Genomic DNA, 288,358 nt, shown 5'->3' on the forward strand with positions numbered 1-288,358 from the left:
ACGAGCGGCTAAGATGCATGAGGCCGCCAAAAGTCGCATGCTGCAATGCGTGTGCACGTATGTGCCTATCGCGGGTAAGATGAGGATGGACATATCTGTACAGATGATGGCGGTTGTGGCATCTGGAGTGAAATCAGTGGGCAGCACAGGTGTCTGCTTACACACGCATGAACCAACACATTAGACTTACGGATACTGACGGTAACATATGGTAGTAAATCAGGCTTCCACGGCCGCCCACAACTACTGCCGCTATGTGTGCAGCTCAGAATCTGCCCCTTGATGCATTATAGAGTATCTGCTCCTTAATGCATTCTAGAGTATTTATTTTTATTTAACAAAAATAGTAATTATAACAGAGCAAGGGCAGCTGTAAGATAACAGATCTTTAGTGTGAAAAATAAAAAAAACAATTGTCTGAAACTGGTCTCCGTGAGGATTGTGTCCTGTTCACATGACTTTGTCTGTTGAAACTTATAGTACTTTGATAGCAGAATTTTCACATGGTGACAAACCGGAGTCATTAGTAGTCCTCACTTACAAGTTCCCATATTCGTTGCCAGGACATCTCTCTATGTTTTGTTGGCAGTAAGTATCGGAGGAAGAACCCTACGGATGTAATTCACAAATTGAGTATCATGTACATGACACACACACACACACACACACACACACACACACACACACACACACACACACACACACACACACACACACACACACACACACACACACACACACACACACACACACACACACGTGTTGCTTTGACTCTCACCTTCCCACAGTCGTAAGCTTTGTGGTGCCACTGATGGCCAGATGACTAGTGGATTTTTTTCATATATTGGGTTTAGGAGGTTTTGCCTCTGCTTGAAGTTATTAAGGGAACCCCAGAGAGAATGAGTCTGCTCCTGCACCTTGTACAAACGCCTGTTGCAAAACATAGAAACATAGAATATGATGACAGATAAGAACCACTTGGACCATCTAACCTGCCATTTTTTTAACCGTATGGTTACATTTAGTCATATAGTTAGTGAGGTTGAAAAGAGGCAAAATGCCCATCGGGTTCAACCTGTATTCTGTGTTATGCTATTTCTATTATAATGCACCTGCTGAAGTAATGGTTTAGTACCAATTGACAGCTATGATTCTACCACTCCCAGATATTAATGATACTATGTTAAATGCTATAACCCTGGATACTTTTTCCAGTTAGACATTTGTCCAATCCGTTTTTAAATGCATTTACGGAGTCTGCCATTATTACCTTCTCTGGCAGGGAGTTACAAATCTTTATTGTCCTTATTGTAACCTCAAACCATATTTGATCCTTAGTTCTTTGTAAGTCTATCCCAGGCATGTTGTAATTGCTCTATTGATTTACCTTCTACCACCTCTGATTGGAGGCTATTAAACTTATCGACCCTTTTTGAGAAGTAATCTTTCCCCCAAATTTCCTCTGAACCTACCTTCCTCCAGAATTAAGTCTATTGTGTTTATGTAGGGATGGGCATATGAAGCTGATGGTTAGCAACCATCAATGTTCCCAATCCTATGGAAAAAATACCTTTTTACATTGAATTCTAGATTTTCAATGGTTGTCAGCAACCGGGTGTAGTTTTCCAATGCCCATCCAATGGCTGACTATTTTTTACCCCAACTGCAGATAGGATGTGGTGTCCATGAAGTTCTGACCGCAACTGAGCATAGTATAACTACTGATAATTATACCATTGAAACCATTCAATTATTACATATCGGAAGCCTGGCAGTCATTCGATGCTAGGCTTCTGATGTAAATCTCTATGTCTACATATAAATAATTGAAGTACACTTGCAATTTTTTTCAGTCCATATTGACACATGTAGCAGTGTAATTTACTTAATACTCCACAAACATGTAGTCTTTCGCATTTGCAAAGGACAATTCCTGAATGTGTGCATACAACATATATATATATATATAAAAATCAAATTGGCAGAAGAAAAAAAAGCAATAAGTGGTTAAAATGCAAATTGAATAAACAAAAGAAAAGAATTTGTTAAAATGTTAGAGATTCTGATTTATCCCATTTTATCATAGATTTGTTGAAAAGACACTCTGTGGGTAAAAGATACGGGGGGTGTATCAAGCTTCAGGAGAGAGATAAAGTACCCACAGGTCAGCTCATGACTGTTATTTTTCTAGCACAGCCTGTAATGTGGCAGTTAGCTGCACATATTAATACCACTACTTATATGCAGAAAAGTAATGGATCATTAGATCCTTATTGTGAATCTGATTTACTTTTGTTATCACCAAGAAGAACACCAAGCTTTGGTATTCTCTTTAGTGGTTGACAGTGCTGTAACTAGGCATTTTAGCGCTGTGTGCAGGAAATGGCATTGGCGCCCCCCCCCCCCCCCCATGTAAAAGATGGGCAGTGTGCGCCTACGGCGCACTTAAAAAATGTAGGGGCGTGGCTTCATGGGGAAGGGGTGTGGGCACAAAATAATACTAATTCATACTACGGTGCACAGTAGTCTCCATTATTCAAATTCCGCCGCACAGTAGCGCCACTACACCAGGTAGAGCCCCTTTTACACATTACGGCAGCCAGTCCTCCTTTTTACACATTACGGCAGACAGCGTCCCCCTTTTTACACATTACGTCAGACAGCGTCCCCTTTTTACACATTACGGCAGCCAGTCCCCCTTTTTACACATTACGGCAGACAGCGTCCCCCTTTTTACACATTACGGAAGACAGCGTCCCCCTTTTTACACATTACGGCAGACAGCGTCCCCTTTTTACACATTACGGCAGACAGCGTCCCCCTTTTTACACATTACGGCAGACAGCGTCCCCCTTTTTACACATTACGGCAGGCAGCGTCCCCCTTTTTACACATTACTGCAGCCAGTCCCCCTTTTTACACATTATGGCAGACAGAATAGATAGCTAGATAAATAGATAGATAGATAGATAGATAGATAGATAGATAGATAGATAGATAGATAGATACTTACCATCTCTCCACGCTGGCTCAGGCAGTCGGGCTCCTCGGTGCTGGCAGATCCCGGACCGGGGAGAAGGAGGAGGAGGTAGGGGGAGTGGAGCCGCAGCAGCGCTATGTAATTGGTAGAGGCGCCGCTGCAGCTGTCCCTCTGCTTCAGCATTGGCTGCCCGCCGCCGCTGTGAATGCTGGGATGAGGGAAGCGCATCCCAGCATTCACAGCAGCACCGGCCAGCCAATGCGGAAGGAGAGGGACTGCTGCAGTGCCGCCGCTACCAATTACATAGTGCTGCTGCGGCTCCAGTCCCCCTCCCTCCTCCTCCTCCGGGTCCTTCCCTGATGCTGCTCCTCTCCTCTGGCGGCGCACACAGCACAGGCGGCTTGTAATGAGTCAATTTGACTCATTACAGGCCGCTGACATAGTTGCTGGCCGTGCGCCCTAAGGGCGACTGCGCTGTGTGCCAGGCACACCTGGCTCTGGTGGTTGATACTGGTTTTAGTGGATATTACATCAGGGCTATCAATAGTGTTGTGCAGTTGGATGATAATTGCTCAACTCCATAAATATCGGCATTGCATACACCTATAAATGAGGCCCTTAGTAAACACATTTAGAATATATAGAGTGTGCAACTCAGTGTAGCAGTGTCTTTTTATTTAAACGTTACGAACACATTGCTAGTACTGAGTTAAATAATATAATAAATATATTTAGTTAGTTATATATACACTTAACTTAAGCTGGGTACATACTGTAGGATGTCGGGCAGATGTGACACCGCAAACGATATATTGCAAGTGCATACACACGGGTGGTCATTCTGAGTTGTTCGCTCGTTGCCGATTTTTGCTATGCTACGATTTGTTGCTAAGTGCGCATGCGCAAGTTATTTAACACAAAACTTAGTAGATTTGCTGGTGTTCGTGTGATGCTTTTCAGTCGCACTGCTGATCGGTGAATGATTGACAGGAAAGGGGCGTTTCTGGGTGGTTATTGATCGTTTTCTGGGAGTGTGCTAAAAAAACGCAGGCGTGTCAGGGAAAAGCGCGGGAGTGTCTGGAGAAACGGGGGAATGGCTGGCCGAACGCAGGGCGTGTTTGTGACGTCAAACCAGGAACTAAACGGACTGAGGTGATCGCAAGGAGTAGGTCTGGAGTTACTCAGAAACTGCAAGGAATTATTTAGTAGCAGTTCTGCTAATCTTTCGTTCGCACTTCTGCTAAGCTAAGATACACTCCCAGAGGGCGGCGGCCTAGCGTGTGCAATGTTGCTAAAAGCAGCTAGCGAGCGAACAACTCGGAATGAGGGCCACTGTACGATGTATCAGCTGTGACCGCATCCACCCACATCCCGGAGCATGCAGGGCTGTTACATATCTTTTGCTCTCAAGTGCAGTACAAAAGATATGTGACGTCGTATACGACCCACGTGAGCGAGCATCATGTAAAATGTCACCCGTACACACTATCCGATCTTACGGATATATCGTTTGAGCCGCCGGCTCGTACGATATATCGGGTGCACATCGGATAGTGTGTACCCAGCCTAAGTGTCTTGTATGATCTGTATTCTGTTCCTTTGCTAATTAATTTCAAATTCTGCAGGGAAAGGGGAAGTTTCTGTATGTTGCATAAATTCTGTGGCAGTACCAGATTGATAAACTTGCATTCCTCTAATACAGTGGTTCCCAAACGCCCTAGAGTATCAAAAAAATTTCAAGCCACCTCCTAGGCCCTACGTTTTTCTTATTGAGAAATTTAGAAAATAATAAATCGACTAAATATATTTTTATATATTTGTATATGCAGTATATGTGTGTTTATATGTCATCCTTAGGTGCAGTTATGTGGTAAGGGACAAGATTCTCTCCTGTATGTTCACATATTTTATGATTGGCAGCCACCAGCACTGGTTTTGCCTATTACATTAACCATAAATAATTTGAATTGGTCCTAAACCACCAACCCAGGGCGCCCCTGCAAGTGTCCTGAGGCCCCCCAGGGCGCCAAAGCACACAGGGGCAGATGTATTAAGCCTGGAGAAGTGATAAAGCAGTGATAAGTGCAAGGTGATAACGCACCAGCCAATCAGCTCCTAACTGCCAATTTACATATTGGAGCTGATTGGCTGGTGCGTTATCACCTTGCACTTATCACTGCTTTATCACTTTTGCAGGCTTAATTCATCTGCCCCACATAATATAGAGAAAAGAGAATGGGGTTGTACTAGTAAGGTGCACAGAAAATAAATTAAGATATAACTTTTATTATCACATTAAAAGGCTGTAAATCGGTCAGCGTTGCGGAATATATGGTTAAAATTACATATAGAATTCAGAAGGATCAAGTGTTCTAAGATAGAAAAGTGATAAGAATTAAAATGTGTCCACTCTGATTAATGCAAAAACTACCAATAAGAATTAATTGAGATATTAATCCATTGACGAATGGATCTGTTATATGTGCATTGTGCATATGTGCACAATTGGTGGCTCCTGAAAACTTCCAGCTCCCAGTGTCCTCTATAGTGTAGGTATTGTTATAAATTCTTTGTATGAGTCAAATACTCTACCATCCACAGCCTACATGTGTCAAGAGAAACATTTTATATTTAGAGTTTGGAATAAACAAAATGATGGTTACAGTGGCGTAACTAGAAATTTTTCTCCCCCAAGCCAAAAAATTCGTTGCCGCCCCCCCCCCCACCCGCCGCATAATTGGGAGCAAGGAAGGGATAAATATGCGCGCGCCGAAGGCGCGCGCTGCAAAAAAAGGGGCGTGGTTTTGTTGGAATGGGCGTGGTTTCTCATAAAGGGGCGTGGTATTGCAGGAAAAGACTACCTTATACCCCAGTTTTGCAACCTGCACGCCCAGACGTTAGCCACCACAGGAAAGAAAAATAATCCTGATTCATGCCCCTTACATTATTTGTCATTTTTCCTCCTTATAGTAATGCCCAGTATACATTATGCCACATACTGCAATGGCCCTTAGACATTATTCCACACACAATAATGCACATGACACATTATGCCACACACCATAATGCCCCCGACACATTATGCCACACACCGTAATGCCTGTGACACATTATGCCACACACCGTAATGCCTGTGACACATTATGCCACACACCGTAATGCCCCCGACACATTATGACAGGAATCGCAATGCCCGTTATACATTATGCTACACACTGCAATGCCCCTGATACATTATAGCACATACAATGCCTGTGACACATTATGACACACACCGCAATGACCTTGAGACATTATACCACAATGCCCGTGATATAGTATACCATACACCGTAATGCCTGTGACACATACCGCAATGCCCTGCCCGTTATACCCTATGCCACACACCGCAATGCCCGTTATGTATTATGCCACACTGCAATGACCCTGAGACATTATACCACATACCACAATGTCCGTGATATAGTATACCACACACCGTAATGCCTGACACATTATGACACACACCGCAATGTCCGTGATACATTATGCCACACACTGCAATGACCCTGAGACATTATACCACATATCACAATGCCCGCGATATAGTATACCATACACCATAATGCCTGTGACACATTATGACACACCGCAATGTCCGTGATACATTATGCCACACACCGTAATGCCCATTACACATTAAGTCCTACAGTAAGGCTTCTAATTACTTTTCAATTACCTTCTCGTTGTCAGGGGTTTCATGCACTGGGTGTCATGCTCGTTGCCAGGTGTTTCATGCACTGGGTGTCATGCTCGTTGTCAGGTGTTTCATGCACTGGGTGTCATGCTCGTTGCTAGGAGGTAGTCCTTGTTGCTAGGGCTGTGCTCCCAGTGCCACATATGACCCCAGTGCCAGATATTCCCCCGCGGTGCCAGGTACTCACATGCCCCCGGTGCCAAATATAGCCCCCCCCATGTGCCAGGTACACATATACCCCCCCCCCCCAGTGCCACATATGCCCCCAGTGCCAGATATTCCCCCCCAGTGCCACATATGCCCCCAGTGCCAGATATTCCCCCCGTGCCAGATATGCCGCCAGTGCCATATATTCCCCCCCAGTGCCACATATGCCCCCAGTGCCAGATATTCCCCCAGTGCCAGATATCCCCCCTAGTGCCAGACATCCCCCCCCAGTGCCAGACATCCCCCCCCAGTGCCACATATGCCCCCAGTGCCAGATATTCCCCCCGTGCCAGATATGCCGCCAGTGCCATATATTCCCCCCCAGTGCCACATATGCCCCCAGTGCCAGATATTCCCCCAGTGCCAGATATCCCCCCTAGTGCCAGACACCCCCTCCCCAGTGCCAGACATCCCCCCCCCCCCCAGTGCCATATATGCCCCAGTGCCAGACATCCCCCCCCCAGTGCCAGATATCCCCCCCAGTGCCAGACATCCCCCCCCCAGTGCCATATATGCCCCAGTGCCAGACATCCCCCCCAGTGCCATATATGCCCCAGTGCCAGACATCCCCCCCCAGTGCCAGATATCCCCCCCCAGTGCCAGACATCCCCCTCCCAGTGCCAGACATCCCCCCCCCAGTGCCAGATATCCCCCCCCAGTGCCATATATGCCCCAGTGCCAGATATCCCCCCCTAGTGCCAGACATCTCCCCCCCAGTGCCATATATGCCCCAGTGCCAGACATCCCCCCCCCAGTGCCAGATATCCCCCCCAGTGCCCGACATCCCCCCCCCAGTGCCAGATATCCCCCCCCCCAGTGCCATATATGCCCCAGTGCCAGATCTCCCCCCCAGTGCCATATATGCCCCAGTGCCAGACATCCCCCCCCCCAGTGCCAGATATTCCCCCCAGTGCCGCCGTCGCCGCCGCCGCTTATTGGAGGGACACGGAGGGCACAGATCGCCTCTCCTGTGTCCCTCCTGCTGCATCATCTCCGGCGGCCGCGGGTCTAATAGGGGGAAGTGCCGTCCGTGAGCCAATTAGAGCTCACGGACGGCACTTCCCCCTATTAGACCCGCGGCCGCCGGAGATGATGCAGGAGGGACACAGGAGAGGCACACGCTGTGCCGTCCGTGTCCCTCCAACAAGCGGCGGCGGGAAGGAGAAAGCAGACTGACATGCGGGCGCTCGTCCACATGTCAGTCTGCTGTAATCAGTGGCGCCCCCGCAGCCCCTCGCCCCCAAGCCACCGCGAGGACTGCGGGGGCAGTAGTTACGCCACTGGATGGTTATACAAATTTGTGTGCCCTGAATTTACTGTCCTATTTCGCCTGGGTATTCACTCCCAGTATCTACACAGCTGTATCAACAGCAATGTGAAATCAAATGGAGCATGTTAATCAATAAATGATAACTTATTAGGCGTATATCACTGTATTCATGAGGTGTTTAAGAACCAACTTTGTTGAAAAATATCTTTATTCCAAATGTATCACTATATTTCATAAACACTGCGGAGGTCATTCCGAGTCGTTTGCTCGGAAAATTTCTTCGCATCGCAGCGTTTTTCCGCTTAGTGCGCATGCGCAATGTCCGCACTGCGACTGCGCCAAGTAAATTTGCTATGAAGTTTGGATTTTTACTCACGGCTTTTTCATCGCTCCGGCGATCGTAGTGTGATTGACAGGAAATGGGTGTTACTGGGCGGAAACAGGCCGTTTTATGGGCGCGTGGGAAAAAACGCTACCGTTTCCGGAAAAAACGCGGGAGTGGCTGGAGAAATAGAGGAGTGTCTGGGCGAACGCTGGGTGTGTTTGTGACGTCAAACCAGGAACGATAAGCACTGAACTGATCGCAGGTGCCGAGTAAGTCTGAAGCTACTCTGAAACTGCTACGAGATGTGTAATCGCAATATTGCGAATCTTTCGTTCGCAATTTTAAGAAGCTAAGATTCACTCCCAGTAGGCGGCGGCTTAGCGTGTGCAATACTGCTAAAATCGCCTTGCGAGCGAACAACTCGGAATGAGGGCCTGCATTCACAGCAATTGCTGCCACTGCCCCACCTTTCCAGAAAATGATTATGTCTGGATGGGGTTAATTTAGCCTGTATAGTGATATTAAGTATGCAAGCAAGGATTGGCACATTCATTCGTACCTATAAATGGGATAATCTCTATTCCCTAACATGGATTGTTCAAAAATCGTGAGCAATATCTAATGTGCCTAGCATTGAGAATGTAGTGTATTCACATGTCACACTTGCTGCAAATAAAGGCAGTATATCCACTAAAATTCACTAATGAGCTCAGGCCAATTAATAACCTGATTTGTTTGGGCTGGGCACAGTTATCAGTAGAGGGAATGATATGTGAAAATAGGCTTATTGTGCAGCTCTGTTAAACGCCGCTTATTTGCCATCAAATTAAATACCCTCAGTGCGTCAGCCCCCCGTGAACACAAATTAGTAAAAATAAAGAGCCCCTTGGGCTATGGTTTACACCAGTGAATTAAGTAGATAATTCTGGAGACGCTTGTAACTGTAGGTTGTAAAATTAATTATACTTATAACAGCATATGTTGAATCAATCTTGATCAGATTGTCAAGTATTCTATCTATTAATAGTATAGTGATCTCATTTGCTGTCGTGAATACATGAATTGCTGAATAATTTTGAAGGCATTAATAGCTGTAAAATGTAGAAATAAATATGCTGCCACGGCACATATTCAATCAGCATTCATATGCTTATTTAGAGACAAATAGGGCTGTGACACACAGAGGTAGATATGCTACAGCGGCACATATTCAATCAGCATACATCCGCTCGGGCATTCCCGTGTTTGCCGTGAAGCAAGATATCAACCTTCTGTGTATGCACTAGAGAGAAAATACTTCAGACACTGGAGACTATGGGGGTGAACATGCTGCAACGGCATCTAGTGAATCAGCATTTGTCCGATTAACGGGCATTCCCGTTTGCCGTGCAGCAGTCCAACCCCCATGAATATGATAGATATGGTAGTTATTGCAAAGGCATCAGAGCGGGGAGAGATGCCGATGCGCGCATTTCGCATATAGCATATAGTATCGACAAAGCTATATGCGAAATGCGTGCATCGGCATCTCTCCCCGCTCTGATGCCTTTGCAATAACTACCATATCTATCATATTCATGGGGGTTGGACTGCTGCACGGCAAACGGGAATGCCCGTTAATCGGACAAATGCTGATTCACTAGGTGCCGTTGCAGCATGTTCACCCCGATAGTTTCCAGTGTCTGAAGTATTTTCTCTCTCTTGCTACACGGCAAACACAGGAATGCCCGAGCGGATGTATGCTGATTGAATATGTGCCACTGTAGCATATCTACCTCTGTGTGTCACAGCCCTATTTGTCTCTAAATAAGCATATGAATGCTGATTGAATATGTGCCGTGGCAGCATATTTATTTCTACATTTTACAGCTATTAATGCCTTCAAAATTATTCAGCAATTCATGTATTCACAACAGCAAATGAGATCACTATACTATTAATAGATAGAATACTTGACAATCTGATCAAGATTGATTCAACATATGCTGTTATAAGTATAATTAATTTTACAACCTACAGTTACAATCGTCTCCAGAATGATCTACTTAATTCACTGGTGTAAACCATAGCCCAAGGGGCTCTTTATTTTTACTAATTTGTGTTCACGGGGGGCTGACGCACTGAGGGTATTTAATTTGATGGCAAATAAGCGGCGTTTAACAGAGCTGCACAATAAGCCTATTTTCACATATCATTCCCTCTACTGATAACTGTGCCCAGCCCAAACAAATCAGGTTATTAATTGGCCTGAGCTCATTAGTGAATTTTAGTGGATATACTGCCTTTATATGCAGCAAGTGTGACATGTGATTACACTACATTCTCAATGCTAGGCACATTAGATATTGCTCACGATTTTTGAACAATCCATGTTAGGGAATAGAGATTATCCCATTTATAGGTACAAATGAATGTGCCAATCCTTGCTTGCATACTTAATATCACTATACAGGCTAAATTAACCCCATCCAGACAATCATTTTCTGGAAAGGTGGGGCAGTGGCAGCAATTGCTGTGAATGCAGTGTTTATGAAATATAGTGATACATTTGGAATAAAGATATTTTTCAACAAAGTTGATTCTTAAACACCTCATGAATACAGTGATATACGCCTAATAAGTTATCATTTATTGATTAACATGCTCCATTTGATTTCACATTGCTGTTGATACAGCTGTGTAGATACTGGGAGTGAATACCCAGGCGAAATAGGACAGTAAATTCAGGGCACACAAATTTGTATAACCATCATTTTGTTTATTCCAAACTCTAAATATAAAATGTTTCTCTTGACACATGTAGGCTGTGGATGGTAGAGTATTTGACTCATACAAAGAATTTATAACAATACCTACACTATAGAGAACACTGGGAGCTGGAAGTTTTCAGGAGCCACCAATTGTGGTTTTACCAAGTAGTACAGAATTGATCTACTCATATGCACATATAACAGATCCATTCGTCAATGGATTAATATCTCAATTAATTCTTATTGGTAGTTTTTGCATTCATCGGAGTGGACACATTTTAAATCTTATCACTTTTCTATCTTAGAGCACTTGATCCTTCTGAATTCTATATGTAATTTTAACCAAATATTTCGCAACGCTGACCGATTTACGGCCTTTTAATGTGATAATAAAAGTTATATCTTAATTTATTTTCTGTGCACCTTACTAGTACAACCCCATTCTCTTTTCTCTATATTATGTGTTGCTAATTGGTTGTCTTAGGTAGCACCCCCAAGATTTATGTACATTAAACTTTAAGTTATATTGGGGTTATTGTGAGTGATTCATTTCACTTTATCATTCTATAATAGAAATTTGAGAGTGCAGATTTCTTCCCAGTTCTTGTTGCTAATTCATCTGCCCCACAGTTTGAGAACCACTGCTCTAATGGAAAGAAATGCTGTGTACAGATTTCCATGCTGCTACAGATATCACTGCATTGAAATAACTGAAATGCATTTTGTCTTGTTGTACTAATTGTTACTTTTCTCTTACGTCCTAGAGGATGCTGGGGACTCCGTAAGGACCATGGGGTATAGACGGGCTCCGCAGGAGACATGGGTACTATAAAGAACTTTTAGTATGGGTGTGCACTGGCTCCTCCCTCTATGCCCCTCCTCCAGACCTCAGTTAGATTTTGTGCCCAGAGGAGATAGGGTGCATTACAGGGAGCTCTCCTGAGTTTCTCTGAAAAAGAATTTTGTTAGGTTTTTTATTTTCAGGGAGCACTGCTGGCAACAGGCTCCCTGCATCGTGGGACTGAGGGGAGAGAAGCAGACCTACTTAAATGATAGGCTCTGCTTCTTAGGCTACTGGACACCATTAGCTCCAGAGGGAGTCGGAACGCAGGTCTCACCCTGCCGTTCGTCCCAGAGCCGCGCTGCCGTCCTCCTCGCAGAGTCGGAAGATAGAAGCCGGGTGAAGAAGACTTCAAGGCGGCAGAAGACTTCAGATCTTCACTGAGGTAAGCGCGCAGCGGTAACGCTACGCGCCATTGCTCCCACACACTACACACACACTGAAGGCACTGATGGGTGCAGAGCGCAGGGGGGGCGCCCTGGGCAGCAATATAAACCTCTGGACTGGCAACAGGGTACATTAGGCTGCGGAGGCAGTAAATTAAAAAATCCCCCGCCATTTTTTGTATATTGAAGCGGGACCGAAGCCCGCCGCTGGAGGGGGCGGAGCTTGATCCCTCAGCACTAACAGCGCCATTTTCTCCACAGAACGCTGCAGAGAAGCTGGCTCCCCGGACTCTCCCCTGCTGAACACGGTGACAGAGGGCTGAAAAGAGGGGGGGGGGGGGCATTTGTAAGGCGCAGTGAGTGTATACACATTTATTATACATATAAAAAGCGCTATATCTGGGTTTTTATTTCAGTGTCAGTTGGCGCTGGGTGTGTGCTCGCATACTCTCTCTCTGTCTCTCCAAAGGGCCTTGTTGGGGAATTGTCCCCTTATAGATATATCCCTGTGTGTGTGAGGGTGTCGGTATGTGCGTGTCGGCATGTCTGAAGCGGAAGGCTCGTCCAAGGAGGAGGTGGAGCAGATGAGTGGTGTGTCTCCGTCGGCAACGCCGACTCATGATTGGATGGACATGTGGCATATGTTAAATGCAAGTGTGACCTCATTACATAAGAGAATGGACAAAGCAGAGTCCAGGGAAAAAGCAGGGAGTCAATCCACGGATTGGACTGGGTCACAGGGCCCTTCTGGGTCTCCGAAACGTCCCCTATCCCAAATAGCAGATACTGGTACAGACACGGATTCTGACTCCAGTGTCGACTTCGATGATGCAAAATTACACCCAAGGGTGGCAAAAAGTATTCAGTATATGATTATTGCAATAAAAGATATTTTGCATATCACTGATGACCCCTCTGTCCCTGACATGAGGGTGCGCATGTATAAGGAAAAGAAACCTGAGGTAACCTTTCCCCCATCCCATGAGCTTAACGAGTTATTTGAAAAGGCTTGGGAAACTCCAGATAAAAAACTGCAGATTCCCAAAAGGGTTCTTATGGCGTATCCTTTCCCTGCACAGGACAGGATACGTTGGGAATCCTCTCCCAGGGTGGACAAGGCTTTAAACGCCTGTCCAAAAAGGTGGTGCTACCGTCTCCGGACACGGCAGCCCTCAAGGATCCTGCTGATCGCAGACAGGAAACTACTTTAAAGTCTATTTATGCGCATACAGGTGCTTTGCTCAGACCGGCAATAGCATCGGCATGGGTGTGTAGTGCAGTTGCAGCGTGGACAGATACCTTGTCAGCTGACCTTGATACCCTGGACAGGGATACCATTTTATTGACCTTAGCCCACATTAAAGACGCAGTCTTATATGTGAGGGACGCTCAAAGAGACGTTGGGCTACTGGGTTCCAGAGCCAATGCCATGGCTATTTCTGCGAGACGAGCTCTATGGACCCGCCAATGGACGGGTGATGCAGACTCAAAGAAGCATATGGAGGTTTTACCTTACAAGGGTGAAGTGTTGTTTGGGGATGGGCTCGCGGACCTGGTTTCCACAGCTACCGCGGGTAAATCTACCTTTTTACCTTTTGTTCCCCAACAGCAATAGAAAACTCCACAGTATCAGATGCAGTCCTTTCAGTCGCATAAGTCCAGAAGAGGTCGGGGCTCCTCCTTCCTTGACAGAGGCAAGGGTAGAGGAAAGAGAACGCCTGCTTCGGCTAGTTCCCAGGAGCAGAAGTCCTCCCCGGCTTCTACAAAATCCACCGCATGACGTTGGGGCTCCACTGAGGGAGTCCGCACCAGTGGGGGCACGTCTTCGACTTTTCAGCCAGATCTGGGTTCTTTCAGACGTGGATCCTTGGGCGATGGAAATTGTTTCCCAAGGCTACAAGCTGGAATTCGAAGAGGTGCCCCCTCGCCGATTTTTCAAGTCGGCCTTGCCAGCTTCACCCCCAGAGAGGGAAGTAGTGTTAGCTGCAATTCAAAAGCTGTGTCAACAGCAAGTGATTGTCAAGGTTCCCCTGGTCCAACAGGGAAAAGGGTACTATTCAACCCTGTTCGTGGTCCCGAAGCCGGATGGTTCGGTCAGACCCATTTTAAATCTAAAATCCCTAAACCTGTACTTGAAAAAGTTAAAATTCAAGATGGAATCGCTCCGAGCTGTAATATCCAGCCTGGAAGGGAGGGATTTTATGGTGTCACTGGACATAAAGGATGCATATCTTCATGTCCCCATATATCCCCCTCATCCGGAGTACCTGAGATTCGCTATACAGGACTGTCATTACCAGTTTCAGACGTTGCCGTTTGGACTTTCCACGGCCCCGAGGATTTTCACCAAGGTGATGGCGGAGATGATGGTGCTCCTGCGCAGGCAGGGAGTCACAATTATCCCATACTTGGACGATCTCCTGATAAAGGCGAGATCGAGAGATCAATTGCTGAAGAGCGCGTCGCTCTCCCTGAGAGTGCTGCAACAGCACGGTTGGATTCTCAATCTCACAATGTTACAATTGGTTCCAACGACTCGGCTACCATTCCCAGGCATGATTCTGGACACGGAACAAAAGAGGGTTTTTCTCCCATTGGAAAAGGCCCAGGACCTCAAGAACATGGTCAGAGACCTGCTAAAACCAAAAAGAGTGTCTGTTCATCAATGCACTTGAGTTCTGGCAAAAATGGTGGCAGCCTACGAGGCCATCCCCTTCGGCAGGTTCCATGCAAGGACATTTCGGTGGGACCTTCTGGACAAGTGGTCCGGGTCCCATCTACAAATACTTCAGAATATAACCCTGTCCCCCAGGGCCAGGGTGTCTCTCCTGTGGTGGCTGCAGAGTGCTCACCTTCTAGAGCAGGGATGGGGAACCTTTAGCCCTCCAGCTGATGTTGAACTACACATCCCAGCATGCCCTGCTACAGTTTTCCTATTTTGCCATGGTAAAACTGTTGCAGGGCATGCTGGTATGTGTAGTTCAACATCAGCTGGAGGGCCGCAGGTTCCCCAACCCTGTTCTAGAGGGTCGCAGGTTCGGCATTCAAGACTGGGTTAGGGTGACCACGGACGCGAGCCTCCGAGGATGGGGAGCACTCACACAAGGAAGAAATTTTCAGGGACTATGGTCAAGCCAGGAGGCTTGTCTACACGTCAACATACTGGAATTGAGGGCCATATACAATGGCCTACGACAAGCGGAGAATCTTCTTCGCGACCTATCGGTTCTGATTCAATCAGACAACGTCACAGCCGTGGCTCATGTAAACCGCCAAGGCGGGACAATGAGCAGAGTGGCGATGGCGGAAGCCACCAGGATTCTTCACTGGGCGGAAAATCACGTAAGCGCTCTGTCAGCTGTCTTCATTCCGGGAGTGGACAACTGGGAAGCAGACTTCCTCAGCAGACACGATCTCCATCCAGGAGAGTGGGGACTAAATCAAGAAGTTTTTGCAGAGATAACAAGTCTTTGGGGAATTCCTCAAATAGACATGATGGCGTCACGCCTCAACAAGAAGCTTCGGAGGTATTGTGCCAGGTCAAGGGACCCTCAGGCAGTAGCGGTGGACGCCCTGGTGACACCATGGGTGTTTCAGTCGGTCTATGTGTTCCCTCCTCTTCCTCTCATCTCAAATATATTGAGAATCATAAGACGAAAAAGAGTGCTGACAATACTCATTGTTCCAGATTGGCCTCGAAGGGCCTGGTACTCAGATCTTCAGGAAATGCTCGCAGAAGATCCGTGGCCTCTTCCTCTCAGGGAGGACCTGGTACAGCAGGGGCCCTGCGTGTTCCAAGACTTACCGCGGTTACGTTTGACGGCATGGCGGTTGAACACCGAATCCTAGCTGGGAAAGGTATTCCGGAGGAAGTCATCCCTACTCTGATAAAGGCTAGGAAGGAGGTGACGGCAAAACATTATCACCGTATCTGGAGGAAGTATGTATCTTGGTGTGAAGCCAAGAATGCTCCTACGGAAGTTTTCCATCTGGGCCGTTTTCTCCACTTTCTACAGAAAGGAGTGGATATGGGCCTGAAGTTAGGCTCCATTAAGGCACAGATTTCGGCCCTATCTATATTCTTCCAGAAGGAATTGGCCTCTCTCCCAGAAGTCCAGATGTTTGTGAAGGGAGTGCAGCACATCCCGCCCCCCTTTGTGCCCCCAGTGGCACCGTGGGACCTTAACGTGAAGTTTCCTAAAATCTCACTGGTTTGAACCTCTTCAAACGGTTGAATTAAAATTTCTCACGTGGAAGGTGGTCATGTTATTGGCCTTGGCATCTGCAAGGCGGGTGTCCGAATTGGCGGCCTTGTCCCACAAGAGCCCCTATTTGATTTTCCATGTGGATAGAGCCGAGTTAAGGACTCGTCCTCAATTTTTGCCTAAGGTGGTTTCTTCATTTCATATGAACCAACCTATTGTGGTGCCTGTGGCTACGGGGAACTTGGAGGACTCCAAGTCCCTGGATATAGTCAGGGCCTTAAAAGTTTATGTAGCCAGGACGGCTAGGGTTAGGAAAACAGAGGCTCTGTTTGTCCTGTATGCAGCCAACAAAGTTGGCGCTCCTGCTTCGAAGCAGACTATTGCTCGCTGGATCTGTAACACGATTCAGCAGGCTCATTCTACAGCTGGATTGCCGTTACCAAATTCGGTAAAGGCCCATTCCACTAGGAAGGTGGGCTCTTCTTGGGCGGCTGCCCGAGGCGTCTCGGCATTACAGCTTTGCAGAGCAGCTACTTGGTCGGGTTCAAACACGTTTGCTAAATTCTACAAGTTTGATACCCTGGCTGATGAGGACCTTGCGTTTGCTCAGTCGGTGCTGCAGAGTCATCCGCACTCTCCCGCCCGGTTTGGAGCTTTGGTATAAACCCCATGGTCCTTACGGAGTCCCCAGCATCCTCTAGGACGTAAGAGAAAATAAGATTTTAAACCTACCGGTAAATCTTTTTCTCCTAGTCCATAGAGGATGCTGGGCGCCCGTCCCAGTGCGGACTAAATCTGCAAGACTGGTATATAGTTGTTGCTTACCTAAGGGTTATGTTACAGTTTGAATCGGTCTTTGACTGATACTGTTTTTTGTTCATACTGTTAAGTGGTTGCATATTTTCCAGGTTATATGATATGATTGGTGTGGGCTGGTATGAATCTTGCCCTTAGATTAACAAAATCCTTTCCTCATGTTGTCCATCTCCTCTGGGCACAGTTTCTCTAACTGAGGTCTGGAGTAGGGGCATAGAGGGAGGAGCCAGTGCACACCCATACTAAAAGTTATTTATAGTGCCCATGTCTCTTGCGGAGCCCGTCTATACCCCATGGTCCTTACGGAGTCCCCAGCATCCTCTACGGACTAGGAGAAAAAGATTTACCGGTAGGTTTAAAAATAAGATTTTACTCACCGGTAAATCTATTTCTCGTAGTCCGTAGTGGATGCTGGGGACTCCGTAAGGGCCATGGGGAATAGACGGGCTCCGCAGGAGACTGGGCACTCTATAAGAAAGATTTGGTACTATCTGGTGTGCACTGGCTCCTCCCTCTATGCCCCTCCTCCAGACCTCAGTTAGGATACTGTGCCCGGAAGAGCTGACACAATAAGGAAGGATTTTTGAATCCAGGGTACGACTCATACCAGCCACACCAATCACACCGTATAACTCGTGATACTATACCCAGTTAACAGTATGAATATAACAGAGCCTCTCAACAGATGTCTCAACAATAACCCTTTAGTTAGGCAATAACTATATACAAGTATTGCAGACAATCCGCACTTGGGATGGGCGCCCAGCATCCACTACGGACTACGAGAAATAGATTTACCGGTGAGTAAAATCTTATTTTCTCTGACGTCCTAGTGGATGCTGGGGACTCCGTAAGGACCATGGGGATTATACTAAAGCTCCCAAATGGGCGGGAGAGTGCGGATGACTCTGCAGCACCGAATGAGAGAACTCAAGGTCCTCCTCAGCCAGGGTATCAAATTTGTAGAATTTAGCAAACGTGTTTGCCCCTGACCAAGTTGCAGCTCGGCAAAGTTGTAAAGCCGAGACCCCTCGGGCAGCCGCCCAAGATGAGCCCACTTTCCTCGTGGAATGGGCTTTCACTGATTTAGGATGCGGCAATCCAGCCGCAGAATGCGCCAGCTGAATTGTGCTACAAATCCAGCGAGCCATAGTCTGCTTAGAAGCAGGAGCACCTATCTTGTTGGGTGCATACAGGACAAAAAGCGAGTCAGTCTTCCTGACTCCAGACGTCCTGGAAACATAAAGTTTCAAGGCCCTGACTACATCCAGTAACTTGGAATCCTCCAAGTCCCTAGTAGCCGCAGGCACCACAATAGGTTGGTTCAAGTGAAAAGCAGATACCACCTTAGGGAGAAACTGGGGACGTGTCCTCAATTCTGCCCTATCCATATGGAAAATCAGATAAGGGCTTTTACAAGACAAAGCCGCCAATTCTGACACACGCCTGGCCGAAGCCAAGGCCAATAACATGACCAGTTTCCACGTGAGATATTTAAGATCCACAGTTTTAAGTGGTTCAAACCAATGTGATTTTAGGAAACTCAACACCACATTGAGATCCCAAGGAGCCACGGGAGGCACAAAAGGGGGCTGAATATGAAGCACTCCCTTTACAAAAGTCTGAACTTCAGGCAGTGAAGCCAGTTCTTTCTGGAAGAAAATCGATAGGGCCGAAATCTGGACCTTAATGGAACCCAATTTTAGGCCCATAGTCACTCCCGACTGTAGGAAGTGCAGAAACCGACCCAGCTGAAATTCCTCTGTTGGGGCCTTCCTGGCCTCACACCACGCAACATATTTTCGCCAAATACGATGATAATGGTTTGCGGTTACTTCTTTCCTGGCTTTTATCAGCGTAGGAATGACTTCCTCCGGAATGCCCTTTTCCTTTAGGATCCGGAATTCAACCGCCATGCCGTCAAACGCAGCAGCGGTAAGTCTTGGAACAGACAGGGCCCCTGCTGTAGCAGATCCTGTCTGAGCGGTAGAGGCCATGGGTCCTCTGATATCATTTCTTGAAGTTCTGGGTACCAAGCCCTTCTTGGCCAATCCGGAACCACGAGTATCGTTCTTACTCCTCGCCTTCTTATTGTTCTCAGTACCTTTGGTATGAGAGGCAGAGGAGGGAACACATAAACCGACTGGTACACCCATGGTGTCACTAGAGCGTCCACAGCTATCGCCTGAGGGTCCCTTGACCTGGCGCAATATCTCTTTAGCTTTTTGTAGAGGCGGGACGCCATCATGTCCACCTGTGGCCTTTCCCAACGGTTTACCAACAGTAGGAAGACTTCTGGATGAAGTCCCCACTCTCCCGGGTGTAGGTCGTGTCTGCTGAGGAAGTCTGCTTCCCAGTTGTCCACTCCCGGAATGAACACTGCTGACAGTGCTAAGACGTGATTTTCCGCCCATCGGAGAATCCTTGTGGCTTCTGCCATCGCCATCCTGCTTCTTGTGCCGCCCTGTCGGTTCACATGGGCGACTGCCGTGATGTTGTCTGACTGGATCAGTACCGGCTGGTTTCGAAGCAGGGGTTTTGCCTGACTTAGGGCATTGTAAATGGCCCTCAGTTCCAGAATATTTATGTGCAGGGAAGTCTCCTGACTTGACCATAGTCCTTGGAAGTTTCTTCCCTGTGTGACTGCTCCCCAGCCTTGAAGGCTTACATCCGTGGTCACCAGGACCCAGTCCTGTATGCCGAAACTGCGGCCCTCTAGAAGATGAGCACTCTGCAGCCACCACAGTAGAGACACCCTGGTCCTTGGAGACAGGGTTATCAGTTGATGCATCTGAAGATGCGATCCCGACCACTTGTCCAAGAGGTCCCACTGGAAGGTCCTTGCATGGAACCTGCCGAATGGAATTGCTTCGTATGAAGCCACCATTTTTCCCAGGACTCGTGTGCAGTGATGCACCGATACCCGTTTTGGTTTTAGGAGGTCTCTGACTAGAGATGACTGCTCCTTGGCTTTCTCCTGCGGGAGAAACACTTTTTTTTTTTAGTTCTGTGTCCAAAATCATCCCCAGGAACAGTAAGCGAGTGGAAGGAACCAGTTGTGACTTTGGAATGTTTAGAATCCAGCCATGCTGTTGTAGCACTTCCCGAGATAGTGCTACTCCGACCAGTAACTGCTCCCTGGACCTCGCCTTTATAAGGAGATCGTCCAAGTACGGGATAATTAAAACTCCCTTTTTTCGAAGGAGTATCATCATTTCTGCCATTACTTTGGTAAACACCCTCGGTACTGTGGACAGTCCAAACGGTAGTGTCTGGAATTGGTAATGCAATCCTGTACCACAAATCTGAGGTACTCCTGGTGAGGAAGGTAAATGGGGACATGCAGGTAGCATCCTTGATGTCCAGGGATACCATGTAATCCCCCTCGTCCAGGCTTGCAATAACCGCCCTGAGCGATTCCATCTTGAACTTGAATTTTGTTATGTAAGTGTTCCAGGATTTCAAATTTAAAATGGGTCTCACCGAACCGTCTGGTTTCGGTACCACAAACAGTGTGGAATAGTAACCCCGTCCTTGTTGAAGTAGGGGCACCTTGACTATCACCTGCTGGGAATACAGCTTGTGAATTGCCTCTAGCACAGCCTCCCTGCCTGAGGGAGTTGTCGGCAAGGCAGATTTGAGGAAACGGCGGGGGGGAGACGCCTCGACTTCCAGCTTGTACCCCTCAGATACTACTTGAAGGATCCAGGGATCCACCTGTGAGCGAGCCCACTGATCGCTGAAATTTTTGAGGCGGCCCCCCACCGTACCTGGCTACGCCTGTGGAGCCCCCGCGTCATGCGGTGAACTCAGAGGAAGCAGGGGAAGAATTTTGATTCTGGGAACTGGCTGCTGGTGCAGCTTTTTCCCTCTTCCCTCGTCTCTGTGTAGAAAGGAAGCGCCTTTGACCCGCTTGCTTTTCTGAAGCCGAAAGGACTGTACCTGATAATACAGTGCTTTTCTTAGGCTGTGAGGAAACCTGAGGTAAAAATTTTTCATCCCAGCTGTTGCTGTGGATACGAGGTCCCAGAGACCGTCCCCAAACAATTCCTCACCCTTATAAGGCTCTATGTGCCTTTTAAAGTCAGCATCACCTGTCCAGTGTCGGGTCTCTAATACCCTCCTGACAGAATGGAGATTGCAATAATTCTGGATGCCAGCTGGCAAAATATCCCTCTGTGCATCCCTCATATATAAGACGACGTCTTATGTTCGCAAAATAGTATCCCTGTTTGACAGGGTTACAGACCACGCTGCAGCAGCACTATCTGCAGGTCTCAGTCTAGTACCTGAGTGTGTAAATACAGACTTCAGGATAGCCTCCTGCTATTTATCAGCAGGTACCTTCAAAGTGGCCGTATCCTAAGACGGCAGTGCCACCTTTTTTGACAAACGTGTGAGCGCCTTATCCACCCTAGGGGATATCTCCCAGCGTAACTTATCCTCTGGCGGGAAAGGGTACGCCATCAGTAACTTGTTAGAAATTACCAGTTTCTTATCGGGGGAACCCACGCTTTTTTTACACTTCATTCACTCATTTGATGGGGGAACAAAACACTGCCTGCTTTTTCTCCCCACACATAAAACCCTTTTTTGTTTTTAGTGGTACTTGGGTTAATGTCAGAAATGTGTAACACATTTTTTATTGCCGGCATCATGTAACGGATGTTCCTAGTGGATTTTGTATATGTCTCAACCTCGTCGACACTGGAGTCAGACTCCGTGTCGACATCTGTGTCTGCCATCTGAGGGAGCGGGCGTTTTTTTTTTTTAAGCCCCTGATGGCCTTTGAGACGCCTGGGCAGGCGCGGGCTGAGAAGCCGGCTGTCCCATAGCTGTTACGTCATCCAGCCTTTTATGTAAGGAGTTGACACTGTCGGTTAATACCTTCCACCTAACCATCCACTCTGGTGTCGGCCCCCAGGGGGCGACATCTCATTTATCGGCATCTGCTCCGCCTCCACATAAGCCTCCTCATCAAACATGTCGACACAGCCGTACCGACACACCGCACACACACAGGGAATGCTCTGACTGAGGACAGGACCCCACACAGCCCTTTGGGGAGACAGAGAGAGAGTATGCCAGCACACACCGGAGCGCTATATAATGTAGGGATAAACACTATCACTGAGTGAATTTTCCCCAATAGCTGCTTGTATAAACAATATTGCGCCTAAATTTAGTGCCCCCCCTCTCTTTTTAACCCTTTGAGCCTGAAAACTACAGGGGAGAGCCAGGGGAGCTGTCTTCCAGCTACACTGTGAAGAGAAAATGGCGCCGGTGTGCTGAGGGAGATGGCTCCGCCCCTTTTTCGGCGGACTTTTCTCCCGCCTTTTTCTGTATTCTGGCAGGGGTAATTACCACATATATAGCCTCTGGGGCTTTATATTGTGGTTATTTTGCCAGCCAAGGTGATATTATTGCTTCTCAGGGCGCCGCCCCCCAGCGCCCTGCACCCTCAGTGACCGGAGTGTGAAGTGTGTATGAGGAGCAATGGCGCACAGCTGCAGTGCTGTGCGCTACCTTGGTGAAGACTGAAGTCTTCTGCCGCCGATTTTCCGGACCATCTTCATGCTTCTGGCTCTGTAAGGGGGACGGCGGCGCGGCTCCGGGAACGAACACCAAGGACGGGTCCTGCGGTCGATCCCTCTGGAGCTAATGGTGTCCAGTAGCCTAAGAAGCCCAAGCTAGCTGCAAGCAGGTAGGTTAGCTTCTTCTCCCCTTAGTCCCTCGATGCAGTGAGCCTGTTGCCAGCAGGTCTCACTGTAAAATAAAAAACCTAATTTAAACTTTCTTTCTAGAAGCTCAGGAGAGCTCCTAGTGTGCAACCAGCTCGGGCCGGGCACAGAAATCTAACTGAGGTCTGGAGGAGGGGCATAGAGGGAGGAGCCAGTGCACACCAGATAGTACCAAATCTTTCTTATAGAGTGCCCAGTATCCTGCGGAGCCCGTCTATTCCCCATGGTCCTTACGGAGTCCCCAGCATCCACTAGGACGTCAGAGAAATCTTATTATTGCTTTCTCCAATAAAAAATATTTTTTTCAAAAAAGAAAGAAATAACAGAAATGCTAGGCTTTGATATTTTCACTTTTTACATCCTGTGTTAGTTTTTTTCTGGTGTTCTCTAAGTTAAATGAGCGATTGTTTTGCTTTTCGTGATGAATATGTATTAAATATTTTATCACACTTTAGCTTGAAATAACGTTACAAAGTAAACATCAGTCTAAGACATAAAAGTGCTGTTTACTTTCATGCTTCAGAATTTTTTGAGTTTATTATTAACTATTGTGCTCTTATACAATATCTCTCTGCTGTCCACTTACCTCTCCTTTTCATTGTTGCACAAGAAGGTTCCATACTCCGAGCTGTAGGCGTGTGTTGCCAGTGTACACAAAAACGTCTCATTAAATTCTAGTGACCTAGGAAACTGCAGGGTGAGCTGCCAGCAACAGTCCAAGAAAAGCAGAAAGTTAGGTGACTCTTGTTGAGAGCGACGTTGTGACCACCCAAACTTGGCACAGCGAAGATGGAATGGGTGCCCAGCCTGCAAAAAAACAGGAATGAAGAAATTGTGAAATAACCAAACTTTAGGCACTCAATGCCTATGTTGAGTGCGAACACATCTATTTGTCTACCTGTAGCCATTCCCGCTCAATTAGGTCCTGGAATCCAGACATTGTGCGGCAGTCGGGGGACAGAATAAGCTGAGCAAGGGATGTCACCAATAGAGTGTTGTCAGCCACCTCTTCCCCATGTACAAGAACACATGTATCCTCCCTACAAGTAAATAAATATATGCAAGTAAAATAAATAACATGGTCTCCAAACTTTCCAGAACACTTATAGTATAAACATAAAAATCAAAAGGCAAGACGTGGGTGTTTTTGCTGGAAGCTTTATTGCTGTGCACTGTACATCAAGGGTTTCCACTGGCAATAGCAGCTTGCACAGGGCGGAGCCTATTTTACAAGGATCATGGCAGTACATGACTATGCGTAATGTTTCTGAAGTAATTTGTATCCATTTTGTACACATTTTTTGTCTTCGGCATTTTCTCGACATACTTTACAGTCATAGCCAGATTAAGGGGGGATGCAGGGCATACTGTACCCCGGGCCCCCCTTTGTCAGGGGCCCCCCGGCCAAAGCACATTGATATCACTAGCTTTCCCCCTTAATGCAAGCAGGACAGTATGCAGTACAGGCAGAGACACAGGAATATCATGTTTCATGAGCTACCGATGGAGCTTTCTGATCAGAGGAGAGATAGGAGGGTGGAGAGAGCTGTAAGTGACACAGGGATCCCAGCCTCTCCTCATCCCTGCCTGGGTGTCTGAATCCTGTGTAAACTTTTATGCAACTAAACCATTTGGGTGTAGAGATAGAGACACACACAGAGAGTCCTCCTGAGTACTGTACCAGTGTGTAAGTAGTACAGAGGCTGATGCTATTCTTGCATGTGACAAGATACATTATTTTATATTTCTATGTGTATTTTAAGATTGTTTAAATTGTCTTTGTTCCACTACAAGAAAGTTTTATAATATAGTTGTCATTTAATTAGGTGGAGCTACTGTATAAACAGTACCCAGGCATTATTAAACTATTAGTTTAAAACTAATATACACCATTGGTTTAAATTTAATATACACAGTTTATACATCCCATCATGACCCATTCCAGGAGGGACAAAATGCTCTCTACCTGGACTTTCTTCTTAATTTATAATTGCAAAACACCTGTATTGAAATACCTTTTTTTATCAATAAATATTTCAACACATGTGGCGCCAATCATATATTAAGTGGGAAGTCCAGGTAGAGAGCATTTTGTCCCTCCTGAATTGGGACATGGTGGGAGGTATGCACAATCTAATATATATCCCCCACCTACCCCCGGGGCCCCCCTGTCTTAAGTGCCCCGGGCACTCCCAGGGCTTAATCCGGCCCTATGTACAGTAAAATCCAGGGGCGTTTCTAGAGAGGAGGCCCGTGTGCAGGCTCCGGCTGGGCCCCCTCCTCTCTAGCCGGCAGCGCTGTGTAGACTCTGGGCACTAGGGTCCCATGGGCAGATCTCCGGGGGTGGCCATTTGCCCAGTGATTTTTCCACTGCACATGCGCAAATCACCGGGAAAATGGCGCCGCGGGACTCCAGAGGGTAACTATTTCAATTAATGGGTGCAGAGTGTGTGGTGTGGGACCCCTGGACCCCTGAGGGCCCGTGTGCACCGCACACACTGCCTCCATTATACAGGATATATATACCCATTATCCTGCACCCATTATTATATAGATTATGTGTATATATAGATATATTATATAATATACATATATATGTGTCATTATCTCAGCAGGGGAACCAAAAATGTGTGATTTTGAATTTTGGATAAGGGATACTCAACCTGTAAATACGCCAGTGGTACCATCCAAGTAAGCATCCAGTGCCCAATACCCCTTTTCCACCTGTAGCATGGATCGCAGCTGGGAGCCTGAGACGGCTGCGACCTGTGCTACAGCCCCCTTTCTCACAGCACTCACCAACCCGGCATATTGCCAGGTTGGTGACTCTGCTAGTGATGCGGCAGGGGTGGCTCTAGGAGATCACACTGTGAGCGTAAGCCGTGTCGCATCACACTACACAGTTTACTGGGTTGAACACGTGTAGGATTCCCGGATCACTTGATCCGGGAATTTGCAGGGGGGGGCCGTTTCCACTAGGAAAAAACACGATAAAATGCGCGCCCCGCGCATTTACCCGTGTTTTTAAAGTTAGTGGAAAAGGGGTACAACTCTGACTCCATCACTATCACCAGAATGTCCCTAATCCATGTACTCTTTGTGCATCCCCTTTCTCCAGTGGTGCAAGTAGAAAAAATGTCTTATAGGTACTGTGTGCGCGCACCAGAAAATGGGTGTGGCCATATGCCACATGGGGCATGACCAATGAAAATGAGGGGGGGGGGGGGGGGATCCACATATGACCCCAATAGTGCCAGATACACGTCGCCCCACAGTGCCAGATATACATTGCCCCACAGTGTCACATATACATTGCCCCACAGTGTCACATATACATTGCCCCACAGTGCCAGATACACATTGCCTCACTGTGCCAGATACACAAATGCCCACAGAGTGCCAGATATACATTGCCTCACAATGCCAGATACACAAATGCCCCCACTGTGTCAGATATACATTGCCCCCCAGTGCCAGATACAGAAATGCCCCCACAGTGCCAGATATGCCCCCAGTGCCAGATACAGAAATGCCCCCAGAGCCAGATACACATTTCCCTCAGTGCCAGATACACATGTCCCCGCAGTGCCAGAAATGGCCACATTGCCAGATACACATGTCCCCCCAGTGCAAGATACACATGTCCCCCTAGTGTCAGATATGCCCCCAGTGCCAGGTACACATGTTCCCCCAGTGCCAGATATGCCCCCAGTGCTAGATATGCCCCCAGTGCCGGGTATATATGCCCTTCCTTTCCCCTGCTGCTCACCGCTGCTGCTGCTGTCCTGTGTGTGTGTGAGGGGCGGTGCAGTCTCCGGCGGTGGTGCGGGTGTCTTCCTTCAATTCAGCGCCGATCCGTGAGCCAATCAAAGCTTGCGGTCCGCAAGCTCTGATTGGATCACGGGCCGGCGCTGAATTGAAGGAAGACCAAAGGGGCAGGAGAGGCGAATGCTGCGCTCTCCTCCCCTCATGCAGCAGTGGCGGTGAGCAGCGGAGGGAGTGAGGGAGCGGCGAGGAGCGGCGGCCCGGCGGCGGTGGGTACGTCGTACCCACGGCTAAATTCTTAAGGGTACGCCGTACCCACCCGTACCCTCCCACTTGCACCGCTGCCTTTCTCTAGTTTCTCATCACTTACTGCTGTCTCTACAATGCTCCAGACACCTCACCTCTCTATGCATTCAGCAGCCAGGCCTGCAGTACTTAGGGCTTCTTTGACATGGGACATCCAGTGGGAAGATTGTAACCTGCTGATCCAACGACTCATTCCAAGGTAGGGATCATAGCATGCATCAACCAACCGTGACAGGCTGCTCTGTAGCACATGTCCCCTAAAGATACAAAGACTGATTATCTGTAGAGTCAGACTCAGAAAAAGAAGATACCTAGGTACAATCGGTGTAATATGTTGGACGCACCTCCCTAACGGTCGGTGGAGCACTCTCCATTTGGGGTATCTGTCTTTACTCTCACAGCCGCCCCCTGCACTTCTAGCTTGTTTGGCTTCTTGTTCAGTACGTATGTCAATAATAAACCCACGTAGCTGCCCAGTTAAAGTAGCATTGAGTAGCATCTCATCTTCTTCACACCAACGACGAGTAGGACCAACAAGGGGCTGTGCACAGCGCAACAAGACCTGTGGCACATGGAGGGAGGAAACTAAATGGCCGTGAAGACAGAGAGGAAGCACAGTTTCATATAGCCACTATCGGTAGAAGTATATATACTCTGAATCTGTGGGCATATCGTGTGTGCATATCGTGTGTCGAACTGTTGGCGTTCTTGATGCTCTTCAGCTCATTAATGCTGAACATCTATGCAAGTCTTGCGCTGACACTCTAAATTAACATTACAGCTATACTGACTGGAGATAGAAATATATAATACTTATAGTTATAAAACTAGAAAATAAAATAGATTTTGAGAATTTGATATAGCATACGATATATAACCATACAATTGGTGAACCCTGAATACTTTTTTAGGGACAAGAACATTGTTCAAATCTGGGCCTGTCTATGGATATTAGGATAGTTGGTGACTTTGATTGGCAAGCACCAGGCAAAAGGAGAGCTGACAAAGCATGCAGCGTAACAATATAACTTTGTGTATAATTGCCATTGTTTCAAAAAAATAAATAAATAAAATGATGGAATATGTATGTTTCCATAATACACACCATGCAAACACATATAACATACCTCCCAACATGACTCTCTCCAGGAGGGACAGAATGCTCTGCTCCTGGCCATCTCTCTTAATTTATGATTGCCATCACCTGTGCTGAAACGCCTTTTTTTTATCAAGTAACTAGTTCAACACCGGTGCTGGCAATCCTACATTAAGTGGTAAGTCCAGGAACAGAGCATTTTGTTCCTTCTGGAGAGTGTCATGTTGGGAGGTATACGTATAACAATGCTAATGGATACCATCATCACATAATCACATAATTTTATTCAAGTACTGTACCACTAACTAACATTTTTGTTGATAAGACTAGAAGAGAAATGGCATATTGCAGTCATTCAACATAAACAGGGATATTATGGGAGTTGAAAATGATGGGAAACCTAAAATTAACTAATAAGAGTTATAAACTGTGCCTTGTATAACATACCATTTTGTTGGTCCGGTGGTAGTAACTCAATATGGGAAATCTGTGGCCTTGTCTGAATGCTGCAGCCCGCCTCAGAGTCTCATCAGAACAGGATACGGGCACAATTACTTTTTCAGGGTAACTAGGGCAAACCTTAAAATGTTCATTCACTTCACTCAGTCTCCAAGAGTCAGTCTGGGAAGAGACACATTTATCAATTACATCACAGTTATTAATATGGACATGAATTTGTTATATTAGCATTAAAGAACCACTTAACCACATGAAGGTATAATAAATTGTTCACTGCTAAACTGACTTTCAGCTGTATATTTGCTACAAACGTAAAGTATTACCCCTCCATATCATTGCATACAGCTGATTCTGTAGGAATGTAATTGCTGGTACACCACATGCCCTGCTTCTGTGTATAAATCAGATAATCCTAGTGTCTGTCTAGCTGCTTGTATACTGTAATTAAAGAATCCATATCTCCCAACTGTCCTGATTTAAGCAGAACAATCCTGATTTGATGGCTTTGGGACAGTCTTGTCCATGGCAGGATAGTTAAGATGTTTTTTTTGTTCACATTCCATTGGTGCACCGGTCAATGAAAAGAGTTTGGGAAAGGCAGTACAGTGCAATCTATGGCTTTTCAGATGGAATGCGTACAGTGCCTGTAACCATAACACTATCATAAGGTAGACACACTCGTTAGTGGGCATGTGCATGCCCCCATCATGATAAAGACATTCCTCCATTCCAAATTCATGGATTAGAATGTTGTCAGACAGCGGTGGCTCCTACCTCTTTGGAGGAGGGAAGCTGCCACTGTCCGTGCTGCCTGCAGTAAGAGGAGGAGAGCCTCGGATCTGGCAGGGCCGGGACTGCTCACTGGGGTGGTGGATTCTTCTGGCTGGGGTGGTGCTGGGGGCGGTGCTGGGGAGGGAGGGGGGCTGGAGGGGCTGCAGCCCATACTTAAAATCCGCCACTGTATGCCAGGTGTGGAGAAACATCTCCCTCTGAACATGGCAGTTTGATACAGTGGTGTGAAGAAGACCTTTGGTGGGCATAGACTCTCCAATCACTTCATACATGCTATTCAGTTCAGTAATACTCAGCCTTTGATGTCTTAAGGTAATATAATCACTTTACTTGCTCTTTAAGTTTGTAATAAAAGTTTTCCATCGTGTCTCTTGGCCATCCTTTCCCTAACTTGCATCCCGGTGGTCTGAAGAAAAATGGGTAGCAGAGAGTAATGGAGTCTAGAGAGGAGAGAGCCTGCGGGCATATAATATAAAAATTGTACAACGATTTACCACTTCAAACACATACACTATAAGGCAAAATTGCATGCAATAACAACCCAACTAAGAACTTAGAATTCAGTTACACATACTACAGTATATATATGATCATCTTTCAAATAATTATTTGAGGATGGGACCACACACTGCAGGCACTGCATTACTATAAACTATTGTACTTTGTCACTGACCTGCACAGAACGAGCAACATTCAGTGTCTCCTCCATGCCAGGTATCTCTAGCTGAATGACCCGCAAGTCCTTACACCTCAGGGTAACAATGCCGGAGCTGCTTCTGCCTTCTCCATCTTGACTACTCTCCTTGCCTTTAAGCATGCCCATGTTGTGAACACTGCAAGAAGACATAGAGCAATAGTAGCCAAATGCTGCCTTTTAGCTTTGTGGTTTATTTAATTAAGATAACACCTGGTATATTCAGAGTATTCTTAATGTGTCTCTGTTGTTCATTATGCAGTATGTAGTTATTACGTGGACATTCAGAATGCCAACATAATTGAAATGTCAGCAGTAAAAATGATGACATTCCCAATGTTGACATGGTCACAATGCTGACAGTACGTGTAAGGTTTATGTTTTGTCGATAGATTACTGTCAACATACACAATTTCTATATCATAACAATGTCAACATTCTGGCGTCAACATTACATACCACACCCCACTGTGCTATCCTGATGGCACTATTGTTGTTATTATTATGAAACATAACATTTACACAACAGATAAATGGTCTCCATTGATGACTGTGAGCTACGAATGGTTGGGCAATAATAAGATGGTCCCCACTGGAGAGGGTTAGTTACATTACAAGTGAGATTCATTTGGCTTGTTTAGCTAGACCAGCAATTCTCAAACTGTTGTGATTATTAACGATCCATTTGCAGCGGATATTGGAATTTTTATGAAATTATCCCCGCTATGTAGTATTTACTAAGTGTAAACTAACAGGGCCAAAAGTTTGATACATAGGGGTCAGATCTTGGTACCCGTTGATAATAATGTGGACTGTGATTTGCACCACTAATTACTAATTAGCCTTCTTCAGGAGATATCTGTGACATAATGGGAATTGTATTACTACAGGTTGAGTATCCCATATCCAAATATTCCGAAATACGGAATATTCCGAAATACGGACTTTTTTGAGTGGGAGTGAGATAGTGAAACCTTTGTTTTTTGATGACTCAATGTACACAAACTTTGTTTAATATACAAAGTTATTAAAATATTGTATTAAATGACCTTCAGGCTGTGTGTATAAGGTGTATATGAAACATAAATGAATTTTGTGAATGTAGACACACTTTGTTTAATGCACAAAGTTATAAAAAATATTGGCTAAAATGACCTTCAGGCTGTGTGTATAAGGTGTATATGTAACATAAATGCATTCTGTGCTTAGATTTAGGTCCCATCACCATGATATCTCATTATGGTATGCAATTATTCCAAAATACGGAAAAATCCGACATCCAAAAAACCTCTGGTCCCAAGCATTTTGGATAAGGGATACTCAACCTGTACTGAAAATGAAGAAGTTAAACATAAACATGGTCAGACAAATTGGTTGCTTTTGAGATTTGATATTTTAAATATTAATATTCTGGTAAAGCTTCTTAGCAAAACCAACAAATAAACTTATATTATAGGAAAACAATAAGGGGCCCATTTATCATTAAATATTTGCAACTTATTCCCAAAAAACACCCAGATTGCATTGAGATTATTGATAAATGGGCCCCTAAAACTGGTACATGTTAGAATGCTGTATACATTGCCGTACCTATAATGGGTCCCTGGCTCTAAGGGGGCCCACACCACACACCTTGCACCCACATTTAATTACTTACCTATCTGGAGACCCGTGCCTGTGCTGCAGCAGAAATCATAAGGAAAATTACATGGCGGCCATTTTCTATGTTATTTACACATGTGCAGTACAGATTGGCGGGCGCCATGTTCCTGGAGACCTGTGCATGCACAGTAGACTCTGGCACAATGCCAGAGTCTTCATCACCACAGAGAGGAGGGCGCCACATAGAGTCTGAACTCGGGCCCCATCCTCTCTTAAACCGCCCCTGGTTATATGCTTAAAACTCACAGAATTTGCATATTACATATTGTTCACACATATATAATACTAATTCCAAGCTTTGATATTTTTACCTTTTCTCTACTGAATCCACAGCACAATGCAGAAGCCATAAGTTACATTTCTCCTGTCTCTTCCCTTCCACAGGATAGGCAGAGAATAACAAGTGATGACTGCTGACACATAGGGTCCCGGCCACAGGAGGTGTCAGGGGGCAGCTCACCCGTACATTCTCCACTTGCGAACTCTGAATGAGATGTGCAAGCTCCATGTAGCAGTAGTGCGAAAGAGGTGCCTATCACTGGACAGAACATGGACATGAGTACATATTACATATAAGGCTAAATAAGGGAAGACACAGAAGTAGGAAAGACAAGATTGGTAAAATCAGGGCAATATATGTTTGCCTAGAATAAATAGCCGTGATCCCATGGGGATAAGCAGAGAAGAGGGAAAAGCTAAATGTGTGCATAGTTATCAGCTGTCTGTAATTTTTAGGGACTGTCCCAGGTTTTAAAGATGTATTCCTGGAAACATCCCTAGTTTTCCCTTATATTTTAACTTCTGAATGCATTTTAAAGTACATATTGTCATAAGAGCTCTGAATGTTAGTAACATTAATTACAGTACTCCTAAGTTTACTAAAAGTCAGGATGGAGATTGTTGCTTAGGAATGTCCCACTGACAGTGTTTTGTGTCATGTGCTAACTTGGACCGGCTCAGAAGTGCCCCAGAAAATCCTGACAATTATGCATGTGTAGTGAGGTTAGCTGCGACCCTTACCAGCTCTCCAGCTCTCCGTGACACTCTTCTCTCACACTAAGCCACGACTTGTCGCTGAAGATCTTGCAGAAAACAGGAGGGAGGAAAGTTGTGTGCTGCAAGAAGGAAGTTGTGGTTCTTGTGACATAGAGGCAGAAAAAAGTCTTCAACTTAACCATTTGCTCATTGAATAATAGATATTGTGACATGATCAGTTATACTTTGTCTCCACAGAGTATTGCGTATAGTCATTTTTAATACATAGTAAGCAATGTAAATACAGTATAAATATATACACAATATAAATATATCAATGTGTTTTTGGTGTCAGAGGATATCTTTTTATGTGCAAAATGTATAAGGCCCAGAGTCTTATCTATTTATGCACATTGATTTGCACAAGGCCCTCTATATTTGCTGAAGAGCAGAAGTCTGCACTGGCCAAAGGAAGTAGATGGTAGTCAGGCTGTGGCTGGTGTGGGGTTGTGTCTTGGGCAACCTAGGTGCCTCCCACCTCTGTCTTCACTTTCCAGGCACTGAATCAACAACCTCCTTGAGTCTTACTTAATGTTGACAGGGGGCAGGATTCCATCTTCTATTCTTTGGATTGTGGAGCTTGTCTGGAACTTCATAGCCAAATGCCATACTCCCAGCTCATTACCAATATACTAGACAGAATCTGCCAGCTGTTTGTGATCAAGGCTATAAGAGCGAGGCTGGGCCTGTGCACTGTAAGTGGCTAGCCTAATCGTGGAGGCATGGCCACACCTCCTACAAAAAAAATATGGAAAACCAGTGTGTGAGTCGCTGCGCCATGAGCTTCTGTGATCTACCTTTGGCGAGATTTCTGGATGATTGTTTCTTCTCCTGTATATACCTATTTTGCTATCAACTCCTGTATATTTGTTCCTGCAAACTGAGGAACTCTACTACTCCAAAGTTACCATCCTTTTAATTATCAAGGATTTTACTTTTGTCTGCCATTATTTCCACTCTGGACTCTGAGTTACTGCCTCCTTTACTATTTATAAATGCAGGACTTTATTTGCTATTGGAGATATTGCACATAACAACCAACCAGAGTCTATTTTTTTTTTTATCTAGCACCTTCCAGAGGATAATAGCTGGAATCTGATTGGTTGCACAGATTTCCATACATCTCCAATAGTGGAAAGACTGTGTCCAGGGCCAAAACTAGGATTTTGATCACCCGGGGCAAGACATCATTTGGCGCCCACCCCCAACATGTCCCCCAATGCCCTCCTCAGCTAGAAGGAACAGGCCCAAAGTACCTGAAGGCGGCACCATGATTCATGGGGGAAGATATCCTTAGCCGCAGCCAGAGGACCTACACAGGCAGCAGAGTGGGGGCAATGTGCTGTGCTATTGGAGTGCTTGGAGGTCAGAATGCAGTAACACATGATGCTGGGTATTGTTCCCTGTAGAGCCTGCACCTGAGCTCAGCAGATGGGAGATGCCGGGTATTGCAGGCTCTACAGGGTGGTGGAGAGGGGGGGGGGGGGGGGCGAGCGGTCGACGTGTCACGGATCCTCTCCATGGGAGTGATTGGGAGTCCAGGAGATAGAGCGCTGGACCACAGGAGAGAGCCAGGTGTCCCTGTGCCATTCTATATACACACATAGTAGGGAATGTTGCTGTCTATTCCATCTCGGTGCCCTCTCAGATCCGGCGCCCCGGGCATGCCTCCCTAGCCAACCTAGTTATAGTGATGAGCGGGTTCGGTTTCCAAGAAACCGAACCCCCCCGAACGTCACCCTTTTTACACGGGTCCGAGCCATACTCGGATTCTCCCGTAAGGCTCGGTTAACCCGAGCGCGCCTGAACGTCATCATCCCGCTGTCGGATTCTCGCGAGATTCGGATTCTATATAAGCAGCCGCGCGTCTCCGCCATTTTCACATGTGCATTGAGATTAATAGGGAGAGGACGTGGCTGGCGTCCTCTCCGTACTACTACTAATACGAGACAGTTGGTTGATCTGATTGCTTGTTTTATTTTACTATAATTGTGGGGAGGATTGGGGAGCAGCTGTTAGGAGGAGTACAGTACAGTGCAGAGTTTTGCTGATAAGTGAGTTGTGACCACCAGTTTTTTATCCGTTCTCTGCCTGAAAAAAACGCTCCATACCATATCTGTGCTCAGTGTGCTGCATGATATATCTGTGCTGAGTGCTCACACTGCTTAATTGTGGGGACTGGGGAGCAGCTATAGCAGGAGTACAGTGCACAGTTTTGCTGACAGTGACCACCAGTATACGTTTGTCTGCCTGAAAAACACTCCTGTGGTGGCTTTTTTTTATACTAGTTTAGCAGTTTGCTGACAGTGTCCACCAGGTCCATTATACTGTATATAGCAGTACGGTAGGCCACTGCTGTACCTACCTCTGTGTCGTCACTCGTCATCCATTAAGTATACTATCCATCCATCTACATTGTATACCTGTGGTGGCTTTTTTTTTTATACTAGTAGTTTAGCAGTCTGCTGACAGTGTCCACCAGGTCCATTATACTGTATATAGCAGTACGGTAGGCCACTGCTGTACCTACCTCTGTGTCGTCACTCGTCATCCATTAAGTATACTATCCATCCATCTACATTGTATACCTGTGGTGGCTTTTTTTTTTATACTAGTAGTTTAGCAGTCTGCTGACAGTGTCCAACAGGTCCATTATACTGTATATAGCAGTACGGTAGGCCACTGCTGTACCTACCTCTGTGTCATCACTCGTCATCCATAAAGTATACTATCCATCCATCTACATTGTATACCTGTGGTGGCTTTTTTTTTTATACTAGTAGTTTAGCAGTCTGCTCAGTGTCCACCAGGTCCATTATACTGTATATAGCAGTACGGTAGGCCACTGCTGAACCTACCTCTGTGTCGTCACTTGTCATCCATTAAGTATACTATCCATCCATCTACATTGTATACCTGTGGTGGCTTTTTTTTTTATACTAGCAGTTTAGCAGTCTGCTGACAGTGTCCACCAGGTCCATTATACTGTATATAGCAGTACGGTAGGCCACTGCTGTACCTACCTCTGTGTCGTCACTCGTCATCCATAAAGTATACTATCCATCCATCTACATTGTATACCTGTGGTGGCTTTTTTTTTATACTAGTAGTTTAGCAGTCTGCTGACAGTGTCCACCAGGTCCATTATACTGTATATAGCAGTACGGTAGGCCACTGCTGTACATACCTCTGTGTCGTCACTCGTCATCCATTAAGTATACTATCCATCCATCTACATTGTATACCTGTGGTGGCTTTTTTTTTTATACTAGTAGTTTAGCAGTCTGCTGACAGTGTCCACCAGGTCCATTATACTGTATATAGCAGTACAGTAGGCCACTGCTGTACCTACCTCTGTGTCATCACTCGTCATCCATAAAGTATACTATCCATCCATCTACATTGTATACCTGTGGTGGCTTTTTTTTTTATACTAGTAGTTTAGCAGTCTGCTGACAGTGTCCACCAGGTCCATTATACTGTATATAGCAGTACGGTAGGCCACTGCTGTACCTACCTCTGTGTCATCACTCGTCATCCATAAAGTATACTATCCATCCATCTACATTGTATACCTGTGGTGGCTTTTTTTTTTTATACTAGTAGTTTAGCAGTCTGCTGACAGTGTCCACCAGGTCCATTATACTGTATATAGCAGTACGGTAGGCCACTGCTGTACCTACCTCTGTGTCGTCACTCGTCATCCATAAAGTATACTATCCATCCATCTACATTGTATACCTGTGGTGGCTTTTTTTTTTAATACTAGTAGTTTAGCAGTCTGCTGACAGTGTCCACCAGGTCCATTATACTGTATATAGCAGTACGGTAGGCCACTGCTGTACCTACCTCTGTGTCGTCACTCGTCATCCATAAAGTATACTATCCATCCATCTACATTGTATACCTGTGGTGGCTTTTTTTTTTTATACTAGTAGTTTAGCAGTCTGCTGACGGTGTCCACCAGGTCCATTATACTGTATATAGCAGTACGGTAGGCCACTGCTGTACCTACCTCTGTGTCGTCACTCGTCATCCATTAAGTAAACTATCCATCCATCTACATTGTATACCTGTGGTGCCTTTTAGTTGTGCACATTAAAATATGGAGAACAAAAATGTGGAGGTTAAAAAAATAGGGAAAGATCAAGATCCACTTCCACCTCGTGCTGAAGCTGCTGCCACTAGTCATGGCCGAGACGATGAAATGCCATCAACGTCGTCTGCCAAGGCCGATGCCCAATGTCATAGTACAGAGCATGTAAAATCCAAAACACAAAAGATCAGTAAAATGCCTCAAAAATCAAAATTAAAAGCGTCTGAGGAGAAGCGTAAACTTGCCAATATGCCATTTACGACACGGAGTGGCAAGGAACGGCTGAGGCCCTGGCCTATGTTCATGGCTAGTGGTTCAGCTTCACATGAGGATGGAAGCACTCATCCTCTCGCTAGAAAAAAAGAAAAGACTTAAGCTGGCAAAAGCACAGCAAAGAACTGTGCGTTCTTCGAAATCACAAATCCCCAAAGAGAGTCCAATTGTGTCGGTTGCGATGCCTGACCTTCCCAACACTGGACGGGAAGAGCTTGCGCCTTCCACCATTTGCACGCCCCCTGCAAGTGCTGGAAGGAGCACCCGCAGTCCAGTTCCTGATAGTGAAATTGAAGATGTCAGTGTTGAAGTACACCAGGATGAGGATATGGGTGTTGCTGGCGCTGGGGAGGAAATTGACAAGGAGGATTCTGATGGTGAGGTGGTTTGTTTAAGTCAGGCACCCGGGGAGACACTTGTTGTCCATGGGAGGAATATGGCCATTGACATGCCTGGTCAAAATACAAAAAAAATCAGCTCTTCGGTGTGGAATTATTTCAACACAAATGCGGACAACAGGTGTCAAGCCGTGTGTTGCCTTTGTCAAGCTGTAATAAGTAGGGGTAAGGACGTTAACCACCTCGGAACATCCTCCCTTATACGTCACCTGCAGCGCATTCATCATAAGTCAGTGACAAGTTCAAAAACTTTGGGCGACAGCGGAAGCAGTCCACTGACCACTAAATCCCTTCCTCTTGTAACCAAGCTCCTGCAAACCACACCACCAACTCCCTCAGTGTCAATTTCCTCCTTACCCAGGAAAGCCAATAGTCCTGCAGGCCATGTCACTGGCAAGTCTGACGAGTCCTCTCCTGCCTGGGATTCCTCCGATGCATCCTTGAGTGTGACGCCTACTGCTGCTGGCGCTGCTGTTGTTGCTGCTGGGAGTCGATCGTCATCCCAGAGGGGAAGTCGGAAGACCACTTGTACTACTTCCAGTAAGCAATTGACTGTACAACAGTCCTTTGCGAGGAAGATGAAATATCACAGCAGTCATCCTGCTGCAAAGCGGATAACTGAGGCCTTGGCAGCCTGGGCGGTGAGAAACGTGGTTCCGGTATCCATCGTTAATTCAGAGCCAACTATAGACTTGATTGAGGTACTGTGTCCCCGGTACCAAATACCATCTAGGTTCCATTTCTCTAGGCAGGCGATACCGAAAATGTACACAGACCTCAGAAAAAGACTCACCAGTGTCCTAAAAAATGCAGTTGTACCCAATGTCCACTTAACCACGGACATGTGGACAAGTGGAGCAGGGCAGACTCAGGACTATATGACTGTGACAGCCCACTGGGTAGATGTATTGCCTCCCGCTGCAAGAACAGCAGCGGCGGCACCAGTAGCAGCATCTCGCAAACGCCAACTCGTTCCTAGGCAGGCTACGCTTTGTATCACCGCTTTCCAGAATACGCACACAGCTGAAAACCTCTTACGGCAACTGAGGAAGATCATCGCAGAATGGCTTACCCCAATTGGACTCTCCTGGGGATTTGTGACATCGGACAACGCCAGCAATATTGTGCGTGCATTACATCTGGGCAAATTCCAGCACGTCCCATGTTTTGCACATACCTTGAATTTGGTGGTGCAGAATTATTTAAAAAACGACAGGGGCGTGCAAGAGATGAAGTCGGTGGCCCGAAGAATTGCGGGCCACTTTCGGCGTTCAGGCACCGCGTACAGAAGACTGGAGCACCACCAAAAATACCTGAACCTGCCCTGCCATCATCTGAAGCAAGAGGTGGTAACGAGGTGGAAATCAACCCTCTATATGTTTCAGAGGATGGAGGAGCAGCAAAAGGCCATTCAAGCCTATACATCTGGCCACGATATAGGAAAAGGAGGTGGAATGCACCTGTCTCAAGCGCAGTGGAGAATGATTTCAACGTTGTGCAAGGTTCTGCAACCCTTTGAACTTGCCACACGTGAAGTCAGTTCAGACACTGCCAGCCTGAGTCAGGTCATTCCCCTCATCAGGCTTTTGCAGAAGAAGCTGGAGACATTGAAGGAGGAGCTAAAACAGAGCGATTCCGCTAGGCATGTGGGACCTGTGGATGGAGCCCTTCATTCGCTTAACCAGGATTCACATGGGTGGTCAATCTCTTGAAATCAGAGCACTACATTTTGGCCACCGTGCTCGATCCTAGATTTAAAACCTACGTTGTATCTCTCTTTCCGGCAGACACAAGTCTGCAGGGGTTCAAAGACCTGCTGGTGAGAAAATTGTCAAGTCAAGCGGAACGTGACCCGTCAACAGCTCCTCCTTCACATTCTCCCGCAACTGGGGGTGCGAGGAAAAGGCTAAGAATTCCGAGCCCACCCGCTGGCGGTGATGCAGGGCAGTCTGGAGCGAGTGCTGACATCTGGTCCGGACTGAAGGACCTGCCAACGATTACTGACATGTCGTCTACTGTCACTGCATATGATTCTCTCACCATTGAAAGAATGGTGGAGGATTATATGAGTGACCGCATCCAAGTAGGCACGTCAGACAGTCCATACGTATACTGGCAGGAAAAAGAGGCAATTTGGAGGCCCTTGCAGAAACTGGCTTTATTCTACCTAAGTTGCCCTCCCTCCAGTGTGTACTCCGAAAGAGTGTTTAGTGCAGCTGCTCACCTTGTCAGCAATCGGCGTACGAGGTTACTTCCAGAAAATGTGGAGAAGATGATGTTCATTAAAATTAATTATAATCAATTCCTCCGTGGAGACATTCACCAGCAGCAATTGCCTCCAGAAAGTACACGGGGACCTGAGATGGTGGATTCCAGTGGGGACGAATTAATAATCTGTGAGGAGGGGGATGTACACAGTGAAAGGGGTGATGAATCGGACGATGATGATGAGGTGGACATCTTGCCTCTGTAGAGCCAGTTTGTGCAAGGAGAGATTGATTGCTTCTTTTTTGGTGGGGGCCCAAACCAACCAGTTATTTCAGTCACAGTCGTGTGGCAGACCCTGTCGCTGAAATGATGGGTTCGTTAAAGTGTGCATGTCCTGTTTATACAACATAAGGGTGGGTGGGAGGGCCCAAGGACAATTCCATCTTGCACCTCTTTTTTCTTTCATTTTTCTTTGTATCATGTGCTGTTTGGGGAGTATTTTTTTGAAGGGCCATCCTGCCTGACACTGCAGTGTCACTCCTAGATGGGCCAGGTGTTTGTGTCGGCCACTTGGGTCGCTGAGCTTAGTCACACAGCTACCTCATTGCGCCTCTTTTTTTCTTTGCATCATGTGCTGTTTGGGGAGTATTTTTTTGAAGGGCCATCCTGCCTGACACTGCAGTGTCACTCCTAGATGGGCCAGGTGTTTGTGTCGGCCACTTGGGTCGCTGAGCTTAGTCACACAGCTACCTCATTGCGCCTCTTTTTACTTTACATCATGTGCTGTTTGGGGACTATTTTTTTCAAGTGCCATCCTGTCTGACACTGCAGTGCCACTCCAAGATGGGCCAGGTGTTTGTGTCGGCCACTAGGGTCGCTTAGCTTAGTCACACAGCGACCTCATTGCGCCTCTTTTTTTCTTTGCATCATGTGCTGTTTGGGGAGTATTTGTTTCAAGTGCCATCCTGTCTGACACTGCAGTGCCACTCCTAGATGGGCCAGGTGTTTGTGTCGGCCACTAGGGTCGCTTAGCTTAGTCACACACCTACCTCATTGCGCCTCTTTTTTTCTTTGCATCATGTGCTGTTTGGGGAGTATTTTTTTCAAGTGCCATCCTGTCTGACACTGCAGTGCCACTCCTAGATGGGCCCGGTGTTTGTGTCGGCCACTAGGGTCGCTTAGCTTAGTCACACAGCTACCTCATTGCGCCTCTTTTTTTCTTTGCATCATGTGCTGTTTGGGGAGTATTTTTTTCAAGTGCCATCCTGTCTGACACTGCAGTGCCACTCCTAGATGGGCCAGGTGTTTGTGTCGGCCACTAGGGTCGCTTAGCTTAGTCACACAGCTACCTCATTGCGCCTCTTTTTTTCTTTGCATCATGTGCTGTTTGGGGACAATTTTTTTGAAGTGCCATCCTGTCTGACACTGCAGTGCCACTCCTAGATGGGCCAGGTGTTTGTGTCGGCCACTTGTGTCGTTTAGCTTAGCCATCCAGCGACCTCGGTGCAAATTTTAGGACTAAAAATAATATTGTGAGGTGTGAGGTGTTCAGAATAGACTGGAAATGAGTGGAAATTATGGTTATTGAGGTTAATAATACTATGGGATCAAAATGACCCCCAAATTCTATGATTTAAGCTGTTTTTTAGTGTTTTTTGAAAAAAAACACCTGAATCCAAAACACACCCGAATCCGACAAAAAATTTCCGGTGAGGTTTTGCCAAAACGCGTCCGAACCCAAAACACGGCCGCGGAACTGAACCCAAAACCAAAACACAAAACCCGAAAAATTTCCGGTGCACATCACTACCTAGTTACAGCCCTGCTGCGTCCTTACACGCAGTGCCCCCAAGTCACAGCCTGGGTGCTGGGCTGCATCCAAGCTGGTGGTCTTTGGGACTCATCCTATACATTTCACAGAACACCTTTTTTACCTCTACTTTGCACATATTAATAATTTTAGAAGCATATCAGAGCCTTCACGCACATGTTATAAAATCAATTGTGATATTCCCTCTCTCATGACAAATACAAGCCATAAACAAGGCAAACTGCTGCAGTAGTATATATATTTATAAAACAGACATTTAATTTAAATAAAGATTTGGTGCTAAACTGGCAGGAGGTTAAACTTTGATGTGGCACATTGAATTTTGAACAGTACACTCTTTATGCCATTTGGTACACCTAGATGGATGGGGTGTGGTTCAATAGATCTACATTAAAAAGATAAACAGTCAATAGGTCGACAACAAACGGTCGACATGCAAAAGGTGGTCAGGGTCAAAATGTCTACATGGAAAACATGGTTGACAGATACAAAACGCTGACAGGGTGAAAAGGTCGAAAAAATAAATGGTCGACAGGTTTTTTGTGTCATTTTGTATGTTTCACCATATTTAAGCTAAATTAGTGGAAATGTGTAAGATCGCCACGCTTCGGGCAAGGTTACTATTCTCACGTATTGTTCATGTGGATGGTAAATAAGGGATCCTGTCTGAAGATCGACACTCTCTAGGTCGACAATGTTTAGGTTGACCACTACAGGTCGACAGTCACTAGGTTGACAGGGTTTCTAGGTCGACAGGTCAAACGGTCGACATTAGTTTTTTTTTTAAATCTTTTTTTGAACTTGTTCATACTTAACGATCCACGTGGACTACGATTGGAAAGGTAATCTGTGCCGAGCGAAGTGGTAGTGGAGCGAGGCACCTTGCCCGAAGCATTGCGAGCGAATGCGGTGCACTAATTGGGGTTCCCGGTCACTCTACGAAGAAAACGACACAAAAAAAGACAACACTCATGTCGACCTTATGACCTGTCGACCTAGCACATGTCGACCGTCCAACCCTGTCGACCTAGTGACTGTCGACCTATAGTGGTCAACCTAAACATTGTCGACCTAGACATTGTCGATCTAATGATCCACACCCGGTAAATAATGAAAAAGTTGGGGGAGAAAATTTGAATTTTATTTTTATAAATAAATGTGTCGACCATATGTGTGCCGACCATTGTCTTGTCGACCTTTTGAACCCGTTGACCTTTATAACATGAGAATAAATAAATTTTGAGTGCGCTGTCAACAGCAGCTGGTATTGGGGCTGGTCAGATCCCCAGAGTAAAGACTAAGCAATAAAAAGAAAGGTATATACCAGCGCTGGCTTACACAAAAACACTTAGGGAAGGTTTGTGATGAAGTAAATGATACAATTTATTACCCTAAAACATCTTTAAAAACACATATATAAATCTAAATAAAAATGCCACAGTGTTCTCAATGAGGTAGAAATTAATGCATAAAAAATAGAATTGCCACTGTTCAAACTCCTTTATCCTGGGAAATCCGGATGTTTTGTAGTGCTGCAGTGAAAGTCCAAAGGAGATGGTAGTCCAAATATTACCAGGGCAGAAGTTTCCAGGAGTCCAGATGGCAAAGTAGAGTGTCTCTCAGGCTCACACCGTCCTTAAGTGTTATTGTGCAAGCCAGCGCTAGTATAGATCTTTTGAACATGTCAGCCTTAAGCACTGTCTACAATTTACCTGTTGACCTTTTGATCCTTTTGACCTTTTGCAAGGCAACCAATGTAGATTTATCAACTGGATACTGATGGATGACTACCCCCTTTGGATAAGCAGCTTTTTTTTCTAAAATTTTACATGCACATACTGCAGTTAATGACAATATTGCACAACAGTGGTAAGACCTACGGGGAAATTTACCAAGAATTGTGTTATTGTCCGAGTTTGCATTCTCGGGTGTCTTTGGTCATTTTTTCAAACATGGAAATCTATTAAAGGTGAACACAGGAGTGTACTATCGAATTGAACTTCAAAACATGGGGAAAATGACAAATACGATCAAATACACCATCGGCCAAACGCGGAAGTACAACAGTTCATGGAAATGTACCAAAATTCGTGTTTGAAAACACACCCATGAATTGTGCAAACTTGGGGCAAAATACATTTTAGAAATAGACGTTCTGCTGAACAGTGTGTTTAGAGAAGCCTGCACAGATCAGGTGTGGTATTAATGTCACAGTCAGGGGACACACTTGATGGGGTCCCCTGGCCAAAGCATTCAACCACCCAAGTAATCACTCTAGCATTCCTAATAAAGTGAGACCCTACCAATAAAGGTGAAGCCCAGGGCTATCTCTGGCACCCCCAGGTGGTGGGTGCAGAGTTGACTGCAATCAAATATAGAGTCAAAAAATATTGACTTTTACAGGCGGATTACAGGTCCCAGCAAGCCTCCCCCACATGCCAGTACTTGGAGAACCAAAACTACCAGCATGCGGCGCATTTAGGGCCCACTGATAAATATAGTCCCCCTATAAAATAAATATTAAAATAACCACCAAAGCACACATGCCGTAGACTGTAAAACTTTAATTTACTAACTCACATATACTCACCTTGTCTCTGCCACCAGTCGGTCCCCTTCTCCAGTAGAATCCACTACATCATACCTCCCAACATGACCCTCTCCAGGAGGGACACAATGCTCTGCTTCTGGACTTTTTTCCTAATGTATGATTGCCGGCACCTGTGTTGAACAGGTTAATGGATAAGAAAGGTGTTTCACCATAGGTGATGGCAATCATAAATTAAGGGGGAGGTCCAGGAGCAGAGCATTCTGTCCCTCCTGGAGAGGGTCATGTTGGGAGGTATGCTACATGGTTAACAGAAAATATACATACTCAACTATGCCAGGGTGCAGATTAGTCCTCTGGGTCATGTAAGCAGGTGTGCAGTTTGCAGCCTCTTGCTTCTTCCAACCACACCTTCTCGTGCCTTCTACACCTGATCCCTCCATTGCTGGGACCTATCTTTTTTGGGGGGGAATTTAGTTTTTTCTTTTTCTTTCAATACATACAAAAAAAAGAGAAAAAAATTGGATTTGAATGACCTACTGGTAAATCCTATTCTCGTAGTCCGTAGAGGATGCTGGGGTCCATTTTAGTACCATGGGGTATAGACGGTTCCGCAGGAGCCTTCGGCACTTTAAGACCTTTCAACAGTGTGAACTGGCTCCTCCCTCTATGCCCCTCCTCCTGACCTCAGTATAGGAACTGTGCCCGAGGAGACGGACAAGTTCGAGAGAAGAATTTACATTAAACTAGTGGCGAGATTCACACCAGCTCACACCATACCAAAAACATGCCGCCTAACATGGCCTTTAACATAACCCATGCTAACGTGCATGCATAACGTAACAGCAACTGCTGTAAAACATCTTAACACATGAGAACCTGTGTAAAAAGACAAAACGTAATTTGCAGGAAAAATGAACACTGGGCGGGCGCCCAGCATCCTCTACGGACTACGAGAAAAGGATTTACCGGTAGGTAATTAAAATCCTATTTTCTCTTACTTCATAGAGGATGCCGGGGTCCATTTTAGTACCATGGGGATGTACCAAAGCTCCCAGTATGGGTGGGAAAGTGCTAATGTTCCTGCAGAACTGACTTACCAAACTGAAGGTCGTCAGCAGCCAAGGTGTCAAACCTATAAAACCTAACAAACGTGTTTGCCCCTGACCAAGTAGCTGCTCTGCAAAATTGCAACGCTGAGACACTCCGGGCAGCCGCCCAGGAAGAACAAACTTTCCTTGTAGAGTGGGCCTTTACCGAACTCGGTAACGGCAATCCTGACGTGGAGTAAGCATGCTGAATGGTACCTCTGATCCAGCGCGCAATAGTCTGCTTCGAAGCAGGACCCCTAATCTTGTTGGGGTCATAGAGGACAAACAAAGATTCTGTATTCCTTATCCGAGCCGTTCTTGCAACATAAGTCCTCAACGCTCTGACGACAACAAAGGATTTTGAAACGACTGAGGTGTCAGAAGCCACTGGCACCACCACAGGTTGGTTGATATGGAAATAAGACACAACCTTTGGAAGAAAATGCTGACGTGTCCGCAGTTCAGCTCTATCTTCATGAAAAATCAAATAAGGACTCTTGTGTGACAGAGCCCCTAATTCAGAAACTCTTCTGCCTGAGGCCAAGGCCAACAGCATGACCACTTTCCAAGTGAGAAACTTCAACTCTACCTCTTGTAGAGGCTCAAACCAGTCTGATTTAAGGAACTGCAACACTACATTAAGATCCCATGGCGCCGCAGGAGGCACAAAGGGAGGTTGGGTGCCAGAACCTCCTTCCCGAATGTCTGGACATCAGGAAGGGAAGCCAACTGTTACTGAAAGAAAATGGACAAGGCCGAAATTTGGACCTTGATAGACCCTAATCTCAAGCCAGCATCCACACCCGCCTGTAGAAATAGGAGAAGACGTCCTAATTTAAACTCCACTGCAGGAGATTTCTTGGATTCACACCAAGATACATATTTTCTCCAAATACGATGGTAATGTTTGGACGTTACCCCTTTCCTGGCCAGAATAAGTGTGGGAATGACTTCATTGGGAATACCCTTACGGGCTAGGATCTGGCGCTCAACAGCCATGCCGTGAAACGCAGCCGCGGTAAGTCTTGATAAACAAATGGCCCCTGCTGAAGCACGTCCTTCGCGAAGAGGAAGAGGCTGAGGATCTTCCAGTAATAACTCCTGAAGATCTGGATACCAAGCCCTTGGTCAGTCTGGAGCAATGAGAATTGCTCGAACCCTTGTTCTTCTGATGATCTTGTGAACTTTTGGTATTAGTGGAAGTAGAGGGAACAGGTACACCAACTGAAACACCCACTGGGTCACCAGTGCATCCACTGCTATTGCTTGTGGGTCTCTCGACCTAGAACAATATTTCTGAAGCTTCTTGTTGAGACGTGATGCCATCATATCTACTTGAGGAATGCCCCAACGATCTGCTACCTCTGCAAAGACTTCTGGGTGGAGGCCCCATTCTCCTGGATGGAGATCGTGTCTGCTGAGGAAGTCTGCTTCCCAGTTGTCCACTCCTGGAATGAAAATTGCCGACAGAGCTTTTGCATGCCTTTCTGCCCAGAGGAGTATCTTTGTCACCTCTGCCATTGCCGCTCTGCTTTTTGTTCCGCCCTGGCGGTTTATGTAAACTACTGCCGTTACATTGTCTGACTGGATCTGTATGGGACGACCTTGAAGAAGGTGTGCCGCTTGATGAAGGCTGTTGTACACAGCTCTCAATTCCAGAATGTTTATGTGAAGGACTACTTCTTGACTTGACCATCGTCCTTGGAAGCTTTCCCCTTGCGTGACTGCTCCCCAACCTCGGAGGCTTGCATCTGTGGTCACCAGGTTCCAAGTCTGAATCCCGAACCTGCGTCCCTCCAGGAGGTGAGAACTTTGAAGCCACCATAAGAGTGAAATACTGGCTTTTGTTGAAAGGATTATCCTCCGGTGCATGTGTAGGTGCGATCCGGACCACTTGTCCAGTAGGTCCCATTGGAACACCCTGGCATGGAATCGGCCAAATTGTAGAGCCTCGTAGGCTGCTACCATCTTCCCCAGCAGGCGGATGCACTGATGAATTGATACGCGTGCTGGTTTGAAAACTTGTTTGACCATCCTCTGGATCTCCAGAGCCTTTTCCACCGGAAGGAATACTTTCTGTGCTTCCGTGTCCAATATCATTCCCAGAAATGATAACCTTATTGTGGGTTCCATTTGTGATTTTGGAAGGTTTATGATCCAACCGCGCTGTTGAAGCACCGTCAGGGAAAGTGCAATGTTCTGCACTAGTTTCTCCCTAGATCTCGCTTTTATGAGGAGATCGCCCAAGTATGGGATGACTTTGACTCCTTTCTTGCGAAGAAGAACCATCATCTCCGCCATCACCTTGGTGAATATTCTCGGAGCTGTGGAGAGCCTGAAAGGCAATGTTTGGAACTGGTAGTGGCAGTCCTGCACCGCAAACCTCAGGTATGCCTGATGCGGCGGGTAGATGGGAACATGTAAATAAGCATCTTTGATGTCCATCGATACCAGAAATTCTTTTTCCTCCAAGCTGGAGATCACCGCTGTCAGGGATTCCATCTTGAATTTGAACCTTTTCAAATAAAAGTTCAGAGTCTTTAGGTTTAAAATCGGTCTGACCGAGCCATCCGGTTTCGGCACTACAAACAAGCTTGAATAAAACCCTTTTTCCTGTTGTGACACAGGAACTAAGTAAATTACGTTGTCTTGACATAATTTCTGTATTGCGTTCAGCACTTTTGCTCTGTCCTGAACAGAAGCTGGTAAGGCTGATTTGAAAAATCGGCATGGGGGAAGGTCCTGAAATTCCAATTTGTACCCTTGGGATACTATCTGCAATACCCAAGGATCCAGTTCTGAGTGAACCCAGACCTGGCTGAAAGACAGTAGACGTGCCCCCACCCGATCGTACTCCCGCAGGGGAGCCCCAGCGTCATGCTGAGGTTTTAGCAGAAGTAGCTGTTGACTTCTGCTCCTGCAAGCCTGATGGTGTTGTAGATTTTTTACCTCTTCCTGCAAAGAAGGGGGTACCCTTTGCCTTTTTGAAATTGTTGGGCCAAAAAGATTGCATCGTATGGGAATGAAATCCTTTCCTAGGTGGAGCAGCTGCAGAAGGCAGAAATGCTGACTTGCCTGATGTAGTTGTTGAAATCATGGCATCCAGCTTGTCTCCAAAGAGGGCTTCTCCATTGTAAGGAAGCGCCTCAATATTCTTTTTTGATTCCGCATCAGCATTCCATTGGCGGATCCACAGCGCCCTGAGGGCTGAAATTGCCATAGCGGAGGATCTTGAACTCAGCATCCCAATATCCTTCATAGCTTCAACTAAGTAACCTGCAGCATCTTTGATATGGCTGAGAGTTAGGGCTATTTCATCCCTGTCAACTGTGTCTATGTTAACAAGCAAGTTGTCAGAACATTTTTCCATAGCGTTACCTACCCACGCACAAGCAATGGTGGGCCTGAGCACCGTTCCGTTAGCCGTATATATGGATATTAGGGTTGATTCTAATTTACGGTCAGCTGGATCTTTTAAGGTGGCTGAACCAGGGGCAGGCAAAACTAGTTTCTTAGACAGACGAGAAACTGAAGTGTCTATCATTGGGGGTGTCTCCCATTTGTGCCTGTCTTCCTCAGGGAAAGGGTACGCTACACGTATCCTTCTGGGAAGGGAAAATTTCTTCTCAGGGTTAGCCCAGGATTCTTCAAAGAACGCATTCAAATCCTTTGAAGTAGGAAGTCACAACCTGCTTTTTATTTAATTTAAAATAATCCTTTCCCACATTCTCCTACCCACCCGTACTAAGATCTGATCAAAATAATGTTATCCCAATCCTACTTCTGCCACTAGTTGCCTGCTATTGTGTGGTTTTTTTGGGGTTTTTTTTTTTCCATTGCTCGCTTCAACCCCACCATGTGTTTTTCCTGTAATGTTTACCTCCACTGATTGCACACCTTTCCATTGTGCCCTACATGCAGGGTACATCATACTACTACATAAGCATCAGTTTTCCCATATATGAACTTGGCCCTTGTATGGCTCACCTCCCACAGTGTAACCTTCAAAGTGCGCCCAACATGGCTGCCCCATATGGTACACTTGTGGATGGGATGAAAAATACATAGGCCTGATGGTTTTGATGGAACCCTACTCTGAACTGTAGGACTCTGAAATCACCCCCATTTTGTGTCATCTCTTCTAGGGGTGGACTATTCCACCCTGGGTAATCCTACGCTGAGCGCCCAAGATGGCTGCCGCACCTGGTGCCTTGTGAGGGTGGAATACACAACCCTTGGAAGTTATTACCCAAAATGCCTACACCAATCCTGCATTATGCTTTCTGTGTGCTTAAGGTTTTCTTTTATGTCTGTGTGGCTTATCTATTGTTGTATTACTCAAATCCTCTATATCATGTGCATTGTTTTTGATATCTGTAAAGCTCCTTGAGTCCTGTTGGAGAAAGAGCGCTATATAAATAAAATTATTATTATTATTATTATTATTATTATTATTATTTTCTCTGGGACCAGTGTTGTTTCAGAAAACTCCAACACTTCCTTTATAGCAACTATCATACCTTGTATGCTTTTGGCTAATTTGGAGTCTACCCCTCTCAAATCCCCAGAGTCAACGTCAGAGTCGGAATCTGTGTCTGTGTCCCCTTGCTTTATCTGGGCCAGAGATCTTTTTTGGGAACTAGATGGGACCTTAGTGGATGATATGGAGGGGTCAGTAAACAGTGCATCCTCCACAGACTGCCTCCAATATTTACTCTGTTGTTCAGACTCGGAGAATTTATTTGCAAGCATTGACATATTCTTTTGCAACATTCTCACCCACTCCGGCTCCTTCTGAGAGGGAAGGGCCACCACATTACGCTCTTGTGCATCTAAAATGGATTCTTCCTGGGAAGACCCCTCCCCAATGTCTGACATGTTACACATTTGTACACACTTGTACACACACACACACACACACACACGGGAGCTATTGGGGACAGACCCACACTAAAGTCTGTCAGAGAGACACAGAGGGATTTGCCAGTCCATACACTGCGCCTTATTGTGAATTGTGGAAATATTACCCACTTACAGCGCATATACCAATAATGGGCCCACAGACCTAATTATAATGAACACTCTCTGCCCCTTCTATAACACCCTGTACTTGTATCAGCGTTATCATGAGGAGAAACAGCGTTCAGGAGCTTCACACTGGAGTTTCTGCAGGAGAAAATGGCACCCAGTGAGTGTTCTGGCAAGTCTGAGGAGAAGCCCCGCCCTTCAGCCTCAGCAATGTAATATTTATACTGGCTGGGGATGTACCCTTTTTGCCAGTGAGAGTAAGGTTGTAAAACATGTCCTCAGAGCGTGCCCCCCCCCCCCCCCTGCGCTCTGCACCCTTGTGCTGAGGGACATGGGGCGCAGCGTCCCGCCACTGCGCGTGTACCTGTATGCCGCCAACAATGACCGGAGGATCCCCTCTCTGCAGGACTCCGGTAGTATACTCACCAGCCTTCTGACTTCTGGCTCTGTTAGGGGGTGGCGGCAGTGCTGTGGGAGTGAACGCTGGCCAGGCTTGGGCTGTGTTCAGTACCCTTCAGGAGCTAATGGTGTCCTGTCAGCGGAAGCAGAACCATTATCTAATTGAGAAGTTGGTTCCTACTTCCCCCCCTAAGTCCCACGAAGTAGGGAAGCTGTTGCCAGCAGCTTCCCTCTAATATAAAAAACCTAAGAAAGTATTTTTCCAGCAAAGCTCTGTAGAGCTCCACTACTGTGCATCCAGTCTCCTGGGCACATTTTCTAAACTGAGGTCTGGAGGAGGGGCATAGAGTAAAGGAGCCAGTCCACACTGTTGAAAAGTCTTAAAGTGCCGAAGGCTCCTGCGGAACCGTCTATACCCCATGGTACTAAAATGGACCCCAGCATCCCCTAGGACGTAAGAGAAACATTCATAATGCCCTTACAATGCATATAACATACATACATTCATACTATACATTGAATACATAATGCATTACATATCAGCCTGGCAGACTATCTTTTATTGTTCATTTCCATTTTGCTTAATTACTTTATGCGCAATTGATTTCTTGCTAGGTTGCACAGATTAGTTTTCATGTGTACTAAAACCATTTGCTTATTTTCCCTTATTTCTTTCTTCCTTTATTACCCCCATCCCCACATATTCATATGTAACATACTCAACTCTTTTACTCGTGTTCGTGCATATCTGTCCTAAACAATTTAACATTCTCCAGTAGTCTTGGACAGCTTACTACACAATCCGTATAATACATATATCGTGATTCCGCGTGCAATATTTAATATTTATTGTATATGTCTTTATGTAATCCTTAATATTACAAATTTCTGTGTAACTATTACCTCTTTGCTTCATGATCTAACTTTTTAATTTTTTATATGTTATAGTGCAGCAGCGGCCAACCCGTGGCTCTTGAGCCACATGTGGCTCTTTTTATATTCAAATGTGGCTCCCGACACTCAAAGTCACATCACTATAAAAGATTTGGAAACTGCTGCACTGTAGCCAGACATGCAGTAACACTATGGGAACTGAGTGAGCCACCGGCAAACAGAGGACACATAAGGTGCTGCTGCAATGGCACAAGTTGGGGTGCAGCTGTAGTGACATATGAAGGTGTGCTAGAGTGACACAAGGGGGATGATGACTGGAGTGACACAAGAGGGTGCTGGCTGGAGTGACACAAGAGGGTGCTGGCCGGAGTGACACTGGAGGGTGCTGGCTGGAGTGGCACACGGGGAAGCTGGCTGCAGTGGCACAGTAGGGTGCTGGCAGGAGTGACACACTGACACATGGGGGTGCTGGATGGAGTGACACAGGAGGGTGCTGGCTGGAGTGACATATGGGGGAGCTAAAGTGTATTATGTGGATCTGGCATTTTCAATTATTTCATGTTGGATCTGGCTTTAAAATGTATTTTATGTGGCTCTGGCTTTTTCAATGTATTTTATACCATGAGCATGACCTAGCAGGCACAAGGCCACAACCCATTTTTGCACACGTGCCTTCGGCTCAATGGGGGTCATTCCAAGTTGTTCGCTCGTTGCTGATTTTAGCTATGCTGCGATTTGTTGCTAATTGCGCATGCGCAAGGCACGCAGGGCGCATGCGCTTAGTTATTTAATTAAAAACTTAGCAGTTTTGCTGTGGATCCTGCGGCGCTTTTCAGTCGCACTGCTGATCGGTGAATGATTGACAGGAAAGGGGCGTTTCTGGGTGGTAACTGAGCGTTTTCCGGGAGTGTGCTAAAAAACGCAGGCGTGTCAGGGAAAAACGCGGGAGTGTCTGGAGAAACGGGGGAGTAGCTGGCCGAACGCAGGGCATGTTTGTGACGGCAAACCAGGAACTAAACGAACTGAGCTGATCGCAATCTGTGAGTAGGTCTGGAGCTACTCAGAAACTGCAAATAATTATTTATTAGCAGTTCTGCTAATCTTTCGTTCGCTATTCTGCTAAGCTAAGATACACTTACAGAGGCCCTCATTCCGAGTTGTTCGCTCGCAAGCTGCTTTTAGCAGCATTGCACACGCTAAGCCGCCGCCTACTGGGAGTGAATCTTATCTTAGCAAAATTGCGAACGAAAGATTAGCAGAATTGCGATTAGAAATTTCTAAGCAGTTTCTGAGTAGCTCGACACTTACTCTGCCAGTGCGATCAGTTCAGTCAGTTTCGTTCCTGGTTTGACGTTACAAACACACCCAGCGTTCGCCCAGACACTCCCCCGTTTCTCCAGCCACTCCCGCGTTTTTCCCAGAAACTGCAGCGTTTTTTTCACACACTCCCATAAAACGGCCAGTTTCCGCCCAGAAACACCCACTTCCTGTCAATCACACAACGATCACCAGAACGAAGAAAAAACCTTGTAATGCCGTGAGTAAAATACCAAACTTCTTAGCAAATTTACTTGGTGCAGTCGCAGTGCGAACATTGCGCATGCGCAGTTTGCGGAAAATCGCTGCGATGCGAAGAAAATTACAGAGCGAACAACTCGGAATGAGGGCCAGAGGGCGGCGGCCTAGCGTGTGCAATGCTGCTAAAAGCAGCTAGCGAGCAAACAACTCGGAATGAGGGCCTATGTCCGCTCTTTGACGTACCTAACAAGATTTTTTTACTCTTTGTCTCTGACTGGTTGGCCTCTCCTGCTATAGTGCATACTTTACTATGTGCATATATTTAATTTATAGAATAAAAACAAACTAGAAATTAATCAATTATTATCACGTATTCTCTTCTGATCTGTGCAACTTTTTTCAGTTAAGCTTTTCTTTACTTAAACAATGCCATTACACATCTTCACAAATTTAATATATGAGCTTTCAGTGTATTTTACATACAAGCAAGAACTACCCCGACAACAGCAAAGAAGAAAAAAAGAAAAAAGGTTCTCCCCCGCTCCTCCTCTTCTCCACCAAGGAGATCTCATCATACATTTTGCTTCCCCTGATTTCACATGCTATCCTTCATAGTACATGGATCTACAACAGGGGTGAGGAACCTTTTTTTCTACCAAGGGCCATTTGAATATTTATAAAATCCTTCGGGGGCCATACAAAAATTATCAACTTAAAAATTAGCCTGCCTCCAGTAGATATGCCCCCAGTAGTTATGCCCCAGTAGATATGCCCCCAGTCAGTAGTTATGCCCCCAGTAGATATGCCCCCAGTAAGTTGTTATGCCCCATTAGATATGCCCCCAGTCAGTGGTTATGCCCCATTAGATATGCCCAATGTAGTTATGCACCATTAGATATGCCCCCTAGTAGCGCCGCTTACACACACACACACACACACACACACACACACACACACACACACACACAATAAAAGGGGGGGGGGGGAAACAATACACACTAGCCCGGCTCCTGCTTCCGGACCGTTGCACTCTGCCTGGCTGCCCACTCCTCAGAACTATGAGAGAGACATCATGACATCTCTCCCATAGCACCGCACAGCCGCACACGCACACTGCCAGAGCCGGAGCTCGGAAGTGAGCTCTTGCCTCCGGCTGCTGCTGAGGCTAAGAAGCCGGGCACTCGCTAGTAACAAAATCTCAGCGGGCACCTGGCATCTCCCTCGGTTAGGTGAGTCTGGCCGGGCCGGATCAAGTGGCTTTGCGGGCCTTATATGGCCCGCGGGCCTGAAGTTCCCCACCCCTGATCTACAAAGACAAGAAAAATTCATACCCACTTTATTTTATTTTGTTATATTTTGTTAACCCCTTACAGATATATCCATATTATCCTCCTCTGGTTTCCCAAGCCTTGAGTATCTCCATCTATCCCATTTATCATTGAATTTACCCAGTGTTCCTAGATGCAAACATGAACCTCTAATGCCTGACCGTTTCATTAACCAGAGCCCTCCACTTAACAAGTTCTGGCGGATTATATGAAAACCAGCCACACGCTATAATAACTTTAGCTAATGTGGACAGGCTTATTATGTAACTATAAATTCCATAGGAATGTGTCTCCACCACACCAATTCAATATAAGCATATTTGAGGGTTTAACCCCGGCAATGATGGAGCTGTATGCAATATGTCCCTCCACATAAGATCCCAGAAAGAATAAACCAATGGGCAATCCCATAATAAGTGCCCAAATCCTAAATTTTCCATTTGGCATCTGGGACATAGTGAAGAATTGTCCCATATACCTGCACGTTGCATAGTCAATGGGGTGTGGTAAACCCTATGTAACACATACAAATGCAACTGTTGATACCTCACATATGCTGTAGCTATTTTTATTGAGCTCAAAACCTGTATCCATTGTTCATCTGGAATCCGGCCTATGTCCAACTTCAACTTCGCTTTTAAATGTTCCATTAACTCATGTGACAAACTCTCATTTAAGACAGCATACACAGCAGACATCCGACCCCTAGGTTTCAATTTGACCAATAGCGTTTTAATTGGAGAGGCCGATATTTCAGGTGTTTTTTGTAAAAACTGGGCTTGCACAGCATGGCGTACCTGCAAGTACCGGAAAACTGCATTCCTTGGTACATTAAATTCATTCTGCAGTTGTTGAAATGTTTTAAAGATGCCTTCTTTATATAATTGTCCCACCGTGCATTTCCCCTTAATGACCATATGTTGTCACATACATACAATTTTCACTTCACCTACCAAATTTTAAGGTAAAATTGTTTGGATATGGTGCAGAACCTCTGGGACTAATTAGGCACGTTGAAGTATTTAATTATTTTTAATTGGCCAATAGCGACATGTCATTTTTGGGGTGAAAAAGTACAAAGTGATTAAAATTAGGGTTCAAGGTATGGGACAGGTATATTGGGGTGCTTTATGAGTGGGACAGGTGTTTTTAGGCTTGCAGGTGGGAGTAATTGGTCTTTTTCCAATTTTTTTTAAAAGACCCCTAAAATGACCCAAAAATATATATACCCATTTTCATGTACCCCATATTTAATGAGAGTGTTTATTTTGCACACAAAAAAATTGCTTTCTAAAAATGTTTTGCATTTAAAAAAAAATGCATATAACAGCTTTTTCACACAATTTAAGTCCCCAAAAACTGTTTAATGTGATCTCTAATACACAGTGCTGAAAGTAGGGTGGTACAGGGTTGTACGGAGTACCATTAAGAAATATGGTGGTGGTGCTCAGTACAACCAGCCCACAGCTGGGGCATAATTTATAAGGGGCATTTTTTGTGTGTGGGACATAAAATGGTGTGCGGTTTAATATGTAAGGCAGGGTTGGCCAGACATTTGGAGCCGGTGATCTACTTTGAAAGCTGAAAAGCTTTTGTGATCTACCTAGGAGGGATAGTTGGGGGCATATGCCCCCACAGTGCCAGATACACATATGCCCCCACAGTGCCAGATATGCCCCCACAGTGCTAAATATGCCCCCACAGTGCCAAGTGCCCACAGTGCCAGACATGCCCGCACAGTGCCAGTCATGCCCCCACAGTGCCATGTGCCCACACTAACATCAATACTTACTCTAGCTGGCTGTCTCCCCACTAGCTGGCTGTCTCCCCGCTGGCTGGCTGGATCCCCGCTGTCATGTGCCTGCTCCCGCCGCTGCTGCTGCTCCTCACATCGCATTCCCAATTGTGCATTGTGCAGGTGCGCGGCTGACTTCATGACATCACCCGAACGCTGGCAGAGGCGGCAAGTCACACTTGGATCGTGATCTATCGGTAGATCGCGATCGACGTTTTGCCGCCTCTGATGTAAGGCATTACAGTGTGTGGCATAATCATGTTTAATGGGCATTACGGTGTGTGGCATAATGTGTAATGGGTGTTAGGGTGTCTGGCACAATGTGTAATGGGCATTACGGTGTGTGGCATAATGTGTAATAAGCATTATGGTGTGTGTCATAATGTGTAATGGGCATTACGGTGTTTGGCATAATGTGTAAGGGGCATTACGGTGTGTGGCATAATGTGGCCATGCCTCTATTGTCATGTAGCCACTCCCTTAGTTGTGTGTGACCACACCCCTCATGGCACGTGACCATGGCCATTTTTACTATCAGTACCACTAAGAAAAAATTTCTACTTGCACCACTGCTAATACACTTCTCTTCTGTTATCCTTTGCTAGTTTAGCATTTTTTGAGGTACAGGCTAATCTCCCCATTTTCACTGCAAGAATTTTCATGTGAAACCCATTTGGAATTGAATAGGTCGAAAAACGGGAGTGCACATACCAGTGAAAAGCCATTTTCGCAGCAATTTTCTCCCCCCCCCCCCAGTGTGAAAAAGAAAATAATATGTTTACCTAAACTAAATATTTATCAACCCTTTCTCTAACGTCCTTGAGGATGCTGGGACTCCGTAAGGACCATGGGGGATAGACGGGCTCCACAGGAGATAGGGCACTTTAAGAAAGCTTTGGACTCTGGGTGTGCACTGGCTCCTCCCTCTATGCCCCTCCTCCAGACCTCAGTTTTACACTGTGCCCAGAGCAAGATGGGTGCACTGCAGAGAGCTCTCCTGAGTTCTCTGCCTAGAAGCATTTTTGTTTGGATTTTTCTCTCTCTACCTTTTACTACTTTTTCACAGGGAGCACTGCTGGCAACAGGCTCCCTGCATCGAGGGACTGAGGAGAGAGGAGCAGACCTTCTTGTCAAAGATAGGCTCTGCTTCCTCGGCTACTGGACACCATTAGCTCCAGAGGGGGTGAATGCAGGTTCTTACTGGGCGTCCACCCCCGGAGCCGCGCCGCCGTTCTCCACACAGAGCTAGAAGTACAGAAGACAGAAGTCGTCAGGCGGCAGAAGCCTTCAGCTTCACTGAGGTAACGCACAGCACTGCAGCTGTGCGTCATTGCTCCCATACACCTCACATACTCCGGTCACTGTAAGGGTGCAGGGCGCAGGGGGGGGCGCCCTGGGCAGCAATATAAACCTCTGCATGGCAAAAAGACTATATGTACAGGTGGGCTCTGTACATGTATATAAAAGAGCCCCCGCCATATTTTACTAAGTTTGAGCGGCACAGAAGCCCGCCGCCGAGGGGGCGGGGCTTCTCCCTCAGCACTCACCAGCGCCATTTTCTCTCCACAGCACTGCTGAGAGGAAGCTCCCCGGACTCTCCCCTGCTTGCACACGGTGAAAGGGTGCTTAAAAGAGAGGGGGGGGGGGGGCACATAATTGGCGGTTTACATATTATACAGCGCTGCTGGGGAAAAACATTTTGTGTTGGTCTCCAGGGTTATTGCGCTGGGGTGTGTGCTGGCATACTCTCTCTCTGTCTCTCCAAAGGGCCTTGACAGGGATACTGTCTTCAGGAAAGGGGTTCCGTGTGTGTGTGTGTGTGTGTGTGTGTGTGTGTGTGTGTGTGTGTGTGTGTGTGTGTGTGAAGTGTGTCGGTACGCGTGTGTCGACATGTTTGACGAGGAAGGCTCGCTTAATGTGGAGGGGGAGTGCTTGAATGTCAGGTCGCCGTCGGCAACGCCGACACCGGAATGGGTGGATATGCTGAATGTCTTGAATGCAAATGTCAATCTATTGCATAAAAGATTAGACAAGGCAGAAGCTAGGGATCAGTCAGGTAGCCAGTCCATGCCTGTCCCTGGGGCGCCAGGTCCTTCGGGGTCTCAGAAGCGCACCATATCCCAGATCGCTGACACAGATACCGACACAGATACTGACTCTAGTGTCGACTATGAAGATGCAAAATTACAGCCAAAGGTGGCTAAGGGTATACGGTACATGATTATTGCCATTAAAGAGGTTTTGCATATTACTGAGGAACCCCCTGTCCCTGACACGAGGGTACACATGTATAAAGGGAAAAGGCCTGAAGTCACTTTTCCATCCTCATTTAAATTAAGTGACTTGTGCGAAAAGGCTTGGGAATCTCCGGATAGGAGACCACAAGTTCCCAAAAGGATTCTCATGGCGTATCCTTTTCCACAAACTGATACGATACGCTGGGAATCTTCGCCAAAAGTTGACAAGGCGCTGACACGTTTGTCCAAAAAGGTGGCACTGCCTTCTCAGGATACGGCTTCCCTCAAGGAACCTGCTGATCGCAGGCAGGAAATTACCTTAAAGCACATTTACAATCATTCCGGTACTATTGCTCGACCGGCTATGGCGTCGGCCTGGGTTTGTAGTGCGGTTGTGGCATGGGCAGATTCCTTATCTACGGAAATTTACACCTTAGATAGGGACGCCATTCAAATGACCATAGAGCATATCAGAGATGCTGCCTTGTATATGAGGGATGCTCAGAGAGACATTTGTTAAGCTTCAGAATAAATGCTATGTCTATTTCTGCTAGGCGGCTCTTGTGGACCCGACAGTGGACGGGAGATGCCGATTCAAAGAGGCATATGGAGTCCTTGCCTTACAAAGGGGTGGAGTTGTTTGGAGACGGCCTCTCGGATCTTGTCTCTACGGCTACGGCTGGTAAGTCAAATTTCTTACCTTATGTCCCCCCGCAGCATACAAAAAAGGCACCTCATTATCAAATGCAGTCCTTTCGTTCCAATAAAAACAAGAAGGTACGTGGATCATCCTTTGTTGCCAGAGGGAAAGGCAGGGGAAAAAAGCTGCACACAGCTAGTTCCCAAGAGCAGAAGTCCTCCCCTGCGTCTGCAAAGTCCACTGCATGACGCTGGGGCTTTCCGAGGGGAGGCAGATCTGGTGGGGGCTCGTCTTCGGTTTTTCAGCCACATCTGGGTTCACTCACAGGTGGATCCCTGGGCATTAGAGATTGTTTCTCAGGGATACAGGCTGGAATTCGAAGACTTGCCTCCTCGCCGATTTTTCAAATCGGCTCTGCCGGCTTCCCCGTCAGAGAGGGAGCTAGTGTTGGCAGCAATCCAAAAATTGTATATTCAACAGGTGATTGTCACAGTTCCTCATCTCCAGCAAGGAGAGGGATATTACTCAACCCTGTTTGTGGTCCCGAAACCGGACGGTTCGTCAGATCCATTTTAAACCTGAAATCTCTGAACCTGTACTTGAAGAGGTTCAAGTTCAAAATGGAATCACTCAGGGCGGTCATCGCCAGCCTGGAGGGGGGGGATTGGATGGTGTCCCTGGACATAAAGGATGCTTACATTCATGTTCCGATATTCCCCCCGCATCAGGCGTTCCTGAGATTTGCAGTGCAGGACTGTCACTACCAATTTCTGACGTTGCCGTTTGGGCTTTCCACGGCCCCGAGAATTTTCACCAAGGTAATGGCGGAAATGATGGTGCTCCTGCGCGGGCAGGGGGTCACAATTATCCCATACTTGGACGATCTCCTCATAAAGGCGAGATCTCGGGAGAGGTTGCTGGACAGCGTGTCTCTGTCCATGAAGACGTTGCAGATACATCGCTGGATTCTCAATATACCGAAGTCCCAGCTAGTCCCTACAACGCGTCTGACCTTTTTGGGGCTGATTTTAGACACAGACCAGAAAAAGGTTTTTCTTCCGATCGAAAAGGTTCAGGAACTCATAGCCATGGTCAGGAACCTATTAAAACCAAAAAAGGTTTCAGTGCATCATTGCACGCGGGTCCTGGGGAAGATGGTGGCTTCCTACGAGGCCATCCCTTTCGGCAGGTTCCATGCGAGGACTTTTCAATGGGACCTCTTGGACAAGTGGTCCGGGTCCCATTTACAAATGCATCAAAGGATCACCCTGTCTCCCAGGACCAGGGTATCTCTCCTGTGGTGGCTGAACAGTGCTCACCTACTAGAAGGTCGCAGGTTCGGCATTCAGGACTGGGTCCTGGTGACCACGGACGCAAGCCTCCGAGGCTGGGGAGCAGTGACACTGGGAAGAAATTTCCAAGGTCTCTGGTCAAGCCTAGAGTCTTGTCTCCACATCAACGTCCTGGAGTTGAGGGCCATATACAACGCCCTGCGTCAAGCGGAGGAATTGCTTCGGAGAAAACCGGTTCTGATTCAGTCAGACAATGTCACGGCAGTGGCTCATATAAACCGCCAAGGCGGAACAAGGAGCAGAATGGCCATGGCAGAAGCGACCAGGATTCTATGCTGGGCGGAAGGCCATGTAAGCGCGCTGTCAGCGGTGTTCATCCCGGGGGGGTGGACAACTGGGAGGCGAACTTCATCAGCAGGCACGACCTGCATCCAGGAGAGTGGGGACTTCATCAAGAAGTCTTCGCACAGATCACGGATCGTTGGGGACTGCCTCAAATCGACATGATGGCATCCCGTCTCATCAAAAAGCTAAAGCGGTATTGCGCCAGGTCAAGGGACCCTCAGGCGGTAGCGGTAGACGCTCTGGTGACACCTTGGGTGTTCAGATCGGTCTATGTGTTTCCTCCTCTTCCTCTCATACCCAAGGTGTTGAGAATAATACGAAGAAGCAGGGTCAGAACAATACTCATTGTTCCGGATTGGCCACGGAGGACTTGGTATCCGGAGCTACAAGAGTTGCTCGCAGGGGATCCGTGGCCTCTTCCTCTAAGGCAGGACCTGCGGCGGCAGGGGCCCTGTCTGTTCCAAGACTTACCGCGGCTGCGTTTGACGGCATGGCGGTTGAACGCCGGATCCTAGCCGAAAAAGGGATTCCGGAGGAAGTCATTCCTACCCTGATCAAGGCTAGGAAAGACGTGACTTTAAAACATTATCACCGTATATGGCGGAAATATGTTTCTTGGTGTGAGGCCAGAGCTGCTTCTACGGAGGAGTTCCATTTGGGCCGTCTACTTCACTTCCTTCAAACAGGAGTGACTTTGGGCCTAAAATTAGGGTCCATAAAGGTCCAGATTTCGGCCTTATCCATTTTCTTTCAAAGAGAATTGGCCTCTATTCCTGAAGTACAGACCTTTGTGAAGGGAGTGCTGCATATTCAGGTGCAGCTCCGGTGGCGCCTTGGGATCTTAACGTGGTGTTACGTTTCCTCAAGTCACCCTGGTTTGAACCACTCAAAACTGTGGAGTTGAAATACCTCACGTGGAAAGTGGTCATGCTGTTGGCATTAGCTTCGGCACGACGTGTTTACGAATTGGCGGCTTTATCACATAAAAGCCCATACTTGGTTTTTCACGTGGATAGGACAGAGTTGAGGACTCGCCCTCACTTTCTGCCAAAAGTGGTCTCATCTTTTCATGTGAACCAACCTATTGTCGTGCCTGTGGCTACACGGGACTTGGAGGATTCCAAGTCCCTGGATGTAGTCAGGGCTTTGAAGATTTATGTGACCAGAACGACTAGAATCAGGAAGACTGAAGCTTTGTTCGTTCTGTATGCGGCCAACAAGGTTGGCGCTCCTGCTTCAAAGCAGACTATTGCTCGCTGGATCTGTAACACGATTCAGCAGGCGCATTCTACGGCAGGATTGCCGTTACCGAAATCGGTTAAGGCCCACTCCACTAGGAAAGTGGGCTCTTCTTGGGCGGCTGCCCGAGGGGTCTCGGCATTACAGTTGTGCCGAGCAGCTAATTGGTCGGGGACAAACACCTTTGCAAAGTTCTATAAGTTTGATACCCTGGCTGAGGAGGACCTCCTGTTTGTTCAATCGGTGCTGCAGAGTCATCCGCACTCTCCCGCCCGTTTGGGAGCTTTGGTATAATCCCCATGGTCCTTACGGAGTCCCAGCATCCTCAAGGACGTTAGAGAAAATAAGATTTTACTTACCGGTAAATCTATTTCTCGTAGTCCGTAGAGGATGCTGGGCGCCCGTCCCAAGTGCGGACTTCTTCTGCAAGACTTGTATATAGTTATTGCTTACATAAGGGTTATGTTATAGTTTTTCGGTGGAACCGTGGCTATGTTGTTGTTCATACTGTTAACTGGGTAAGTTTATCACAAGTTATACGGTGTGATTGGTGTGGCTGGTATGGATCTCGCCCTTAGATTTACAAAAATCCTTCCTCGTACTGTCCATCTCCTCTGAGCACAGTTTCCCTAACTGAGGTCTGGAGGAGGGGCATAGAGGGAGGAGCCAGTGCACCCCCAGAGTCCAAAGCTTTCTTAAAGTGCCCTATCTCCTGCGGAGCCCGTCTATCCCCCATGGTCCTTACGGAGTCCCAGCATCCTCTATGGACTACGAGAAATAGATTTACCGGTAAGTAAAATCTTATTTTCACTGACACCTGGCTATTATCAACCCTTTCACTGACACCTGACTAGCAGTATATGCTCACAGGTTTACTACGCCTGCCCGGCTGTCGGGATCCCGGCACCCAGCATACCGGCGCCGGGATCCTGACTGCCGGAATGCCGGCAGTGGGGCGAGCGCAAAAGAGCCCCTTGCGGACTCGCCACGCTGCAGGCACAGTGGGGCACGCTATTTATTCTCCCTCCAGGGGTGTCGTGGACAACCCAAGAGGGAAAATAGTCATCGGCATCCTGGCGGTCGGGATCCTGAGAGCTAGGATATCGAGTGCCACCCATATGCTCACCATGGACACTGCTGGATATTGATATTACTTGATGTCCCTCTGATGTACTTTCACTCATTTTCTGTGGATGGATATCATCTAGAGATGGCAAGATAAGGGATATAGTAACAATATATTCAGGTAGATTATAATTTTACATGTGGTCCTAAAAGTGTTGTGCATTTCTGTATATACCTACTGTGACCATTATGGTAATCCTGTTTACATCTGTCGTGACTGTAGCCACAATCGGTGGAGTGTGTACGGTGGTACAATCATTTTCTTGCTATAGTTTTGGCAGGAGGAGATAGAACGTCACAAGAGAAATTGTATAGGTGTGTATGCGCATATTGGCTATAGTTTGGGGACATTCGATTGTCAGTAGGGTTGATCAAATGCTCGAATGAAAAGCTTAATTGTATAGGTGTGAACCCAGCTTAACAGTTTAAATAGAGGTTGGACAGTGAGGTTTAAAGAGTCAACATTACAATGAGTCCCAGGGTTATGTCAGCTCAGATCCTGCTAGTCCTGTACTCATGTTCTGTTCTGCAGCATTTATCCAGCTCCTTCCCTTCCCTTTCCTGCACAATGTCCCATACTAATGCGTACAAGGGAGTAAGGGCATCCTTAAATAGATCATAGTTATGAGTGTGTTAATGACCTTTCCTCTGCATATTGGCGCTCAGGAGATTCTGTTATTGTTCTCTAGAACACTGGATGAACCAATCTTGTGGGTGCAGTTTCCTGCAGAAATGGGTGGATCCTGCAGTCATAATAATAAAACCTAGGACTTATCAAAGGGAGAGCTCAGAAACGTGAAGCCAAGCGGCATTAAGTAGCTGCACACCATCCCATGGTCCTTATCTACATTCATTTTGTGGGAATTGTCCTACCTTCTCACCTGTTGCATGGCTTGTGATCTGCTTTCAGGAGTTCTTTCCATAAATAGAAATTCTCTGTGAAGCACATGTTCCTCTGCTGTGGTGTCTATGCCTCATCTTTGGTGCAGTTTTATTTCTTACTGTGTTACCTTTGCTCACTAATGTCTTTCAGTCCAGTGATATTCAGTGAGTTGGGTGAGGAGGAGGAGGGTGATGCAGCTTCTGATTTAGATTCTGTTAAAGCCCTGACAGCAAGACTGAAGCTGCAGACTCGCCGTCCATCCTATCAGGAGTGGACACAGAGAGTACAGGCACGTCCATGGGTGAGAAATCGAGGAGTTATCCAAGAAAGACAAACTTCCAGTCAAGAGGAAGACACCCCCAAAAACAGTGTATGTGGATTCAGCTCCATAGATGAAGCTTTGGAATGGCTTAGGCAAGAACTGGTAAGTTATCAAAGCTTTTGTGTGTGTGCGTGTGTGTGTGTGCGTGTGTGTGTGTGTGCGTGTGTGTGTGTGTAAATGTCTATCAACTTCAATATAATAATATATGTAGTTCATTCTTTGAAAATGGAATTTGTCTATTCAATGTATTTATCACAACCTGTCTTATATCATCTATGTGTAATGAAAGAGTGAGCTTACTGTATATGACCAAAGCTATTTTGTATGTTCTACATGTGCATTATTAATTTATCATGTATGTCAGGGTTTCCCAGACTCAGTCCTCAAGGCACCCCAACAGTCCAGGTTTTAAGGATATCTATGCTTCTGTATACATGGTATAATCAAATTGACTGAGGTACTGAGGTACTAATTAAATCATCTGTGCTTAAGCATAGATATCCTCAAAACCTTGACTGTTTAGGAACCATGAGGACTGAGTTTTGGAACCTCTGCTGTATGTGTATCTGTAATTAGTTATCTCCAGGAACAGTCTCCATCCCTAAATATTAGCTTTATTTGGAATGCCTTGAGGTAGATATTAAGGGGTAAATTTACTAAGATGGGAGTTCTGTTTAAGGTGGGACGTTGCCCATAGCAACCAACCACATTCCAGGTATTATCTTCTAGAAGGTGCTAGATAAATGAGAAGTAGAATCTGATTGGTTGCTATGGGCAACATCCCATCTTAAATAGAACTCCCATCATAGTAAATTTACCCCTGAGTCAGGAGCACACACAAAAAAGTATTAAAGCTAATTTGTAATGCAGCTAATGGCTATGTGACTGTGTTTTTCATTAGGTTTGGTATGAGTTGTCATGTCAACACTGGTGCTGACGTCAAAACGTTGATAGCGACATGTAAACAGGGGACTGGTGCATCATATTTAAAGTTATATTGCCAACATTGTTAAAATACTTTAACATTAGTGGCATGTTGACATGATGCTGTTAACATTTTAACTGTTGACTGCATTGGTGTCACAATGTAGCTACATCCTTTACATCAGTATTAGGCATTCAGCTTCCTTACAATACAGCCTTACATCTTTGTTGTTCTGGTCCTGTGAATACCTGAAGGGATCCGACCTTGCAAAGCCTCAAACGGGCATTGATAACCCACCTATTCATCAAATCATACCCTTCTGATGCATAACCTAGTCCTGAGCTGCTTCTCCATCCCCCTGCCTCATGCCTTGACAATCTTTGCTTTGCTTACATTATGCCATCAGGCTACCTTGCTTGCACTTCATGTCATCTGTCGCCCCTTCCCACTAGATTATTAGCTCTTCAGAGCAGGGCCCTCTTTCCTCTTGTCATCAAAGCCCTCTTCTCAACACATTTCACTCACAGCTCTCTCCTACTCAGCGACCATCTTTACCCGCTTTTTCTCCTGCTGATAAAGGCTCATCTCTATCTATAGCCGCCAGCCCCTAGTAGTACGGTGATTACTCCCTCACTACTGACATCTAAGCTATATTATGTATTGAGAATTGTGGTGCTCTTTGTTACCTGTACTCTATTTTTGTTATTTTCTGTAATGCTAAGTTTTGTCTCCCTGTACTGCCCTTTGTACGGCGCTGCGAAACACTTGTGGCGCGGCCGCCTTATAAATAAAATATAATAATAATAATAACTGAAATATGCACAGCTGCTTCATTTCTGCCTTATATTCACACTAGTTACCAGCCCGTCAAAATGACGTAACAACATAACAGTAATGTCAGCGCCAGCGGTTGTGCACACCCGAATGGAGCAACACTTCAATTGCTTCATCAGGCACCATCTAGTTGCGACCGGTGGACAAAGCACTTGAATTCCCCCCATAGAGGTGTCTTTTGTTACAGTATATAGAATGCATTACTATGTAATTTTCCTGGCATTTATTTTCTGTAAACCAGACTTTCCCAAACTTTCTCAACTCAGTAAAAAATTGTTAAGTAAATTGTATTTACATGTTTGGCTAAATGTAATATCCTGAGAGTTGCCGGAGGTGCAGAACTGTGAGGAGTCTGCCTGTTTTTTTTAACGTACCAATCATTCACAAGGCAAAACAAGGCTAGCTATCTTTTGGTTCAGTTATGCAATTGCACTTCTGTTTGTTCTTGTTTTTTCTCTTTGGTAGCCACTATCACTAGTTTGCTTATAACATTGACCATAAATCACAAAAAGCAATAAGCTGCCATATTGAGAAACAAACAGTTCTCTTCAATCAGACAGTTCAGCTAAGGCAGAATATTGTTACTTTTTTAGCATAGAGATAGTTCAGACATGGGGGGTCATTCCGAGTTGTTCGCTCGGTAAAAATCTTCGCATCGCAGCGATTTTCCGCTTAATGCGCATGCGCAATGTCCGCACTGCGACTGCGCCAAGTAAATTTGCTATGCAGTTAGGAATTTTACTCACGGCTTTTTCATCGTTCTGGCGATCGTAATGTGATTGACAGGAAATCGGTGTTACTGGGCGGAAACAGGCCGTTTTATGGGCGTGTGGGAAAAAACGCTACCGTTTCCGGAAAAAACGCAGGAGTGGCCGGAGAAACGAAGGAGTGTCTGGCCGAACGCTGGGTGTGTTTGTGACGTCAAACCAGGAACGACAAGCACTGAAATGATCGCAGATGCCGAGTAAGTCTGGAGCTACTCAGAAACTGCTACGAGGTGTGTAATCGCAATATTGCGAATACATTGTTCGCAATTTTAAGATGCTAAGATTCACTCCCAGTAGGCGGCGGCTTAGCATGAGCAAATCTGCTAAAATCCGCTTGCGAGCGAACAACTCGGAATGACCCCCATAGTGGACACTGTAAGTGTAGCAATCCTATAGATTTAAATGATAATGGCAATAGTTCTTAATTATACGCCTGGCAAGGCAGTTTCATATGAATATGCTAATTCAGATACAGATCCCACCGCTTCCAAACATCCACACAAGTATTGCTCCCGAATGCTTGTGCTTACCGATTTTGTAGTCTATTTGAGGGTCCATATTAGTGGAGATGTAGTCTTTTTCCTGCAGGTGGGCGGTCTGACCAGTGTACACACTTTTAGTTTTAACTAACCTACATATAACTATTTCAAAGTGCTGTTCACTTACATTGAAAGCTTTGGTGGAATTGTCGGGATATCCCTCTCTAGACAACAGTGGTAGGGGTTGGGGTGCGAACTGTAAGCACATTGGCCTAGGGAGACCAGAACCCTTGATCAGTCTGTTCAGAATTGGCACCTTTCAGAATTCTTTTCAATTAACCACTTAACTGACGATGTTTACTTTCAAACCTCTTCATAATATTGTTTTGTTACTTTTTTTTACATTTTATACAGTCTAAAAAGTATTCTTTTAAATATTACATTATGCACATCTGCAGAATGAATCTCCTTGTCAAAAACTGGGTGACACAGTGGGGCGGCACAGTCGCATGTGATCTAACCATGCCAGTTAAGTGGTTAATTTTCTTTAGCCAGTGGTGGACCCATCTCTCCAAACTCACTTCCCCCATTGCGGTGCTCCTGTCCTTGGCAGCCTGGGGTCCTTGCCGCAGGTCCTCTCAGCCGGGGTCGACTAGCGCACTGCCTGCAGCTTTCCTCTGTGACCAGCACCGCTCCTCCGCTTCTTCACCGCCAGATGCAGATCTTCCTCGCAGTCCTGGCCTCTTGGCTGCCCTTAGGGTTTGACGCCGCTCCCGCTTTTCTCCGTCCTCTAGGCGCAGTCAGGCAAATTCCCGGGCAGCTATAGTCCTTACAGTGGTCTTCCATGGTAGCTGGTCCTCTCGGTGCTGTCAGCATCGGTGGTTGTTGTCCCCTTGGCTGGGTAGTGCGGCTTCCTGGACAGGGTGGCAAGTAGACTCCAGTGGGTGCACTAGTTCCTCCGGCCCTGGTACGTGGCTCCACACTGCGGCGGCTGGGCATCACTGCTTTCCAGCGGGGCACTACATAGCTGGACTCCCAGGTAGACTCCGTACCATTCGTCCGGGCTCTCCTTCCTCATGCTGCAGTCCTCCTATATAGAGATCAGCTCCCCAGGGCCAGCCCCGTTCTGCCTTATTACTGGCTCCCGTGGCCTCAGCAACAGTCCTCCCCCTGGCCAGTCTGCCCTGCGACCCAGGGATCCAATAGTCTGATGGGGATTTTCCCGGACCAGGGCTGTTGCTGGCCAGAGGGGGACACAAGCTTCTTAGCGGGGCCAGACTCCCTGTCCCAAGCTGACAGGGTCATCTATAGCACTGTCCCTACACAGGGCTGTGTAGGGACAGTGCTACAGTTTTCTAAAAAAGAAATAACTACACAGGGGGTCCCCAATTTGATAAAAACTTCAGGGTATTACACTTCCTTGCTATATTATTTGCATCAGGTAACCCTTTGCTCAAATGCAAAGATATTCCCTCCAAATATTATTATTATTATTTTTTATATATACAGGTCATTAATTTACTCCCATATTCAATATTTCCATCTTCCAGTTTTAGAGTGCAAATTACCACTTTTATTTACATTGTCCTTATATTTTCATACTTCTTAACTTCTGAATGATAATAGAAACCTACTATAGCAACAAGGCCTCAGACAAACAAAAATATTCTAAACTAGTCTTACAGACATGTCGTTCGCCAGCTTACTAGCTTCTGGCCCCCAATTTATTTCCCCTGTATCTCTCCTTTCTCTTTTATCCAGACCTGGGCAATGTACGGCCCCGCGGGCCACATACGGCCCTTTGGCAATCCCTGTCCGGCCCCAGTATTTATTCCAGTCACACGGCCCCCCTCCCCCCCCCCCCCACTTAATCTCACACACACGGCACCCGCGGCTCTCCGCCCACAGGCTCCCTGCACCACACACTGTGCTGTATCGCTAGGTCACAAAGACCCTGCGATGCAGCTTAACAATTGAGGCCCAGTGACTGCCCGTGAGTCGCAAGCTACAGAGCCGCAGTTCACGGGTAGTCACTGCCGGCGGTCCAGGCCCCCTGGGTCCCTAGCAACCAGCACCTGATGACGTGTACGCTGCGGGAAACGGCTTTGCCCTGTCACTTCCTGCTTAAACTTCAGGGTGCTTTAGAGATCCCGTCAGACCAGCATCCAGGGTGAGTCTTGCAGCAATTGGACAGCAATCCAGTTGCTTATCTTATATTTACAGAATATTCTTAAACTTCTGATTACCAGTAGCATCTTATCAAAATATATAATTTGGTGCTTTTTATAATGGGAGAAAATTAATATTGAGCATAATTAAGTACAAGTTATCATTGGTTCGGCCCTCCAACACAGTTCAGAATTTTCATGTGGCCCCCCTATAGAAATTAATTGCCCACCCCTGCTTTTATCTCTTCTCTCCAAATCCTCCCTCCCTGTCTTTCTCTCTCCCTCCAACTCGCCCTTCTTATATGAGATGTTGAAAAAAAAAATCAAAATCACTGCAAGAGCTGTAGTGCATGGTGGGGATGAAGATGTGTAAAGGCCCGTACACACTGGTCGATATATCGGCCGTTCTCTTGAACGGCCGCTATATCGCGGGACCGTCGGCCAGTGTGTACAGCCGATACGTCTGTGAACCCCGTCGTTCACAGACTTATCGCGCCGGCCGTGCAGCACAGCTGACGGCCAATATATCTACCAATATATTGGCGCGTCGCTGTGTGTGTACGGGGCGGTTGGCCGACCGCCTGTACACATGCTGCGGCGGCCGGCGGTGATTGACAGCTAAACTGGGCGGGCGTGTGTAGACGCCGCCCAGTTCATGACTTCAGTCCCCGACGGATCGGGCAGTGTGTATGCTGAACACACTGCCCGATCCGTCCATAGATATATCTGCAGATCAATTGATCTGCAGATATATCTACTAGTGTGTACCCACCTTAACAGTTGTGTCGTGCAGAACCCTGGGTGAAGTGGGAGCATGCACCAGTGTATCTGCACTGCTCTGTAGGGATGGCTATTGACCATTGCTGGTTTTGCATCAATGGATGGTGTATGCTGATGGTAAGTGGTTTTTCCATCAATGGCACGTATGCTGCACCATCTATTGAGGTGTCTGATTTTCGGAAAACATTAGTGGTGCTGGACCAATGGCCATGGGTTGCACATGTGCAGCACTCAGCCGTCAATGGCTACCAACGGTTTAAAACCATAACCCATCTATGGTAGAGCTGTTGATGGCCACCACTACTGCTCTGACTTACTTTGCAGAGCTCTGAGGCTTGTCAGGATGAGCACCTTGTGGCAGAAGGGAATGAGTGCTGGGTGATTTGGACCCTTCCTCGCCTTCCCTGCAGTGATCTTAGGTTTGTTAGGATGTGTGTCTGCTCAAGGAGTACCTGATACTGTGTCTGAAGTGAGAGTGGGACTGGGCTTCATGGAATAAGGGATGACAAAAGATGTGATGATCTGGGTAAAGCCTATGGGTAGCTGCCTCCCCTCTTTGCCAATGCCTCCAGTGGCTCCCTAACCCCTGCAGAATTCAGTTTAAACTACTTAACCCTCATTGTAATGGCCCCACCTATAAAGCTCTTCCACTTTCTCTACCTTCTACATCTCCAACATAATTTCTTTCTATACTCCTTCCCATCAGCTGGTGTCCACCACCTCTTGCTCAACTGATTACTATCTCTCACTCTCCTTTTTGAGACTTCTTCTGCGCTGCCCCTAATCTACGTTACATTCTCCCTCCCTTTATCAGACTGCCGATCAACTGCATTGCTTTAAACAGTTCCTCAAAATTCACCTATTTGCCCTACTATATCTCTGCCTGATCCGTTCTTTTCATCCACCATCCTTAAACACTTTGTATCTCCCCAATACCCCACTCCTTTCCTTTTCCTTTTAGAATGTAAGCTCTCATATGCAAGACCCGTCGTCCTCTTTTTCCATCCTCTCCCCTAAGGCTCACTTAATAGGCGGAACTAGCGAGCGGTGGGCCCATGTGCGACAAAATGCTTTGGGCCCCCCCAAACCACCCCCCCATTTCGCATCCAAGTCCACCCCTCACCCCTGGAGAGGATCTGGTGAGGGGGACCTGCTCAGGGCCAGGGAAATGGATACCTAGCAACAGTGCCGTAATTAGACATTTTAGCGCTGTGTGCAAGAAACGGCATCGGAGCCCCCCCACTCCATGTAAAACAGGGGCAGTGCGCGCAAAAAAAAATAGGGGCATGGCTTTTTGGGCAAGGGGTGTGGCCACAAAATAATACCAATTCATATAACGGTGCACAGTAGTCTCCATTATTCAAATTACGCCACACGGTAGCACCACTACACCAGGTAGAGCCCCTTTTACACCTTACAGCAGATAGATTCCCCTTTTTACACATTACGGCAGACAACGTCAACCTTTTACACATTACGGCAGACAGCGTCCCCTTTTTTACACATTACGGTAGACAGCGTCCCATTTTTACACATTACGGCAGACAGCGTCCCATTTTTACACAACACGGCAGACAGCGTCCCCTTTTTACACATTACGACAGACAGAGTCCCCTTTATTTACACATTACAGCAGACAGCGTCCCCTTTTTTACACATTACGGCAGACAGCGTCCCCCTTTTACACATTACGGCAGACAGCGTCCCCTTTTTTACACATTACGGCAGACAGCGTCCCCTTTTTTACACATTACGGCAGACAGCGTCCCCTTTTTTACACATTACGGCAGACAGAGTCCACTTTTTTACACATTACGGCAGACAGCATCCACTTTTTTACACATTACAGCAGACAGCATCCCCTTTTTACACATTACGGCAGACAGCGTCCCCTTTTTTACACATTACGGCAAACAGCGTCCCCTTTTTTACACATTACAGCAGACAGCGTCCCCCTTTTTTACACATTACGGCAGACTGCGTCCCCTTTTTTACACATTACGACAGATAGATAGATAGAATAGATTATACTTACTTTTTCTGCTGGCTCAGGCTCCTGGTGCAGCTTCTGGCAGATCCCGGGCAGGGGAGAAGAGGGAGGAGGGAGGGGGACTCGGGAGCCGCAGCAGCGCATTGTAATTGGTAGAGGCGCTGCTGCTGCTGTCCCTCTCCTTCACCATAGGCTGCCCTCCGCCGCTGTGAATGCTGGGAAGCGCATCCCAGCATTCACAGCGGCAGAGGGCAGCCTATGGTGAAGGAGAGGGCCAGCAACAGCAGCGCCTCCACCAATTACACAGTGCTGCTGCGACTCCCTCCTTCACCCCCCGTATTTGGTGCGCTCCTCTCCTCGGTGGCGGTGGCACACAGCGGTAGCCAGGCGGCACTGGCGGTAGTTCCGCCACTGCATAGATATACACTGTACATAACCATGCCAGCACATGTAATTTTTTTTTTTTTTTTTTACTTGGTGTACCCTGTTTTGCCTATTTACTCTGTACAGCACTGCATAAATTTGTGTCACTATAAATAAATACTAATAGATAATAAAAGTATGTTTGTACTGTTGGCATGGTCCTTGTTACCTGCGAGAAATACAGTAAGTGGTATTTATACAGCTAGAAATATTGCCTGTCTGCAAATTTTGTGGTTACATAAATGACATATTGGGGTAAAATTAAAAAAATTCCATATTATCCGATTTAAATCGATGTTGTATTTCAGGGGCTAAATTGCACATTTACTAACGCTTTTAAAAAATTGATATAAAAGAATAATCTTTTCGTACTGTAAATATGCGGTTTAGCCATGGAAATACAACATCAATTTAGATAATTTTTAAAATCTATTAAAATTGACCTTTAGTAAACTTACACGTTAGTGTTCAAACATCACCTGTGCTGAGAATATAGGGGGGTATTCAGACTCAGTTGTTAATTAGTGATTTTGCAAATGACCGTTTTTTTTCCCGCGACCCTTCACAATGCGATTGCATCCCGGCATGATGCGATCACATTTTGATTAACAGGTGGTGGGCGTTCGGGGGCGGCAATACGGCATTGGTGTGGAGTGGTGCAGGAAACGCAAGTGTGTCATAGCCGTTTTCGGGGGGGGGCCGGATGATGTTGTCTGTGTTTCCAGCAATGTGGAACATGGCGGTCCATAGCATGCGATTTTACACAGTAGCAGTTTTGCGATTTAAGCAAAACTGCTACCGAGTCTGAATAACCCCCCATAATCAGGCACTTTATGTAATCAGCCTTGTATAAAGTGGCATTGTAATCATGTTTTTAAGTGTACCTTCATTTTTCAACAGAGGGAGATGCAATCCTCGGACCACCTTCTAGCACGGAAGCTTATGCAGTTGCGATCTCGGATATCCCAGCTGAAAATAGAGCAGACTTGCGAGAGACACAAGGAGATGCTAGATGATGCTACTTATGACCTAGAGGACTGTGATGAGGACTCTGACCTGCTCTGCAACATTCCCCCACGAGCAGCCTTTTCTCTTTCAACTCCCCTTAAACACATTGGAGTTACTCGCATGAACATTAATTCACGAAGATTCTCCCTCTGCTAGGAATCACATCAGAATAGTCACTGACTGTCAAAAAAACCTCACATACACTACTTCATTTTAAGACTATATTAACGGAACTGCCTGCTAATAGTCTGTAATATACTGTATGCTTTCACATGCTGAAAGTGACCAGCTCAGTAGCTGTAGTCTGACTCTTCACTGTGGCTGATATAAACTCATCTCACTACCCCCCGCTGGCTAGTAAGGACAAAATTAGAAGTACTATAAAAAGTTATATTTGAAATTATTATATACAATAAAACATAATACAATTGTGCTGTTATATTTGCTACATATTTTTGTTATTTGGGGTCTATTTACCGTATTGGCTTGAACATTTTTAGTCAATATCATCATGATTATTACCAAGTTTTCCTTACTTTTCCCTGCAGGGAGAGTGGTAGCATTAACGCGCTGTCCCTGCGAAGTCTCTGCAGGCAGTCTTTTTGAAAATATTGTTCTGGCACATGCCCCATCTCTGCACTGAATATATATATATATATATATATAAAAAACCATCCATACAAGAACGGCACTGGAGGCGTTGAAAGAATGCAAAAACCTGTATTTAGGGCCCTATATACAGGTTTTAGCATTCTTTCAATGCCTCCAGTGCCGTTCTTGTATGGATGATTATTGCTTTGCTTATGAGTCATAAGCACGAGTCGGGCTGGGAGGGCCTAATCTATTTGAACTGAGTGCCGGCTGCTGTGGATGCTATATATATATATATATATATATATATATACACTGCTCAAAAAAATAAAGGGAACACTAAAATAACACATCCTAGATCTGAATGAATGAAATATTCTTATTAAATACTTTGTTCTTTACATAGTTGAATGTGCTGACAACAAAATCACACAAACATTATCAATGGAAATCAAATTTATTAACCCATGGAGGTCTAGATTTGGAGTCACCCTCAAAATTAAAGTGGAAAAACACACTACAGGCTGATCCAACTTTGATGTAATGTCCTTAAAACAAGTCAAAATGAGGCTCAGTAGTGTCTGTGGCCTCCACGTGCCTGTATGACCTCCCTACAACCCACACAAGTGGCTCAGGTAGTGCAGCTCATCCAGGATGGCACATCAATGTGAGCTGTGGCAAGAAGGTTTGCTGTGTCTGTCAGCGTAGTGTCCAGAGCATGGAGGCGCTACCAGGAGACAGGCCAGTACATCAGGAGATGTGGAGGAGGCCGTAGGAGGGCAACAACCCAGCAGCAGGACCACTACCTCCGCCTTTGTGCAAGGAGGAACAGGAGGAGCACTGCCAGAGCCCTGCAAAATGACCTCCAGCAAGCCACAAATGTGCATGTGTCTACTCAAACGATCAGAAACAGACTCCATGAGGGTGGTATGAGGGCCCGACGCCCACAGGTGGGGGTTGTGCTTACAGCCCAACACCGTGCAGAACGTTTGGCATTTGCCAGAGAACACCAAGATTGGCAAATTCGCCACTGGCGCCCTGTGCTCTTCACAGATGAAAGCAGGTTCTCCCTGAGCACATGTGACAGACGTGAGAGTCTGGAGACGCCAAGGAGAACGTTCTGCTGCCTGCAACACCCTCCAGCAGGACCAGTTTGGTAGTGGGTCAGTAATGGTGTGGGGTGGCATTTCTTTGGGCGGCCGCACAGCCCTCCATGTGCTTGCCAGAGGTAGCTTGACTGCCATTAGGTACCGAGATGAGATCCTCAGACCCCTTGTGAGACCATATGCTGGTGCGGTTGGCCCTGGGTTCCTCCTAATGCAAGACAATGCTAGACCTCATGTGGCTGGAGTGTGTCAGCAGTTCCTGCAAGACGAAGGCATTGATTCTATGGACTGGCCCGCCCGTTCCCCAGATCTGAATCCAATTGAGCACATCTGGGACATCATGTCTCGCTCCATCCACCAATGCCACGTTGCACCACAGACTGTCCAGGAGTTGGTGGATGCTTTAGTCCAGGTCTGGAAGGAGATCCCTCAGAAGACCATCCGCCACCTCATCAGGAGCATGCCCAGGCATTGTATGGAGGTCATACCGGCACGAGGAGGCCACAGACACTACTGAGCCTCATTTTGACTTGTTTTAAGGACATTACATCAAAGTTGGATCAGCCTGTAGTGTGTTTTTCCACTTTAATTTTGAGTGTGACTCCAAATCCAGACCTACATGGGTTAATAAATTTGATTTCCATTGATAATTTTTGTGTGATTTTGTTGTCAGCACATTCATCTACGTAAAGAACAAAGTATTTAATAAGAATATTTCATTCAGATCTAGGATGTGTTATTTTAGTGTTCCCTTTATGTTTTTGAGCAGTGTATATATATATATATATATATATACACACACACATTTTAACATGGGATCCAGCCAGTATACCGGCGGTTAGATTACCGATGCCGGGATCCCGACATGGATGACATACCGGTGCCTGAATCTTAAGTGCCGGCATCCTGATCATAAATATGCCAGGGCAGGTTAGGTTTAGGCTGTGGGAGGGGGAGGTTAGGTTTAGTCTGCAGCAGGAGGGTTAGGGTTAGGCTGCACGGAGGAGTTTTTGGTTAGGCTTAGGCAAGAAGGGGAGGTTAGTGTTAGGCATCCCAAGTACTTAATGTGTGATAGGTCACATCCTTTGGTCTTTGTCCCCTGGAATGAGTACTGTCCTGCCACATGTATTGCCTTGGGATATGGTCATTAGGTCGACAGTCATTAGGTCGACTACTATTGGTCGACATGCATTAGGTCGACATGGAAAAGGTCGACATGCATTTTTCCAATTTCCCCCCCACTTTCTCTAACGACCTAGAGGATGCTGGGGACTCCGTAAGGACCATGGGGAATAGACGGGCTCCGCAGGAGATAGGGCACTTTAAGAAAGACTTTAGAATTCTGGGTGTGCACTGGCTCCTCCCTCTATTCCCCTCCTCCAGACCTCAGTTTTAGACTGTGCCCAGAGGAGAAGGGGTGCACTGCAGGGAGTTCTCCTGAGTTTCCTGCTTAGAAAGCATTTTTGTTAGGATTTTTTCTCTTTTTCAGGGAGCACTGCTGGCAACAGGCTCCCTGCATCGAGGGACTGAGGAGAGAGGAGCAGACCTACTTAAATGTTAGGCTCTGCTTCCTCGGCTACTGGACACCATTAGCTCCAGAGGGAATGAACACAGGTTCGTCCTGGGCGTTCACCCCAGAGCCGCGCCACCGTTCTCACAGAGCCAGAAGAAACGAAGTCAGAAGACGTCTCAGGCGGCAGAAGCCTTCGGTGCTTCACAGAGGTAACGCACAGCACTGCAGCTGTGCGTCATTGCTCCGCTACACCTCACACACTTCGGTCACTGTAAGGGTGCAGGGCGCAGGGTGGCGCCCTGGGCAGTAATAAAACACCTCTCCTATGGCAAAAGTGTTTATACATGTACAGGTGGGCACTGTACATGTATATAAAAGAGCCCCCGCCATTTTTTACTAAGTTTGAGCGGGATAGAAGCCCGCCGCCGAGGGGGCGGGGCTTCACCCTCAGCACTCACCAGCGCCATTTTCTCTCCAGAGCACCGCTGAGAGGAAGCTCCCCGGAATCTTCCCTGCTTGACACACGGGGAAAGGGGGTTTTAAAGTAGAGGGGGGAGCACATTATTGGCGTTTATACACTACAGCAGCGCTACTGGGTAAACATTCTGTGTTTTTCTCCAGGGCATATAGCGCTGGGGTGTGTGCTGGCATACTCACTCTCTCTCTGTCTCTCCAAAGGGCCTCACGGGGAACCTGTCTTCAGAAAAGAGATTCCCTGTGTGTGTGAAGTGTGTCGGTACGTGTGTGTCGACATGTTTGACGAGGAAGGCTCGCCTAAGGAGGAGGAGGAGTGCATGATGGTCAGGTCGCCGTCGGCAACGCAGACACCGGACTGGGTGGATATGTGGAATGTCTTGAATGCAAATGTAAATTTACTGCATAAACGATTAGACAAGGCTGAAGCTAGGGATCAGTCAGGTAGTCAGACCATGCCTGTCCCTGTGGCACCAGGACCTTTCGGGGTCTCAGAAACGCACCATATCCCAGATCACTGACACAGATACCGACACAGAGACTGACTCTAGTGTCGACTATGAGGATGCAAAATTACAGCCAAAGGTGGCGAAAGGCATTCGTTACATGATTATGGCCATTAAAGAGGCTTTGCATATCACCGAGGAACCCCCTGTCCCTGACACGAGGGTACACATGTATAAAGGGAAAAAGCCTGAGGTCACTTTTCCGTCCTCATTTGAACTAAGCGACTTGTCCGAAAAGGCTTGGGAATCTCCAGATAGGAGACTACAAGTTCCCAAAAGGATTCTTATGGCATATCCCTTTCCACAAAAGGACAGGATACGATGGGAATCTTCGCCGAAGGTAGACAAGGCGCTGACACGCTTATCCAAGAAGGTGGCACTGCCTTCTCAGGATACAGCTTCCCTCAAGGATCCTGCTGATCGTAAGCAGGAGGTTACCATGAAGCACATTTACACACATTCCGGTACTATCGTTAGACCGGCTATGGCATCGGCCTGGGTGTGTAGTGCTATCGCAGCATGGACAGATTCCTTATCTACGGAACTTGAAACCCTAGATAAGGATTCCATTCTAATGACCCTAGAGCATATCAAAGATGCTGCTTTATATATGAGGGATGCTCAAAGAGACATTTGTTTACTAAGCTCCAGAATAAATGCTATGTCTATTTCTGCTAGGCGACTCCTGTGGACCCGACAGTGGACGGGGGATGCCGACTCAAAGCGGCATATGGAGTCGTTGCCTTACAAGGGGGAGGAGTTGTTTGGAGAAGGCCTCTCGGACCTCGTCTCTACTGCTACGGCCGGTAAATCGAATTTCTTACCTTATGTCTCCCCGAAGCATTCTAAAAAGGCACCACATTATCAAATGCAGTCCTTTCGTTCCAGTAAAAGCAAGAAGGTACGGGGATCGTCCTTCATTGCCAGAGGAAAAGGCAAGGGAAAAAAGCTGCATGCAGCTAGTTCCCAGGAGCAGAAGTCCTCCCCTACATCTGCAAAGTCCACCGCATGACGCTGGGGCTTCCCGGGGGGAGTCAGCTCAAATGGGGGCGCGTCTTCGATTTTTCAGCCAGGTCTGGGTTCACTCGCAGGTGGATCCCTGGGCTATAGAGATTGTTTCTCAGGGATACAGGCTGGAATTCGAAGACGTGCCTCCTCGCCGGTTTTTCAAATCGGCTCTGCCAGCTTCCCCGTCAGAGAGGGAGTTAGTGTTGACTGCAATTAAAAAATTGTATCTTCAACAGGTGATAGTCAAAGTTACTCTTCTCCAGCAAGGAAAGGGGTATTACTCAACCCTGTTTGTGGTCCCGAAACCGGACGGTTCGGTCAGGCCCATTTTGAATCTAAAATCCCTGAACTTGTACTTGAAAAACTTCAAGTTCAAGATGGAATCGCTCAGAGCGGTCATCGCCAGCCTGGAGGGGGGGGATTGGATGGTGTCCCTGGACATAGAGGATGCATACCTTCATGTTCCGATTTTCCCTCCTCATCAGGCGTTCCTGAGATTTGCAGTACAGGACTGTCATTACCAATTTCAGAAGTTGCCGTTTGGGCTTTCCACAGCCCCGAGAATTTTCACCAAGGTAATGGCGGAAATGATGGTGCTCCTGCGCAAGCAGGGGGTCACAATTATCCCATACTTGGACGATCTCCTCATAAAGGCGAGATCTCGAGAGAAGTTGCTGGACAGCGTGTCGCTGTCGGTGAGGATGTTGCAGGGGCACGGCTGGATTCTCAATATACCGAAGTCCCAGCTAGTCCCTACAACGCGCCTGACCTTTCTGGGTCTGATTCTAGACACAGATCAGAAAAAGGTTTTTCTTCCGATGGAAAAGGCTCAGGAGCTCATAGCCCTGGTCAGGAACCTATTAAAGCTAAAAAAGGTTTCAGTGCATCACTGCACGCGTGTCCTGGGGAAGATGGTGGCATCGTACGGGGCCATCCCCTTCGGAAGGTTCCATGCGAGGACCTTTCAATGGGATCTACTGGACAAATGGTCCGGGTCCCATTTACAAATGCATCAGAGGATCACCCTGTCTCCCAGAGCCAGGGTATCTCTCCTGTGGTGGCTGCACAGTGCTCACCTCCTAGAAAGCCGCAGGTTCGGATTTCAGGACTGGATCCTGGTGACCACGGACGCAAGCCTCCGAGGTTGGAGAGCAGTCACACTGGGAAGAAATTTCCAAGGTCTCTGGTCGAATCTAGAGACTTGTATTTACATCAACATCCTGGAGTTGAGGGCCATATACAACGCCCTACGCCAGGCGGAGGAATTGCTTCGGGACAAACCGGTTCTGATTCAGTCAGACAATGTCACAGCAGTGGCTCATGTAAACCGCCAAGGCAGAACAAGGAGCAGAGCGGCCATGGCAGAAGCAACCAGGATTCTTCGCTGGGCGGAAGGCCATGTAAGCGCCCTATCAGCTGTATTCATCCCGGGGGTAGACAACTGGGAAGCGGACTTCCTCAGCAGGCACGACCTGCATCCAGGAGAGTGGGGACTTCATCAAGAAGTCTTCGCACAGATCGTGGGTCGTGGGGACTGCCTCAGATAGACATGATGGCGTCTCAACAAAAAGCTAAAGCGGTATTGCGCCAGGTCAAGGGACCCTCAGGCGGTAGCGGTGGACGCTCTAGTGACACCTTGGGTGTTCAGATCGGTCTATGTGTTCCCTCCTCTACCTCTCATATCCAAGGTGTTGAGAATAATAAGACTAAGAAGAGTAAGAACAATACTCATTGTTCCAGATTGGCCACGAAGGACTTGGTATCCGGATCTGCAAGAGTTGCTCACAGAAGATCCGTGGCCTCTTCCTCTAAGACAGGACCTGCTGCAGCAGGGGCCCTGTCTGTTCCAAGACTTACCGCGGCTGCGTTTGACGGCATGGCGGTTGAACGCCGGATCCTAGCGAAAAAAGGTATTCCGGAGGAGGTCATTCCTACCCTGATCAAGGCTAGGAAGGACGTGACATTGAAACATTATCACCGTATATGGCGAAAATATGTTTCTTGGTGTGAGGTCAGGACTGCTCCCACGGAGGAGTTCCATTTGGGTCGTCTGCTTCACTTCCTGCAAACAGGAGTGACTTTGGGCCTAAAATTAGGGTCCATAAAGGTCCAAATTTCGGCCTTATCCATTTTCTTTCAAAAGGAATTGGCTTCTCTTCCTGAAGTACAGACATTCGTGAAGGGGGTGCTGCATATTCAGCCTCCTTTTGTACCTCCGGTGGCGCCGTGGGATCTTAATGTGGTATTAAGTTTCCTCAAGTCACCTTGGTTTGAACCACTCACAACGGTGGAGTTGAAATATCTCACTTGGAAAGTGGTCATGTTGTTGGCCTTGGCTTCTGCGAGGCGTGTTTCGGAATTAGCGGCTTTGTCACATAAAAGCCCCTATCTGGTTTTCCACGTGGATAGGGCAGAATTGAGGACTCGTCCTCAATTTCTGCCAAAGGTGGTCTCATCTTTTCATATGAACCAACCTATTGTCGTGCCTGTGGCTACGCGGGACTTGGGGGATTCCGAGTCCCTGGATGCGGTCAGGGCTTTGAAGATTTATGTGTCCAGAACAGCTAGGATCAGTAAGACTGAAGCTCTGTTTGTTCTGTATGCGGCCAACAAGGTTGGCGCTCCTGCTTCAAAGCAGACTATTGCTCGCTGGATCTGTAACACGATTCAGCAGGAGCATTCTACGGCAGGATTACCATTGCCTAAATCGGTTAAGGCCCATTCCACTAGTAAGGTGGGCTCTTCTTGGGCGGCTGCCCGAGGGGTCTCGGCATTACAGTTGTGCCGAGCAGCTACTTGGTCGGGGTCAAACACCTTTGCAAAGTTCTATAAGTTTGATACCCTGGCTGAGGAGGACCTCCTGTTTGCTCAATCGGTGCTGCAGAGTCATCCGCACTCTCCCGCCCGTTTGGGAGCTTTGGTATAATCCCCATGGTCCTTACGGAGTCCCCAGCATCCTCTAGGACGTTAGAGAAAATAAGATTTTACTTACCGGTAAATCTATTTCTCGTAGTCCGTAGAGGATGCTGGGCGCCCGTCCCAAGTGCGGACTTCTTCTGCAAGACTTGTATATAGTTATTGCTTACATAAGGGTTATGTTATAGTTTCATCGGTTCGAACCGAGGCTATGTTGTTGTTCATGCTGTTAACTGGATAGTTTATCACAGGTTATACGGTGTGGATGGTGTGGGCTGGTATGAATCTCGCCCTTAGGTTAACTAAAATCCTTTCCTCGTACTGTCCGTCTCCTCTGGGCACAGTTTCCCTAACTGAGGTCTGGAGGAGGGGCATAGAGGGAGGAGCCAGTGCACACCCAGAATCCTAAAGTCTTTCTTAAAGTGCCCTATCCTGCGGAGCCCGTCTATTCCCCATGGTCCTTACGGAGTCCCCAGCATCCTCTACGGACTACGAGAAATAGATTTACCGGTAAGTAAAATCTTATTTTTTTTAGCTTTTTCATACTTTACGATCCACATGGACTACGATTGGGAATAGTAACTTGCCCGAAGCATGGCGAGCAAAACGAGCAATGCGAGGGGACACGGTGCACTAATTGGGGTTCCCCATCACTTTATGAAGAAAACAACACAAAAGAAACCAAAACCCCCTCATGTCAACCTTTTTCCATGTCGACCCTTTCCATGTCGACATAACGACTGTGTCGGCCTAGTCACTGTCGACCAATAGCGGTCGACCTAATGACTGTTGACCTGGGTGTGGACGACCCTATGACCCATACTTATTGCCTCAGGGCTTCTCTTGTAGAGTATCTCTCTAGAAAGTCCTTTGTGTTCCAGCATCATGGGAATGTTTCAGGGGTAGGACTGTAAACAATACATCTAACGAAACATTCAATTCCTTGGTAAATAGATCTGAAAATATTATATATATATATATATATATATATATATATATATATATGTAAATAATATCACATATAAATATGTCGTGGATATTTGGATTTACATAAAACAATGCATATTTTCTTATGCTGATCAAAACAAGTCTAAACATTAGCATACAGTTATCCAAATTTATAAATATACGAAATTACATTTTTAATGTAAGAACTTTGTATCAATTATATTTAATAGCTGCATGATGCGATCACTTTCCGCAGTGTCACTAGAAGTTTCCTATTGAGAACAGAACAGAATAAGTCCAAACTACATAATTTGCTTCCTGCGGGGGTTATTCAGAGTTTTTAGCAAAGTAAAAAAGCAGAGTAATGGGCAAAACCATGCTGCACTGCAAGCGGGACAGACATAACGTGCAGAGTTAAGCTGGGTACACACTGGCAGATATATCTGTAGTTCAATCGATCTGCAGCTATACATGTTCATACACACAGAAAGATGTACAATATATCTGCAGATATATTGCCCATCTGCTGTATGCAATAGATCTGTGAAAGAAGTCTTTCACAGACATATTGCTTGTACACGCCTGCAGATCAGCAAAAGATCAGCAAAAGGTATTTTGGCCGGTCATTTGATTGGCCAATATATCTGCCAGTGTGTACCCAGCGTAAGGGTGTGTACACACGGTGAGATCCCTGCTATGGGGGTAATTCCAAGTTGATCGCAGCAGGAATTTTTTAGCAGTTGGGCAAAACCATGTGCAGTGCAGGGGAGGCAGATATAACATGTGCAGAGAGAGTTAGATTTGGGTGTGGTGTGTTCAATCTGCAATCTAATTTGCAGTGTAAAAATAAAGCAGCCAGTATTACCCTGCACAGAAATAAAATAACCCACCCAAATCTAACTCTTTCTGCACATGTTATATCTGCCTCCCCTGCAGTGCACATGGTTTTGCCCAACTGCTACAAAATTTCCTGCTGCGATCAACTTGGAATTACCCCCTATTTTGATGATGTGATTTCCCTTGAACTCCCCCAGAGCCCAGATAGCACAGTTAGTACAGATTTTGACTATCTGTGCTTGAGATTTTGTCTATGTACGATTCTGACTAAGGCCCTCATTCTGAGTTGTTCGCTCGCAAGCCGCTTTTCGCAGCAGTGCACACGCTAAGCCGCCGCCCTCTGGGAGTGAATCTTAGCTTAGCAGAATTGCGAACGAAAGATTCGCAAAATTGCGAATAGAAATTTCTTAGCAGTTTCTGAGTAGCTCGAGACTTACTCTGCCACTGCGATCAGTTCAGTCAGTTTCGTTCCTGGTTTGACGTCACAAACACACCCAGCGTTCGCCCAGGCACTCCCCCGTTTCTCCAGCCACTCCTGCGTTTTTCACAGAGACGGCAGCGTTTTTTCACACACACCCATAAAACGGCCAGTTTCCGCCCAGAAACACCCACTTCCTGTCAATCACACTCCGATCACCAGAACGAAGAAAAATCCTTGTAATGCCGTGAGTAAAATACCTAACTTCTTAGCAAATTTACTTGACGCAGCCGCAGTGCGAACATTGCGCATGCGCAGTTAGCGGAAATTCGCACCGATGCGAAGGAAAATAACGAGCGAACAACTCGGAATGAGGGCCTAAGTGCCAATTTTGACTATACTTTGTACCAGATTGTACACTAGATAGTCAAGATTGACTTGCCTGCACAGTCTATCTAGCCTTGCGATACCGACCCCACAGGAGCAAGCATCGGGATCGAATCTGTATAGCAAGCTGCCTAACACCTTGAGATATGCACTAACTTTTCATAAGATTTTGACTATATAGTCAAAATCTTACAGATTTATCTCACCGTGTGTACACACCTTTAGATTTGGGTGGGATGTCTTCAAACTGAAATCTAAATTGCAGTGTAAAAATAAAGCAGCCAGTATTTACCCTGCACAGAAGCAATATACCCCACCCAAATCTAACTTTCTCTGCACATGTTATATCTGCCCCCCCCCCCTACCCCCCTTCTGCAGTGCACATGGTTTTGCCCAATTGATCCTTTTTTTTTGGCTTGTTCACAACGCTGAATAATCCTCTGTGTACACAAATCACTTTAATCCCAATAGTACACAATGTGTGTGCTGACTAGTAATAAAAAGTGTCTTTATTACTTTTAGTTACAAATCCCTTTTATTTACTGTATTTACAATTAGCAATCTTAATATAACTGGCGACCTGCATTAAGCAAATAAGTTGTAATCGTATGCGCCTAAATCACATGCGACCAAATCGCACGCAATTAAAACTGAGCGATTTGTGACCTGTATTAAGAAATACCTTCATCCAATATACTGTATCTGACTCTAACAAGGGGAATGCCGGGACTGGGTGTCCAAGACCCTGACAAAGAGGGGACCCCTGGCCATCAACAGACCATATACTGTCAGCCAGCCATGGACAGACAGCGGCGCCAATTCAAATTTGTTGCCCAGCTGCAAGCTAATCGCAGCTTGTGGACCAGCAGCCAATCAAGAGTGACTTCTCCTTATTGTCTGCCAGCGTATTAGGGCAGTATCCACCGTGACAGGAGTGCAAGCAGTCCGTATTTTTTTCTTGTCACCGACAGCCAGCGGCTGCCGCGGCAAACCTTCCTTTCCTACCAACCAGGACTTCCAGGGGGCCATACTGTATAACGGCATACTGCGATATAAATTGTGGTGGTGCAGTGAAAGCCAAGTTCCAAGAAAGCTGACCACTGACAGTTCTGGCCACTGATAGTTTATTGTAATTAGGGAGGCCAATCCTGGGATCGGGATAGGCGAGATCCCGGGATTTAGGCCCAAAAACAGCCAGGATTCAATCCAGGAATTGAAAGATCCAATCCCAGGGATTTCGGTATCAGACGGCCCTTTGATTTTGTAATGCCGGGCAGCGATGAGCGTCCTCAGGAGGCTCAGACGCTGCCCAACTACCTCTGCGCAGCGTGATGTGAAGTCACAGGTCATGCTGCGCAGCCAGCTGTCACCTGCAGGAAGTGTCCCTCCCTCCCGCTGGTGTTGGATGGTAAATTATGGCTGCAGGGAATAATCCAATCCTGGGTATCCCAGAAATCCAGGGATTAACCATTTTTCAATCCCGATACCTGGGATTGAAAAAATGGCCCGGGATTGGCCTCCCTAATTGTAATAAATTGTAACATTATTTTTTTATTTGTGCTGTGCTGCTTCTAACCCCACACTCCTCTTTTAGCTGCTCCACTCCCCTACCTGGCTGCTCAAAACTAATCAAATTACATTTAGAAAGTCTAAACAGCATATTTAAATACACTCACTAGTGACAAGCCTATGTCTTAGTACAGCGGATGGTTCACACATTATATTCTTTAATACAGACATAGTTATATCCAGGGCCGGTGCAAGGTTTCTAAGCACCCTAGGCAAAACTTCTGCCTACTGCCCCTTCCCCCTACCCACCCTTCAGATGAAAGGCATGCTGCTCTCACCCCCTCCCCCCTACTCTGTTAAATGTCTGCTGTTCTATCCCCATCACCATCTGTGTGCATGGTTCTGCTGATCCCCCCAGACTGTGTGCATGCCTGCTCTTTATCTCCCCCCCCCCCCCCCCCCTCACCACACTGCTACTCTTGCCCTCTTTCCTTATCAATGCAGAGAATGTACTGTGCAGCCACCTTACCTGCAGACTGCAGTGCAGAGTTGGGACAGAGTAGTCTGTGAAAGAGCCTGGAATGAAGAGCAGTGCTGCATGTCACCCCCAGCCAGGACTCCAGGAGCTGTCAAAGTTACTGCCTGTGCCGGGTGGAGGTGGAGCTGAAGGCTGCAATACGGGAGCCTAGCAGTCGTGGCTACTGTAACATACGAGTTCTGGGGGATTGCAGCGGCTGGGAAAGGTAAGACCATTCAACCTTTTTCAGGCAGCTGTAGCAGGCTGCCCCCTCAGGTCCCGGCGCCCCTAGGCAGCTGCCTAAAGCTGCCTAGTGGAAGCTCCGGCCCTGGTTATATCCTTACCATAGACACTGGCAAACTGTGATCACCATTAACATCCCAGTCTGCAGCTCACACATGAAGCAACCACAAGTCCCGGCACCACTGATCCCCTTCCTCACTCTGTGACTGTGTGATGTCAACATGCTGGTAATGACCTCAATGCAGTATGAGCCACAAGGGTTGTGCTATTTGCCAGCCATATACAGATACCAGTCAAGGAGGTGGACCCTATACATATGCCCACCCCTCCTAAGGACAGACCTGATTATGACTGTATCTAGTTCAGTGGCCTCACTAGGGCTGGTTTCTCCAAGTGCATCCACTCACTATGTCACCCCCATCCTTGAAATCCTCTATGCTGTACTTTGACTGCATCTAGGCGCCCCATTAACCCCTGTCCTGGCCCCTTGGTGTAGTATGTGATAAATGTTAAAAAAAAAGAGCACTTAAAAAAGAACAGAAAGCAAGCAAGACCCCCCCCAAAAAAAAGACAACCTGGGTTTATGTCCAGCTTGACACAAGGCCCTCTGTGTACAATTTATATTCTGCCAGTTAAGTTTAATACACAACTATTATTTTGGAGATGCCTCAATGCCAATCCATCTTGTCTAAACAGTGGTTTCCTTGTTCCCTTTCTGGTGAATTGTCTGTTAATTATTAATTGCCAGCAGAGGCGTAACTAGGGTCTTCGACTCCCAGGGCAAGAAGAAGAATGGTGCCCCCCCCTTTCATCCCCCCCCCCCACAAACACATATACAAAGTACACAATGGGGGTAATTCCAAGTTGATCGCAGCAGGAAATTTTTTAGCAGTTGGGCAAAACCATGTGCACTGCAGGGGAGGCAGATATAACATGTGCAGAAAGAGTTAGATTTGGGTGGGTTATTTTATTTCTATGCAGGGTAAATACTGGCTGCTTTATTTTTACACTGCAAATTAGATTGCAGATTGAACACACCACACCCAAATCTAACTCTCTCTGCACATGTTAAATCTGCCTCCCCTGCAGTGCACATGGTTTTGCCCAACTGCTAAAAAAATTCCTGCTGCGATCAACTTGGAATTACCCCCATTGTGCGCTTGTCGGAGAAGTGGGTGTGGCCACATACCAGAAGGGTCATGGATACTGAAAATGGGGTGTGCCAACATGCAGGGCCGGTTCTATGATTTGTGGCGCCCCGGGCAAAATATGGGGGGCGTGGCTTCGATTGGGGGCGTGGTCAGCACGCTGAAAGAAAAAATAAAAATAAATAAAAAGTATACTCACCATCCCCGTTCCTGATCCAGACCCCCTCCGCCGGCGGCGCCGCTCTTCTCCTCTCCTCCTCTCTTCTGTTCTCTTCGATCTATGGGAGAGACGTTATTACGTCTCTCCCATAGAACAGCATAGACACTAGAGGTCAATTATGACCCCTAGTGTCTGTGCCACTATGCTGTGCGGTGCGCGATGACGTCATCGCGCATCGCACAGCAAAGGTCCTCTAGACGAAGGGAAACTAGACCGTAGCGTCTAGTTTCCCTTCATGGAGAGGACCTTTGCTGTGCGGTGCGCGATGACGTCATCGCGCACCGCACAACTAAGGTCCTCTCTATGAAGGGAAACTAGACGCTACGCATCTGGTTCCCTTCAAAGCGGGGGGGCACAGCAGGGCACTAGGGGGGGCACAGTGGCGGATCTTGCCCTGGTGCGGCGCCCTCCGGAAGGCGGCGCCCCGGGCAAAAGTACCGCTTGCCCGTGGCAAGAACCGCCACTGCCAACATGACACGCCACCCATTTGTTAAAACTCTGGGAACATTCCTTTCCATTCCATATGCATCTTACCTATATGATGGTTTCTCACAATGTGGAAGAAATGCATCCTCCCTGTGAAAGCAGCTTCTACATTCAGTATTCACTATTCATGTAGGTCACATCGTCTCAAAGTGGCCTGTTTGTGTAGGAATATTAACAAGGCCACCATCATACAACAGCGGTTCAAACAGACTTGTGCCCCCCTGTGTCACTTTCTGCCCCCTGCGTCTCTCAGCCACACCATCATCTCCCCCTACATCGTTTCTTAGTACACTTTCTCCCTTGTGTCGTCTCCCCCTTCATTCTATGGGGGAAATTCAAATGTTTGAAAAGTCGGTTGGGTGTCTGTTTTTTCCTGTCTATTAGATAGGAAAAAAACAGTCTCCCAACTGACTTTTCAAACATTTGAATTCCCCCCTATGAATCTGTGTCTCCCCCTCCATTCTTTGACTCTCTGTGTCCCACCCCTTCCTTATTTGGTGAGGCCAGTGAAGCCAGGCAGCAGGCTGAAGCTCAGGGAGTGATGACGCTCCCGGCAGCAGCTCTAGCAAAGTAGGAGGCTGCAGTAATGTCGCCGGGCACCACAGTCATTGCTCGGCAGCACAATTGTAACTGTCAGGTGGCTGCGGCGCCATGGTGGCTGACTGGGCATTGGTGCGATGCGCTGGACGGCGGCACTTACCCCTCTATTGGGCCTGCCATTTCAGGGCATATTCATCAATATTAATTATGTATCCCTCTTGACCTGAACTACGAGTTACAGTGGCGAATACAGTACTACCAGAGTAATTCTGTGTTGGTCTGTTGCGGGGACAGTTGCTCTGATAAACAGCTGCCCCCCACGATCCCTACCACTACTGAATCCGGTGGTAATTAATAGTTGTAGAACTTTGTACTACGGGTTTCTACACTGCCTTTTTCACTTCTGGGAAGGGGGGAGTCCAAGAGAACTTCTTCCTATACAAAAGAGCAGGGCTACAGGAACGAATGGCCTGGCAAATGTTAGGATTACTCTTACTGCTACCAACCTGTGTTGTCGTGGTTCTGACCCTGTGACTTTTTATTTTTATAAATTACGATAAGCAATAGAAGGCTTCCTTTTGACTTGTATTACAATACAGTAGTACTTACTGTTGTATGGTTGTGGTTAAGTATGTCTGTCTCTAATTATGATTGTGTGCTTGTGTAATGTGAATGTTTTTGTGGCTATGCCCATACTCGGTGAGAAAATAGCTCAAGTCTGCGGTAGGAAATATGTGATCAGGGGCCTCTGAACATGTCAGAGAAAGAAAATATACAGTATGTCAGGAGAGAAAAAAAAGACACAGGACAAACAGGTGCAAGTGTAACAAGACAGGCAAACAAACCACAATGATACATATCTCACTACCCTATTCCTGTATTAACACATTTCATCTGCATAATAAAGTAAAGCTGCCCATACACCTAAAGATTTATTTGTCTGATCTGGCTGGTTGTAACGAAAATCTGGTAATGGATGGGAGCAAATGACAATTGACCATTTGCTTCCAAACACTGAAAAACAGATAAAAATGGTCAAATTGGTTAAATCCATTTGATTTAACCAATTTGTCTGAATTACAGTTTTTGTCAGTTTTCCTGCATTTCGGAGCAAATGGTCAATCGTCATTTGCTCACATCCATTACCAGAATTTCGTTCCAACCAGCCAGATCGGACAATAAATCTTTAAGTGTACGGGCAGCTCAAGTTGCAATATATAACAGAGCTTCCGATAGGTATGTCTATAATGGGTGGAGGGTGTGTGGTGAACATGGGCTCCTGGGTCAAAGGGGGCCCATATAATTATACTAGACATTTTCGTGCCCTGTGCCAGAAAGAATTGGTGCCCCCCCATATTCAGTATTGGGACAGTGCGCGCCAAAGGCGCGTGCAAAAAAAATGAGGGGCGTGGCCACAAAATAATACCAATTCATATTACATAGCAAAGTAGTCTCCATTATTCACATTATTCCACACAGTGGTGCCACACATTACACCAGGGAAGGCTCCTTACGCACATTACTCCAGACAAAGCCCCCTTTTTAGACATTACGCCAGACAGAGCACCCTTTTTACACATTACACCAGAGCCCCCTTTTTACACATTACGCCTTTTTAAATAATATGGCAGGCAGAGCCTCCTTTTTACACATTACACCAGAGTCCTCTTTTGACACATCATGGCAGGCAGAGTCCCCTTTTTACACATTACGGCAGCAGAGTCCCCTTTTACCACATTACGGCAGCAGAGTCCCCTTTTTACACATTACGGCAGCAGAGTCCCCTTTTGACACATTACAACAGGCAGTGCTCCCTGTTTACACATTACGACAGCAGAGCCGCCCTTTTTCACATTACAGCAGCAGAGTGCCCCTTTTATCACATTACGGCAACAGAGTCCCCATTTTTCCCATTAAGGCAGCAGAGTCCACATTTTACAGGAGAGAGTGAGAAAGTGTGTATTATACTTACTTTTGACCAGCCGGTAGTCCTCTTGTCCTACCCGCCCTACGCTGCGGTTCTTCACAGCACAGGGCACTGTGGGTGGGCTGGGAGAGATGTCATCTCTCCCAGAACACTGGGAGGGGGGGAGAAGGGAGAGCCAAGATGCAAGGTGAACAAGTTGCATCGCAGACCCGCTACCTATGTGAGAAGAGGTAGCCAGGCAATGCACTGCAGCTGGGTGGTGACGGTGGCCTGGCAGACTTCACAGTGTGGCCAGGTGGGTGTTGCCGGTGGTCCTGGGCCCACAGTGCATATGCACTGTGTGCCAGGCACCACTGGCACACCACTAGTTAATGCCCTGATTATACTTACCTCTCCTGCATTGGGTAGCGCATGTACCATGTTTCTGGAGACCTATGCATGCGCAGTAGACTGTCACAAAGCCAGAGTCTACTGTGCTACCAGAGAGGATGGGCCGACACAGAGCCTGCACATGGACCGCCTCCTCTCTTAAACCACCCCTGAACCTTCTAATAACATTAACACAGATGAAATAGTTTCTTCTGCACACTACAGGGGCCCAAACATCAGGCAGGTACAATTCCCCATTCTCTTAATGCTCGGGTAGGGGGATCAGGGAAATCCAACAAGTTGGAAATCTTCAATTCACTGATTCCATTACCACATCCCCTACAAAAATATATATCAATGTACACTCCACATGGAGTGCCGCTCACCCCTCAACCAGGGGTAAATCCAGGGGTGGGAGGGGTCTGCATAAACATCTTACCTTGCTCCAGGAAGTGTGTCCCTTCTCCTTCGGTGGCGCCACCTTCCCGAATGTGCACTAGGGAGAAAAGATCTTTGTTTTTACTGAGCTGGATCATCTTCCCAAAGTTGTCACTGGTAAGATGGTGCCACAGAGGAGGAGGGACCCACTTGCCATCACAAGTTAAGTATACTCGGGGGTGGAGGTATACTCGGGGGTGGAGGTGAGAGAGGTGGTGGCCCCTCCAACAAGCCCTGGCTCAGGTAATTAGTAACCCCCCCAGCACCAGTATTTAGAAGTAATCATATATACATATACAGCAGCATATAGAAAATAAGAATTACTCACCAAGTGGAAGAAAAACTAAAGAAAGTATGAAAAATTTGATGACGCTGAAAGAAACACGTTACAGAAAAGAACGGATAATGGACCTCATTCCAAATTGATCGGTCGCAAGGCGAATTTAGCAGAGTTACACACGCTAAGCCTACGCCTACTGGGAGTGTATCTTAGCTTCTTAAAATTGCGACCGATGTATTCGCAATATTGCGATTACAAACTACTTTGCAGTTTCTGAGTAACTTCAACCTTACTCTGCCTGTGCGATCAGTTCAGTGCTTGTCGTTCCTGGTTTGACGTCACAAACACACCCAGCGTTCGCCCAGACACTCCTCCGTTTCTCCAGCCACTCCTGCGTTTTTTCCGGAAACGGTAGCGTTTTCATCCACACGCCCATAAAACGCCGTGTTTCCGCCCAGTAACACCCATTTCCTGTCAATCACATTACGATCGCCGGAGCGATGAAAAAGCCGTGAGTAAAAATACTATCTTCATTGTTAAATTACTTGGCGCAGTCGCAGTGCGAATATTGCGCATGCGTACTAAGCGGATTTTCATTGCGATGCGATGAAAAATACCGACCGATCAACTCGGAATGAGGGCCAATGCACATATTGGTAACAGTTTTGAGATAGAAATTAGGAAAAAAGAGGAACAAAGTTCCAAATACAGAAGAAATGCTCTGATCTTAAACACAAAGAACAGGAAAAAAGGGAATTCATGCAAACATAAAAAAAAAGTGGTTATTACACATTCTAATTAATTGTCAATTGCTATCATTACTTACTAATTTATGACATCAATGAGTTACAAAAAAAGTCATATCTTTGTAGAACGCATCCTGAAAAATGGGAGCACGATCAGGAATGGGATCCAGTCAGGATACCGACAGTCGGGATCCCGGCAGTCAAAATACTGATGTCGTAATCCCGATACTACTCAGAATGCCGGCACCAGTATCCCAACATTGATCACTATCCCAGCACCGGGATCCTGACTGTCGGGATCCCAATTGCAGATTTGCGGGGCTGGCAGAGAGGTAATCCGTTGGGGGGATTTCAGGTTTAGTCTGCATGCAAAGGGAAAGGGTTAGGCTGTCGGGGGAGTGTTAGGGTTAGATTTAGGAGAGGGGGACTTAGGGGAAGGCACGGGGGGGGTGAGGGGGGGGTTAGGGTTAGGCTACGGGGAGATAGGGCTGTGGGAATGGGTGGTTAGGGTTAGTCACCTCCGCGGAGGGTTAGGGTTAGATTGCATTTGTAGTTAGGGTCAGGCTGCAGCAAAAACGAGGGTTACGGGGTTGGGGATTAACAATATAGTACTAGTACGTGTCGTGATCCTGAGTGTTTGGATGCCGCTGTCGGTATTGTGACTGCTGTCGGTATTATGAATGCCCTCAGGAACAAATAATAGTGGAGAAGGCATGTCAGTGTTGAAACAAAACAGGAAGCATACAAAAATAAATACAGTAATGCCCAACAGTTCTGGCTAAACATCATAAAAATGCAGCTAACAAAATACATAAACAAATGCGCAAACAAGAAATCAATGACTTACAGTACAAGATAATGCAAGACAAGTACATGGTTTATTAATCTTGCTGCATCAGCGGTCATAACTATCAAATACTGTATACTAGACTAATATTGAACAAGATTTTTATACCTAGCACAGGGGGTAGCATAGCTTGGGGTATAGAGACATTTACAAATGTTGTTCCTAAAGATTTACCTTGAACCAGCTGTACAGAGGGGTCCCCCAACAGTGGGAGGGCTCTAAATAGGAAGGTATACCCGAAAAGATCATCCTGAGGGACCAACCTGAATAAAGAGCTTTGTGACTCCTCTAATTTGTGCAACATTACAATAAAAGATCTTTCCCATTACGTTCAATCTCACAACTTTATTGTATTTTACACAGACACCTATATATATTAACACACACATTAGACGCACCCCAAGTTTAAATACAACCCCACCGCCCCCAATTAATTGATTTTTGGAAACGACAGACACCTTCCAGATATATTACCACTCATCCCTTACCCCACTTCCCAAGGTGAGCGTAGCATATATAGGGGGTTACTCAGAGATAAACGCAGATGGCTGCATACGCAGCCAGATCTGCGTTCATCTCCGCCCATGCTGGAGGCCCTCCGATGCGTCCGAAATTAGATTGTGGAGGCATCAGATCTAAAGTTGACCCATGACTGCACTGCCAGGCAGTCAGCGGGCCATATTGTTTTTAGAAGCTGCCCTGAAAGCGCTCCTGACACGCCCCGTTCGGTACACCCCGCTCTCCAATGCCCTGTCGACGCATCCTTCCTGATAACAGTGACACAGATGGTGTAGAGGGATGCAGTCAAGATCCCGCCGGACGGCATCCCGGCGGTCGGAATACCGACCCCGGAATCCCGACCAGCACAATCCCGACATATTCTCCCTCTGTGGGTGTCCATGTCACCCATAGAGGGAGAATAAATTAGTGAGCGCAGTGAGCCCGCAAGGGGCTGCGTTGCACTCGCCCCCCTGTTGGGATTGTGCCGCTTGGGATTCCGGTGTCGGTATTCCGACCGCCAGGATCCCATCCGGCAGGATTTCGTACTGATCCCTGAGTAGACAGTGAGCATGGAAAAGAGGGTAAGGATGAGGCTTATATATCAAATGAATATTCCACTACAGTTGGTATAGACCAGGCATTCTCAACCTCAGTCCTCAAGCATTCCTCCCAACATGACCCTCTCCAGGAGGGACAAAATGCTGCTCCTGGACTTCCCTCTTAATGTATGATTGCCATCACCTGTGGTGAAACACCTTTCTTATCCATTAAATTGTTTAAAATAGATACTGGCAAACACAAATTAAGATAAAAGTCCAGAAGCAGAGGTAAATTAAAAAGAACTTTACTAAAGCATCATTTGTATGAAAACATGATGCATGTGTACAGTGGGCAGGACAATATCTGATTATACTCTTTCTGTACTACTGGTCATTGTTATGTTTCTGGCATGTGGAGTAGTTGCAATTTGTAATTTTGGGGCTGTAGTTATGTCGTGGACACCCATAAGTGGGAATAGTCCTGTTTTGCCAGGATTTCGGCTGGTGGCATTGCCGGCTGTCGGGATTCCGACGTCGGTATGCTGACCGCCATGATCCCGGCAGCCAGCAAATTGAACAGATCCCCCTGTAACATGGCAGTTAGGAGCTGATTGGTACTTTATCTCCATCCAAGGCATAGTAAATAGACACCATCGTCTTGATAAAACAGGGTGTGCATGTATATATTAGCCATGACTCTGTACTGCGGATATGACTTCAGCAACATAACAGTCAGCTTGTGTTTGTGGTTATACCACGGGTGTTAGAAGCTATGCATGGGCAGGAAGTCAGGTAACAACGAGAGAGCGATACATATGCAATTGAAAGGGCAAGGAAGAGAAGAGAAGATAATGCAGTAGAAAGAAGCAAAAAGCAATCAAGGGGTTGGAACCCGGGGCAAAAATAATAGCAAGCAAGATAAAATGATCCAGAAAAATAACAGCTTGTGACAAACTGATCCTTACAGAAACATAAAGGAGGGACACGCAAGAGGACATACTGAGAGAGAAGGGAGGAGAAAAAACAGAAGACATCCAAAAGGAATATAAGCTATAGGTTCAATGATGATCACAAACTAACAGACTAATTTACAGTGTTCTACTCACAGGTAAAAGTCCTCTGCCTACTCTCACAGACTTTGATCTAGGGAAGTATAAAAGTTGGAGCTTGCATATTTTGATTCATGCATTGGATCGCAAACATTCGAAGTTCTTACGTCAACTTTTCCTTTATAAGAGTACAACGTTTGCGCCTAGCATATAACTATACAGATCAATTCCTTTTGTTTCTTGGCTTGTAAAACAAATGTGATCCCTCTGTACATTTATATGTGTTTACAGGGCTTGTGGTATTTTTAGCTGTGTATTTTATGCCTTGCCTTATGATAACTTGTATTAGTAGTACCAAGGAATGTTGGCACATCTTATAAATGCAAGAAAAAGTACAGATTTTTACAGTGAAGTATAGTTAATAGATTACTAAGCATTGAGTATGACCTACTTACTGTATGAGATGGCGCCCGTCGCTGTAACAGCTTGCCCTGATATTTTCTCTAAACTTACATATCTGTAACCTCAGTGACTTGGTCTATACACAGTAATTGTCATTTTATTATATCTGTATTATATTGATCATTCAATTAATTACACGGTTTCTTTGCAAATTAATACACTATAGTTGGATAATTACTAAGGGAAATTTTCTAAAGTAGAACAGTGGTTACAAATAATTTATTTGCACAGGTTTATAACTTATATATGGCAAGAATAAACTTAATTGGGACCATAGTGCAAGACGCATATTATATTTGTACACTTTAAAGCAGGAATCCAAGATGACCTCTTCCACTACATTACAATCTGCTCTCCTCCCAAATCTCACATGTAATTCTGAAATTGAATTATTTTCAAAATATCAGTAAATATCTCAGTGCAGCTAACTAAAACAGGTAACTAAATGGGAAATTCGGGGGCAGAGCATTTTGTACTGGGTAGAATGGGTCATGTTGCATTGGCCATTAGTTATTTCATGGGGTAATTTAATTTATTGTAGAGGATGATCATTACGGACATGTCCTTTGTTACATCCAAATGAAAGGATATTTTATATAGAAAAACACTTTTTTGTTCACGCTTGTTGAGAGAAGATCTGAAAAAATGTAACGGTACAAAAATCAAAGAGATGGGAGTCGCTTTGTGGTTTAAAGGGACATAATATTTCTGTGGTGTTCAGTGAATAAAGGAAGATTATGTTCTTGACTGCTATTAAAAATCACACCTCTACTTTAATGATCTTTGTGTTTGCAGGCACAATGGGGTGTGGTTGCAGCTCTGACTATGATGAGGATTGGATGGAAAACTTTGATGTGTGTGAAAATTGCCATCTGCCAAGGGAAAAGACACAGGTCAGTACAAGGTTTTTGAGAGATGATTATACAGAGAAAGTAACAACCTAAACAAATATTTTGTTCAGAACAAAGGGCCTAATTCATGTTTGTAAGTAAAGTAAAAAAGCAAGCAACTGCAGGTGGGGCAGATGTAACATGCACAGTGGGGTGTGTTCAAAGTGAAATCTAAATGACAGTGTCAAAATAAAGCTGTCTAGTATTTGTGGGCTACATGCAAAAGCAGCAACTGTTTACCCTGCACAGAAAAAATGTAACCCTCCCAAATCTAAATCTCTCTGCACATGTTATATCTGGCCCAACTGCAGTGCATCATGGTTTTGCCCAGTCACTTTTTTCCTTAATTTCTCAGCACACTTAACATATATAGTAGTATACACAGAAAGTTGTTGTTTTTTATTTTGTGTATGAATTATTATTTTTTACACATATTAAGGGCTTGTCCTGTTTAAATGCATTATCTTCACATTTCACGTTAACAAAAACAGAATAATTTACCTTAGGATCTGTTCTGCTTTCAATGAGAATAGACAAAATCGCTCATCAGGGTGATCAATGGACCATTATTTTGAGTATGACACTTTAGTTTCTGTGAATACAGTTATGGTATTTAGATATACCCACTCTCAACAACAGTTATTTCTGTCAGCGATGGGGGATGAGGGTCATATATTATTTCGTACAAATATTAAATCAGCTCGACTTTGCTACACATTAGGGGTGTGCAATAAGTTTCTGGCTGCACAATTATTATATTTACAAGCAAATTGAACGTAATTTTTTTTCAAAGTATTCGCCAAAGGAGTTTATCCAAAGTTGCATGTGCTCAAACCACTTGGTGAAGCAGCTGGACCAGTCCTAAGAAAATATAAATTCTACATGTTGGATGAAGGTCTCCACTGCAGCTTCCGGTGACTCAAAAAGAATCCCACGCATCTTGTGCTTGATTTGTGCCAACAAGAAGAAGTTGCAGGGGGTCAGGTCAGGACTGTACGGCGGATGACCAAGTTCCTGGATGTGTTTATAAGCCAGAAGATCCACCACTTTCCTGGACTTGTTAGCAGGTGCATTGTTGTGATAGAGAAGGGCATTACAGGCGCGATTTCTGGGACAGCACTTTGGGAATGCATTGTTTGACATACCAGTCCCCAGTGACAGTGTGCTGCTGCACAAGTGGTACGGTAGCTACATGACCAGTCTTGGCCACAAAAACAGCTACCATCTACTTGGCCACGCTGTGCTCACATTGAAACTTCTGTGGTGGCACACCACCAACTGGGGTCCACTGGGCCGACTGTTGTTTGGTCCTGGGGTCAAAACTGTAGATCCAGGATTCATTGCCACTGATGATCTCCCTGACAAACTTCAAGCAACCGCCATCAAAACTGGCCAGCAAGTTGCGGCACCAATTTACCTAAGCCTACACTGCTTGTGTCAGCTGATCTAAAACTTGCTCAGGCCAAGCTTTTCATGGAGTATCAACCGGATGGATACTGATGAAATGCCTATCTCCTTCTCTAACTGGGCCACATTTAGCCTGGCATCCACCTCAACTATGGCCCGTATGGCAGTAACATTGTGATAGTATACACAGGTCAGCCACAGTACTCCTCGTATTCCAGGGACTGTCTTCTGTGCCTAAATTCTGCAAACCACTCAAACACAGTGGTTCGGGGTAGTGCTTTCTCCCCAAAAGCAGCTTGCAGTCGGTCAAAACTCTCCTGCTGTCGCATATCACTCTTTTAATCATAGAAGCTCATGGCTCTCCATTGGCTTCTGTTGAGCTCCATAGCAAGCTTGTGAAGGAAGTGAACATGCTGACTTCTGTGTACAGTGCTACTATTATATATGGTTCTGTATCCTGACATTTCACAAGAACTTTAGTCAGAGATTACAAATCACAACCAGACAGTCAGATTGTGTCTACTCTACCTATGCACTGCACATCCGGAAACTTGTTGCACACCACTCATATAGGCCTTAGAGTAGCATGACTTTTCCTTTTATATCTTAATGTTCTCTATGATACAAATGGATTATAGAAACTACTGGGTGCGCAAATCAGCAGCTAAAAATCAGTGTTCCTCTCCTATGAGGTTCCCTTTACCCTCACCACAAGTGCAAATAAAAATAGAATATGGAGAGTTTCACTTAACTAGCGCTATATGTGAATTCTTCTTTGTTCCATCATTCCATCGTATTATCCAGAACAGGTTGACATATAGAATGGAGAAGATATGTATAGTGTAATACCGTTTTAATTACAATAACACATATAATTATCATACATAAAACATTGATAGAATAAAATGAGATTTGCAATGAATATGGGATCAATTATTCAACAAAATCCCCTGGAGAGGCAAGTGAGGTAATAGGTAATTACCAGATTTTTAGGGAACTGTGGTTTAGACAGTCCCTATCAGCGCGTGTGTCCCGTAATGGGTGTTCCGGATCAGCCCATCCACCACACAGATTGTCACTGCTGGATTTCAGATAAATACACTCTCCTCACAAGCGTCTTCAGTGGGAAACCGACGCGTTTCAACTCTTAGCTAGAGTCTTTTTCAAGGTTCAGATGAATAATGATCCTGTTTAACAGTTCCCTATTTAAATATCCCTCCGCCAATCAGACACCGTGATTCACAACAGGAGCAGATTAAATAATCAGTCCTCCCTGATGACGCTGTACCGGACCTTAGCATCTACTTCCGTATATCATGGTTGTCCTGACAACATGAACTATATTTGACCTCCTCCACAGCTTCCGTCAAACTGCATGGTGTCTTTGTTCCGGCTTCCTTGTTGTCCTGGCAACCTGTCCGTTCTCTGTCCTAGCGTAACGTCATTTCCGGTATCTCCTATCTGGAAAGCACGATCTTATTTCCCAGTGCTCGTTTTGTAAATCCTTGTCCATCCTGATGTTAGTGTTCATAGAATTTACATCACTAACCATGGATTTTATCAATTTAAATACATATGTAAATGAAGCGTAACGTCACTTCCGGTGACGTGTGGACAGGGATTGATGTTTCTAAAATAATCAAATCATACATAGGATTATTTTCTTAATAAGACTACACAGATATATATGTGGAAAATAGAGGCAAATAAAATAAATATTAGCAGCTTATGAATAAAAATCATAACATTATAGACATATGTGAATTTAATACCTTTACTTTTTTAAAAATAGTAAAATCCTATAAAAACCATTTGATTTCAAAATCAGAGTTTAGGCCACCGGGTTTAAGTGTTCCTAGATCAAAAATGGCCTTCATCTCGGCTTTTGCTAATTGGTTGGCTTTATCATTTCGCCTCCAGTGACCTTTTATGTGTCGGATGCCACAAAACATTTTGATTGCCCCTGATTGGTGGAGGGATATTTAAATAGGGAACTGTTAAACAGGATCATTATTCATCTGAACCTTGAAAAAGACTCTAGCTAAGAGTTGAAACGCGTCGGTTTCCCACTGAAGACGCTTGTGAGGAGAATGTATTTATCCGAAATCCAGCAGTGACAATCTGTGTGGTGGATGGGCTGATCCGGAACACCCATTACGGGACACACGCGCTGATAGGGACTGTCTAAACCACAGTTCCCTAAAAATCTGGTAATTACCTATTACCTCACTTGCCTCTCCAGGGGATTTTGTTGAATAATTGATCCCATATTCATTGCAAATCTCATTTTATTCTATCAATGTTTTATGTATGTTATGTATATGTGTTATTGTAATTAAAACGATATTACACTATACATATCTTCTCCATTCTATATGTCAACCTGTTCTGGATAATACGATGGAATGATGGAACAAAGAAGAATTCACATATAGCGCTAGTTAAGTGAAACTCTCCATATTCTATTTTTAATGTTCTCTATATTTAGAATTTCGCGCTGTCAGTGGCCTTGTGTTACTAATGTAGTTACTCTGTTAAGAGTGCATGATATAATGTATGGGGATTAAATGTGAGCATGTAGCATGTACAGCAGGAACCTATAAGCAGCATGGAAGCTTTGTGATTACATTCGGTTATGACAAATAATTGGCTCTATAGTCATTTCTGATCTTTAATATCCATCCAGCATAGATATTTTTGAACACATCTTAATTTTTTTATCTACAAACTGAGCATTGGTCATAATAATTGGTGGAAAATGTATGAAATTCAACACAGAGCGAAGGCATCTGTAAAAGGCCCCTGGATTTCTTGGTGAAAGAGGTACCACTTATCTGCGTAATAAAAGGGGTAATAATCATTTATTTATAGCTGCCAAACTTGCAATAATTGCACTGGCCCAAAAAAGAGGGAGAATACTGACAGGCATATGACAGGCGATGGAGTCAAAAGGTGCTGCATCTGAGTCTGATGCAATTGTGTCTGCACCTTATTCTAATGCAGCGCACAATTTTCTGTAAACTAAGACGCTCACTTGCAGCATCCTGAGTCTGTGCATATCTGTCTTGGAGCATTTATTGACACTTGCACAAGCCCTATAGCAAGTCAGCCTCTGAATCAGGCCCAAAGAAAGACAGAGTGCAACAGAACCAAGAAAGAAGAGCGTGAAGCTGTAGAACTACAGGCACCAACCAGGTGGACCTGTGTGTGCTTTAAGACTGTGCTGGTGGAGAAGGATGGAGTGCAATGTAACCATGTGCCCAACTCAGACCTGATTACTGTTGTGCAAAATCGCACAGAGGCCGATTATCGAATGACTGCGCATGCAAATGCACTACAATGCGCAGGTGCGACACTAAACAGCGACAGGATGGTGCGAAAATTTTGATTGCTAGGCGTTCGTAAGGTGATTGACAGGAAGCGGACGTTTGTGGGTGGTAAATGGCCATTTTTTGAAGTGTCAGGAAAAATACAGGCATCGCCAAGTGTTTTCAGGGCGGGTGTGTGACGTCAGCTCTGGACCCGATCAGCCTGTTTGTATCGCACTGTAGGAGTAAGTCCTGGGCTACGCACAGACTGGAAAAATCATTAGATGGTCACTGAGTTGCAAACGGATTTGCAGATGTCCGCTGGCGAAGTTTTCGCATGGTGTATACTTGCATTCGCACACTTGAACGGGGTGGGTTTTCACTCTCTATGGGTGGCGTCTATCTGATTGCAGACCTCTGCAAAAACGCACAGCAGCGATCAGGTCTGAATTAGGCTCCATATCTGTAAGATTGTCAAATAGCATCTGGCATGTCCAGTATTTGAGCTGTAAGGACAGAAGAAGATTTTTGTAACCATTTTTGTGTCCCTTAAAGTAATGAGCATGTGTACGTCCAAGTCCATGCAATCCTTACAAATTTTCATATTACATCTTCGCACTTTTGTTAACAGATCTGTTTCTATTTTTCAATGGTATTTCATTGCTAAATTATATAAGTATTACTCAGATAAATAACTAGAAGATATTAATATATACGAGTGAACTAAAAAAAGTGAAAGAAAATAATTTAGCATTGAATAAAATGAATAATCACTCTGCAACGACAGGTATACACTGCAAGTTAACAATATAGGGAAATGGCACTGATGATCCCATTTGAATGTATGTATCTCTGTTTTTTCCAAGTATATAACAGCTACATAATGGGGGTAAGGTACAATTAGGAAGATTGCTAGGTTTTTCAGGGAGTATGGGAGATTGCTGCTATTTCAGACTCCGTGATATTGAAGGAGAGTTGCCAAGTATGGGACCAGGGTGTCACCGGCTTGAGGGTTGAAAACAAAATGCCAGCTCCTCCTCAGTGCAGGCAGATGAGTCTCTGTGGGCAGCCCAGTATCTCCAGGAATGCTCAGCAAGCTCCCAGAGTGCTGAAAACAAGGTCTAGCTATGAAGCCACTTCACTTTATGATAGGGATGGCCATTGATCATCGATGATTTGAAATCATCAATGGTCCATGACCGATTATAAATACTTTTACCATCGATGGTGGAGAACCAGATGGTTTCCCGCCATCGATGGTTCAGTGCTACCGAATTTTTTTATTTTTCTTCAAAGTGTTAGGGCACGGAACTCAGCTCCGCCCCCGGGCTCTGAGTGGCCCACAGTTCATTTTACAATAATGCAGGGACAACCATCGACGGTTTTCTTACAGATGGTTTTACACTATCGAGGTTATCCATCAATGGTAACCATCGATGGATAACCCACCGATGGCCATCCCTACTTTATGAGACCACCCTCCTTTTTGGTCACATGCATACTGGGTTTCATTGACCCCAGTGACTCCCCTAGCATGGACCACTGTCTCAGGTATTGCCCACACCACCGTACTGCGTTTATTTATTTATTTATTTGTCTATTTTTTTATTAGTGGAACTGAAAGACCAAGGGGGTTATTCAGGTTTGTTAGCACACCAAAAAAAACACACTAATGGGCAGAACCATATTGCGCTGCAGTCGGGGCATAATAAAAGGTCTGTATAATAGACCCTGATAAATAGGTTTAAGTTTGTTGATAAATTGGCCATTCAGTTGCTCAGAACTCCTACCTGACATTGGGGGTTATTCAGAGTTGTTTGCAAACTAAATAAAAGTTTACAACTGAGAAAAACCATGTTGTATTGCAGGTGGGGCAGAAGTAACATGTGCAGAGAGAGTTAGATTTGGTGAGTTATTTGTTTTTGAGCAGGACAAACCTGCAGGATGTGATCGCACTTTGATAGCGCACAGCAGCCGTGGCGCATGCACAGTTTTCGGAAATTTGCTAATTTGCGATTTTCAGTAAATCGCGTAGCGTCCTGAATGAGGGCCTATATCCAGACAATCATATAGAGGAATGGCCAAGTATGAAATACGTGCAATACCGGATACTCTGCGGGAAGATCATGGTTTGGGTGTCCCAGCTGGGATAAACAAACAGGTGTGCCAGGAATACCAGGTATTTTGGGCAATGTACTTTACTTAAGAGAGCAAGCATGGAAATTGGGTAATATTGTAATAATAACATGGCTAGCACAGGCGGTGGTCTTTTCTTTGCCTCCACTTGGCCTGTTACACGCCAAGACTGTGCTGCATTCAGTCAGTATAGGGAAGTTGTACAGAGCCAGCTTGATGTTATTCACATTTTATACAGAGGGTGGAGGGGACAGTGGTATCACCAACAAGGCAACTCTGATGAGTCAACAAAATAGACCTCTGATGTAATATAACTGGGAGTGTAATGTGGTACGTATACGGGTGGTACAGTCAGTAACATGACTGGAAGTGTTGTATGATACTTACTTTAATATGTCTTTCAGTGTGATATGGTATTTATTATATGGTTAGTTGTGTAATCCGGTACTAAAATATGGCTGTCAGTTTGCAGTGTGTTTTAGTACTGTAATATGGCTTTCAGTGTGGTGTGGTACTGTAATAAAGCAGGAAGTGTTGTATGGTACTGTAATACAGCGGGAAGGCCATAATGTATTAAGCCTTGACAAGAGATAAAAAGTTGAGAAGCATAAAAAGGGATAAAGTACCAGCCATCCAGCTCCTGTCGCTTTTCAAACACAGCCTGTGACATGGCAGTTAGGAGCTGGGTGGCTGGTCATTTATCACTTCTTTTTTTTTTTAATCAATGGTTTTTATTTATTTTTTAATCACAAACATACAAAGCCAGATATGACAGCACATGTGAAGTCCAACATGAGTAGGAGTTGACTGAATTAGATGTCAAGCAGAAATATAACGATGCATTAACAGTGCAACAGTGTATACAATGTCCTAATCATGTACTGCGGAATCCGGCAATGGACAAATATAAAACTAATATCCAACAGATAGAGAAAGAAGTAAAATAGAACAAGAAGAGAGACAACACATTGAGACACATAGGGGATAACAAAGACACGGGTCAAGTTCCACTAATGGGAACGTTCCCAACACATCTGATTGACTATCGATCTACAGTAGAAATGATATATCCTATATATAGCAATAATACTCAGGCAGCCTCAGATTGTGGAGAGTGTAACTGCGACAATTCTATAGGGTTAGTAGTAACCATAGGCAGCCCTGTCCGCTCCCGAAATTTTTTCCACTTCAACCAAGAGTTCAGTACCGAGGGTGGTGAGGTAGTATAGTCACCTCAAGACGTTTCAAATAGAAAATGTTTATGTGTGCTGATAACAATGGCATGGAGAGTGGGTACATTTGGTGTTTTCCAAAGCTGTCCAATTGCAGCCTTAGTAGATATGAGGATATGGCCAGCAATATATCTATCACAGCGCAATAGGTCAGGTGAAGTATAATGGAATAGGGCGAACATAGGAGTCATAGGGACCTCAACCCCCAACACCTCCCGGAGAAGAGAGAACACTTCGGTCCACAGCGACCTCAGAACAGGGCATTCCCAGAAAACGTGTAGAATGTTACCCACGTGACCACAATTCCTCCAGCACAACCGGGAGACCGAGGGCCAAATGGTATGGAGTCGCTGTGGAGTAAAGTACGCCCTTTGGCACAATTTAAAGTACATCTCAGAATGCTGAAGGCATCTCGAGATCCCAAAGCACCTCGAGGAGATGGAATCCCACTCTTCCTCCCGCAGGTCTATGGAGAGATCCCTCTCCCACTTCAGCTGCGAGGGAATCTTACCCCTTTTAGAGAGGAGAATTATATATTGGTACCATTTAGATATCCCACCGCCATGATCCAGGGAGGACAGTCTGAGACGAAGGGAGGCCGGAAGGGGGACGGGAGCCACCCCATCCCTCCCACATGACTGCAGCCAATGTCGGATCTGCAAGTATTTGAAGAAGTCGTGCCTCGGGATACCCGAGTTACTTATTAACCTAGAGAAGGGCACCAACCCTCCCTCTGAGCATAGGTCCCCTAAGTGCACAACCCCAGCCTCGATCCAAGTGTCCAATCCCAGGTTGGGTATGAGACTGGCAATAGTCCTAGTTTGTAAATCAGCCGAGGGCAACACGATTTTCGGATCAGACGCAGCTACCGTATGCCAGAGCTTCAGGGTACATCTAACCGACTCCCCCGGACCCAGCCGCTTAGGGACACAGTGGGTGGGCAGTAGAAACATATCTCTCAAGTCGATCGAACCTAAGAAGGACCGTTCTTTAAGGACCCATGGCTTGGGGCTGTGCACGTCGAACCAATCTCGAGCCTGACTGAGAAGGCAGGCGGAGTGGTACGCCTCCAAATTAGGGTATGCCACCCCCCCGACCGCTTTAGGCAACATCAGGACCCGTCTAGCTATGCGGGGCCTAGACCCCTTCCATATATACTGAGAGATGATCATGTTAGCTTTCACCAGGAGAGGTCTGGGGAAGCTACGAGGTATAGCCCGGAACAAATACAGAAGTTTAGGGAGTAGTATCATTTTGGTCGCGGAGATTCGTCCTAGCCAAGATATTTCATGAAGGGACCATTCTTTTATTAATTTTTCAAAGGCGCTAAAGAGGGGTACATAGTTACAGTCATACAGGTCTCTGTCTAGGGAGAGGTGAATTCCTAAGTACTTAATGGATCTGACCTGCCAGGCATATCGGTATAGGTCTTTAAGTCGGGTCACAGTACGCGGCTGTATGTGAAGCGGTAGGGCTTCGGTTTTGGTTGTGTTCAACTTGTAGTATGAAATTCTGGAATATCGGTCCAGGATGGCATGGAGCGCAGTTAATGAGGCATCTGGGCGAGTTAAGCAGAGCAAGATGTCATCAGCAAATAAACTGATCTTGTGGGTCAAACCACCTATTTCTGGGCCTGTAATTGTTGGTTCAGTCCTAATTGTCTCAGCCAGCGGCTCAATAGCTAGAGCGAATATAAGGGGTGACAGGGGGCAGCCCTGTCTGGTTCCATTAGTGATATTAAAAACCCCTGACAAACAACCGTTAACAAACACCCTTGCAGAGGGGGCAGAGTACAGAGCAAAAACGGAATCCAAGAACCTCCCAACGAACCCAAATTTATCTAGAACAGCTCTCAGATATCCCCAGTGGAGTCTATCAAACGCCTTTTCGGCATCTAAAGAAAGTATAAGGAGGGGTGTTTTATGCGCATCACAGTGTTCAAGTATGTTAAACACCCTCCGGGTGTTGTCCGGGGCCTGCCTGCCCGGGACAAAGCCCACCTGGTCAGCAGCTATGAGGGAAGGAAGCAGAGGGGAAAGACGATTAGCGATTAACTTTGCAAAGAGCTTAACGTCTGTGTTCAACAAGGCTATAGGACGGTAATTTTGTACTGCTGTGGGGGGCTTGCCAGGTTTTGGAATGGCAACTATCTGCGCCGCAAGCATTTCTTTGGGAAACTTTCCCACGCCCGATGCCTCGTTGAAAACAGACAGCAGTAGGGGGGCCAATTCATTCTTATATGATTTATAGAAATTGGAAGGGAAGCCATCAGGGCCAGGGGCCTTGTCTTTCGGGAGACCAGAGATAGCTGCATCTAGTTCTTCTAATGTCCAAGGGGAGCTAAGGGACAGGCCGGCCGCGGAGTCCAACGTCGGGAGGGAAATCTCTTTCAGGAACGACTGAATATCAACCTCTCTGGGTTGGGGGGTGGTCGGGTCAGACCTTAAATCATAGAGGTGGGAGTAGTACTCTGCAAAGGTGTTTGCTATATCATAGGGGTCAGATACCCTAGATCCCGTAGCGGAACAGACATAGTGTATCCTGGCCCTAGCTCGTTTGCTCTGCAGCTTCCGAGCCAAAAGACGTCCCGCTTTATTGCCTAGTACATAGAACCTCTGGTTTAGTCTAGCAATATTGTGCTGCACATCCCTAAGTGAGAAAACGTTTACTCTTTCCCGGGCGGCTAATAAAAGCTTGTGGGTAGATTTATTGAGCGGGTTCGCTTTATGCAACGATTCCAGTCTGGCAGCCTCCTTATCAGCAAACAGGCGTTCCGCCTGTTGAGTGCGTTTAAGTCTGGCAGCAGTCTGGATGGCTGAGCCTCGAATCACCGCTTTAAAAGAGCACCAGTTATTGAAGATCGAGGTATCTTCCGATTTGTTAGTATCAAGATATAATTGTATAGATTGTCGAATAGTGCTAAGGGCATCAGGGTGATTGAGCAAAAACCTCCCCAGTCTCCAGGGCCCTGGGGGGATCCCACCTGCCTCCAACTCCCATATTACAATTACCGGGGAATGATCAGACCAGGTCATAGGCAATATTTTAATTTCTCGGATGGCCGTCAGGGTCTCCTTGTTCGTCAGGGCAAGGTCTATCCTGGAGTATGTGCAGTGTACATGCGAGTAGAAAGAATAATCCCGCTCTGTGGGGTGTTTAGTTCTCCAAGCATCGTATAGATCGAATTCCCCCAGTAACTGGCGGAGGCTAGGCCTCCCGTCCCGAGCATTCCGACCTCCCAACAGAGTGCTTCTAGTAGTACTAGATCTATCTAGCAGAGGGTCAACCACTAGATTAAAATCCCCCAAGATCATAACCGACCCCTTAGTGTGCTTTTGTATCAGGGAACAGAGTTTCCTACAGAAAGTGAGCTGACCAGAATTAGGGGCATAGCATGAGACTAGAGTGACCATAGTGTTTTCTAGTAACCCTATTAATATGAGATATCAACCCTCAGGATCTACTATCTGGGACTCTAATGTGAAAGTGCAGTTCAGGGAAAAGAGTATCGCTACTCCAGCCTTTTTTGTAGGGCCATTGGCCATATAGCAAGTAAGAAAACGGTTATCATGAAATTTAGGGGGATCCGATTTTTTGAAGTGGGTTTCTTGAACCGCAACAACATTCGCCTTCATTTTATAGAAGGAGGACAGCGCTAGTTTACGTTTCTGTGGGGAATTTAATCCCTTAACATTGAGTGAAACTAACCTGACCATAACTGATTAGTACAGGAACAAATCAATCGCTGAATCCAACATCTAGGAACATAACCCTGAGGAAGACAAGACACATAGGGGAAACAAACAGGGGTAGACAAAAGAGATTTATGAAAAAGAGAAAGGAAACGGACCCCATAAAGATATGGGGCCATAGTAAGGCGCCAAAACATCCAGCGCCTCACCCTATGAAATAGAGAGGTTGGTGGCCAACCTCCCCGCAACCTAACAGTCGAGGATTGTATATCTCGGCGTATGTACACCCGCACGGCCTACAACTCACATAGCCTAAGGGTTCAGGGCCGCAGAGACACACAATGCTGGTCATATATATGAGAGCTATTACGATTAGATTACCAAACAGAGAATTAGTAGGAAAAAGACAAAAAATTAACTCTGTACTTCTCATACAAAAGTGCATACTAGAATGCAATAGCTAACAAGCAGAGTAAAACAATCCCTGTGGCAGTAGCCGACTTAAACCTCAAATGTAACAGTCTCTGCAGTTAACCTCCAGGCCCGGAACGGCAATCCAGGTAAAGGCACTTATGGCAAGTGAATGTGATCAGTATACCATTACTTCTCAACCGTCGACCAGTCCTGCTGGAGTCGATGGTCAGGAGAACTGGGCCCGGGGTCTCCCCCCAAATTCCATTTACGTAGAAGCTTCAGACCCTCATCAGCTGATGAGATGGCTATAGTAGAACCGTCTCTGGAGATCAACAGACGAGTGGGGAAGCCCCATCTATAAAGGATGCCAGCCTTCCGAAGAACAATAGTAACCGGGTGGAAGGAACGTCTTTTATTGAGAGTGTACTGCGACAAGTCTCCATATAGTTGAAGATTTCCCAAGGCTTCTGCCGTATCAGAGGATGGTCTAGCCGCCTTAAGCAAAGAATCTTTAATATGAAAGAAGTGAACCCGCATCAGAACATCTCTAGACGATCCCTCTGGGGCACCTCGGGCCTTAGGGATTCGATGAATTCGATCCAATAAAAGATCTGAGGAGCTGGCGGTAGGCAACAGTTTTTTGAAGATCTCCATAGTATAATCGTGGAGACTGCTATTAGAGATCGAGTCGGGGACCCCTCTGAGTTTCAGATTGTTCCTGCGCGAGCGATCTTCCAAATCCGCCACTTAATCGCGCAAGAAATTCACTTTACCCTCCAGGGTATCATGGGAGTCTATCAGCGAATTATGTGAGCCGACTACCTCGCTCATCTTAGTTTCCAACTGGTCTGTCCTCTCACCCAGGTCATCAATGGAACTCTGGCAGGATTTCAACATGGCTCTGAACTCAGATGTCACGTCGTCCTTAAACTGATGTAGCAAAAATAAGAATTTACTTACCGATAATTCTATTTCTCGTAGTCCGTAGTGGATGCTGGGGACTCCGTAAGGACCATGGGGATTAGCGGCTCCGCAGGAGACTGGGCACAAAAGTAAAGCTTTAGAACTACCTGGTGTGCACTGGCTCCTCCCCCTATGACCCTCCTCCAAGCCTCAGTTAGGATACTGTGCCCGGACGAGCGTACACAATAAGGAAGGATTTTGAATCCCGGGTAAGACACATACCAGCCACACCAATCACACCATATAACTTGTGATCTAAACCCAGTTAACAGCATGATAACAAGGAGCCTCTAACAATAACAATAACTATGTACCAGTATTGCAGACAATCCGCACTTGGGATGAGCGCCCAGCATCCACTACGGACTACGAGAAATAGAATTATCGGTAAGTAAATTCTTATTTTCTCTAACGTCCTAAGTGGATGCTGGGGACTCCGTAAGGACCATGGGGATTATACCAAAGCTCCCAAACGGGCGGGAGAGTGCGGATGACTCTGCAGCACCAAATGAGAGAACTCCAGGTCCTCCTCAGCCAGGGTATCAAATTTGTAGAATTTTACAAACGTATTTGCTCCTAACCAAGTAGCTGCTCGGCAAAGTTGTAAAGCCGAGACCCCTCGGGCAGCCGCCCAAGATGAGCCCACCTTCCTTGTGGAATGGGCTTTTACAGATTTTGACTGTGGCAGGCCTGCCACAGAATGTGCAAGCTGAATTGTACTACAAATCCAACGAGCAATAGTCTGCTTAGAAGCAGGAGCACCCAGCTTGTTGGGTGCATACAGAATAAACAACGAGTCAGATTTTCTGACTCCAGCCGTCCTGGAAACCTATATTTCCAGGGCTCTGACAACGTCTAGCAACTTGGAGTCCTCCAAGTCCCTAGTAGCCGCAGGCACCACAATAGGTTGATTCAGGTGAAACGCTGAAAACCACCTTAGGGAGAAACTGAGGACAAGTCCTCAATTCCGCCCTGTCCGAATGGAAAATCAGATGAGGGCTTTTACAGGATAAAGCCGCCAATTCTGACACGCACCTAGCCCAGGCCAGGGCCAACAGCATGACCACTTTCCATGTGAGAAATTTTAACTCCACATATTTAAGTGGTTCAAACCAATGTGACTTTTGGAACCCAAAAACTACATTTAGATCCCAAGGAGCCACTGGAGGCACAAAAGGAGGCTGTATATACAGTACCCCTTTCACAAACGTCTGAACTTCAGGGACTGAAGCTAGTTCTTTTTGGAAGAAAATTGACAGGGCCGAAATTTGAACCTTAATGGACCCCCATTTCAGGCCCATAGACACTCCTGTTTGCAGGAAATGTAGGAATCGACCTAGTTGAAAATTCCTCCGTCGGGGCCTTACTGGCCTCGCACCATGCAACATATTTTCGCCAAATGCGGTGATAATGTTTTGCGGTTATATCTTTCCTGGCTTTGATCAGGATAGGAATGACTTCATTCGGAATGCCTTTCTCCTTCAGGATCCGGCGTTCAACCACCATGCCGTCAAACGCAGCCGCGGTAAGTCTTGGAACAGACAGGGTCCTTGCTGGAGCAGGTCCCTTCTTAGAGGTAGAGGCCACGGATCCTCCGTGAGCATCTCTTGAAGTTCCGGTTACCAAGTCCTTCTTGGCCAATCCGGAGCCACGAATATAGTGCTTACTCCTCTCCATCTTATAATTCTCAGTACCTTGGGTATGAGAGGCAGAGGAGGGAACACATACACTGACTGGTACACCCACTGTGTTACCAGAGCGTCTACAGCTATTGCCTGAGGGTCCCTTGACCTGGCGCAATACTTGTCGAGTTTTATAAACATGTGGAAGACTTCTGGGTGAAGTCCCCACTCTCCCGGGTGGAGGTCGTGTCTGCTGAGGAAGTCTGCTTCCCAGTTGTCCACTCCCGGAATTAATACTGCTGACAGTGCTATCACATGATTTTCCGCCCAGCGAAGAATCCTTGCAGCTTCTGCCATTGCCCTCCTGCTTCTTGTGTCACCCTGTCTGTTTACGTGGGTGACTGCCGTGATGTTGTCCGAATGGATCAACTCCGGGTGACCTTGAAGCAGAGGTCTTGCTGAGCTTAGAGCATTGTAAATGGCCCTTAGCTTCAGGATATTTATGTGAAGTGATGTCTCCAGGCTTGACCATAAGCTCTGGAAATTCCTTCCCTGTGTGACTGCTCCCCAGCCTCGCAGGCTGGCATCCGTGGTCACCAGGACCCAGTCCTGAATGTGCGGCCCTCTAGAAGATGAGCACTCTGCAACCACCACAGGAGAGACACCCTTGTGCTTGGTGACAGGGTTATCCGCTGATGCATCTGAAGATGCGACCCGGACCATTTGTCTAGCAGGTCCCACTGGAAAGTTCTTGCGTGGAATCTGCCGAATGGCATTGCTTCATAGGAAGCCACCATTTTTCCCAGAACCATTTCATTGATGTACTGAGACTTGGCTCGGTTATAGGAGGTTCCCGACTAGCTCGGATAACTCCCTGACTTTCTCCTCCGGGAGAAACACCTTTTTCTGGACTGTGTCCAGGATCATCCCTAAGAACAGAAGACGAGTCGTCGGAATCAGCTGCGATTTTGGAATATTGAGAATCCAATCGTGCTGCCGCAACACTACCTGAGATAGTGCTACACCGACCTCCAACTGTTCCCTGGATCTTACCCTTATCAGGGAATCGTCCAAGTTAGGGATAACTAAAATTCCCTTCCTTCGAAGGAGTATCATAATTTCGGCCATTACCTTGGTAAAGACCCGGGGTGCCGTGGACCATCCATACGGCAGCGTCTGAAACTGATAGTGACAGTTCTGTACCATAAACCTGAGGTACCCTTGGTGAGAAGGGTAAATTGGGACATGAAGGTAAGCATCCTTGATGTCCCGAGAAATCATGTAGTCCCCTTCTTCCAGGTTCGCAATCACTGCTCTGAGTGACTCAATCTTGAATTTGAACCTCCGTATGTAAGTGTTCAAGATTTTAGATTTAGAATCGGTCTCACCGAACCGTCCGGCTTCGGTACCACAACAGTGTGGAATAATACCCCGTTCCCTGTTGCAGGAGGGGTACCTTGATTATCACCTGCTGGGAATACAGCTTGTGAATGGCTTCCAAAACTGCCTCCCTGTCAGAAGGAGACATCGTTAAAGCCGACTTTAGGAAACGGCGAGAGGGAGACGTCTCGAATTCCAATTTGTACCCCTGAGATATCACCTGAAGGATCCAGGGGTCTACTTGCGAGTGAGCCCACTGCGCGCTGAAATTCATTGAGACGGGCCCCAACCGTGCCTGATTCTGCTTGTAAAGCCCCAGCGTCATACTGAGGGCTTGGCAGAGGCGGGAGAGGGTTTCTGTTCCTGGGAACTGGCTGATTTCTGCAGCCTTTTTCCTCTCCCTCTGTCACGGGGCAGAAATGAGGAACCTTTTGCCCGCTTGCCCATGAAAAGACTGCGCCTGATAATACGGCGTCTTCTTATGTTGAGAGGCGACCTGGGGTACAAACGTGGATTTCCCAGCTGTTGCCGTGGCCACCAGGTCTGAAAGACCGACCCCAAATAACTCCTCCCCTTAATAAGGCAATACTTCCAAATGCCGTTTGGAATCCGCATCACCTGACCACTGTCGTGTCCATAACCCTCTACTGGCAGAAATGGACAACGCACTTAGACTTGATGCCAGTCGGCAAATATTCCGCTGTGCATCACGCATATATAGAAATGCATCTTTTAAATGCTCTATAGGCAATAATATACTGTCCCTATCTAGGGTATCAATATTTTTAGTCAGGGAATCCGACCACGCCAACCCCAGCACTGCACATCCAGGCTGAGGCGATTGCTGGTCGCAGTATAACACCAGTATGTGTGTAAATACATTTTAGGATACCCTCCTGCTTTCTATCAGCAGGATCCTTAAGGGCGGCCATCTCAGGAGAGGGTAGAGCCCTTGTTCTTACAAGTGTGTGAGCGCTTTATCCACCCTAGGGGGTGTTTCCCAACGCACCCTAACCTCTGGCGGGAAAGGATATAATGCCAATAACATTTTAGAAATTATCAGTTGTTATCGGGGGAAACCCACGCATCATCACACACCTCATTTAATTTCTCAGATTCAGGAAAACTACAGGTAGTTTTTCCTCACCGAACATAATACCCCTTTTTGGTGGTACTCGTATTATCAGAAATGTGTAAAACATTTTTCATTGCCTCAATCATGTAACGTGTGGCCCTACTGGAAGTCACATTTGTCTCTTCACCGTCGACACTGGAGTCAGTATCCGTGTCGGCGTCTATATCTGCCATCTGAGGTAACGGGCGCTTTAGAGCCCCTGACGGCCTATGAGACGTCTGGACAGGCACAAGCTGAGTAGCCGGCTGTCTCATGTCAACCACTGTCTTTTATACAGAGCTGACACTGTTACGTAATGCCTTCCAACAGTTCATCCACTCAGGTGTCGACCCCCTAGGGGGTGACATCACTATTACAGGCAATCTGCTCCGTCTCCACATCATTTTTCTCCTCATACATGTCGACACAAACGTACCGACACACAGCACACACACAGGGAATGCTCTGATAGAGGACAGGACCCCACTAGCCCTTTGGGGAGACAGAGGGAGAGTTTGCCAGCACACACCAGAGCGCTATATATATATATACAGGGATAACCTTATATAAGTGTTTTTCCCCTTATAGCTGCTGTAATTTTTAATACTGCGCGTAATTAGTGCCCCCCTCTCTTTTTTAACCCTTTCTGTAGTGTAGTGACTGCAGGGGAGAGCCAGGGAGCTTCCCTCCAACGGAGCTGTGAGGGAAAATGGCGCCAGTGTGCTGAGGAGATAGGCTCCGCCCCCTTCTCGGCGGCCTTATCTCCCGTTTTTCTGTGTATTCTGGCAGGGGTTAAATTCATCCATATAGCCCAGGAGCTATATGTGATGCATTTTTTGCCATCCAAGGTGTTTTTATTGCGTCTCAGGGCGCCCCCCCCCCCAGCGCCCTGCACCCTCAGTGACCGGAGTGTGAAGTGTGCTGAGAGCAATGGCGCACAGCTGCAGTGCTGTGCGCTACCTTGTTGAAGACAGGACGTCTTCTGCCGCCGATTTTCCGGACCTCTTCTGTCTTCTGGCTCTGTAAGGGGGCCGGCGGCGCGGCTCTGGGACCTATCCATGGCTGGGCCTGTGATCGGTCCCTCTGGAGCTAATGTCCAGTAGCCTAAGAAGCCCAATCCACTCTGCACGCAGGTGAGTTCGCTTCTTCTCCCCTTAGTCCCTCGATGCAGTGAGCCTGTTGCCAGCAGGTCTCACTGAACATAAAAAACCTAAAACTAAACTTTTCACTAAGCAGCTCAGGAGAGCCACCTAGTGTGCACCCTTCTCGTTCGGGCACAAAAATCTAACTGAGGCTTGGAGGAGGGTCATAGGGGGAGGAGCCAGTGCACACCAGGTAGTTCTAAAGCTTTACTTTTGTGCCCAGTCTCCTGCGGAGCCGCTAATCCCCATGGTCCTTACGGAGTCCCCAGCATCCACTTAGGACGTTAGAGAAAGCTTCATACTGCCGACTGTTAAGGCTTCACCGTCCTCGAGGTGCGTTGAAGAGGATGCGTCACTGGAAGGGGGCTCAGAGGACAAAAGAGAGGACCGCTTGGTCTGAGGAGAGGGGCCCACCACAGGGGTTCCAGCTTCTGGGGGTTTGTTACGGAAAAGAGAGGGTTTAAAAAAGGCGACTTGATTGACCTGTTTGGAGGCTTTATGCTTCTTTGGAGGCATGGCTTCTGTTTTCACAGAGAATTGACGAATGCGGTATAGGGGGGGTACAGCTTTCTTCAATCCAGCAGTATAACGACCCGGTGTAGGTATGTATTAGCTAAAATGGTTGCGGGGAGGTATTAGGAGGACATTATGAGCGAAAAAATCACATCTCAGCGCAGCACGGGCAGGGCAACTGCACTAGCTCAAGCAGCAATTTTCGCCCCTATCCGGGAGTTATCAGCCGTAAAGATCAGCTCCTTAGTCTCAGGTGTGCAGATATGTATTGTAATGCGGAGCTATCCCTAGGAGCACGGCTACGAATGGCCCAGTCAGCAGATTCACAGCAATGGACTACAGAGAGCCGTGGTTTCAGGGCTTCAGGGCCCCCACGCTGCCTCCGGGTTGGCACAGGGAGACTCAGGCAAGCAATCTGGGTTAGTAAATATAGTGCAGCTCCAGACACCAGCCCCAGGGTAAGGCTGCTAATGTGGTAGTATTGTCCCCCCCCCGGCATCTCACTTAGGGCCACCTGCTGCGGCCGTCCGCCGATGGTGAATGCGGGCTGCGGTGGAGGGGATCAGGCCAGGGAAGCCGCTCACCTAGTCAGACGTCGCCGGGCTTCACGTCCTGCGCGCTGCTCCGTGGGTCCCGAGACATAAGATGGCCGCCGCCCCGGGAGCTCCAGGCGTTCAGTGTTCGCGCTCCGTCCGTTGTCCCTTTCCCCCGCAGCGCAGCAGATCTCTGCAGCCCGGAGAGGGGGTCCAGTACCAGGGGATCCAAGCAGGGGCTCCTGGGTACGCTTCGGGAATCGGTGCGCCGCACGGCCCGCAGCGTGATGTTTAAAATTGAGGCCCCGGCTTCAGAGTGGTGGCTAGGCCGCAATCCGCGGGAGCCAGTATACCGGCTCCCCGATTCCGCAGCTCTAGACCACCGCAATGGGGGGTTCCCACCGTCACAGGGGCTGACTTTAGAGAGCACTTAAGGGGCAGGGAAGCGAATACAGGGGTTTAATTTCCACAAGTACAGAGGAGCTCCCTGTCCGTGCTTCCTCACAGTTCAGCCTCCAGGCCACGCCCCCCCATTTATCACTTCTTATGCATCTTAACTCTTGTTAAGGCTCAATACATTTGGGCCAAAGTGTGGTGTGGTGTAAGGCTGTTATTATAATATGGTTGTTAGTTTGGTGTGGTACAATAAAATGGCTGTCAGTGTGGTGTGCTACTGTAATACAGCTGTCAGTGTGTTGTGGCACTGTAATATGGCTGTCCTTGTGGTGTGGTACTGTAATATGGCCGGTAGTGTTATGTGGTACTGTAATAAAGCAGGAAGTGTGGTGTGGTGTAAGGCTGTTAATATAATATGGTTGTCAAATTGGTGTGGTACTATAAAATGGCTGTCAGTGTGGTTTGCTACTGTAATACAGCTGTCAGTGTGTTGTGGTACTGTAATATGGCTGTCCGTGGGGTGTGTTACTGTAATATGGCTGGCCATCAGTGTGGTGCAGGGAAGGACTGTGGCCTATTTCCGGCCCTGGCATTCGTGTGCACACGCCCCCCATATTGCTTAGCAATGGGGTACTACGGACAGTGGCTGCAGACATATCAGAGAGCCGGAAGCTGCGCTGCGCGCAATTTCCCGCCTCTCTGTGGACCGGACCAGCCCATCGGTCCTTCTGGCATTGACAGAAATGCCAGATGGGCAGTCTGGCCCTGGTGTGTTGTGGTACTGTAATGTAGTGGGAAGTTTAGTATGTTGTAAGGTTGTTACCATAATATAGCTGTCAGTATGTTGTGGTACTGTAATATGGCTGTCAGTTTGGTGTATTACTGTAATACAGCTGTCAGTGTGTTGTGGTACTGTAATATGGCTGTCCTTGAGGTGTGGCACTGTAATATGGCTGTCAGTGTAGTGTGGTACTGTAATATAGCAAGTAGTGGGGTGGTATTCATGTGACCGGCGGTCGGGAGACCGACAGTCACACGACCTCCTCCATCATCCCGACCGCTCACTATCCCGATGGTCGGCATGCCGACCAACAGGGACTATTCCCACTCGTGGGTGTCCACGACACCCATAGAGTGGGAATAGAACCCGTGGCGACTGCAGGTCGCCACCGAGCCCACAAGGGGCTTGCTGCACTCGCCCCTCCCCGCCGGGATCCCGGCGTTGGTAAGCTGACCGGCGGTCTCCTGACCGCTGGTCAGCCGTACTACACCCCAAGTAGTGTGGTGTGGTACTGTAATGTAACGGGAAGTGTAGTGTGGTGTAAGGCTGTTATTATAATATGGCTGTCAGATTGGTGTGGTACTATAAAATGGCTGTCAGTGTGGTGTGTTACTGTGATACAGCTGTCAATGTGTTGCCGTACTGTAATATGGCTGTCTGTGGGATGTGTTACTGTAATATGGCCGTCAGTGTGGTGCAGGGATGAACAGGGGCCTATTTCCGGCCCTGTCATCTGTGTGCATGCTTTGGCGCGCACGTGAAATGGGGTGCGCACGAGACACCCCCCCATATTGCTTAGCAACGGGGCACTACGGGTGGCAGCGGAGGCTGCAGACAAACCAGAGAGCTGGGAGCTGCGCGGCCTTCCTGCCTCTCTGTAGACCAGACCGGCCCACCAGCCCATCGGCCCTTCTGGCATTTGCCAGAAGTGCCAGATGGGCACTCCGGCCCTGGTGTGTTGTGGTACTGTAGTAATGTAGTAGGAAGTTTAGTATGGTGTAAGGCTGTAACTGTAATATAGCTGTCAGTATTTTGTGGTACTGTAATATGGCTATCAGTGTGGTGTGGTACTGTAATAAACTGGGAAGTGTAGTGTGGTGTAAGGCTATTACTGTAATATGGCTGTCAGTTTGGTATAGTACTATAAAATGTCTGGCAGTGTGGCATGCTAAGGTGATGTAACAAATGCCAGTACCAATGGTGATTAAATATGTGTGTGAGTGTGTGGGAAGGGGGCGCTGGAGGGGTCTCTCACACAGGGCACTAAAATGTCTAAAAACTGCTATATTGCAGCTGCAGCCGCTGGCCAGGACAATCAGCACGATGGGCAGTCATCGGCATGCAAAAGAAAGGATTACAGATTCATAAAAAGTGCATGTATAAAAGATATGTACAGCTTCAAGCGGTTACACACATACAGTAGAAACATAGAAATTGACGGTAGAAAAGAACCACTTGGCCCATCTAGTCTGCCCCCTTTTTTTATCCTTTAGGCAATCTCAACCCTTTTTGAACCTTAAATCTTTGTAAGGATATTCATATGCCTAGCCCAAGCATGTTTAAATTGCTCTACAGTTCTCTTGAACGCCCGATATATCGCGGGTCCGTCGGCCAGTGTGTACGGCCGATTCGTCGTTCACAGACGTATCGCGTGGTAGAGACTAAAGGTGTGTACCCACCTTTAGTCTCTACCACCTCTGATGGGAGGCTAGTCCACTTATCCACTACCCTTTCTGTGAAGTAATGTTTCCTTAAATTTCCCCTGAACTCCCCCCCCTCCAGTCTCAGTGTATGTCCTCGAGTTCTAATACTTCTCTTCCTTTGAAGAATGTTTCCCTCCTGAACTTTGTTAAGACCCTTGATAAATTTAGCACAGCTACGATCATTCACACTGACATGCGGGGAAAGACGCCCAGCACAGGGCTAGTCCGCACTGCATGTTAGTGCCGCCGATGGCGATGCCTTTGCACTTCAAGAGTAGCTCCCGACCAGCACAGCTTTAGCATGCTGGCCGGGAGCTACTCGTCGCTCCCCGGCCAGCAGCGGCTGCGTGTGACGTCACACAGCTGCCGCGGCCCGCCCCTCCAACGGTCTGGCCATGCCTGCATTGGCCTGACCACGCCCCCTAAACGCTGCCATCTAGCCCCCTCCCGCCCAGCGCCGCCTCTGCCTCAGAGGCGATCGCTAGGCAACGACGGCTGGCATGCGCCGGCGCACTGTGGCGCCGGCGTATGCGCAGATCCGAACCGAAACTGCAGCAAGCGATCGGGTCGGAATGACCCCCATGCTCTCCAGAGCTGGACACAGTATTCCAGATGGGGCCGTACCAATAACCTATAAAGTGGCATTATCACTTCTTTTTTACGAACCGAGTAAATCCAAACATGCACATCTCTACTAATAACCATTGCCTTAGTAAGCAGAAAGATTAACACTGAGCCTGAGCCAGAGGTGGAAGCCGTGACATTCACAACTGAGTTTTCACATACAACACAAGTGTCTGTTTAGAGATGCCACCACTGCAACTGAGAAGCCCACAGGCGGTATCTCTAATCTGGCGCTTGCATATAAAGACGCACCATTGGTCACACATCGATTGCTCAGAATGTCCATCACAACTAAGCCGCCTGAGCCATTACAACTACGTACAAAGGGGGTCATTCTGAGTTGATCACTCGCTGGCAATTTTCACAGCGCAGCGATCAGGTGAAAAAACTTAATTTATGCGCATGCGTATGGGTCGCAATGCGCACACGCGACGTACGGGTACAAAGCTCTTTGTGGTTGTGCTCAGGTTCTAGCGAAGTTTTCCTTCGCACTGACGGCTGCAAGAAGATTGACAGAAAGGGGGCGTTTCTGGGTGTCAACTGACCGTTTTCAGGGAGTGTTTGCAAAAACGCAGGTGTGTCTGAAAAAACGCAGGCGTGGCTGGGCGGATGTACGACGTCAAATCCGGACACAAATAGGCTGAAGTGATCACAAGCGCTGAGTAGGTTCAGAGCTACTCTGAAACTGCACAAATTGTTTTTGCAGAGCTCGGCTGCACATGCGTTCACACTTCTGCTAAGCTAAAATACACTCCCCAGTGGACGGCGGCATAGCGCTTGCATGGCTGCTAAAAACTGCTAGCGAGTGATCAACTTGGAATGACCCCCAAATACACAGTTGCTGGCACTCCCACAAAACACTTGTGACACACCCACAATTGACTAGCCACCCCCACCTTCCTCCCATAATCAATTTGCAACCAAATACTGTGTCAAAAGCATGCAAAGTACAAAGAAATTCACTAAACCATGCAAACACTGGCATTGCGTTCACTTGGGATGTAGTTATGTGATCGGCGGTCTTACAATACCACCCCCTACATCCCACCCCCTGAAAATCCCGACAGTCGACTAGCAGGGACTATTCTCACGACACCCATAGAGTGGGAATAGAACCTGTGGCGAGCGCAGTGTCGCCACTGAGCCCGCAAGGGGCTTGTTGTGCTCGCCCCCACCCCCGCCGGCCATCTCGATGCTGGGATCCCAGCATAGGTATGGTGACCGGCGGTCTCCTGACCGCCAGTCATGCATACCCAACCTGTTCACTTAGTGTCCACCTCTGAATCTTCAGCAAGAGAAGTTACATCTCCCATATGCTACTGTAAAAAGGGGTCGGAGCCTAATAGGTCTGTCTGTCTGGAGACTGGGAAACCTCAGAACAGAGAAGCCAGCATCCTGAGAGAGACTGAGCTGTGCGACAATCCCAGAGCAGAGCAGCGGTACATAGATGATGTGCGCATGGGCACAGCGTCTGTTACCCGGCAGAGAGGGACAGGAGGCATGGCCAGCAGCTCACTGAGCGCTGTCCATACCCCCATAGTGACAAAAATGGGGGCGGGGACAGCGATGCCATGCCCCTAATCGCTAGGCCCTGCCCCTGGTCAGAGGCCATGCATCTGGCCAGAGGCCACACCCCCTAATATCGACCACGTGCCGAAGGTGCGCGAAGATGTCCCTCTTTAAGGGACAAAGAAGTTAGAAAGTATGCATACATCCTCAGAGCACATGCTACAGAAGGGGGTGTTATATTTATGCATATGCCAACAGGGAAAAAAATACTCAAGTTATTTTTATTCCTGAGTGATATAACTATTTCTGGCCCTGAATATAAGACACATGGGGTATCAGAAGAATTAGCAGATTCAATTCTGTAATCATATTTTTGAGCTGTACTAACTAGAGATGTGCGGCAGGCACTTTTCGTGTTTTGTGTTTTGGTTCTGGTTCCATGCTCGTGTTTTGGATCTGGATTGGTTTTGCCAAAACCACCCTTTCGAGTTTTGGTTTTGGATCTGGATGATTTTTGAAAAAACCATAAAAACAGCTAAAATCACAGAATTTTGGGGTAATTTTGATCCTACGGTATTATTAACCTCAATAACATTCATTTCCACTCATTTCCAGTCTATTCTGAACACCTCACACCTCACATTATTGTTTTTAGGCCAAAAGGTTGCACCGAGGTAGCTGTATGACTAAGCTAAGTGGCACAAGTGTGCGGCACAAACACCTAGCCCATCTAAGAGTGGCACTGCAGTGTCAGACAGGATGGCAGATTTAAAAACCAGGCCCCAAACAGCACATCATGTAAAGAAGTAAAAGAGGTGCAATGAGGTAGATATATGACTAAGCAAGCAACATAAGTGTGAGTCACAAACACCTGGCCCATCTAGGAGTGGCACTACAGTGTCAGACAGGATGGCACTTTTAAAAATAGGCCCCAAACAGCACATCATGCAAAGAAGTAAAAGAGGTGCAAGGAGGTAGCTGTATGACTAAGCTAAGCTACACAAGTGTGCGGCACAGACACCTGGCCCATCTTGGAGTGGCACTACAGTGTCAGACAGGATGGCACTTTTAAAACTAGGCCCCAAACAGCACATCATGCAAAGAAGTAAAAGAGGTGCAAGGAGGTAACTGTATGACTAAGCTAAGCTACACAAGTGTGCGGCACAAACACCTGGCCCATCTAGGAGTGGCACTGCAGTGGCAGACGGGATGGCACTTAAAAGAAAAATAGTCCCCAAACAGCACATCATGCAAAGAAGTAAAAGAGGTGCAATGAGGTAGCTGTACGGCTAAGCTAAGCGACACAAGTGTGCGGCACAAACACCTGGCCCATCTAGGGTTGGCACTGCAGTCCCACTGCACTAATGGCGGATACCGGACGCACGTCTAACACCAACATAGCTGTCAAGGCCTCAGTTATCCGCTTTGCAATAGGTTGACTGCTGTCATATTTCATCTTCCTCGCAAAGGATTGTTGGACAGTCATTTGCTTAGTTGAAGTAGTACAAGTGGTCTTCCGATTTCCCCTCTGAGTTGACGATCGACTCCCAGCAGCAACAACAGCAACAGCAGCAGTAGGAGGGGGTGGCCTTCAGTTTGCCGGCTGTAGGGATCCCGGCGCACAGTATAGCGGCGCAGGAATCCCGACATCCGGCATACCGACACTTTTTCTCCCTCTTGTGGGTCCACGACGCTCCAGGAGGGAGAATAGATAGCTGGCGCAACCATGCCCGCAAGGGGCTCATTTGCGCTCGCCCAGCTGTCGGTATGCCGGCGGTCGGGATTCCGGCGCCGGTATGCTCGTCGCCGGGTACCCGGCCGCCGGCATACCGTACTACACCCGTAGGAGGAAGTGGTTCTTAATCTTTCCCTATTTTATCCTACAAATTTTTGTTCCTCTACACCACACAGGGCAAACTCTGTAAAAATTATTTGGATTAAATATTAATAACCCCTTTATTTGGAGTAAATAATATACAGCACAGGACAGCACTACTGAACTTATATGGCAGCACTACTGAACTGGACTTATACGGCTGTACCACTGGACTGGATTTATACAGCAGTACCACTGGACATATATGGCAGTATCACTGGAATTATATGGCTGTACCACTGGACATATACGGCAGTATTACTGGACTGGACTTATATGGCAGTATCACTGAACTTATACTCCAGTACCACTGGAATGATACGGAATTATATGGCAGTATCACTGGAATTACACGGCAGTATCACTGGAATAATACGGCAGTACCACTGGACTGGATTTATACGGCAGTATCACTGGATTTATACGCCAGTACCACTGCAATTATACGGCAGTATCACTGGATTTATACGCCAGTACCACTGGATTTATATGATAGTACCACTGGACATGTACGGCAGTATCACTGGAATTATATGGCAAAACCACTGGACATATACGGCAGTACCACTGGATTGGATTTATACGGCAGTGTCACTGGAATTATACACCCGTGCCACTGGAATTATATGACAGTATCACTGGAATTATAAGGCAGTACCACTGGACTTATATGGCAGTACCACTGGACTGGATTTATACGGCCGTATCACTGGATTTATACACAAGTACCACTGGAATTATACGGCAGTATCACCGGAATTATATGGCAGTACCACTGGATTTATTCGGCAGTTCCACTGGACATATACGGCAGTATCACTGGAATTATACGGCAGTACCACTGGACATATACAGCAGTATCAATGGATTTATACGGCAGTATCGCTAGACATATACAGCAGTATCACTGGACATATACGGCAGTATCACTGGACATATATGGCAGTACCACTGGACATATACAGCAGCACAGGGACACCACCACTGGACTGATGCAGGATAACACAGCACCACTGCAATGGACTGGACTTATACACCACCACTGTGACTGGAGTGATGCAGCACAAGATACCACCACTGGACTAATGCAGCACAACACAGCACTACTGGACTGGACTTATACAGCAGCACTGGACATATGGCAGCAGAGGACACCACCACTGTGACTGGACTGATGCAGCACAAGACACCACCACTGGACTGATGCAGGACACTGACGACGGAGACACGTCCTCTAGCTACACTCTCCAATGCCGGAGTGAAAATGGCGGTGATGTGCGGCTCCTTATATGGAATCCAAACACCGCAAGAATCCGACAGCAGGATGATGACGTTTGCCTTGTTCTGGTTACCGAGTCAGGCGGGAAAACCCGAGCCGGGCTCGGATCCGGGCTCGGGTAGTGAAGTCTGGTAGGGTTTGGTTCTCAGGGAACCGAACCCGCTCATCTCTAGTACTAACAGGGTTACTAGGATAAAATGCATGCTTACTGTATAACATAATACAGTAATGATTTAAAACTCCATTGGGTGGACTGAGAAGTAGTTACTTCAAGGGTTAAGATGGGTACTTACACACTATGCAATATATAATTTGTATAGCTGACAAAAGATATATCGTTAAGTGGATACACCTTATATATCTGCGAATGGCGTTGTTCACAGCCAAATAGCGATGGCCTTGCAGTTGTGATGTCTGGCCAGGCTAATCGTGTGGTCGATCATTAAGTGTATATGCTAACCATAATTGGCTGCTAGTAGGTACCTTGTTTGTGCACCCAGCCTTAGATGCATCATGTATTAATACCAGTGTGTATAAAATGCATACATAATGTAAAACCAGCTTTAATTGTTGTGATTTTTGTGTAGAATGTCAGCACAAAAGTGTATGAATCATATCAACAGGGTCGTAAATAGGTGTGTGTGAATGGTGCCTTGCCCACCACGCATTTGCAGTGTGGGCGCACCGCTCGCAATACCACCAAGTGACCACCGGTATATGTGCCTGCGCTGTAGATATTATAAGCAGCGCATGGCACACTGTCTATCCTGTGAGCTCTGCCCCCGCTCCCTTCTCTCTTGTAGAGTGGTTCCTGTGTCTGTCTGCCATCTACTCCTGCTTCCCTTATTTATGTTTTGCTCCTGCTCTTTCTTTCTCTGTCAGACTGGTAATCTAATACAAATGGGTGACAGGGAAGGAAATTTTAAAATATATCATCCTATCCTATTAGATTTTTAGAACCCGGCCAATGTCTACAAGAACTAAAGAATTGTCAATACTTTCATACATAATACAATAATACTGTAATGCAGGGGAAGTTATCTCAGTGGAAAGCCGGAAGATTGACAGAGAAGTGAAGGGGACGCTGATGCTCTGGACTGCCCTGGTGCTCTATAGTACATTTTTGGTGTCATGAGTCAGACGGTGACGTCTACTCCTTAGCCTGTAACGTGTGGTCGCTGCCTGCATAACCTGCTGGAGCACGGGGACTGGCTTTGCCACCAATGCTGGTACTCACCGACGCCAGCCGGGCTCCATAATGCCGGGGTCTCCACCCGTCACATCGTTCATGTGTAATCAATGCTCCCGTTGGTCCTCTATGACCCTGACCCATACCTCCCAACTTTGTCCTGGCTTGAAGAGGGACACCCGCGCGGCGAAGGCGTGTGCGCTCCTGAAAAGGGGATGTGGCCTTTGAAAAGAGGGCATGGCTTTGCAGGAGGACCCACGGTCGCGAGCCATGCCCATATCCTAAGTAAGTAACATGCACACACAATATAGGGGCTGTACCTGGCATAATGCATATAAGGGGCTCTAGCTGGTGTAATGTGAATAACTGGCTGTACCTAACATAATGTGTATAAGGCACTGTGCCTGGCATAACGTGTATAAGGGGCTTTATTCTGTAATGTAATGTGTATAAGGGACTCTACTGCGCAGTGTTACGTGAATAACAAACACTACTGTGGGGTGTAATGTGAATTGACACTATTCTGTGATCACGCCCCTTCCCCATAAAGCCACACCTCTGTATTTTAGTAGCACACTGTCCTTATGTTAAAAAAATGGGGGGGGGGGGGGGGGAGGCCGGGGCACCAATTCTCTTTCTGGCACAGAGCACCAAAATGTCTAGTTACGGCACTGCATATCATAACAAAATGTTCACTGATTTTTAAGAAACGTGTGCCTTTATAGAAATAATATTCTTTGAGGTCCATTATTGATTTGACCCCTTTGTAGATGATGTAGAGCTTTTGTCACTAAACGCTGTGTTAACTAATATGAAGAACAGTGAATCAGTAACTATAGGCCTAATTCAGGTTGCATCGCAAACGCAATTTCTGAGAAGCCCCCGACCTGCATGATTGACAAGCAGAGGCATTCACAGGACAGACGGGGGCCTTCCATAGTTTTTGCTACCATTCTCTAATTACAGCGCGATCGCAATTGAAGCATGATCGCAGTTGGTAGGCGGTGGTAGCATGCTGGGCGGCTTTGCCCTGTGATGGGCAGCCCCCAGCATGTGACTGCAAGAGTAGCAGATTCTGCTAAAAAAGCAGAATCTGCTACTCTAATGGGCACCATAACTGAATAAGGTCCTATATCTGTGTGGGCCCTATTGCAAAATTTTGCTATGTAGTCTGACCCATCCCCCCCAACCCTTGCCACTAGAGAGTCACCTCTCTACACAGCATTCCCCCCATAGCAAGCAAACCTTCCAGCCGGGCTCCCTGCTGAGCACTTACCTCTTGGGAGGGCGTGTGGTGGCTTCTTGGAGGAGTTAGGCTGCGTGCTCCTCTCATACTGGTGTAGTCCATTTTGACTCTTTGCCCCCTCTAATGCTGGGAGGCAGGGCGTGTCCACTGAGGCCCATGGTTGGTATTCTCAGGCATTCTGCAGTGTTACTGGATGCAGGGAGAGAGGCGGGCCCTAGGAGGACTGGTTGGACTCTATAGTGGCTGCACTTCCTGCACCCATGATAGCTACACTTAGGATATGCACTCTGATGAGTATTCAACTTCTGTCAGCTGTTCAGTACATTTACAAACTGGAGAAGAAAAATGTATTAAAGTTGGACATACACTTGCAGATAAAATGCCTGTCAGACCGACAGGCATTTTATCTGGCAGCCTGCCACCCTACAGTTACAGACTCTCCAACATGACCCGGCCCACTTGGTACAAAATGCTCTGTTCCTGGACTTCCCTCTTAATTTATGATTTCCATCACCTGTGTTGAACTAGTTAAATGATAAGAAAGCTGTTTCTTCACAGGTGATGGCAATCATAAATTAAGAGGGAAGTCCAGAAACAGAGCATTTTGTACCTAGTGGGGCGGGTCATGTTGGAGGGTATGCAGTTATTGTGGCCATAGACTGTGAGATCCCTCACAGAGTATTGCACCCGATATCTGCGCTCCTCCCTTTAAGGAGGAGACATTTCCATGTAACCTTCTGTGATACCCACGTTTGGGGTACCCATGCTGCATACCATTGCAGCCCTAAAATGGCAGCCAATGCTGCCTGAATGACTGATTAAGGGAAGCACTGTAAGGGCTAAGTCCCTTACCTGGTTGCCTAGCAGCGGCCCGGGGAGGGAGAAGAGCAGTGTGGCATTAGGACCCAGGACAGTCCGTAGGTTTTCCTGAGAGCGGGAATCCCAGGAAGCAGTATGATTGGAGGAGCAGAGGCGCAAAAGAGGAGGAGGAGGAGCTCACCGGGAGGAGGAGAACAGACAGGACCCGTGGCTGGAGCTGAGCCGCCGCGTGTAGAGAGAGAGTGCCGCGGCTAGACGGAAGTGCAGTGCGGCCAGCGGCAGCCGTAGATACTGAGCAGCATCACGTGGGAGCGGGGAGACGCGGCTGGGAGTATCGGGACCTGTGTGGCTGAGGAGAGCGGCATTGTGTAAGAAGAGGGAGCCGCTGCGTGAGTAAAGGGAAGAGATGCGGCTGGCCACAGCGGGAAGCAGCCAGCTACTGCTGTACGAGTAGACAGTAGAGCTGAAGTTCCCCCAGCAGCCCTGAGGTAAAGACACTGCAGCAGTGCCGTAACTAGCTATTTTGGCGCTCTGTGCAAGAAACAGCATCAGCGCCCCCCCACGAAATATAAAACATGACCAATCCTCGCCGTAGGTGGACGCCAAAATTATAGGGGCGTGGCTTCATGGGGAAGGTGTATGACCACATAGCTCCCTTTTACACAGTACGTCAGGTAGAGTCCCTTTATACACATTAGGCAGGTAGAGTCCCCCCTTTGACTCCTTATGTCAGGTAGAGTCCCCCTTTTACACAGTACAGCAGGCAGAGTCCCCTTTTTACACATTAGGCGGCAGAGTCCCCCTTTTTACACATCAGGCAGCAGAGTCCTCCTTTATGACATATTACAGAGAGAGAGTGTGTGTGTGTGTGTTTCGCACACCTGTTCAGGCGATATGGCATCCAGAACTACCAGGCGCAGTACAATCAGTCCCTCTCCACAGCTGACGCGGCGCAGACCATCATGTACAGGCGCTCCACTGTTGACGCGGCGGCGGGGCTTATAGGCGGCATCACTACACGCAGCGGCTGCTCCTGTACGGGTGCACGCTGCTGAAGGACCGCTTACTCTCCATATCAACGGTGGCAGCGGGGTTCACAGGCGGCATCACTACACGTACACGCAGCGGATGCTCCTGTACGGGTGAACGCTACTGAAGGGCCGCTCACCCTCCATATCAACGGCAGCGGGGCTCACAGGCAGCATCACTACATGCAGCGGCTACTCGTGTACGGGTGCACGCTGCTGAAGGACCGCTCACTCTCCATATCAAGGGTGGCGGGACTCACTGGCGACATCACTACACGCAGTGGCTGCTCGTGTACGGGTGCACGCTGGTGAAGGACGGCTCACTCTCCAGGGATCACAGGTGGAATTACAGCACAACGGGCTGTGTGGCCACCGCTCCACTTCCCATACACAGGCAGCGGCTGGCCACAGGCATCGGCGTACAGCCGAAATTTCAATACTCTCTCACTGAATACATGGCCGTACAAGGGGATGTGCAGCCAGATGGTGCGCCTCCACTGCAGTTGCGCTGTGGGCAAGGCACCATCGGCACACACCTAGTTACGGCTTTGCACTGCAGAGACCACAGAGAGAGAGAGAGGGGATTAGAGAAGAGGGCTTCCGGCAGTTGGTACCCTTGGGAAGCTGTGACTGCAGCCACGCGAACGAAGCTACCAGCTCCTACTTCACCCTTGTCCCCAGTGCCCTATGTGGTGGGGTCTGTTACTACCAGAGTCCCCTTTGCGTGGAGAGACAGCCTTATCCCTTGATACCCCAATCAGAGACTGTTTAGATGCAGAGTGGCCACAAAAGAAAAGGATTCTGATGGGAACTGTGCAATTGGGCCTGAGTGTGCCTTAATTAGTGTCTCTGCTGTGACATTCTACCTAATTTCTAGCCGGATGCTTGCCATGCGAGACCACATGTTTGGTTGGATACCGCATCCAGAGTAGCTTTACCTCGTCTGATTTCTTTATGAACATAAAGGCACGTGGCTCTGTTAATTGACTTACCGTTTCCGTGGATACAAATACCGTTAGCTCCCAGTTATTCTGTGTTATATTTCAAATTACCCTACTGCACGCCTTCCTACAAATACTCATCTGGTGTTCATTGATATTATCCTAGGAATTCACTGTTAAGGTGCAAGTTTGTTCCCAATCATAAACGCTGATATTAAACGGATATCAAAGCGCAGGAACTGAACGTTATTATTTAGTGCACAGCACTAACCTGTAGACAGTTCAGATATTGTGCCAGTTTAGTGCCAAGACACAACTTGCCGTAGAATTACCAGGAGCAGACAATTGTACTTTAGCATTTAAATGTTTTGCTGTTGCACATGACTTATGCAAATAGCTGAGGCTATGCGACTGATGTTTGCCATTTATTGAATGCCTTATTACTGAGATTTGTTGTGCTGGTATTTGCTGGGTGTGCTTCACTTAAATCACAATTGGCCTTTTAGCAGTGACCCACTATCTCTTTCACAAAAAAACTTGTTGTCACCATCAATTTGTGTTTTCCTTTATCTGGGTGGTCCTTCTTGGGGTGTCCATCCTTCTGCCACAGGCTCCTGCGGAAGAAGCCGCGAGAGGTCCTGAACCAGCAAGCGTCATCTGGAGAAAACAGGTACCCCATCATCGGGGTGACATTACAACTAAAAATGTAAAACCTTGCTGGCCTGGTACTAGGTATATATAACTGCAGTCACTGTGTATGGTGCATCCAGTGCCGTAACTAGACATTTTAGCGCTGTGTGCAAGAAACAGCCTCGGCGCCCCCTCTATGCAAAACGGGCGCGTGGCTTCATGGGGAAGGGGTGTGGCCACAAAATAATACCAATTCATATTACTGTGCACAGTAGTCTCTATTATTCAAATTACGCCACACAGTAGCGCCACTACACCAGGTAGAGCCCCTTTTACATATTATGGCAGACAGATTCACCTTTTAACACATTACGGCAGACAGCGTTCCCTTTTTACATAATACGGCAGACTGCGTCCCCATATTACACATTACGGCAGACTGCGTCCTCTTTTTACACATTACGGCAGACAGCGTCCCCTTATTACACATTACGGCATATTGCGTCCCCTTATTACACATTACGGCAGACAGCGTCCCCATATTACACATTACGGCAGACAGCATCCCCCTTTTTACACATAACGGCAGACAGCGTCCCCTGTTTTACACATTACGGCAGACAGCGTCCCGTTTTACACATTACGGCTGACAGCGTCCCGTTTTACACATTACGGCAGACAGCGTCCCCTGTTTTACACATTACGGCAGACAGCTTCCCCATATTACACATTATGGCAGTCCCTACACACACACGCACAGCCTGTCACCTACAGTCACACCACACACACACACACACACACACACGCACACAGAACTCCCCCCCCCCCCCTCCCCTCGTGCCAACTTTACCTCAAGGAGAGGCGCTGTAGCAGAGATGGATGCAGAGTCAGACAGACCAAACAGTAAAGTCGGGGGCGTGGCCTAATCGCGGAGCCGTGGCCACGCCCCCTTTCAGCACAGACAGACGGCCTGGGAGACAAGGAGGCACAGGACTACGAGGCTGAAGTTAGCTTCACAGGACCGGACATACGGCAATCACACCCAGTGTCCTGCTCCGCCGCTGCAGCTACAGTGCTTCTGCAGACGAGCACTAAGCAGCGGGAGCCCACAGGTGTTGCCGGCGGTCCTGCGCCCTCGGTGCACATGCGCTGTGTGCCAGGCACCGCCGGCACATACCTAGTTACGGCACTGGGTGCATCACACTTACTCTCCTCCGACTGGTCATGGGTAAGGCACAGGTACCAGTGGGTCCCCTGAATAATCAGGTGTTTAATTACAGTTGCATTGTGGGAGAAGACTACAGGTGCCAGTGCAGCACAGAAAGAATTGGGCACCAGGCCATCTCATAAAACAGCATAAACAGTTTATTAAACATAAAAGCAGGGACATTGCAGGAATAACTTCTGAACACTCTCCTCCAGCACAAAGCATAATGGTTACATCAGGTCACATATCACGCCAACTCCTCCAGGACATTCTGGGACCAGTAGTGCTACACATCACAGGTTACAGTCTCTCTCATCCATAACGAGGACTCTTGTCAATGGGGGGTTCCTAAACATGCTGCGTGGCTTCCAACCACTCACCCAGATAAGTCCTCTCCTGAGACCCACACCTGGCACACTCTTCTAGGGCACCCCTAAAAATGGGCATCACCCCCTCACTGGACCCTGGGTACTGCTGCTCTCACACTGCGGTCTCACCCTCTGTCTGGTGCCCTGCTGTGACTGGCAGCACTCCCCACATGTTCTGTGCAGGGCTCTCACTGAGGCTGCATTCTCCTCAGATTACCCTGCAGGAATGGGCTCCATTCACAGCAACCCACAGGTGCTGCTGCTCTCTCCATATAAAGGATGCAGCTCATGGCAGCTGTTCCCAAAGCCGGGGACCACGGGAACGACGCTTGTCCGTCCCATGGCCCCAGCAATTCTCCTGCTTCTCCTAGTTTCCACACAACTCTTTTGCTCTTTTCTAGCTTTCACTTCCTGTCCCCCCTCCTGCATGAGGCTTGCTGTGAAAACTGGCTGAGCTCCAAACCTCCCCCAATCAGTGCACAGGACATAGCCCTTGCTATGCATGATAAAGCTAAATAACTATTAACTCTTGCATTACCTGTTAACCCTTGCAGTTCCAGGGTATTATACTTCACTGTGAAGGAACAGGGGAAATGTCCGTTGGTTGGCCCTGGCAGTGCATACACTGCCCAATGCGACAAACTTTTGACTTAAATATTGAATCGTACAGACTTGCTGGACAATCCGGCATGCCCAACCAATGGATATTTTTTGGATCGTTTGCTCGGATATACTGTACAATTATCTGGTGGCTCCGACAATTTTAGAAAATTGTAGCATGTGTGCCTAGTGTAAGTATACTCACTCTTCAATGCCTGCAAGTTCTCAGTCACAATGCTCACTGAGTATAAGTACGACTTCTGCTGTTTCCTTTATAAAGGCAACTGATTAGAATATTAGACATGGAAAAAAGGTGACATGAATCTTGAAAGCATGTATCTTTAGCAGACACCTTCTGAAAACGAAAGATGATATTCCAATATATGACCTTACCTATAGTTGTACAAGATACAAAAATAAAACAGTGATTGCAAATAATGCAAACTCATTTCTCACTTCTGTGTTTCTCTCAGATGATCTCACGGTATGATTTACAGGATCCACTGGTTTCATATATGTCACAAGCTCCTCCCAGTTCTCCTCTGCATGGTAAGGAAAAAGACAACTGGAAACATAACCTTAACATTATTATGCTGAGCTTTTAAACCCAATGAAATTGTGCCAGTAATTTCTTTCTGAGTAATGCGGTAAGCAGGGGTGAATTGGAAACTTAAGAGTGGTTCTGGAATATAAAAAATTATAAATGTGGCCTCATGTAGGCAGGACAAAATCAACAATAGGCAGTGATGACACAGAAGTAGGCTGGGTTAAAATAAAATGTACATTGAAGCAGTGCTCGAGGTTTCCTGTTATACAACGGTATGGCAAACCAGCACTTCAAGAACTGAATCCTTTTTTTTTTCTATTCAAGAGCCAGCAGTATTTCAAATTTAGCACTGTCTGACAGCCAATCTGAGCTCATGGACCGGCAGCCAATCAGGAGCTACCGCTTGTCTAAACTTGAAATACCGCCGTGCCCATGATTCTGGCTTGATTATTATTCCTTGTGCCTCTTCTTGTATTAGATGCTTGCCTGATCCCTAGGTTGCCATCCCTAGGTTGCTACCTGTTGGAAGACAGCAAGCCCAATTTGCTGCAGCTAGCTGTGCACCGTGTACCGGCGGGGCACCATCCAGAGGCGTAAGCTCTGAAGGAAGGGCACCTCTCCTCCCATTCTGTGACACCATGTGCCGCTATCTCTTCAGTGGCCAAATTCATCACTAGTCCCTGCACCTTACAAATCACACCCTTTTTATTATACTGTTGATACACATTTTACAAGTGTCACACCCAGGATTAGAAACCACAACATATTACATTGGAAGCAGACACCTTACTGATGAAGCTGTTTGCTCCTGTATAGGAAGTATGAGAATTCTAACTATATGAAGATACTTCTTTGACAATTACACATAACTTCATATAGTTAGTATTCTCATGCTTCCTCTACAGGAGCAAATAACTCCATCAGTAAAGTGTATGCTGTCAGTGTAACAGGTCATGGGTTCTAATTCCGGGCATGACTGCTAAGAAATGTGTGATTTAAAATAAAAGACAATGACATGTATATATACAGTATAAACATTTCTTTTTCTTCAGAACACTCCATAAAACACACACACACACACACACACACACACACACACACACACACACACACACACACACACACACACACACACACACACATATAAATAAGGGGGGGGGGCACCAATATTTATCTTGCCTCTGGGCAACTGAGGCGAACTTACACCACTGGTACCATCAGCTGCTGCTCTGTGCTTTGGAGCTGCACACTGAACTACTGGAGACTGGCAGGAAGCTTTGAGAGACCAGCGGCTGGGGCCCCTCCCGCAACTGGCATCTCCAACCCCAGCACCAGACAGCTGAGTGAGTGATAGGGGGCGCGCTGCCTGTATGTGACATCAGCTTGCTATTGTGTGCATTTCATTTATTTATTGCGGCAACCTTCTCTGTGTCAACACACTGCCTTGTCTGTGAATCCAAGTAAATTGCAGGGAATCATTACTGATCTGCCCGGATAGACGCAATGCTGCTTGCCTTCCCATTATGCCACATGTACAGTGTTTGTCATGTTAGTATTAGGTGTATACACAGTATGTCCACTGGCAGTGGTTACTAAGTGTAGAGTATGAAGGACACGCCCACTTTTGAGTGGCCATGGACACTTTTGCAAAGCAGCCACACAACAGTACACCCTTTACATTTTCCATACCCTCACTTCAGAGTTTCGACTTCGGCGACTGCATAGAAATGTAGAGAAAAAAAATCACATTGCGATGGCCTACCTCTACCCATAACTTAGAGCTTTCTAGTGACATTCAGTACAGTGAGCATTTCATTGACCAGCATAAAATACAGAAAGCATCATAGTGACTGCCACACAATACAGCATTCTAGTGACACACAATATAAAGAGCATCCAAGTGACCAATATACAAAACATGGATCATTCTAGCAAGTAGCAACTGAAATATAACATAGAAAGCATACTAGTGGATGATATGGGATGTTGTTAAATTGACGGGTGTCGTTGAGCGAAGTGAGCCCACAAGGGGAATTGCTAATGGGATTACGGCAGGTGGGCTGCCGCTGTCACTATACTGACAGCCGGCATCCTGTCTGCCGGTATATCATACCGGATCCCTGACATATAATACAGACAGCACCCTAATGGTTACCATACAATACAGACAGCATTCTAGTGTAAAGTACAGACTGCATCCATACTGACTGATATGCAATGCATACAGAGAGCATTTTAGTGTAAAATATGAGCAGCTTCCTAGTGACCACCTTAAAATTAGAGATAAGCGGGTTCGGTTCGTCGAGATCCGAACCCCCCGAACTTCACGTGGTTTATACGGGTCCGAGGCAGCCTCGGTTCTTCCCGCCTAACACGCAAAACCCGAACGGGGGGAAAAACGTCATCATCCCGCTGTCGGATTCTCGCGAGATTCAGATTCCATATAAAGAGCCGCCATTTTCACTTGTGCATTGTCGATTGAGCAGAGAGGACGTGGCTACGTTCTCTGCCTGGAAATCTTAATATCTGTGCTCAGTGTGGTGCATTGTGGTGACCACCAGTACTATATAGTAGTACAGTACAGTAGGCCATTGCTGTATCTTGCAGCTCTGTGTCAGACTCAGTTCTAGTATCCTGATCAGTGCTCAATATCTGTGCTGCATTGTGGTAACCAGTATATAGTAGTCAGGGCCGGTTCAAGGGCGCAGAGCGCCCCGGGCAGGAAAGGGGCGTGGCCTAATACAGGGGGGCGTGGTGAATCACGCCCCCTGTACATTGAAGCGCCGCTTGAATGCTGAGCGGTGCGCGATGACGTCATCGCGCACCGCACAGCAAAAGGTCCTCTCCACGAAGAGAAACTAGACGCTATGCGTCTAGTTCCCTTCGTGGAGAGGACCTTTGCTGTGCGGTGCGCGATGACGTCATCGCGCACCGCTCAGCAGTTACTCTCCACGAAGGGAAACTAGACGCATAGCGTCTAGTTCCCTTCACAGGAGGCGCCGAGGACGGGGACGGCAGCGGAGGCGGACGGGGGACACAGCGGGCAGCAGTGGCGGATCTTGCCACGGTGCGGCGCCCTCCGGATGGCGCCAGCGCCCTCCGGAAGGCGGCGCCCCGGGCAAAAGTCCTGCTTGCCCGTGGCAAGAACCGCCACTGATAGTAGTACAGTGCTGCATTGTGGTGATCACCAGTATATAGTAGTACAGTACATTAGGCCATTGCTGTATTTTGCAGCTCTGTGTCAGACTCAGTTCTAGTATCCTGATCAGTTCTCAATATCTGTGCTGCATTGTGGTGACTAGTATATAGTAGTACAGTGCTGCATTGTGGTGACCACCAGTATATAGTCGTACAGTACAGTTGGCCATTGCTGTATCTTGCAGCTCCATGCCAGACTCAGTTTTAGTATCCTGATCAGTGCTCAATATCTGTGCTGCATTGTGGTGACCAGTATATAGTAGTACAGTGCTGCATTGTGGTGACCACCAGTATATATTAGTACAGTACAGTAGTCCATTGCTGTATCTTGCAGCTCCATGTCAGACTCAGTTCTATTCTCCTGATCAGTGCTCAATATCTGTGCTGCATTGTGGTGACCAGTATATAGTAGTACAGTGCTGCATTGTGGTGACCACCAGTATATAGTAGTACAGTACAGTAGTCCATTGCTGTATCTTGCAGCTCCATGTCAGACTCAGTTCTATTCTCCTGATCAGTGCTCAATATCTGTGCTGCATTGAGGTGACCAGTATATAGTAGTACTGTGCTGCATTGTGGTGACCACCAGTGTATAACAGTACAGTACAGTAGTCCATTGCTGTATCTTCCAGCTCCGTGTCACTTCTAGTATCCTGAACAGTGCTTAATATCTGTGCTCAGTGTCAGTGCTGCATTGTGGTGACTAAAAGTCCAGTGTCTTGTGCTGCATCTTGCTGCTGTAGGGTGCTGTGGTAGTGTCCTGTCACTGTGCATAGGTCATCATGGAATAACTGCTGGTAATTCCATCTTCTACACTCCTGCAGAACATTGCACTCAAATAACTGCTGGTGAATATATACTTGTCTAGGTTTATTGAAAATGTGAGCTGTCGATTATCACTACTGATTGCACTGAAAGACTAATTGGCAAATTTGGTGTTAAGAATTACAGCATTGCTATAGGCATAAGGCATCTGCTTTTATATTAGATTGCTTATGCACATGATGGGTTGCTATTGATAAATTGGAATGTTATCTCCTGAGTATAGGCATGAGGGCATGACTGTTAAATCTCAGTTAGTTGGTTTTTAAGCTTGTTTTCTTTAAATTGTTTTATTACTGTCCATTGCTGGGGGAGGGTTCAGTGGAGTTTGGGTGTAATCAGTGTATTCACATGCTTGGCCCATTACTTAAAGAGCATCAGAAAGGCTTGGGCCGTAGGCTTGCTGGCCATTACTTCAAAGGACATTATTCAAAGGATAATTACAAGTTTAAACATAATTTTGACGTTAAACCGAAGGTAAACAGAAGGACAACAATCTATCCACAATCTGAACCACGAAAGGACAGCTTTCAAACATATTGTGTCCAATTCCTCTACACATCCAACTACTCCAGCCTGAGTAACCCATACTTATAACTTAAATCTGTGATAGGAACGCAACAAGATCTTTAAGAGCAACTACTCAAATTTATGTCTATAGCTTACCAAAAAATCTGAATTCTCAACTGTACCAATGTTATCTGACTTTTTACACTATGAAAAGACATCCCCAAACTGCTCACTACAGCTCTCTCTTATGCAGACTCATGTATGTCTTTTGATGTAATGATTGCCTTGTAATTGGCATTGCATGTGTGGGGAAGTTGCACAGTGAAACCTAGTTTATTATTTCATGTTCACTGGTGTTTACCACCTTTGATCATTTGACCATTGTGGTCAGGTGTACTATATCTTTACATTTAGTGAGGTGTAGTCATGGTGTACAGGACACAGTGTGATTCCTGATTAGTAATAAAAAAAATAAAAAAAAAAACCAAACACTGAGCAACATCCCCAAAAAGGTAATTTCAACTTTAAACTTGTCATTTATTTTGTACGGTCTGGACATGGCTACTAATAACAAATGCACAGACAAAATTCTTAAAGCTATGAGTGCAAATGCTAGGAGCTTGGGAGACAAAATTCCAGAACTAATTGCGATAATGACAAGGGATAACCTGGATTTTGTCACAATTACAGAGTCATGGTGCAATGAGAATCATGACTGGGACATAGCTATACCAGGATACAATTTATTTAGGAAGGATAGAATAGGAAGAATAGGAGGATGGGTAGCAATGTATGTGAAAAAAAGCATAAATGCTACTTCAATACAAAATATTGAAGACAAAACTGAGGCCCTTTGGGTCACCATAGAAACTGGGGAGAAGGAAATTATTCGCATTGGGGTGATCTATAGACCACCGGACATCACTAAAATGGCTTTAAAGGGAGAAGTCATAATCATGGGAGACTTTAATTTACCTGATGTAAATTGGGAGGGGTCTTTTGCAAGTTCAGCTACAAGTGGCAAATTTCTAAATTCCTTACAGGGAGCATCTCTCAAGCAATTGTAGAGGGAGCCCACTCGCAAAGACTCAATATTAGATTTAATTCTTACAAATGGTGATAGGATATCCGACATATATGTGGGTGAGCACCTGGGATCCAGTGATCATCAAGCAGTATGGTTTAGTATAAAGACAGGATCCAACTCCTGTCACACAAAAATAAAGGTGTTGGATTTTAGAAATGCTGACTTTGCAAAAAATGGGGAGATGTTTAAGTGATTCATTGGTGGACTGGAGGAACATGGAAGGACTGCAGGAGAGGTGGCAAAAACTGAAAAGTGCAATACTAAGGGCAACAGACCTTTGTATCAAAAGGGTTGGGAAAAACACCAGGAAGAGAAAGTCAGTGTGGTTCACAAAAGAAGTAGCAACTAGTGTGAAAGCAAAAAAGATGGCTTTTAGGAAATACAAACAGACTCAAAATAATAACGACAAAGAGGTGTATCTTGACAGACGGAAGGATGCTAAGAAAGTGATCAGACGTGCAAAGGCAGAAGCTGAGGAGAAAATGGCCCAGTCAGTAGATAAAGGGGGCAAAACTTTTTTTTAAGTATATAAGCAAAAGGAGAAAATCAAATGGAGGAATAATAAGACTTAAGACAGAGAGTGAGCATTTGGTGGAGGGAGACAAGGCAATAGCAGATCACCTAAATAATTATTTTTGCTCAGTATTTACTACAGAGGAAGGGATGGGCCACAGTTAAGTTGCAAGGACATTCATAAAAATAAGGCAGATGAAAGTACATTTACAGAGGAGAAGGTCCTAACAGAACTTTCAAAACTAAAAGTGGATAAATCAATGGGACCAGATGGGATACACCCAAGGATACTCAAAGAGCTAAAAGATGTGCTAGTTACACCTTTAACAGAATTATTTAACCAGTCACTAAATACAAGTGCTATTCCAGAGGATTGGAAAAGAGCAAATGTAGTTCCACTGCACAAAAGTGGAAGCAAGGAAGAAGCAAGTAACTACAGACCAGTAAGCCTTACATCAGTAGTAGGGAAAGTAATGGATAAACTATTAAAAGAAAGAGTTGTTGAATATCTTAAATCAAACAACTTACATGATCCAAAATAGCATGGATTTACTGGTGGGAGATCATGCCAAACAAATCTTATTGACTTTTTTGACTTTGTGACGAAAATAATAGATCAAGCGGGAGCTGTAGATGTAGCATATCTAGACTTTAGTAAGGCATTTGACACTGTCCCACATCACAGACTGCTAAATAAACTTGAAAGCGTGGGGGTGGATTATAAGGGTGTAGTACTGGTGACCGGCGGTCTCCTGACCGCCTGTCACCTTACCGACGCCGGGATCCTGGCAGCATACCGACGCCGGGATCCCGGCGGGGAGGGGCGAGTGCAGCAAGCCCCTTGCGGGCTCGGTGGCGACCTGCAGTCGCCACGGTTTCTATTCCCACTCTATGGGTGTCGTGGACATAGTCCCTGTTGGTCGGCATGCCGACCATCGGGATAGTGAGCCGTCGGGCTCACGGAGGAGGTCATGTGACTGTCGGTCAGCTGACCGGCGGTCACATGAATACCACCCGATTATAAAACGGTTAAATGGATAAGAACCTGGTTGCAGGATAGGAAACAGACAGTTGTAGTGAATGGAGTTCAATCTATGGAGGGAAATGTTACCAGTGGAGTACCCCAGGGATCTGTACTTGGTCCAGTTCTCTTTAATATCTTTGTTGGTGACATTGCAGATGGTATTGAAGGGAAGGTATGCCTTTTTGCAGATGATACAAAGATATGCAACAGGGTAGACACACCGGGAGGTGTAAAACAAATGATTGATGACCTAGGTAGGCTTGAGAAATGGTCAAGAACGTGGCAACTACAGTTTAATGCTAAAAAAATGCAAAATCATGCACTTTGGTCTCAAAAACCCAAAGGCTAAATATAGTATCAAGGGTACTATAATGAAAACTACTGAGGAGGAATGGGATTTAGGAGTCACTATTTCAAGTGACTTGAAGGCAGGAAAGCAATGCAACAAAGCAATGAGGAAGGCAAGTCAGATGCTTGGTTGCATAGGGAGAGGAATCAGTAGTAGGAAAAAAGAAGTGATAATGCCACTGTATAGGTCATTGGTGCGGCCCCATCTGGAATACTGTGTCCAGTTCTGGAGACCATGGGGGTCATTCCGAGTTGTTCGCTCATTGTCGATTTTTGTTATACTGCGATTAGTCGCTAACTGCGCATCCGCATGGTACGCAGAGCGCATGCGCTTAGTTATTTTACTATAAACTTAGCTGTTTTGCTGTAGCATCTGCAGTGCTTTTCAGTCGCACTGGTGTTCGGTAAATGATTGACAGGAAAGTGGCATTTCTGGGCGGCAACTCAGCGTTTTCCCGGCGTTTGCTAAAAAACGCAGGCGTGTCAGGAAAAAAACGCGGGAGTGTCTGGAGAAACGGGGGAGTAGCTGGCCGAACGTAGGGCGTGTTTGTGACGTCAAACCAGGAACGAAATGGACCGAGCTGATCACAGTGTAGGAGTAAGTCTCGAGCTACTCAGAAACTGCTAAAAAATTTCTATTCGCAATTCTGCTAACCTTTCGTTCTCAATTCTGCTAAGCTAAGATACACTCCCAGAGGGCGGCGGCCTAGCGTGTGCAATGCTGCTAAAATCAGCTAGCAAGCGAACAACTCGGAATGACCCCCTATATCTCCAGAAAGATATAAATACATTAGAGAGTGTACAAAGAAGGGCAACTAAAATGGTGCATGGACTACATCACAAAACTTACCTGGAAAGACTGAAAGATCTTAACATGTATAGTTTGGAGGAGAGAAGGGAAAGGGGGGACATGATAGAAACTTTCAAATATATCAAGGGTCTTAACAAAGTTCAGGAGGGAAACATTCTTCAAAGGAAGAGAAGTATTAGAACTCGAGGACATACACTGAGACTGGAGGGGGGGAGGTTCAGGGGAAATTTAAGGAAAAATTACTTCACGGAAAGGATAGTGGATAAGTGGAATAGCCTCCCATCAGAGGTGGTAGAGGCTAAGACTGTAGAGCAATTTAAACATGCTTGGGATAGGCATATGAATATCCTTACAAAGAATTAAGGTTCAAAAAGGGTTGAGATTGCCTAAAGGATAAAAAAAAAAAAGGGGCAGACTAGATGGGCCAAGTGGTTCTTATCTGCCATCAAATTCTATGTTTCTATGTTTCTATCATCATTCCAGTCACAGTGGTATCTGGTATCTATCTAGTGGTATCTAATTCCAGACATTACTGCCGTCTAATTCCAGATATATTACTGACATATAATTCTACACATTAAAAAATGGAGAACAAAAATGTGGAGGGTAAAATAGGGAAAGGTCAAGATCCACTTCCACCTAGTGCTGAAGCTGCTGCCACTAGTCATGGCAGAGACGATGAAATGCCATCAACGTCTTCTGCCAAGGTCGATGCCCAATGTCATAGTAGAGAGCACGTAAAATCCAAAAAACAAAAGTTCAGTAAAATGACCCAAAAATCTAAATGAAAAGCGTCTGAGGAGAAGCGTAAACTTACCATTATGCCATTTATGACACGGAGTGGCAAGGAACGGCTAAGGCCCTCTCCTATGTTCCTCATGACTAGTGGGTCAGCTTCACATGAGGATGGAAGCACTCATCCTCCCGCTAGAAAAATGAAAAGAGTTAAGCTGGCAAAAGCACAGCAAATAATTGTGTTTTTCTAAATTACAAATCCCCAAGGAGAGTCCAATTGTGTCGGTTGCGATGCCTGACCTTCCCAACACTGGATGGGAAGAGGTGCTTGCTTCATTTTCTCCCGCCACTGGAGCTGCCAGGAAAAGGATAACATTTCCAAAACCACCCGCTGGCGGTGATGCAGGGCAGTCAGGAGCGATAGCTGACATCTGGTCCGGACTGAAGTACCTGCCAACGATTACTGACATGTCGTCTACTGTCACTGCATATGATTCTGTCATCATTGAAAGAATGGTGGAGTATTATATGAGTGACAGCATCACTGTAGGCATGTCAGACAGTCTGTACGTATACTGGCAGGAAAAAGAGGCAATTTGGAGGCCCTTGCACAAACTGGCTTTATTTTACCTAAGTTGCCCCCCCTCCAGTGTGTACTCCAAAAGAGTGTTTAGTGCAGCCGGTAACCTTGTCAGCGATCGGCGTAGGAGATTACTTCCAGAAAATGTGGAGAAGATGATGTTCATCAAAATGAATTATAATCAATTCCTCCGTGGAGACATTCACCAGCAATTGCCTCCAGAAAGCACACAGGGAGCTGTGATGGTGGATTCCAGTGGAGACGATTTAATAATCTGTGAGGAGGGGGATGTACAAAGTGAAAGGGGTGAGGAATCGGACGATGAGGAGGAGGTGGACATCTTGCCTCTGTAGAGCCTGTTTGTGCAAGGAGAGATTGATTGCTTCTTTTTTGGTGGGGGCCCAAACCAACCAGTCATTTCAGTCACAGTCGTGTGGCAGACCCTGTCGCTGAAATGATGGGTTTGTTAAAGTGTGCATGTCCTGTTTATACAACATAAGGGTGGGTGGGAGGGCCCAAGGACAATTCCATCATACACCTCTTTTTTTTTTTTATTATTATCTTTGCATCATGTGTTGTTTGGGGCCAATTTTTTTAAGTGCCATCCTGGCTGACACTGCAGTGCCACTCCTAGATGGGCCAGGTGTTTGTGCCGGCCACTTGGGTCGCTAAGCTTAGTCATCCAATGACCTCGGTGCAAATTTTAGGACTAAAAATAATATTGTGAGGTGTGAGGTGTTCAGAATAGACTGGAAATGAGTGGAAATTATGGTTATTGAGCTTAATAATACTATGGGATCAAAATTACCCCGAAATTCTATGATATAAGCTGTTTTTGAGGGGTTTTTGAAAAAAAACACCCGAATCCAAAACACACCCGAATCCGACAAAAAATTTTAAGGGAGGATTTGCCAAAATGCGACCGAATCCAAAACACGGCAGCGGAACCAAATCCAAAACCAAAACACAATACCCGAAAAATGTCCGGTGCACATCACTACTTAAAATACAAGGATCATCCTAGTCAGGCCCGGCGGTAGCCGCTCAGCAAAGTGATGCAGTGCAGGTAGACGCTAGGTGGGAGAGGTGCTCTTCCTGCTCTGCATCCCTGTGCTGAGCTGCTGCTGATGTCCCTGCTACTGCTGCCGGCTGCTGCTGTCACACTCTATGACATGCAGCGGCGCCGGCAGCACAAGGTATGGGAGGGCGCAAATTTATAGTTTGCAGGGGGGCGCCAAACACCCTTGCACCGGCCCTGATCCTAGTGAACCATATACAATAAAAGTGAACCAGATACAATACAGAGAGCATTCTATTGTCCTATATAAACTACAGACGGCACCTTAGTTATATATAATGCAAATAGCATCCTAGTGACCAATATATAATAAATAGTGCTTTCTTGTGACTGGGATATGATTCAGAGAGCATTCTTGTGACTACATTACAATACAGAGAACATTTCATTGACTGAGACACAATAAATAGGGTGTCCCAGTGACTACAATCTGTATCTTCTATGCTGTGCTGCTGCCACACAGCGCAGTCATGGTGTGGGGGAAGTAGGTCCCACCACTATCATGGCCGCTAGGAGGAAAAGCTACCAGAAAGGAGAATGGAAAGTAACAAGGTACTTTGGGTAGACATGGCCTGCCCACTTGTCCATCTACTCTCTTGCTCCTCACACCCTAGTAAAAAAACAAATAGATCTCCATTTAAAAAACAAAAAAGAAAAAAAAAAGAAAACATAGAAGTGCAAAAAAAAGAAACCCCAATAATGCCAACTGTCTAGCGGAAAAGACCTGGTAAAGAGCGTAGCCATTCCAGCCATGCCTGTAACCAACATGTTGGTCATGTGAACTAAATTTTATACAGGACTACAGATTCCTACTCTTAGCCATGAATACTAATTTTTACAGTGTGTGTTAGCTTGCCTCTATTCCTTTCCCTAAAGACTGTCCTATGCAGTCTTGTCCGCTATAACATTTGTGCTCTTCCTGTTTCCATTTTAACACTTGTGAGATGAGCAGAGTCATCACTACCAATTGTTTTCGCATCTATGAAAGTATGGATTTTGAAATACTCTGTGCTGGTGTGACCATAGATAATCTAATTGGCTACAATTGTTCTTTCCCACATCTTATTAACACTGGGGTCACAAGGATATGCAGGAAATTATGAGTGACAATGAGATTTTAAACCTACCGGTAAATCTTTTTCTCGTAGTCCGTAGAGGATGCTGGGGACTCCGTAAGGACCATGGGGATAGACGGGCTCCGCAGGAGACATGGGCACTTTAAGAATGACTTTAGGTATGGGTGTGCACTGGCTCCTCCCTCTATGCCCCTCCTCCAGACCTCAGTTAGAGAAATTGTGCCCAGAGGAGACGGACAGTACGAGGAAAGGATTTTTGTTAATCCAAGGGCAAGATTCATACCAGCCCACACCATCCACACCGTATAACTTGTGATATACTAACCAGTTAACAGTATGAAAACAACATAGCATCAGTCCAAGACCGATGAAACTATAACATAACCCTTATGTAAGCAAAACTATATACAAGTCTTGCAGAAGTAGTCCGCACTTGGGACGGACGCCCAGCATCCTCTACGGACTACGAGAAAAAGATTAACCGGTAGGTTTAAAATCTTATTTTCTCTTACGTCCTAGAGGATGCTGGGGACTCCGTAAGGACCATGGGGATTATACCAAAGCTCCCAAACGGGCGGGAGAGTGCGGATGACTCTGCAGCACCGATCGAGCAAACAGGAGGTCCTCCTCAGCCAGGGTATCAAACTTATAGAACTTTGCAAAGGTGTTTGAACCCTACCAAGTAGCAGCTCGGCATAGTTGTAGTGCCGAGACCCCTCGGGCAGCCGCCCAAGACGAGCCCACCTTCCTAGTGGAATGGGCCTTGACCAATTTTGGTAACGGGAATCCAGCCATGGAATGAGCCTGCTGAATCGTGTTACAGATCCAGCGAGCAATAGTCTGTTTTGAAGCAGGGGCGCCAACCTTGTTGGCTGCATATAGGACAAACAGTGCTTCTGTTTTTCTGACACTAGCCGTTCTGGCCACGTAAATTTTCAAAGCCCTGACTACATCAAGGGACTCGGAATCCTCCAAGTCTCGCGTAGCCACAGGCACCACAATAGGTTGGTTCATATGAAAAGATGACACCACCTTAGGCAAGAATGGAGTATGGGTCCTCAATTCCGCTCTATTCATATGGAAAACCAGATAGGGGCTTTTATGAGACAAAGCCGCCAATTCCGACACTCGCATAGCCGAAGCCAAGGCTAATAACATGACCACCTTCCAAGTGAGATATTTTAACTCCACCGTTTGAAGTGGTTCAAAACAGTGCAACTTAAGGAAACTCAACACCACGTTAAGGTCCCAAGGCGCCACCGGAGGTATAAAAGGAGGCTGAATATGCAGCACTCACTGCACAAAAGTCTGTACTTCTGGGAGAGAAGTCAATTCTTTTTGAAAGAAAATGGATAAGGCCGAAATCTGAATCTTAATGGAGCCTAATTTTAGGCCCAAATTCACTCCAGTCTGTAGGAAGTGAAGGAAACGGCCCAGATGGAATTCTTCCGTAGGAGCATTCCTGGCCTCACACCAAGAAACATATTTTCGTCATATACGGTGATAATGTTTAGCTGTCACGTCCTTCCTAGCCTTTATCAGCGTAGGAATGACCTCATCCGGAATGCTTTTTTCCGCTAGGATCCTGCGTTCAACCGCCATGCCGTCAAACGCAGCCGCGGTAAGTCTTGGAACAGACAGAGCCCCTGTTGCAACAGGTCCTGTCGTAGAGGAAGAGGCCACGGATCTTCTGTGAGCATTTCCAGCAGATCCGGAAACCAGGTCCTTCGTGGCCAATCTGGAACAATGAGAATTGTACTCACTCCTCTTTTTCTTATTATTCTCAACACCTTGGGTATGAGAGGAAGAGGAGGAAACACATAGACCGACTGGAACACCCACGGTGTCACTAGGGAGTCTACAGCTACCGCCTGAGGGTCTTTTGATCTGGCGTAATACCTCTGTAGCTTTTTGTTGAGGCGGGACGCCATCATGTCTATCTGGGGCAGTCCCCACTGACTTGCAATCTGTGCGAAGACTTCCTGATGAAGTCTCCACTCTCCTGGCAGCAGGTCGTGTCTGCTGAGGAAGTCTGCTTCCCAGTTGTCCACTCCCGGAATGAACACTGCTGTCAGTGCGCTTACATGATTTTCCGCCCAGCGAAGAATCCTGGCGGCTTCCGCCATTGCCACTCTGCTCCTTGTGCTGCCTTGGCGGTTTACATGAGACACTGCGGCGATGTTGTCTGACAATTTCAGAACTGGTTGGTCGTGAAGTAAGGTCTCCGCTTGACGTAGGGTGTTGTATATGGCCCTCAGTTCCAGGATGTTGATGTGAAGACAAGTCTCTTGACTTGACCAAAGACCTTGGAAGTTTCTTCTCTGTGTGACTGCTCCCCAACCTCGGAGGCTCGCGTCCGTGGTCACCAGGATCCAGTCCTGAATGCCGAACCTGCGGCCTTCTAAAAGGTGAGCACTCTGCAGCCACCACAGAAGAGATACCCTGGCTCTGGGGGACAGGGTGATCAATTGATGAATTTGTAGATGTGACTTGGCCCACTTGTCCAGTAGGTCCCATTGGAAAGTCCTCGCATGGAACCTGCCGAAGGAAATGGCTTCGTATGATGCCACCATCTTTCCCAGGACTCGAGTGCATTGATGCACTGACACCTGTTTTGGCTTCAATAGGTGCCTGACCAGAGTCATGAGTTCCTGAGCTTTTTCTATCGGAAGATAAACCCTTTTCTGGTCTGTATCCAGAATCGTGCCCAAGAAGGTCAGACGAGTCGTAGGAACCAACTGCGACTTCGGGATATTGAGAATCCAGCCGTGTTGCTGTAACACCTTCAGTGAAAGTGAGACGCTGTTCAGCAACTGCTCTCTTGATCTCGCTTTTATGAGGAGATCGTCCATCTCGCGGCCGTGGAAAGCTCAAACGGCAACGTCTGAAATTGGTAATGACAATCCTGTACCGCAAATCTCAGGTACGCCTGATGAGGTGGATACATGGGAACATGAAGGTACGCATCCTTTATGTCCAGAGATACCATAAAATCCCCCTGCAGGCTGGCGATGACCGCCCTGAGCGATTCCATCTTGAACTTGAACCTTTTCAAGTATAGGTTCAGGGATTTTAAATTTAAAATGGGTCTGACCGAACCGTCCGGTTTCGGGACTACAAACAGGGTTGAGTAATATCCCCTCCCTTGTTGAAGTAGGGGAACCTTGACCACCACCTGTTGAAGATACAATTTGTGAATTGTATTTACCATTATCTCCCTTTCTGGGGAAGAAGTCAGCAGGGCCGATTTGAAAAACCGGCGAGGAGGCACCTCTTCGAATTCCAGCTTATAACCCTGAGAAACAATTTCTATTGCCCAGGGATCCACCTGTGAGTGAACCCAGATGTGGCTGAAAATTCGAAGACGTGCCCCCACTGGGGCGGACTCCCTTCGCGGAACCCCAGCGTCATGCGGTGGATTTTGTAGAGGCCGGGGAGGATTTCTGTTCCTGGGAACTAGCTGTGTTGTGCAGCTTCTTTCCTCTGCCCTTACCTCTGGCACCTCGTACTTTCTTGTTTCTCTGTGACCGAAAGGACTGCATCTGATAATGTGGTGCTTTCTTAGGCTGTGAGGGAATATAAGGCAAAAATTTTGATTTACCAGCTGTAGCTGTGGAGACCAGGCCCGTGAGACCTTCCCCAAACAATTCCTCCCCCTTGTAAGGTAAAACCGCCATATGCCTCTTTGAGTCGGCATCACCTGTCCATTGCCGGGTCCATAGGACTCGTCTAGCAGAAATCGACATATATAAGACAGCATCGTTAATATGACCCCGGGTCAATAAAATGGTACCCTTATCCAGGGTATTCATTTCCGTCGATAAGGTACCTATCCACGCTGCTACAGCGCTACAAACTCCAGCCGACACTATTGCCGGTCTGAGTAAGGTACTAGAATGTGTGTAAATGGACTTTAAGGTAGCCTGCTGTTTGCGATCAGCAGGATCCCTGAGGGTAGCCATATCTTGGGATGGCAGCTTTACTCTTTTGGGTAAGCGTGTCCACGCTTTTTCCCTCCTTGGGGAAGATTCTCACCGTATCCTGTCCTTAGCGGGAAAGGATACACCCTAAGAATCCTTTTGGGAATCTGCAGTTTCTTGTCTGGAGATTCCTAAGCCTTTTCAATAACTCGTTCATGAGATGGGGGAAAGGTTACCTCAGGTTTCTTTACCCTATACATGTGTACCCTCGTGTCAGAGACAGGGGGTTTCTCTGTGATATGCAAAACATCTTTTATTACAATAATCATATATTGAATACTATTTGCCAATTCTGGCTGCAACTTTGCATCATCGTAGACGACACTGGAGTCAGAATCCGTGTCGGCGTCAGTGTCTACTATTCTGGATAGTGGGCGCTTTTGAGACCTCGGAGGTCCCTGTGACATAGAGGAAAGGCAGGGTTTGACGCCTGTACATTCCCTAGACTCAGTGCAATAAATTTACATTAGCACTAAAACATTCCACATATCCAACCAGTCAGGTGTCGGTGTTGCCGTCGGAGACACCACAGTCATTAACTCCACCTCCTCCCTATGAGAGCCTTTTACCTCAGACATGCCGACACACGTGTACCGACACACCACACACTCAGGGAATCCTCTTATCTGAAGACAGTTCCCCCACAAGGCCCTTTGGAGAGGCAGAGAGAGAGTATGCCAGCACACACCCAGCGCTATATGACCCAGGAAAAAAACACACACAATATGTTTACCCAGATAGCGCTGTAATCTTTATTTTTCTGCCAAATTATGTCCCCCCCCCCTTCTTTAAAACCCTCTTTCACTGTGGATAAGCAGGGGAGAGTCCGGGGAGCTTCCGCTCAGCGCTGTGCTGTGGAGAAAATGGCGCTGGTGAGTGCTGAGGAAGAAGCCCCACCCCCCCCAGCGGCGGGCTTCTGTCCCGCTAAAATATATAAAAACTGGCGGGAGCCCTTTATATATACAGTGCCTATCTGTATATATCAACCTATTGCCAGAAATTGAGGTTATATTGCTGCCCGGGGCGCCCCCCCTGCGCCCTGCACCCTTACAGTGACTGACGTTTGTGTGTGCTGTGTGGGAGCAATGGCGCACAGCTTTACTGCTGTGCGTTACCTCAGTGAAGATCTGAAGTCTTCTGCCGCCTCTGAAGTTTTATTTTCTTCTCATACTCACCCGGCTTCTATCTTCCGGCTCTGTGAGGAGGACGGCGGCGCGGCTCCGGGACGAACTCCAGGGTGAGAACTGTGTTCTGACTCCCTCTGGAGCTAATGGTGTCCAGTAGCCTAAGAAGCAGAGCCTTGAAACTCACAGAAGTAGGTCTGCTTCTCTCCCCTCAGTCCCTCGATGCAGGGAGTCTGTTGCCAGCAGTGCTCCCTGAAAATAAAAAAACCTAACAAAATACTTTCTGACAGGAAACTCAGGAGAGCTCCCTGTAATGCACCCAGTCTCCTCTGGGCACAGTATCAAACTGAGGTCTGGAGGAGGGGCATAGAGGGAGGAGCCAGTGCACACCCATACCTAAAGTCTTTCTTAAAGTGCCCATGTCTCCTGCGGAGTTCGTCTATCCCCATGGTTCTTACGGAGTCCCCAGCATCCTCTAGGACGTAAGAGAAATATAATTTGTTCTCCAAACCAACTGACATCCACCCAGTGGTGGTTGCCCATGGCATTTTGGTAAAACATGCAGGGCCTTTTCTAATGAATTTACTCTCCAAAAAGGGTGTGTTGCCTTGCTGCAAGGACGTGGGCTCACTGCAAGGGATGTGGCCTTGCAGGAAAACACTACCTTATACCACAGTTTTGCAACCTGCACGCCCAGACATTAGCCACCAAAGAAAAATCCTGATTCATTCCCCTTACATTATTTGTCTTTTTTTTCATCATAGCAAGACACATTATGCCACACACCGTATTGCCCCTTACACATTATGCCACACACCGTAATGCCCATTACACATTATGCCACACACTGTAATGCCCATTATTCAATATGTTACACACCGTAATGCCCCTTATACATTATGCCACACACTGTAATGTCCCTTACACATTATGTCACACACCGTAATGCCCATTACACGTTATGCTGCACCCCGTAATGCTAGTTACACATTATGCTACGCACCGTAATGCCCCTTACACATTATGCCACACACCGTAATGCCCATTACACAATATGCTACACACCGTAATGCCCCTTACACATTATGCCACACACCGTAATGCCCATTACACAATATGCTACACACCGTAATGCCTAAGCTTGTCGGTAGGAGACAACCTTAATTTCTATTATGAAGCAGAAATTGCGATGCAATCGCAATTTCTGCTTCATCAAAGGGGCGAGGTGGTAGTCAGCATGCTGGGCGGCCTTGCCCTGCAGTGGGCGGACCCAGCATGCGTTCAGAAGGATTGCAAATTCTGCTAATTAGCAGAATTTGCAATCTTTACTGAATTAGGCCCTATGTCCTAAGATGTAGCATCAGATCATCTGCAAGACCACCTGAGAAACCCAGAGACTACTCAGATTGGCCCTCGCAGATCCCTAGCACTTCCACTTTCGGGAACGCTGCCCAGCGTATATGCATATATAGGGCCTAGTTTGTAACTGAACCGATGAAACTATTGCTGTAAAGCAGTGGTTCTCAAAGGTCCTCAGGACCCCAAACAGTTCACGTTTTCCAGGTCACCTTGAAGGTGCATAGGTGTATTCATTACTCACTGACCCATTTTAAAAGATCCACATGTGGAGCTAATTATTTCACTAGTGATTATGTGAGAAGACCTTGAAAACATGCACTGTGTGGGGTACTGAGAACCGGGTTTGAGCACCTATGCTGTAAAGGAAATAAAGTATTTAATTTCCCCTTTTGCATTCCTCCCAACATGACATTCTCCAGGAGGGACAGAATGCTCTGCTCCTGGACTTTTCTCTTCATTTATGATTGCCATCACCTGTGCTGAAAAACCTTTCTTATCCATTACCCTGTTCAACACAGGTTCCAGCAATCACAAATGAAGAGAAAAGTCCAGGAGCAGAGCATTGTGTCCCTCCTGGAGAGGGTCATGTTGGGAGTTATGCTTTTGAGATAGTATCATTTAGGGCTATTAAAACACATGTTGGGGTACTAACTATATAGTGTTCAAAGAACTAGCTGAGAGCATAGTTTCGATAATTTCCTGTGTGAATTGAGATATTTTGAGTATGAGACAGTTACAATGAAATTTATGATGATAAATGAAAATTAATGAACTTTAGCAAGAATATAATAAATAGTCATCAAAGGAAATATTAGGCCTTTGCAGTAGGAAAGTAAACACACTAATCCTGAGCTGCTGAGACTGCTTTAGTGTCTTTTGCCGTAGTCGCACTTGGGACTACATGCTAATGCTAGTAAAAGCCTTTCCCTGGTGCACAATCATGCCTCTTACTGTGAAAGGACTGAGACTCCCACTTTGAGCGTCATTAGATGCTGTAGTACAGATTTATTACCAGTTATTTATATAGAGCACACATATTCCACAGCGCTATGGTGGCCAATCCCAGGATCGGCGGGATCCCGGGATTTAGGCCCAAAAATGGCCGGGATTCAATCCCGGGATTGGAAGCTCCAATCCCGGTGATTGAGGGATCAGCGTTGAGCGTCCACAGGACGTTCAAACGCTGCCCGGCTTCCTGCTTCCGGGTCCCCAGCGCAGCGTGAGAGGTCACGCTGCGCTGTTAGCTGCTGCTGCGAGACGCCAGCAGCGTTCACACGATGTTCCCCGCCTGCCCCCGGTATGGTGAGCTATATGTGCGGGGCGGGTGGGGCGGGGTGGGGCGAGAGGGCGGCCACCTACGTAAAAGCCAATCCCGGGTATCCAGGGATTGGCCATTTTTCAATCCCGATACCTGGGATTAAAAAAATGGCCCGGGATTGGCTTCCCTACACAGCGCTTTACAAAAAAATAATTGGCCATTCACATCAATCCCTGCCCCACTTGAGCTTGGGCCTGATTCTGATTGGGACGTCTTTAGACACCACCATCAAAACTTGCACAAGCCCTATGATAGGAGCAGATTTGCTATCTGAGTGTGACCTCCAATGTGAGTGACTAAGCATCTGTGTATGCAGCATTTCAGTGACACACCTACGGCACTACCAATGACTATAAGAGAGATATAAGTGAGATTTTCTGGGAGTACGGCAGGAGAGATGAGACTGGAAGTTTTACAAGTAAATGGTACAATGCTAACTAAAGGAGAATTAAACTACTAAGTGAGACTCAACATCTGAAATCTTGGCCGGTCATTAAGGGATAGCTACAAAGCAAATGAACCATATTGATGAGTGTGGCATAGGGAAATTTAAGCAACACCAGGGGCAATATGTAATAGCCTATGAGGTGCAAGTTGTTCTGGAATTCCTGCGAGTCTGAAGGGGCAATCATTTACAAGGCAAAACTGACCTAGTGTTTCCTTGTAAATAATTGCCACTTTAAAAATACGGGCAGACTGGCAGAAATACTCAAACAGCTACACCTTACAGGCTATTACATATTGCCCCTGGTGTTAATTAGCTGTTCCCAGTTAATATGACTTCATGCAATGCCTATGTCACGTAGTTAAGCGATTATTTGCAACTGTGCATGCCTAAAAGTTCTAAAAACATCTACGACGCATGTGTTACCCTGAGTGTACGCACAAAGGTGCTGTTGCGATCAGTAAAGACGGTATCAGAAAGGTGGTGGAAAAAGTGATTGGCGATCCTGCGCGGTGACTGGGTGGTGGTTTGAAGTGAACACAAAATGATCTCATGTGCATATTATGGGAGTCAAAGCCGGCCCTAACCAATATGATGCCCTAGGCAAGATTTTGGCTGGTGCCCCCTAGCACCACCGCTAGTTCCGCCTCTGACCGTGCACCCCTTTCCCAGCACCGTCATCCCCCACCCAAAGCAGTCCTTTTTTTTTCCCCTACCCCCTGTAATTTAAATGAGAACAGTGTGCACATTTGGCGCACAGCCCAAAAAGGTAGGTATTTTTGCTGGCAAGGGGCATGGCCACACAATAGTACTTATTAATGCCCTTATACACATAATTCAAATTATGCCTCACAGTAGTGCAACTTTATTCACAATTTATCATGCGATAGTGTCCCTTATTCACACTACATCACACAGTAGTACCACTTTTCTTTATATATGTTACTCCTCACAGTAGTGCCTTCATTCACATAACATCATACTGAATTGCTCCTTATTCACATTACACCACACCATATTGCTCTTTATTCTCATTACACCACACCATGTTGCTCCTTATTCACATTACACCTCACCATATTGCTCTTTATTCACATTAGACCACACAGTAGTGCCCTTTCTATACGTTACGCCGAGGCCACACAGTAGAGCACCTTACAGACATAATGCCACACATTGGTAATGCATTTATACACATAATACCACACAGTAATGCCCCTTACACATATGACACACATTATTAATGTCCTTATAAACATAGTGCGCCTTACACATTATGCCAACCCTTATTAATGCCCTTATACACATAATTTCCCTTACACATATGCCGCACATTGGGGGTAATTCCAAGTTGATCGCAGCAGGAAATTTTTTAGCAGTTGGGCAAAACCATGTGCACTGCAGGGGGGGCAGATATAACATGTGCAGAGAGAGTTAGATTTGGGTGTGGTGTGTTCAATCTGCAATCTAATTTGCAGTGTAAAAATAAAGCAGCCAGTATTTAACCTGCACAGAAACAAAATAACCCACCCAAATCTAACTCTCTCTGCAAATGTTATATCTGCCCCCCCTGCAGTGCACATGGTTTTGCCCAACTGCTAAAAAATTTCCTGCTGCGATCAACTTGGAATAACCCCCATTGTTAATGCCCTTATACACATAATGACACACATAATGTCCCTTACACATATGCCGCACATTATTAGTGCCCTTATACAAATAATGACACACATAGTGCCCCTTACACATGTTATACATTATTAATGCCCTTATACACATAATGACACATATAGTTCCTGGCGTGAGTCAACTGGCAGCTCTGCTAACGTCGGGTGCCTATTTTTTATGAAAATGCATTGCTATGTGGCTAGGATGCACAAGCAGCTTCTGCTGATTAAAATAATATGCGGCATGCCTATATACTGTGTGCGACTGTGGCTGTATCTGCATACGAAATGCTAAACACAGAATATAGGCATGCTGCATATCATTTTAATCAGCAGAAGCTGCTTGTGCCCCTAGGCTTACCAGATGCCCTAGGCAATTGCCTAGTTTGCCTATGCCTAGGGCCAGCTCTGATGGGAGTGTCGTGGGATTGTCAATGCAAGTGGCTGCGTTCTTAGAAGCATAGCCACAAGCATAGAAGGCAGTGGCCAGAGAAACTGCCATAGGGCTGGTGCAATTTTCAGTGGTGCTGCTGCTGATGGTGGTGTATAAGGGACACACCAATCGGTATTGCAATGTGTACATATACTGAAAGTGGGCATCTCAGTCCTCCCACATTTGACCACATGCATGTACACAAGCGAAGGAGATTGTATGCCCTTAAATTCACAGATGGGCAACGCATTCGTTTTGTTGGCAACTCAGAATCAGGCTCTTTCAGTGAAATAATATAAAAAATGACTTTAGCCTAGTTTTATTTCTCTCTTGGTAACATCATTTTGTTTCTACTTTTGTGAATTTAGCCCATAGTTTAGATGTCCTTTTGCTTACATTGCAATTATTTATATTGTGTTATACTTATATAAATATATTGATATAATCATTTTTAGCTACAATGCTAAAACATTTGTATAGTAATTTGTTTGTTTAGATATATTTATCTCTGTTACAGTATGTTACATGCTATAAATATGTAATATATGCAATATCATATTACATTATTGTCTGTTGTCTGCATTATAAATATTATACTTTCTTTTTTGTTATTTTAAAAATATGTCTACAATAACTTATTACCATTTTCATGGTTCATAGTATTTTGCCTGACACATATTATTAATGTATATGCTTCATTATTCCACAGATAAACAAGTAGTGACCTTGTATAGTTATGAACCTGTACATGATGGAGATCTTGGTTTTGAGGCTGGGGAGAACCTACAGATATTGGAATCGTAAGTATAAATGCTAAGCCTATGTATACCAGCTGGGCAGCTAGAGTGCTTGAAGCACTGATGATTGTGCCTACTGAAACACTTTTGGCAATATTAATCAGACCACATCCAATGTCTGTTATTACTCTGCTATTTTGCAGAATGCCATTCTACTCTGTCTTTATAAAATGACCTTTCATGGGGCAGATTCAGTTAGCTACGGGTTGTGTTGTGTGGTCTCTTTTCCAGGGTAATGTGCAGAGCTATTCAATTAAAGACCTGTGATCAACTTGCGTGTAGCAGCTTACACATTTCTGCTTGAACCTTCATAGGATATGAGCAGAAATAAGTGTTTACTGTTGCAATGCGGGTGCTCACTAATTGTACCTATAGGTACCATCTGCTTTGTGCTGGAATTCTTAAAACATGACAGGGTGGTGGTTGTGGCTCTCCCTTGCCTCAAGTGGCATATAAAGAGAGCAGACAGCTCTCAACTAAGCCATGTGGAAACAAATGGAGCAAACAACAGTTAAGGAGCAATGACATTGCTGGTGCAAATGAGTATGGAGTCAGCACCTCTTGCACATCCTTCATCCTAAATGATTCACTATTTGGCAAAGACACAACAGCACTAGTGAAAGCCTCACAACTGAGAGACCTCATGTTCCGTGCCCCTACCAGCATACTCTGGGGTCAATGCAATTAGGTACAAGTTGCATTTTGCAAGGTTGCCATTTTCTCGGAAAATACCTGGGTCCCACAACACTGTTGCTTTTCCTTTTTGATCACTCCTTTGATCACGAAGTGCCGCTGTACAGAGAAATACACACAGTGCTGACGTCAGTAAATAGACAGGGACCACGGAGAACACTCACATTCCCCCTTCCTCCTATGCTATAAAACGCTGGCAGGACCAGTAGGAGTGATCAAAGAGGAAAAGCAACAGTGTTGTGGGACGCAGGTAATCATTCACAGAAAGACTGTGGGACCATTAGACTTTTCTAATACCTGACAAAAGGTCATTTATTCAGCTGTTCTGACACAATTTACTGCGGCACCTGTGGAGAAATAGAACTAAAGAGTATTTATTATTATCATTTCATCATATCATCATTTTTTTATTGCACACATAGACCTATTTTTTTCTGGCCATCATATGCTGATCATCCGGATTACTCTATGCATTATGTTATGAAAGAGGCGAATTCTGTTTTATGATTGGAGCCTAAAGGAAAATGGACTATATTGAGTGAAATCTCATATAATTATTTCCCCCCCTCGCATTTTATATTGTGTTTTATTCTTATTATTTTAACTGTTTTGATTTTATGATGTGATTAAAAATAATTTTTACTAATGAATACCGCTAATTGAGTATCAATTAACTATATAAGATTAAGATCTGTCTCAAAGTATACCAGTAGCGCTCCCATTTCTTTTCTGTTTTTGTATTCTATATATTTAGGGGTGTGCAAATACCCCTTTTTGGGAAGCAGTAGCAGGATTACTCTTGAGACAGAAAGATTGTGGTGATATATTTCCACCAGGAGGTCAGCGCAAAACCTTTATTTTTTTACATAGGCTAAATATCTGCTTTTCCATAACATATACTCATGTTCATTTGAAAACAAAGCAAGCTTCCCTTTAATATTGGGAATATGAGGCACCTTATATGCATATGTCTGTTGTTAAAACCATTATGGCTGGGCAATGATACCCATTTTTTAGTATATTATCCTTCCTTGTATATTTTAGTATATTATCCTTCATCTTTTTGCTTGCAGAACTGGCGAGTGGTGGAAAGCTAAATCACTGCGCACAGGAGAAGTGGGACTTGTGCCATTTAACTTTGTAGCAGCGGTAAATGGACTAGTAAAAGAACCGTGAGTATCATGTTAGAGACAAATCGCAAAACCATATTATGCACAGTGCAGCTGATTCTGAGCTTCATGCAAAGTGGCTGAAGGTGGGGCAGACACAAAAGTCTTATTTACTAGCTCATACTGATGCCGGTATCCGTTCAGGTAACGCTGGGGTTCATGTGCGTGTAAGCGGAAATGTGATGCCCATTTATTTCACGCTGGTCACTGCAGCTGTTAACAGTATCTGGACTTGCACAAGCCCCATACGTCAGAAAGAGGCTTTCCTTTCCCTGTACGCAGAACTCACTGAGCTTTTGATACACACTCAGTGGCAAACGTAGGATTTGCATGGGGGGGTTTCCAGAACTGGGCGGAGCCAATCACGGGGGTGGGGACTGAGGTGACCCAGCATATGCTGGGTCCGTAAAACTAGTGTACATATATACATACACACACACACACACACACACACACACACACACACACACACACACACATATCTACACACATATATATATATATATACATACACACAGCATATTAAACATGCATATATATATATATGTGTGTGTACACACATACAGTATATATATATATACATACATACATACATACATACATACACACACACATATATATATATATATATATATCATGTGTGTGTGTGTGTTTATATGTATGTATGTATATACAAGTGTATATATGTATGCACATGGATATATTATTATTATTATCCTTTATTTATATGGCGCCACAAGGGTTCCGCAGCGCCCAATTACAGAGTACATGAATAATCAAACAGGAAAACAGCAACTTACAGTTGATGACAGTATAGGACAAGTACAGGGTAAATACACATAGTTACATCAGAAGATGACACTGAAATAAGTATCAGGTGGCCGAAGACTGCTGGAGTTGATGCAGTTGAAGATTATTAAAGTAAGAATGGATAAGCACATGAGGGAATGTACTATAATTAAAATAAACTTTTATTGCTCTTACAAGTGCCACCAGGAAGACAGCAGGCTGCAGAGGACGCTAGACAGCCATTAATAATACTCATGCAGCTAAAAAAAAAAAAAAAAAAAAAAAATTTTTTTTTTTTAGTGGAGGGGGGTTTCTGGGTGCTCGGAAACCCCCCCTGGGTGCGCCACTGACACTCATGACCCTCCCATTACATGCTCTCAAGTCAGGGTGGTTCCTGTGCCATTGTATTTTTACCTCCAAGTTCCTGACCCAAAAAGCTTTATTTTATGGAAAGAAAGATCCAGCCAAGATCCGTGCAATGGAGAGACCTACGAAAATGTGTAAAAATGCAACTGTATTCAAAAACTCGCAAATCTGCATCTGTACTTGTCAAACTGCTCTATGTATACTGTTAGAACTCTGTCACCTACAAAGCCCTGGGTGGTATTCATGTGACCGGCGGTCAGCTGACTGACAGTCACATGACCGCCTCCACCATCCCGACGGCTCACTATCCCGATGGTCGGCATGCCGACCAACAGGGACTATTTCCACTAGTGGGTGTCCACGACACCCATAGAGTGGGAATAGAACCCGTGGCGACCACAGGTCGCCACCGAGCCCGCAGCGTGGCGAGCGCAGCGAGCCCGCAAGGGGCTTGCTGCACTCGCCCCTCCCCGCCGGGATCCTGGCGGCGGTATGCTGCCGGGATCCCGGCGGCGGTAAGCTGACCGGCGGTCTCCTGACCGCCGGTCAGCCATACTACACCCCAAAGCCCTCAATCATTCCTCTCCACTTTAATTTCCAGCCTAATTCCCCCACACACCCTATCGCCACCATCTTTCACTGTTCCAATTACAGAATCCCATTTTCCTCTATCCTTAACCTGTCCCAATGTAGTCTTCAGGATTTCTACCATCCTGCTACCATCCTCTGAAGTGCACTTCTATACCTAGTTAAACTATCACCCAACCTTCCAGCCTTTAAATTTATCCTTAAAACATATTATTTTGGAATGAATATTATAAATTGAGCTTATCTACGAAAAAATAAATTGCATTAAAAAAGTATTTTTTCAAAATGACCACCCCCACTGGGGCTGCAGCTACATACATTGATCAACACATAACCAAACTCCACTATTTATTATATGCTAAGCTGTATGATATCAGTAATGCTAGAGATAGTGCACCTACAACACCCCCTTTTTTCTCTGTAGTTCCATCCAAGACATGACCCGCAAAACCATGCACGCATACCATGGCATACCTTTTTGGTATCCGAATTTAAACACTTGGATCTAAGCTGGGCACTCTGCTTAGATATCGCAAGGAGATTACACTTGCTTGATAAACCACTGATTGTTTGTAGTCTCTCCCCTATGGCTCCCGCACTTCATCCTGGACACCCTTCCCAAGCCAGACCCCGGTGTCCTGGCCGCTATTCTCTGCCTGACAGTCTTACTGATGCTGATGTAACATAGAAACATGGAATTTGACGGCAGGGAAGAACCAAATGCATGCCTCCCAACTGTCCCGATATCAGTGGGACAGCCCTGTATTTCTGGGACTGTCCCACTCGCGGGCCGCAGTGTCCCGCGGGTGGAGGATACACTCTGCTCTCATAAGCAGCATTTAGAGTTAAGGGGGGTACACACGGAGCGATAATCTAAGCAATCTGACTAGATTGCTTAGATTTTCAGCAAGATCGCTCCGTGTGTAGCCCTAACAGCGATAGCGATGCGCAGCCCCGCGCATCGCTATCGCTGCTGCTAGATTGGCCTGCATGCAGGCCAATCTAGCGGGTCGCTCACTTCACCCGCTGGGTGAAGTGAGCGGCCCCCCCGTCTCCCCCCGCACGCTCAGCACAGATCGCGCTGTGCTGAGCGCCGGGAGAGATGTGTGCTGAGCGGTTCGCTCAGCACACATCTCTCCAGCATCGGGCCGTGAGTACTGGCCTTTAGATTCTAAGGTACAGTTCAATTCTGCACAACAGCCGTGATGTCTGGTCTGGAAAGGCACAGAGGCTAACATCAAAGATTTTGCCCCACACGCCATAGAGTTGCAAAGGAAACCAGCAATGTTGGACTACCATATACAGTATATCAGAGATACACACATAGAACTATATCACTGAAAGTCCTGTACAGATATACACATAGCACTGTCTCGCTGATCCCCTGTGCACTGATACACACATAGCATTTATTTTTTTTGCTGCTTCCCGATGGGCCAATCCGTCTCTGCTAGCTAATATGCCAGCAAGTAATAGATCTCTTTGAACTACTTATGACAGAGCTGCATAGAGACTAGAATCACTGTCCTCTTGCCCTGACATTACATCAAGTCATTCCATGTACAGAAATAGTTTCCTCACTGGATTGTAAACTGTTTATATTAAATGCTATATACGCTGAGTGGCAAATTATTATGATCGCTAGATGATTTTATGCAAAGTACCTATTCCACAGATAATGTTGAAGTAGGAAGTCTGTATCTGAAGAAATGAACGGCAAATGTATACAGACACTAATGAAGTATATAATTCATGAGAGAATTGGTAAACAACACAAACGAATGGAATTGTTGGCGCTTGCAGCAGTGGTACAAGCATTAACCAAATGGCTGCAGTGGTGTATTGTTGGAGGGTGTCAGTAAACACAGAGTGGTCCGTAGTCTTTCCTCCCCTCTGGTATCCTCATCCCACTCCCAAATCCAAGGTTTCTTTCCTACCCCACACCACTGGAATGATCTTCCTTGTTCTCTCAGACCGTTTGTAAATGCATGCTGTGCATCATGGGAGATGATGTCATGCCGAGGTGACTTACATTCTGTTTGCTCCTGTTACTTCCACTTGGTGTCTGGCTCATACTGAGTAAAGACCTGTATTACACTGATGCTGCAAGTGTCGTCCTGAGTTTGTTGTTACACATCTACATGGTGTCAGAACTGGGATGCCATGGCACAGGGTCTGAGGAGAATGGATCCGCTGATATTTGGTGAAAACGTGGCTGACAACTGGCTTAGGTTTAAAAAGTAATGGCACGTATACTCCATAGCAGGCCTTTCAGACAAATAAAAAAAGTCCAGGCATACACGCTGCTGAACCTCGCAGGCACCGATGCTGTGGACAAATCACATGCTTTTGTATACGCTGACAGAGAAGACAGAGAGGATCCTGACATCCTAATTGCAAAGTTTGAAGACATCTGCATGCCAGTAAAGAATGTAATTATGGACAGGCATGTTTTCAACAGCACAAACCAAAAGGGTGATGGCACTACACAGTCCTACGTCTCAACGCTAAAGCTGCTGGCAAAGAAGTGCAATTTTGGTATCCTCACAGAGGAGCTCATCCGTGACAGAATCGTATGCGGCATATGCAGCAACAAGCTGCTGCGGGAGAAGGGCCTCACATTAGAAACTGCCATAAGTATCTGTATGTTAGATGAGCAGTCTGAAAAGGTCACAAGGGTACTGTTATGAACCACAAGCAGTAGTTCATTCCTGTTTGCTTTCCGTTTATGTATTTTGTATTATAGTTCTGTTCGCATGCCAGGATTTCCATTACACTGGTTTAGAAGACTCTTGTTGGCCGCCGGTGGTGAGTCTGTGTAATTGCAGCCTGTTTCTATGTGTTTAGCCTCACCTGTCAGAGAATTGATCATTATGTGGTGAGTCTCTGTACTGCAATCTGGCTCTTGTCTGTGTTACTCTCACCTGCAGGTATTTGGCCATTACAGTGTGCCTGGTCTCCAGCCATCCTGATTGGGGCGTGTTCCCTTATTACCCAGCTAGCTCTGCAGTTCTGGGCTGGTGATAGACATTTGTTGTTATACCTGGATGTGCCTGATTAGTGTCTACTCCAGTATTGCATCTGTGTCCCGGCCCTGTCTGATACTGGAATCCTGTGTACTCAGCTCTGTCAGAGTCCGGAGCTTCTTGTGAGCTGCTTCCTGTCCTGAAACCCAGTGATTCTGTCAACCTTTGATCCATAAGTCCTGTGGTATTGTCTGTTCCTGATCCAATTATCCTGTGTCTTGGTATCCTCTGGCCTGTTGTTGAAATCCTGCCTGCCCTCCGGTTCTGTGAGCCTGTGTCTGCGGCTTTGGGGGTTCTTGTCCGTCCGCCTGTATTCACACTGGTTTCGTGAGTAGCGGCTTTGCCGCATCTTACGGCCTTGGCCGTAGCTTCTTGTTATATTTGCTTTGGATTTTCTGCAGAGGGTTCTGCATATGCTGTCATCGCCGGTACACAACAGTATTGTGTCGGCGTGTGGACAGCATTGCCTTTATTGTAGTTTGTCTTGGCGGCTGAGCCGCACATACTTTTGTTTAGAGTTCTGGAGTTGCCCCTAACTCTGCTTCAGGTTTTAGTTAGAGGTTCCCCTTGTTATTGCCCCGTCTCAGTTTACGCCTTGTCTCCAACTAAGACCAGGGGGAATCGGAGTTGGGCAGACTTAATCCGCCCTTCAAACGCGGCTGCCGTGGGCCCAAGCAAACATAATCTCACAGGCGTAGACTGACCACGAGAGTGAGACAACGGAGTCAGGGCTTCTTAGGGGTAACTGCTGAACTTCGCCCTTATTACAGCATTACGTTCCTGTACTCAGAGCTTGTCCACCCTGTTCCCTGAGTACCGAGCACAGTGAACGTAACAGGAACTGAGAAAGGACGCTGAGGTGTATGTCATGGCGGCCGTTCCGTGCCAATCCTCCACGTGAGGGAATTGCGCGGCACAGCACCCTCCTGACAAACAACGCTGCCCTGCATATGATAAACAATGTAATACATGTGGCAAATGGAATAATTTTGCAAGGTGCTGCCGCTCCAAAGATCAAACTTCCATAAAGCGACAGTCTGAGTTGCGCTATAGCCGCTCACCCCGGCAGATCAACCAGGTTGAAACTGAGCCAAGGTGTGAATCATTTTGCATGACAGTTTGTGATAGTGTAGACCACTTGGATGAGAAGGGAGAAATATTTATCAAACTGAGAACAAAGCATATGAACAAGGTGGCCATAGTCAAAATAGACTCAGGAGCAAAGTGCAATGTCATATTTTACAAACAACTACGTGAAATAGATCCAACCGCACAGATAAACCCACGAGACAAGATCAACTTGATAGCTTATGGTGGCCAGGTCATCACTACTGTGGGTACCACAAAGCTAAAGTTTACCCGTGCTGATTTGCTATTCTACATTGTGGATCATAAGGTCAAACCATTGCTAGGCCTCCCTGACAGTATGAAGCTAGGCCTTCTCAAATTGGGACCTGAGGTACACGCAATACAGATGACCGTCCCGGAAATAAAAGACTTTCAGGATTTATTTGATTGCAGTTCACTTGGCAAGCTCCCTGTTGTGTACCATATGAGGCTGTATGACTCTATTGTACCTACTGTCTGTACCCCCCGGAAGGATCCTGTCGCAATGAAAGACAAAATCATTAAAGAGATCCACAGAATGACTCAATTGGGTGTCATTGCCCCCACAGAGGAAGCAACACAGTGGGTGTCCGCCTGTGTGGCCGCATCAAAAAAAGATGGGACTGTACGTCTTTGCATTGATCCAGTACACTTGAACAAAGCACTGCTGCGTCCATATCATCCTCTCCGCACCATCGAGCAAGTGATTCCTGACATGCCAGGTGACACAGTTTTCAGTACCCTGGATGCAAAGTGCGGATTCCGGCAAATCCCTTTGGACAGAGCTTCGTCCCTGCTCACCGCCTTCATGACCCCGATAGGGTGGCATGTCTTCCTTCGCATGCCCTATGGAATCACTACGGGCAGTGAGGTCTTCCAGCGTATGGAGCAACTGTTTGCAGGCTATCCCTGTGAAATCATCGTCGATGACACACGAACAGCGGCTGCACCAGGTACTTAAATGGGCCCGTGCATTGAACCTCAAGCTCAACCCAGACAAATGCAAGTTTAGAGTCACCGAAGTGGCGTACGTGGGCCACGTGCTCACCAGTCAAGGCATCAAACCGGACCTGAATAAAATCACTGCCATCCAGCAAATGCCGCTTCCGGCTGACCAACAGGCTCTGCAACGTTTCCTGGGGATGACCAACTACCTGTCTAAATTTGTTCTGCAATACAGTGAAACCACGGCACCTTTGCCGCAGCTACTCCACCAGGACTCAGAATGGTGCTGGTTGGACACACACACAGCTGCTGTTGATCGATTAAGACCATGCTGACGAATTCACCAGTCCTGCAATACTTCAACATGCGTGATCCGGTAGTCCCCTCTGCCGATGCTTCACAGAGTGGTCTACTAGCCGTGTGCCTCCAACACCGCAGACCGGTGGCTTTTGCTTCCAAGGCCCTCACTGACACTGAAACCAGGTATGCACAAATTGAGAAAGAACTGTTGGCGCTGGTGTTCGCCTGCAACCGCTTTCATGACTTCATCTATGGCCGTCCTGTCACGGTGGAAATCGACCATCAGCCTCTTATCACCGTACTGAAGAAGCCCATCCACTCTGCTTCTTCCCGTATTCAGGGCATGATGCTCAAGCTGCAGCGGTACAACCTGGATGTCGTATATAAGCGAGGCAAAGAAATATACGTTACTGATGCTCTGTCTCAAGCCTTCCTTCTGACTACTGACATGAACACTGCTGAGGATGACTATGAGGCTGTGGAGGTGCTCCCTACCAAGCGGCTGGAAGAGCTGCGTGCTGCTACACTTGCGGATGATCTTTGCCAGCGTCTCTCTGCTGTCATTATCAACGGCTGGCCATCCACTTCCAAGGAACTACCGCACTGCATTCGCCCCTTCTACTGTATGAGAGATGAGCTCACCGTATCTGATGGTGTCATCCTGCGGGGTCATCGCTTCGTGATTCCGGCTGCCCTTCAGACGTTTTACACCCAGCAGATGCACCAGGGCCATGCTGGCCTAGAGGCTACCAAGCGTAGGGCCCGTGAAACCACGTTCTGGCCCTCCATGTACGGTGACATTGACCGTGCTGTTTCGTTTTGCGCACCCTGCAATGCCTTGCGTCCACAACTGTCACGGGAGCCCATGCTGCTCCATGACATTCCTGATCTTCCATGGTCCATTCTTGCGGCTGATCTATTCGAATGTAGGGGGGAGGAGTACCTGGTACTAGTTGACTCCTATTCAGAATGGTTTGAGATAAACTACTTGCCCAGCACCCCAAGTCACATGGTCATCGCAAAGCTGAAGAGACACTTTGCAGAACATGGCACCCCACAGCAGCTGATCACTGATAATGCCATGCAATTCAAGAGTAGAGAGTTCAAGGACTTTGCGAGTACATGGGACTTCCAGCACATCACTAGTAGTCCACACTACCCACAGTCAAATGGATTGGCAGAGCGTGCAGTCCGCTCTGCAAAGCACCTAATGAAGAAGTGTGCACGAGATGGATCGGACATATACTTGGCACTGTTAAACTTGAGAAACATGCCCCGAGATGGACTTCCATCCCCTGCACAGTGCCTATTAGTATGGCGCACCCACACAGGCATCCCAATGGCAAAGCAGCTCCTGCAACACAGTGTAGAGCCACAGGTACAGGAGACCATCAGCATGCGCAGAATGGCTGCCAAAGCTTCTTATGACAGATCAGCATACCGCCTGCCACCACTGTCTCCAGGCCAGCCTATCCGCATGCAAACCAAGCAAGGATTTGACAGAATTGCAGTGGTTCAGCTTCCTGCAGGTCGGCCAAACAGCTACGCGGTACAGTCTGAAAATGCCCTCTATAAATGCAACCACCGCCATCTGTTAAGTGTACCTGAAGAAAGCTCTACACAGCCTGACTCATCAGTTTCTACCACAGCTGCAACCATTGTCAGTGATGATTCGCATTGCATTGACAGCCCTTCCTCAGAGACTACTTCTGAAGTAATAGAGCCCTCTGGTGTCACAGCGGACATGCCTATAGGTTCCCAGTGTACCATTACCAGATCGGGCTGTGTGTCCAAACCCAACCCAAAGTTCCAACACTTTATTGAATAATGTATTTTCTTTTGTTCACGCCTAACATTGTCACATTGTTGCATTTGTTTCATCTATGTTCTGCATCCTTCCAGTTTGAAAGGGGGATGTAAATGCATGCTGTGCATCATGGGAGATGATGTCATGCTGAGGTGACTCACTTCCTGTTTGTCTCCTGTTACTTCCACTTGGTGTCTGGCTCATACTCAGTAAAGACCTGTATTACACTGATGCTGCAAGTGTAGTCCTGAGTTTGTTGTTACACAGCTACACCGTTCCCTAGCCTGCCTAGCTTCAAATGGTCGTTGAAAACTCACCTGTTTTATTAAAAGCATACCAGTCTACCACTTCACAATAACACCATGCAGTTTACCCCACCCTCTTTCATCTTCATCTCTTTCAATCTTGCTTCCTTCCCTCAGCTCCCCTAACTATGGTTCACACCTTGTGTCAACCGTTTATCTGCCTCCTTCCTTTTCGTTTGAAAGCTCAAATGAGCAGGGGCCTTATTCCACCTTTCCTCACGCCCTATAGCTCTTGCTCTCCAGCTACACTCTACACCCTCTCCTTCGGCTCTCTGCCCCTGAACTCCACTCCTTTATTGACTTCAAATCTCTTTCAGTGGCTCTAAACCTGTTAGTTGCACCCACATTAATGGGTACAGATTTCAGCTTGCACTGAATACACCCATTACACTCCATTACCCATCCAAACTATCGCTGGCTGTGTTAAGGTTTGTAGTGCTATTTATTACTTTTTGGTGCTATTTGTTTACTTTACTGTATTATACCATGCACTGTCTTGTTGTTTGCCCTCTGTAGCAGACCATGTGTGGTACCCTATAAATAATGTTTAATAATAATAAATAATCAGCCGACAGAAGACTGGGTCTTAGTGCAAGGCCCGTAGTCATAAACGGCTACTGTATTCTTAAGTGGAACGGAGTGTGGGCAGACTTGTTCAGTCCCACAGACGGGCAACAGTGTATCTAATTATGTTTAATCTGAATCAGGAACAAAGTTAAATGCCCTCTCAAAAATCAGTATGTCGCACATTACATTGCATGGGCCACAGAAAGACTAGGCCTGTCCATACGCTATTGCTATATGCTGCAAACAGGGTGAAATGCTTACAGTTTGCTAAGGAATACAGGAATTGGGACAGTAAATGATGGAAATGGGTCATGTGGGAAAATAGTTGGGTAAGGATATGAAGACAACAGCACAAAAGCACATACCCACGTGCGTCATATCTGCTCAGGATGGTGGAGTTGAACATTATGAAGATGCAGTTCCTTGCATCTGGGCTAATATTCTCCAAAAAACATATCGACAGCTAGTAGAAGCCATGCCTAGAAGAATTAAAGCCTGCAGTCATAATAATTTGGCCAGACAGTGTATATAGTGATTGGGTGCCTTGGAACCAAACCTAAAAGTTGCCAGACATGAAGCTGGAACCAAAGGCTGTATTTGAGAGCTACGTCCAGTGACAGCATTGTGGTTATCAATGGTCATTTCTAACATATCCAAATTGGCAAGTGTTTAAAAATACATTGCTAACAACAGCTGAAATGTTTTTTAGTTAACATCCTTCTACCATAGTGTAGCAATGGTATTCATTGTCCATGATCACAAGTAGTTCACATGCCGCAAAGTACAGATGTTTGGTACTTTGTGCATGCGCTGGACCCGTACTGTGCATGTGTAGTACAGGCTTGGGACGTCGGTCGCACTATGACTGTCAGTGACTGATAGTCTGATGTCATTTGTTGATGGAGAGGGGGCGGCGATGGCCTCCGTTTCTCCAAACAGAGCCATATCACCACCATTGTGAGGGAGGGACGAGTGCTGGATCCCCGACATTGGTTGGAGATTTCCTGGCCTCTTGGAAGGTCTTGCAGCAGCCGGTTTGTGTGACCCCTTGTGTAACACAGCCGGCCGATGGTGTCCGAAATGATCTGATACTGTGTCCTAGGATGCAGCTCGGACCAGTAATGTCTGCAGGAGGCGTTACACCCCATGATGCATTACCCTATTAGAGCTATCACTGCTGCTTCCATGCAAGCGGAAGTGATAGCTACTACAACCACATCTGAATCAGGCCCTGTCTCAGTTCCTGCACTGGCACAGACTGAACCCATTTAGCTATAGGGCTTACCAAGGGGGCCAAAAATAAAATCTTACTTGGTGTCAGCTTTTAAATAAAGTATCATGAAGGCTTTCAGAAGTATGTCACCTTCTACATACAACAATATTGTATTCCAATATATTCTATAGTTGGTTCTTCAGTGATCTGGGTCGGAAAGATGCAGAGCGTCAGCTTCTAGCTCCAGGAAACCAGCAAGGATCTTTCCTGATACGAGAAAGTGAGACCAATAAAGGTATTGTATTCTTTATTATTTTGTCTACAGAAGTGTCATGCATTTACTTCTTTCTCTGCCTTTTCCTAATTTTATATTCTTTCCTTTCCATCTTTATGTACCTCACTTAATTCCAGTTTTTATTGTTTCCTCATTGTTACCATTCCAGGCTCCTACTCTTTATCTGTGCGTGATCTAGATGCGAATCAGGGAGAAGTGGTGAAACATTATAAGATTCGCAATATGGATAATGGAGGATATTATATTTCACCCCGGATAACATTTAACGATCTTCAGGAAATTGTGCAACATTATTCTGGTGAGCAGTATGGCTTTTAAGGAAATAGAGATAGAACACTCTCATGTTATCCAGCAATGGAAACGTGCCCTATAGACACAAAACCTAACTGGCACTACTTACTGACTAAGGTGGTTAGGCAAGGACAGGCTTGGTGCTACATTTATTTAATGCTGCCTTGCCATCCATACATAAGTGTGTCATGCAATGTATTGTAAGTACATTGGTTAGCATTAGGGGTTGGGTAGGGGAGACCGGCAGTGGTGATCCCGGCAATCAGCATACTGACCCCGGGATCCCGAAACAGAATGCCGGCGAGGGGAGGGGATCTGCGTGCACAACGGAGCCCCTTGTGGGTAGGAATAGTCCCTGTTAGTTGGCATGCCGACAATCGGGCTCATGAACGCTCGGGAACCTGGCATCAGCATGGCGACTGCCGGGATCCCGAGTGTCGGTTTTTATTATCAGTTAACCTAACAGTGTATTTTTGGACTGTGGGAAACCACAGCATCGCTGATGCAACATATACTGAATCGGGCCCTATATGGAGAATATTGGAGTAAAAGCAGTGCTTTGTGAAGAGAGAATAGGGCCCATCTTAAATGTTGCTACAAGGCCCTTTTGTTTCTAGCTATGCACCTTCACGACTGAGTATGAAACTCTGTAAACCTTAATCATGTGTGTCCATGTGATATGATATATATATATATATATATATATATATATCTATCATATGTGTGTGTGTGTATGTATGTATGTATATATATATATATATATATATATTGTACTTGAATGCTCCACTAACTGATGTAAATACATATTCTCTGTATAGAGAGGATTCGGTCAGGATTCCGGCGGTTGGGATTCTGTCAAAAGGCCGACACTGGAATCCCGACACTGATCAGAATGTCGCCACCAGCAGCCTGAATAGGATCACAATGCCGACACCGGCATCCCGACAGCCGGTATCCTGATCGAGTGAATGCTGGGATGTCGGAGAGATAACCCGCGGGGTGGCGGGAGGGGTTTAGGTTGAGGCTGCGGGGGGAGGGTTAGACTGTGGGAAGGGAGGGTTAGGTTTAGGCTGCGTGGAGGGGAGGTTAGGGTTAGGAATTTACGGGAAGGATTAGGCTTAGGCTGTGGGGGAGGAGTTAGGTTTAGGCTGGAGTGAGGGGGGAGTTAGGGTTAGGCACCACTGGGGAGAGTTAGGCTGTGGGGAGGAGGGTTAGTGTTAGGCTGCAGTAAGGGAGGATTAGGCTACAGTAAGAAAGGGCTAAGGGAGTAAGGGGGTGAGGGATAGCTTTCTGTCCAACCCGTTGGGATTCTAAACAGCGTGATGCCACGGTCGGTATTCTGACCACCGGCATACCACCTGCTGGCATTTCAGCCCCAACCTATATATAGAGCTGTATGATATGTAAGCGCTATAAAATAACTATAAACAATAAAAATATGTGGCCATAAAAATAAGAATTTACTTACCGGTAATTCTATTTCTCGTAGTCCGTAGTGGATGCTGGGGACTCCGTAAGGACCATGGGGAATAGCGGGCTCCGCAGGAGACTGGGCACTCTAAAGAAAGATTTAGTACTATCTGGTGTGCACTGGCTCCTCGATCTATGCCCCTCCTCCAGACCTCAGTTAAGGAAACTGTGCCCAGAAGAGCTGACATTACAAGGAAAGGATTTTGGAATCCAGGGTAAGACTCATACCAGCCACACCAATCACACCGTATAACTTGTGATAAACATACCCAGTTAACAGTATGAACAAACAATAAAGCATCAACCAATGGATGCCAACATAACATAACCCTTTATTAAGCAATAACTATATACACGTATTGCAGAAAGTCCGCACTAGGGACGGGCGCCCAGCATCCACTACGGACTACGAGAAATAGAATTACCGGTAAGCAAATTCTTATTTTTTTTCTTAACGTCCTAGTGGATGCTGGGGACTCCGTAAGGACCATGGGGATTATACCAAAGCTCCCAAACGGGCGGGAGAGTGCGGATGACTCTGCAGCACCGAATGGGCAAACACCAGGTCCTCCTCAGCCAGGGTATCAAACTTGTAGAACTTTGCAAATGTGTTTGAACCAGACCAAGTAGCAGCTCGGCAAAGCTGTAATGCCGAGACCCCTCGGGCAGCCGCCCAAGTAGAGCCCACCTTCCTTGTGGAATGGGCTTTTACTGATTTTGGATGCGGCAATCCAGCCGCAGAATGAGCCTGCTGAATCATGTTACAGATCCAGCGAGCAATGGTTTGCTTTGAAGCAGGAGCACCCAGCTTGTTGGATGCATACAGGATAAACAGCGAGTCAGTCTTCCTGACTCCAGCCGTCCTGGCAACATAGATCTTCAAAGCCCTGACTACATCAAGCAACTTGGAATTCTCCAAGTCACGAGTAGCCGCAGGCACCACAATGGGTTGGTTCAGATGAAAAGATGACACCACCTTTGGCAGAAACTGCGGACGAGTTCGCAATTCTGCCCTGTCCATATGGAAAACCAGATAGGGGCTTTTACATGACAAAGCCGCTAATTCTGACACACGCCTAGCTGAAGCTAGGGCCAACAGCATGACCACTTTCCACGTGAGATACTTTAGCTCCACAGTCTTAAGTGGCTCAAACCAATGGGATTTCAGGAAAGCCAAAACCACGTTAAGATCCCAAGGTGCCACTGGTGGCACAAAAGGAGGCTGAATATGCAGCACTCCCTTAACAAATGTCTGAACCTCAGGCAGTGAAGCCAGTTCTTTTTGAAAGAAAATAGATAGGGCCGAAATCTGGACTTTTATGGACCCTAATTTCAGGCCCATAGTCACACCCGACTGTAGGAAGTGCAGGAATCGACCCAGTTGGAATTCCTCTGTAGGGGCCTTCCTGGCCTCACACCAAGCAACATATTTTCGCCATATACGGTGATAATGTTTCGCTGTCACGTCCTTCCTAGCCTTTATCAGCGTAGGAATAACTGCTTCCGGAATGCCCTTTTCTGCTAGGATCCGGTGTTCAACCGCCATGCCGTCAAACGCAGCCGCGGTAAGTCTTGGAACAGACAGGGTACCTGTTGTAACAGGTCCTGTCTGAGAGGCAGAGGCCATGGGTCCTCTGTGAGCATTTCTTGCAATTCCGGGTACCAAGTCCGTCTTGGCCAATCCGGAACAATGAGTATTGTTCTCACTCCTCTTTTTCTTACAATTCTCAGCACCCTTGGTATGTTACCAGTGCGTCCACAGCTATCGCCTGAGGGTCCCTGGACCTGGCGCAATATCTTTTTAGCTTTTTGTTGAGACGGGACGCCATCATGTCCACCTGTGGCAGTTCCCATCGATTTGCAATCTGCGTGAAGACTTCTTGATGAAGTCCCCAGACTCCCCACTCTCCCGGGTGGAGGTCGTGTCTGCTGAGGAAGTCTGCTTCCCAGTTGTCCACTCCCGGAATGAACACTGCTGACAGTGCTAGTACGTGATTCTCCGCCCACCGAAGAATCCTGGTGGCTTCTGCCATTGCCACCCTGCTTCTTGTGCCGCCCTGGCGGTTTACATGGGCCACTGCCGTGATGTTGTCTGACTGAATCAGCACCGGTTGGTTTCAAAGCAGAGGCTCCGCTTGACTCAGGGCGTTGAATATGGCCCTTAGTTCCAGGATATTGATGTGCAGACAAGTCTCCTGACTTGACCACAACCCTTGGAAGTTTCTTCCTTGAGTGACTGCCCCCCACCCTCGGAGGCTTGCATCCGTGGTCACCAGGACCCAGTCCTGTATGCCGAATCTGCGGCCCTCGAGGAGATGAGCACCTTGTAGCCACCACAGAAGAGACACCCTGGCCCTGGGGGACAGGGTGATCATCCGATGCATCTGAAGATGCGATCCGGACCACTTGTCCAGCAGATCCCACTGAAAGATCCTCGCATGGAACCTGCCGAAGGGAATGGCTTCGTAAGACGCCACCATCTTTCCCAGGACTCATGTGCAGTGATGCACCGACACCTGTTTTGGCTTTAGGAGGTCTCTGACCAGAGTCACGAGCTCCTGAGCCTTCTCCTCCGGGAGAAACACCTTCTTCTGGTCTGTGTCCAGAATCATGCCCAGGAAGGGCAGACGCGTCGCAGGAATCAGCTGCGACTTTGGAATGTTCAGAATCCAGCCGTGCTGACGCAACACTTCCTGAGAGTGTGCTACACTGATCAGCAACTGCTCCCTGGACCTCGCCTTTATGAGGAGATCGTCCAAGTATGGGATAATTGTAACCCCTTGCTTCCGAAGGAGCACCATCATCTCCGCCATCACCTTGGTAAAAACTCTCGGTGCCGTGGACAGGCCAAACGGCAACGTCTGGAATTGGTAATGACAGTCCCGTATCACAAACCTGAGGTACTCCTGATGAGGCGGATAAATGGGGACATGCAAGTAAGCGTCCTTGATGTCCAGAGACACCATAAAATCCCCTTCCTCCAGGCTTGCAATGACCGCTCTGTGCGATTCCATTTTGAACTTGAATGTCTTCAGATAAAAGTTCAGGGATTTTAAATTTAAAATGGGTCTGACCGAACCGTCCGGTTTCGGTACCACAAACATAGTGGAATAGTAGCCCCTTCCCCGTTGAAGGGGGGGGACCTCTACCACCACTTTCTGGAGAAAAAGTTTGTGAATTGCCTCCACCACTATCTCCCTTTTCATGGGGGAAGTTGGTAAGGCCGATTTTAGGTAACGGTGAGGGGGCATCACCTCGAATTCCAGCTTGTATCCCTGAAACACAATTTGTATAGCCCAAGGATCCACCTGTGAGCGAACCCACTGGTGGCTGAAATGTCGGAGACGCGCCCCCACAGCTCCTGGCTCCGCCTGTGGAGCCCCAGCGTCATGCGGTGGATTTAGTGGAAGCCGGGGAAGACTTTTGTTCCTGGGAACTAGCTGCGTGGTGCAGCTTTTTTCCTCTACCCCTGCCTCTGGCAAGAAAGGACGCACCTCTGACCTTCTTGCTCCTCTGAGAACAAAAGGACTGCATTTGATAATACGGTGCTTTCTTAGGTTGTGGAGGGACATAAGGCAAGAAATTTGACTTCCCAGCCGTAGCTGTGGAAACTAGGTCCGAGAGACCGTCCCCAAACAATTCCTCACCCTTATAAGGTAAAACCTCCATGTGTTTTTTAGAGTCAGTATCCCCTGTCCATAAGACCCTTCTGGCAGAAATGGACATAGCGTTTACTCTAGAGCCCAGCAGGCAAATGTCCCTCTGGGCATCCCGCATATATAGGACCGCGTCCTTGATATGTGCCAGGGTCAGTAGAACAGTGTCCCTGTCCAGGGTATCCAACTCCTCAGACAGAGAATCCGTCCATGCAGCTACCGCACTACACATCCAGGCCGAAGCAATTGCTGGCCTCAGCAGTGTGCCAGAATGTGTATAAACTGACTTCAGGATAGCTTCCTGCTTTCTATCCGCAGGATCCTTTAGGGAGGCCGTATCCGGAGACGGCAGGGCCACCTTCTTAGACAAGCGTGTCAACGCCTTGTCTACCCTAGGGGAGGATTCCCAGCGTAACCTGTCCGTTGGCGGGAAAGGATACGCCATAAGTAATCTCTTGGAAACTATCACCTTCCTGTCAGGGGAATCCCACGCTTTTTCACATAATTCATTTAATTCATGTGAAGGGGGAAAAGTCACTTCATGCTTTTTCTCCCCATACATATAAATCCTCTTGTCAGGGACAGGATTTTCCTCAGAAATGTGTAATACATCCTTCATAGCTACAATCATGTAGCGTATGGCTTTAGTCATTTTAGGCTGCAACTTTGCCTCATCGTCATCGACACTGGAGTCAGATTCCGTGTCGACATCTGTGTCAACTATCTGGTATAGTGTGCGCTTTTGGGACCCTGACGGCCTCTGCGCTGTAGGATCAGGCACGGGTTGAGACCCTGCCTGTCCCCCGGTTACAGTTTTATCCAATCTGTTATGCAAGGAGTTTACATTATCATTTAACACCTTCCACATATCCATCCAATCAGGTGTCGGCACCGTCGGCGGCGACACCACACTCAGCTGCACTTGTTCTGCCTCCACGTATCCTTCCTCATCAAACATGTCGACACAGGCGTACCGACACACAGCACACACACAGGGAATGCTCTGACTGAGAACAGGACCCCACAAAGGCTTTTGGGGAGACAGAGAGAGAGTATGCCAGCACACACCCCAGCGCTATATAACCCAGGGATTACACTGTAACTTCGTGTTTACCCTGTAGCTGCTGTTAATATATATACTGCGCCTAAATTTATGTGCCCCCCCCCCTCTCTTTTTAACCCTCTATTGCACCTGTATACTGCAGGGGAGAGCCTGGGGAGCGTCCTTCCAGCGGAGCTGTGAAGAGAAAATGGCGCTGGTGTGCTGAGGAAGAAGGCCCCGCCCCCTCAGCGGCGGGCTTCTGTCCCGCTTTAATGTGCAAAAAATGGCGGGGGCTCTGGCATATATACAGTCCCAGACTGTATATATGTCTCTTTTTGCCAAAAAAGGTATTTAATTGCTGCCCAGGGCGCCCCCCCCTGCGCCCTGCACCCTACAGTGACCGGAGTGTGCGGTGTGCTGTGGGAGCAATGGCGCACAGCTGCAGTGCTGTGCGCTACCTTAAGTGAAGACCGGAGTCTTCAGCCGCCGATTTCGATGTCTTCGTGCTTCTGCTGCTTCTGTTCTTCTGGCTCTGCGAGGGGGACGGCGGCGCGGGTCCGGGAACGGTTGATCAAGGTTAGGTACCTGTGTTCGATCCCTCTGGAGCTAATGGTGTCCAGTAGCCTAAGAAGCGCTACCTAGCTGCCGTGAGTAGGTTTGCTTCTCTCCCCTCAGTCCCTCGTAGCAGAGAGTCTGTTGCCAGCAGAAGCTTTCTGAAAACAAAAAACCTAACAAAATACTTTCTAATCTAGCAAGCTCAGGAGAGCCCACTAGGAGCACCCAGCTCGGCCGGGCACAGATTCTAACTGAGGTCTGGAGGAGGGGCATAGAGGGAGGAGCCAGTGCACACCAGATAGTACTAAATCTTTCTTTAGAGTGCCCAGTCTCCTGCGGAGCCTGCTATTCCCCATGGTCCTTACGGAGTCCCCAGCATCCACTAGGACGTTAGAGAAAGAACAGGTATGCTCATTAACAAGCCACACAGCGGATTAGCCATCGGTCCAAGTCCATAGATCAGATGTCATATGCTGTCCTGCTATAAAATATGAGGCCATATGTTGCATTCCACCTAGTGTCCTTGGATGGGTTATGTACTAAGCTGAAGGATCCATGCCAGACTCACCGACCAAAAAAACCCTGGTGGGCTGATGAATGGGAGATCCCACGCAACAAGCTGCAACTAGTGAAGAAGCTAGGTGCTGGACAGTTTGGAGAGGTGTGGATGGGTGAGTAGATCGGTTTCTAATTGATTGACTTCTATAATTCCTATCTACCTAGAATGTTCTACTTAGCCATTAATCTGAATATTAAGCAATTACTATGAACTGTCACGGTCAGTTAGAAGCTGATTAGTTAGTAATTTAGCGCTCTTCACTTTAGCTCTCTCTAAGCTTCGATAAATCTCCCCCTATTTGTTTTGTGCCAAAAAGAAGGTGACATGAGGGAATGTCTATAGATGCTTAGAAAGTACTTTCCTGAATAAAATTCAAGTTGAAATGAAATTACTTTGTGCACTTTTGTGCCATTTACAACATGTACAGTATACTGTATAATATAAAGGGAATGTAAAGGATGCTACTTACATTGTTCTATAGCTCGAAGACACAAAGTTGGAATGTGTGTGTGTGTGTGTGTGTGTGTGTGTGTGTGTGTGTGTGTGTGTGTGTGTGTGTGTGTGTGTGTGTAAGCATTTCAAAGTTTGTTTTTTAAATAAATAAAAAATCCTTTATGTTGCAGCAATACACTGCAAATAAATATGGAAAAGATGATTGTACTGAAGTTTGCAAGTGTTAGCTCCTTCATTGCCACCAGTCAACTGCATTACTTGAAATTGAACAACAAAAAAACAGTTTACTGTATCTTGAAATTATACTGTATACCAAAAGTATTAGAAAAAAATCATTATATCAACTGAATTTAAAAAAAAAAAAAATTGGCAAGGGCTTTGCTGCAATTTACAACCCAAAGGGAAAAAATCTGTGCCCCCCCCACTCAATGCTTTTTCTGTGGGGAAAAAAATCACGACTGACCCATTATTGCTCAACAACCTGACCACTTATCAAAATACTGCGACCTTATTGGTTATCTGGATACTTTCTACGGGGTTGCTTAGATATTATCATTCAGAGCATGAACACAAGAGTCAATTTGCCTTTGCTTTGATCATGCCCAAAACAATAGCTAGTCTGTGAAGACACTCAGATTTCCTGTATTTGGCTTAGTATTTCTACCATCAATCCCCACCATTCCACTTCAGCTGTGAAAGTATACCATCCAGTGTGAAATGGACAATGAAAAGAAAGGCTGGAGGATCAGGAACAGAGAAAGAAAGAGACCGAAAGTGCAATATACAGAAAGGACAGGACAAGATAATAGAAAATAGGGGGGGGGGGAAGACAGAATCGGCTGCAAATTTGAAGCCGCTGTCCATCGCCGCTTCAGGTCCGATGCAGGGTACACAGTCTCTGCACTGGACACCTGCCACTGCTGCACAACCAACGCTGGGGACAGACAAGCTGCCCCAGCGGTGTCTCCAACCTGGAACTGCAGGGGACACCGATCCCCTGCACTCTGCCGGAAGCCTGACGCTGGGAGTGGACACACCGCCCCAGCGCCTACACACATCTCCACACTTCTACAGCATTTGAAGAAGCTGTGCAATACTGACCCCATTAGTGCTTTACATTTTGGTGTTTAGTTCTGTTTTAAAAGGATCAGGAAAAAGCAAATTCCTGCAGACAAATAGCATCAGAAATAGAGGGCTACCAGCTGAGAAATAAATATTTTTTTCCCATCTAAACGGGACTGTTTAGATGCCCACTCAATTGTCAAGACTCAATAGTGTTTGGGTGCCCATGCACATACCACATGTTGCGTCCAAAAAGACAGGGTTTATTCATATAAAACGGCTAAACTCCCATTTGGATGCCTAAAGTGCCGAGTGTGCACATATTTCTTCTTGCACCTCAGGTGGCTGCGAGAAGAAATGTCACCCCTGCGGCTACCAAAATTGCTCCATTTGTACCCTCTAGTGGTAGCCGCGGGGGGAAACAATTGGATTGGCCACACAGTTTCTACATTGAGGATCAGCAATATAATATAGAATCAAGAGTGATGATAACTTTTTTCTTCTCTTTGTATTAGTTTATCATTGAACATATATTTTCTCTTCAGTAGTATAAGCAATCTCTATTGTACTTATGCAGATGACGTGTACCGCAATTACTTCCATGGTTTTAGATTCTTACTGTATCTCTACATTAAAATTTGTCTTCGTGAGCAGGATACTACAACGGGCACACCAGGGTTGCCATAAAGAACCTTAAACAGGGAACTATGTCCCCAGCAGCATTCCTTGCAGAAGCCAACCTAATGAAGCAGCTGCAGCATACACGACTGGTCCGCTTACATGCGGTAGTAACCCAGGAACCTATATATATTGTGACAGAATACATGGAAAATGGTGAGTCAGGGAAAGGGAAATTATAATCATGCCTGGGTCTAATAACAAACATGCTGTCCTGTGTAATAAAATAATGAAGCTAGCCCACACTCGCTGTCAGTTTAATATTTTTTATTTTTTTTACTTCGCTTACATTCCTGTAAATCCCTTACCTACAAGAATTATTTAATGCATACTTTATTTTGCACTGCAGTCCTCACCTACAGTTGTTGGAATTGGGGACTACTGTTAAGGAAATCGAAATTGAAATACAAGTTGCCTTATACAAAAGAGCTACCTATGGCAGTCAAATATATATAGCAAATATTACTACTAGCCTAACAAAACTTCATATGCATTGCTCTGTGGTTGAGTACAAACTGTTGTTCTCTATTATCATCTATTTTCTGAGAAAGGTAACTAAGTGTTATGGATACAATGAGAAGGTGAAGCACTTACAACTTTTTTCACCCAAAGAGCTAATCCCATCTGCAATACATGTTCAATTAGTACCTCCTTCCTTACTGCATAGACAGGACTATCACTTCTACCCAGAGGCGGATTGGCCATAGGGTTTACAGGGAAGATTCCCGGTGGGCCGACGCACCCGTGGGGCCTGTTTTGTTTGAGGACATGTGGTCTTTTTTATGGACATAATGAATAAGATGCAAAATAATTTGCATATATGAAAATGACTTTGCCACTTAGCCTGTGATTGCAGATGATCTAGTGTATGCTCTGTCTGCCTGCTTGGCTGACATATAAGATTGAGTGAATAGTGATTGGGATACGGTTGGTGTAATAAGCAAGAAAATATATCTTTCTAAAGAATGATATAGTTTCCTAAATTCTGAAGGTGTATCATATAATGTGCTCATAATATTTAATTTTATTTCTTTTTAACTTCCCCCTTGATGCTGGACATGCCCACTATCTGGACAGTCTTGGGGGGAGGGTGCTGCTGCTATGGCCCATGGCTAGACCATATACCTCTGGAGCTGCCCATGCGGGCGACTAGTGCAAATTTTTCCAGGGCCGCTTTTTGTTCCCAATCCGCCCCTGCTTCTACCCAACCACAGGTTTCAAATATCCATCCATCTGACGGGAGGCCCACCTACTGTATCACTCTTGTAATCTTTCAATAAACATTGCTTGCTTCCTCTGCATGACTCACTTTAAGCAGGGTTGTAGAACTTAAATAATGTAAAGCATGCAGGGCCAGCAACAGAAATCTTGGTGCCCAGCATACTCATTTTCCCTGTGTCTCTCAGCATCACCTCCCCCCCCCCCATCTTTCAGCATCATTACCTCCTGTTCTCCTCAGAATACCCCCATGTGTCTCTCTAGCACACACCCCTGTGTCTCTCCAACATATCCCCCACTGCCTCTCCAGCAGATTCCCGTTTCTCCAGTACCTCCCCCTCTATCTATCCAGCACATCCATCCGTATCTCCCCAAACCCATGCCTTGAGCACCATCCGCCCACGTGTCTCTGCATCTCCAGCCCCCCTCCCCACAACTTTCCCTCACATTCTGCTGCGTGCTCTTCTTTGTAGTTCATCTACCATCTAGCAGCATGGTGTCATGACATCATTCGCGCTGCACTGGGAAGACATAAAAAACTTTATTGCTCCTGCCTGACAGCAACCTGATTGGTCCAGGTTCAGTAACTGGATTCCCAAGATTCTTGAGGGGCTGGGGTCCAGTGTCCCCTTTGTACTCCCTGTTGCTGGGCCTGAAAGCATGTGGGGCTAAACTTTATCATTGTAAAGTCTGTGGACCTGCTTCTGTTGGCAGACATACCTTTAGTATTATATACTTGTAAACAAGAACAATAATAATTATGTTCATGGATAGTGATGTATAGGAAGCAATATGGATAATGTATTTACACACTATTGCTGATGCCTCCAGATTAAATGTATTAAGAAATTCCTTTATTCTGCAGGGTGCCTGGTAGATTATTTGAAAACAGCAGAAGGCCTCAGACTTACTGTCTATAAACTTATAGACATGTCAGCTCAGGTAAGGGAGAACCAGCTCAGTCATGAAACTAATGAAGTATCAAACCCAAGCGCTCTAGAGTGATGCAGCGTTCATATACAAAGAGATCAGACAGAAACCCTCCACAAATGTAGTTATGCCAAAAAAAATGTAATAATAAAAAATAAATTTCACAATCAATAAAATAGAGACATGTACAAAATTACAACCAAATGAATGTTTGTATTTTAATTGATGTTGAAATGCTGTTTTCTACATCATTTGTGCCTAGTGACAGAACAGGTGCAGGACTGAATAGATTTATCCTCATGTATCAAATGCCTATTTCTCTAAATGCATGTAAGCTTGCGAGCAGGGCCCTCTTCCCCTGTCCGTTATTAATTAGTCTTGTTTCATTACAGTTTTGTTTCTAATTGTACAGTGCAATAGAATATGCTAGTCCTACTGTATATACATAGAGGTATATTCAATTGAAGTCAGATCCATTCCGACATTCATTTGTCGGAATGGATCCGACCTGGCCTATTCAATGAACATCTCAAGTCGAATTGAGATGTGGGGGGGGGGGGGGGGAGACGCGGGCAGACGGGGGAGAGCAGCAGCTATATAGCCGCTGCTGTAGCGCTGCTCTTCCCCGTCTGCCCGCGGCTCTCCCCCGTCCCTCCTGTCTCACAGCCGTGCTCCGTCCCCCCTGTCACAGCCGCCGCTCCGTCCCCCCTGTCACAGCCGCCGCTCACGGCAGCATCCATCCGGCTCCAGCAAGCAAGGTCTCGCTTGCTGGCGCCGGGTGGACGCTGCTGTGAGCGGCGGCTGTCCTCCAGCGCTGCTCACTCCGTCCACGCCTCGGCTCTCCCTGTCTCCGGTGCTGCTGTCCCTATCTCATTCAACTTTTTTTAAAGTCGAACTGAGATGGTCGAAAAGGGGGCCATTTTCGACACAAGCATGTGGATCGGCAGCTATTCCGCCGATCCACGTGCTTTTCAACAAGTCAAATTCATTGACTTGTCAACAATTTTTGGGTTATATTGAATAGGTCGAATCACGATTCGACCTTAAAAAGTCGAAAACTGCCGTCTTTTCGACAGACAGCAGCTTTCGACTTCAGTTGAATATAACGCATAAATGGGAATAAATAAATGGCTCAGCATAGATGGTTAAATCAAAGTGACTGAGGTACTAATTAAGTTAACTTTGGCCAAGCATGGATATACTGGACCATTAGGGTGCTTTGAGGACCAAGTTTGAGAACGTCTGTAATAAGAAATAAATAGAAAAAAATAACTGGAACCAAGAAAGGAATGTCACATCAGACTAAGTTAATGTTTTATATTGAATAAAAATCTAACAATATGGGGTATATTTACTAAGATTCGTAATTTCCGAAAATAGGTCAAAGTTCAATCACGAATGACATCGGCAGTGTAAAACTGCAACTTTTTGAATTGATTACGACTAATTTACTAAGCTGTCGTATTCGTATTTTTCTTTGCTTCCGATGTCGATGTCATTCGTGTTTTTTTACCTAATTTGACGGCAGTGATTAGCAAAACACTGCCGTTTTTTTTTACAATCAATCTCGGCTGGATCTGTGTGATCCGTGCTGGGGTTCTTTTTTTTTTTTTTTTTAAATTAAACAAAGTAAAATCCTAAAAAAAATTGCGTGGGGTCCCCCCTCCTAAGCATAACCAGCCTCGGGCTCTTTGAGCCGATCCTGGTTGCAGAAATATGGGAAAAAAAATGACAGGGGTTCCCCCATATTTAAGCAACCAGCATCGGGCTCTGCGCCTGGTCCTGGTCCCAAAAATACGGGGGACAAAAAGAGTAGGGGTCCCCCGTATTTTTAAAACCAGCACCGGGCTCCACTAGCTGGACAGATAATGCCACAGCCGGGGGTCACTTTTATATAGCGCCCTGCGGCCGTGGCATCAAAAATCCAACTAGTCACCCCTGGCCGGGGTACCCTGGGGGAGTGGGGACCCCTTCAATCAAGGGGTCCCCCCCCCCAGCCACCCAAGGGCCAGGGGTGAAGCCCGAGGCTGTCCCCCCCCATCCAATGGGCTGCGGATGGGAGGGCTGATAGCCTTTGTTGTAAAATAAAAGATATTGTTTTTAGTAGCAGTACTACAAGTCCCAGCAAGCCTCCCCCGCATGCTTGTACTTGGAGAACCACAAGTACCAGCATGCGGCGGAAAAACGGGCCCGCTGGTACCTGTAGTACTACCACTAAAAAAATACCCAAAAAAACACAAGACACACACACCGTGAAAGTATAATTTTATTACATACATACACACATACATACATACTTACCTTATGTTCCCACGCAGGTCGGTCCTCTTCTCCAGTAGAATCCAAGGGGTACCTGTTGAAGAAATTCTACTCACCAGATCCAGTGGTCCAGGCTCCTCGGCAAATCCAGGGATAATCCACGTACTTGAATAAAACAAAAAAACGGTTGCCCGACCACGAACTGAAAGGTGACCCATGTTTGCACATGGGTCACCTTTCCACGAATGCCAGAAACCCACTTTGCCTTCTGGCTAAGTGGGTTTCTTCAGCCAATCAGGGAGTGCCACGTTGTAGCACTCTCCTGATCAGCTGTGTGCTCCTGTCCTCACTGACAGGCGGCACACGGCAGTGTTACAATGTAGCGCCTATGCGCTACATTGTAACCAATGATGGGAACTTTCTGCCCTGCTGTTGACCTAAAGTGACGTCACCGCTGAGCAGAAAGTTCCCATCATTGGTTACAATGTAGCGCATAGGCGCTACATTGTAACACTGCCGCGTGCTGCCTGTCAGTGAGGACAGCAGCACACAGCTGATCAGGAGAGTGCTACAACGTGGCACTCCCTGATTGGCTGAAGAAACCCACTTAGCCAGAAGGCAAAGTGGGTTTCTGGCATTCGTGGAAAGGTGACCCATGTGCAAACATGGGTCACCTTTCAGTTCGTGGTCGGGCAACCGTTTTTTTGTTTTATTCAAGTACGTGGATTATCCCTGGATTTGCCGAGGAGCCTGGACCACTGGATCTGGTGAGTAGAATTTCTTCAACAGGTACCCCTTGGATTCTACTGGAGAAGAGGACCGACCTGCGTGGGAACATAAGGTAAGTATGTATGTATGTGTGTATGTATGTAATAAAATTATACTTTCACGGTGTGTGTGTCTTGTGTTTTTTTGGGTATTTTTTTAGTGGTAGTACTACAGGTACCAGCGGGCCCGTTTTTCCGCCGCATGCTGGTACTTGTGGTTCTCCAAGTACAAGCATGCGGGGGAGGCTTGCTGGGACTTGTAGTACTGCTACTAAAAACAATATCTTTTATTTTACAACAAAGGCTATCAGCCCTCCCATCCGCAGCCCATTGGATGGGGGGGGACAGCCTCGGGCTTCACCCCTGGCCCTTGGGTGGCTGGGGGGGGGACCCCTTGATTGAAGGGGTCCCCACTCCCCCAGGGTACCCCGGCCAGGGGTGACTAGTTGGATTTTTGATGCCACGGCCGCAGGGCGCTGTATAAAAGTGACCCCCGGCTGTGGCATTATCTGTCCAGCTAGTGGAGCCCGGTGCTGGTTTTAAAAATACGGGGGACCCCTACTCTTTTTGTCCCCCGTATTTTTGGGACCAGGACCAGGCGCAGAGCCCGATGCTGGTTGCTTAAATATGGGGGAACCCCTGTCATTTTTTTCCCCATATTTCTGCAACCAGGATCGGCTCAAAGAGCCCGAGGCTGGTTATGCTTAGGAGGGGGGACCCCACGCAATTTTTTTTGGCAAAAAAAAGCACTTTCCAACCCCTTCCCACTGATATACATGCACGGATCTCATGGATCCCTGCATGCATCTCAAATCACGAATAAAAAAAGCAGGTCTGTTTTTTTTTAGGACTTTTTTACGAATTGTAATTTTTCACGGCAGTGTTTTGGGTTTTTTTGCTTTGCACTTCTTAGTAAATGACCGAGATTCATACTTAAACAGGCGTAATTTGACCGATGGTGTATTCATTCGTAATTTTTTACCTGAACTAGAAAAAAATTACGAATGCCCTCATCACTGCCGTGATTAGTGTTTAGTAAATGACCGAGATTGACCGAGATGACACTTTGATGAAAAAACGGCATCTCGGTCAAAATCGGGAGCTTAGTAAATATACCCCTATGTGTATTATCTTTCTTTTGTATAACTACTATCTATAGGTAGCAGAAGGAATGGCGTACTTGGAGCGAAAAAATTACATCCATCGGGACTTACGAGCTGCTAACATCCTGGTGTCGGAAACCATTTGCTGCAAAATAGCAGATTTTGGGCTGGCACGTGTGATAGAGAACAATGAGTACACAGCGCGAGAAGGTACCTGGCTGCATAATTCAAGAGACAAAGGTCCTATATATTTATGTAACATGGCAAAAACACCTGGTGCCGGTTGCCGCCCAAATGCCACAAATGTTAATTATCTTGCAGCTAAGGGGGGGCTGCCCAGATCCACAAATAACAGATTTGTATGTAAACCAAAAGGGTTTGTGTACAAATCCAAATCAGACCTAGTGTTCTGTAGTTAGCAGCAACACAGGGAGCGCTACTTGTGTATTAGCTTAAGGCATCCAGAACCCTTAATAAGGCTCGGTTAATCACTGACCTACATTAGCTCATAACTTGATGTGAGCTCCAATCTCCATAATACTATCACCAGCTGTAGCATTGATTATATACAGTAAAATAGGATTTTGGTAGCTACCGGTAAATCCTTTTCTCTTAGTCCGTAGAGGATGCTGGGGACTCCAAAAGGACCATGGGGTATAGACGGATCCGCAGGCAGGAGCTTGGGCACACTATAAAGACTTAAGACTGGGTGTGAACTGGCTCCTCCCTCTATGCCCCTCCTCCAGACCTCAGTTAGAAAACTGTGCCCAGGAGAGATGGACATTTCGAGGAAATAATTTATTGTTATAAACACGGTGCGTGTCATACCAGCTCACACGTCAAACACACCGTAGAGCGTGGCATTCAGTAGAATACCAGCCAACGGCATGAACACAACACAGCCACATGCTGAGAGAATATGTAACACAAACCATGTGTCCACAAAAGCAAAAATTAAACCCCGCATATCATGGCATGAACAATAGTAGCAACCACCTGACAGAGAAGACACACCACCAGGGTGTAACCAAAAACAATAACTGCAGACACGGTACGCACTGGGACGGGCGCCAAGCATCCTCTACGAACTAAGAGAAAAGGATTTACCGGTAGGTACTAAAATCCTATTTTCTCATACGTCCTAGAGGATGCTGGGGACTCCAAAAGGACCATGGGGATTATACCAAAGCTCCAAAACGGGCGGGAGAGTGCGGACGACTCTGCAGCACCGAATAAGCAAACAAAGGGTCCCCAAAAACAGGGTATCAAACTTGTAGAGCATAGCAAAAGCGTTTGATACTGACCAAGAATCCGCTCGGCAAAGTTGAACCGCCGAGACCCCTCGGGCATCCGCCCAAGAAAAACCCATCTTCCCAAAAGAATGGACCTCCACCGATTTCGGTGACGGCAATCCAGCCGTAGAACAAACATGGCAAACCACATCACAGATTCAGCGTGTAACAGACAGCATAACGCAGTCTCCCAAACCATGCTGGGAACATACCAGACAAACATAGCCTCTGTTCCTCCAAACTGAGCCAAACTGGCGACCTACATACTCAAAATCCTGGCTCGATCGAAGGAATTTGAATCAGCTAATGCCTAAGTAACCACCGACATCAAAATAGGCCGATTTCTGCGAAACCCAGAAACCACTCTTGGTAGAACTACCAACCGAGTACTCAATTCCTCTCTATCCACCTGAAAGATCAAACAAGGCTCTTGTGAGACAAAACCACGAATACCGACACCCGCCTTGCGGACGTCAAAGCTTATAGCATGACCACTTTCCAAGAGAGAAAATTTGTAAAGAAACTTATTAGGCTTGCATCCACACCAGCTTGTAAAGTATGGATAAGCACGACCTAGCTGAAAACTTCCATAGGAGTCTCCCTGGATACACACCGAGACACATAATTACTCCAACTATGGTGGTAACGTCTTGCCGTTAGTTCTTTCCTAGCCTGAAGAATTGAGGAAACGACTTCACTGGGAACCCCCGTTCGGCCTAGGATATGACATTCAACCGCCCCGCCGTCAGACGCATCCGCGGTAAGTCATGATACACGCCCTGAACTTGTTGTAACATTACCTCACTTAGAGGAAGAGGGCAGTAATCTTCTATGAGTAAACCATGAAACCTGGATAGCCAACCCTCGCTGGCTAGACCGGAATCAAGAGGACCACCGGAACCTTTGATTATCTTACACTTACCACCGTCAGAAAAGTGAAAGCGGAGAGGCCTTTTAGAGCGACTAAAAACACCCATGGTGTCACAAGGATGTCGACTGCTATATCTTGAGTGTCCCCTGACCTTGAACAATCTCCCTGAGGCCTCTCGATGAGGCGAGACGCCAACATGTCCAATTGCGACACTCCTCAAAGACTTGTCACGTTTGGGAAAGCTTCTTGATGAAGACTGAAATTTTTTTTTCCCCGGCTGGATATCGCGTCCGCAGAGGAAATCTATTTCTCCGTCGTTTACCTCCGGAACAAAGACTGCTAATATAGCGTTTACCAGACTTCCCACTCAACTGCAAACTGTGCATCTTCCGCCATTGCCGCTTTGCTCCTTGTTCCGCCATATCAGCTTACTTACGCCACTGCTGACAAGTCGTCTGGCAGAACCAACACGGGTAGACACGAAGAATACGTTCGTCGAAAACAGCTCTTAATTCAAGAAAGCTTATATCAGACAAGTTTCCCAACTTGTACTTATTTGCAGGAAATACGTCCCCTGCAAAGGACTGCTCCCCAGCTTCGGAGATCTGTATGCACGGACACCAGGATCTAAACCTGTATCCCGAACCTTCATTCCTCTAGAAGGAGAAAACAGAGTAGACACCACAGGAGCGATGTGCTGGCCGTTAGGATTATATTCCGCTGCATGCGCAGGTGAGACCTGGACCACATTTCCCACTGGTCCCTTGAAAACCACTCTGGTATAAGACCTGCTCACCGAAAAAGACCTCTTAGATCGCACCCATCTGTTTTATTAACGGAACATATTGATGAGGTGACACAGCAAAGCCGATCCAACTCTGGATCCTCAGACACACCGAACCTTAACCGGTCAGCATCTACTCTGAAAACCACTTTCGACATTTGCGTCGTTGGGGACAACAGCCAAACCCTGTGTCGAAGAACAGTCAGAGAGAAACAACGATTTGCACCTTTAAACAAGGACAACCATACAATGTCCTGAACCTGACACACCTCCATATGGCATCGCGTACGACCTCCCCTTCCAGAGGGGAACGGCAAGATCTATTAGAAAAAACAGTAAGGGGAAACAACCGTAACCCAGAATGTCCCCCTTTTGATTCTATAAATAACTCACAGGTCCTAGTCTATTCCTGGACTAACTGAAAATTAGTAGACCAGTGGTCACCGGAGTTGGGACCAGCCAGATAGACTCGGCGACAAGTGGTGGATGTAGTGGAAACAGAAAACGACATCCACTTCTGCGAACCAAACAAGGCTGCAGAACACTTACCTTTTCACCTTCCACTGTCTGCACAGAAAAAGGAAAAAAGAACGGTATCGAACCGGAAAAAACGACTGCATCCCACAAACGAATGCATCACCAACCATCGTGAAGGAGGCTAACTCACGAAATTAGACTTACCAGAGGAATCCGCCGAGATTGACTGAACAGAGGGCACACCCACAGTTGTACACCTCCCTCCAGCTTTTCCCTGGTACCTCCTCCGCATGTTTCCGGTCACACCTCCCGCTGTCACGAGGCAGCCTGCTGTATTGGTACAAGGTAGAACAAACATAGGCAAGGCTACCCACTCTGAGTAGGGTAATACCATCGGCTGCTTACCCTAAAACAACACTTTCTCAAGTGCAAACAGAGCAAATAAGGTTAAAATATAGAAATACAAATTTCACTTAGCTGCCTGTGTATGCTCTTTTGCGACCGGGCTCTGCGTCGACCAGGAGTTGACTGTCATAATTTTCTCTCTGCGTTGCGAAGAGATTAATATTCGGACTCCTCGAGAGGATCGAAAACCAAGTCGTCACGGCCCATCTAGAGCTTAATCAACAGAGCGATCAGCACATGATAAGAATACCATTATTTCAGCATTCATGGATATACATCATGTAATACACAATAAAACACATACCTCGTACCCATGCGTATATAAAATATAGCTACATATACACACATATAGATATAACCTATACGCAAGTGGATTGCCCAGACCTATCAGGTCCCTAGTGAGAGTAATGTGTTGTTAACGTGTATGACCATATACCGACATGCCCCTGATGTGGATCTAGCAGGAACGTTAAGGTCGACCGAAACCTACTAAATGTCGACCGCAGGAATATAAGCGGGTAAACTTAATAAGAATACTCTTGGAACTCCCGAGGGGTCTGAGGGAAACATACCAAACCATTTTGATACCACTCCCCCTACATATACCTATAAATATACATATACCTACAGGTACCAGGCAATAACAACCAGATTAAAAAAAAAGGCATCCACCCACGACAGTATCTTCCTTATCGTGTTTACTGTTTCAGGCATACAAACACCACTCTGCTAAAACTTAATCTCCCCAATCAAGCATCGCCATGCACCGGCGAAGCCGACAGTTTACCCCACAGCAGTTCGACAAAGCCCCCACATCTGCCGACATATGTCGACCAAGCGATAGCGGGTAAATGAGCAGGGAAACTGGGAAATCATGTCTTACTACAAGGAATATGCGACCATTCTCAAACTTAATGCTATATGACACCTTGTCCCCCCTCCATCTTACTGCACTGCAAGTCCTGGCGGGGATTTTTAAGAAAATGGCGCCGACTCCCTTGAGGAGACTAAGCTCCGCCCCTTCCCGGTGCTCCCCAGACCCTTAACAACAATACTAGCTCCAATATACCGTACTGTGCATATACACAACCGCCCCCACACTGAAGGGTGTATGGACAGGTGTGTATACCCTCCGGCGCCAGTACCTACCAAAAAGATGGAGATTAAATAATAGTGCGGTCTGCTGCTCCTAATTATAAGGATAATTGCATTCCTTATATTGAACAAAAAAACACACTAACTGCAGGGATATAACCCCCTGTAGAAAATCAGGAGCGCTGTCCGCACTAATTAAAGGAGACAATTAGAAATGTTCACGGTAAAAATTATGTAAAATGATAATATAATTTATTAACATGAAATGCTGCAGCATGAATGACACTTAATCAATACATGATGTGTATATTTATAAGCCATAATACAATCGATCCACATTTAACTGATAAAATTATCTATAACTCACTATAGTTCAGAGGCTTGGACTTTGATATTACTAAATTTCGCAATGTTCTCTGATTTAATTATGAAGTGGCTAAAAATAGCTTTTCAAACACTCAATGTGTTCATATGTCCTTGATTCGTTAGTGTTCCAAATGAACATGTGTGCACACATATATTGATTTAAAATAGGTAATTACCATACATTATTAGCCTTTGCGTCACCTCCAAAATTAGTTTTGTTGAGACAATCCCGGTTTTTATGCTCCCTCTGCTGGTGCTCATCCGTTTACTGCAGAATATCTGGAGAAAATGTCCACAGGGACTGAACTATAGTGAGTTATAGATAATTTTATCAGTTAGAAAAGTGTCTTTCAGGGCGCCCCTTGCGCCCTGCACCCAGGTAACACGGTGGTGTGTGGGAGCATCTGCGCCGGGACCGCCGCTATGACTGGCGGTATCGGCGGCGGGGAGAAAAGTGCGCACAGTGCACTAACGCGCACTGACGGGGGTCCGGGGCACGGAACCCCCCGGCCGCGCCAACCTTATTGCCCGCAATAAATGTCAGTGTTCTTTCCCCCCCCCCGCGTGCCCCGTAGCCGCAGGGACAAGCGGCGGGGAAGAGAAGGCGTGCCGAGCACTAACATGCGTCGGTGGGGGTCCGGGACACGGAGCCCCCGGCAGCGCCTCTCATGTTTAATGTGCCGCTCAGGACGCTCCCTCCCCGGCGCACTGCACCTGCGGGAGCCAGCGGCGGGGGAGAGAAGCACACAGTGCGCTAACACGCGCTGACGGGGGTCCGGGACACGGAGCCCCCGGCAGCGCCAAACCAAACCCCTTGTAAGGAAATTTGCTGCTCAGGGTGTTCCCCCCCCCCCCCAGCGCCCTGCACCCGTGAATGCCGGCGACGGGGGAGTCAATGGCGCGTAGCGCGCACTACCAAGCTGGCGGGGGAATGCCCTGCACCCTGTGAGTGCTGTTGCGTGGGAGCATGGAGCACAGCGCGACCGCTGTACCTCCGTTACTGAAGTCTTCTGCCGTCACTGAAGTCTTCTATTCTTCTAATACTCACCCGGCTTCTTTCTTCTGGCTTCTGTGAGGGGTTGACGGCGTGGCTCCGGGAACAAGCAGCTAGGCGAACCAAGTGATCGAACCCTCTGGAGCTAATGGTGTCCAGTAGCCGAGAAGCAGAGCCTTGAAACTCACAGAAGTAGGTCCTGCTTCTCTCCCCTCACTCCCACGCTGCAGGGAGCCTGTAGCCAGCAGGTCTCCCTGAAAATAAAAAACCTAACATAAAGTCTTTTAGAGAAACTCAGTAGAGCTCCCCTAGTGTGTGACCCATCACTCCTGGGCACAAAGTCTAACTGAGGTCTGGAGGAGGGGCATAGAGGGAGGAGCCAGTTCACACCCAGTCTTAAGTCTTTATAGTGTGCCCAAGCTCCTGCCTGCGGATCCGTCTATACCCCATGGTCCTTTTGGAGTCCCCAGCATCCTCTAGGACGTACGAGAAAATTAGAGACATTATTTTTTTACATGAGAATCACCATTGTATCAAAAATAAACTTTTAGCATGGCAACCATTGCTCCACATTGTGGAGCATTTTCATAATGTTTAACAATTGTTTTACTTACTTTTGCTATAAAATACTTCTACTAAAGCACAAGGCCGTACACTAAGATACATCTCTTCATCTAACTCAAAATATCTCCAAATTCAATCCCTCCACATTACATCATATCCCTGTCCCACATCCACTCTTATTATCTGCTCCTAATTCCTGTCACAGGATTTGTAGGGCTGCACGTCTGTGGAATGCTCTCGCACAATAAGACTTTACTTTAGCCTCCTAAACTTCAAGTATTCCCTGATAACTCACCCCTTCAGACAGGTTTATCAAATTCTTGTAGCAACCACTTAACCTTCCTAGCTTTACCCGATTACATCACATCTTTACTTTTCTACTCAATTACAACCACTCCACACAAAACTTACGTGTGTTCTTTTTCTACACTCAATCAACCAATATTGCTGGGTGATAGGCTGACACAGCTCTCTAAGCACCTTTTACCCATATGTGGCACTTATACCTCATGTATCAAACTCTTGCTGGTGCTATAGAAATAAGTGTTAATAAATAACACATAAAAATGTATGCTTCTGTGTGGCTACTGCTAATCATTGTATTCACCATGCTTCACAAAGTAGAAGTACTGTCATGAGTGAAAGCTATGACCCTATATATGCAGCTCCAAGAACTGTAATCCATACATTACCATACGTTACCAGTTCTCTACAGAGGGCAACTACTCGCTATCAATACTTACTGTGATAGAAGCACTGGTAAAGTGATAAACAGGAGAGATGTTTGTCCCAGGTTTCTGGCCTATGTATTTTAAACCCCCAGGAAATGCCTAAACAGACTTGATTAGAATTTGGGCTTTCAGTAAAAGCCAGAAATGGGTCCTGGGGGTATGGATGTGAAAGAGAACGGAGGGCCCCATTTCGGGTCTTTAGTGCCTGAACCTGTAAGAGGCTGATAAAAGCTGTGTCAGTGCTTGTTCTGGAATTCAGGGACTATACAAATCTATTAATGTTGCTGTTTTATTACATTAACAATTCTTCCTCAATTGCAGGTGCCAAGTTTCCTATAAAATGGACAGCTCCTGAAGCAATAAATTATGGAACATTTACCATTAAATCTGATGTATGGTCATTTGGTGTCCTCCTGACTGAAATTATCACATATGGGCGGATCCCATACCCAGGCGAGTTGTAGTAAAGATTGAAGATGGTTTGTGATTAAATGTGTGAATAGAAAAAACTATAGGGGGAGATTTATCAAAGTTTGGAAAGAGATAAAGTGTAGAGAGATCAGCAGCGAGATGTAATGGAGTCCAAGATCACCAAAGCTGCAGGATTCTGGCCGATCTCAGACTTTTTTTAAAGGGGCAATCACTTACAAGGCATGGTTTTGTCATGTGTTTGCCCCTTTAAAACAGTCTGAGATTGGCCAGCATCCCGCACCTCTGGAGATCTCAGACTCCATTATATCCCGCCGTTAGACTTATAGAGCTAATATAGCTCTTCCTGCTTTGCCCATTATCGAGGTGAAGCAGGAAGCAATAACGTTGAGATATATTAACATCTCTGCCGCAGAGTGGGTGTGAGAAACTCCACCCTCTGGCGATTCCTGCCAGACCCACAGGGCATCATCCAAGTGCTGATGCGCCATGTCATACCTCCCAGCCAGCCCCACTTTGCATGCGTGAAATCTTGCAAACATTGCAAGATCTGATGTACAGCCTGATACCCCCACAGAAGCTGTTCAGCTGCTGCAGGTTTGTACACATACCAGCAAGTAATCTTGCTGATATGTGAAGGAATGATAAGCCACAAAAGTGCGTTAATAGTTTTATTTATAACATCTGAATGACTTTCCGTCCCCATAGAGTTCATAAGTATGCAGACAGTGAATCGTTAAATGTTTGCAGCTAATGTAGAGAAAGGTGATTTTTCTATATGTCATCTGCTTTCATACATATCAAAGTTCAATGTAAGTGTCAAACATTTGGCACTTAACCATCTCTTCTTAGTTCTTACATCTCCCCTAATAGTAATTTTAGTATACTGTGCAGACAGTCAAAAGAAAGTAGTGTGTGTATGTGTGTGTGTGTGGTTCTGTGACCCCGTTGCCCATGAGACAGCATTTTCTTTATGCTGTAGACTGACTCTCAGGCCAGCTTACGCCAGTGATCTCAGCAGCTGTGAGGTGTGGAGGAAGATGTCCAGGAGCACGCTCTCATACACTGATAGTATAACTAAGCATTCAGGACATTGGGGGGTATTCCAAGTTGATCGCAGCAGGATTTTTGATAACAATTGGGCAAAACCATGTGCACAGCAGGGGAGGCAGATATAACATGTGCAGAGAGAGTTAGATTTGGGTGGGTTATTATATTTCTGTGCAGGGTAAATACTGGCTGCTTTATTTTTACACTGCAAATTAGATTGCAGATTGAACACACCCCACCCAAATCTAACTCTCTCTGCACATGTTATATCTGCCTCCCCTGCAGTGCACATGGGGGGTAATTCTGAGTTGATCGCAGCAGGAACTTTGTTAGCAGTTGGGCAAAACCATGTGCACTGGAGGGGAGGCAGATATAACATGTGCAGAGAGAGATAGATTTGGGTGGGGTGAGTTCAATCTGCAATCTAAATTGCAGTGTTAAAATAAAGCAGCCAGTATTTACCCTGCACAGAAACAAAATAACCCACCCAAATCTAACTCTCTGCAAATGTTATATCTACCCCCCGTGCAGTGCTCATGGTTTTTCCCAACTGCTAAAAAATTTCCTGCTGCGATCAACTTGGAATTACCCCCATGGTTTTGCCCAATTGCTAACAAAAATCCTGCTGCGATCAACTTGGAATTACCCCCCTTGTTCAGCTTCATTAGTGTTTTTGCTAAGATTGCAAAACTACTATTGAAAACAATCGCAAGCTGGGGGCCACCCAGCACAGGGCAAGGCCGCCCAGCATGCAAGTGGCTGACAGCGATGCGATCGTAATTCGATTTGCGATCACATAGCTGAATTGTGGATGCCCTGTGCTTGCACAGCCTGGCTGCGAAGACAGACGCAGAGCATCCATTTTACAGGTCGCAGCGGCCACATGTGACTTCACTCGACCGTCCCAAAAATGGCACCGCCCCACCCCCATTTTACCCACACCAAGCCCGCAACACCGCCCTGGCCCATCCGGCGAACGACTCTGCCTGTCAATCAGGCAGAGATGTTCGCATCACTTAGATGCAATCGCATGTCCCCAGCGCATGCACACGCAGTGTGGGTCCTGCGCATGTGCACTGCCGGTAGGACAGGGTAAAATGCTATTCTGAACCCTTTTGGAAAGCATGGTGCATAAAAAGCCTGACGCTGAATTTAATGTACTAGTGTCCAAATTCACAGACCTAAAATGCATTCACTAAAAAAAATAATGGATATGTAACCAAGTTGCAAAAATGACAAAATGCATAAGGTGTATAGTGCATGTCCCAATGTCAGTCATACAGAAATACACTTACGCTCTTGTTTCACCTAAAACCCTTCCACAGGTACTGTACAACGCTCTTTCTTGTGCACAAATAAAAAAAACTTGCAAAATACGCTCACAGTCATCTAATATATACATACATACATACAGTACATGAGCATTAAAGAAAGCACTTATCAGCTTTAGCAGTAAATATGCCATCACAACCTGCTAGCTAGCACTGACAACAGTCGTCATGGTTAGTAGCATGTCTTTGTACCTGCCCTCAGGCATCTGACAGGGGTATATGTGTCTGTTCGCAATCACATGATTACACCTTTTCACCCTGCCGGCTGACTGGGCTATCTGTAGATCATCGTTATGTGTTTCTCCTGGCATTCCTGGTACCTAGATGTAGATTAAATAAATTATCTAGGCAAACAGTGGGTGAAAAAAGGAGTGTTATGGTAGACTTACCATGGTTAACACACTTTCTGCGAGGTACACTGGGTTCCACAGGGAAAACATCAGGGTGTAGAGTGGATCTTGATCCAGAGGCACCAACAGGCTAAAGCTTTAGGCTGTCCAAGGATGCACTGGGGCCTCCTCTATAACCCCGCCTCTAGGTACTGAGAGCTCCTCAGCATAGTATGGATAACCACCTCGGAGAATCCTTTGGCCCTCAAGAGTGAAGCTTTGAAATCCACGCCGTCAAAGCCAGTCTGGCCAGGTCTGTGTAGAGACAAGGGCTCTGTACAAAGAGGTCTGGGCACTGAGGAAATAGAAGTGGATGCTCTGTCGACAGACCCTGCAGGTCTGAGAACCATTGCCGTCTGAGCCACGTTGGAGTGACTTGAAGTAGTGATCCTCCTTCTTGTTTGAACTTCCGTAGGACCATGGGCAGGAGTGACACTGGAGGAAACGCATTGGGCAGCTGAAAGGTCCATGGAACCGCCAGTGCGTCCACGAACACTGCTGAGGATACCTGGTCCTTGATCCGGAACCTTGTGATTGTGTCAAAACGCTATGAGGTCTACGACCGGTAGGCCCCACCTGTCCACTAGGAGTTGAAAGACTTCTGGATGAAGACTCCACTCGCCGGCGTGCACGTCCTGCGACTGAGGAAGTCCGCTTCCCAGTTCAGGACACCCGGAATTAACACTGCCGATATGACTAGCAGATGGCGTTCTGCCCAACAAAGGATTTTTGACACTTCCATTATTGCCATGCGTCTTCGAGTGGCACTTTGATGGTTTATGTATGCCACCGTGGTGGTGTTGTCTGATCATACTTAAACAGGCCTGTTCTGTACTAGAGGCAGGGTGAGAGATAGTGCATTGAACACTGCCCTTAGCTCCAGAATATTTAATGGCAGGAGTGATTCCTCCTTGGTCCAACGACCTTGAAAAGAGTGTTGCTTCAACACCACTCCCCATCCCGCAGACTAGCGTCTGTTGTCAGCAGGACCCAGTCAGGGACCCAGAAGGAACGGCCCCTGCTCAGTTGCTGGTCCTGGAGCCACCAAGTCAGTGACAGATGAAACTCTGGAGTCAAAGAGATCGTGTAAGATCTGATCCGATGAGACAGGCCGTCCCATTTGGAAAATATTAACCTCTGTAGTGGGCGGGAATGAAATTGAGCATACTCTAACATGTCGAAGGCCGACACCATCAGGCCAAGTACTTGCATTGCCGAGTGTTATCCTGTCATGAAGCTTCAGGACTATTTCTGGAGACAGAAACAGTCTCTGACTGTGTGTGTCCAGGAGTGCCCCCAGGTGCACCATGCTCTGAGCTGGGACCAGTGAGTACTTCTTCCAATTGATAAGCCACCCGTGGGCTTGCAGGAAGGTTACCGTCAGTTGCAGATGAGGAGGACTTTGTAGGAATTTGCCAGAATCAACAGGTCGTCTAAGTACGGCAGATTTCTGACTCCCTGGCGAAGGGGATGAGCCATCATCACGGCCATGACCTTGGTGAAGATCCGAGGAGCCGTAGCCATCCTGTATATCCAGGGATACCATATAGTCTCAGGTTTCCATAGCCAGCACAACTGAGCGCAGCGTTTCCATTCGAAACTTGGACACTCTCACAAACTTGTTCAGCGATTTGAAGTTGAGTATAGGACAAAAAGGCCCACTGGGTTTCAGTCTAGAAACAGGGTTGAGTAGTATCCTCTGCCTCTAAGGGACTGAGGTACCGGCACAACCCCTCCTAAACTCAAGAGAGAAATCACAACCGTTTGTGTAGTTTGCACTTTTAACTGATCCAAAAGGAGAGCCATAGTGCAGAATTGGCGTGGGGGATGTTTCTTGAAGGAGACAGAGTACCCGTGAGAGACAACTTCCAGTACCCATACGTCTGAAGTGGTCTTTATCCAGACCTGTGTGAACTGTAGAAGTTGGCCTCCACTCTGGGGTCCCCCAGGGGGAGGCCCGCCCTGTCATGCAGCAGGAATGTCATGTTTTGAAGCAGGCTGACGGGCAGCCCAGTATTGTTTCGCCTTGGGGTTGGTGGTTTTTTGAACACGAGATTGTCTCGGGTATGCCTGACCTTTTGCTTTCCCTTAAGGCCAAAAAGAATGAAATACGTAGTTATGGTAGACATACCGTTAATAACTCTATTTCTCCTAAGTCCACAGTATCCACAGTATCCACAGGATATACATTGGGATATGAGGTAGTGACTGCGGATTGGCACCAACGATCAAAAGCTTTCGGCCTCCCAGAATGCAACGGGCCAGTCCCCTATATCCCTGTCTCCTGGCTCAGGCAATTCAGTTCTTTTCCAAAGCTCAAGGCAGGAGCATCATATGAGCCCTAATCAGGCGAGAAGAACACACTAACACTGACCTGAGTTGAGGGTGTTGTGAACTCGGGGGTTCTTCCGGTGACCGGGAAGAGGAACCACAGCTGGGTCGAAGTAGAGATGGCCGAATGTAGGTTTTCTTCATGCAGGATTTTTGCGACAGGCAAGATTCGTGACGGATACTGGAATCCACCTGAAAAACAAGGACTTGAGAACGGTGCTGGTGAATACTGTGAGTGATGCTGAAGGATCGCAGTGAGTGATGCTGAGGAACACCGAGGTTGCGGCTGATAAACCCAGAGACAGGAATTTAAGGGCGATGCTGACCGCACAGTGGCCCTCATTCCGAGTTGTTCGCTCGGTATTTTTCATCGCATCGCAGTGAGAATTCTCTTAGTGCGCATGCGTAATGTTCGCACTGCGCATGCGCCAAGTAACTTTACTATGAAGAAAGTAATTTTACTCACGGCTTTTTCATCGCTCCGGCGATCGCATTGTGATTGACAGGAAATGGGTGTTACTGGGCGGATGTATGGCGTTTTATGGGCGTGTGGCTGAAAACGCTACCGTTTCCGGAAAAAACGCAGGCGTGTCTGGAGAAACGGTGGGAGTGCTTGGCCGAACGCTGGGTGTGTTTCTGACGTCAGCCGGGACCGAAAAGCACTGAACTGATCGCACAGGCAGAGTAAGTCTGGAGTTACTCAGAAACTGCTAACTCGTTTTTGATCGCAAAAATGCGCATACATCGGTCGCACATTTAAGAAGTTTAGATTCACTCCCAGTAGGCGGCGGCTTAGCGTGTGTAACTCTGCTGAAATCGCCTTGCGAGCGAACAACTCGGAATGAGGGCCAGTGATTCAGAGGATTCGTGAGTGATGCTGAAGCACACGGTGACTGATGCTGGTGAGCGTAGCAGAAGCACACAGTGACTGACGCTTGTGAGCGTTGCAGAAGCACACGGTGACGGACGCTTGTGAGCGCTGCAGAAACACACAGTGACAGATGCTTGTGAGCGTTGCAGAAACACACGGTGCTGGGAGCACAGAAGTCCGTGCAGCAGAGAGGCACGCTGAATGCTGAAGCACAGGAATCCGTGCAGCAGAGAGGCACGCTAAATGCTGGAGCACAGGAAGCTGGAAGCACAGAAGTCCATGCAGCAGAGGTAGAACGCTGAATGCTGAAGCACAGGAAGCTGGGAGCACAGAAGTCCATGCAGCAGAGGTAGGAAATACTTTAGAGAACAGGAGCGCTGGAGTTTCACTCTTCTAGGAGAGAGAAGATACTCAGGCGCCGGAGCTCTGCCCGGCATTTGAATTTGAACTTCCCGCCTCTATCTGATTGGCGGAGAGCGCCGATGACGTCACCCGCCCATCCGACCTCCCTGGACGCCGGGCGTACCCGCGGCGCCCTCCCCCTGAACGTCCGCCGGGACCAGCGCCAACGGAGCACCAGGAGCCGGGGACCACCAGCGGGGATGGCCGCCAGGAAGCTCAGCGCACCCGGAGGGGTAAGCGCGGCGGCCGCGGCGGCATGACAGTACCCCCTCCTCTAGGAGTGGCCTCAGGACACTTTCCTGGTTTTGTTGGGTGTCTAGAATGAAAGATCTGAATTAGTCGGGGAGCGGTGACCTCAGAAGCCTTTATCCAACTTCTTTCTTCAGGTCCATAACCCTTCCATTCCACCAAATATTGTAAATTCTTGTGATAGTAACGAGAGTCCAGAATAGTTTTGATCTCAAATTCTGTTCCAGTTTCAGTCTCTACTGAGGTTGAACTAGAAGGCTCTGAATGGAAACGATTTAGTATGAGGGGACGAAGGAGAGAGACATGGAAAGAATTTGGTATACGAAAGTGAGGAGGCAAACCCAATTTGCAGACCACAGGATTCAGGACTTGTAAAACAGGGTAAGGACCGATGAACCTTGGAGCAAATTTCATAGTGGGTACTTTTAGACGGAGGTTGCGGGTGGAGAGCCATACCCTATCGCCAACTTTGTATTGAGGAGCGGTCCGCCGTTTCTTGTCCGCAAAGAATTTGTATTGGACGGAGATTTTCTTGAGGCTAGCATGAACCCTACTCCAAATTTGACTGAAATGTTGTAACGTGGAAGTTACAGCCGGAACCTCCTCCGACGGAAGGATTGGTAATTCTGGAACCCGTGGATGGAACCCGTAATTGATGAAGAACGGAGATTCGCCAGTGGAGGAATGAAACAAATGGTTATGAGCAAACTCTGCCCAGGGTAACAGTTCAACCCAGTCATCCTGTGAAGGAGAGAGATAAACGCGGAGAAAAGTCTCCAAATCCTGGTTGACTCGTTCGGTTTGCCCATTTGTTTGGGGATGATAGGCAGACGAGAATTTGAGTTTAATTCGTAAGGCAGAACAGAGAGCTCTCCAAAACCTGGCGGTGAACTGTACCCCTCGATCTGAGACCACCTCCAGAGGTAAGCCATGTAACCGAAAGTGCTCCCGGATAAATAGCAGAGCCAGTTTGGGAGCTGTCGGTAGACCGGTCAACGGAACGAAGTGTGCCATCTTCGAAAAACGGTCGACAATCACCCAGATGGTATTGTAACCTTTGGAGTGGGGCAACTCGGTAATGAAGTCCATAGAAATATGGGTCCAGGGTTTCCTTGGGATAGACAAAGGATGAAGCAATCTGGCAGGAGGCAGACGAGGAATTTTGTGCTGTGTGCATTGAGGACAGGAACTAACATAATCCTGTATATCCCTCCTCATGGTATTCCACCAGTAAGACCTTCGCAGGAATATGAAAATTTTTTGGACCCCCGGGTGACCGGAGAACTTGGAGATATGGGCCCACTGTAGTATTCTTGGTCGGAATTCAACTGGCACTAACATTCTTCCAGGAGGAGGATCTAGAGAAGTGGAAGCAGCGGAAATGGAGATTGGATTGAGGATTAAACTCCTTTCAAAGGAATTCTCTTCATCTGAGGCAGTTAGGGAACGAGACAGAGCGTCAGCTTTTGTATTGAAAGTCCCGGCCCGGTACTTAATAACAAAGGAGAATCGAGTAAAGAAAAGTGCCCATCTGGCCTGACGGGGATTCAAGCATTGTGCGGTCTTGATGTACAATAAGTTCTTGTGGTCGGTGTAAATAGTAATCAGATGTTTTGCACCTTCTAACAAGTATCTCCATTCTTCCAAGGCGGACTTTATTGCCAACAGTTCCTGATCTCCAATAGTGTAGTTTTGCTCAGCAGGCGAGAACTTACGAGAATGGAACCTACATGGATGCAATTTCTTGTCCGAAGAATACTGGGAAAGAACGGCTCCGACTCCGACTGAGGAAGCATCGACCTCCAGGAAGAACGGTTCTTCGAAATTTGGTTGTTGGAGTGCCGGAGCTGATACAAAAGCTGATTTCAACCGGGTGAAAGCTTCCACAGCTTCGAGAGACCACAAACTCGGGTTGGAACCCTTTTTGGTCAATGCGGTAATGGGTGCAACTATGGTGGAAAAACCCTTAATGAATTTCCTGTAGTAGTTCGCAAAGCCCAAGAACCTTTGTACTGCTTTCAAAGAGAGAGGCTGAGTCCAATCACGAATGGCAGTGAGTTTCTCCGGATCCATACGAAGCTCCGTACCCGAGATGACATAGCCAAGGAACGGAATTGACGATACCTCAAAAGTGCATTTGGAAATCTTGCCGTAAAGACGATTCTTTCGTAGTCGGAGAAGTACCTCTTTGACCTGTGTCCTGTGTTCTGCAAGATTTTTGGAAAAAATCAGGATGTCGTCTAAATACACCACTACACTTTGGTATAACATGTCTCGGAAGATTTCGTTAACGAATCCCTGGAAAACGGCAGGAGCATTGCTAAGGCCGAACGGCATCACCAGATATTCGTAATGCCTATCTCGGGTATTGAAGGCGGTCTTCCATTCGTCCCCCTGCTGGATACGTATAAGATTATATGCTCCTCTCAAGTCGAGCTTCGAAAAAACGTGGGCTCCACGCACCCTATCAAATAGCTCCGTAATTAGCGGCAAGGGATATTTATTTTTGATGGTGATATCGTTTAGGCCACGATAATCGATACATGGTCTCAGCCCCCCGTCCTTCTTCTTCACGAAAAGAAACCTGCTCCAGCCGGAGAGATAGAGGGGCGAATGAATCCCTTAAGAAGATTGGATTTAATATAGTCTGACATAGCTTGGGTCTCAGGTAGAGACAGGGGGTAAGTGCGACCCCGAGGTGGCATCTTCCCTGGGATGAGGTCAATGGGGCAGTCCCAAAGTCTATGGGGTGGTAACTGATCAGCCGCCTGCTCAGAGAACACATCCGTGAACTCCCGATAAGCCTCCGGAATGAGCTCCTCGTCCGACCTAGAAGATGCACGGAGCGGACAGACGGGAGTAAGGCAATTAGTGAGACAGAATGAACTCCAAGACAGAATTTGTGAAGACTTCCAGTCGACGTGGGGATTATGGGTTTGAGCCAAGGCAACCCGAGGACAAGGTCGTGAGGCATCTCCGGAATCACTAGGAGCTCCAGATGTTCTTGATGTAGCGCTCCGACCTGCAGCCTAACGGGCTCTGTGCGATATGTAATGAGGCCATTGGATATTCTGGTTCCATTAATAGCAGTCAATGAAATAGGCCGTTTGATAGACCGCAACTTTAAATCCAGACCTTGGGCACAGGAGAAAGAAACGAAATTCCCAGCAGCCCCAGAGTCCAATAGGGCATTAAAAGATTTGGCAACGGACTTGGAGGTCAATGACACGGAAAGTAAGCAATCCAAAGTCGGAGAAGATTTGGACGTGACTCCCAACTTGACTCCTCCGGAACAAGCTAGGCCTGCCCGTTTCCCGGACGGGATTTACAAAACTTGAGGAAATGATCTGCGGCTCCACAGTAAAGGCAAAGTTTACCCTCACGACGACGCTGTCGTTCCTCCGGAGACAGTCGGAACCGGTTAATTTGCATGGGTTCGTCCGGACTGGGTACAGCCGCCGGCCTAGGAGGAGGAAGCCGGAACCTGGAACGATCTGAACGACTACGTTCTCCTCCACGCTCCTGCATCCGAAGATCCACCTTGACGCAGAGGGAGATAAACTCTTCTAATGGATCCGGCAGATCCCTAGTGACCAACTCATCTTTCAGCCGGTCGGAGAGATCGTTCCAGAAGGCAGCCCTCAGGGCGTCATTATTCCAGCGAAGTTCAGAGGCAATGGTCTGGAAATTAACCACGTACTGACCCACGGAGCGGGAGCCCTGACGGACACGGAGCAAGTCAGAAGAAGCAGTGGTCATCCTGCTGGGCTCGTCGAAGATTCTTCGAGAGGATGTGATGAAGTTGGTGTAGTTGGAAACCACGGGATCAGATCGTTCCCATAACGGAAACACCCTATCCAACGCTGACCCTTCGAGCAGGGAAATAATGGCCCTCATTCCGAGTTGTTCGCTCGCAAGCGGATTTTAGCAGATTTGCTCATGCTAAGCCGCCGCCTACTGGGAGTGAATCTTAGCATCTTAAAATTGCGAACGATGTATTCGCAATATTGCGATTACACACCTCGTAGCAGTTTCTGAGTAGCTTCAGACTTACTCGGCATCTGCGATCAGTTCAGTGCTTGTCGTTCCTGGTTTGACGTCACAAACACACCCAGCGTTCGCCCAGACACTCCTCCGTTTCTACAGCCACTCCTGCGTTTTTTCCGGAAACGATAGCGTTTTTTCCCACACGCCCATAAAACGGCCTGTTTCCGCCCAGTAACACCCATTTCCTGTCAATCACATTACGATCGCCAGAACAATGAAAATGCCGTGAGTAAAATTCCTAAGTGCATAGCAAATTTACTTGGCGCAGTCGCAGTGCGGACATTGCGCATGCGCATTAAGCAGAAAATCGCTGCGATGCGAAGATTTTTACCGAGCGAACAACTCGGAATGAGGGCCCATATACGCCACCTTAGATCCGTAGGGAAATTATGAGAGAGAAGCTCGAAGTGCACCTCTCACTGGTTTAAAAAACCACGGCAATTCTTTGGATTCCCATTATAGCGGGAAGGAGTAGGAAGCTGAAGGCGTGACCTGGTACCGGCCGGAGGTTGGACGTTACTGGAAAGGGGAACTGAAACTGGAATTACGGAAGCTAAGGATGCTTGAATTTGATCCAATCGGCCGGACAATTCCTGGAGATACTGCATCACCTGGCCCTATGTCGCCTCCTGAGTCTGAACTCGGGAAGCCAAACTTTGGATGGCGCTCGACTCTGTGTTCCAATCCCCCGGGTCCATGAGGCCTGAGTATACTATCATTGACCTGGGTTGAGGGTGTTGTGAACTCGGGGGTTCTTCCGGTGACCGGGAAGAGGAACCACAGCTGGGTCGAAGTAGAGATGGCCGAATGTAGGTTTTCTTCATGCAGGATTTTGCGACAGGCAAGATTCGTGACGGATACTGGAATCCACCTGAAAGACAAGGACTTGAGAACGGTGCTGGTGAATACTGTGAGTGATGCTGAAGGATCGCAGTGAGTGATGCTGAGGAACACCGAGGTTGCGGCTGATAAACCCAGAGACAGGAATTTAAGGGCGATGCTGACCGCACAGTGATTCAGAGGATTCGTGAGTGATGCTGAAGCACACGGTGACTGATGCTGGTGAGCGTTGCAGAAGCACACGGTGACTGACGCTTGTGAGCGTTGCAGAAGCACACAGTGACGGACGCTTGTGAGCGCTGCAGAAACACACAGTGACAGATGCTTGTGAGCGTTGCAGAAACACACGGTGCTGGGAGCACAGAAGTCCGTGCAGCAGAGAGGCACGCTGAATGCTGAAGCACAGGAATCCGTGCAGCAGAGGTAGAACGCTGAATGCTGAAGCACAGGAAGCTGGGAGCACAGAAGTCCATGCAGCAGAGTTAGGAAGTATTTTAGAGAACAGGAGCGCTGGAGTTTCACTCTTCTAGGAGAGAGAAGATACTCAGGCGCCGGAGCTCTGTCCGGCGTCTGAATTTGAACTTCCCGCCTCTATCTGATTGACGGAGAGCGCCGATGACGTCGCCCGCCCATCCGAACTCCGTGGACGCCGGGCGTACCCGCGGCGCCCGCCCCCCGAACGTCCGCCGGGACCAGCGCCAACGGAGCACCAGGAGCCGGGGACCACCAGCGGGGATGGCCGCCAGGAAGCCCAGCGCACCCGAAGGGGCAAGCGCGGCGGCATGACACACACATACACACATTTCCTTACAAGAAGGAAGAGGTTAGTGGGTGTAAGAAGGTAGGATCCCTGTGGATACTGTGGACTTAAATAAAGTTATCGACGGTAAGTCTACCATAACTACGTATTTCTCCTGCAGGGTCTACAGTAGTGTTCACAGGATATACATTGGGATGTCTGAAAGCAAATTTAGTGGAGGGGACGCTCCTGATTGGACAGGAGAATCCTTCACCCGAATGCAGCGTCCTGAGAGGCAAAGGTATCAAAGGCATAATGTCTAATGAATGTGTTGATGGAAGACCATGTGGCTGCCTTACATATCTGTTCAGCTGAGGCACCACGGCGTTCTGCTCAAGATTGACCTACCTTATGAGTAGAATGAGCAGAGACATAGGTAGTCATTCCGAGTTGATCGCACGTAGCAACTTTTTGCTGCTCTTGCGATCAACTTGACGCCGCCTATTGGGGAGTGTATTTTAGCATAGCAGGGCTGCGATCGCTTGTGCAGCCCTGCTATGCTAAAAAATGTTTTGTGCAGAACAAGGCCAGCTCTGCACCTACTTACCCAGTGCGACGGATCCAGCGATGAAGGTCCCGGCTGTGACGTCAGACATCCATCCTCCAAACGCCTGGACACACCTGTGTTCGTCTTACCACGCCCGGGAAACGGTGAGTAGACACCCCGATCCTCCTTCCCGCTGTCAATCTCGGGCCTGTGATTGCTTTCTTCGGTCCTGGCGTTGTTGCCCGGCGACGACAACGACGCGCATGCGCAATGCCGGCGCCGCGCAGCTGCAGTTCCGACCCGTCGCACCGCAGCGAAGAACCGCTGCTTGCCAAGAGGTCGGAATGACCCCCATTAGCTGGAATAGGGAGATCGGCCCGAGAGCAAGCTTCCGAGATAGTTATTCAAAGCCACCTCGCCAGCATTTGCTTGAATCCATAGAGCACGAAGAGAGTATCTGTCTTTCTGATGGCCCTGGTACGATCCACGTAGATCCTTAAAGCCCGGACAACATTCAATGACGCATCTCCCACTGAAAGGTCCGGCCCTTGGAAAGCCGGCACTACAATTTCTTTCGTTAAGTTGGAATTAAGACACCACCTTAGGAAGATAACCGGATTTGGTTCTGAGAACCGCTCTGAGTGAAAGTTCAGAAAAGGAGCGCGACATAACAATGCCCCTAAATCTGACACTCTTCTAGCTGAGGCAATAGCTAGTAAAAAGAGAGCCTTAGCTGTCAACCATTTAAGATCCACTTGAGTCAGTGGTTCAAATGGAGCAAATTGAAGCGCCTTTAGGACTATTTCTAGATCCCAAGGAGCTGTAGGAGGAACAAAAGGCGGTAGGATGTGAAGTGCCCCTTGGAAAAAAGTGCGAACATCCTGTAGGTTGGCAATTTTCTTTTGAAACCAAACCATTAATGCCGACACGTGTACTCTCAAGGAAGCCACACAGCGACCTTTATCCATTCCTGCCTGAAGGAATGCTAAGACCCCAGAAACTCTAAAATAACTGTGCGAGCAGAGGTTGGTTTCCTTGCTCTAAGCATTGTATGAATTACCTGTGGTGAAAATTCTTTTGCTTTCAGGTTGGATGTCTCAAGAGCCACGCCATCAAAGACAGCCGATCCAGTAGCAACGTAGTGTTCACTGACAGACTCTACAGATCTGTGTACCAATGTCTTCTGGGCCATGCCGGAGCTATTATAATCTCAGCGCCCGTTCCTTGTTTGACCTTCCGAATCACTCTGGGCAATAGGGCGATTGGTGGAAACACATAGGCTAGTTGAAAGTCCCATCTCACTGACAGATCATCCACGAAGATCGCTTTGGGATCCTTTGTTCTTGACCTATATGCTGGCACTTTGAAATTGTGCCGAGAGGCCATGAGGTCTATCCCTGGCAACCCCCACTTGTCTACCAGACTCTGGAAGACCTCGGGGTGTAAAGCCCATTAATTTGCATGAATGGCGTGTCGACTGAGAAAATCCGCTTCCCAGTTTAGGACTCTCGGCACAAATACTGTGGACAATGCCGGATAATGAAGTTCTGCCCTCCTTAACGTGTGTCTTACCTCCTTCATTGCCCTTTGGCTGTGCATTCCTCCTTGATGATTGAGGTATGCTACTGCCGTTGAATTGTCAGAGCGAATTTGAACCAGTTTCCCTTGAAGAATGTCCTTTGTCTGAGTGAGTGCCATATATACGTCCCGAAGTTCCAATATATTTATTGTCAGGCAACTTTCTTCTTTGGTCCACTGCCCCTGGAAGCAACCTTTTTCTGACTCTGCTCCCCAGCCCTGAAGAATGGCATCCATTGTCAGAATCTCCCAATCCGAGATCCAAAAGGGTCGCCCTTTGTCCATCTGGGATGTTTGTAGCCTCCAGGCTAACGACCTCCATACTTCCAGAGGAAGGACCACAGTCTGAGCTTTTATTGTCTGATGTAACCCATTACATTTGGAAAAGATCAGACGTTGAAGGGGCCTCGAGTGGAATTGAGCGTACTCCACCATGTCGAATGTCGACACCATTGATCCCATCACACGCATAGCTGCGTGAATGGATACTCTTTGACTGTGCAATAGCTCATGAATCCTTGACAGTATTGTGGATATTTTGTTCAGAGGTAGAAACACTCTCTGAAGCCCGGAATCCAATACTGCCCCCAAGTGCATCATACGTTGTGACGGAACCAGGGACGTCTTTGCCCAATTTATGAGCCAACTGTGTCTCTGTAAACAAACAATGGTCTGCTGCAGATGACACTGAACCAATTCCTGAGACTGCACCAGGATTAACAGGTCGTCGAGGTATGGATTAAAAGGTCGTCAAGGTATCCCCTGTCGACGAAGATAAGCCGCCATTACCACCATAATTTTGGTGAAGCTGTGGCCAGCCCAAATGGCAGGGCCTGAAACTAAAAGTGTTGCTGGAGGATAGCAAACCTGAGATAGCACTGATGGGACGGTGCTATAGGAACATGCAGGTCAGCATCTTGGATATCCAGGGATACCATAAAATCCCCCGGCTCCATGGCCAAAATAATGGAACGTAAAGTTTCCATATAAAAATAAGGCACCCAAATGTACTTGTTCAGCACTTTGAGATTGACCATGGCCCAGAACGACCCACTCGAATGCTGTACTAGAAACAGGTTAGAATAGAAACCCTGTCCTTTTTGCGCAGGAGGGATTGGAATTATCACTCCTGATTGAAGCAACTTCTGAACTGCCTCTTGTAAGGCCCTGGCCTTCATTTCCACTGAAGATGGGCTGGTACAAAATAATCTTTGTGGAGGGTGTTTCTTGAAGGCAAACGCATAACCGTGAGATACCGCTTCTTGCACCCAGAAATCTGTGGTGGACTGCTGCCAGATCTGTGCAAATTGAAGAAGTCTTACAACTGCCCCAGACAAGGAGAAAATGGTTTTTAAAAAACCATCTAACTTTCTATCCATAACATCATTTAATGATGTTGAAGGAAGAGGCAATGTAGATTTTCGCACTAATCGAATGATGTGCATATCTACTTTGGGAGCCACCTCCCTTTTTAAACAGTCCCCAGCTGGAAGAGGATATTGGGAATTTCATCTCTTTGGAATTCTAAACTTCTTACTGGGTGTGACCCAAGCCTCTTGCATAATCTACTGTGCTGACCCTGGAAATTCAGTTCTGACTGTTTTGGGACATTTAAACCCAGGTGCCTTGGATTTTTAACTAGGCTCTGCTGCCTCCTCTAAGGATAGAATGGCTTTCAAAGCACTAATTAGCTCAGGTATATCCACTGAGCTGGGACCTTCTTCCTCATCTCTATATGCAGAACCAGAATGCGAGAAATCCTTATCCTCCAAAGTGTCCCCATCTGAAACATGTGTAGACTGTGAAGATGTTGTTTCATGTCTGTGTGATTTACTTTCCACAGGCCTTTCAGCCTGTTTTTGTTGAAAGGCTGCAGATTACTGGACTGGATGTGATAAAACCCAGGGGGAATGTTGCATGTAAGGGTTAACAGGGTAACCTATCCCTGTTATAGAAGCTGGCAAAAAAAGCCCATGGAGGTTCAACTTGAACCTGTGCCTGCCTTGGATTATTAAGGAGGCTTTGGTGAAAGCTAAAACAATTTGTACATAATCCATTTTGAACCAGATCCTGAGAGGTTAACCCAGCTTTACAGGACAAACGTGAAATTAGTGTTGGTGCTGCTGTGGAGAGTAACCTCCTCACCCTTACCTCTCTTAGACATGGTAAACAAATCATACACATGTATGGTGTTAACTACACAATTTTGTGACTGAAATCACTTTATAGCTTGCTAAAGTAAAATACACTCCGATCCTTCCCTGCCTTGCACCAGCATTGAGGATCGGTATATACACAGAAACGGACAGGAATAGTAAAGTCAGCAATCACACTAGCAATCAGTCACAAGTTATACATTAGTATAATAAGCAATATGAGCACATATTCAACTACAGATACATTTCAAGTATGTAGGAGAAACATATTACTGTATTACCTCCAGCAATAGTTTTCAGACTCATATGCATCAGGCACTTATCCAACTACTCATACCCAATGGTAGGTAGAGACTTAGTGCTGTATCACCTGCCTCAGAAGAGTGGGATACAGGGAGACTTCACCCCGCTTCCAGGATCGATCAATACATTAGTGAACACTGAGTGGATCCAGACGTAAAGTGTACACAAACGCCTAGTAAACACAGACGCTGAACATAGACGCACTAGTCACACAGCTGCCTATGCTGCAGCTGGGTCCTTTAGATGCACAGCATCTCAGAAGGAAGCGGGAAATTGGTTTATGGTGGGAAACTCTGCAGAAACTGGTCATGAACCCGGGGGAGTGGCGACCAGGGGAAGGTCTTACTGCCCACTGCTGACGTCAACCCCATGGATCCCAGCCTCACACTAATCCCTGAAGCCTATGATCCCTGGGGCCTAGGGCTGGTGCACCTGAGGAGGCAGCCATGTCAGCGACTGTTCGGTAGTCTCCTCCCGAAAACAGTGTGGCTGTGTCTCGCATCTTCCCCGCTAAGCGGAACCGACGCCTTACCTTCTCCTTGTGCTCCGGCCACAGCCTGGTAACATCAGCTGGACTTGCTAGTACTTCCATACTGACGCCCGCCAAAACAGCACTGTACACATGGGTAAGCGTTGTCGCGACCCGGCGGACAGTTGTTGGAGCGACTCTTTCTAAGGTGCATGTAAGACTTTTTTTAGAAAACTCGCTCAAAAAACGTAAGAATATAAAAATTAAATAAAAAAGCTTATGGCTGCCAAAATCGGCAGCCCAAAGATCGTTGCCGGCTACTGCCGCACCAACACAAAAAACTGAATTGCCTGAGCCAGGAGGCAGGGATATAGGGGACTGGCCCATTGCATTCTGGGAGGCCGAAAGCTTTTGATCATTGGTGCCAATCCGCTGTTGCTACCTCATATCCCAATGTATATCCTGTGGTTACTACTGTGGACCCTGTAGGAGAAAAGTGGTACCTTGTGCCTTCTGTGCAGAAGGATTAGTAGTGGGGATAAAAGCCGTTTAAGCGGCTGCTATTCAGACACTATTTTATTTAGGCCTTCCCCAAACAAATGTCCCCAGTGAAGTATCTCCAAGATCTTTTTGAAGTCTAGGTCCACTTTCCATGACATCAACCACAGTATGCGGCGAGCCAGGACAGATGAGAACAACGCCTTGGCTGCCATTACACCTGCCTCAGGGGACGCCTCCTAAATGTAATAGGTGGCGGTGGTATTCTGAGACAGGAATTGTCTGGCAATGACAGATATATCTTCGGGGCAGCTCTCCCTCTAGTGCCTGAACGCACGCATCTTTTTGCAGCCCAGTAGGCAGCTATAGTGGGTCTATGATTAGCCCCCTGTAAGGAAGCATATATATGTATATACTTCAGGCATCCTTTCACACGCTTAACTGTCAGATATTTCAGTGAAGTGGTGACAAGCAGAGTGGACAACACCACAAGGTGGGTGACGTAAGAATCCACCAGCGGTGGAATCTCCCATTTGTTACACAACTCTGCATGGAGAGGATAGTGAGCCAAGGCCCGTTTATGCAGAGGGAATTTCTTCCCTGGATAAGACCAGGGTTCCTGCCTGATATCCATGGTCAGAATGGAGTAATCAAGTTTTAACCACCTTCTGCCATTTAAACTTATCAGTTTTATATGCCACAGTAGTGGAATTCACCTCATCAGAGATTTGTATGATATGCTTAAGAGCAACCACTAAGGCAGGGACATCAATCTGCAAGGGAGAATCCTCATCAGTAACACAGGATTCAGTATCTGACAGAACCATATGCTCCCCCCTATTCTGATGAAAACATCGGAGAGGTTTGTGGATTGTGAGGAGGAAGCAGCCCGCTTAAAGAACCCAGGGACACAGGAGTGACCTGGGGCCGATATTTGTCTCACCAATGACTGATTTTGCTGCAGCTGGTTAGACAGATTTTCCGCCCAAAGCGGATTAGCCATAGGGACAATTTGTGACTGTAATGACACAGGAGGTCCCATAGGGGGAACTAGACATTCCACCAGAGTACCCAATAGGTTGGTGAACGCAGCCCAGGTTGGCTCCTGTGTAAATGCAGGAGCTGCGGACTAACTGGGAGATGTATGACAAATAGTACACAGACTATTATACAACTCTTCCCCCTCTGGTAATTCGCTGGAGCATGCTCTGCATGATGCAGGAGCTTCCACTGATTTACTGCCCTTTCTGTTAGTCGCTCTGTTGTTGCATTCTCACATAATGTCTAAGTACGATAAAGTCAGACAAAGTACAATACCTGCGAGTAAATCTGGTATTATGTGACTGAGTACACAGTAAATCATACGTATTGGATAAATACTGCAACACGCTATATCACAGCGCAGTCCGTGACCGGAGGAAATATCAGAATACTCGTACAACATATTCTGTAAATGTACTGTTAGAGGTGCCACCAGGGTGGTACTAGGTGGCGCTGTTGCTCTTGTCCTGCAATCCTTTAGCGTCCTGCAGCCAAAGACTTCGCCTATAACAGCCGCCTTTCCCGGGACGATTAGGTCCGCCCAGTACTTAGATGCCCCCAGGTTTTTATGATAGTGTGCGACTAGCACGGAACCACTATGGCAGATGGTACACACTAGCACCACAGCATCGGAGATGAAGTTACCTAGCACTGGGTACTGAACTGCAATGGGCGAGATGTCAGAGGTGCAGTCCCAGCTAGCGTCTAAATACTATACAATACGGTTAGACAAGGGACAGGGCCGGATTGTTAGCAATGCCGATACCAACGAACAAACTACTGGACCGGACTGCGGAGCAGAACCGGCACTGGTAGACAGAGGTACAGGCAGGCAGGGCTGGTATACGGAAGCGATCGCCAATAGCGACACAGCACCGGTAAACAAGCAGGTGGACAGACATGCTCCGGTAGCGGAGTAGCCACTAGTAGCGACACAGACAATACATATGTAACACAGCGGAATAGACGCTTCTAGTGACACAAACAGACATACTGCAGGACCAGACTGACAGGACAAGCGTAATAACACAGGATGCAAACAGAAGCTCCAGTTGAGCAAATACAGGCTGGAGTACACCGGATTGTGCACAGTATCTGGTACATGCTGTAAACAGAAGCTCTAGTTGAGCAAATACAGGCTGGAGCACACCGGATTGTGCACAGTATCAGGTACATAAACCATACCTCCCAACTGTCCCGATTTTCGCAGGACAGTCACGTTTTTTGGGGACTGTCCCACCTGCGGGCCGCAGTGTCCCGCGGTGGGGGGGGGGGGGGGGGGCAGTTGGGAGGCTCCTGCACGCGCTGCCCTGCTTAGCAGAGCAGCGGTGAATAGACACTGTGCGCATGCGTCTATTCACTGGCGTCAGAGGGAGAGGGGGCATGCCAGCGGCTCACAGAGCGCTGGGCATGCCCCCTCAGTGACAAAAACGGGGACGTGGCTCGCGATCGCGGGTCCTCCCACAAAGCCACGCCCCCTTTTCATAGGCCACGCCACTTTTTCAGGAGCGCGCGCGGCTTCGCCGCACGTGTGTCCCTCATTCTCCTAGTGAAAAGTTGGGAGGCATGCATAAACAGAAGCTTTTAACAGAGACAGTATATACTGGAACACCCAGGATCAGGCACTTGTAGGGAAGCAGCAGGCTCAGAATATGACAGGATTACACAAACTGTTCAGGGTTCATCAGGATAGACTGAGTATAACCGGCCCCTAGGTCCTAGGCAGACTGTGTAATAAAAGACACAATATCCAATTAGGACAGCCAAAAAGGACAAGCCCCCTTAATGAGGAGAGTCACTGCAGGTGAGCAGCCTGACACACAAGGCCTAGTGCAGCCGTGGCCAACCTGTGGCTCTTTCTTTATTCAGATGTGGCTCCCGACACTCAGTCACCTGACCACAACAGATACTGGAAACTGGTGCACTCCAAGCTGACTGAAACCTGAGGGAGTCAAATACTGGGCTGTAGTGACATATGAGGGTGGGCTGGAGTGACACAATGGGGAGCTGGCTGGAGTGACAAAGGAGAGTCCTGGCAGGAGAGACACAATGGGGAGCTGACTGGAGTGACACAGGAGGGTGCTGGCAGAAGTGACACATTGACACATGGGGGAGCTGGTTGGAGTGACCCTGGAGGGTGCTGGCTGGAGGGACACATTGACACATGGGGGAGCTGGCTGGAGTGACACAGGAGGGTGCTGGCTGGAGTGACACATGGAGGAGCTGAAGTGTATTATGTGAATATGGCTTTTTCAATATATTTTATGCGTATCTGGATTTTTTAATTATTTTATGTGGAAGTGTCTTTTTTCTGGCTTTAAAATTTATTTTATGTGGATCTGGCATTTTCATTGTCTTTTATACCTGGGGTGCGGCCTAGCAGGCACAAGGTCACACCCCATTTTTGCACACGCGCCTTCGGCTTGATGTTGGCTCTTTGAGGTACCTAACAAGATTTTTTGGCTCTTTGTCTCTGACTGGTTGGCCACCCCTGGCCTAGTGCTATTGCTAATGACCTAATTATGTAGCAGCTGGACTGCACACAGAAGACACAGCAGTCAGGCTGCAATTACATAGACCCACCAGAGGTGGCTTGTAACAGGTACACTTTTTCTCAACTAACGCTGTCTGTGTCAAGACATGTAGGATACTCAAGTATGGTATGTATGTAAAGACACGGCTCTGTATACAGGCGGCTCTACATGGGAGACTTTTCCATGCAATCCCAGAGACCAGCTGAAGTGTCACCCTGACATACAGCGCTGACAGCCCAGAGAAGAAATCTTCATAGAAAAGCTTTTCTCAGGGCTGCCCAGGGCAGCCCTCCTGTTAGGTGACCTGCTGCTGCAGGCACCAACTCGAAACTGAGCTCTCAGTGCCTGGAGGCGGGGTTATAGAGGCCCCAATGCATCCTGGGACAGCCACTGGATCAAGATCCACTCCACCCCGATGTTTTCCCTGTGGAAACCAATGTAACCTGCTGCAGAAAGATGCTTCCCTTTATTAAGATGCATAATATAGAGATTTATCAAATCTTCAAACAGGTAGCAAGGAATTCATTAAACTGCAAATTACACACTCCTATACCTGTCCTTAGTGTCTTTGCCCAAGTAATTTCAATATACAATCTTGAATACTTAACTGATCCACACTCTTCACTCTGACAACAAGGTAGCCACAGGTGGGGTATGTTAGATCGATAATACTTATGTCAACATGCATAAGGTCGACATGAGACTGTTGACAGGGTCAAATGTCAACTTGCTGGATGTCTGCATGCTTAGCATGTCGCCCATGACCATGTTGACGTTCATTATGACTATATGGATGACACGATGACATGACAGAATGTTGACCCAACATCCCTGATGGCCCTGCAGTCTATTACCTATTCCCAGCTGCTGCAGAGACTTCAGCGCGGCTTCCAGGTGCTGGTTATGACGTGCAGCACTTCAGACATCTGACAAGCTGTTAGGCGCCGCGATCCGGGACTTCCTCCCGGCCCGGCGCCTAGCAACTAGGGACGCCGAGCGCGCTGAGTCGCCGGGTCCCTAGCAATGCTAGGACGCCGTGCGCGCTGAGCCGCCGGCTCCCTAGCAACGCTAGGACGCCGGGCGCGCCGAGCCGCCGGGACCCTAGCAACGGGGACGCCACGGACGGACCGCGTTCCCCGTTGCTGGGTTGGTTATTTAACTGTGCACACATGTTTTCTGGTCGTGCAGCAAGGCAGCTGCACGACATTCATTGTAATCAGGCTCTGGACTCTGATTGGAGGATTCCCTGCTAAATACCTTCTCAGTGCCTCACACAGACGCCGGTGATAGTTTCCTGCATGCTGCTCATGTTGGTGAACGTCTGTTCCTGGTCTGCTGTGTCCGGTCATTCCAGTCCTCTGAGTTCCTGAGTCTTGGTGTTTGTCATCTCATCCCAAGGAGTTCTCCTGGTCCTCATTTACCTGTGACAGTCTTTAGAGGATCTCGTTTGGTTTCGTGAGTGGCGGCTCTGCCGCGTGCTGCGGCCTAGGCCGCTTTATATTGTGTTCTGGTTTTGGAGCATTTGCGGAGGTATCCGCTTCCACAGTCCTCTCCGGAACTCGGCGGTGCCGTGTAGGAGAGTGGACAAGTGGAGAATTTTGGTTGTTCTTTTCCCTGGCGGTAATCCGCGCATACTTTAGTTTTAGGTTTGTTAGTAGCCCCTGGCCTTGTTGTTTAGTTAGAGGGCCCCTTGTTATCACCCTGTCTCGGTTCACTCTTTGTCTCTCATTAAGACCTGAGGGGGCATCGGAGTTGGGCAGACGTAATCCGCCCTTCAAACGCGGCTGCCATGGGCCCAAGCATCCATAGTCTCGCAAGAGTGTACTGACAGCACGGGCGAGACAACGGAGATAGGGCGCCAGGGGCTATTCCCATTCCTTTCCCCTTTCCCAGCATTACTGGTATTCAGGTCCTTTCATATAAGATCACCCCAGACCTGAGTATTAGAATCATAACATTATCACCGGCCCAAAAACTTTAATAAAAAAAAAAAAAAAAAAAAGGGGGTTTTACATTTTTTCCCTTTCAGTTTTGGTAAGAGTTAACCGGCTTCATGAATCCGGCAGGGTTAGGACCAAATCCCGGTCAGCTTTTAGTTAACCAAATTCAAGAACTTACTCAGATGGTTCAGGACCTTTCTCTTCGGGTGAGATCGCAGGAAGATCTTTTGCGAGCCTCCCCGAGGGTGGTCCCAGAACAAAGATGCATTTACCCGACCGTTTTTCGGGTAACCGAAAAGATTTTTTTAATTTTAAAGAAGCTTGTAAGCTATATTTTCGTTTAAGGCCTAGTTCCTCTGGTACTGAATCTCAGCGGGTTGGGATTATTATGTCGTTACTCCAGGGGGATCCACAGACCTGGGCGTTTGGGTTAAAAGCTGAAGATCCTGCTTTGTTATCTGTAGATGCCTTTTTTAAATCATTAGGTCTGTTGTATGATGACCCAGATAGAGAGGCGTCAGCTGAGAGTCACCTGCGTGCTCTCAAACAAGGTAAAAATCCAGCAGAGGTGTATTGTACCGAATTTCGCCGCTGGTCGAACGACTGTGGCTGGAATGACCCGGCCCTGCGCAGTCAGTTTCGCCTCGGTTTATCTGAACTTATTAAAGACAGTCTCCTCCAGTACCCCGCTCCTGAGACTCTCGATAAACTCATGGAGCTTGCTATAAAAATAGATCGTCATCTCCGAGAGCGGAGGGCTGAAAGAGGAACAACCGTTAGGCCTAGTCCTTGTGTTTATACCTTTCCAGAGGACGTCGAGGAGCCCATGCAGATGGGTCTCTCCCGGCTGTCCCCAGAGGAAAGAACCAGAAGATTAAGTTCTGGTCTTTGTTTGTACTGTGGTGGTAAGGGACATATTGCTCGCAACTGCCCGAACAAGTCGGGAAACGCTCTGACCAAGTGAATTGTGAGGGGGTTCACTTAGGTCTGCAGCTTATCTCCTCAAATGACTCTCTCTTAGTCCCTGTTAAGATTTTCTTTGGCAGCCTCAGTTCATTGGTGTCGGCCTTTGTCGATAGTGGAGCTGCAGGAAATTTTATGGATTTAACTTGGGCTAAGGCCTTAGGCATTCCACAGATACCGTTGGATAAACGTATCACCATGCGCGGGTTAGATGGGGGTCCGCTTTCCAATGGGATAATTACTCACCGCACACCTCCAGTATTACTTACAGTAGGAGCCTTACATTCTGAAGATATAGAATTCTACCTTACACATTGTCCGGCAGTTCCTGTAGTTTTGGGTCACCCTTGGCTTGCCTTTCATAATCCCACCATTGATTGGCGGTCTGGGGAGATTTCCCAATGGGGTCCGTTTTGTGTTAAGGAATGTATTTCTTATCCAGTCCGGGTTGCAGCAATCGTCCCAGAGCTTATTCCTGTGGAATATCAGGATTTTGCCGATGTGTTCTCCAAAGGCAATGCGGACATTCTGCCTCCCCATCGGTCCTACGATTGTGCAATTGAGTTAGTACCAGGTGCCACTTTGCCTAAGGGGAGATTATATGCCCTGTCCGGGCCAGAAACCACGGCCATGAATAATTACATTCAGGAAAGCCTTAAAAAAGGTTTTATTAGGCCTTCAAAATCTCCGTTGAGTGCAGGATTTTTCTTTGTTGGGAAAAAAGATGGGTCACTTAGACCATGTATTGATTTTAGGGCTCTGAATAAGATCTCTGTGAAAAACACCTATCCTTTGCCATTAATTTCAGTGCTTTTTGATCAGTTACGCTCCGCCGTGATCTTTTCGAAAATTGATCTTAGGGGAGCTTACAACCTCATCCGAATAAAATCTGGGTATTAGTGGAAGACGGCTTTCAGCACTCAGTCGGGTCACTATGAATACCTGGTGATGCCGTTCGGCCTGTCAAATGCTCCGGCGGTTTTTCAAGACCTCATTAACGATGTTCTCCGTGACTTCCTTGGGAAGTTTGTGGTCGTTTATCTTGACGACATTTTGATATACTCTGAGTCTATGGAACAACATGTTACCCAGGTGCGTCTGGTTCTTCAAAAATTACGAGAGAATCATTTATATGCCAAGCTTGAGAAGTGTGATTTTCACATCACAGAGGTGTCTTTCTTGGGGTACATTATTTCTCCCCAGGGATTTTTCATGGAACCGAAAAAACTCCAGGCCATCCTTAATTGGGCGCAACCCACTAATTTAAAAGCAATTTGTTAGGGTCTCCTGCCCTGTGCTGCCACGTCGTCATGGCAACCGGGAGACAAGTGCTAGCGGAGTAACCTGAGCGCAGCTGATACTCCGGTTCGGGTCTTTTGCTGTGCAGTGGTTACAGGCTCTGTGCACGGCAGGGGATCCGGTGCTGGTTTTTGTGCTCACAGTCTGTGAGGTCTGAGTGGGGCGTGGACAGCACCTGCTATATAAGGCCTCTTCTCAGGTTAAGCAGAGGCTGCTGAATATGTTATGCACACCAGTGCCTGCAGGAATGTACTGGTGTCTGAACTGTTATGCACACCAGTGCCTGCAGGAATGTACTGGTGTCTGAACAGATAGGGATGCAAAACAAATGAACTCACAGACAGACTGGGGAATATGACATTACGTACACAGAAGGTGATAGGGTAACAAAATAAACACAAAGTGAACAGAGAAGCCCAGAGGCTAAGAAACTGGGTGTCTCCCTAGTATTAAGAATGCTCAGATGGAAAAAGCAAGATGTTGTGTTTTAATACGTAGAGAACCCGAAATGCTGTTGCTAAGGGCAACAGCAAAACCCTAAAGGGTTACCAACGGGTGTGGCAGTAAACTCCTTGGTCAGAGATGGAATGATAGACACAAGGAGAGTCTCCACAATCCTAATCCTCACTTGCAGTGCACAGGTTCAGCTTACTGCCACTAAACTGACACCTGAACACCTTGCACAGTGAGACAGGATTTAGGCAGGCAAGTCTGAGAATACAGCCGCAAACTTGCTAAGTTCACAGAGTAGCAAAAGAACCCCAGCAAGTTAAACGACTGACTCCAGTCTTACTGCTAGGTCTGGATTGGCAGAGTGTAGTACCAAATCCCAAGGCCTATATGCAGTAAGCAACAACAAATACAAAGCTACACAGTACTGGCTAACTTTCAGGAACTAACTAACCAACAAAGATTCAGCAGCATCTGCTTAACCTGAGAAGAGGCCTTATATAGCAGGTGCTGTCCACGCCCCACTCAGACCTCACAGACTGTGAATACAAAAACCAGCACCGGATCCCCTGCCGTGCACAGAGCCTGTAACCACTGCACAGCAAAAGACCCGAACCGGAGTATCAGCTGCGCTCAGGTTACTCCGCTAGCACTTGTCTCCCGGTTGCCATGACGACGTGGCAGCACAGGGCAGGAGACCCTAACACAATTCAGCGCTTTTTAGGGTTTGCTAATTATTATAGGCGGTTCATTCATACTTTTTCTGACCTGGTCACTCCCATAGTAGCTTTGACTAAAAAAGGAGCAGATCCCTCCAATTGGTCGCTTGAAGCTGAGTTAGCCTTCCGGGCCTTGAAGCAGGCCTTTGTCTCAGCTCCTGTCCTCAGACATCCTAATCCGGAACTTCCCTTTATTGTGGAGGTTGATGCCTCAGAGGTTGGAGTTGGGGCTATCCTTTCTCAGGAAGATCCGGAGTCTCAGGAGTTACATCCTTGTGCCTTCATGTCCAGGAAATTCTCCTCCGCTAAATCCAACTATGACGTTGGTAATCGGGAACTACTGGCAGTAAAATAGGCTTTCGAGGAATGGAGGCATTGGCTGGAGGGAGCTAGGCATACTATTACTGTTTTTACGGACCATAAGAACCTGCAATATATTGAATCAGCTAAACGGCTTAATGCTCGGCAGGCACTTTGGGCATTGTTTTTTACTCGTTTCAGGTTTATAATCACCTTCAGGCCTGGTTCCAAGAATACGAAAGCTGATGCCCTGTCACGTTGCTTTCTTCCGGTTCACAATAGCAATCCTGTTACTACCCCCATAGTTCCATCTTCAGTCATCCGGGCAGGCCTCACACAGGATTTATTTACTCAGTTAAACCAGCTTCAACACCAAGCTCCTAGACTTATTCCTGCTGGTCGTCTTTTTGTCCCTGAATTTTTGAGAGGCACTGTTTTAACTGAGTTTCATGACAACAAAGTCTCGGGGCATCCGGGTATCACTAAGACCTTGGAGTTAGTCTCTCGCTCAGTGTGGTGGCCTAGTCTTTCTAAAGAAGTTAAGGAATTCGTCCATTCCTGTCAGGTTTGTGCACAGCATAAGGTTCCTCGTTCGTTGCCTATCGGGCAACTTATGCCTTTAGCCGTTCCTCTCAGGCCATGGTCTCATATTTCCATGGATTTCGTGGTGGACCTTCCCCTTTCAGCCGGATTGCAAGTCATTTGGGTGGTAGTGGACCGTTTTAGTAAAATGGCTCATTTCATTGCTCTTCCCCGATTACCCTCTGCTCAAGGGTTGGCAGTTTTGTTCCTCCGCCATGTGTTCAGGCTCCATGGTTTGCCCACTGATGTTGTCTCTGATCGGGGTCCACAATTCATCGCACGATTCTGGAAACGTTTTTGTGCCTCTTTGAAGATCGTGGAAAATGTTTTCAAAATACAGTGCGCAATAAAAACAGAAGTGCAGCTACACAATATACACAAGTGTGCATCCAAAACACACTAGGAATAGACAGAAGAAAAAGAAGTGTATATTAGTAGTAGCGCTCTCCAGTAACCATGTTAGATGTCACCCATGTGTAAGAATCAAGACATGAAGGTTGATTCACCGTATAACAAAGAAACAGGATCTCCTGTTGTCTTCTGGTCACATGAAATCAAGTAATCACAATGGAATAATTCTTTTTTTCTCAGGGGACTCAGTAGTGGGCCCAGCTTATATCTACGAAAGAGAAAATATAAGCACCTCCTAATCCTTTAGCAAGGATAATTGATGGAGGTACTTATAGTACAAAATATAGTGTAGCAAGCCTTTTAAAAGGATCACATTTATTGTGTACAAAATGCACGTACAGAAAGACAAATTTAAAATAGCATATCAATCTCCATAAGGCACATCACCAGCGTTGGAATCTGTCCAGGGGATTCGAATGGCGTCAGGTGTCCAGTGAAACAGGTGAATGAGCTCCGGATGCCCACCACCATAACCATGCAGAGTTCACCCTGTAGTCAGTCGATGAGTGCAGGAGTCCAAATAAGATACAGCCACAAAAACGATTCTGGAAACGTTTTTGTGCCTCTTTGAAGATGAAACTGTCTTTAACATCGGGTTATCATCCACAGTCTACTGGGCAAACCGAACGAGTCAACCAGTCATTAAAACAGTACTTACGCTTGTATTCGGCCAAACTCCAGAATGATTGGTCCGAGTTTCTTCCTTTGGCCGAATTTGCTTATAATAACTCTTGTCATTCCTCCACCAAGGAGTCCCCATTCTTTTCAGTCTTTGGTTTTCATCCTAGAGCCAACTCTTTTTTTCATCATTCTCCAGTTTCCTCGTTGACCTTAACCTCCCATCTCAGAGCAATTTGGAGAAAAGTGCACCTTGCCCTCAGAAAAGCGGCCTTCCGAGAAAAGAGATTTTCTGATAGGCTCCGACGTCCTTGCACTTTTAAGGTGGGAGATAAGGTATGGTTGTCAACTCGCAACATCAAGCTTCGACAACCCTCGGCTAGACTGGGACCCAAATTTATTGGACCGTTTCTTATCATTAAGAAGGTCAACCCAGTTGCTTTTCGGCTACGCTTGCCAAGATCTCTCAGAATTGGGAATACTTTCCATTGTTCCCTGTTGAAACAATATGTTTCTTCCAGCAGATTTCCTCGGAGGACCTCCCAGGGTAGATCTCCAGTGGATGTGCAGGGACAACAGGAGTTCTTGGTAGAGAAGGTGTTAGATTCAAAAGTTTCCCGGGGCCGGCTTTATTTTTTGGTTCACTGGAAAGGCTATGGTCCGGAGGAAAGGTCTTGGGTCTTGGATAAGGATCTACATGCCCCTAAACTCAAGAGATTATTCTTTCAGGAATTTCCTCAGAAACCTGGCTTTAGGGGTTCATTGACCCCTCCTCAAGGGGGGGGCACTGTTAGGCGCAGCGGTCCGGGACTTCCTCCCGTCCCGGCGCCTAGCAACTAGGGACGCCGTGCGCGCTGAGCCGCCGGGTCCCTAGCAACGCTAGGACACCGTGCGCGCTGAGCCGCCGGCTCCCTAGCAACGCTAGGACGCCGGGCGCGCCGAGCCGCCGGGACCCTAGCAACGGGGACGCCACGGACGGACCGCGTTCCCCGATGCTGGGTTGATTATTTAACTGTGCACACATGTTTTCTGGTCGTGCAGCAAGGCAGCTGCACGACATTCATTGTAATCAGGCTCTGGACTCTGATTGGAGGATTCCCTGCTAAATACCTTCTCAGTGCCTCACACAGACGCCGGTGATAGTTTCCTGCATGCTGCTCATGTTGGTGAACGTCTGTTCCTGGTCTGCTGTGTCCGGTCATTCCAGTCCTCTGAGCTCCTGAGTCTTGGTGTTTGTCATCTCATCCCAAGGAGTTCTCCTGGACCTCATTTACCTGTGACAGTCTTTAGAGGATCTCGTATGGTTTCGTGAGTGGCGGCTCTGCCGCGTGCTGCGGCCTAGGCCGCTTTATATTGTGTTCTGGTTTTGGAGCATTTGCGGAGGTATCCGCTTCCACAGTCCTTTCTGGAACTCGGCGGTGCCGTGTAGGAGAGTGGACAAGTGGAGAATTTTGGTTGTTCTTTTCCCTGGCGGTAATCCGCGCATACTTTAGTTTTAGGTTTGTTAGTAGCCCCTGGCCTTGTTGTTTAGTTAGAGGGCCCCTTGTTATCACCCTGTCTCGGTTCACTCTTTGTCTCTCATTAAGACCTGAGGGGGCATCGGAGTTGGGCAGACGTAATCCGCCCTTCAAACACGGCTGCCATGGGCCCAAGCAACCTTAGTCTCGCAAGAGTGTACTGACAGCACGGGCGAGACAACGGAGATAGGGCGCCAGGGGCTATTCCCATTCCTTTCCCCTTTCCCAGCATTACGTTCTGGTATCCAGGTCCTTTCATATAAGATCACCCCAGACCTGAGTATTAGAATCATAACACAAGCATCAATTCTGGTATTTTTCCCTAACTCTAGCTTTACCTCTAACCCATCCCTTAGTGTATAACCCTAACCTCCCCCCACAGCTCAACCCTAACATTCGAGATTTAAATATTGTGAACATGTAGCCATTCTGAGGATGTTAACATGGTGCCTCTCGACATGTTAAACCATATCAACAGTTTAGTGACGACATTGTGTGTTGACATTCAGTCACTGTTGACCATGTAACTGGATCTCGATAGAGACAGAGCTTACTGTCTTCCTCAATTTAGCAGGTGTGCACAGTAAGAAAGTCTATGGAAACTTCATAATTCATTTGCAGCCAAACTTTCACTGATCTGCATCTAGTCCATCACCCATCGTCAGCACTGTCCAGCTGAGACAGAACCTTTTGCCCCACATCAGCATCGTTTTTAATCCTTCTCAAGTTCCCACTTACTTTCCACATGCTGCCCGTGTATCTTACCAAGTGATTAGCTCACTTGATGAGACACTGCAATGTGTGGCTCCAGCTTGTCTGCTATAGCAGTATGTGACTCAGAGGGATGGTGGCTAACTTTGTATGCATGCAATAGCAGTGGGCATATGGTGCAACGAACAGTACACAAACAAAATGCATGATTATACAGTAGTAGCAAGGTAATACAGTACAAGCAATGTTTAGCACAGTTTGGGCGAGAAGGTGGGTCTAGCAGACTAAACCGCTATCTTTACTGTCCTGAGATCCCCTTCATCACAAAACTCTTGCTCTACTCAGCCTATATTAAAATGCCACTTCCCTCCACTGCTCGCCTTTTCACAGTCAAAATCACAGTGTTGAATTTGTCTATGTGCAAATCCGCGTGGGTAGTGTCTGGACATGTACAGAATCAACATGCATATTTTTGCTTGTCACAATTAGTATCAGCTCTTGTATAGTTAAATAATAATGTAGCAACGAAGAGTGTAGTGCAAAGGTTCTCAAACACGGTCCTTAAGGCCCCAACAGTCCAGGGGCCTTATTCAGGTTTGTTAGCAAACAAAAAAAGCACACTAATGGGCAAAATCATGTGGCACTGCAGGTGGGACAGATGTAACGTGCAGAGAGAGTTAGATTTGGGTGGGGTGTGTTCAAACTGAATCAAAATTGCAGTGTACAAATAAAGCAGACAGTATTTTCCCTGCACAGAATCAATATAACCCACCCAAATCTCTCTCTGCACATATTACATCTGCCCCATCTGCAGTGCACATGAATTTGCCTATTAGTGTGCTTTTTTGGTTTGCTAACAAACCTGAATAACCCCCCAGGTTTTAAGTTTATCCATGCTTGACCATAAGCGACTTAATTAGCACCTCAGTCAATTTGATTTAACCATCTGTGCTGAACCATGGATATACCTAAAAGCTGGACTGTTGGGGTGCCTTGAGGACCGCGTTTCAGAACCTCTGGTCTAGTGACATCTTTTAAGCACCACATTAAAAGGAGTGACTGTATTTGGTAATGTATACTTTCTTTCTACAGCCATGACTAATCCTGAAGTGATAGAACTTCTTGAGCGTGGGTATCGTATGCCGAGACCTGAGAATTGCCCTATGGAACTTTATGATTTGATGCTTCGCTGTTGGAAGGAGCGCCCTGAAGACAGACCAACATTTGATTTTCTTCGATCGTATCTTGAAGACTTTTTCACAGCTGCAGAGGCCCAGTATCAGGCCCAGCCTTAATATAACAAGTACAAACAAGCATTGTTGAAGGGGACTCTAAAACACAACTGTAAAAAAAGTCCAGTAACAGACCCATAGAGACTTTACCAATTACTCCTACTACCCGTGGGTAAAACAAGACATTAACATTTCATTTGGAATTTCAGTAAAACTAAAAAAAATAATATTAATAATCATATAACCCATGAAAGTCTAAGGAAATTTGGGAGTTCAGTATCATATGACGGATACCATTGTAAGCGCGTTTCCTAAAAATATTTTATACTATTATACAAACATATGTTGAGTCACTCTAAAAGAGCTCTAAAGCTTACATAAATCCATGTATTATATAAGTATTCATTATTTTAAGGGAAAAATAAAAACACAAATAAGGACAAACTTTTAATTTAGGTTTCTTGCATTGTACTGCATCTTTTCATTATTAATGTGCAGAAAGGCTGGATATATACTGCATCTTCACTGTTCATGTACAGCAACTCGTGATGTGTACTGCATAGTGACATTTCTACTGAAGCCAGCTATTCAGACTCTACTGTCTACTACTATCCACAGCAAGTGAACACATCTCTGTCCTCATGCTGTTTTTTGGCATGGGTGCAAATACTGATGACTCAAAGTACAATATGGATAAAATAAAAATGAAAGTCGACAAAGATAATGCAATGTTACTAAAATCCATCTATACAAAATGGTATTAAATTCTCAATTAAAGTAAATCTGCAAATATGAGCATGTTCTGCGAATGCTGATTATTTTACAGGACAGAAAGCTATACCTCAATACACTTTAATTCGAGCCGCTGCGGCCGCTGTATGTAATCCTCACCCTACGAACTTTTTACACAGTTAGCGTACAAAGGCACGTACCCTGTACGCACTTTGCGTACTCACGCCGCGACGGACGTACAAAGTACACACAGTGCATACACACACACACACACGGACATGCTGAGAGCACAATGCAGCTACACGTGTGATAGAAATACACCTTAAACCTTAGTAGGAAATGGGATACGACACCAAATTGTATTTCAAAACTATGCTGGGGTCCAACCCACCAACGGTTATTGTACTACAGGGGGTTACAACAATTATACAATACAATAAGAGAAAAAGGCTACAGTCAATGGTACATACGTTTGTTCACCTGCGCTTCCCGGTCCGGTCCTCAATCATCTTCAGAGATTGTGTGTGACGAGGCCTGCAGCTGGCTTTTTATACATTTGTCCAAAACCTAACACAATGGAAACTTTTTGTTTATGGTCACTGGGATGGTCATTTACAGTACAGAAGAGGTCATAGGTCGGTTTGAATAGGTGGGCGATGTCTGGTCGAGGTGTACTTGCAGATGTTCTCCACTGGGTTCCCGCCGAATATCAGGAGTACAGTAAATACAGTTGATATTAATATTCTGCTCCTGCGCATAACTATTCGCAGGAGCGTGCAATCTTCTGCAAACTAACACCGGAATATTGTTCTTAAAATACCCTACAGCTAGATACCAAACACCACCTCCTAACCTAATTCTGTCTCCTCATATCCTGTAAAGGTGAATCCCTTTGTTATTATACCCTTTAAGCAAGTGTAACTCGCTGGTGTGGTGCATGCTGACTATGTGTAAATCGTGCACTATGTGTATTAAATATGTAATGTGTTTTTATGGCTTTTCCATGCAATCACAAATACTACCGTAATTACTCATACCACGCGCTAAAACACAGGACCGCGTGAGCTGTCATATGCAACTTGCGAATATGTGCACGCACGTCATAACAAGTACGCGCACGGAGGCCATCTGTGTGTAGTTTGTACGTGATGTGTGTACTGAAATATTTTCGACTTCGACAGTCCACCCTTTGGCAGTCATCAATAACTGACACACTTTACTACTAAACAGAAAATATTATCTACACAATATATACAAGTTTGGATGATCAGGGGAGAGTTGTAGGAGGGAAATGTATAACCTAGTGGGATAGTAAAAGCATGTATGTATGAATCAATGTCTGAGGGGCATGTATCATTGTGCTGTGTATGTTCTAAATAAGCTTCGAGGTATTGTGAAGTATACATTAAATCCTTCTCATCCCATATTAAGGGTCTGTAAATGGCAAACAAACACTACCGAGCTCTTTTCGGCTTCTTATTCCAACAAATGGGGAGCACATTTAGTTGATGATACATGAAGGGGGAACATATGTGAATGTTGTCGACTATGTGTGCCATTAACTGGAGGTTGCAGAGATGAAGATAAGACACATATATAAAAATGCATTCACATAAACATTGGGTAGGGCTGACATCTTTTCCGGTTGGATGTTTCTGGGTAAAGGGGGAAGCAGAGAAAAATGGTGAAAGAAACAGGCCATGAAATTAATTTGCAATCCTTATCATAACACTGTCTCTATGGATGGATCATAAATCAAATCTGCTGCTGTAACAACGCCCTCGCTCCTTAGACTCATCAAATTTGTGCTGCGCTTGCGCCGCGTCAGAATTCGAACACACCTAAATATCAAACCAATAATTATGACGACACCTAGGATACACAGGAGAAACCTTCCTACACTTGCAATTACATTCTGCACCCACTCTCCTAATCCAGAAAACCATTTGAGTGGGTTTAACCATGAGACCCAGCCGGTCAATTCATTACCCACAGCCGTCAAGGTAAGATTGTGTCTCCTCCTGAACTCCCACTTCAACTGCAAGATCTCATCCATCCTTTGATCGATGATCTCCGAGGGGTCGTCAGTGCTGTTCATAATGCACGTACATCACTTCACACCATATTGAGTTGCCAAAGTGACACAGTACCCACCCATCACAGTCGTGACATAATTCAGGACCATCCTGTGCTGGACCAACTCCGTCTTGTAAGCTTGTAACTCCCTGCCTCTATACCTAAAGGTGTCATCATACATCTCAGTGATATTATCTATCAAGTTCGCAAGCGCATGGATGTATTTAAATTTTATAGTTCCTCTGGCAGTACGGGTGATATCTAATGCGAGTAGGAACTGAATCCTGGTGGATTCGTGGATCAAATCGGAGGCTGCGTGCTCTGCCCTATCTATTATGTGTCTATGATGTGTCTCTTGATGATGTGTTCATAGTGGGTATGAGTATAAGGAGTCTGAGCATTGCGATGAATGTCTTTCATTTTATCATGGGTTTTGGTCATGACCTCTGGTAATACTCTTCCAATGTAACACAATCCCTCAGAGCTCGGAGTGAGCCACTTGTACGCTTTCCTCCAACATATGAAATAGGCATCATCTGGGAGAACATAGGGGACTGTCATATCACCGCCGCGGCCGCCGGGCTTGTCCCTCCGAGGCTGCTGGCTGCCCGGGCGGCCGTCCCCGCTGGCGGCCTCTGCTTTCCGGCGCTCCGTCCGGCGCCCGTAGTGAGGACGTCGCGGGTGCGCCCGACGCTCACTGGGGACGGGTGACGTCATCAGCGCCTCTCCAATCGGGTACTGGCGGGAAGTACAAATTCAGACGCCGGGCAGAGCTCCGGCGCCTGAGTATCATCGCTACTACTGCTGTACCTGTGATCTCCAGACCTCCGTGCCTCAGCATTTCCGTGCTTCAGCATCTCCGTGCCTCAGCACCTCCGTGCCTCAGCACCTCCGTGCCTCCAGCACCTCCATGCCTTCAGCACCTCCGTGCCTCAGCATCTCCGTGCCTCAGCACCTCCGTGCCTCAGCACCTCCGTGCCTCAGCATCTCCGTGCCTCAACACCTCCGTGCCTCAGCACCTCTGTGCCTCCAGCACCTCCGTGCCTCAGCACCTCCATGCCTCAGCACTTCCGTGCCTCAGCACCTCTGTGCCTCCAAGCACCTCAGCATCTTTAAGTGCCTCAGCGCCTTCAAACACCTCAGTACCTCTTGCATTTCAGTGCCTCTAGCACCTCAGTGCCTCTAGCACCACAACACCGCTCACAGCGAGCTTTTGGTACTCTCCACCAATTCATCAGCACCTTTACAAGTCTTGTCTTTCAGGAGTCCTTCAAGCGCCCACCCGTACCTTCTGCCTACCGTCCGAATCCTGCATGAGGAAGACCTACATCCGGCCTTCTCTTCTGCGACCCAGTAGCGGTTCCTCTTCCTGGTCACCGGAAGAAACCCCGAGTCCACAACACTTCCAAACCAGGTCAGTGATAGTATACTCAGGCCCCATGGACCCGGGGGATCGGAACACAGAGTCGAGCGCCATCCAAAGTTTGACTTCCCGAGTTCAGACTCAAGAGGCGACACAGGGCCAGGTGATGCAATATCTCCAGGAATTGTCCGGCCGATTGGATCAAAATCAAGCATCCCTAGCTTCCGTAATTCCGGTTCCAGTTCCCGTAACTGCTCCAGTTGCTGTTTCCAGTAATGCTCAACCTCCGGCTGGTACCAGGTCTCGTCTTCAGCTTCCTACTCCTTCCCGCTATAATGGAAACCCAAAGAATTGCCGTGGTTTTCTAAATCAGTGCGAGGTGCACTTCGAGCTTCTCTCTCACAATTTCCCTACGGATCGCTCTAAAGTAGCGTATATCATTTCCCTGCTTGAGGGGTCAGCGTTGGATTGGGTGTCTCCGTTATGGGAACGATCTGATCCCGTGGTTTCCAACTACACCAACTTCATCACGTCCTTTCGAAGAATCTTCGACGAGCCCGGCAGGATGACTACTGCTTCTTCCGACTTGCTCCGTGTTCGTCAGGGCTCCCGCCCCGTGGGTCAGTACGTGGATCATTTCCAGACCATTGCCTCTGAACTTCGCTGGAATAATGACGCTCTGAGGGCTGCCTTCTGGAACGGTCTCTCCGACCGGCTGAAAGATGAGTTGGTTACTAGGGATCTGCCTGATTCGTTAGAAGAGTTGATCTCCCTTTGCGTCAAGGTGGATCTTCGGATGCAGGAGCGTGGAAGAGAACGTAGCCGTTCAGATCGTCCCAGGTTCTGGCATTCTACTCCTAGACCGGCGGCTGTGCCCAGTTCGGACGAACCCATGCAAGTTAACCGATCCCGACTGTCTCCGGAGGAACGACAGCGTCGTCGTGAGTGTAAACTTTGCCTTTACTGTGGAGCCGCAGATCATTTCCTCAAATTTTGTAAATCCCGTCCGGGTAACGGGCAGGCCTAGCTTGTTCCGGAGGAGTCAAGTTGGGGGTCACGACTAAATCTTCTCCTATTTTGGATTGTTTGCTTCCTGTGTCTTTAATCACCAATTCAGTTTCCAAGTCTTGCGAGGCCCTGTTGGATTCCGGAGCTGCGGGGAATTTCGTTTCTTCCTCCTGTGTCCAAAGCATGGATTTAAAGGTATGGCCTATCGAGCGGCCTATTTAGTTGACGGCTATCAACGGTACTAGAATTTCCAAGGGTCTCATAACGTGGTGCACGGAGCCAATTAAGCTGCAGGTCGGGGCTCTACATCAAGAATGTCTGGAACTCTTGGTGATTCCGGAAATGCATCACGATCTGGTCCTTGGAATGCCTTGGCTCAAAATTCATAATCCCCACATTGACTGGAAGTCTTCTCAAATTCTGTCTTGGAGTCCTTTTTGTCATGCTAACTGTCTCACTCCCGTTTGTCCGCTCCGTGTCTCTTCTAAGTCGGATGAAGAGCATATTCCGAAGGCGTATCAAGGGTTCAAGGATGTGTTTTCGGAACAGGCAGCTGATCAGTTACCACCTCATAGGCCTTGGGACTGCCCTATTGACCTTATCCCAGGGAAGATGCCACCCCGTGGCCGCACATATCCTCTGTCACTTCCCGAGACTCAAGCTATGTCGGACTATATTAAGTCCAATCTGCTCAAGGGATTCATTTGCCCCTCTTCCTCCCCTGCTGGAGCGGGCTTCTTTTTCGTGAAGAAGAAGGACGGGGGGTTGAGACCATGTATCGACTACCGCGGTTTAAACGATATCACCATCAAGAATAAATACCCCTTGCCACTAATCACAGAATTATTTGATAGGGTTCGTGGCGCCCGCGTTTTCTCCAAACTCGACTTGAGGGGAGCTTATAATCTTATACGCATCCGAGAAGGGGATGAATGGAAGACCGCCTTCAATACCCGGGATGGGCATTACGAATACCTGGTAATGCCGTTTGGCCTTAGTAATGCTCCTGCTGTATTCCAGAGATTCGTCAACGAAATCTTCAGAGACATGTTATATCAAAGTGTTGTGGTATATTTAGACGACATACTGATTTTTTCCAAAGATCTTGTTGAACACAGGACTCAAGTCAAAGAAGTGCTCCACCGTTTACGAGAGAATCATCTCTATGCTAAGTTCTCCAAATGTACCTTTGAAGTAACATCAATTCCGTTCCTCGGTTATATCATCTCGAAGACGGAGCTTCGCATGGATCCGGAGAAGCTCTCTGCCATTCGTGACTGGACTCAGCCTCTCTCTTTAAAAGCAATACAAAGATTCCTGGGCTTTGCGAATTACTACAGGAAATTCGTTAGGGGTTTCTCCACCATTGTTGCGCCCATTACTGCCTTGACGAGAAAGGGCTCTAATCCGAGTTTGTGGCCCTCTGAAGCCATTGAGGCTTTTTCCCACTTGAAGTCAGCTTTCATGTCCGCTCCAGTTCTTCAACAACCAAATTTCGATAAACCTTTCTTCCTAGAAGTTGACGCATCTTCGGTGGGAGTTGGGGCCGTTCTCTCTCAGTACTCCTCAGATAAGAAATTACATCCGTGTGGCTTCCACTCTCGTAAATTCTCTCCGGCCGAACGAAATTACACTATTGGAGACCAGGAACTTTTGGCAATTAATCTGCCTTGGAAGAGTGGAGATATCTCTTAGAAGGGGCCAAACATGTGATTACCATTTACACGGATCACAAAAATTTGTTGTATATCAAATCCGCACAATGCTTGAATCCTCGCCAAGCGAGATGGGCACTTTTCTTTACTCGATTTTCTTTTGTTATCAAGTACCGGGCCGGGACTCTCAATATTAAAGCGAATGCGCTGTCCCGTTCACAAATTTCCACAGACGAGGATGATTCCTTCGAGCGGAGTTTAATTCTAAATCCAATTTCTGTCTCTGCTGCTTCAACTACTCCAGTTCCTTCTCCTGGAAGAATGTCCGTACCAGCTAGATTCCGGTCGAGAATACTACAGTGGGCGCATATCTCCAAGTTTTCCGGTCATCCCGGCGCCCAGAAGATGTACAAGTTTCTGCAAAGATCTTACTGGTGGGACACCATGAGGAAGGATGTACAGGATTACGTTAATTCTTGTCCACAGTGTACACAACATAAATCTCCTCGTCTGCCTCCAGCTGGGTTGCTTCGTCCTCTGCCCATTCCTATGAAACCCTGGACTCACATTTCCATGGACTTCATCACTAACTTGCCCTGTTCCAAAGGTTGCAACACCGTCTGGGTGATCGTCGACCGTTTCTCGAAGATGGCGCACTTCGTTCCATTGACTGATCTGCCGACAGCTCCTAAACTAGCTCTACTATTCATCCGCGAACATTTCCGGTTACATGGGTTACCTCAGGAAATAGTCTCTGATCGAGGGGTACAGTTCACCGCAAGGTTTTGGAAAGCCCTCTGCTCGGCCTTACAGATTAAACTTAAATTTTCATCCGCTTATCATCCCCAAACGAATGGACAAACGGAACGAGTCAATCAAGATCTAGAGACTTTCCTTCGCCTTTATCTCTCCCCTTCACAGGACAACTGGGTGGAGTTGTTACCTTGGGCGGAGTTTGCCCATAACCAATCATTTCATTCTTCCACTGGTGAGTCTCCGTTCTTCGTCAACTATGGGTTCCATCCAAGAGTTCCGGAGTTACCAAGTCTTCCGACAGAAGAGGTTCCAGCTGTAACATCCACTCTATTACACTTCAGACAAATTTGGTGTAGGATTCATGCTAGTCTTAAAAAGGTTTCTGTCTGATATAAGTTCTTCGCTGATAAGAAACGACGAGCCGCTCCTCAATACAAGGTTGGTGATAGGGTATGGCTGTCCACACGTAATCTCCGGTTGAAGGTACCCACTATGAAGTTTGCTCCAAGATTCATTGGTCCTTACCCTGTGCTACAAGTCCTGAATCCTGTGGTCTGTAAGTTGGGTTTACCTTCTCACCTACGTATTCCAAATGCCTTCCATGTTTCTCTTCTTCGTCCTCTCGTCCTTAATCGTTTTCATTCAAAGTCCTCTAGCCCCACCTCAGTGGAAGCTGAAACAGGAACAGACTTCGAGATCAAAACAATTCTAGACTCTCGTTACCTTCACAAGAATCTGCAATATCTGGTGGAATGGAAAGGGTACGGTCCTGAGGAGAGAAGTTGGATAAAGGCTTCTGAGGTTTCGGCTCCTCGACTAAACCGGATTTTCCATTCTAGACATCCTACGAAACCAGGAAAGTGTCCGGGGGCCACTCCTAGAGGAGGGGGTACTCTCATATCACCGCCGCGGCCGCCGGGCTTGTCCCTCCGAGGCTGCTGGCCTGGCTGCCCGGTCGGCCGTCCCCGCTGGCGGCCTCTGCCTTCCGGCGCTCCGTCCGGCGCCCGTAGTGAGGACGTCGCGGGTGCGCCCGACGCTCACTGGGGACGGGTGACGTCATCAGCGCCTCTCCAATCGGGTACTGGCGGGAAGTACAAATTCAGACGCCGGGCAGAGCTCCGGCGCCTGAGTATCATCGCTACTACTGCTGTACCTGTGATCTCCAGACCTCCGTGCCTCAGCATTTCCGTGCTTCAGCATCTCCGTGCCTCAGCACCTCCGTGCCTCAGCACCTCCGTGCCTCAGCATCTCCGTGCCTTCAGCATCTCCGTGCCTCAGCACCTCCGTGCCTCAGCACCTCCGTGCCTCAGCATCTTCGTGCCTCAGCACCTCCGTGCCTCAGCATCTCCGTGCCTCCAGCACATCCGTGCCTCATCACCTCCGTGCCTCAGCACCTCTGTGTCTCAGCACCTCCGTGCCTCAGCACCTCTGTGCCTCCAAGCACCTCAGCGTCTCTAAGCACCTCAGCGCCTTCAAACACCTCAGTACCTCTTGCATTTCAGTGCCTCTAGCACCACAACACCGCTCACAGCGAGCTTTGGTACTCTCCACCAATTCATCAGCACCTTTACAAGTCTTGTCTTTCAGGAGTCCTTCAAGCGCCCACCCGTACCTTCTGCCTACCGTCCGAATCCTGCATGAGGAAGACCTACATCCGGCCTTCTCTTCTGCGACCCAGTAGCGGTTCCTCTTCCCGGTCACCGGAAGAAACCCCGAGTCCACAACACTTCCAAGCCAGGTCAGTGATAGGGACAAAATGTAACAACACCATATTGCAAATTTTGCAGGTAAAGAAACCAATCCCTAGTTCTCTCATCTGTTCAGTACAAGTATCAGGCTGGATGATGTGGGCACAATACCCTTGTGATACCTTTCCAACCCACATGGTCTTGCTCCCACGTGTATACCTATACCAAAAATACCTCCCACTGTTGGCTATCTTGCGTACAAGTTCAGAGTCAATAGGTATCCTATCAGCTCTGTGTGAGAAGGTCATTGTCTCGTTATTCCAGGTTACTTCCCAATTTCCGGGTTTTCGGAAATTGGAGACATTAAAGCATATTAGTGATCTATCTACATCTTACTGGTGGAGCTTCAAGCTAGGGGGCCTAGATATATTGAATTTCTTGTCCACCGGTCTCCCACCCCATAATTCGAGTACCTCATCTAACGTTAAAGGATATGGCACTAATCCCGACTTACTCTGTCCTTGAGGTACTTGGGAGCACACCCAACATTCTGTCTGGTTTAAGACCTTTTCCACTAATGAGTGGTAATCACTCAACGGATGTCGGTCCATATCAATATTACTGTTGGACTGACATCTCTGGATGCACTCATCTTCGACTATGTTCTTGCAGTATCTCCAAATACAATATTCATCAGACAATAACCCCTCACATTGTCTCCGAGCTCCGTGACTACCAGAGCGCTTACTGATACCAGCCTTTACTCGAGTGATGTGCTGCTCCTGAGATCCTACAAATTCACACTCGCCATCAGAACCCATTCCAGATCCTTGCTCGACCTCTCTGGGACCCTCACCAAAACAAATTGTCCTGATCAAAAACAAAATTACCAGCAGAACCCGAAATGCAGTCTCTTGTGATAGATCCATTTCGTTAGGGGAAAGAAGGAAAATAAGGAGGAGAAAAGAAAGGAAAATGCAGTGTGGGGGGGGGTGAAAAAAGAAAATGGTGCGACAACCATCCTTGATCTTGTTGCTCTCCGCGCTCAGGTGCCGCTCAACAGTCCTGCCTCTCAGCTTTCCCGGAATAGACTCTCTAGTGATACGAGGTTCTCTTCACCTTGCTCTTTGTCACAAGTTTTCTCCGGGTCAGCGACCTTCTTGCAGTGGGACGAGTGGACCCAAGTCTCTCTTTCGGCAACCTTTAATGCTGTTAACAAGACTTGGTATGGTCCTTCCCACCTGTCTATGAGGCAACCTGAGCGTGGAAAATTTCATATCATCACATAATCCCCAGGCTCAATGTCATGACAATTACTGTTCGGTAGGTCAGGAATCACCAGCTTTAGATTTCTTTGTTGAATTCTCAGTTGCCGGCTCATCCTAACCAAATATTTCACAGTTATTTCATTATTGCATTTCAAATCATCCTGGGGGTCTATCATTACATGCGGTTGTCGACCAAAAAGAATTTCAAAGGGTGATAAGTTAAGCGGTGACCTGGGAGTGGTTCTGATGCTGTACAACACTAGTGGCAAAGCTTCTGGCCACAACAATCCAGTTTCAGCCATCACTTTGCTCAGCTTGTTCTTAATAGTGCTATTCATTCTCTCCACCTTTGCACTCGCCTGTGGCCGGTACGGAGTATGTAGAAATTGCATGCGGGGAAAAAGGAATAAAAAAGTTAGCATTGGGTGTATGCTATAGGCCGCCTGGTATCAACGCATCTGATGAGGAATTGTTACTAAAGCAAATTGAAAGAGCAGCAGGAGTAGGAGACATAGTAGTGATGGGAGATTTTAACGATCCAGAGATAAACTGGAAAAACGATTCATGTGATACTGCTAGGGGCAATATGTTTTTAAACACACTTAATGATAACTACTTAGTCCAACTAATTGAGGAACCAACTAGGTACAATGCAATCTTAGACCTGGTATTAACAAACAATGGGGATTTGGTATCAGGTACTATAGTAGGGGAACCCATAGGAAACTGCGACCACAATATGGTCACATTCAATATCAGTTTCCATAAACAGCCCTATACTGGCTCAACTAGGACTCTAAACTTTAGCAAAGCAAATTTTGAAAAGATGAGGGTATTCTTCAGGGATATTGAATGGGAAGGTTTGTTTTTAGGAAAAAATACTACGGAGAAATGGGAGGTACTAAAATTCCTGCTAGCTAAAAATACACTCAAATTTATTCCTATGAGTAGCAAAAAAAGGAATAAAAATCATAAACCGATGTGGCTTAACAAAAAGATTAAGGAACTTATGGGCAAGAAAAGGCGAGCATTTAAAAAATACAAATCTGACGGGGAAGCAGAGTCATTTCAGCACTATAAGGAATGTAACAAAATTTGCAAAAAGGAAATAAGAGCGGCTAAAGTAGAAACTGAAAAACTAGTAGCAAAGGAAAGCAAAGCGAATCCCCAAAAATTATTTAAATACATTAATAGCAAGAGATTAAAGAAGGAGAGTATAGGCCCTTTAAAAGACAAGTTGGGAGTCTTAAGCAAAAATGATAATGACATAGCGGACACACTAAATTAGTTTTTTTCAACAGTATTCACTAGAGAGGACCCATTTCAGGGACTGACACAATCTCAATAATGAGAATATCCCACTGATAGGTACTTATTTAAGCGAGGAAGTAGTCTGTGACCGATTAAAACATTTAAAGATTAATAAATCACCAGGGCCCGATGGTATTCACCCAAGGGTTCTAATGGAGCTTCACTCTGAACTGGCAAAACCGCTATCTTTGATCTTTAAGGATTCAGTTATATCAGGTATGGTTCCAAAAGACTGGTGTATAGCGGAAGTAGTGCCTATATTCAAAAAGGGAAGTAAAGCTGAACCAAGTAATTATAGACCAGTTAGTCTTACATCTATAGTGGGGAAAGTATTGGAAGGTATTCTAAGAGATAGTATTCAGAAGTTCCTTGAAGTCAATAAGGTCATTAAAAGGAATCAACATGTGTTTATGAAGGACAGATCCTGTCAAACCAACTTACTTGGCTTTTATGAAACAGTAAGCGCAAACCTAGATCAGGGTAAAGACGTGGATGTAATCTTTTTAGACTTTGCCAAAGCGTTTGATACTGTACCACACATGAGACTTATCTACAAGCTACAAGAATCAGGGCTAGGAAGCACAATATGCACTTGGGTCAAAAACTGGTTAGATAATAGGGAGCAGCGCGTTGTGGCTAATGGATCTTTTTCAACTTGGACTGAAGTGCTAAGTGGTGTGCCGCGAGGCTCAGTATTAGGACCGCTATTGTTCAATATTTTCATTAACGACCTAACAGAAGGTCTAGAGAGCATGGTGTCAATTTTTGCAGATGATACCAAATTGTGTAAGGCTATAAATAAAGAGGAGGATGCAGAGTCTCTTCAGAACGACTTAGTTAAATTAGAAGCATGGGCAGCCAAATGGAGAATGCGCTTCAACACAGACAAGTGTAAGGTAATGCACTGTGGTAACAAGAACAAAAATTACACCTACCTACTAAATGGGGTAAAATTAGGGGATTCTGTACTGGAAAAGGATTTAGGTGTCCTCATAGATAGCAAGCTAAGCAGTAGTACCCAAAGTAGGACTGCAGCAAAGAAGGCTAATAAGATATTAGCATGCATAAAACGGGGTATTGATGCTAGGGACGAGAGTATTATACTCCCGTTATATAAATCACTAGTGAGGCTACACCTTGAATACTGTGTACAATTCTGGGCACCGTACTACAAAAAGGATATCCTGGAGCTTGAAAAGGTACAGAGGAGGGCGACCAAACTAATTAAGGGCATGGAGACGATGGAATACAAGGAAAGGCTTGAAAGACTAGGCATGTTTACATTGGAAAAGCGGAGACTAAGAGGGGATATGATCAACATCTACAAATATATAAGGAGACAATACACAGAGCTTGCGCGGGACCCGTTTTTGGTTAGATCAACACAGAGGACTCGTGGACACTCGCTCAGGTTAGAGGAGAGGAGATTCCGCACAATACGGAGTAAAGGCTTTTTCACGGTAAGGACAATACGTGTTTGGAATTCCCTGCCCGAGGGAGTTGTAATGGCTGAATCTGTCAACACCTTTAAGAATGGGTTAGATAAATTCCTAATGGATAAGGATATCCAGGGGTATGGTGCATAGTCATGCATTATAGTTACTATAAATAGGGAAAAAATACAACGGCTGACAGCAGCATCAGTCAGAAATTTTAGTCAAATCATCATGCATAGGAGACCACAAATAGGTTGAACTCGATGGACAATTGTCTTTTTTCAACCTCAGATACTATGTTACTATTAATTCCCATCAGTTTGCACATGACCTGAAAGACTTCACCTGTAAAATGGGTACCCCTATCACTTTCAATCATTCTAGGGATACCATATCTGCACACAAATTCCTGCACAATTTTCTTTGCAGTGAACGTGGCAGTATTTGTGGCAGCAGGGAACGCTTCTACCCAGTTGGAAAACACATCAGTACATACTAACACATATTTCAAATTCCTACAGGGTGGTAACTGTATGAAGTCGATTTGTATTACCTGAAAAGGTCCGTCTGTAGGAGGGATATGGGATGGCTACGTTGGTATTGTCTTATCAATATTCTTCCTCAAGCAAATAAGACATGTCATTGCTTTCTTACCCGCATGAGAAGAGAATCCTGGTGCACTTCAGTAGGCTCTTACCAGCTTGCACATACCCTCCTTGCTCTAGGTGAGTCAGACCATATGCCACCTCAGCTAAGTTTGGAAGATATGCTCTGGGGGCCACTGGCTTACCTTGTCCATCTCTCCAGAGTCCTGGGGACTCCTAAACATACCGCTTCCCTCCTTTTCCTGTAGGGAACACAAATTTTCATTCCAATTTACTGTTGTGTGTTATTAGTTGTGTGAAGTAAGCCGTCTCTGGATGAGAGAAAAGAGGGGAGTAATAATTTAAAAAAAGAAAAATGTCAGGTTTGGCATTCACCAACAGGCTGTCATACCATCATGCATATCGGTGTCTGTACACAGTCTCCCTTCACCAGTATGTTCATTCTCCACCCTTTGTGCATGACCAGGCACACTGCAGTAATACTGGTGTCCTTGTGCTGGTGAGATAATAAGATTTTACTCACCAGTAAATCTATTTCTCGTAGTCCGTAGTGGATGCTGGGACTCCGTAAGGACCATGGGGATTAGCGGCTCCGCAGGAGACTGGGCACAACTAAAGAAAGCTTTAGGACTACCTGGTGTGCACTGGCTCCTCCCACTAAGACTCTCCTCCAGACCTCAGTTAGGATACTGTGCCCGGAAGAGCTGACACAATAAGGAAGGATTTTGAATCCCGGGTAAGACTCATACCAGCCACACCAATCACACCGTATAACTCGTGATACTATACCCAGTTAACAGTATGAAATATAACTGAGCCTCTCAACAGATGGCTCAACAATAACCCTTTAGTTAGGCAATAACTATAAACAAGTATTGCAGACAATCCGCACTTGGGATGGGCGCCCAGCATCCACTACGGACTACGAGAAATAGATTTACCGGTGAGTAAAATCTTATTTTCTCTGACGTCCTAAGTGGATGCTGGGACTCCGTAAGGACCATGGAGATTATACCAAAGCTCCCAAACGGGCGGGAGAGTGCGGATGACTCTGCAGCACCGAATGAGCAAACTCTAGGTCCTTCTCAGCCAGGGTATCAAACTTGTAGACTATTACAAAAATGTTTTAACCCGACCAAGTAACAGCTCGGCAAAGTTGTAAAGCCGAGACCCCTCGGGCAGCCGCCCAAGAAGAGCCCACTTTCCTCGTGGAATGGGCTTTTACAGATTTAGGGTGCGGCAGTCCAGCCGCAGAATGTGCAAGTTGAATCGTGCTACAGATCCAGCGAGCAATCGTCTGCTTAGAAGCAGGAGCACCCAGCTTGTTGGGTGCATACAGGATAAATAGCGAGTCAGTTTTCCTGACTCCAGCTGTCCTGGAAACATATACTTTTCAGGGCCCTGACTACGTCCAGTAACTTGGAATCCTCCAAGTCCCAAGTAGCCGCAGGCACCACAATAGGTTGGTTCACATGAAAAACTGATACCACCTTAGGAAGGAATTGGGAACGAGTCCTCAATGCCGCCTTATCCATATAAAATACAGATAAGGCTTTTGTATGACAAAGCCGCCAATTCTGATACACGCCTGGCCGACGCCAAGGCCCACAGAATGACCACTTTCCACGTGAGGTTGTCACGATCCGGGTATCTGGACGCCATTACTTACCCTTCAGATGCCTCCTAAGGCTGGCTCAGCGTTCCAGGACCGGATCCCGCTGTTCCTGAGTTTCCACATGCAGAATGTCAGAGTGGTGATTTCATCAGCCGCGGCCTCCGCTGTGCCCGCGTGGTTAAATGTGCGCTTGTCAGTCTGGCGTCTCCTGTCTCCTGTGGCCGGCGTCGCCATTACTGTTTCAATTCTCACATGGATTACAAACCAAACTTCCCTCCAAGTGTCTGCATGGGCGCAGCCATCTTGGATTTTGTCATCTGATTATTTCCACCAATCTGCTGTCTGTATTGTTGATTTGCATAATTGCCTAGCCAACCCCTTCCTTGCTGCAGGTATAAGTATGCTGTGCCTGAGCAAGGAAGGCGTCAGTGCTTTGGTTGTCTAACCTAGTTCCAGTTTGTCTCTCTCCTGTGGTTGTCTTCCAGGTTCCAGCTCCTGTCTCCAGACTTCTGCTATAGAGACCCGCACCAGCATTCCATCTGCGGTGTAGCCTGACTCTCCGATCCATTCTGGACTCACCTGTTTCCAGCTACAACAATCACCTGCTTCCAGCCCAGCTTCCAGCAGTGTATAGCTTCTCTTAAAGGGCCGGTGTCCTTTTCTACAGTTTACCACTCTCCACCGGTATTATTATTTCACCGCTCTCAAACTCCAAACTTCATTATTATTTCACCGCTCTCAAACAATCACCTGCTTCCAGCCCAGCTTCCAGCAGTGTATAGCTTCTCTTAAAGGGCCGGTGTCCTTTTCTACAGTTTACCACTCTCCACCGGTATTATTATTTCACCGCTCTCAAACTCCAAACTTCATTATTATTTCATCGCTCTCAAGTTCGTTTATTATTTAACTGGTTCCAGCCAGTATCCACTCCGTACCAACAACAGTCTGGTTCCAGCCAGTATCCACAGCAGCCGTTTTACCTTCAGCAGCCCAGCCGTTCCTGGAACATCAGCTGGTACGATCCTGGGTTCTCTCCATTGCTACAGTCAGGCCTGGTAAGGACTTTCCAACTAGAAGATTATAAGAACTGTCTCACACTACCAGTGCCTGTGGCCCTTGCCACCCTGTAGTACCCAGGAATTGTATTTATCCTCTGTTGACTTTTATGTTTCCTTTTACTGCTGCTGTGTTACGGAGTTTGTCATAATAAACATCATTGACTTTTATCCTGGTTGTCGTGGTCACGCCTTCGGGCAGTTATTCTACATGTTACTTACATGTCTAGGGGTCTGATACAACCTCCCAGGTTCCGTTACATCTCAGCCCCTACAACTGAGGCTGCCTCCCGTCAGCTCAGGCCCTCAGTTGTGACAGTAAGCACTGACCTAATGAATCCAGCCGGAGACCAGGATCAAGCGGCCAGGCCGATGCAAGAACTGGCAGCCCGACTTGAACATCAGGAGGCTGCACAGGGCCACATCATCCGCTGTCTCCAGGATCTCTCTACACGGCTGGATGGGATTCAAACGACCCTCCGTGGACCTGGCACGTCCGGTGCGTCCACTACAGTAACACCAGCTGTAACCCCACCCACCTTACCCATTTCCAGTCCACATCTTCATCTTGCAACGCCAGCAAAATTTGATGGATCTCCAAGGTTCTGCAGGGGATTTCTCAATCAATGTGAAATCCACTTTGAGCTTCTACCTGGCAATTTCTTCAGTGACCGTACCAAAATTGCCTATATCATCTCCCTTCTCAGTGGCTCAGCCCTTGACTGGGCATCACCTTTATGGGAGAAGTCTGATCCCCTGCTATCCTCCTATACTGACTTTGTAGCTACATTCAGGCGCATCTTCGACGAGCCAGGCCGGATAACATCTGCTTCATCTGAGATTCTCCGTTTACGCCAGGGAACACGTACTGTGGGACAGTATCTTATACAGTTTAAAATCCTGGCATCCGAACTGGCATGGAACGACGAGGCCCTGTATGCTGCATTCTGGCATGGCTTATCAGAACGCATCAAGGATGAGTTAGCTACCAGAGACTTGCCCTCTAAGTTGAATGAGCTAATTTCTCTTTGCACGAAGGTTGATCTACGTTTCAGAGAGAGAGCAACCGAGCGAGGAAGATCATCTACTCCTAAATCTTCTGCTCCTCCTCCTCGTCAACCATCTCCATCCAAGGATGAGCCTATGCAAATTAGTCGTTCCCGTCTATCTCCCGCTGAGCGCCGAAGACGTCTCTCTGAGTCTCTCTGTCTCTACTGTGCAGCTCCGTCGCACACTATCAATGCCTGTCCCAAACGTCCGGGAAACTCCAGATCCTAGCTCGCCAAGGAGAGGGCCGGCTAGGAGTAATGATCTCCTCTCCATCTCCTCATGACTGTAACCTCCCAGTGTCGCTCCAAATTGCTCAACGTTACAGGAACGTCATTGCCCTCCTTGATTCCGGAGCAGCTGGGAATTTCATAACCGAAGCTTATGTTAAACGGTGGTCCCTACCCACCGAGAGACTGTCCTCGTCCATCTCTTTGACTGCCGTGGATGGCAGCAAGATTTTTGACGCAGTCATTTCCTTAAGGACTCTTCCAGTTCGTCTGAGAGTGGGAGTTCTTCATTCTGAGTATATTTCTTTTTTAGTGATTCCAAGAGCCACACATCCAGTGGTTTTAGGCCTTCCATGGCTCCGTCTCCACAACCCATCAATTGACTGGACGACTACGCAAATACTGGCATGGGGTCCCTCCTGTGCTGAGACTTGTTTAGCCAAAGTTCTTCCTGTTTGTTCTTCCTTCCCCAGGTCATCTGATGTTCCGCCTCCTCCATATCAAGACTTCACGGACGTGTTCAGTAAAGCCTCTGCTGATATCCTTCCTCCTCATAGAGAATGGGACTGCCCAATCGACCTCATTCCAGGGAAGGTTCCACCGCGAGGCCGAACTTATCCGTTGTCTCTGCCTGAGACACACTCCATGGAAGAGTACATCAAAGAGAACCTGGCGAAGGGTTTCATCCGACCATCTTCTTCTCCAGCCGGCGCAGGCTTCTTCTTCGTTAAGAAGAAAGACGGTGGTCTGCGTCCGTGCATCGACTACAGAGGTCTGAACGACATTACCGTCAAGAACCGATACCCTTTACCCCTGATTACCGAGCTCTTTGATAGAGTTAGTGGTGCAACTATTTTTACAAAGCTGGACTTGAGGGGTGCCTACAATCTCATCCGAATCCGTGAGGGTGACGAGTGGAAGACCGCCTTTAACACCCGTGACGGACATTATGAGTACCTTGTCATGCCCTTCGGATTGAGCAACGCTCCAGCAGTCTTCCAGCACTTCGTGAATGAGATTTTCAGGGACATCTTGTACCGCCATGTCGTGGTTTATCTAGACGACATCCTCATCTTTGCTAATAATCTCGAAGATCATCGTTTCTGGGTAAAAGAGGTTCTTTCCCGTCTCCGTGTCAATCACCTCTATTGTAAATTGGAGAAGTGTGTGTTTGAAGTTAAAACCATTCCGTTTCTAGGTTACATTGTGTCCGGTTCCGGACTAGAGATGGATCCTGAGAAACTCCAAGCAATTCAGAATTGGCCTATACCCTTAAGCCTCAAAGGGGTCCAGAGGTTCTTAGGGTTCGCCAATTATTATAGAAAATTTATACGAGACTTTTCCACCATCGTGGCGCCTATCACTGCATTAACCAAGAAAGGTGCTAATCCGTCCAAATGGTCCGAGGAAGCTACACAGGCCTTTCACCTTCTGAAGCAACGGTTCATCTCTGCACCAGTTCTGAAACAGCCCGACACCGACTCTCCTTTTATCTTAGAGGTAGATGCCTCCTCCGTTGGAGTAGGAGCAGTGTTATCCCAGAGGGCCAAAGATGGACATCTACATCCTTGCAGTTTCTTCTCCCGGAAGTTCTCCCCAGCTGAGCGCAACTATGCCATTGGCGATCAGGAGTTGCTAGCCATCAAGCTCGCTCTGGAGGAGTGGAGATACCTGTTGGAGGGAGCTTCCCACTCAATCACCATACTTACCGACCACAAAAATCTTTTATATCTCAAAGGCGCACAATGTCTGAATCCTCGTCAGGCCAGATGGGCACTTTTCTTCTCTAGGTTTGACTTTAAACTCCAGTTCTGTCCGGGTTCTCAGAATCGTAAGGCCGATGCCCTTTCCCGCTCATGGGAGCAAGAAAATGAGTCCGAGTCTGCAGACAAGCATCCTATTATTAATCCGTTGGCATTCTCCACGGTAGGGATGGACTCTACGCCTCCACCAGGGAAAAGTTTTGTTAAGCCAGTTCTAAGGAAGAAGCTCATGCATTGGGCCCATGCTTCCCGTTTTGCTGGACATACAGGCATTCAGAAAACCCTTGAATTTATTTCTAGGTCCTACTGGTGGCCAACTCTGAAGAAGGACGTTATGGAATTTATTGCCTCCTGCCCAAAGTGTGCCCAACACAAAGTCTCCCGCCAGTCGCCTGCGGGGCAACTGGTTCCATTATCTGTTCCCCGCCGACCTTGGACCCATTTGTCGATGGACTTTGTTTCCGATCTACCTATCTGCAACAAGTTTAATACCATCTGGGTGGTAGTTGACCGGTTCACCAAGATGGCACATTTCATCCCTCTCACCGGTCTTCCGTCAGCTTCCAAGTTGGCTCAAGTGTTTATACAAGAGATCTTCCGACTTCACGGTCTTCCTGAAGAGATCATCTCGGATCGTGGAGTACAATTTGTAGCCAAATTTTGGCGAAGTTTGTGTCAAGCCCTCCAAGTCAAGTTAAAGTTTTCCACGGCTTACCATCCTCAGACCAATGGTCAAACCGAGAGGGTGAATCAGGACTTGGAGGCCTTCCTCCGTATATATGTGTCTTCCTCTCAAGATGACTGGGTTCAACTCCTTCCTTGGGCCGAGTTCAGCCACAACAATCAATACCATTCCTCATCTTCTTCTACACCATTCTTCATTAATTATGGATTCCACCCTAAAGTCCCAGAATTCCAACCGCTTCCCGCAACTTCTGTTCCAGCAGTGGATGTCACCTTGCGTCAGTTTTCAAATAACTGGAGGAACGTCCGCGCAGCCCTGCTTAAAGCCTCATTCAGGTATAAGAAGTTTGCCGATAGGAAGCGTAGAGCGGTTCCTGCTCTCAAGGTGGGTGATCGTGTGTGGCTGTCCACGAAGAATTTGAGGTTGAGAGTTCCCAGCATGAAATTTGCACCTCGCTACATCGGACCCTTCAAGATTGAACAAGTCATCAATCCTGTTGCCTACAGGTTACAGTTACCATTACCATCCTTCTTGAAAATACCCAGGACATTTCATGTTTCTTTGTTGAAACCGCTGATCCTGAATCGGTTTCATTCCGCACTTCCTCCAGCTCCCAAAGTTCAGACTCAACGGGGAGTCGAGTACGAGGTGGCCAAGATTTTGGACTCACGTTTCCGTTACGGTCAGTTACAATACCTCATTGACTGGAAGGGCTATGGTCCTGAAGAACGCTCTTGGACCAATGCCTCAGACGTCCATGCTCCTGCCTTGGTGCGAAATTTCCACGCAAAGTTTCCTTTAAAGCCTAAGAAGTGTCCTGGGGCCACTCCTAAAGGGGGGGGGGTGCTGTCACGATCCGGGTATCTGGACGCCATTACTTACCCTTCAGATGCCTCCTAAGGCTGGCTCAGCGTTCCAGGACCGGATCCCGCTGTTCCTGAGTTTCCACATGCAGAATGTCAGAGTGGTGATTTCATCAGCCGCGGCCTCGGCTGTGCCCGCGTGGTTAAATGTGCGCTTGTCAGTCTGGCGTCTCCTGTCTCCTGTGGCCGGCGTCGCCATTACTGTTTCAATTCTCACATGGATTACAAACCAAACTTCCCTCCAAGTGTCTGCATGGGCGCAGCCATCTTGGATTTTGTCATCTGATTATTTCCACCAATCTGCTGTCTGTATTGTTGATTTGCATAATTGCCTAGCCAACCCCTTCCTTGCTGCAGGTATAAGTATGCTGTGCCTGAGCAAGGAAGGCGTCAGTGCTTTGGTTGTCTAACCTAGTTCCAGTTTGTCTCTCTCCTGTGGTTGTCTTCCAGGTTCCAGCTCCTGTCTCCAGACTTCTGCTATAGAGACCCGCACCAGCATTCCATCTGCGGTGTAGCCTGACTCTCCGATCCATTCTGGACTCACCTGTTTCCAGCTACAACAATCACCTGCTTCCAGCCCAGCTTCCAGCAGTGTATAGCTTCTCTTAAAGGGCCGGTGTCCTTTTCTACAGTTTACCACTCTCCACCGGTATTATTATTTCACCGCTCTCAAACTCCAAACTTCATTATTATTTCACCGCTCTCAAACAATCACCTGCTTCCAGCCCAGCTTCCAGCAGTGTATAGCTTCTCTTAAAGGGCCGGTGTCCTTTTCTACAGTTTACCACTCTCCACCGGTATTATTATTTCACCGCTCTCAAACTCCAAACTTCATTATTATTTCATCGCTCTCAAGTTCGTTTATTATTTAACTGGTTCCAGCCAGTATCCACTCCGTACCAACAACAGTCTGGTTCCAGCCAGTATCCACAGCAGCCGTTTTACCTTCAGCAGCCCAGCCGTTCCTGGAACATCAGCTGGTACGATCCTGGGTTCTCTCCATTGCTACAGTCAGGCCTGGTAAGGACTTTCCAACTAGAAGATTATAAGAACTGTCTCACACTACCAGTGCCTGTGGCCCTTGCCACCCTGTAGTACCCAGGAATTGTATTTATCCTCTGTTGACTTTTATGTTTCCTTTTACTGCTGCTGTGTTACGGAGTTTGTCATAATAAACATCATTGACTTTTATCCTGGTTGTCGTGGTCACGCCTTCGGGCAGTTATTCTACATGTTACTTACATGTCTAGGGGTCTGATACAACCTCCCAGGTTCCGTTACATCTCAGCCCCTACAACTGAGGCTGCCTCCCGTCAGCTCAGGCCCTCAGTTGTGACAGAGGTATTATAGCTCCACGGATTTAAGTGGCTCAACCCAATGCGACTTCAGGGAATCCAACACCACGTTGAGATCCCACGGTGCCACTGGTGGCACAAACGGGGGCTGACTATGCAGCACTCCCTTAACAAAAGTCTGAACTTCAGGCAGTGAAGCCAGTTCAATTTTGGAAGAAAATCGATAGAGCCGAAATCTGGACCTTAATGGAACCCAATTTTAGGCCCATAGTCACCTCTGACTGTAGGAAGTGCAGAAATCGACCTAGCTGAAATTTCTCCTTTGGGGCCTTCCTGGCCTCACAGTACACAACATATTTCCGCCATATGCGGTGATAATGGTTTGCGTTCACTTCTTTCCTAGCTTTAAATAGCGTAGGGATAACTTCCTCCGGAATTCCCTTTTCCTTCAGGATCCGGCGTTCAACCGCCATGCCGTCAACGCAGCCGCGGTACGTCTTTGAACAGACAGGTCCCCTGCTGCAGCAGGTCCTGTCTGAACGGCAGAGGCCATGGGTCCTCTGAGATCATTTCTTGGAGTTCTGGTTCCCAAGCTCTTCTTGGCCAACCCGGAACAATGAGTATAGTTCTTACTCCTCTCCTTCTTATTATTCTCATTACCCTGGGTAAGAGAGGCAGAGAAGGGAACACATACACCGACTGGTACACCCACGGTGTTACCAGAGCGTCCACAGCTATCGTCCTTGACCTGGCGCAATATCTTTGTAACTTTTAGTTGAGGCGGGACGCCATCATGTCCACCTGTGGCCTTTCCCAACGGTGTACAATCATTTGGAAGACTTCTGGATGAAGTCCCCACTCTCCCGGGTGGAGGTCGTGTCTTCTGAGAAAGTCTGCTTCTCAGTTGTCCACTCCGGGAATGAACACTGCTGACAGTGCTAACACATGATTTTCCGCCCATCGGAGAATCCTTGTGGTTTCTGCCATCGCCATCCTGCTTCTTGTGCCGCCCTGTCGGTTTACATGAGCGACCGCCGTGATGTTGTCTGACTGGATCAGCACCGGGCGGTGTTGAAGCAGGGGTCTAGCCTGACTTAGGGCATTGTAAATGGCCCTTAGTTCCAGAATATTTATGTGTAGGGAAGTCTCCTGACTTTTCCATAGCCTTGGAAGTTTCTTCCCTGTGTGACTGCCCCCCAGCCTCGAAGGCTGGCATCCGTGGTCACCAGGACCCAGTCCTGTATGCCGAATCTGCGGCCCCCTAGAAGATGAGCACTCTGCAGCCACCACAACAGCGACACCCTGGCCCTTGGAGACAGGGTTATCCGCCGATGCATCTGAAGATGCGACCCGGACCACTTGTCCAACAGATCCCACTGGAAAATTCTTGCATGGGACCTGGCGAATGGAATTTCTTCGTAAGAAGCTACCATCTTTCCCAGGGCTCGCGTGCATTGATGCACCGACACCTGTATACGTATTAGGAGGTCTCTGTCTAGAGACAACAACTCCTTGGACTTCTCCTCCGGGAGAAACCCTTTTTATCCTGTTCTGTGTCCAGAACCATACCCAGGAACAGTAGACGCGTCCTAGGAACCAGCCGCGACTTTGGAATATTCAGAATCCAGCCGTGCTGTTGTAGCACTTCCCGAGATAGTGCTACTCCGACGAACAACTGCTCCCTGGACCTCGCCTTTATAAGGAGATCGTCCAAGTACGGGATAATTATTTTGGCCATTACCTTGGTAAATACCTCGGTGCCGGGGACAGACCAACGGCAACGTCTGGAATTGGTAATGACAATCCTGTACCACAATTTTGAGGTACTCCTGGTGAAGAGGGTAAATAGGGACATGCAGGTAAGCATCCTTGATGTCCAGTGATACCATGAAATTCTCCAGGCTTGCAATAATCGCCCTGAGCGATTCCATTTTGAACTTGAACCTTCGTATATAAGTGTTCAAGGCTTTCAATTTTAGAATGGGTCTCACCGAACCGTCTGGTTTCGGTACCACAACATTTTGGAATAGTAACCCCGGCCTTGTTGAAGGGGGGGTACCTTGATTTCACCTGCTGGAAGTACAGCTTGTGAATTGCCGCCAGTACTACCTTTCTCCGAGGGCAGCAGGCAAGGCTGATGTGAGGTAACGGCGAGGGGGAGTCGCCTCGAACTCCAGCCTGTATCCCTGTGATACTATTTGCAGAACCTAGGGATCCACCTGTGGGCAAGCCCACTGGTCCCTGAAGTTCCCGAGACGCGCCCCCACCGCACCTGTCTCCACCTGTGGAGCCCCAGCGTCATGCGGTGGACTCAGAGGAAGCGGGGGAAGATTTTTGATCCTGGGAACTGGCTGCTGGTGCAGCTTTTTCCTTCTTCCCTTGTCTCTGTGCAGAAAGGAAGCGCCTTTGACCCGCTTGCTTTTCTGAAGCCGAAAGGACTGTACCTGAAAATACGGTGCTTTCTTAGGCTGTGAGGAAACCTGAGGTAAAAAAATTTCTTCCCAGCTGTTGCTGTGGATACGAGGTCCCGGAGACCATCCCCAAACAATTCCTCACCCTTATAAGGCAGAATCTCCATGTGCCTTTTACAGGCAGCATCACCTGTCCACTGCCGGGTTTCTAATACCCTCCTGGCAGAATGGACATTGCATTAATTCTGGATGCCAGCCGGCAAATATCCCTCTGTGCATCCTTTATATATAAGACGACGTCTTTAATATGCTCTATGTTAGCAAAATATTATCCCTGTCTTAGTATTAATATTATCTGACAGGGTCTCAGACCACGCTGCAGCAGCACTATTTATGCTGAAGCAATTGCAGGTCTCAGTATATAACCTGAGTGTGTATATACAGACTTCAGGATAGCCTCCTGCTTTTTATCAGCAGGCTCCTTCAAGGTGGCCGTATCCTAAGACGGCAGTGCCACCTTTTTTGACAAACGTGTGAGTGCCTTATCCACCCTAAGGGATATCGCCCAATGTGACCTATCCTCTGGCGGGAAAGGGTACGCCATCAGTAACTTTTTAGAAATTACCAGTTTCTTATCGGGGGAACCCACGCTTCTTTACACACTTCATTCATTCATCTGATGGGGGAACAAAACACTGGCTGCTTTTTCTCCCCAAAAATAAAACCCCTTTTATGTGGTACTTGGGTTCATGTCAGAAATGCGTAACACATTTTTCATTGTCTAGATCATGTAACGGATGTTCCTAGTGGATTGTGTATATGTCTCAACCTCGTCGACACTGGAGTCAGACTCCGTGTCGACATCTGTGTCTGCCATCTGAGGTAACGGGCGTTTTTTGAGCCCCTGATGGCCTTTGAGACGCCTGGGCAGGCGCGGGCTGAGAAGCCGGCTATCCCACAGCTGTTACGTCATCCAGCCTTTTATGTAAGGAGTTGACATTGTCGGTTAATACCTTCCACCTATCCATCCACTCTGGTGTCGGCCCCACAGGGGGGCGACATCCCATTTATCGGCCTCTGCTCCGCCTCCACGTAACCTTCCTCATCCAACATGTCGACACAGCCGTACCGACACACCGCACACACAAAGGGAATGCTCTGACTGAGGACAGGACCCCACAAAGTCCTTTGGGGAGACAGAGAGAGAGTATGCCAGCACACACCAGAGCGCTATATAATGCAGGGATTAACACTATAACTGAGTGATTTTTCCTCCAATAGCTGCTTGTATACATATATTGCGCCTAAATTTAGTGCCCCTCCTCTCTTTTTAACCCTTTGAGCCTGAAAACTACAGGGGAGAGCCTGGGGAGCTGTCTTCCAGCTGCACTGTGAAGAAAAAATGGCGCCAGTGTGCTGAGGGAGAAGCCCCGCCCCTTTATCGGCTGACTTTTCTCCCGCTTTTTTATGGATTCTGGCAGGGGTAATTTATCACATATATAGCCCTGGGACTATATATTGTGATGATTTGCCAGCCAAGGTGTCTTATATTGCCCTCAGGGCGCCCTTCCCCCAGCGCCCTGCACCCATCAGTGACCGGAGTGTGACGTGTACATGAGGAGCAATGGCGCACAGCTGCAGTGCTGTGCGCTACCTTGGTGAAGACCGAAGTCTTCTGCCGCCGATTTTCCGGACTCTTCATGCTTCTGGCTCTGTAAGGGAGACGGCGGCGCGGCTCCGGGAACGAACACCAAGGTCGGGTCCTGCGGTCGATCCCTCTGGAGCTAATGGTGTCCAGTAGCCTAAGAAGCCCAAACTACCACCTGTTAGGTAGGTTCGCTTCTTCTCCCCTTAGTCCCTCGCTGCAGTGAGTCTGTTGCCAGCAGATCTCACTGTAAAATAAAAAACCTAAATATACTTTCTTTCTAGGAACTCAGGAGAGCCCCTAGTGTGCATCCAGCTCAGCCGGGCACAAGAATCTAACTGAGGTCTGGAGGAGGGTCTTAGTGGGAGGAGCCAGTGCACACCAGGTAGTCCTAAAGCTTTCTTTAGTTGTGCCCAGTCTCCTGCGGAGCCGCTAATCCCCATGGTCCTTACGGAGTCCCAGCATCCACTTAGGACGTCAGAGAAATACTGGATTTGAGCAGAACTCTGAAGGACCGAGTAGGCATGTGGCGTTTTAACTGTAATCGGATCCATGTATTGTACCCTCCTGTCGGTGAACGTAAGATGAAGAGGAAACTTGTGAAGAAAGAAAAATCACATAGAAGTTACTAGTTAGTAGTGATGTGCACCGGACATTTTTCGGGTTTTGTGTTTTGGATTCGGTTCCGCGGCCGTGTTTTGGATTCGGACGCGTTTTGGCAAAACCTCACCGAAAATTTTTTGTCGGATTCGGGTGTGTTTTGGATTCGGGTGTTTTTTTCAAAAACCCCTAAAAAACAGCTTAAATCATAGAATTCGGGGGTCATTTTGATCCCATAGTATTATTAACCTCAATTACCATAATTTCCACTCATTTCCAGTCTATTCTGAACACCTCACACCTCACAATATTATTTTTAGTACTACAATTTGCACCGAGGTCGCTGTATGGCTAAGCTAAGCGACCCAAGTGGCCGACACAAACACCTGGCCCATCTAGGAGTGGCACTGCAGTGTCAGGCAGGATGGCCGATTTAAAAAATTGTCCCCAAACAGCACATGATGCAAAGAAAAAAAGAGGCGCACCAAGGTGGCTGTTTGACTAAGCGAAGCGACACAAGTGGCCGACACAAACACCTGGCCCATCTAGGAGTGGCACTGCAGTGTCAATCAAGACAGGATGGCACTTCCAAAAAATTGTCCCCAAATAGCACATGATGCAAAGAAAAAAAGAGGCGCACCAAGGTGGCTGTTTGACTAAGCTAAGCGACACAAGTGGCCGACTCAAACACCTGGCCCATCTAGGAGTGGCACTGCAGTGTCAATCAAGACAGGATGGCACTTCCAAAAAATTGTCCCCAAACAGCACATGATGCAAAGAAAAAAAGAGGCACACCAAGGTGGCTGTGTGACTAAGCTAAGCGACACAAGTGGCCGACACAAACACCTGGCCCATCTAGGAGTGGCACTGCAGTGTCAGGTAGGATGGCCGATTTAAAAAATAGTCCCCAAACAGCACATAATGCAAAGAAAAAAAGAGGTGCAATGAGGTAGCTGTGTGGCTAAGCTAAGTGATCCAAGTGGCTGACAAAAACAACTGGCCCATCTAGGAGTGGCACTGCAGTGTCAGACAGGATGGCAGATTTAAAAAATAGTCCCCAAACAGCACATGATGCAAAGAAAAAAAGAGGCGCACCAAGGTGGCTGTTTGACTAAGCTAAGCGACACAAGTGGCCGACACAAACACCTGGCCCATCTAGGAGTGGCACTGCAGTGTCAGGTAGGATGGCCGATTTAAAAAATAGTCCCCAAACAGCACATGATGCAAAGAAAAAAAGAGGTGCAATGAGGTAGCTGTGTGGCTAAGCTAAGTGACCCAAGTGGCTGACAAAATCAACTGGCCCATCTAGGAGTGGCACTGCAGTGTCAGACAGGATGGCAGATTTAAAAAATAGTCCCCAAACAGCACATGATGCAAAGAAAAAAAGAGGCGCACCAAGGTGGCTGTTTGACTAAGCTAAGCGACACAAGTGGCCGACACAAACACCTGGCCCATCTAGGAGTGGCACTGCAGTGTCAATCAAGACAGGATGGCACTTCCAAAAAATTGTCCCCAAACAGCACATGATGCAAAGAAAAATGAAAGAAAAAAGAGGTGCAAGATGGAATTGTCCTTGGGCCCTCCCACCCACCCTTATGTTGTATAAACAGGACATGCACACTTTAACGAACCCATCATTTCAGCGACAGGGTCTGCCACACGACTGTGACTGAAATGACTGGTTGGTTTGGGCCCCCACCAAAAAAGAAGCAATCAATCTCTCCTTGCACAAACTGGCTCTACAGAGGCAAGATGTCCACCTCATCATCATCCTCCGATTCCTCATCCCTTTCACTGTGTACATCCCCCTCCTCACAGATTATTAATTCGTCCCCACTGGAATCCACCATCTCAGGTCCCCGTGTACTTTCTGGAGGCAATTGCTGCTGGTGAATGTCTCCACGGAGGAATTGATTATAATTCATTTTGATGAACATCATCTTCTCCACAAACAGCACATGATGCAAAGAAAAAAAGAGGCGCACCAAGGTGGCTGTTTGACTAAGCTAAGCGACTCAAGTGGCCGACACAAACACCTGGCCCATCTAGGAGTGGCACTGCAGTGTCAATCAAGACAGGATGGCACTTCCAAGAAATTGTCCCCAAACAGCACATGATGCAAAGAAAAAAAGAGGCGCACCAAGGTGGCTGTTTGACTAAGCGAAGCGACACAAGTGGCCGACACAAACACCTGGCCCATCTAGGAGTGGCACTGCAGTGTCAATCAAGACAGGATGGCACTTCCAAAAAATTGTCCCCAAACAGCACATGATGCAAAGAAAAAAAGAGGCGCACCAAGGTGGCTGTTTGACTAAGCTAAGCGACACAAGTGGCCGACACAAACACCTGGCCCATCTAGGAGTGGCACTGCAGTGTCAATCAAGACAGGATGGCACTTCCAAAAAATTGTCCCCAAACAGCACATGATGCAAAGAAAAAAAGAGGCACACCAAGGTGGCTGTGTGACTAAGCTAAGCGACACAAGTGGCCGACACAAACACCTGGCCCATCTAGGAGTGGCACTGCAGTGTCAGGTAGGATGGCCGATTTAAAAAATAGTCCCAAAACAGCACATGATGCAAAGAAAAAAAGAGGTGCAATGAGGTAGCTGTGTGGCTAAGCTAAGTGACCCAAGTGGCTGACAAAAACAACTGGCCCATCTAGGAGTGGCACTGCAGTGTCAGACAGGATGACAGATTTAAAAAATAGTCCCCAAACAGCACATGATGCAAAGAAAAAAAGAGGCGCACCAAGGTGGCTGTTTGACTAAGCTAAGCGACACAAGTGGCCGACACAAACACCTGGCCCATCTAGGAGTGGCACTGCAGTGTCAATCAAGACAGGATGGCACTTCCAAAAAATTGTCCCCAAACAGCACATGATGCAAAGAAAAATGAAAGAAAAAAGAGGTGCAAGATGGAATTGTCCTTGGGCCCTCCCACCCACCCTTATGTTGTATAAACAGGACATGCACACTTTAACGAACCCATCATTTCAGCGACAGGGTCTGCCACACGACTGTGACTGAAATGACTGGTTGGTTTGGGCCCCCACCAAAAAAGAAGCAATCAAGCTCTCCTTGCACAAACTGGCTCTACAGAGGCAAGATGCCCACCTCATCATCATCCTCCGATTCCTCACCCCTTTCACTGTGTACATCCCCCTCCTCACAGATTATTAATTCGTCCCCACTGGAATCCACCATCTCAGGTCCCCGTGTACTTTCTGGAGGCAATTGCTGCTGGTGAATGTCTCCACGGAGGAATTGATTATAATTCATTTTGATGAACATCATCTTCTCCACATTTTCTGGAAGTAACCTCGTACGCCGATTGCTAACAAGGTGAGCGGCTGCACTAAACACTCTTTCGGAGTACACACTGGAGGGAGGGCAACTTAGGTAGAATAAAGCCAGTTTGTGCAAGGGCCTCCAAATTGCCTCTTTTTCCTGCCAGTATACGTACGGACTGTCTGACGTGCCTACTTGGATGCGGTCACTCATATAATCCTCCACCATTCTTTCCATGGTGAGAGAATCATATGCAGTGACAGTAGACGACATGTCAGTAATCATTGGCAGGTCCTTCAGTCCGGACCAGATGTCAGCAGTGGCACTCGCTCCAGACTGCCCTGCATCACCGCCAGCGGGTGGGCTAGGAATTCTTAGCCTTTTCCTCGCACCCCCAGTTGCGGGAGAATGTGAAGGAGTAGATGTTGACGGGTCACGTTCCGCTTGACTTGACAATTTTCTCACCAGCAGGTCTTTGAACCTCTGCAGACTTGTGTCTGCCGGAAAGAGAGATACAACGTAGGTTTTAAATCTAGGATCGAGCACGGTGGCCAAAATGTAGTGCTCTGATTTCAACAGATTGACCACCCGTGAATCCTGGTTAAGCTAATTAAGGGCTCCATCCACAAGTCCCACATGCCTAGCGGAATCGCTCTGTTTTAGCTCCTCCTTCAATGTCTCCAGCTTCTTCTGCAAAAGCCTGATGAGGGGAATGACCTGACTCAGGCTGGCAGTGGCTGAACTGACTTCACGTGTGGCAAGTTCAAAGGGTTGCAGAACCTTGCACAACGTTGAAATCATTCTCCACTGCGCTTGAGTCAGGTGCATTCCCTCTCCTTTGCCTATATCGTGGGCAGATGTATAGGCTTGAATGGCCTTTTGCTGCTCCTCCATCCTCTGAAGCATATAGAGGGTTGAATTCCACCTCGTTACCACCTCTTGCTTCAGATGATGGCAGGGCAGGTTCAGGAAGGTTTGGTGGTGCTCCAGTCTTCTGTACGCAGTGCCTGAATGCCGAAAGTGGCCCGCAATTCTTCGGGCCACCGACAGCATCTCTTGCACGCCCCTGTCGTTTTTTAAATAATTCTGCACCACCAAATTCAATGTATGTGCAAAACATGGGACGTGCTGGAATTTGCCCAGATGTAATGCATGCACAATATTGCTGGCGTTGTCCGATGTCACAAATCGCCAGGAGAGTCCAATTGGGGTAAGCCATTCTGCGATGATCTTCCTCAGTTGCCGTAAGAGGTTGTCAGCTGTGTGCCTATTCTGGAAAGCGGTGATACAAAGCGTAGCCTGCCTAGGAACGAGTTGGCATTTGCGAGATGCTGCTACTGGTGCTGCCGCTGCTGTTCTTGCTGCGGGAGGCAATACATCTACCCAGTGGGCTGTCACAGTCATATAGTCCTGAGTCTGCCCTGCTCCACTTGTCCACATGTCAGTGGTTAAGTGGACATTGGGTACAACTGCATTTTTTAGGACACTGGTGAGTCTTTTTCTGAGGTCTGTGTACATTTTCGGTATCGCCTGCCTAGAGAAATGGAACCTAGATGGTATTTGGTACCGGGGACACAGTACCTCAATCAAGTCTATAGTTGCCTCTGAATTAACGATGGATACCGGAACCACGTTTCTCACCGCCCAGGCTGCCAAGGCCTGAGTTATCTGCTTTGCAGCAGGATGACTGCTGTGATATTTCATCTTCCTCGCAAAGGACTGTTGGACAGTCAATTGCTTACTGGAAGTAGTACAAGTGGTCTTCCGACTTCCCCTCTTGGATGACGATCGACTCCCAGCAGCAACAACAGCAGCGCCAGCAGCAGTAGGCGTTACACTCAAGGATGCATCGGAGGAATCCCAGGCAGGAGAGGACTCGTCAGACTTGACAGTGACATGGCCTGCAGGACTATTGGCTTCCTCGGTAAGGAGGAAATTGACACTGAGGGAGTTGGTGGTGTGGTTTGCAGGAGCTTGGTTACAAGAGGAAGGGATTTAGTGGTCAGTGGACTGCTTCCGCTGTCACCCAAAGTTTTTGAACTTGTCACTGATTTATGATGAATGCGCTGCAGGTGACGTATAAGGGAGGATGTTCCGAGGTGGTTAACGTCCTTACCCCTACTTATTACAGCTTGACAAAGCTTGTGTTGAAATAATTCCACACCGAAGAGCTGATTTTTTTTGTATTTTGACCAGGCATGTCAATGGCCATATTCCTCCCACGGACAACAGGTGTCTCCCCGGGTGCCTGACTTAAACAAACCACCTCACCATCAGAATCCTCCTTGTCAATTTCCTCCCCAGCGCCAGCAACACCCATATCCTCATCCTGGTGTACTTCAACAGTGACATCTTCAATTTGACTATCAGGAACTGGACTGCGGGTGCTCCTTCCAGCACTTGCAGGGTGTGTGCAAATGGTGGAAGGCGCAAGCTCTTCCCGTCCAGTGTTGGGAAGGTCAGGCATCGCAACCGACACAATTGGACTCTCCTTGGGGATTTGTGATTTAGAAGAACGCACAGTTCTTTGCTGTGCTTTTGCCAGCTTAAGTCTTTTCTTTTTCTAGCGAGAGGATGAGTGCTTCCATCCTCATGTGAAGCTGAACCACTAGCCATGAACATAGGCCAGGGCATCAGCCGTTCCTTGCCACTCCGTGTCATAAATGGCATATTGGCAAGTTTACGCTTCTCCTCAGACGCTTTTAATTTTGATTTTTGCGTAATTTTACTGAACTTTTGTGTTTTGGATTCTACATGCTCTCTACTATGACATTGGGCATCGGCCTTGGCAGACGACGTTGATGGCATTTCATCGTCTCGGCCATGACTAGTGACAGCAGCTTCAGCACGAGGTGGAAGTGGATCTTGATCTTTCCCTTTAACCTCCACATTTTTGTTCTCCACTTTTTAATGTGTGGAATTATATGCCAGTATCAATAGCAATGGCCTACTACTATATTTACTGCGCAAAACTAAAATGCACCACAGGTTTAGAATGTAGATGGATAATAGTATACTTAATGGATGACGAGTGACGACACAGAGGTAGGTACAGCAGTGGCCTACCGTACTGCTATATATAGTATATAGTATACTGGTGGACACTGTCAGCAAACTGCAAAACTAAAATGCACCACAGGTATAGAATGTAGATGGATAGTATACTTAATGGATGACGAGTGACGACACAGAGGTAGGTACAGCAGTGGCCTACCGTACTGCTATATATAGTATACTGGTGAACACTGTGTCAGCAAACTGCAAAACTAAAATGCACCACAGGTATAGAATATAGATGGATAATAGTATACTTAATGGATGACGAGTGACGACACAGAGGTAGGTACAGCAGTGGCCTACCGTACTGCTATATATAGTATACTGGTGGACACTGTGTCAGCAAACTGCAAAACTAAAATGCACCACAGGTTTAGAATGTAGATGGATAATAGTAAACTTAATGGATGACGAGTGACGACACGGAGGTAGGTACAGCAGTGGCCTACCGTACTGCTATATATAGTATACTGGTGGACACTGTGTCAGCAAACTGCAAAACTAAAATGCACCACAGGTTTAGAATGTAGATGGATAATAGTATACTTAATGGATGACGAGTGACGACACAGAGGTAGGTACAGCAGTGGCCTACCGTACTGCTATATATAGTATACTGGTGGACACTGTGTCAGCAAACTGCAAAACTAAAATGCACCACAGGTTTAGAATGTAGATGGATAATAGTATACTTAATGGATGACGAGTGACGACACAGAGGTAGGTACAGCAGTGGCCTACCGTACTGCTATATATAGTATACTGGTGGACACTGTGTCAGCAAACTGCAAAACTAAAATGCACCACAGGTATAGAATGTAGATGGATAGTATACTTAATGGATGACGAGTGACGACACAGAGGTAGGTACAGCAGTGGCCTACCGTACTGCTATATATAGTATACTGGTGGACACTGTGTCAGCAAACTGCAAAACTAAAATGCACCACAGGTATAGAATGTAGATGGATAATAGTATACTTAATGGATGACGAGTGACGACACAGAGGTAGGTACAGCAGTGGCCTACCGTACTGCTATATATAGTATACTGGTGGACACTGTGTCAGCAAACTGCAAAACGAAAATGCACCACAGGTATAGAATGTAGATGGATAATAGTATACTTAATGGATGACGAGTGATGACACAGAGGTAGGTACAGCAGTGGCCTACCGTACTGCTATATATAGTATACTGGTGGACACTGTGTCAGCAAACTGCAAAACTAAAATGCACCACAGGTATAGAATGTAGATGGATAATAGTATACTTAATGGATGACGAGTGACGACACAGAGGTAGGTACAGCAGTGGCCTACCGTACTGCTATATATAGTATACTGGTGGACACTGGGTCAGCAAACTGCAAAACTAAAATGCACCACAGGTCATACTTGCCTACCCTCCCGGAATCGCCGGGAGGCTCCCGAAAATCGGGTGACCCTCCCGGCCCCCCAGAAAGGTGGGCAAGCCTCCCGCTTTCCCCCTCGGCCGCCCGCAGCAGAGAACAAGTGGGCGGCCCGAGGGGGTCCGATGACGCGATTCGTGCTGAATCGCGTCATCGTAGCTCCGCCCCCCGCTATGCAGCGGCTCGTTTCTCGGCACAGCACAGCGGGGGGCGGAGTCACGATGACGCGACCCTGTTGTTACGCCCCCGGACCGCCCATCCTGCTGCCGGCCACGCCCCCGAACCGCCTATCCTGTGCCGGCCACGCCCCCCCATACACCTACAACGCTGCCTCCTCCCGGAAGAGGAGGCAGCAAAGTAGGTAACTATGCCACAGGTATAGAATGTAGATGGATAGTATACTTAATGGATGACGACACAGAGGTAGGTACAGCAGTGCACTCTGCACTGTACTCCTCCTATATAATATTAATTATACTGGTGGTCCCCAGTCCCCACAATAAAGCAGCACACTGAGCACAGATATGGAGTGTTTTTCTTCAGGCAGACAACGTATACTGGTGGTCACTGTCAGCAAAACTCTGCACTGTACTCCTGCTATAGCTGCTCCCCAGTCCCCACAATTAAGCAGTGTGAGCACTCAGCACAGATATATTATGCAGCACACTGAGCACAGATATGGTATGGAGCGTTTTTTTCAGGCAGAGAACGGATAAAAACTGGTGGTCACTTATCAGCAAAACTCTGCACTGTACTCCTCCTAACAGCTGCTCCCCAATCCGCCCCACAATTAAGCAAAAGCAATAAACCAATCAACTTCTAGTTCTACAATAAACGGAGAGGACGCCAGCCACGTCCTCTCCCTATCATCTCCAATGCACGAGTGAGAAAATGGCGGCGACGCTCGGCTGCTTATATAGAATCCGAATCTCGCGAGAATCCGACAGCGGGATGATGACATTCGGGCGCGCTCGGGTTAGCCGAGCAAGGCGGGAAGGTTCTAACCTGCCTCGGACCCGTGTAAAAAAGGTGAAGTTCGGGGGGGTTCGGTTTCCGAGAAACCGAACCCGCTCATCACTAGAAGTTAGTGACAGATAAGTTTGTAGAGATAAAGAGAATTTGACAACTGGATTGGGCACTATGGGGAATGACTGCTCTACTTGGTCTACTCCCCTTTGACCTGTGACGGTAATGGTGTGTTCGTGCCCACACTCCTGCCATGTTTGGAATTTACTGTGAGAGCCAATTCCCTCTGCACATTCCCCTCTTGCTGCCACAAGTTTAAACAATCATTATGTCTGATCCTTTGTTTTCTAGATTTTATCAGATATATTCTAATCTTTACGTTCTGTAATACCTCTGGCTCAAAGCTGCCCATCCTAGGGAATGATACCCTATCTTCCGCAGTCATACGTACCCATTCAGAACAAAAAGTCTCTGCGTGTGGACCATATTTCCCACACATAATAAACCTCACTGACCCCTTGCGCAGCGGCTCTTCAGCCTGAACCCTGGCTACCATACGTCTACCGCTTGTGCAATTGGATCCCATCGCGGACTTTTTCCTTTTACGCAATCCCCAATGCACGACACAAATAGACGGTGAAAGTTCTCAGAGCGCTTTCACCCACTCCTTCTCCGCTGATGTACCACGACTCACTACAATAGTGACCACCGTGCACCCAGTGAGGTGCCCTAACTGGTTTCTATTCACTGAAAGTTTTAGGAGTGACTTACCTTTTCCAGTGAATATCCACCGTTGGATATTTTCCTGAGAGAGACCAGCGAAAACTCCCTATGCACTTATACACAAATCACGCTTGCGTATGCTTTACACGGCACTAATGATACAGCGGTTTTGTGCAAAAAGTTTGCACAAGGGTATCAAGTTGTGTCACGTATCGCACCCACAAACGCGCGGTCCAATTGCACAGCGTATAGGTACTTGTTACCTATCCGCTCTACGACCACTGGAGTCGAACTCACAAGCTGCGATCCTCAGCCAGAGCGTAACAAAAAAAAAAACTTTTTACTTCAATACTACACAATGCACAATTCCCTATTATGCTCCTCTGCAAATCTCCTCACGATTTGCGTACTTTACTATCTATACTAACCTGAGTAAGCCGCCTCATGCGCCAAGCCTCCACTTACTTGGTGTACCGACGAAGGGATCCCGAATTCACGGGGTTTAAATACACTCACTCTTACTTTTAGCTCACACAAATACACAGTGTTTTTCTGTACAGAAAATTTCCACTCTTTCTGATCGGCAGCTTTACCCCAGAGGCAGTACAGTTTAGACAAAAGTCTTATACTAATCTGCTTTTGAAATCGGATAGTACTGTGCTATTTGTATTTAAGGTATACTATCCCTCCTTTATTTGAACAACTATTTGTGTGATTTGTACTTAGCATCCGCACTCCTACGCAACCTTGCGTAAACACATGACCGTGCGTGCCTTTTACGCTGTATGCGCGCTCATGTACTTTGTCCGGGCCACGTGTACAAAACGTGCGTCCGCAATAAAACAAATCACACAACCTCTATAAATGTGAGCAATACAAACTATGGTGGTCATTCCGAGTTGTTCGCTCGCTGCTAATTTTAGCAGAATTGCTAATAGGCTAAAATCCGGCAGTTCTGCGCATACGTATGCACAGCAGGGTGCACGCGCTAAGCAATTTTACACAAAACTATGCTATTTTACTCACGGTCGAACAAAGCTTTTCAGTCGCTCCATTGATCAGAGACTGATTGACAGGAAGTGGGTGTTTCTGGGTGGTAACAGCGTTTTCCGGGAGTGTGTTAAAAAATGCAGGCGTGCCAGCAGAAAATGCAGGAGTGGCTGGAGAAACGGGCGAGTGGCTGGCCGGACGCTGGGCGTGTTTGTGACGTCAAACCAGGAACTAAACGGACTGAGGTGATTGCAATCTAGGAGTAGGTCTGGAGCTACTCAGAAACTGCAAGGAAATACTTAATAGCAGAATTGCTAATCTTTCGTTAGCAATACTACTATGCTAAGATACACTACCAGAGGGCGGCGGCTTTGTGTTTGCATTTCTGCTAACAGTAGCTAGCGAGCGAACAACTCGGAATGACCACCAATACTCACGCACAAACACAACCCACACTTGTTCTGTGTAACCTTTTACAACCAGGCCAGAACTGCGTTTTGTGTTTTTTTTTTATAATTACCCCCTTAATACACTAGTTCAAATTTATCTATATAGCAACCAAATATATCCTATTTCACACAGATATAAACTGTTCTAAAAATCTATACCTTGTGGCAACAATATGTGAAGGGTATGCAAAGTATCGGTGTCCTTTGTGTACGCTTTTGGCGCCATAAAATTACACAGATTTTTTAAATAGCTTTTTTCCTGTTTACCTCCGGATTCTATCATCACATCTGCAGACTAGACAGAGCAGACGCAATCAGCACACAAAATAGGGTTTTAAAACATCCAGCAACCAGAAAAAGGTTTAACATAAAGATGTATTTCCACCCTTTGCTGATAGATTAAAGTCTGCTATGATCTGCTAGCCCTTGAGTGTGTGAAAAACCGGCTCGAGACCCCAATTGTGAATGCTGATTATTTTACAGGACAGAAAGCTATACCTCAATACACTTTAATTCGAGCCGCTGCGGCCGTTGTATGTAATCCTCACCCTACGTACTTTTTACACAGTTAGCGTACAAAGGCCCATACCCTGTACGCATTTTGCGTACTCACGCCGCGACGTACGTACAAAGTACACGCAGTGCATACACACACACACGGACACGCTGAGAGCACAATGCAGCTACACGTGTGATAGAAATACACCTTAAACCTTAGCAGGAAATGGGACACGACACCAAATTGTATTTCAAAACTATGTTGGGGTCCAACCCACCAACGGTTATTTTACTAGCAGGGGGTTACAACAAAATACAATACAATAAGAGAAAAAGGCTACAGTCAATGATACATACGTTTGTTCGCCTGCACTTCCCAGTCCGGTCCTTAATCATCAAGGTAGATGATCTTCAGAGATTGTGTGTGACCGGGCCTGCAGCTGGCTTTTTATACATTTGTCAAAACATAACACAATGGAAACTGTAATCTATTTGTCTATTGGTCACTGGGATTGTCATTTACAGTACAGGAGAGGTCATAGGCCGGTTTGAATAGGTGGGCGATGTCTGGTCCAGGTGCACTTGCAGATGTTCTCCACTGGGTTCCCGCCGAATATCAGGAGTACAGTAAATACAGTTGATATTAATATTCTGCTCCTGCGCATAACTATTCGCAGGAGCGTGCGATCTTCTGCAAAATAACACCGGAATATTGTTCTTAAAATACCCTACAGCTGGATACCAAACACCACCTCCTAACCTAATTCTGTCCCCTCATATCCTGTAAAGGTGAATCCCTTTGTTATTATACCCTTTAAGCAAGTGTAACTCGCTGGTGTGGTGCATGCTGACTATGTGTAAATCGTGCACTATGTGTATTAAATATGTAATGTGTTTTTATGGCTTTTCCATGCAATCACAAATACTACCATAATTACTCATACCACGCGCTAATACGCAGGACCGCGTGAGCGGTCATACGCAACTTGCGAATATGTGCACGCACGGCAGAACAAGTACGCGCACGGAGGCCATTTGTGTGAAGTTTGTACGTGATGTGTGTACTGAAATATTTTCGACTTCGACCGTGCATTACCTGTCTCCTGCACCCATAATCCACTCTCAGTGCCACACTTTAGGGGGGCATAAAAGTTTTAGCCTGCTAGGCCCAACTACAGCTTTCAATATTGTAAACTGCTACTGTTATTGCCACACAAAGCACTGTTCCTGGCTGGATGCCAGGGATTGTGCATACAAAATCCAATAAAGTTTTGTTTTGTTTTCCAATTAGCTGCAGGTGCCACTGGAAAGTTAGACCAGCACATGTGTAGACTAGATCGCCTGCAAGCACCGGTCAAAGCAGTCATAAGAAGGAGAGTGGACTTTACCAGACAGGTCAGTTAACACTCTCCCTCTTCAGCAACTGCATTTATGATACATGCTGTCGGTAAGTGGTACTGCTTTGCCTCGATAAAGGGCGAAGCAGGTCCACACAATTACCGATCATTACACACCCGTTTATACATCTCCTCCCATGTGTGGTGCTTTAAATGTTTTGGTTTTAATTTTATACCTTAATCAAGGGGTTCCCAACCACGGTCCTCAAGACACACTAACAGACCAGGTTTTAAAGGTAGCCATACTTATTTTGACATCCATCTGTGCTCAAGCATGGATATCACTAAAACCTGGACTGTTAGTGTTCCTTGAGGACCGAGGTTGGGAAAAACTGCCTTAATCACTTACGGTGGACTGGATTAAATTAGCGTGATCAGCGCAAAACACAGATACGATTGAATATCGCCGCACGATCTCACGTCACTTTAGATGGCGAAGCGGGCGTAATAATCAATTGAGTAGTGCCCTAAGAGAGAGAGAGGAAATAGGGGGAGGGGGGGTTCCAACTAGAGACACTGAAGAAATGATTAGAGTAGAGAGGTAGGCAGTAAACCAGAGGACAACAGACCCACCAAGACCACAGAGTAAAGGTCAAGGAGGATAAGTAGGGAGATGTGACTCTTTGTCAGTCCTAGTATAGTATAGAGGGATATAGCCTGTTTCAAGCGGGTTGAGGAGTAAAGTGGTTCAGTTACGTACAAACTGATCAAGTAATTTGGTCAAATGGGACAGAAATGGGATGGTAGATGTAGAGAAAAAATGGGATGAAGGATGGTTTCTTGAGGATATAAAAAATTAATGAATGAAGAGGGAAGAGAATCTGCCCATGGTGAGGGACATGTTGAAAAGGTTGAGTTTATGTCCAGGTAAGCATAGGTGAAATTAAGGGGTTGGGTTGAGGGGCAAGTTGATGGAGGAGAGGAGTAAAATAAACAATAATATAAATAATAAATAATAAAGGAGAGGAGTAAAAAGACCTCATCCTCCTTAGTAACAACAAATAAAGAACTGAGATAGTGTAGGGAAGTGAATGAGAGGTGGGAGTGAGGTGCTGTATCTGGTCAGAAGGAATTTCTTGACAAATGCCATCAATTATACTATTGAATAGGTGGCAAGTTGCTATAAGTAAGGGAAGAAGGAGAAAGAGTTACAGGTGGCAAAAGGAAAAGGGTGACGTGTTTGATTGCCTGGGTGGACTTTAGGGACTTAAAGTATGTCTGTTAGGTGGAGAGATCAGTATACAGTAGACGTAGTAAGATGACAGGATACATTTGCAGTGGAGGAAGTCAGTACTGCGGCAAGATTTTATACACTGGAGCTTAGTTGTAAGGGAGGCTTCCATCATGTGGTGAGTCTGTTGGGAATGCCAAGCAGAGGTGTAACTAGGGTTTTCGGAGCCCTGGGCAAGATTAGGAAGGGTGCCACTATTCATGTAGGAGATCACATTGTCCAGGAGATGCCTGTTTGTGTAGGAATAGTAACAAGATCAGCATCCTACAACAAGCGGTTCAACCAGACTAACATCCTGCCCCCTGTGTCACATCCTGCCCCCTGCATCTCTCCCCTTCCCCCTTTCCTACTGGGAGCCAGGAGCTGGGAAACGAAAGCCGGTGGGGTGAGGCGGCAGGCAGCAGGCTGATCAGACAGGGAGCGTGACACATCGCGGTCACGCTCCCAGCAGCAAGAGCTGATGGAGGGCGGGAGGATGGCTCAGTGGCAGCGCGATGGTAGAGGGTGGGAAGGACTGGCGGAGCTCTGCGGCAGTGAGCACAATGGTGACACAGTGGGGCAAGCAGACCATGCAAGCGCCGGTGGCACCCCCCTCTGTCCTGCCATGGCGCCCAGGGCACATGCCCTGCTCGCCCCCTGCTAGTTACACCTCTGATGCCAAGTCTGGGGTATAGATCACTAGAGACAATGTCTGGGGCATCCTATACAAGGATTACTGGTATTATAATGCTGTAGAAAGTGATTGCTACACCATGGCAAGACAGTTATTTAGCGAGAGAGAGGAGTATTACAAATGAAGTTTAGAAGATGATATGATCATTTGTATATTGGGAGGGAAAGTGATAATAAAGGACAGGAGGTTGTTGTCACAGAATAGGAAAGCCAAATTGAAGAAGCTGGAGATGGGAGAACATGAGTTCCAGGGTATGTCTAGTGTGATACTCAGAAGATGACGATGATAGAAGAAATGAGTGTGAGAAATTTGGATGTCGTCCTATTATTGGAAAGAATGCCAGTGGCCCTTCACTTAGGGATTTTTACATTATGCCTTGTGGTACTACGAAAATTTGAATTATATTTCGCTATAGGCTTTTAAAAGCTCTAATGTCTTGCGGCACTATGCCCAAATCAGATCCCAGAGATTGATATGGAGAATCCCTCGCCTCAGTGAATAACAAAACGAGATTTATGGTAAGAACTTACCTTTGTTAAATCTCTTTCTGCGAGGTACACTGGGCTCCACAAGGATTGGACAATGGGGTGTAGAGTAGGATCTTGATCCGCGGCACCAACAGGCTCAAAGCTTTGACTGTTCCCAGAATGCACAGCGCCGCCTCCTCTATAACCCCGCCTACCTGCACAGGAGCTCAGTTTTTAGTTAACCAGCCCAATGCAGTAGCAGGAAAAGAGACGACAACGGTTAGTAGTCACATACACCACACTCTCACGACAAGAGAAGCGTCAGCGGCTAATGCCATACCAACCCAAAGAAGCTAAGTGCGTCGGGGTGGGCGCCTTGTGGAGCCCAGTGTACTTTGCAGAAAGAGATTTAACAAAGGTAAGTTCTTACCATAAATCTCGTTTCCTGCTGCGAGGTACACTGGGCTCCACAAGGATTGGAAAATGGGGATGTCCTAAAGCAGTTCCTTATGGGAGGGGACGCACTGTAGCGGGCACAAGAACCCCGCGTCCAAAGGATGCATCCTGGGAAGCGGCAGTATCGAAGGCATAGAACCTTATGAACGTGTTCCCGGAAGACCACGTAGCCACCTTGCACAATTGTTCAAGGATCGCACCACGTTGGGCCTCCCAAGAAGGTCCAACAGACCGAGTAGAATGGGCCGTAATGTGAGCAGGAGCTGACAGACTGACATAAGCATGTGCAATCACCATTCTAATCCATCTGGCCAGGGTCTGCTTGTGAGCAGGCCAGCCACGTTTGGGAAATCCAAACAAAACAAAGAGAGAATCAGATTTTCGAATAGAAGCAGTTCTCTTCACGTAGATACGGAGAGCCCGTACCACATCCAAAGACCGCTCTTTGGGAGACAAATCAGGAGAGACAAAGGCCGGAACCACAATCTCCTGATTAAGGTGGAACGAAGAAACCACCTTAGGTAAATATCCGTGACGAGTCCTAAGAACCGTCCGGTCACGGTGAAAAATCAGATATGGGGAACTACGAGACAAGGCACCCAGATCCGACACTCTTCTAGCAGAGGCAATAGCCAGCAAGAACACCACCTTAAGGGAAAGCCACTTAAGGTCAGCTGAACCCAGGGGTTCAAACGGAGGCTCCTGCAACACCTCCAAAACCACCAAGTCCCAAAGAGCAACAGACGGGACATAGGGAGGTTGGATACGCAACACACCCTGAGTGAAAGCATGAACATCAGGTAAAGTCGCAATTTTTCTCTGAAACCACACAGACAAGGCCGAAATATGAACCTTGAGGGAGGCCAGACGCAGGCCTAAATCTAGGCCCTGCTGCAGAAAAGCCAAAAGTTTGGCTGTACTAAACTTGGAAGCGTCATAATTATTAGATGCGCACCAAACAAAGTAGGAATGCCAGACCCTATAGTAAATCCAAGCAGAAGCCGGTTTCCGGGCCCGCAACATAGTTTTAATGACCTCTTCAGAAAAACCCTTAGCCCTTAAGACGGAAGCTTCAAGAGCCACGCCGTCAAAGACAGTCGGGCCAGGTCCTGGTAGACACAGGGGCCCTGAACGAGGAGGTCTGGGCGTTGTGGAAGCAGAAGTGGACGCTCCGACGATAGGCCTTGCAGGTCTGAGAACCAGGGTGGTCTGGACCACGCCGGAGCTATGAGAAGCAGATTTCCTTTTTCTTGCTTGAACTTCCAAATTACCCTGGGCAGGAGTGACACCGGAGGGAACACGTACGGCAGCCGAAACCTCCACGGCACCGCCAGCGCATTCACGAATGCTGCTTGAGGATCCCTTGTCCTTGCTCCGAAGACCGGAACCTTGTGATTATGTCGAGACGCCATCAGATCTACATCTGGAAGACCCCACTTTTCCACTAGGAGTTGAAACACTTCTGGATGGACGACTGAGAAAGTCCGCTTCCCAATTCAGGACTCCCGGAATGAATATTGCTGATATGGCCGGTAGATGGCGTTACGCCCAACGTAGAATCCGTGAGACTTCCTTCATTGCCAAACGGCTTCGAGTGCCGCCTTGATGATTTATGTAAGCCACTGTGGTGGCGTTGTCCGACTGTATTTGAACAGGACGGTTCTGAATTAAATGCTGGGCCAGGTTCAACGCATTGAAGACCGCCCGCAATTCCAGAATGTTGATCGAGAGGAGAGATTCCTCCTTGGTCCACCGACCCTGAAGGGAGTGTTGCTCCAGCACCGCGCCCCAACCTCTTAGACTAGCATCTTTCGTCAACAGGACCCAGTTGGATATCCAGAAGGGACGGCCCCTGCACAACTGTTGGTCCCGGAGCCACCAAAGTAGCGACAGATGGACCTCTGGAGTCAATGAGATCATGTGAGACCTGATCCGGTGAGGCAGGCCGTCCCACTTGGCTAGAATCAGCCTCTGGAGGGGGCGAGAATGGAACTGAGCATACTCCACCATGTCGAATGCTGAGACCATGAGGCCCAGCACCTGCATCGCCGAATGTATCGACACTTGCGGACGAGAAAGGAAGCAACAAATCCTGTCCTGAAGCTTCAGGACTTTCTCCTGAGACAAGAGCAACCGCTGGTTGTGAGTGTCCAATAGCGCTCCCAGGTGCACCATGCTCTGAGCAAGGACCAGGGAGGATTTCTTCCAGTTGATGAGCCACCCATGGGCTTGTAGAAACCGGACCGTCATATCCAGATGACACAGGAGAAGTTCTGGGGAATTTGCCAGGATTAACTAGTCGTCCAGGTACGGCAGTATCCTGACCTCTTGACGGCGGAGTACCACCGTCAACACCGCCATTACTTTGGTGAAAACTCGCGGAGCCGTTGTTAAACCAAAAGGTAACACCCGAAACTGATAATGAAGGTTGCCAATAGCGAACCTCAGGTATTGCTGATGTGATGCTGCTATAGGAATATGCAGGTAAGCATCCTGTATATCCAGGGAGACCATGTAGTCCCCAGGTTCCAAGGCCAGAACTATAGAGCGAAGGGTTTCCATACGGAACTTGGAAACCTTCACAAACTTGTTCAATGCCTTGAGGTTGAGAATGGGCCGGGAGGACCCATTCGGTTTCGGGACTAGAAACAGCGGAGAATAGTACCCCCGGCCCCTCTGAGCAAGAGGCACCTGTACTACAACTCCTGTATCCAGGCGGGTCAGTACCACTGAATGCAGAGTGTTTGCCTTTGTCTGGTCCGACGGGATGTCTGTCTGGCAAAATCGATGAGGGGGTCGGTTTTTGAAGGCTATGGCGTAACCTCAAGTGATGACTTCCCGTACCCAGGCATCTGTAGTGGTCTTCAACCATTCCTGGGTATACCCTAGAAGCCGGCCCCCCACACTGGGATCCCCCAGGGGGAGGCCCGCCCCGTCATGTGGCAGGCTTATCGGTTTTGGAAGCTGGCTGACGGGCAGCCCAGGCTCTTTTGGGCTTCGGCTTACCAGGTTTGGAAGTGCAAGCTTCCTTGTGGTACACCTGACCTTTTGCTTTACCTGAAGGGCGAAAGGACGGATCTTTAGCCTTCGACACAGAAGGAGCGGTATGTGGTAGACAGGCAGTTTTGGCAGTAGCCAAGTCAGCCACTATCTTATTTAAGTCCTCCCCAAACAGAATATCTCCCTTGAAAGGGAGTACCTCCAGGGTTTTTCTAGAGTCCAGATCCACAGACCAGGATCTCAGCCACAATATCCGGCGAGCCAGGACTGACGTAGTAGAGGCCTTGGCTGCTAGGATACCGGCATCCGAAGCCGCCTCTTTAATATAGCGAGAAGCTGTGACAATATATGACAAGCATTGTCTAGCATGGTAAGAGGAGATTTCAGTATCTAACTCCAAGGCCCACGCTTCAATAGCCTCTGCTTCGCCCATGTAGCTGCAATAGTGGGCCTTTGCACAGCACTTGTGGGGGTGTAAATCGCTTTCAGACAACCCTCCACACGCTTATCCGTAGGCTCTTTTAGAGACGTGACGGTAGTGACAGGCAGAGCTGAGGAAACCACCATCCTGGCCACATGTGAGTCCACTGGAGGAGGCGTTTCCCAATTCTTAGACAGCTCTGGCGCGAGGGGATAGTGAGCCAGCATCTTCTTGTGAGGCACATACTTCGTATCCGGGTTTTCCCAGGGTTCCTGACGTATATCCACTAGGTGGTCAGAGTGAGGTAAAACTTGTTTAACCACCTTCTGACACTTGAACCTATCTGGTTTCTTAGGAGGGACGGATGGCTCGGGATCATCCGTAATCTGTAGAATTAACTTAATAGCCTCCAAAAGATCAGGAACATCCACATGTGAATTACCCTCAGCCGTATCTGAGTCAGAACCTGTGGGGTCAGTATACGTGCCGTCTTCATCAGGTGAGGTGTCAGTGACAGCAGTGGATTGTGAGTAGACAAGCGCTCACTTAGAGGACCCCTTGGACTTAGGCGAACGATGGTCAGACTTTTTAGTAGTTAGGGACTGGTTCAACTTCTTTAACTGAGCAGATAAATCGTCCGCCCACGGCGGGTTAGCTGCAGGGACCACATACGGTTGTACCGGCATTGGGGGTCCCATAGGGGGTGTTAGTTTATGAACTAGCGTATGCAGAAGCGTGGAAAAAGCGGCCCTTGGTGGGTCAGTATGTGCCTCCGTTGCCACAGTCCCACTGGGGGGCAAGGAGCCCCCAGAACCAGAGCCCACAGCTGCTATATTCTCCTCATATGGGTCTGTGGCTTCAGCAACACCGGCAGTGTGTTCAGCCCCAGCACCGTTACCCTCAGAAGCAGACATGATATAACTTGCAGTATGAGGTAACACAGTACAATTATCAGCTGCACTATCTCTAAACCCAAACCCCTGCGCAGTGTAGTCAGCACTAGCAGAGATAAAGGAGAGATATGGTGACTAAATCACAGAGAAAAATACGTAATACAGTATATCTTTGTGAAAATCCTATATTAGATAAAACCTGACGCACCAAGCCCCCTCAGGTTATAGAATACAGGGATAGCAGGTTGAGTGAAAGACACGAAATGGACACCACCCAGCTATCAAATGCACACACAGATAGTCACAGTTTGTACAATGCAGAGGTTATTACTGACAATAATCAGGGCCGTTTCTTGGGGCAGGCGAGCAGTGCAACCGCACTGGGCGCCCGCCGTGGCACTATCTGTGGCTCCCTGCTTCCCCCTCCTATTTCTCCCCGAGTAACCCGCTCTGGGGGCGGAGTTTCACGGAATGACACGGTTGCGTCGTTACGTCACGACGCAACCCCGTCACTCCGTGAAACTCCCCCCCCCGAGCGGAGTACAGAGGGGGATCCAAGTTAGGAAGAGGGAAAGGCCGGCGCGAGGAGCGACTGGTGAGGCGGGCCGAAGAGCGGTAATCGCCTCTGTAAGTATTCTCTCTCTCTCAATGTGTAAAATGGGGCCACCTGCCGTAATGTGTGAAATGGGGACTTTTGCCTGCCGTAGTGTGGGGATTTAATGTATCAAGGGCATTGCGGTGCGTGGCATAATATGGTGCAGGGGGCATTACTGTGTGGGGCTTAATATGGTAGAATTTTTTTCTTGTGGTAGTCGTGATCTGTTGGAGCAGGGTCAGAAACTGGATTGTAAGGTAGTCTTTTCAGACGAGGCCATGCCCATTTAAATGAGGCCACACCCATTTAGATGAGGCCATGCCCCCTTGCCGGGTGCGCGCGCAAGTTTTTTTTTAATCTAGGTGTGGGGGGGGGGAGTACTTTTTTATGTCATGGGGGGGGGGGGCGCATTTTTAAATCTCGCACTGGGAGCCAAATTGGCTAGAAACAGCCCTGACAATAATACTGCACTGGACTAGCTTACACAGCTATATAACAAATGATATAACAGTACACATCAAGAACTGGATGTATATCACAGGGTAATTGTACTAGAAAACCCTGACTTAATGCACTCTTTCTTACTAACACTGACTAAAAAAGGCAGGTAGAATACTTAAGTGTCATGTAAAATCACAGCACTGACAACAAGGCGGCTTTACATAGGAGGATTTGCCCAAGCAGTCCCAGGAACAGTGAGCTGAGGGATAATGGCGTCGCAGACTCTGACAGGGAGTGAGGAAAAGACAGATATGCAGCTCCAGGGCGGGAACACTTGCTAGAAATGGCACCCTGGGGCTGGGGGAGGGGCTTCAGGTCTAAGCTTTATCCCCTCTGCTGGCAAAACCACCGGGTACTGTGGGCGATATAAGAATTGGTTTAGAGAGAAAACCTGACCTGCGCCCATGCCCTGGTGATCTAGTGGGATCGCCTGTATCCACAGTGTCCACCGCCAGCGCGCGCGGCCCGCCTCCCACTGACCAGGCCGGATCGCAATAAAGACCAGGTCCCGCAAGCGGGACCCACTTACCACCTCCCAAAGCGCGGCCACGCGATCCTGGAGAGCCCCAGCCGTGTGTGTCTAACGTGCAGAAAACCGGAGCCTCCGCTGTAGGTACCCGGCAACCAGGGCTCGGGAGTGTACAGCGCCGCTGGGGAGAGCTGGAGCTGCAGCAGTGAATGTCACAAGACATTTACCACCGCTGCTGCCCTTGAAGTCTTCACTTTTTACCTCATAAAAAGCTTTTCTTAGGGCTGCCTGGAGCAGTCCCTCTGTTCAGTGCCTGCTTACTGCAGCACCAACTTACAAAACTGAGCTCCTGTGCAGGGAGGCGGGGTTATAGAGGAGGCGGCGCTGTGCATTCTGGGAACAGTCAAAGCTTTGAGCCTGTTGGTGCCTCGGATCAAGATCCTACTCTACACCCCATTGTCCAATCCTTGTGGAGCCCAGTGTACCCCGCAGCAGAAAAACTGCTACCATTACAATATATGAGATTTTGGGGCGCCTTGGTTACCTTAGACAAGACATGTCTGGAAGCAGCGTTGGACTGGGGCATGAAGGGACCACCAGTTAAAGCAGTGGTAGGGGCCCACACATTAGGGGTGCGGTCTGCCTTGAGAAGGAATATGACCACACACCAAAGTTTAATTGGCTGGAGGGCTATTCTTGGTGTAGTTTCCATAGAAGCAAAATACCCCACACTATAGGAACTAGAGAAACATTAAAAGGCAAGACTGGCTGGAGGTTACAGCATCTACTGGACTGTCTGGTATGAGCATTGTATGAAAAGAAGCACTGTTTTACTGTCAATTGCCATTTGTGTGTCCGTCAGAAGTGGGGTAACATTTGGATTGGAACCCTGCAGGCTGGCAGTTCCTCAGAATAACAAATTTCTACCCCAGCTCACCTGCAACACATGCCCTTTATCATGGGGCCCTAGGAAAGGTATTGATTTGGGCTCCCCTTCTGCGTTCCAGCCTTAAAACTCTGGTTACTTACCCTATATACATTGACTGTGGTGTAACTAGGGTTGATGACGCCTAGATCAAATTAAAAAAAATGGTTGCCCATGAAAACTCTTCTTTAAAACATATGTACTGTTTTTATAGACCCCCAGCTAATCTTCTGCTGTCATTGGTTGGTCAGATGAATAACCCTTCCCACAGACCCCTATGCTTTATATAAGAAGCATCCCAGGTAAAAAGTACCCCAGATATATTATCTGTTGCACCTCTGTGGCCACTAATACATGGATCAGTGATGACCTGTCACTGTTCCATGTGTCCTGAACAGCTGGTGCGCACAAAAAGTGACCACACTGCACTCATCCTACCCAGAACCCAGCTCCAGCTTTTTGCTCAGTGCCTCACAGTATGAAATGGAGTCTGTGTAATTGTTTTCTGTGCAGTGAGTTGTAGACAATCAGTGACTGGTAGCATGAGAATGTGCCAATCAGAAAAGACTAACATATACCATACTTTCCCTCATGTCTTGAATAGAGGAAGCGTCTGTCTTAGACAATAATACCAGTCTGGCCAGTATATACCATTACATCCAACTATCATCCCGGCACACCACTCTATCTCAGCTTCTCTGGAGCTCGTCCCCCCCCCCCCCGAGCCAGGGTGTGGCAGCATCGCCAGCACGTCCCTCAGTGCTGATGGCGGGGCCTCTGTACTCCTCAGCTCTGGTGGGCCTAGCCGTGCCACCTGGAGCGGAGATGGCAGATGAGCTTTATAATCATCCTGACTGAGCACCTGAACTCCCCGCCCCCACCTAAGCCCTTAACCTTTAACTGCTGAACGCCCAACTGCCTGCACTCGGCAGCATGGCATCTGCAGCAGTGTGGAGGTCTTCAATGTGTGGGGGCCCCGTCCGCCCCGCCTATAATCTGCTCCTGACAGTTACACAGATATCATGCACGCTGATCACTATACTTGCATCCTACTTATACACATGTCACACCAATATCACACACCTAATACAAAATGATTACACTACACAGGTCATACCGATATCACATACCTGATACACACTGGTCTCTATACACGGGAAACATGGTCAACTTGCTTAAATAAAGCTTAAGTACAGAAATTCTGGGGAGGTGAGCATTAATTACCAGTATAATCCATATATCACTAATTGGCCACGTTACCATGTACGGACCAAAGGAAAAAAAATAGATACTGTAAATGGGAAATCATTTTCTTAAAATTTCAATGAGTGCAAATTATATATACTGTAGGATACAACCCTAACAATATTGTAGATTTCCATATACATAAAATAATACAATAAATATATAAATAAATAAAAATAACCCAGCATGTTCACTCTGTTCCACCTGGACACTCTGTAGATAAAAATGGGACCTGTAAAATTTGACTTTAAGCATCTACTTATAATCTGTGACCTTTAACCATTTTGATGGGACAGTCCCACTTTTTAAATGCTGTCCCCACCCGCAGGCTGCAGCGTCCTGCAGTGGAGGGAAAGTTATGAGGTCACCCCTCACCATCTGCTTAGCAGAGTAAGCAGTGAGAAGATCCTGTATCCATACGCTCAGAGTCTAATCCCGGAAGAGAGGGACTGGGGGGCAGCACAGCAGCTCCCAGAGCACTGGGCATGTCCCAGCGTAACAAAAACAAGGGGGATCTGCATTCTCAGCGACATCACACCTCCTCTTCGGATGCATGCAGTGATCCTGATCTAGAGTTGTGAGGTATGCTGTTATAAATTATGCCCTCCTACTAAGAGATTGGGTAGATGCAGGTCTGATGTCCTGATAAAAGATTTCACTTTCCATTGCACTGCTTACTTTCCAGTCTATCATCTTGAGGCCACATCCCATGCCCTCTCCCATGCTGATTGGTTGCGAAACCTCTCTCAGACCTTTACTGCTTGCTGGAAAGATCTGCTTCGCTGGCAACCCAATTAGTCTTCTACAAAGACTGTCTACCAGTAATTATAAAATTAATGACCAATGGTATGCTCAGGAGCACCGTCCTCTGCAAGACCGTACTGCTGGCCACTAAGCAATTTTTTCTTGATGAAAAAAGATTGTCAACGCAGAAGACCACCTCCATCGCCTTTCTGTTAGAGTGGAATGTGCTCTGCATTGCCAATCCCTCTGTCTATAGTCACCACTTCCTTTTGTATTCTGGAGACGGAGGTGTGTCACAAACTCAAACTCTGACCTTGACTGAAGTGCGCTACTGCACATGCATGGTTCCTCTGCATGTCTTCTCTTATCCGACCTCTATAGCATAAGACGTGCCCCTGAGTGTCTATAACGAATACTCCATTATACCACCAACTCTGGGTATATTATTATCATTATTTATTTATTACCAGCTATTTATATAGCGCACACATATTCCGCAGTGGTTTACAGAGAATATTTAGCCATTCACATCAGTCCCTGCCCCAGTGGAGCTTATAATCTATATTCCCTACTACATGTACACACACACATTCATACTAGGGTTCATTTTGTTGGACCCAATTAACCTACCAGTATATTTTTGGATTGTGGGGGGAAACCGGAGTACCCGGAGGAAACCCGTGCAAGTACGGGGAGAATATACAAACTCCACACAGTTAGGGCCATTCTACAAGCCACAGCCACCACTGGCTATATAGAGGTGTGTGCCTGTACCCCGACATACTTTTGCACATATTGTATGCCTGCACTGCGTTCTGCTGCATACCAAGAAACCCCTGAAACTGTCTTCTACTGTTTAATAAACCACTCAATCTGGTTAAGTTATCTGCCGCCTATTAACACCTATTAACATCATAGGTTCTGCCAATAATTCACAGTGTAAAGTAATTTATTGTATAAAGGTACAGTATTAAAGATTAAATTAATTTTTAGCATCATTAATAACTGCCATCTATGTAAAATTAATAAATAATTGAAAGAATAAGCTTCACCAGACTGGGATGGTTACAGCTAATGCACGTGGAAAACCAACAAGTGGTGCCTCCTGCAGAAACACTGAATAAAAATTAGAATACAATTAATACATTCTGACTAATTAACGTGTGCAGCTATGGTGTACAAAAACACAGAGGAAGTGGGATGTCAGATTAGATCTGTTTTGAGCATTTTCAATTTAGCTATGCTGTCTTTATGGCAGTATGGTGGCACAGTGATTAGCATTGCTGTCTCACGGCACTGAGTTCATGAATTAAATTCAGCGACACTGGGACAGGTACTGATATTAATAGCTAAATATTCTCTGTAAAGTGCTGCATAATATGTGTGCACTACATTAATAACGTTAAATAATTAATGAAGTAATTAAATAATAACAAAAGTAGGTCCTTTAATATGAAGTGCAGTTATGACCTTACCAAAATATTTGTAAACTTAACTTTTAATACATTCATTAATAATTCCCAATGTGATGATTGAATATAAAAAAAAAAAAAAGGAATAGGTGATGGTATAAGTCGGGAAAGAGAGGTTAAAAATATGCTATGTATTTTCATGTGATAACAATTGCTCTCTGTGTACCAGGATTTCTGGTGAATGTATTTACTGTATACATATCACTGATATGTCCAATAGTATCTGTGACACAGAGGGGAATTGGCTATAACTCATGTACCACTTTTGTATCAGAATAAGCACCAACTTATACCCCTTTCACACCGCCAGTATATAACACGGGTTACTGCACATGAACGTGCATAACCCGTGTTGCTGCTCGGTGTAAAAGGGCAGAGTTGGAATAATCCGGGTCGGTATTCCAACTCGGGTAGTTTGCAGGGTTGAACACGTGTTCAACCCGGCAAACTGTGCAGTGTAAACGGGAGCTGGATTGCATGACCTGGCTTCCCGTTTACAGTGAATGGACAGGCGGTGCATGGAGATCATGTGATCTCTCAGCGCCGCCCCCGTCGCATCACCGGCAGCATCACCAACCCGGCAATATGCTGGGCTGGTGACTTCGGTGGAAAAGGGGGCTGACGCGGGTCGCAGCCAGGTAGCTCCCGTGTCAGGCTCCCGGCTGTGACCCGTGATTTAGGTATAAAAGAGGTATTATTTATACCCCTTTTACACTGCCGCTAAACCCAGGTTATTGCCTTGATAACTCCGGGAGTGGCTGAGTAGAAATGGGATAACCAGGATCCAGTGAACTCGAAATCTAACCAGGTGAGCTTGCAGGGGTGGCCAGTGTAAACGGGTAAGCTGGCACCCGTTTACAGCATAGGGAGAGTAGGCGCTAGGAGATGATCCCATCTCCAAGCGCAGGGGCTGCACCTGTGTGCAGTGCTGAGTCCAGCAGCCAGTCTGAAAAGGGTGTCAGCTGGGTTGCATCTATGTTGGACTTTTCCTGGGTGCACCCTGGCATTTTAGTCTAAAAAAGTATTATTTACTGGTAAGTGCTTTGTATATGAAGCTAGTACCATATTAGTGGATAATTGGCTTAATGTGCATTCAGATTTGATGATCTCCATAAGTGCAATACATCTTCATTGATCGGCATAAGCATGAATCCCATACAAGTATTTACATTTCAATGAGGTATTACATTTGTGGACTAAACAGAAACATTACGTTCATTTTTCAATACTTTGGGGCTAATCTATGTTTGTACGTAATGCTGATCTTGACGCAACTGTGATCGCACCGCACATGCGCCAAGGTACCTTTGAGATGCATCACACAGTGAGGATGAATTCGCAGAGTGACAGACAGGATGGGACAGTTTGGGGGGGGGGGGGGGGAATAACAGGGAGTGGCAGCAAAATGCAGGCATGTCTGGGATGTGTATCTGCCTTCAGCTGCAATCACGTACGTAGAGAAACGTGGCATCAGCATTGCTACTATTGTGGCCAGTCTGTGTAATCATACACTCACCCGGGGAGTCAGTGGCCCTCATTCCGAGTTGTTCACTCGTTAGCTGCTTTTAGCAGCATTGCTCACGCTAGGCCGCCGCCCTCTGGGAGTGTATCTTAGCTTAGCAGAATAGCGAATGAAAGATTAGCAGAATTGCGAATGAATAATTCTTAGAAGTTTCTGAGTAGCTCGAGACTTACTCCTACACTGCGATCAGCTCAGCCCGTTTAGTTCCTGGTTTGACGTCACAAACACGCCCTGCGTTCGGCCAGCCACTCCTCCATTTCTCCAGAGACTCCTGCGTTTTATCCTGGCACGCCTGCGTTTTCCCACTCCCAGAAAACGGTCAGTTTCCGCCCAGAAACACCTATTTCCTGTCAATCACACTCCGATCACTTCAACAATGAAAATTCTTCATTCGGACGTGAGTAAATCTACTACGTTTTGTGCTAAAATACTTAGCGCATGCGCGCTGCGTACCATGTGCATTTTTGCCTTAATCGCTTTGTTGCGAAAATCGTCAACGAGCGAACAACTCGGAATGACCCCCTGTGTCTCTTGTCATTGCGCTGATGCTGCATATGTGCACACAGTTGCTGAGGACTTTGCAATGTCTCTGGTGGGCATTTATATTGTTTTCTGGGCAGAAGCTTCTCTTGTGATGATTAGCAAGTCAATAGCCTGAAAAATTGCAATTGTGTAGGCTTTTCCGTACAAATCTGAATCAGACACTTTGTTCCCTGTTATTAGTGGACATTGGGGGAAATGTATCAACGTTTCTAAAGAGTGGACAAGTAGTGAAGCTGCCCATAGCAACCAACCTACTTCTATCTATCATTTTATTGGCTATACTTGATAAATGCTAGCTAGAAGCTAGGGGCAGACTAGTTGGCCCAAGTGGTTCTTATCTGCCATCACATTGGCCAAGACCTCCTGTGCACAATGAATGATCTGGGCTTCACACAGGTCATTCCTTCTGCCACACATAAAAGTGGTCACACTCTCGATCTTGTCTTTCAGATTGGATTAGAAGTCACTGACCTAGAAATAAACCCAGTCATCTGGTCAGACCACCCACTCCCTTTGGTTCTCAGTTGCAACCCCTCATATAAGATCTCTGCCTGTGGAGTTGACAAGGTATCATCCAAGGAAGGGTATGACTTCCCAGGCTCTGCTCTAGCAGCAAATCTGGATCTCTCTGCTATACTGGGTGCCTGTGAAGATCCCTGTTCCCTAGTCCGTTATTATAATAGGGATGTTATGGCTGCAATTGATATTATCACCCCTGTGCGTATAAGACCTCGTAAACCACAACGTCGAGCTCCCTGGTTCGACAACAGTGTTAGTGAGCTCAAGAAAAGGGGGCGTAGACTGGAAAGACGATGGAGAAAGACTAACCTAGTGGATGACTAATAAAGCATAATGAAGAATATCAATCGACACTCACCCATAAGAAATCACAGTTCCTGTCAAATGAGATCATGGCAGCAAACAATAGGCCAGCTCAACTTTTCCGCACAGTGGAGATGCTTTGCAAGCCAGCATGCCTGCAGACTGATGAAACCCTCTCCCAGGCAAGATGCCACGAGTTTGCAAACTTCTTTGCAGATAAAATATCCACCATCCGGGCTGGAATCTCCACAGTGCCATCAAAGGAGTGCCGAACTACAAAGCCTGCCAATATAAGCCACCTGCCTTCATGGACCAGCTTTAACCCAGTGGATGTAAAGGATATTGCTGAAATTGCTTGAATTTTGCATCCCACCACCTGTGATCTGGACCCAGCCTCAACCAAGCTTCTAATAGGTTGGATATAATTGGTCCTGTCTTTGCAAAAATTGTTCAATGCTCTTTGCAGACAGGCATATTTCCTGGACCCCTAAAGGAAGCAATTGTTAGACCTCTTCTTAAAAAACGATCCCGACTGCATGACCAACTATAGACCAGTATCAAACCTTCCTTTTCTAGGAAAGGTTATTGAGAAAGTGGCTGCAAATCAACTGGAAACCCGCCTGACAACCCATGATATCTATAATCCATTCCAATCAGGATTCAGGAGAAGACATAGCACTGAAACAGCCCTGGTGTGTGTGTTAAATGATCTTCTGATTACAAGAGACAGAGGTGACTATTCCATATTAATCCTTCTGGATCTCTCTGCAGCATTTGATACCGTGGACCATGGGCTTCTGATTGAGCGACTGATACATTTTTGTGTACTGGATGGCACAGTTCTAAGCTGTTTCAAATCATTTCTCACAGGCAGGTCACAGAGAGTATCGTCTGGATTATACCAGTGCCATTGCCATGTGGTGATAATGTCAATTATTATCTTAAAACATAAAAGTGTCTATTAGCAATTTTGCTAATCTTTCGTTCGCAATTTTGATAAGCTAAGATTCACTCCCAGTAGGCGGCGGCTTAGCGTGTGCAAAGCTGCTAAAAGCAGCTTGCGAGCGAACAACTCGGAATGAGGGCCTAAGTACGCTATTTGCGTACTGAGTACCATATGGATACGCACTTAGCATATCAGACGCTGTGCCGTGGGCACGACGCACACGCGGCACGTACGCACACAGAGTAATATACTGTAAACCTTATTAATGAAACAATGTAAGGATATGCTTATACTTTAAACCTTAGCAGCCAAGTACTGCAATGATGTAATACTTTAAAACCTTAAGTAGCGCTGGCGGTATGAAGTACCCGCAGTGCGTACACCTTAACAATGCTTATACACCTTATACCGATTATTACGCTAAAAACCCCTTTGCAGGAAAGTGAAAACACAACACCGGTTTGTGGTAAACCACTGGGCTCTAACACCGCAGTGGATTATTCAGAGAAAAGGGGTAAACAGATACAAGTTATACACTACAGGCTAACAAGGAAATCTAAACAATAACAGAGAATAATGGCTACAGAGAATATACATACGTGGGGAATCGTTCGCAAGCGCGTCCTGGACCCAGCCCTCCGCTATCAGGTAGAAAGCGTAAGAGTCTTCTGACCGGCCAGGCAACAATGGTCCTTATATACACAACATGCATACACAATACAATGGTCACTGTAATCTCATTGTTCATTGGACACAGGAATATGTCTCTACATTACAGCAAAGGTCATAGGTGGATTTGAATAGGTAGGCGATGTTCTTTCCAAACTGCTCTGGTGGGAGGTATCCTCTGGATTCCCGCCGCATGTGTAATTTACAGCAAATACAGTTAATGTTCATATTCTATGTTTGTACATAACTATACGCAGGAGCAAGCGATCCTTTCCTAACTAACACCGGAATGTTACCCTTAAAATACCCTACAGCTGGATACTAGACATCACCTTCCAACCTTTATCTGACCCTTCCTATCATGCAAAGACGAATCTCTCTGTCCAGGAACTGTTTAAACTAATATTACTCGCTGTCATGGTCTAGGGGAACTACATCTACAAAATGCACTATTTGGGTTAAATATGCTATATTCTAATAGCACGCTACATGCTCACAAACTCCGCCGTAAATACACATATCATGCGCACGAGTCGCCGGAGCGTCTCTTACGCAACTTGCGGATATGTGCACGCACGGGGGACCGTGTGCACGAGCAGCGCGCATGTGCATGAGGGGTTAGTACAAGGGATATGTGCAACAATATTTTTCGACTTTGACAGTCCATCCTTTGGCAGTCAACAATAACTGCCACTATCCAATCAGAAAAATATACACTACAATCTTTACAGATGGTTAGATTAAAAGGAAAACAATACAATACCTAAAAATGATTGGGTGGTAGGAGGAGAGGAGTAGGTGGGAAATGTATGACCTAGTGGGATAGTAAAAGCATGTATGTATGAACTTCATGTCTGAGGGGCATGTATCATCGTGCCGTACATGTTCTAGATAAGCTTCGAGGTATTGCGAAGTATACATTAAATCCTTCTTATCCCATATTAAGGGTCTGTAAGTGGGCCAACAAACACTACCGAGCTCTTTTCGGCTACTTGTTCCAACAAATGGGGTGCACATTTAGTTGATGACACATGCAGGGGGAAAAACATGTGAATGCTAATATATGTACCTATATCACCTGTCGACTATGTGTGTCACTACCTGAAGGTTGTAGAGATGAAGATAAGACATGTGTCACAAATACATTCACATAATAATGTGTGTAATCATCTTTGGGTGTTGGTTGGATTCTTGTCCGGATGGCTGTATCCTTGCTGTGGGTGGTAATCAAAGTCTTTCAAGTGTCCATAAAAAATCTTTAAAGTCTTTAAAGTGTCTATCAAAGACTTTTAGAAATGTCCATCAAAATCTTCTTCCGAATGGATGTGTTTTTGCCTTGGAGAAAAACAAAGGAGAAACGGGTGAAAGAAACGGACCGTGGAATCACGTTTTATCACAGCATTGTCTCAATTGATGGGTCATAAATTAAATCAGTTGTTGTAGCAATGCCCCCGCTCCTCAAACTCATCACTTTGGTACTGCGCTTGCACTGCATTAAAATCCGAACACATCTAAATATCAAACCAATCATTATGACAACTCCCAGGATACAAAGGAGAAACTTTCCTACATTCACGATAACATTTTGAGCCCATTCTCCTAAACCTGAGAACCAATTGCGTGGGTTCAACCATGAAACCCAGCCGGTCAGTTCATTACTCACAGCAGTCAGGGTAAGGTTGTGTCTCCTTCGGAACTCCCACTTCAATTGCAAGATATCGTCCATCTTTTGATCTATGACCTCGGTTGGGTCATCAGTGCTGTTTGTAATATACGTGCAGCACTTCACACCATACTGAGTTGCTAGGGTGACACAGTACCCACCTGTCACCGCTGTGATGTAATTAAGAACCATCCTGTGCTGGATCAGTTCCGTTTTGTAAGCTTGCAATTCCCTCCCAGTATACCTGAAGGTGTCATCATACATCTCGGTGATATTGTCTATCAGGTTCGCTAGCGCATGAATATACCTAAAATTTATAATTCCTCTGGCGGTACGGGTGATATCTAACGCGAGTAGGAATTGAATCTCGGTGGATTCGTGGATCAAATCAGAGGCTGCGTGCTCTGTCCTATCTATGAGGTGTCTCTTAACGATGTGTTCATAATGAGTGTGAGTTTAAGGAGCTTGAGCATTGCGGTGAACGTCTTTCATCTTATTATGGGTAATGGTCATTACTTCTGGCAACACTCTTCCAATGTAACACAATCCCTCTGAGTTTGGGGCAAGCCACTTATACGCCTTCCTCCCGCATATGAAATATGCATAATCGGGGAGAACATATGGGACAGAATATGACATTACCATATTGCAAACCTTCCAGGTGAAAAATCCTATCCCTAACTCTCTCATCTGTTCAGTACACGTATCAGGCTGTATGATATGCGCACAGTACCCTGGAGATACTTCTCCAACCCGCATGGTCCTACTTCCTAGAGTGTACCTATATCGAAAATATCTCCCACCGTCGGCTATTTGGCGTATAAGTTCTGGGTCTACGGGCATTCTATCGGCTCTGTGTGAAAATGCCATGGTTTGGTTATTCCATGTCACTTCCCAATTTCCCGGCTTTCGGGGATTGGAAATGTTGAAACATATTAAGGACCTAGCCACATGATATTGGTGGAGCTTCAAACTAGGAGGCCTAGAGATATTAAATTTCTTGTCCACCGGTCTCCCACCCCTTAATTCAAGTACCTCATCTAGTGTTAAAGGGTACGGTACTAATCCTGACTTGCTCTGACCTTGAGGTACTTGTGAGCACACCCAGCATTCCGTTTGGTTTAAAACCTTACCCACTAATGAGTGATAATCACTCAATGGATGACAGTCCATGTTGATATTAAGGCTGGACTGACATCTCTGGATGCACCCGTCCTCAACTATGTTTTCACAATTTCTACAGATACATTTTTCTTCAGCCAATAACCCTTCACAATGTCTCCCAGTGTCATGACTACCAGATCGTTTTCTGATACTCGCCTTTGCTCGATGGTTGTGTTGCTCTTGGAATTCTACTAATCCGTCCTTGTTATCAGAACCCATTCCAGATCCTTTCTCGACCTCTCTGGTACTCTCACCGAAATAGACTGCTCTGGTCAACAACAGGGTCAACCGGAAAACCCGGAACGCAGTCTCTTGGGGTAAGTCCATCTTGCAGGAGGAGAAAGAAAGAGTGGTAATGGGAGGTAAAGAAAATAATAGAAGGGAAAGAAAACTGGTACGATAACCGCCTCTAGTCTTGTTGTTCTCCTTGCTCAGATGCCGTCTCAACAGTGCTGCCTCTCAGTCTTCCCGGAACGGACACTCCAGTGATACGATATTCTTTCCGAGTCAGCGACTTTTCTGTAGGGAGCATAAATCTTGCATTACCACGTGTTTAACTGTTGTGTGAAATACCATCCGTAGAACATGAGAAAACAAAAAGAGAGAGAATAATAAAAAGAGAAAAAAACTGTCAGATTTCCGTTCACCATCAGGCTGTCACACCAACATGTCTAATTGTCTATCGGTATCTCTGCACAGTCTTCCTCCACCAGTATTTCCACTCTCCACCCTCTGTGCATGGCCAGGCACAATGATGCTGGTGAGATATACTGGGGTTGGGCAGACCTCTGAAAAGACCGAGTAGACATGTGACGTTTGAGCTGTAGTTCTGTCGGTGAACGTCAGAGATGAAGAGGAAACATTTAAAGATAAATCACAGAGTTTACCTGGCCGCCCCTGTATTTACAAGATATGATCTATCAACTACATCAACTGTGACCTCAGGTTTACTACCTAGGCTAACAATCAACTTCACTGGCTGCAGATTACGGGTGTGGCCCAAAAATTTTCCTATATGATCCCTGATCCCAATTACGTGTGTTATAACTTTGCTCGTGTTCTTGTCTAGGGGGTCTGACTTTATGTGTGCTGTTACAGTTGCTGGCATAAAGCCCTTCCCTTTTACACAGATAACAAACTCTTGGCTTCCTCCATGTGCCAGGAGCCTGGGGTTTTTGTCGAGTTGATGCCTCTTCCAGTGCTTGGATGCTCATCACCATCAACCGCTCTCCCTGTGCTTCCCTGGTTCTTTGGATATTACGGTCATGCTCGATAGCGGACTCTCTTAATGCAGCCACGAGATACCTCTCCAGTTAGGTAGAATGGTTTGTACCCTGGTCTCAACGTTTCTTTTAAACCGTCCATTAATACGGACACTGCTACCTCTCTATGATGTACATTATCCTTAATGTCTTCGATCCCAGTATATCTAGCCATTTCCTGCAGTGCTCTATGGAAATATTCGGATGCAGTTTCACCTTCTTTTTGTCTAATAGAAAAGATTTTATTCCACTTGACAACAGTTGGGAAATATACTCCTAATTGCAGATTGATTTGTCGTACATTCTCCTGAGTGTACTCCTCAGTGAGAGGTACTTCTGCGTCTAATTTACAATCAGTAATACATTTTGCAGGGTCAATATTGGAAGGTAGACATACTCGTAGCACTGTTCGCCAATCTTTGTTTGTGGGTTCGGTGGCATTACCTAATTCTTTAATAAACCTCTGGCATCCGACTAGATCTTTTCTGGGATCGGGAAATTCAGACGTAATTGTCCTCAATTCTGCCCGGGACCAGGGACAATGCATAGCAATGTCCTTGACGGGAGTGACTCCCTGAGCGTCAGTCCTCCCATTGGGGACTGCAATCACCCTGACAGGATTTAGTTCAATTACACCATTTTGTGTTGACTCTACAATGTGAGGTGCAATTGTCTGTGCATAATGTACCATACCGTACTTACCTGTGGACACGACCTCACCTGACCCTCCGCTAGGGGGCTTTACTACTGCTCTTACCGATTGGGCCATGCCCACCTGGGTGTCCTGTATGGTGGCTGCTAGAGAAAGCGCCGACATCGTGCTGGGCTCACTTTCTTGCTGGTAATCCTGAGGGAAGTTTAAAATGGGGTGCAACTTGCACGGGTTAGAATTTATACATTTATCAGTTTTACTCTTATCGTCATTAATACATTTATTACGTTTACTCTTATTGTCATTAATACATTTATTAAGTGCATTCTTATCATATATCAGTATGCCA

The 288,358-nt window shown here is 46.8% G+C and overlaps 3 protein-coding genes across 6 annotated transcripts; 2 read left to right on the forward strand and 1 right to left on the reverse strand.

Annotated features, from left to right (window-relative positions):
- Window positions 1–309: 309 nt before the first annotated feature.
- On the reverse strand, window positions 310–73,892 carry LOC135034466 (myotubularin-related protein 9-like). 4 transcript variants are annotated; one of them, XM_063954263.1, is made up of 13 exons: window positions 73,807–73,892; window positions 44,753–44,909; window positions 33,052–33,146; window positions 32,343–32,569; window positions 30,349–30,508; window positions 30,006–30,131; window positions 28,872–29,045; window positions 27,673–27,890; window positions 27,424–27,585; window positions 24,156–24,297; window positions 23,844–24,064; window positions 779–930; window positions 310–609 (listed from the first exon to the last, which is right to left on the reverse strand). In XM_063954263.1, exons 4-13 carry the CDS (start codon window positions 32,537–32,539, stop codon window positions 524–526), a joined length of 1,638 nt encoding a protein of 545 aa, XP_063810333.1. In that variant the 5' UTR covers window positions 32,540–32,569; window positions 33,052–33,146; window positions 44,753–44,909; window positions 73,807–73,892; the 3' UTR covers window positions 310–523. The 4 variants fall into 4 exon arrangements, with proteins under 4 accessions (XP_063810333.1, XP_063810332.1, XP_063810334.1 ...); XM_063954262.1 differs by having other exon boundaries at window positions 44,748–44,909; XM_063954264.1 differs by lacking the exon at window positions 73,807–73,892 and adding an exon at window positions 44,961–45,043 and having other exon boundaries at window positions 44,748–44,876.
- Window positions 64,119–74,369, forward strand: FAM167B (family with sequence similarity 167 member B). The gene is made up of 2 exons (XM_063954266.1): window positions 64,119–64,658; window positions 73,823–74,369. Exons 1-2 carry the CDS (start codon window positions 64,299–64,301, stop codon window positions 74,084–74,086), a joined length of 624 nt encoding a protein of 207 aa, XP_063810336.1. The 5' UTR covers window positions 64,119–64,298; the 3' UTR covers window positions 74,087–74,369.
- Window positions 74,370–95,746: 21,377 nt separating this feature from the next.
- LCK (LCK proto-oncogene, Src family tyrosine kinase) lies at window positions 95,747–226,561 on the forward strand. Its single transcript, XM_063954268.1, has 13 exons — window positions 95,747–96,052; window positions 97,251–97,348; window positions 133,471–133,546; window positions 156,362–156,452; window positions 158,216–158,314; window positions 169,516–169,619; window positions 169,768–169,917; window positions 177,152–177,304; window positions 179,362–179,541; window positions 181,469–181,545; window positions 185,719–185,872; window positions 193,563–193,694; window positions 225,648–226,561. The coding sequence occupies exons 2-13, from the start codon at window positions 97,256–97,258 to the stop codon at window positions 225,848–225,850; spliced, it is 1,512 nt and encodes a 503-aa protein (XP_063810338.1). The 5' UTR covers window positions 95,747–96,052; window positions 97,251–97,255; the 3' UTR covers window positions 225,851–226,561.
- The last annotated feature ends 61,797 nt before the right edge of the window (window positions 226,562–288,358 follow it).

The sequence above is a fragment of the Pseudophryne corroboree genome, chromosome 2, assembly GCF_028390025.1.
Source record: "Pseudophryne corroboree isolate aPseCor3 chromosome 2, aPseCor3.hap2, whole genome shotgun sequence".
NCBI classification, from domain to species: domain Eukaryota; kingdom Metazoa; phylum Chordata; class Amphibia; order Anura; family Myobatrachidae; genus Pseudophryne; species Pseudophryne corroboree.

Bases quoted from the DNA above. Each gene is read 5' to 3' on its own strand.
- LOC135034466 (XM_063954263.1), bottom strand. From the start codon at position 32,539: ATGGAGCTTGCACATCTCATTCAGAGTTCGCAAGTGGAGAATGTACGG. The intron at 931-23,843 runs GTAAGTGGACAG...GTTTTGCAACAG, and splicing joins TGCAACAATGAAAAGGAGAG to GCGTTTGTACAAGGTGCAGG. The intron at 610-778 runs GTGAGAGTCAAA...TTACATCCGTAG, and splicing joins AAGCTTACGACTGTGGGAAG to GGTTCTTCCTCCGATACTTA.
- FAM167B (XM_063954266.1), top strand. From the start codon at position 64,299: ATGTTCCTCTGCTGTGGTGTCTATGCCTCATCTTTGGTGCAGTTTTAT. The intron at 64,659-73,822 runs GTAAGTTATCAA...ATTTTTCAACAG, and splicing joins AATGGCTTAGGCAAGAACTG to AGGGAGATGCAATCCTCGGA.
- LCK (XM_063954268.1), top strand. From the start codon at position 97,256: ATGGGGTGTGGTTGCAGCTCTGACTATGATGAGGATTGGATGGAAAAC. The intron at 97,349-133,470 runs GTCAGTACAAGG...TGTTTCTCTCAG, and splicing joins TGCCAAGGGAAAAGACACAG to ATGATCTCACGGTATGATTT. The intron at 185,873-193,562 runs GTACCTGGCTGC...CCTCAATTGCAG, and splicing joins TGAGTACACAGCGCGAGAAG to GTGCCAAGTTTCCTATAAAA.